The sequence below is a fragment of the Ursus americanus genome, chromosome 12 (assembly GCF_024610735.1).
Source record: "Ursus americanus isolate L20-20 chromosome 12, mUrsAme1.1.p, whole genome shotgun sequence".
NCBI lineage: Eukaryota > Metazoa > Chordata > Mammalia > Carnivora > Ursidae > Ursus > Ursus americanus.
This window is the reverse complement of record NC_142138.1, coordinates 11,537,512-11,817,702: the sequence shown is the minus strand read 5'-3', so window position 1 is coordinate 11,817,702 and position 280,191 is coordinate 11,537,512. Positions and strand designations below refer to the sequence as shown.

The following is a 280,191-nucleotide window of genomic DNA, read 5'->3' as shown; positions in this document are numbered from 1 at the left end:
AGAATCCGGGTTTCAGCAGACCCGCACCCCCTCGGCGGGAGCCAGCACCTCTGCCCTGGTCTGGCAGCGATGGGTATAGAGCTCCACAGGGGCTCCCAGGCGGAAGGCTGGCCAGCTAGCTGAGCCTCTGGTTCATGGCCCCCACAGTTCCCACGGTATAGACAGCTGGGTGGGAAGTCAGGGGATCTGGGTTCTCACTCAGCTGTGTGACTGAGCAAGTCAAGACATCTCTGATTTCTCATTTGTAAAATGCCTGATAATGCCTCTCTTGACAAGGCACCGAGGTCAGGGATGAAAGAGGACTTTATGAATCCAAAAAAGCCACAGGACCCCAGGAGGATTGGGCGCAAACCCCACGTCCCTAAGCAAGTCATTCCCCTCTCCAAGTCTCCGTTTCCCCAACTGCACAGTCAGGGGACTAGATCCATTGATCTTAAAGATCCAGTCAGTCTGCAGGATGCACCCAACTGTCTGTCAGTTTTAAATTCTAGAGCAAACCAATCCCACCACCTCATCCCCCAGCCCCTAGAACTGGCGCTTGGAAGGCGTCTTCTGGCCTGTCACCGGTCACTGGGTGTGGTCACTGCCGCCGCTGCCCAGGTATTAGGGGCTGGGTCCAGAACCAGACCCAAACCTCAAGGCCCCCGGCCTCCCCGGCTGCGAACCTCCGGCGGCAGCCCCTAGAGGGCAGTGTTGCCCCGAACTTGGGCAGCCGCCGCCGCTGCCCCCGCCCCAACGGGCGCCGGGAGAATACTTGAGTTCTGGGAATGTTTGACGCCCCCCGCACACACAACGCCCCCCGCTGCCGGCCCCAGCCCCGGGGGCTCCCGCGCCGCGCGCTGCCTGCCCGGTGCGGACTTGCCGCAGGCTCCCCCACCTCTCCCAGCAGAATGCACTTCGCAGGGATAGGGCTTTTGTTTTTTGTTTTTTGTTTTTTGTTTTGCAGGAGTGGGGGGCAGGTATGGGGCTCAGGCTGCTTCGAACCGACTAGGATGTCTGTGCCCAGAAATCCGAAAGAGATTTGAGGGGCCATGGGCTTGTTTTCCCAAGAACCTGTCAGCTGCTTCCCCCATCGTCCTCTTATCCCTTTGAGCCCCCCTACGTTTGCCGGGCATCTACCCGGTACCTCTTCCCCCATATCCATCCCCAGGGATCCCCCAACCCCTCCAGGAAGAGCCCTGGGGCTGGGGAGGTGCGGGGGCTACAGGATCCGACGTTTCCGACCCCACCACCAGCCTTGCTTTCCCCAGCGCAAGCCCAGGCCCAGGGACCAGAACACACTCCTGATTTGAGGGGCTAGGTTGGGGGAGTGACCCCTGCTGTGAACCCCCCCCCCGCCCCAGCGGGGAGCAGCAAAGTCAGGGTTTGGAGTACAGGCGGTAGAGGGGAAACGGAGGGAAAACCCCATTCAAGTTTGGTCCAACGGTTTAACGGGAGAGAGGGGAGTGGGAAGAATTTAAAAGCCCCGAACCCATGAAGCAGACTTTTTAAAAAATTATAATTGAAAACATCTCGAGGTAAGGGCCGCCAGAAGTGGGCCAGCTCCCCCCGCCCCATCCCCCTCCCCTGCTCCCCGGAGTCCGATGAAGTCATGATAAGTAGGCTGCAAAAAAAAAAAAAAAAAAAGTGGGGGGGTTGGGGGCACAGGGGTCCCAGGCTGGGGCCCCGCGTGGACACAGTTTGGATACTATGGTTACGCGATCCGACCCAAACAGCGAAGGCGGACAACAATAGCGGCCGCCAGAGGAGGAAATTCCTTCCGGGGTGGACGGCGCGGGGGGAGGGGCGCCTGGCTGGAACGCCGAGGCGGCGGCTCGGCCAATCAGCGCGCGGCCGCCGGCGGTTTCAAGGTGCCCCGCGCCGCGCGCCCCCACCCCCCCGCGCGCTCCGCTCGGGCGCTGGAATTGCTGAGACGTTTCCCTGCACGCGCCCGGGTAACCCTGCGGGGGCTGCTGCCCAGGCCGACCCCCTCCCCAGCCCTTCTCCCCGCCCCCTTCCGAAGCCCACCGCCCCAGGAAGGCTGAGCGTTCCGCTGCTTGAGTTGCTTGCACTTGAGGGAGGTGGGAGGGGGAAAAAATCCCTCCAAACCACCCCTTTCTATGGGGTTGATTCCTGCACAAGCCTGTTTTCTATTTTAAAGCATGTCTCTAGAAAAAATGAGAGAGAGGAGAGCGAAGGTCCACCCCAACTCAAGAAACCTGGGAGGCTCTGACCCCTGCCTGCCTGGCCGCAGGGGCTGTTATATAATAAGCTGGGTTATTGATATTGGCGGTCCTGGCTGGGCATCTGGCATGCAGAGGTCCAAGGGCAGAGCTGGCATTTAGAACCCCTAGTGTCGTTCCCCCACCCACCCCGTTAATGTTACCTGTCTTGTAATGGACCAGAGAAACCAGGGGCTCCCCTCAGCCGGTGTCCGGGTTATATATGTGGTGCTCGCTGGGTGACTGTCTGCTTCTCCCCCACCTACCAGAGATTTTGTGCCCAAGTCCCGTCCTTTAGAAGCCCCAGACTGGTTCCCAAGCCTCCTTCCCTGCCGCCAGGCCCTCCACCGTGCCTCTTGCTCTATTGCCAACTACCCCAAGCCAAAGCCGCGTGCTGGGCACTGCCAGCACCGAGTTGGTCTTGTTCCTTTTTTAAGCTCCCTGAACCAGGTTTCTGCTTTCCGATGCCTCCTGGGCACGGAGCACCACTTCCATGGGGAGTAGATGTCTTTTTATTCATTGCATATTAAGAGATTCACTTCTCTGGAAGGATCTAACATTCAAAAAGTATTTGCTTCTCTCTCCTACTCTTTTTCTCCCTCTTCATATATAATGGGGATAGCCCTAATTCTCCAGTTCCTCGTGTGTCTCTTTATAAATAAATAATGAGATTTTATTAATTATGCACGTACAGTATCTGCAAGCAGATTGCTACGTCTCTTGATGCTTGATTTAAAAAAAAAAAAAAGGAAAAACCCTCCACACTGAAGCTGGTTTTTTTTTCCCTCTGCAAGCAAACAAAAACTTCAAGGGGCCATATGTCCTCCAAGGAGGGAGAGGAAGACAGAAGTTGGGGAGTGCGTCGAGTAGGAAGGGAAGGATTAAAGGGAGTTCCTTTTCAGATTTTCAAGGCAGCTGAAGGCGAATTTTGAGTTGCCTGCCTCATGTTTGTGACTGAGCTGCCTGTCTGAAAACATACCAAGGTTCGCTGGGACGTTTGTGCGCCGGGCGGCATGGGCAGCTGTTAATAGTAAACAGGAAACCAGTGAGAAGAGGGCTGGCCGCAGCCCAGTCCCTCTCTCAATTCCGTGCCCCTCCTCGGAGGCCCGAACCCCCAGCTCTGAAAACACACTTTCGGGGCACTTGTGTATCACCTAGCTCCTGCGTGCCCCGCACAGTTCCTGGCACATAGGAAAGACTCCACAAATACCTGCATGTTGAAGGAATGGAGCCTGGAACACACACAGGGGTAGGGGAGTGGTCTTGGGGGACCATGCCTCAGAGTCCTGAGAGTTGGGGCTTTAGCCTTCAGACAAGGGGGGAGGGGCTTGCCTCTCAAGTTTTCTGGTTCAGGAAATGACAGAGCAGACCTGAGCGTTGAAAAACGAATGTGGATGGGGAGACCAAAGAGGGGTGCAGAGATATGGGTGACAGGAGGCAGAGTCCCTGTGGCTAGAGGGGAAAGGCTATGCGCGACACCCCGCCTTGGTACCTTGAGCACAGGAGGGAGTAGGGGAGTCAGGCATGAGCTGTGATTCCAAACCTTCTGGTCTGAGTTCTGAACAGCAAGTCTGGATAGAAATAGAGGTTTGAGGCGAGCGTGCCCAGATGAGATGTGGGGACTCTTCCAGAGCAGGCAGGCTCCTTAGACCGAAATTTGAAAAGCAGGAAAAGACAGACCCCAGAAGAGGCACATACGATTGCCCATAGGGCTGTTTGTGCAGGCTGTTGCTTGGGGCCCAGAGGCCCCAAGAGGATCAAGGACACGTCGGGGTCCCAGGGCCAGGCAGTGGCCAGCTGGCCCACTGTGTCCACGTGTCTCAAGTACCCTGCACCGCGCCCACCTGGCAGGAGAGCTTTCTTCGCCCAGCTTCGGGCAGACCAAGTGGCCTGACCAAAGGGTTAATTAAATTGGGTGTGTATTGCACAAGTTCAAAGATAAGTTGTTGTTGGTTTTTTTTTTTTCCAAGAGAGAAGTTCTGGATGCCATTTCTCCTGCCTGTGAGAGGTCTATATATCACCAAGGAGTTAAAACATAAAAATAAAATTGTGCCGGCTGAGGTTACCACAAAGCTATCAAGCTGGGTCTTGTTGCCGGAGCCTTGGCATCTGCTGTGTAATTTGGGGAGCACTTAGTCTTCCAACCGTGGGTGGGGGCAGCCGTCTGACTTCTCTCTTTGTATCCTCCTAATTAAAAAGGACCGGGATCCCTTTCCACATGTGTTAAAGAACAGTTTTTGTGCCCAGGAAAGGCAAGGAGATGCGGATACTACAGGCCCTCGGGACTTGGGGAGGTGGTGCCAAGATGCAGCCCGAGCCCCGGAACCTCCTCTTGGAGAAGATGTGACCTGCTATGTGACCTTGGGCAAGGCCCTCAGTTTTCCCACAAATCCAGTTGTGGGGAGGAGGGGAGGCTGGTTGAGGATCAAGGCTCCTTCTCACTCTCTGGTTCTAAGCTATCAGTCCAACTGGACCTCAGGGCTATTTCCCCTCGTGGTCTTTTGGATGGATCCTCTGCTGCCACGCAGCCGTCACGCCTATTGGATCCCACTCCCAGTTCTAATTGTGGGTCAAGTTCCAAAAACACGAATTACCTTTAGACCACAAAGGTCCCCAAATGACAGACATGCCCAAGCTGCAGGAGACAGGGTCTCACACACATGCAGCAAAATCCGAGGGTCGGACGCCGACTGAGGGTCACCAGGCCCTGCTCACCTGGACCGCACGTAAGCCCTCCGTAACATCCCAGGCTGGTGTCTGTCCAGCTCCTGCTTGAACGCCATGTGTGCCCAGCAGCCCACACTGCATATGAACTTGGCACACTACACCTTAACCACTGTCCTGTCCATCAAGACAATGTGCTAATTTCTCAAAGCCAGCAGGCCCCAGGATTGAACTCGATGTTGTCTTCAACAGACCTGCTCCTCCTCCCCTTCCTCCTACGTGTCCTGGCTTGGAAAACTGGCACCACAAGCTAAAAACCCGGGACTTATTCTTGATTGCCCACACCCCCTCCACCCATCAGTCTCCGAGCCCTGCCTTTCCGTCTCTGTCTCTCTGATCGGTCCCTGCTTCGTCATCCCCCCCTATGTGAGGGTGCCAGCTTCCTGGCTGGGTCTCCCTGCCTCCTGACTGGTCCCATCCAAATTATATCCTCCATGCTACCTAGCACAGGGCTCTTTCGAAAGCCTTCGCCTGAATGCAACATTCCTCTGCTTATAAAAAAATGAGGACCTGAGTTGCCCACATAACCAAAATCCAAATTGCTTAGCACATCATTCATGGCCTTGCTTGATCTGGAGGCAGATACAGATGCAGTCCCACTGCCCCCTCGCCCCAGCTGATTTGCCTTTCAGGCAGCCATACCAAATGGCATGCTGTTCCCTGAACAGACTTCGTTCTCTCACTCCCGTGTTCTCCTCCCTGCTGTGCCCTCCATCCAGGACACCCCTCTCAGCATTGAAGAGATGAGAAGTAAAGGTTCCCTGCCCTAGAGGAACCCCTATTCTAGAGCCATCCTATCCTCTATGGTGACCACTCACCACACGGACTGACTGAGTGCATGAGATGTGGCTGGTCCAAACTGAGAGGTGCCATTAAAGGCAAAACACACACCAGATTTTTTAAAAAGATTTTATTTATGTATGTATGTATGTATTAGAGAGAGAGAGAGAACAAGCAGGGGGAGCGGCAGGCGGAAGGAGAGAGAGCGGAAGGTAGACGCTTAACTGACTGAGCCACCCAGGCATCCCACACACCAAATTTCAAAAAAGAAGAATGTCCATTAGCTTGTTAACAATTTGTTTATATTGATTACATGTTTATAATATTTTGGATACATTGAGTTTAATACAGTATATTATTCAAAGTAATTCCATCCGTTTTGTTTTGATTAGTAAGCTCTACGCCCGCCCATCGTGGGCTTGAACTCACAACCCAGAGATCAAGAGTCACACGCCCTACGAACTGAGCCAGCCAAGTGCCCCTATTTTTAATTTTTTAAAACATTTGTGACCTGCATGATATGTCGACGGGACAGTGCCTCAAGGGGGACACACGTGAAAACAAGTGGTTGTAAGGATAACGTGATGGGAAACACAGGGCGCTGGAGGCACAGGGCAGGTGGTCGGGTCCGCGGGCCTCCCAGCCGAGCCGCCTGGGGCAGCACCTGTGTCCAGCTGGCCCGCGGCGACAAGTGCTGCTGGAAGTAAGCGCAGAAAGGAAGGGGAGGCAAACATTCACGTCTCAGCTCTCAGCCGCTTTCTCTGGGAAACCGTCCCTGACCACCCTGTCCCCTGCCCCAGCCTGGGTCAGATGCCCCTGGGGGCTCGCCCCCTCTGCTTCCCTGTCACCGATCAGTCTGCACTGTCATCGCTTTAACGGGCGTGACCATCTGCCCACCCCTCCCCCAAGCGCGCGCCTGAGGGCAGTGCCTGGCTTCCCTCCCAGGGTGTCCCAGGGCTGGGCGCAGGGGGGGCGCCCAGTGAATGTTTGTTGAAAGTTGAATGAATTCCTTCGTTCAACAAACAGTCACTGACCCTGAGTGACCCTTCCAACTACATCCTTCTCCAGTCCCACACATCCTCAAACGTGCCTGCCAGCAAAGGCTGTGTGCCCATGCCGCCTCGGACGACAGTCACGGTGGCCGCGCCTCGCTGAGCACCGACCACAGGCCACAGGGTACTTAGCTAAGGTAATCTTGTCACGTGCTCTCCATGATCCCGTGAGATGGGCTCCATATATGCCCGTTTGTGTACAGATGAGGAACTTGAAGCTTGGAGAGGTAAAGTACTTGCCCAAGGCCCAAGGTCACACGGTAGGTCAGGATGGAGCTGATTTTCACAAATCTGCTCTCCAACTCCCAGGCCTTTGGCCTAAGACAGGACCCGCCCGGAGTGTTCCTGGGACTGTCCGAGGAGTTGACCACCCTCCATTGTCTCCTCTTTCTTACCTCCTTGTCCCTCTCTTTCTATGTCTCCAGGCTGTGAGAGAGCTGAGTTTAACTCAGACCCCAGCGGCAGGGAGGGCCCTCTACCCCACACCCGGTGCAGGGGAAGGGCCTCCCCCCAAGTGCTGCCTAGGGCTGAGCACCCCGCCCCCAGCTGGGGAAGGGAGAGGCCGGGAAAGAGAAACCCACCGGGGCCTCTGGGGCACAGCCCTCGAGGAGCCCCGGTGTTTGGTTTCAATTAGGAGGACAAATTCCAGGAAGCCAGGCCAGTGCTGAGGGGGATGGGGGTATGCCGAGCAGGGCTCAGAATGAGGAGGCTCCTGGAATCTGGCCTCGGGAAGAGGCTCCCGGAGGGCTGAGGGGCCCACAGGGGAAGAAGCCTGGCCCACAGGGCCCACTGTGAGTCCCAGTTCCCAGTCACCGAGTTGAGTGTGCTCTCAGAGTGGCGGAGCACATGGGCCAGGCGCCCGGCACACCGGCACACCGTAGGCTCTCCATCTCTCAGTAAGTGGTGGCCAGCCTTGCTTCTGTTGATGCTCACATTGTTCCGTAAACTCCAGCTCTGGGGTGGGGAGCAGGGCCTGGTGGCTGACAATGCAGCCTACTGCATGTCCAGCCCAGGGCTGGACTCTGGGGCCCAGGACGACCACAGAGGAGAGCTCACACACAGTCCAGGAGGGGCAGGTACAAATACCGGCTAGGCTTCGGTGGGGCCAGTGTGAGAGCAGCAGCACGAGCGGGGCCCTAGGAGGCTCAGAAGAGGGGAAGATCGGGAGGGAAGGACGCTCCCCTGTCTTGTTCATGCTCGTGTCCCCAGCCCCCTGCCCCGTGCCTGGCACACAGGAAGCACTTGATAGTCATTCGTTGAAATAATGGGTAATGAACTCTACTGGGAAATTTCAGAGAAAGCGTCTTAGAAAAGGGGGTGCTTCTAAGCAGGGTTTTAGCAAATGAATCAAAGCTGAGAGACCAAGAAAGGAAGAAAGGGCATTCCAAGCAAAGGGAACAGCTGATGCGTCCATGAGGCAGCATGGAGCCACGGCAAAGTATTCACTGATTCACTCACCCGACAGATATCGATGGCGTGTGCCTGCGATGGTCCAGGCCCTGTGCTCAGCAGATGGCCCTGGCTGGATGGGAGGAGGAGGGGCTGTGGGGGAGAGCAGGGGTCAGACGGTGGGGGCGGGCGTGTGCTTGTGCAGCCTGCAAGGGAGTCAGGACTGTGGCCTGTAAGCTATGGGGAGGTCCTGAGGACTTTCTGTCTTCTGGGAAGTAACCGTGGCGATTGGCACTAGCATGGGGCGGTAGAGGAGATCTCCCACACGGACGAGGGACCTGAGGCTCAGAGCCGTGTTGGCCCATGCTCAGGGACATCTAGACAGACAGCAGCGGCGCTGAGCCTCATGGGTCACAGCCCAGCGCTCACTCTCCTGCGCCAGCACTGCCTTCCCCCCCCCCCAACCAGCCCCACCCTGGGTCAAAATCCTGGGTCCTTGGCCCCTGTTGGCTACTTCCTTACTGAATGACCTTGGATATGTCTCCTCCTTTCTCTGGACCAAAGGGCTGCCGCTGAGGCCAAGCCTCTCAAAGCTTGGGTCGGGTACACTGAGCCACACCTGGCCACACAGAGCATGGAACGTCAAGCTCATCTCAGGAAAGTTACTGCTTCTGCCGAAGTCAAGCAGGAGAAAGGGCCAGTGTGAAGCTGGGATGTCTTTAACACCTCTCTAACACTCGCTAATCTCCCTTGAGAGCAAAGACAGGGGCCTCCTAGCAAGCAAGAGTATCTAAGCTAGAATTGCTTTGTTTTCATTGAATTTACTTTTATAGTTACCTTCTGTTTTTGGAAAGCCAACGCATTGAGAGTACAGATACCGTTTCCTTTGTTAAAATTTTGTATAAGTGAGTTAATTCAAAGAAAACCGCTAAACAGTTGAGGTAGGGAGATACAGCAGAAAGCACGGAGGACATACCAATGACTGGACATTAGGGAAATCCTGGGTGGGGCGCCTCTGACTCTTGGGTCTAACATCAACCATTTTTCTAGGAAATGGACCTAGGGTCTCAGTGCTGTTGCTCATCTTTTCATTTAAAGGGGGCGAAGGTAAGAATTTCACAGGTCATTTCATGTTGGAATCAATGCTACCAAGCAAGGAATTTTCCCTCATTGAACTTCAATACCAGCTGTAGCCCCTTGGCCACGCCCCCCCCGAAGGTGGGGATAGGGAAGGAACCCCAAGCTGGGGTGGCCCATACTGAGCCATTGTCGACCTCCTTTTCCTGATTCTGGGGGAGCTCTTGGAGGGAACTCTGGGACTCCCACACCCTCAGAGTCAAGAGCAGCTATCAGGAGGGTCCTTAGCAAAATGTCTGACCTTGCGACCATTGAGGTATTGGGCCAGAAGCCAAAGGCCCGTGGGGACCTCCTTCACCCCTAGGAGGAACGTGGAACTCCTTGTGTGGCACTCAAGACTCTTCAGTGGCAGCCCAAATCTGTCTTTCCACATGCCCCATCTAGCCAACTGGTTCCTACTCTGGCTTCAAACCCCCTTGTCACCATTTCTGGGGAGCCCTTTCTCAACCTCTCCAGTCCCTGCCCCCAGTCTGAGCCAGGGCCTCCTGTGGGATCCCAGCTTCCTTAGGATCCCAGCCCCAACCACCCTAAGTCATCACTGCCTGTTTGTGTGCCTCTCTCGTCCCCAAGGCTGGGAAGACAGTGTCTCTTCTGTCTCTCTAGTCCAGCACCCAGCACGGGGTCTGCAGCAGGGAGATGCCTGGTAACCCTTTGCCGCACTGAAGAAGGTACATTTTGGTGTCCACGTGCTGACATTGGTTCCTTTCACAGAGCTGCTCTCACTCTGTTGAGTCTCCTGCAGGGAAAGGGGCCTGTGAAGAATAGTGAGAGGCTGGGGGAAGGCCAACATCTAACATCCCGCAGATGTGGATTCAAATCCTGTTTAGCTGTTCAACTGATTTAGCTGAGCTGGAGTACTCACACCTGTTAAAGGGGGATCCTAATCCCCACCGCAGAGGCAGATAGGGGGTGATGAAAAAGTGAGAAAATGTGAGAAAAGTACCATGCACAGCTCAGGTAAACACTTGCCTGTTAAATCACGTGTCAGAACCGTAGAAAGTACAGAAAGCCCGGATGCCCAGGGCTGAGCGGGAACTCATTCTGCCCAATGGACCGGCACAGGGAAAACCCTCTAGTTGAGGGGACTTTGAGCTGGGCTTTGGAGGATGAGTAGGAGCTTCCCACAGATGTCAGAGGACATGGAGATGAGAAGGCTGAGAGTCACTCAGGCAGGGGACTCCCAGCCTCAACGTGGAGCTATAGCAGGACACATTTTAAGATGTAAAAAAAGTACTTCTCTTCCCAAGCTTTGGTCAGAATTCTAATCCAGGATTTGACTAAAGGTGTAAAATGACCGAAGAAGGGTCAAAGGCCCCTTCGCTATAAGTCAACTGGTTAAAAGGTCAACTGGTTCATCCGTCTGTAGCTAAGCCACCCACGTACCTTTGTCCCTTAACCGGCTTCCTTTGTGCTCGAAGTGAGTTCGCCATGAGTGAGTAGGGGAAGGAGACTCCCCCCTGTTTCCTGGGTTCCTAGCCAATAGGCTGGGCCCATGGCCAAGCAGCCCCCTTTCCTCCCTCTCCAAGAGCCTGACTCTCTTCCTGGCTGGGCTCTTCATTTCTCTCTGTAGCCTTGACCCAGGACAGTGATACCTCATCCACATGGAGAAATAAGCCCCCTTTCCTGGGCTGGGGAGGGACAGGAGGCAGGGCCTGTTTTCTAGGTCAGAACTCTTTGCCCTTGGCCTTCCTCCCCTAGCCCATGTTTTTTAAAGCTAGACCTTGGGTTGGGGGGGGAGGCAGAGAGTGTGGATGCTTCTGTGTGTGTGACTGAGTGTGAATGCCTGTGTGGAGAAAGGGAGGGAGAGAGAACAGAGCCTGGGAGTGTGCGTGTGCGTGTGGAGAGAGACGGTGACAGAGAGAGAGAGAGAGAGAACAGAGCCTGGAGTGTGTGTGTGGGGCTGTGTGGCTGCGTGACTGCGTGCTAAGGAGACTGTGGGGTGTGTGTGTGTGTGTGTGTGTGTGGCACTCCAGCAGCAAGCTGTACCTTAAAGGCACAGACTGCCTCTGCCCTGCTCCCCTCCACTCCCACCCCTGGCCGGAACCACCTTCCACCACCATCAGCTGGGAACCAGAGCAGGGCCGGTCCCCAGTGACTCCTGCCTGAAGGGAGAGAAGCAAGCCCAGCCCTCGCCGACCACCCCCCTCCCTGGCTGAGCTTTGAGCACTCGGAAAGGGGTCCTACGGGAGGGAGGAGGAAGGGGCTTTATTCCTGAGGAAAGCGTGGCCTCCCGGAGAGAGGACTGGGGCCTGGGGAGGTGTGGAGGCCCAGCTCTGGGGCCACACTGCTGGCTGGGGTTCATCATTTTCCATGGGTGGGGTCGGTGGAGGGAGGCCACAACCTCCACACCTTTTTTGCAGGGCCAGGACAATTGCACGCAGTTGGGCAGCGGTCAGATGCAGACCATGAGGGTGTGCGCGGTGGTGGGACCACGGTGGGGGTCTCTGCTGCACCTAGGGGGCCCCCACCTCAGGTCTGCGTTCGCAGGCAGCCTTCGTGCCATCTTGGCAGCTGGCGCTGGCCGGGCAGAGAGTGGGGGACGTCGGTTTTCTCCCCACAGCAACCTGCCCCTCCCCCCACCCTGACACCGGTTTTGGCTCCAAGGCGGGAGGTGATGGGTGGGGCACTGGGAAGCTAAGACCTAGTTTCTCACCACGCTGCCTCCGCCTGCGACTCGCTGTGGGACCCTGAACAGGTTCCTCACCCTCTCTGGGCTTCCGTTGTCTGCTCTGTATAATGAGACAGTTGGGTTGACGGGCTCCACCGGCTCTTCTAGCTCTGACATTCCCCGCTTCTGGGTCCTGGGACGGGCGTCAACTGATGAGAACATGTCTCCATCTAAGAAGAGGATGAGAAATTACCCAACCCTGAATCCTCCCGAGTCTATCCCAGAGCCATAAAAAATGTGCACTGAAGCGGGCATGAAAACCTGGTCCGACTCCTCCTTCCACTGTCGGGGAAACTGAGGCTACGAGGGAGAGAGTGGACGCACAGGGTGTGGGAGCCGAGGCCAGGACTGGAGCCCTAGCTTGAAGCCCCGAGGCAGAGCGTGAGTCGCCCCAGGGAGCCGCGGGAGCCGGGTAGCAGGGAGGACGAGGAGAAGCCCGGGGCGCGCCCCTCCAGCCGCGGCCCCCGCGGGCCCCTTCCGGCCCCTCCCCCAGCCGGCACACCGTCCCGCCACCTGCTCCCCCGCCCACCGGGGCGGGGCTGCCGCCCCCCGTCCCCATGGCAACGCGCGGCCCCGGCCGGCAGCCCAGGCCTCCCTGCCGCGGTGCAGCCCATCTGGCCCCAAGCCCGCCCCAGCTGAGCCGCCCGACGTCCCGGTCGCCGGGGGCCCTCATAGCCCCGCAGAGGCCTGAGACTAGGGCAGGAGCGCCGGGCGTCGGGTGTCTACCCATACCAGCACCTGGGCTAGCCGCTGGGCTCATCCTGATGGGTCAGAAGCCGCCCTAGAAGCCATCCAGGACGCGCCGCACACCCCACCCCCGCCCCTGCCGCCCCGAAGGTCCACCCAATAAGGTCCACCCAATAGGGCAGGAGACAGCGTCTCAGGATTAGAGGCCGGCTTTCTGGAGCCAGCCACTGGTTGCAAATCCCCAGGTAGTGTGATCCTGGGCAATTGACTTAACCTTTTTACCCATCTGAAATTGGAGATGATCACAGAACCTGTCTCATAGGGTGCTTGTGAAGGTTAAATGGGTCAATAAAGAAAAATACATGACGTCAGCATTCAGTAAATATCAGCTATTATTATGAGTGCAGGTGGCAGGTGCTGCAAGAGAGCCATGGCAGCCTGGAGCGGGAGTCCTAACCCAGCCTGGGAGCAGCAGGGCTGGCTTCCTGCAGGAGGCCATGCTGCTGGAATCTGAGGAAGTAGCAGTTAGCCAGGAAACCCAAGGGAAGAGGGAACAGCAGCGGCAAAGACATAGAGGTGGAAAAATAGCATGGGAGGGGCGGTTAAGGGAGACTTACAAAGCCCTTCAGTGTCCTGGAGAGTATAGAAAAGCTTGGCTTTTAGTCAAAGGGCACTGAGACAGGAGCCTCTGTAGAACAGAGGCATGACCTGTCCCTTGTTTTCCTAGAGATCATTCTAGGGGCCATATATAGAGTGGCTTGGAGGAGCCAGTGGTCCTTTTGGGAGATGATGAGGCCTGAACGAGGGGAGATGCAAGGTCAATGGGAGATGGGGACAGATTTATGGTGATGAAGGAAGTAGACCTGGCAGGATGGTGACCTATGGGCTGGAAGTAGCTGGAAAAGGGGCTAAGGATGGACACGGACATTCAGGTGGCCGGCTTGAGCACTGAGAGTGGGGTAGGGCCAGAAGAGGGGCAGGTCTGGGGGTGGCAGGTGCTGCCCAGCTTGAGAACACTTGAGTTTGGAGCCAGGAGACCTGGAGACCCAGGCTGGAGAGATGGACACAGGGACATCGGTGCCTGGAGGGTAACAGATCCTGCCAGGGTCTGAGAGCTGCCCCCAAGTCAGCAGAGGGTGGGGGCCCTCACCAGACCAGAGAAGAGGATTTATGCTTCACAACTGGATTCTAAGCTTTGTTTTCCTGGAACCAAGTAGAATATGTCCAAATGACTTCTGACCCAAATTGCCTATGTGCCATTATCGCTGAGGTTTGGGGGTTTGGGAGGGTTGTTTGGGGATGAGGGAGAGGCAGGAGAGTACAAGGAGATACCACGTTGTGCTGACCCGTCCTAGCTCTGTCGATTGCCAGCTGGGAGGTCTTAGGCAAGTCTTCTCACCATGCCTCAGTTTCCTCCCAGCTACCTACCTTGCATGGTTATTGTAAGAATTCAATGGGGGAGACCCAGCTGGCTTAGTCGTTGGAACATACAACTCTTGATCTCGGGGTTGTGCGTTTGAGCCCCATGATGGGTGTAGAGATTACTTAAAAATAAAATCTTAAGGGGCACCTGGGTGGCTAAGTGGGTTAAGCGTCTGCCTTCAGCTCAGGTCACAGTCCCAGGGTCCTGGGATCGAGCCCCAAGTAGGGTTCCCTGCTCAGTGGGGAGTCTGCTTCTCCCTTTCCCTCTGCCTCTCCCCCTGTTCATGCTCTCTCTCTCTCTCTCTCTCACTCTTTCAAATAAATAAAATCTTTTTCAAAAAACAAATAAAATCTTTAAAAATAAATAAAATAAATAAAAAAGAAAAAGCATTAAATGGGGGAATGGAGTGCTGGGCACGAAGCTCCCTGCATGAGCTCTAGCCATCTTTATTAAAAATGCAAATTCTAGAATCTTCTCCAAAATCCAAGAATATGAATTTCCATGGATGGATCCGAGAATCTGCAGATAAAATTGGCCCATCATTGGATCAAAGCCTCCAACTACCATGCTGGGACTCCTCCAACACTGGTCCTTCCATGGGGTGGTCCACCCCTCATATTTGTACCCTGCTGCAAGAGTTTAAATAGCAGTCCCCTTGCCAGGTTCTTCCTTCTCCTCCCACCTTCTTTACCCCTACTGCGAAAGTCCTTGCATGCAGGCCCCATGTCCAAACTCCTTCCTTGTCCATCCCTCAGGCCTAAGGTTGCAGCACAACCCACTGGGAGAATAGACCCAGCTTTTGGATGTGGTCTCAGAGCTCTTTGGGCAGGGAATTGCAGCTACCAGGCACCTGGAGTAAGATCTAGAATGATAAACTTGGGCTCTAGGCGGCATGTCCCCTTGGCCCCGTGTATCCCACACCTGGAAGAAAGGGGCGGGACTGGAGGCAGGCATAGGGGAACTGAGAGAACAGAGCCAGAGCAGAGGTCCAGGGGCCCACATCTGTGGGCTCCCCTGCCTCTGTTTCTATCAGCCTTCACCACCAGGCCCTCCGGCCAGCCTACCGCTTCCCAGCGGCCAGATCATGGAGACCGAAGCCACTCGTCTATCTGCCTGCTCCCTGCCCGACTGAGGTCACCTCAGACTTGGCTTCCAGCCTCTGCTGGACCTGAGAAGTATGGGGTTCTGGGGCCTCCCACACAGCTACCTCATGGGCTGTCACAGTCCATACGTGCCTGTCCCTGGCTTGACAGGAGAGGTTACATTCTTCTTTTTTTTTTTTTTTTTAAGATTTTATTTTTTTATTTGATAGAGAAAGCACGAGCTGGGGGAGGGGCAGAGGGAGAAGCAGTCTCCCCGCTGAGCAGGGAGCCTGACATGGGACCTCCATCCCAGGACCCTGAGATCATGACCTGAGCCAAAGGCAGACGCTCAACCAACTGAGCCACCCAGGGGACCCTACATTGGTCTTTAAAAACGAGGACACTGAGGCTCAGAGAAGGCAAAGGAGGAATCCGTATTAAGAGCACCTGCTGAATGCCAAGTGCCGAGGCGGCGCTTGTAAAGACAAGCCCACGCGACGCTCCTGTCAGAATTCCCCCCCATTTACAGGTGAGGACACGGTGGCCCAAGGAGAGGTGAGTGTCCCCGGATCACCCAGCTGGTTGGAGGCGGAGTCAGAATTCACACATAGACTGGTCAGACCCCCCAGCCCAGACCCCAGGAACGTGTAGTAGGCCTTCAGGAAGGTCTGCCAAGAGGAGCTGGGGATGGCTGGAAACCTGGACCTGCTGCCTCCTGCGAGGGCCACGGAATGTGTGGAATGTCCACCCCCAGGGCAGGGCTGTGGGCAAGGTGACCTTTGCGAAGATAAAGTCAAATTCCAGGCCTTGGAGCCTAGCCACGGTAGACCTGGGGTGGTACGGCCAGGGACCGGAACCCAATGCCGCAGGGCACCCCAAGCCCCTCCCTGAGCCAGGAGTTACAACTGGGCCATGTGATGGGGGTGCACGAAGGGAGCCGCTGCTACGTGTCAGCCCCTGCTCTTCTCTCTCCCCGACTCTGCCTATGGCGCCTTAGCCACGATGCTTCTAACCCTGGCCCCACCGTCACCTGAACATTTCCATTAGGAGGGCCCTGGGGGGGCGCCTGGGTGGCTCTGGGGCGCCTGGGTGGCTCAGTCATTAAGCGTCTGCCTTCGGCTCAGGGCGTGATCCCAGGGTCCTGGGATCAAGCCCCACATCAGGCTCCTCCGCTGGGAGCCTGCTTCTTCCTCTCCCACTCCCCCTGCCTGTGTTTCCTCTCTCGCTGGCTGTCTCTCTCTGTGTCAAATAAATAAATAAATAAAATCTTAAAAAAAAAATAAAGGAGGGCCCTGGGGAATCTCGGCCATAACTATGCGTACCTAAGCTCGCCATGCTCCCTGTCTCCCACCAGCCTCTCTGGGGTGCCACCTCCACGCCCCGACTTGAGTGCTCAGAGGGCAGGGTGTTAGCCTTGCCTCTTCTTTCTCCCTCTTACTCCATCCAGACTCAATCTCTTTTGTCTCCGCCTTCTCTCTCTGCTGCCTCTGGCCTCCAGCCTCAGACGCTCGGACTCCATCTCCCCATGGCAGCCTGGGTAAGTTGCCAGATGTGGCAAATAAAAATACAAGACTCTCAGTTAAATATGAATTTAAGATAAACAATGAATAATTTTTTTAAAGCTTTTATTTATTTATTTGAGAGAGAGAGAGCACAAGCAGGGGGAGCAGCAGGCAGAGGGAGAGGGAGAAGCAGACTCCCCACTGAGCAGGGAGCCCAATGCGGGACTTGATCCCAGGACCCTGGGATCATGACCCGAGCTGAAGGCAAATGCTTACCCGACTGAGCCACCCAGCTGCCCCAACAATGAGTAATTTTTTAGTATAAGTATATCTTAAGTGTTGCACGGGACATACTTATGCTAAACAATTTTTTTGTTGTTTATCTGAAACTTAAATTTACTGGGCAGCTTGTATTTTACCTGGTAACTCGAAGCCAGAGTGTACTTCCTCTCTTAATTGTCTCCAGTGGTTCCATGAGGGGCGGAGAATGGAGAACTCTCCAGCACTTGGAGCACTCCTTCTCTGCCTATCACCAGCAACCATTCAATTCTCAGAAATCACTTCCTCCAGGAAGCCTTCTGGGTGAGGGGCTGCTCTGTGCCATGAGAGGCCACCATACTTCCCTTATGGGAACCCCAGGTGCACTGCTGGGCTCCATTAGTAAGAGCTCCACGAGATCAGGATCTTGTCTTTTTGGTTCGTGGTGTCCCCCTAGCCCCTAGCACCTTGCATGGCACCTGGAATGACCGAGCAAGCCCATTGCCTCTTCTGGGTCACAGTCTCCATCCATATGAGAAAGAGCCATATGAAATGGTCTCTGAGTCCCCTTCCGGCTCTGATGTCTGCCCATTTCAGCCTGACCCTGACCTCTGATCCTGGAGAGAGGCGAGAACTCTGAGCTCCACTTGGAAGACTGAGGACATTCCTGAGATCCGCCTCCATGCAGCCTCAGACAAGCTCCCTACCCTCTCTCAGCCTAGCCATTCTCTTCTGCCAGGTTCTGGGCAAGTGGGGATGACACGGCTTGCTGTAACGACCTGAGCAGGTTGGTAAGGTTGAAGTCAGAAAGGTAAGGCGCACAGCTCCTAGGAGGCCCTCAAAAACACAAGATTCCTGCCTGCTCTTCCCACTCAACTGGAAGGCTGCACGGCCAGGGGGTGCTCAGGCAGTGGGGGCTGTAAGAGCTCCAGGGGGAGGAGGGAGGGAGAAGCCGGGCTGGGAGCATTCAGGCAAGACTTTAAATCTGGTCTTCGATTTATTTATTTATTTCTTTTTAAAGGGCCTGAGCATCTTCGGTGAGGAATTCATCCAGCCTGACAGAGAGGGACAACCTGAAGTCAGCCCCCGCCCCCGTCCCTCGAGGGGGTTAAGTGTTCAGCCTGACTGCAAGGTGAGGAGCGTGTGGCTGTAAGTGGAGCAGACCCGGACACCTGGGTCCAAGGAGACCCCACTGTGGGGAACTTTGTCCAGCCTGAGAGCTCCCATAATCTCCTCTTGACCCCCTGGGTCACCCCCAAGTAAACACGCAGCTTCAAGGGGAACCGAGTGTTCATTGGCTTCAAGACAAGTGCTTCCACCACCCCCGTTCGGTTCTAGCCCCCTTTCAACCAGTGGGACCATAAGATGGGGAAATCCCAGCAGGCTCTCTTGGTGCCAGGACAGGGCCTTCCCAAGGCCCCGTAGTGGTGTCATCTAAACAATTTGGGGTCAAGAGCAGGGGATGGTTCCTTGTAGGACAGGTAGTCCAGGGGTCTAGTGCTATGAGCCCCCAGAAATGAATTCCTGCCTCTGAATACCAGGCTGTCTCACTCCACTTCTGTCTCCTCCTTAGGCTCTTCCTTCTCCCCTCTCCTGCCTCCTAACTTCTCTGGCTCCCTGTCTCTTCCCACCCCTGCTGAACTAGCTTCCCAGGCCCAATAATCAGGCCCCATCTGACCTCAAGGCTAAAGAGCCAAGGAGAGGGAGGCAGGGAGGGGGAAAGGAGGAGGGAATAGGATTCATCTGCACGGAGACCTGGTCCCTGCTCCTCACCTTTGCCTCCCTTGTCTCCTAGAGCTCCCCCCAGTCACCCCACAAGGCAGAACCTATTTATAGGGGAGCAAACTCAGTCTCCAAGAGCAGAGATGTTCCGACAGGCACCACAGGACTGATAAGGAGCCAGCTTCCATATACCTCCTCCTCAAGCTAGGGCTCCAAGGTGAAATCTGGGAGCTGAAACTGACCCTGGAGGAAGAAGAGCATCTCACCTGCCCTGAGGCCCTCGGTTCTAGAGCAGGTCATTCAGGGCTGAAGCCAGTGAGAGCAGGCAGGAGGGCTGGCCTGGCCAGTCCCTGTCCCAAACAGGTTGGGTAGCCTGAGGCAAGTCGCTTCACCTTTCTGAAGAGCCTTTGTCCAGTTAAAATCTGGCCAGAGTGACCTCTGCCCTCAAGGGAAAAGTGGGAAGTGCCCTGGCTTAGAGCTGGACTTGATTTCAGATTCTGGTTCTGCTTTTCCCTAGTTGAGTAGCTAGAGACCAGTCACTCCCCACCCCTGCGAAACGGGGGTGACCAGGCCATCCCCTTGGGGTTTCACTGAAGATAGGGCATCTTAGCGGGCTCCACCGTTGGGGCGCATGTGGTGGGGAGAAACGCACTGAGGAAGCCTGGGGACGGTGTAGGGACTTAGGGACCCAGGCCTGCAAGATTCCCACCACCTTGCTATGGGACCAGGCAGGTGGCTCCCCCCTCCCATCCCACCCCCCACGAGGCCAAAGCACTAGAGACTCATGTCTGACTTTTCACCCTCTTGGACCCCCAGAAAGCACACCCTCACCCCATCTTACCATCGCGGCCCATACATACCCATCCTGCTCCAGTCTTCCCCGTGCTGGCCCTGGGCTCTGTTCCCACCTCATCCCCAGAACAAAAGGGACATTTGACATTCTTTGTCCCATGCAGACTCATGTTCTGAGTGTGGGTCCCGCCAGGCCTTGCAGCTGGGACCGGCCACCTTCCCGCAAGGCCTGGGGCAGCTCTTTAAGAGCTTTGCACTGGAGTAGAGAGACACAGAGGGGGGAGGGCAGGAGGGGCCTCAAAGGAGAGTCCCAACCCCCACAGTCAGAACTGGCAGGAAGGAAACCTGCTTGGGGGGGGTGGGGAAGGGTGCCAGAGAGGCGCAGCAGAGAGGACTGCACTAGGAGGACTTGTCTGAGATTGGGGTAGGGGCAGAGTTGGGGCTCAAACCTACTCTTCTCCTGGCTCCCAGCTAGGGGTTCCTTTCACTAACTAGTTTTTTAGTAAATATTAAAGGAACTGGTCCCAACTCTGCCCTGATTTCTTGTATGACCTTGGGTGAGTTCCTTTCCCTCTCTGGGCCTTCGTCTCCCTGGTGCAAGATGAGAGATTTCCTGAGCCCTGGCCAGGCTCCGGGATACCACAGACAAGCCCTGCTCCCGGAATCTGGTTCTAGCATTCCATCAAGAAGGACCACAAAATGACTCCGGAGGTAAATTATGTTTCCATGCACGTAGGATCCCCCAGAATGAATCTAGCCTCCCTGCCCTCAAACAGATACAGCTCTGGACAACCTCCGAAGCTCTTTACTCCCCTTGGTCTATCGATAAGCTTGTGAGACAAACAAGACCAAATAGTGTCCTCCCTTTACAGAAAATAAGGCTGCAGGCACCCAGAGGACAGGCCCCGACCCGCCCTGGGAGTGATCCCTGAGCCAAGGGGGAAAGATGGACAGCGGATGTTCTGGGCTGGGGGCAGGGGGCCCACGTGAGCAAGGGCGGGAGCAGCCGCACAAGTGCTGGGTTCCTTAGGCTGGGGCAGGAGTGTGGGCTCTACCTGAGGGGAGCAGACACAGGAGGCTGGAGGGTGTTGGCTATCTGGCTAAGGAGTTTGTCCTGTGGGTGCTGAGGAAACGCGTTTCTGCCAGGCCTGTTTATCCGCTACTGTTGTCGGAAAGGGAATAATTGGTGGGCCCAGACGGAGACCCCGGGGAGCCAGGACAGCTGTCCACACAGGTAGCTTCTGACAAACGGGCCAGGGAGACTCCACAGGCCATGGGGGAGGGGGAGCGGAGCAATTCCTCTCGGGGAAAGAGGGGAAGTGAGTGGGGAGATGAAGCAGGGGAGAGGAAATGAAAGATTAAGTGCATAAAGGCCATAAAGCTCAGAAATGTCCAGGCCGGATGGATTCCCAGTTTATAGATACATTTGTGTTTGAGGATGGTCACCCCGGCCTGATAGCCCAGCAGGAGCAGCCACCCAAGGAGGGAGAGGAGATCCTGGAGGCTGGAAGGGACCCCTCATGCCCCTGACCTCCTCTCTGCCCCCCCCCCCCAACCATTCCCAACCTACCCCCAGCTCCTCCGGCTGGCTGACAGCCCAGCTGGAAGCAATTGTGGGAGCCCCCAGCCTGGAGAGCTGCATCCCACAAAGGGCCCTGGTAAATAGCAGCCCACACCCCAGACGGCCTGCACAGCCCCCCTCCTTTGCAGCCCCCTGCCCGGAAATTTAAAACAACTGCTCAACATAGTCTTAAATCCTCCAGGAAGGAGCTCCGGTAAGAAGGCCAGGCAGGAAGCCTGAGACCTGCCAAGGCCCTGCCTGGAACTCCCTCCCTCCCCAGCTCCCACACTGAACTCCCCAGAAATACCCCCCCCCATCAGCCATGGGCTTCCCAGCCCCTGGGGTTCCTGTGCTGGGGTTCACTGCAGTTCCACCTTGTCAGAATTGCCAAGGAGACTGTGAGCACCCCGGCTTCCATCCCACACGAGGCCTGCCACAGAGCACAAAGTGTATGTATGAAGGGTGAATAAACAAAGCCACCAGGTGACCCTGACCCATCACTCTGTTCTTTGGGCCTCAGTTGCCTCATCTGTCAAATGGGCATAATAACTTTTACCATCTACTTCCCAGAGTTGTGAGAGTAAAATAAGAACCTTCGTGCAAGTATTTTAGGAGCTGCAAAGCTGGCCTGCCTTCCAGACCTTGGTGTGCTGGTCTGTAAAAGGAGGCTCCCTCCCAGCTTTGCTATTCTGACACTTGGGATGCTCCTTAAATACCCGCTGGGCATTCAGGGGAGGAGAGAGGACGCAGTGTTGGGAAACAGAGTCCTGTCCAGGGCTCGGAAGGCCACTACTCTTGTTCCAGTGTGGCCCCTGCCTCGCTGTATGATCTTCTCTGGGCCTCAGTTTTCTTCTCTGTACAATGGGAGTGGGTGGACACAGGATGCCCGACCCCTACACTCAGGCTCTGTGATGACAGGACATTATCCAGAGGGCAGTGGGCAACCACTGATGGGCTTGGAGCAGGGAGTAACACGATCCCAGTCATGTTTCAGAGCCCTTGCTCTGGCAGTGGCGTGGTTTGTGGGCAGAAGGGCAGGGAGGCCAGAGTCTGGAGGACTGGAAGAGGGCTGTGGCCTTTGCTCAGGCAATAGAAGACGGCAGCCTGAGTGCCTTCTTCATGCTGTGCCAGGCATAGCATCCTCTGCCTCTTTCCTATGTCCCTGCTTTTTCAGAATCACCCATCTAAGACAGAGTTCAGGGGCTACGTCCTCCCGAAGGTCTTCCCGGCACGTCTCCGATGCAGTCACTTCCTCTGCCTTGCGGTTTCCCAGCTCTGTGCACCTCCATCACTGTGTGGATCACTGTGTTGTGTGTGTGTGTGTGTGTGTGCGTGCACGTGCACGTTCTCTCCCGGGCTGTGAGCTCCTGAGGTCAGGGTGGGTCCCCGCCATCCCCACATCATCTCTGGTACCCATCACCTGGCCTGGCCCAGGGGAGGTACTCGGTACACGCCTGCAGAGTGCTGGGGGTGCCGGAGCCTGCCCGATGGGAGACTAGGCTCCAGCCCCAGCTTAACTGCTCATAGCCCTGTGACCTTGGGCCCACTGCTTCTCCTTTCTGGACCAAGGACATTTTTTGACCAAATAGGAATCACCCTGATTATTCATTCTTTTTTTTTTTTTTAAGATTTTATTTATTTATTTGACAGAGAGAGAGACAGCCAGCAAGAGAGGGAACACAAGCAGGGAGAGTAGGAGAGGAAGAAGCAGGCTCCCAGAGGAGGAGCCTGATGCGGGGCTCGATCCCAGAACGCCAGGATCAGGCAGACGCTTAACGACTGAGCTACCCAGGCGCCCCTGATTATTCATTCTTGAGTCAGACTCTGAAGGGAGGGAGCGCCCTTAGCCTCCCCCCCCCCATTTCCTTTGCCGTGGATCACAGTGAGCTGTGACAAGCTGGATTCCCACCAGAACACAGGCTCACTGAGAACCTGATCCCTGGGTCCTGCACGGTGCTGTGCCCAGAGGGGAGCTAGACAGGCCTGTGTAGAGGCCCTTGTCCACTCCACAGCCCCAAGAGAGGGAGCCTAGTAAGATCTCCGTAAGCAGTGATGTTTATGAAACCCAGGGCTTAGCAAGAGGCCAGGAGCACTCAGTGTCCAGGCCACAGCCCAGCCTCTGTCCCCACACCCTCCCGCCCAGCCATCCTCCGGGAGCTAGCTAGTCTGGCCTCCCCTGAGAGGTGTGGGGAAGGGGCGCTGTCAGCCCCCAAAGCAGATGGGTCTCTAGCCAGCTCCATGCTGCCCCAGGCAAGCCCTGCATGAATCTCAGCCAGGATCCCCCTCCCACTCCCCCCGCCCCCACGGGCTGGGACAGACCTCAGCCAGCAGGCCTCCCAGCTTTGATCAATACAGGGCAGGCAGCCAAGGCGGCTGCAGGCTCCATCCTCCCAGGAGGCCCCAGCTCAGCCGGGGTCACATGGGGGAGGGGCCCCACAGCTTGGCTCAGGGGCTCTGGGGGTGGGGCGGGGCTGGGGAGAGCAGGAAAGGCAAGCATCACTCCTGCGGCGCTTCACCCCTTCACCTGCTCACTCCTTCACCCACACTGGAGGGGTCCACAAATATTTGCTGAGCGTCAGCTTTGCACCGGGCACTGGCATTGGCCCCGGGGCACGGGGAAGACAAGACGGCAGCTCTTGTGAAACTGATGCTCTCGTCTGGGAGAGAGACAGCAGGTGAATGAAACAAACGAAAATAAGGGGTAGTTTTAAAAGGTGATACATACAAAATAGGGTACATGGACAGAGAGATGGGGCGACATGGCACACTGTGAGGCAGGAGGAGGCCAAGGAGGATAACGTCTGAGCAGGGACTCAAATCAAGAAGAGACGCCCACCAGGCTGCCTCAGTCCGACTCCCAGGAGCAGACACTAAGATAGAGAGCTGCATGCAGGAAGGGGTGAGTGAGTGAGAGAAGCAGGGCAGAGTAAAAGAGGGAGTCTGGTACACTCAAGTCATAACAAAGGCCTCAGCTGAACCGCATGGATCAAGGAGAAGGAGAGCGTCTCTAAGTTGTCCCAGTTCCAGGCAACGGGCCCAGCCTTTGTACCCTCACACTGACCAGCCCCTGGGTAGCTAGCTGCTCGGAGGAAGGGGCAAGGCTTTGGGCAAGCTGGCTATCTTCAGAGGAGGCATTCCAACAGAGTCTCAACTGAGAGCAGCCAGGGGAATGAGCACCTCAGCCCCAAAGGGGAGCCTAGGTGGCACCCTTCAGCACTGAGGAGGTGTCCTATGATTTGGCGGAAGAACATTCCAGATAGAGCAACAGCAAGTGAAAATCCCTGAGGCAGAAATGAGCGTAGCCTGTCTAAGGCACGGAAAGAAGGCCAGCGTCGTGGAGTGTGCTGGATGGAGAGTCACAGGACAGTGGTCAGAGGGCAGGCCAAGGCCAACCCAGAAGGGCCTGTGAACCAAGGGACTTCATTCTCCGTGTAAAGGGCCACCCCAAAGGGCCTTAAGAGGAGCATGGTCTGATAATTACCTGTTAACACTACCCCGGCTTCTGGGTGGAGCAGGGAAGGGGACAGGGAGAGCAGTGGGAGGCCATGGGAGGGTCCAGGTGAGAGGGCTCCAGATAAATCTTGGCTGTCAAGGGGGATGTTGTAGAGATGCTTCCGGCATCCTGTGGGGGATATTAAACCAGATGAATTTGTCTTTTTTCAACCTTAAGATCTTGAAATCTTTTGGCTTAGAGAAGCCAAAAGCCAACCTCAGGGACTCCTAGTTCCTCTCCCCAGCCTGCGCACGAAGTCCCTTTCCAAAACTGGTGGCTAGTGACCACGCGGCCCCTGTGGTGCCCCATAGGGACTGAGGAGCTCACTCCTGCCATGGATTACTCTGCTGGAAAGTTCTGAGAGCACCCTCCTTGTAGCTATTCCCGGGGATCCCTGCTCTGCTCTGGGCCACACTAACCGCACCTCTTCTTTTTGCCCCAGTAGTCCCCAAAAGGTGAGGACGCGCTCCCGTCTCCACCCCACCCCATATCTTGTCTGGTGATGGTCTCAGATGCTGCCCCCTCCCTACCTCAAGCTGGGCTCCTTGCCAGCCCAGCAGCTCCTTGCTATGATGTGCAGCTGATTCTGCAAAGGTGTGGAGAGAAGTCATTTTGGAGAATTTGTAAGAGGAAAACATTCTCTTCTTTTCTTGTTTCTTATTTTTTTGAAAGGTGTATTTATTTGAGAGAGAGATAGAGAGAGAGAGAAAGTATGCAGAGGAGGGAGGGGCAGAGGGAGAGGGGGAGAATCTCAAGCAGACTCCCCACTGGCACAGAGTCCGACACGGCTCGATCTCACAACCCTGAGATCATGACCTGAGCCAAAATCAAGAGTTGGACACTTAACCAACTGAGCCACCCACACGCCCCATTTTCTCCTTTTTAAAAAACTTTTTTTGGAATACATTTTCTTCTGAGGTCTGATGCATGTAGAGGCATAACCAGGCCGGGAGTTAGGACGGCTGGGCTCCAGCCTGTCTATGGGACTTCGGACTAGTGTCATCCCCTTTCTGGGCTTATTTGCTCTTCTGTAAATGAGGCTGGCCAACTGGGTGGTTTTTTTTTTTTAATCAATTTTTAATTTTTTTATTTTTTAAAGATTTTATTTACTTATTTGTCAGAGAGAGAGAGAGAGTGGGAGAGTGAGCACAAGCAGGGGGAGTGGCAGGCAGAGCGAGAAGCAGACTCCCCGCTGAGCAGGGAACCCGATGCGGAACTCGATCCCAGGACCCTGGGATCATGATCTGAGCTGAAGGCAGACGCTTAACCCACTGAGCCACCCAGGCGCCCCGCGGGTGGTTTTTAAAAGGTGCACCAACATATTGTGAGTCCATGTCTAGCTCTGTCCTTGTTCTTTCTTCAAAACCTGAGCCAAAGGCTTTTCTATTCTCTTTGCCTATGACCCTTAGGGACAGAGAACTCCAGACTCTTGGAGCTAGAAATATCTCGAAAAGTCTAGCCAGCTCCCCATCCACCATGCCACCTGCTTTGCTGCACTTCATTTCGATATCACCATCGGTTGATTATCTTTACCTCCAGAGTTTGTACACCTCCAAACATGGGGAGCTCACTACCTCAAAGTTCTTCAGCTAAACACAAAGAGTCTATAAGCAACATAGAGACTCTTGTCTTGCTCGGTGTCACCGTTCACCCATTCATTTTCATTCACTCAACGGTATTTACTGAGCCTCCGTCAAATGAAGCAGGATACTCACAGCCAAGCGTTGGAGCAAAATCATGATTATCAAGGTACTTTATGTTCTTTGAGGACTTCTGCGAAGCTAGCATCGTACTAAGCGCCGCGTACACACCACCTCGTTCAGTCATCACAGTTGCCTCCCTGTTTACAAAGGAACAAATTGAGGGTTAGGGAGTAGGTAACACTGGGTCCCAGTAGGAAACAGATGGCAACTGAAGGGTTTCTTGCAGAGTTGAATAAAGGGACTATTTACAGAAGTGTGGAAAGGCTGAGGGAAACCTACAAGGGGTGGTGGGGTGCCCCAACGTTAGCAACAGTGGGGAGCCGTTACCACCTATAGGTCTGAAGGGAAAAGAAGTGAGGTGGTCACTAGCACCTGGCGAAGCTGGGGTTGTGAAAGTGGGGGCACCTGATGGGAGCCATGGCTGTGGAAAATGGGGTAGCCCTCTCGCTCCTGCTAGGACTTCCCATTGATTGAATCCGCAGGGAATCAGAAGGCCAGGTTTTTCAGTGATATTGTCCACAGAGGTCAGGCTTCAGGCACACCAAGGGAAAAGAATAGGTCTTAGTGGGAGTGTACTAACTGAATCACCAACCCAGAGAGTTAGGTGACTTGTCTAAGGTCTCAAAGTCAAGGAGTTGTGGAGCCGTGGAAATAAAGACATAGTGATTTGTGTGCTGTATTCAAGTTTTAAGAGCATGAAGGAGGGAGTTGTCGATGGGTTTAGAAGGGTCTGGAGCAGCGGTTTGTGGGACAAGAAAGGGGAAAGGACATTCCAGAAAAGCTGGAGGTGGTGTAGAAATACCACCTGTTGGGCAAGAGTGAGCCACTCTGCAGGGCTGGAAAGAGCTGGGAAGGTTCCAGAAACCTTGGGGGGGGGGGCTGGAGAGGGAGCTTAGAAGTGTTACTATTGGAACAAGACAAAGCCACTACTCATCCATTAATTTACTTAAAATATGTATTGATTGAGCGTCTGCTGTTTGCCAGGGACTGTGCTAGGAGTTGGGGTTACAGCCACAGAAAGTGCAGTCCCTGCAGTCCCGGTCCTGTGCAGTCAGGTCCTGACCTGGGGGATCTTATGGTCTAGAAGGGGGATGGTGGAAGCCACGCAACAAGCTGATGACCGTGGGCATCAGGGCTCTGAAAAAGAAATCTGGATTTTCTCCTGTGAGCGATGGGATACACTGATGGACATTGACAGTTGAAACTTTTTAAGGCTTTTAAAAATTGAGGTATAGCTTACGAACAGTAGATTGCTGAAATCTTAAATGTATTGCTTGATGAATTATAACCACCACTCAGATTAAGACTCAGAACATTTCTGGTGCCCAGAAGGCTCTTTCACGCACCCCCCACCCCCAGCCTTACCCCCAAGGAGTAGCTACTATTTTGATTTGACCACCATATATTGCTTGTTTTTGAGCTCCATATAAATAGAATCCTATAGCAAGTACCTGTTTGTGCCTGGCTTCTTTCACCCTACATTCTGCTTGAAAGGTTCATCTGTGTCGCAGCACGTGGAAATTGTCTGTTCTTACCCACGGCTGTATAATCTACTGTGTGTGTGTGTGTGTGTGTGTGTGTGGGTGGGTGGGTGGGTGTGAATGCATATATTTTTTATTTATCCATTCTACTGTTAATGGACATTTGGGTTGCTTCCAATTTTTGGCTACTATAACCAACGCTGCTATGGATATCTTGCACCTTGTTTTTGGTCAGCATATGCACCCTCATTTCTGTTGGGTATGTATCAAGTAGTGGGATTCCTGAGACATATATGTTTAACCTCAGTAAATACTGCCAGTTTTCCAAAGTATTGTTATCAATTTATTTTCCTACTAACGAAGTATGGGAGTTCTGGTTGCTCCACACCCTTGCAAACAACTGAAAATGTTGGTCCATTTCATATTAGCCACTCTGGTAAGTGTGTATGATAGCATCTCATTGGAGTTTAAATTTGCATTTCTCTGGGGCGCCTGGCTGGCTGGGTCAGTGTCTCAGGGTCGTGAGTTCAAGCCCCACATTGAGTGTAGAGATTACTAAAGAAAATAAATTTTTTTAAAAGATTTTATTTATTCATTTGAGGGAGAGACAGAGCACAAGCAGGGGGAGAGGCAGAGGGAGAGGGAGAAGCAGGCTCCCCTGCTGAACAAGGAGCCCCACACGGGGCTCGATCCCAAGGTCTTGGGATCATGACCTGAGCCAAAGGCAGACGCTCAACTGACTGAGCCACCCAGGCACCCCGAAAATAAAATTTTTAAAAGATTTAATTTATTTATTTGAGAGAGAGAGAGTGAGCAAGAGAGAGAGCAAGCATGAGCAGGAGGAGGGACAGAGGGAGAAAGAGAAGCAGACTCCCCACTGAGCAGGGAGCCAGGCACGGGGTTCGATCCCAGAACCCTGGGATCATGACCTGAGCCAAAGGCAGATGCTTAACCTACCGAGCCACCCAGGTGCCCCAAGATAATACACTTCTAAAAATCTTTAAAAAAATAAATGTGCATTTCATTGATAACTAATGGTGTGGAGCACCTTTCCTATGCTTATTGGTAATTTGTGAAGTGTCTGTTTAAGTCTTTTCTTCAGTTTTTGTTTTTTCTTTTTTAGGTAGGTTCCGCACCCAGCATGGAGCCCAACACAGGGCTTAAACTTGCAATCCTGAGATCAAGACCTGAGCTGAAATCAAAGAGTCGGATGCTTAACTGACTGAGCCACCCAGGCACACCTCTTCCTTAATTTTTAAAAAAATGGGTTACCTGGTTTGTTTGTTTGTTTGTTTTTAAGATTATTTATTTATTTATTTGTTTGTTTGTTTGTTTAAGAGAGAGAAGGCAAGGGGAGGAGCAGAGGGAGAATGTGAAGCAGACTCTGTGCTGAGCATGGAGCCTGATGTGGGGCTTGATCTCACAACCCTGACATCATGACCTGAGCAGAAACCAAGAGTCAGACACTTAACCGACGGAGCCACCCAGGCGCCCCTGGTTTGTTTTCTTGATGCATGGGGTCTTTAAATATTCTAGGTATAAGTCCCTTGTTAGATATATGTATTGCAAATATCTTCTCCCAGTCTGTGGCATACCTTTGCACTTTCATAGTGGTATCCTTTTTTAAGTTTTTATTTATTTATTTTTTAGTAATCCCTACCCCCAACATGGGATCTCATGGCCCTGAGATCAAGATTCTCGCACTCTACCAACTGAGCCAGCCAGGTGCCCCTCTTAGTGGTATCTCTTGATGAACAGAAGTTCTTAATTTTTTTTAGAAAGATTTTTATTTGTTTATTTATTTGACAGAGAGAGAGAGAACACAAGCAGGGGGAATGGCAGGCAGAGGGAGAAGCAGGCTCCCCGCTGAGCAGGGAGCCTGATGCAGGGCTCCATCCCAGGACCCTGGGATCATGACCTGAGCCAAAGGCAACCACTTAACAACTGAGCCCCCCAGGTGCCCCTCAAATTTCATTTTTTTAAATGTAGGCTCCATGCCCAGCATGGAGCCCAATGTGGGGCTTGAACTCATGACCCTGAGATCAAGACCTGAGCTGGTATCAAGAGTTGGACACTTAACTGATGGAGCCACCCAGGCGCCCCTCAAATTTCATTTTCTAATTGTTTGCTGCTAATATATAAAAATATAATTATTTTCGGGGTACCTGGGTGGCTCAGTTGGTTGAGTGTCTGACTTTGGCTCAGGTCATGATCTTGGAGTTCTGGGATCAAGCCCTGCATCGGGCTTCCTGCTCAGCAGGGAGTCAGCTTCTCCCTCTGCCCCTTCCCCCCCAGACTGCCCCCACCCTGGCTTGTACTCTCTCTCTCCGTCTCTCAAATAAATAAATAAAATCTTTTAAAAATACACAATTATTTCTGTATATTGTCTTATATCTAGGAACTTTGTTGCATTCATTCTAATACTTCATTTAGAAAATTTTTTGTTTTTTTAAGATTTTATTTTACTTTTTTTAAGATTTATTTATTTATTTTACACTGAGAGAGAGAGAGAGAGAGAGAGAGAGAGACAAGCCAGTGAGGAGAGGGACAGAGGGAGAGAATCTGAAGCAGACTCCCTGCCAAACGCAGAGCCCCCTGAGATCATGACCTGAGCTGAAATCACAAGTCAGAAGCTCAACCCAGTGAACTACCCAGGTGCCCCTAAAGATTATTTTTTTAAGACTTTATTTATTTATTTGTCAGAGACAGTGAGAGCACAAGCAGAGGGAACGCCAGGCAGAGGGAGAAGCAGTCTCCCTGCTGAGCAAGGAGCCTGACGCAGGGCTTAATCCCAGGATCCCGGAATCATGACGCAAGCTGAAGGCAGATGCTTAACCGACTGAGCCACCCAGGTGTCCCAAAGATTTTATTTTATTTTTTTATTTTTTAAGATTTTATTTATTTATTTGACAGAGAGAGAGGCAGTGAGAGAGAAAACACAAGCAGGGGAAGTGGGAGAGGGAGAAGCAGGTCCCCCGCTGAGCAGGGAGCCCGACGTGGGGCTCGATCCCAGAATGCTGGGATCATGACCTGAGCCGAAGGCAGATGCTTAACGACTGAGCCACCCAGGTGCCTCCCAAAGATTTTATTTTTAAGTGACCGCTACACCCAATGTGGGGCTCAAACTCACAGCCCTGAGATCGAGAATCATATGTTCCATCAACCAAGCCAGCCAGGTGCCCCATTTTATTGCTTTTTCTTGCCTTATAGTCTTTGCTAGGACTACTAGTATAATGGATGAACAAAAATGGTGTGATAGAACATTCTTGCTTTGTTCCTGACATCAGGAAGAAAATGTTTGATACTTCCCATTAAATAAATCTTAGCTATAGGATTTTGCGGAAATCCTTTCTCAGATTAAAGAAGTTCCCTTCTATCGCTAGATCGCTGAGTTTTATTGTAACTGGTATTGAATGTTATTAACTGTCCTTTTTCTCTATTTATTGAAATGATCATATTTATCTTGTTTTGTGAGTATAATAAATTATATCAATCTATATTAGGATATTAAACTAAACTTGAACTTCTAGAATAAGCTCCACTAATCATACCCCTAAACCCCCGTATAGCATGGATCAGAGGAAGCAAGCCTGGAGGCAGTGGCCTCCCTGAGAAGGCTGGTACAAAGGTTCCGGTGAGAAGAGGAGGGCCTGGACGAGGGTAGAGGTTGTGACAAGTAAACAAGATAGTCTGAGAGGATGGAGTGGGCAGGGTTTAGTAACAAATGAGATTTGAGGCCTATAGAGAATAGGGGCTTCTGGTCGGGCATCTAAGTGGGTAATAGTGATAGTGATGTCCTCTTCTAGGAAGGGGACTGTAAGTCTGGCCTGATAGTGGATGATAAATTCGCTTTGATGTATTACATACACCCAGTGGAGCTGTCCAGGAGAGAGGCGGCGATGCAGGACCAGAACCTTCGAGGAAGTGATAGAAGCCTTGAGGACAGAGGACCTGGCCTAGGGACAGAGTGCAGACTGAAGAGGGGCGAGCCCCAGGACGAGCCCTAGGGAAGCCTCCAGTTAAGAAGTAGAAGATGAAAGCCGAGAAGGTGTAGAAAAGAGCAGCCAGAAAGGATGAAGGAAATCCAGGACCCTGGGATATCAAGGAGGCCATGGAAGACCACATTTCGAGGAGAGAGTGGTCAACTGTGTCAGACAAGAGGTCAAATGATGAAAGGACCCAGCTGGAGTTAGCCCCAAGTACCCCTGGGGAACAGAGGCAGGAGCAGGGCTGGGAGGTCAGAGAAAAGAGCCTCAGAGATCGGGTCCTCACATTTCATGCATCAGAGACTGAGGCCTGGTGGGAGGAAGCATCTTGCTCAAGGTCACACAACACAGCTGTGGCAAAACAAGGACCAGAAACCTGTCACTCTAAGTCCCATACTAAGTCCCAGCCTTTTCAGTATCGCTCCCAATAATGATAGCTAACATTTACAAAGTGTTTACTAAATGCCAGGCACTCTTCTAAGTATTTCATAATATTAATGAATTGAATCCTTTTCAAGAAAAAGATTTTATTTTTGGGGTGCCTGGGTGGCTCAGTAGGTTAAGTGTCCGACTCTTGGTTTTGGCTCAGGTCATGATCTCATGGTCAGGGGATGGAGCCCCGCGCAGGCTCTCTCCCTGTCCCTCTGCCTCTCCCCTCCCCCCACCCCTGCTCGGGCTGCGCTCTTCCTCTCTAAAATAAATAAATAAATAAAATCTAAATTAAAAAAAAAGATTTTATTTTTAAGTAACCTCTACCCCCAACATGAGGGCTCAAACTCAACCCCGAGATCAAGAGTTGCCTGCCTCTCTGACTGAGCCAGCCAGGCACCCCTAACTAATTTAATGCTCAAAATATGAGATAGGTACACTTATTTCCCATTTTACAGATGAAGAAACCGAGGCACAGAGCATGGACAGAGTCCATATTCTTAACCATTTCTCTATAATCTCTCTCTCTCTTTCTTTTTAAAGATTTTTATTTATTTGACAGAGAAAGAGACAGCAAGCGAGGGAACACAAGCAGGGGGAGTGGGAGAGGGAGAAGCAGACTCTCCGCTGAGCAGGGAGCCTGATGCGTGACTCGATCCCAGGACCCTGGGATCATGACCTGAGCCCGAGGCAGACGCTTAACCGACTGAGCCACCCAGGCGCCCTATAATCCCTCTTTCACACTTTAAAAACTCTCCCTCATGGATCTGAAAATAAGGATCCTATCCTCCAACCTCATGATTTCTGTCTGTCTCCATGTTCCCGTGGCCTCCACAGAGCGGTGCCCAGGCATTGCCACCCCTCTTCAGTGTCCTTCTGTAGCTCCCGGTTGCCCACATCCTGAGCCCTACCCGGCTCCAGTCCTCCGGGATCTGGCCCAGCTGCAGCTCACCGGCCACCACAGCATCGCGCCCCCTCTGCGCCTCGTGCAGGGCTTTGGGTTGCCGGCCACAGAATGCGCTCAGGCACGCAAGCGCAGGGATGGGGTGCACTCGAGGCAGTTCAGAGAACCATCAGGAGCACGAGAGGAGCAGACTCAGGAACGCATCGCTCCGAGGGACGAGCTTCAGAACCGGTCACTGGAGATCATGCGGTCACCGCCACTACAGAGCCAAACCGCACGTGCGAGCCCCGCAACGCCAGTGGCGGCCGGTACTGCTTTGCCGCAAGCACCTAAGCCACGTCTGTGTCAGGGACTCAGCCCTGCAGCCAAGCAGCCTCCCCTGACCCCTGCTGCGGCAAGGTGCCATCTCCTCGGTCCTGGATCAGAGTCCTGGACGAGGGCATGGGCAGAGCCTGCGTCACGCGTCTGCCTTCCACGTGCGAGAGCAGCTCGGATTGGGTGTCCCGTCTTCTTGGGACAGTGGGACCAGTGGGACTCATTACGGAGAATCACCCCAACTACAAAGAAAAAAAGTTTATTCAGAAAAAGATAGACAGCCATGAATATGACAAAGGTCCTCAACACACATTCTGTCCAGGCATCCTTGGGGCACCTGGGTGGCTCAGTCGGTTGGGTGTCCGACTCTGGATTTTGGCTCCGGTCCTGATCTCCGGGTTGTGGGATGGAGCCCCACTGCTGACTCCACACTGGGGGGGGGGGGTCCACTTGGGATTCTCTCCCTCTGCCCCTCCCCCCCACCATTCATGTTTGCATGAGCTCTCTCTCTCTCATGCTCTCAAATGAATAGATAAATCTTTTCATTTATTTATTTTTAAGATTTTATTTATTTGTTTGAGAGAGAGAGCATGAGCAGGTGGGAGAGGCAGAGGGAGAGCAAGAAGCAGACTCCCGGCTGAGCAAGGAGCCCGATGCAGGACTCGATCCCAGGACTCTGGGATTATGACTTGAGCCAGAGGCAGATGCTTAACCAACTGAGCCACCCACTCACTCTAGATAAATCTTTTTTTAAAAAAGTAAAGGCATCCTCAGGGCTCCTGGGTGGCTCAGTCGTTAAGCGTCTGCCTTCGGCTCAGGGCGTGATCCCGGCGTTCTGGGATCGAATCCCACATCAGGCTCCTCCGCTGGGAGCCTGCTTATTCCTCTCCCACTCCTCTGCCTGTGTTCCCTCTCTCGCTGGCTGTCTCTCTCTGTCAAATAAATAAATAAAATCTTAAAAAAAAAAAAAAGTAAAGGCATCCTCAAGTGTTACCTCTTCCAGGAAGCTTTCCCTGGCTCCCAGCCCATCTCAGCCTGCCTGGGTTGAGTTAGGTGCCAGTCTAGCGCCCTACAGATCTCACGGCACTGATAACAACATGCGAACATGCTGCGATTGGCCTCCCCCACCCCCACTACACTACAAATTCCCCTGAGGGCAGGAGCCGTCTCATTGAGCTCTCATCACAGGCCTGATAGCAATTCAAGCTTAGTGAGTGTTTGTTGAATGAATAAATAGATAAATGAGTGGATTAATAAAGACGGTGAGTTCTCTTCTACCCGGACTGCGGCAGCGATGGCAGTTCTTCCCTGGGAAACTGAGGCACAGAGGCAGGGATGTAGTCGCAGAGGGGGTAGGTGGCAAACAGAAGTGAAAAAGGGAGAGAAGGGGCTGCGATTGTATCAGACCAAGATCGCAGATACGGCCGTTAGCGGTGCTCAGAGTCTGCAGCCTCCTGGGGAGCTCCACGGGCTGCAGGGAGAAATACCGGGGGAGGGCTGGAAGTAGGGATAGAATTTTGGGTCCCATTTGAAACCTGATAGGGTCCCTGTGAGTTCCTGAGCCAGCAAAATAGAGCAGAAGGAAAAGAAGACAGATGGACCTGCGCTTGAGTCCCTTTTTTTTGCTACTGTTTCTCTGAGTGGCTTTGACAAGTGTTTTTCCTTCCCTGTGCCTCAGTTCCCTCACCTGTAAAATGGGGATACTAATGTCTCATCCCTCCTGGGTGGGTGTGAAAAGTACATTTGTACGTTTGCGGAAATGCCTGGCTTAGGGTTGACCCTCAAAAAATGGGTGCCTTCTTGCTCTGAGCCAAGAGCTAATGTTTCCTGACTCTCCCTCTGTCCTCTTCCCCTTTTATGACACACAGCAAATTTGGGGTGCTTTCTAAAATGCTTACTTGATTCATCGAAACCCAAAAGTAACTTAAGAAACTAAGTCTCCAGCGTGAAGCTATGTGAGTGTCAGCAGCTGGGCAGAGGGCTGAGGAACACGCAAGCCTTCCTGGCATGTGCACCCCCTTGTTTACGCGGCTCTCTGAAAAGGAGAGCATAACTCAGTCAGTAAATGATTATTCTTCTAGAGGCACTAAGGCCAGGTGGTGGCCACCTATCTTACTTTGCCTGTTCAGCATTCATTCCCCTTCTTTGATGACAACGCTTGCTTTGCCTTTCAGGGACTCACTCTCTCGTACTCTTCAGCCTCAGGCTCCCTGGCTGAACTGAGCCTTTTAGGGCCCTGAGCACCGTGCTTGGGCCTTAGGCAGTCACATGATCCACAACAGGCCAATGAGAGGAAGACCTGGGACTCTTAGCCCCGAGTTACCAGGACAGAAATGCTGCTTTCTCCTGGGGATTACTGAGCAGTAGAACAGAAGCCTGGAACCATCCGTGGCTATCTTTGAGGTTTCTATGGACGGTCCTGTCTGGGAATGAAGCCAGCGCCAAAGAAGGCAGAGCCAGAAGTTAGAAACACATATGTAAGGGTAGTATTGAAGGCCCTGGACCCAGCCAGGTCCAACGCCAGCACTAGCCCTGGGCTTTTCAGCTACACGAGCCAAAAAAGTCCCGTTTTGAGTAAGCCACTTTGTTTTGTTTTGTTTTTTTAAGATTTATTTATTTGAGAGAGAGCGAGCAAGAGCACAAGTTGGGGAGAGAGGCAGAGGGAGAAGCATACTCCCCGCTGATCAGGGAGCCCAACGTGGGGCTCGATCCCAGGACCCTGGGATCCTGACCTGAGCCAGAGGCAGACGCTTAACCGACTGAGCCACCCAGGAGCCCCAAGTAACCCACTTTGAGTTAGGCTTCTGTCAGAGCCAAATTAAGTCACCAGGCGCTGGAATCTTTTTCTGTCTCCAAAATCACATTAGGAAAAAGGAACATAACAAACTGTTGATAATGGCAGTCACCCACAGATAGCCCCTGGGCGCTTGTGGGACAGGCGGCGGATTCACTTTCTTCTTATGTATACAGATACTTTACACATTTTTTCTTTTTTTTTTTTTTAAAGATTTTATTTATTTATTCGACAGAGATAGAGACAGCCAGCAAGAGAGGGAACACAAGCAGGGGGAGTGGGAGAGGAAGAAGCAGGCTCCTAGTGGAGGAGCCCGATGTGGGACTTGATCCTGGAACGCCGGGATCACGCCCTGAGCTGAAGGCAGACGCTTAACTGCTGTGCCACCCAGGCGCCCCTTTAAACATTTTTTCACCATTAAAATGGATTTTCAAATTTGTTATATTTTCATATAAAATTCAATCATTTTCATTCAAGCCATGTAACTTGTTATTTAAAGAACAATAGAAACAATTTGCTCACTTACCTAAACACATTTACTAATTTCCTAATTATAGTACCATTTTAGAAGACTTGAAAAGTACCAAAATATTGTAAAGAGGAACATCCAAGCACCTGCAACCCCATCATGGTTGGCATTTTTTTTTTCGGTCTTTAATTACTTTTCATGTTTTTGTTGTTGTCGTTGTTCAATGTTATTTAATTCCACAGCAACCCTATGAGGTAAGTACCCCCAGTGCCCCATTGCACAGAGGATAAAACTGACTTATAGAGAAGAAAAGCGTCTCATTCAAATTCAGAGCTCCTAACTGCTGCATATATCTCACACAGACACACGCATCATACGATATCCGTTGGGGGGGAAGGTCTCATACTATGTAAGTGCCTTATATTCTTACGTTTTTCACTTAAAATTATATCATAAACATTTCCCATAACATTGACTATTTCTTTAAAACATCATTGCTAATGGCCATAAAATATTCTGTAATTTGACCGGAGCGTTATTAATTTATCTGATCATAACCTATGGCTATTACAACTGTTTCAATGTTTCTTTCTTATTAATTTTGTTGTGATGAACTCCCCAGTACGTGAATGTTTGCATCTCTGATGATTCGTTCAGGTTAACCCCCAGAAGTGGACTTACTGGGTCAAAGCACGTGAATCCACGTGGCATAGGTTATCACCCTGCCCTCCAGAAGGGCTGGATCCAGATAGAGTTGCAGCAGCACCTGTGAGCACGCCCAGGCCACCACGTTTTCACCAGCACTGGTCACAGTCTTACTCACCTGCCCATCACCCCCCATTCCAGAACATAGCGAGTGTCCATATTTGTGCTTACCCTTCTGCATAGAATGCAAGAGTTCTCAGATAGGGGCAGGACAGCAGGCTTCAAAATTTCCTTTTCCTTTGTCTTTATTATTTGCAGCTGGGGCATGGGTCCTCAGTACAAGCCTCACTCAGAAGTTGGATATGGAAGATTGTCTTGGTAAAGAAAATTCAATCATGGTTGAATGCCTGGAAGAAGTAATTGGGAACATGGTGACTATGAAGTTGCTAGCAAACGGTGTGCTCAGAGACGTACATATCTAAACTAAATTCCAGAGGGAATCAAGATTTTAACATAAATGATGAAATCATAAAGTGCTGGAGGAGGGGCGCCTGGCTGGCTCAGTCAGTGTAGCATGGCATTCTTGAACTTACCGTGGTGAGTTCGAGCCCCATGTTGGAGGTAGGGATTACATAAAAAAATTTAAAAATTAAATCTTTTTTTAAAAAAAGTTCTGGAGGGGGGCGCCTGGGTGGTGCAGTCATTAGGCGTCTGCCATCGGCTCAGGGCGTGATCCCGGTGTTCTGGGATCAAGCCCCACATCAGGCTCCTCCGCTGGGAGCCTGCTTCTTCCTCTCCCCACTCCCCCTGCTTGTGTTCCCTCTCTCGCTGGCTGTCTCTCTCTCTCAAATAAATGAATAAAATCTTAAAAAAAAAAAGTTCTGGAGGAAAACATGGATGAATTATTTCATAACCTAGGAATGGGCACAGATCCTTAGGTGTGACATTAACCTAGAAGATATTAAAGAAATGAATGATAAATTTGAGAACATAAAAACCCATAGATTTCTATATGGCAAAAATCCTGTAAACAACCTCAAAAGATAATTAATGTATACTATATATACAGATATATTAATACACATGTATACACATAATATCTGCATATTTTGCATACATTAATTTATCTGTATATATATAAACTATTGTAACTTATAAACAAATGTCAAATTTCATTAAAATATAATTTTTCAGGGGCACCTGGGTGGCTCAGTTGAGCCTCTGCCTTCAGCTCAGGTCATGATCCCAGGGTCCTGGGATTGAGCCCTGAGTCAGGCTCCCTGCTCAGCAGGGAGTCTGCTTCTCTGTCTCCCTCTCCCTCTGCCCCCTGCTCTTGCTTTCTCTTTTGCTCTTTCTCTCTATCTCAAATAAATAAATAATATCTTTAAATAGATAAATACACACTTTTTAAGAAGATTTTGTTTATTTATTTGAGAGAGAGAGAGAAAGAGAGTGGGGGAGAGGAGCAGAGGGAGAGGAAGAGAGGGAATCTCCAAGCAGACTTCCCGCCAAGTGGAGTCCAATGAGGGGCTCGATCCCAGGACCCCGAGATCACAACCTGAGTAGAAATCAAGAGTCAGGGGCGCCTGGGTGGCTCAGTCGTTAAGCGTCTGCCTTCAGCTCAGGGTGTGATCCCAGGTCCCTGGGATCCTGCTTCTTCCTCTCCCTGGAAGCCTGCTTCTTCCTCTCCCACTCCCCCTGCTGTGTTCCCTCTCTCGCTGCCTGTCTCTCTCTCTCTGTCAAATAAATAAATAAAATCTTTAAAAATAAATAAATAAATCAAGAGTCAGCCACTCAACCACCTGAGCCACCCAGATGCCCCAAAATCGATACAATTTTTATAAGTTGATATGACTAACAGACATGAAGGCAGATACAGGATATGAATAAGGTGGTGGCTGAAAAAAATACAAATGGTTAATAAACACAGTAAAAAGATGAGCAACCTCGCTCATAATTAGATTTATTAACATAAATTAAAACAAAGAGATACCAGGTTGTCGAAACTGTCGATGAGATATCAGACCGTCAAGATGAAAAAGGCTGTTAGAATGTTGACAGGGAGGAACGCTAACGGCCACGTTCACCGGTGCTTTGTGACTGTGGAAACGGGCACCATGATTTCGGAGGGTAATTGGTTTACCCATGCAACGCAATACTACGAAGCTGTTAAAAAGAATGAGACGTCCCCTTACGTAACATGAAAAGAGGTCGAGGATATATTGTGAAGATAAAAAAGCAAGGTACGCGGCACAGTATACGTAACATAAACGCATTTGTTAGAAGCGAGAAGGACATACCCGTGGCCGTGTTTAGAGGCCTATAGAAAGCGTTTGGAGGGGTGCGCAGGGCACCCATTAAGGTGCCTGAGGCTTAGGGGGCAGGAAAGACATCACGGGCTTTCACTTTCCACTCTTTCTGTCTCCTTGAACTTTTTATATCACACACATGTATTATTTAAAATACATAAAATGTGCATACAACGGTCTTATTTCCCGAATGAAATTCTCAGAAGCTCCCCTTTTCCTGGAGGATCAAGTACGAACCCCCTCGCTACGTCCCACCATCACCTCCCACCCGGTCCCCTGAGGCACCATGTTGTTTCGCACTCGGGGACTGTACCGTGCTGATCCTTGGTCTGCCGTTCCCCATTCCCCGGCACGTGCCCGGACACTCCCGCTCACCCTGCAAGACCCACCCAGAACGTCCTCTTCTAGACAGTCTCTGGATTTCCCATGATAAAATACTCCATTGTGTAGCTCCTCTGTCTTAGCTCTGGTGATTTCCTACTCAACTTTACGTTGGTATCTGTCAGCTTCATTAGACGTGGAGCTCCTTTGGGGGTGCAGGTACCCAATATCTAAGCTTAATGCTCCTAGAACGGAAAACAAACAAACAAACATGAACACACCACTTGACGTGTCTCTATTCCACCAATTCGTCTTTATTTGCCAAGACATCTTCTCTCCCAGCCTTTTCTTCATGGGTTCCTAAAAGTGACGTCTGCTTGGTGACCCCTGGCGCTATCTCCGCTGAGGAAGCTGGTACACACACACACTCACACACACACACACAAACACACACACACACACACACACGCACACACATTCTTCAATTGCAGTTTAATTCCATCCTGTGCCCATAAACTCACGAAGCCCCTTAGACCTTGGTCTGAGCAGACCCACTCTTAGAGGCTGTACCGTGAAGACCCCTTTCAGGCTGGGAACACACCCACCTAGGGCTTTCGAGGAGATACAGGCTGCCTTTGCTGTTCTCAGACAGGAGCATGAGTGATAGAGGCAAGAGTGTCTGGATGCTCTCCCCGGAGGGGTTCAAGTGCTTTCTTAGATTCATCTGGAGGCCACGTTCTCGGGAGACAAGGCTCAGCCCTCTGACTTTACCAAGGGACCTTTGAAGAGATACTACAGGAAAATGTTGTGTTACTTTTCCCGCGACAGTTTTTTTTTGCTCTCCTCGGGCACTACATTAATTAGCATTTTCTGCACATAAGCAACAGAAACTGACTATGGCTAATGTGAGCCCCAAAGGAACTCACTGGAAGGTTATGGTGTGGCTTGTAAAACCGAAGGAAAAGCTGGACCACTGGGCCTCATAGTGAACATGGGAAGAAGACTGCTGGAAACCCGGATAGCAGGACCCAGCTCCTTTTTGAGGCCCATATCAGACGTCTCTTGTGCCCTGCTTCACATCCTCTCAGCGCCACCCCCCCACCCCAGGCTGCCACTGTGGTCTTTCCTGCACATCCTCTCAGCGCCCCCCACCCCCACCCCAGGCTGCCACTGTGGTCTTTCCTGCACATCCTCTCAGCGCCCCCCCCCCCCCCCAGGCTGCCACTGTGGTCTTTCCTGCACAGGTTTTGACCCAGTTTGCACTGACAGGGCCTCATCTCACAGTGAGACGTGCTGCAGCCTCTCACTTCCGCCCCACCTTCTCCTGATGCTGCCATGTGAGGGGACGGTGGGAGCCCGCTGGGCATGCCTACATGGGCAACCCAGGGCCGTGGGGGTGTCCGCCCTTACCCAGTGGGGTCAGGGGCCAATGGACACTGGCCTCTCCCTTCACATCCCCTTGCTCCCCCTCTTGCAGGCTGTTCTGAGACTCATACTTTACTCTCAGAAGTTTCCAGTGGGTTGGAGCATCCAACATAATAACCCTTGGATTATCTTTTCCCAGGTCCTCTCTCCTGCTCCTTGGAATTACTTCCCAAATACACTTTCTGCACAGAAGCCCTTGCTCAGGCACTAAATTCAAGGGAGACCAGACTAAGACAAAACCTCATCTTGGGGATGAATGATTATATTGTGAGACAAGTCAAGGCTCGGATTCTTAGGAGACCATTTAATTGTCCAGGTTTGGATCACGGTCCACCAAACCAATGGCAGACACCACCGCCCCCCAGTCCCAGAGGCTCCCTCCAGTGTTTGGGGGATGGTTCCCCAAAGCCAGTCATGGTGGCTATCAGAAGAAAGGCAACAGATACCTCCCAGCAGCCTTCCCTATACTGCTAGCATCTTGGGGTACCATGTTCAGGCCACATCTAAACCAAGCTTTGTTTCCCACACAACCCTTCTTGCATTGCCTTTCTCAGGGCATGGCACCTCTGTTCCCCCAGATGCCCACGCCTGAACCCTGGGAAGGAACCTCATCTCCCTCTTCTCCGCCACAGTCAGTTGCTCTCCCAGCCTGGCAACTCTGCTTCTTTCCCACCTCTTTGACTTCCTCCTGCTCTCCACCTCACTGCCCTTGCCCATCAGTATTCCAACTGATCTCCTTGCGCTCACGCTCGTGCCCGAACTCTTGCTCTCTCTCACTTTTGGTCTGTCTGTCCGTCTCTCTCTCTCTCCTGCAAATTGTTCTTAGCTACTGGAGTGATTTTCCTAACACGGATTTGAACAAATCACTTCACTGTTTAAGTCTCTCGGCCAGGGGTACCTGGCTGGTTCAGTTGCGGGAGCAAACAACTCTTGATCTTGGGGTTGTGAGTTTGAGCCCCAAGTGTGGTGTAGAGTTTACTTAAAATAAGAAATAAAAAAAGATGATAAAACTCTTGGCCAGCTCTCCATTGCCCTCAGGACGAAGTCTTGGAAACTTCACTGGCATAATCTTGCCATGACCTGGCCCTACTGGCCTCTCTGTTTTCAGTCCTTCTCTCCGTTCAGCTTCTCCTGAAGACAAACCGAACTACAAGCCTTCTTGCTCATCTACTCCTGGTGCCTGGAATGGTCTTCTGTGATAGCGTGCTTTCAGCTGCAAGTAACAGAACATCCTACTGCAAACTGGCTTACACAATCAGGAAAGGCATTTTCTCACTTAGCATCGAGGCAAGATGAACCCCAGGCACTGTCCAACCAACAGCTCAAAAATGTTGAGGTGGAAGCTCTTTTGTCTCTTTTCTCTGCTGCCATTGGGATCTGATTCAGTTGACTGTGACTGAATCCTTTCTGGGTTAAAAGAAGATGATAGTACATTCAGTCTTCACTCCTAGACATGACAATGTCCACAGGTAGAAAAAGAAACCATGCCTAGTGTCTCTTTATTTGATGCTTGAAAGCCAGCAGACTTCCCCTCAGCTCACATTGGCTAGGATTGGTCACATGGCCATTCTTAAACCAATCGCCAGCAATGGAAATGGGGTTATGATTGGTGGAAGGGATGGCGGGGGGAGTCAGCCTCCAAGACTGCCAACACCTTTCCTCTTCATTTGTCTGGCTAATTTTTTTCAAAACTCCACTCAAGTGTATGTCCTCTGGAAAGTTGCCAAAGAGAAACATCCCTCCTGTGTGTCTGTCCGCCACCACCAGCACCAGCACCCCTGCCCCCAGAAATGCAAAGTCTTTCACGGCAAGAAGTGGGTTCTCATTTACTCTGGATTCCTAGTGCCTAGCTCGGTGCCGGCTTAGGAGAAACTCGATTAGCTTGTTGAAAATTTCTGTAACTAAAAAACCTATTCTTTAAATCAAAATGTATCATCCCATATACACTGTCTGCAGCCAACTTTTTCCACCTCACAATATATTATAAAAATCTTTCCATCGTATTGTATCATTTTTAAAAATAGCTACATAATATTTCATAATATTGACACACTGTACCACAAATTATTTAACCAATCCCTATGGGTCATTGGTCATTTACATAGTTTGCAATTTTTCAGCATTATAAACAATGTTGTGGTAAGCTTCCTTTTACATAGACGTTAGACAAGCGTATTTGTTCCCAGCGATAAATCCCTACCAGAGGTGTGTGGTTTCGAAAAACAAATGGTTACAAATTCTTACAAATTCTACTCCTCTCATCAAGAGGTGTGGAGATATGGTCTACATCCCCTTCCCTGAAATCCGGGTGAACTCGTGCAGCTCTGACCACAAGAGTACAGAAGTGACAATTTGTGCCTTTTGAGGCAAGGTCATAAAGTTGCATGTACCTTTTCCTTGGATTGGGGGAATGCTCTTTCTCAGTACTCTCCCTTTTGAAACCCAGATGCCAATGAGTGAAATGCCCAAGTTACAATCCTACCGAACCCAAGTTTTGAGTCATCCTAGCCTAGGTACCAGATGTGTGAGAGAAGAAACCTCCAGAAGATGCCAAGCTCCAGCTGTTGGAGTCTTGCTAGCTGAGTCCCCAGACACTCCAGAACAGAGACCAGTCACCCCCACCGTGCCCCGTCTAAGGCCCCCGGAACCGCTGAGCGTGATAAAAAAGCTGTGGTTCACTCCACTAGGTTTGGGGTAGTTGGTTATGAAGCAACAGCACCTGGAAAACTGGGAATTTCTCTATACATAGTATACAAATTTAAAACCTTTTGACTCTCAGTTAAATACTTAATTAAAATTTTATAACTCAATGCAAGAACCCTTTTGCCTCCTTTGAGAATCTGCCTCCATGATACGGGGGGGAAGGTGTTTATCTGGGCTGGTACCTTGAACAAGACTGTCAACATGTCTACTTAAGATCCGGATCCCTAGTGGGGGGGTGCTGGGTGGTTCAGTTAAATGTCCGGCTCTTGATCTCCGCTCGGGTGTTGATCTCAGGGTCATGAGTCCAAGCCCTGCATTGGGCTCCATGCTAGGCGTGGAGACAATTTTTTAAAAAAGATTGGGTTCCCTGGAAAGAACCCCCGACTTTGAGCGTTGCGGCCCAAGGTTTATTGTGAAGTGTTCTTAGAAGATACGCCTGTAGGCAGGTAGGAAGGCAGGACTGGTGGGAGGCAGACGCTGACCAGCAAGGCGGCTTTAACTGAAGCCTGGGCCGATGGCCCTTCAGAGATGTCCCAGGTTGAGGCAAGGTAGCGGGCCCTGCAGCTCCACCTCAGTCACCTTTGGGAGGGGGCGTGACATTGGGTGGGGACCCGCGCAGCCGTATCTCCAGCAGCTTAGAAGGGGTGGGTTAGCCTCGAAGAGCACGTCTGCGGGGACGACCACCCCTTGCCCTGTTCTGATTCATCTGCTGCCATGAAGTTTGACCCACGTGGGATTCACTTCTCCAGGATTCTGGTTGGCTTTGTTTCCGGGGAAACTTGAAAGAGAGGGGTTAGGGGATGAACCACAGTCCCAGCTGCAGAAGTTCAAGGCCATAACTGACACTGGCCACCACCCTTCCACCCCCTCGTCTAGAGCGCCCTCGCCTTTCGCCAGCGTCTCTTCTCACCTACACGGCTTCCCTGGTGGAGAGCCAGACCCTCGACCAGGAAGGGTTTGAGCCCTGTGTTACCAGGGTTTGCTTGACTTGTCCATGTGCCATCAAAACCGGGCAAATAGCACAAAGGACACTCCAGTGGGTCACCTGAGCGTGACACGTCTTCTCCTCTGTGCCTATTGCTTCACCGCACGGCTCTAACTTCTCCTTTTGAGCACCGTCCGTAGCCTTTGCTAGGTTGGGCATTCTTTTCCTTGGTGATGGACTTGTGGCTCAAGGAGTTAAAAAATAATCAGGCAGCAGCCATGGTCTCAAGTTTGCTGGAGCTCTCCCTGTGTCCCCTGATGGAAACCTTCTCTCTTTGGGACCTCTAGACCCTCAGAGCCGGAGTAGAAATCTCCTCTTGAAGGGCGTGTGACTTTGGATGAAGTCGTTCCCTGCCGCCAGAGGCAGTTCCCAGGGAGGAATACTACCGCGAGCTGGCGGCAGCCCAAATTCCCAGGAGCTGTGAGACGAGCGTGTTGGTCCAGGAGAGGGAATCTCAGAGAAGCACCGGCACGACATCTGAGATTCTCTTTCCTTCCCAGAAAATGGGGACAACAATGGCTTGCTGACACAGGTACTCAACAAACATTAGTTTCTATCCTCTTTATGTCAAGAATTCCATACGTGATCATGTTTCCCTTTTTGCCTTGGCCAGTAAGGAGCTTATAGCTTCGTCTGGTGCCCAGTCACAGCAGATGCGCTGCTCATTTCCCTTCTCTTCTTACCTTGGCCTTGCTTTTTCTTTTTCTCTTTAAATAACGTGGAATAGAATCTCTTTGTTGCAAGCTCTTTGAACTGGATTCATGTTTGCAAAGTGGCAGAGGATAAATGTCTGGTAGAGAAGGTTGTCGCTCTGAAGACAGTTCATTTTCTACGGGTGACAGTGCCCCACCTACCCCACCACCCCGGCACCTTGCTAGAGCCAGCCAAGTGCTTCGCTACTGGGTCACGTGTTTTGGCATCTGCCAGCCAGCCAGCACCTGGGCATGGGAATCCCTTCACTTAGAGGGTGACTCACAGCTCTGACAAGTTGGAAAAATACAAAAATGGGGGGGGGTTAGTGTTATCAGGCATTCCTATCAGCTCAAGACTCTGCTGATCATCTCTATTCCTGCCCTCTTTCCAGAAGGACCCCTCCATTCACCCCCCAGGTGACTCAGTTAGCCGTCTCTTTCTACTGTTGGAATTGAGCCATTTGGGGGACAGAATGGAGCATATGTGGTCCAGACGCTGTGACCGAGCTAGCTCCTCCCAGTCCAGGCTGCCCATGGGGTTTGGATCCTACCTCAAGGCATTTGGGGGACTTAGCCGTGGAGTAAGCAGGCTCCAGGTATGCCCGCCTGGGGTTTCTGCCTTGAGATCCCCTCACTGTCTCCAGGATAATTCTTGTGAGCAAACGCCTCCCTCTCTTCCCTTCCTCCTTAGGAGGCCTCAGAGTGCCAATGGGGTGCCACGCCTACCATTCTTGTTTCCATGCCAGTATATAAGATGAACCACACTCGTGAATAACACTTCCCTGGAACTCACAGCAGCAGACACCCTTTTGCTAAAGGATTTCACATGTCCCATTGTTCATGGCTCCTTGTCCTCCCCACCCCCACCAGCTCCTCTGCCATTTTGGTTCCATGTCAAGTTTCAGAGCTTGAGCTGTCCTGGACGAGCCTCCCAGGGCAGGGATTTTGCTCCCACACATTGCTTCCTCATGCAATCACCGCATTGCCTAGTGAGAGGGAGCCCATGAGCGTGTTCAGGGAAGACTTATGAGCTAGGACTCAGCTTCCGGGTTTTGGGGAGCTCTGGAAGGGAGAGAGAGGTTAAAACAGTGACAATGCCAAGAAAGAGGCTGGAGTTCAGTCCTACCCCTGCCTCCTGCTAGCTGGCTGACCTGGTAATTGCCCCTCCCGTCCAAGCTCAGCTTCCTCCCCTGGAAGATGGGTGAAAGAACATGTACTTTTAGGATCACTGTGACAGCCAATGAGCTAACATTTGGAGAGCTAGTACCATCTAATGTTTGCTGATCACACACCCGATCACACACTTGGCCAAGCACTTTATAGCTATTATCTCATTTAACCCTCCAAAAACCCTATAGAGTTGGTGTGATGACCTTCCTTTTACAGAAGAGGAAACCAAGGCTTACAGAAGGTTAAGGACACAGCAGTCAGCGGCCTCTCTGACCCCAAAGTTAGAGCTAGTAATCCCTGCACAAGACTGGCCTGCAGCCCCAGCTCCGGACCTAGTGTAGTTCAGATATGTGCTGCATCTCGACTCCATCCTTCCTGGCGTATCCAACAGGCTGAGAAACTGAAACAAACATTCACCAAGCACGTACTGTGTGTGAAGTGTGAAGTGTTTTATACACCTTGCTCTGAATCTCCCTCCAAAAGGATGACAGCATGACCCCCATTTTCCAAATGAGGAAGCAGAGGCTCAGAGAGGTCGAATCGTTTGCCAAGGCCACACGGCAAATAGGGAGTAGAGGCGAGATTGAACCAGGTCTTCTGCTGGTCTCCATATCCACGTTCCCACTGCCACATCACACTGTCTGTCGGTTCAGGGGCTGTCTACAAGGTTGGTGTCTGGGGGTGTAAACTTCTTTCTTCAAACTTCCACATACTGCCTCCTCATGCTTCTAGGGGCCTAACGCTCCTCCTCCTGGAGGCAAAATCTTCATCTACCTCCCAGAGAAGAAATTTTTAGACAGGTTCCCGAAGAAGTCTGATGGTGACTAGGGTCACACCAGGGCAGTGAGGGGCTGGTCTCAGAACCTTTTCTACAGCAGATCATTGGAGGGGGTGGTCTTTTGACTCTGGGGGTCTTGCGGTTCAAGAGAGGCACTGGGCAGAAGGAAACAGGTGACTCAGGAGCAGGCGAAGCCACTGGAAGCAAATTGCCCGCCTCCCAGTTTTGCTGTGGGGCTGAATACCTGGTCCTGTTTGTAATGGTATTTTGGGGGAGGGGGGAGTGCACGTTGGCGGCTCTCTGAGGGTTGGAGCTGCAGTATCGAAGTTAGGTTTCCTAAACCCACATGAACCTGGGAGACGTTTACAGGAAGAATGCTGCAGATGGGTGTGTGTGTGTGCGTGCACGCACGTGCCCCCATGTGTAAAAGAGAGGCCGGCAGCTATTGACAGAACAGGGAGAGAAGGAGAGAGAATGAGAGAGACAGCGAAAGAGAAAGACAAAGGAAAAAAGGGGGAGAGAGAAGCAGAAGTCCAGAGACACACAACAGCAGCAGATGAGGAGGAGAGAGAGGACAGAGAGGGGAGGCAGGCATATGCAGGAAGGGAGAGAAACAGACAGATGTGTAAAGACATCATTCATTTGGCAAGTGCTTACCGAGCACCTACTACGTGCCCGCCACTGTCCGAGACACTGGGGGTTCGACAATGGACAAAAGAGACAAAAGCCCGTCCTCACGAGTCTCTCAGGTGGGAGAACAGAGAAATCCAGAGAGACAGGTAAAAACCCAGAGAAGCCCACAGAAAGGGGCCAAGAGGGAACAGTATGGAGCGATCCAGAGACAGAGATGAGTCAAGACCTAGAGACAGAGGAGGTAGAGACCCACAGGGATGCAGAGACTGAGCGACGGACTGCAAGACAGAGCAGAGAGAGGGCGGAGGCCAGGAGCACAAGCAGGCAGGCAGCGTTCCCGAGGCAGAGAGAGGCAGAGCCCAGCGGACACTGCGTGGTTCTAGAAGCCCCTTTCCTGTGAACCTGCCCTGTGCCAGATCAGTGCCCGTGGGTGACGCGTGTCCTCCCAGTCCCTCCTCCCAGCATCCTCTGAGGCAGGACCCCAGCCCTCAGTGACCAAGAAGCGGGTCTCGGGTTCCAATGACATCAGCCTTGGAAGAGGAGGCTGACCACCCCCGCCCCTGTGCCCATTGTCCTGGGCACTGAGCTGGCAGGAATCTGAGGTACCCAGCAGGTGCGTGTTGACTTTAGGTACTTTTTCGTCCTTAGATGGATGGATGGACACACTGAGGCCCTGGCCAATGGGTCAGGATGGCTGCGGGGTCTCCCAGGTCCGGGCAGCTCCGGATGAAGGATGGAGCACTGAACTGGGAGCCAGGGCCCAGTGTTCTAGCCCTGGCTCTGCCCTCACATCACAGGGAGGGTGGGATGCTCTGTAAGGCCCCTGCAGCCCCCACAACTGTGAAGTCTAAGAATCACGTGAGAGTAAGTTTTGGAAGAGACTCGTGTTTGAAAGCTGGGACTTTGATGGTTGCCGATGTCTGTTTCCGTGGAAACGGGGCTCAGAATCTGAGAATGAGCCTGTGAGCTGTGCTCTGGGTGCCCCAGATAGCTGGGGGAGAGGGCCGCTCCCGCACCTCCTCCCCCGGTTGGCCTCGGAGGGTGGCTAGAAAGGAGGTTCGGAACACAGGGCCTCCAGGGACATAGCCGACATTTATTGAGCGCACACTGGCGCCAGCCCGGGGCAGTGGCCAGCACTTGGAAGGGAGAGAGGCGATGACCCCCCACCCCGGAAGCCTTGCTATTTCCGCGACACTCAGGATAGACTCACTCTGCCCGAAGTGGACCCTTCGCTGCTCAACACACGTAGAAGCCAGGTACCGGGCCACACAGAGACGAACACGACAGTCCTGGCCCTCCCTCGGGGTCCACGGGTGCCCGAGGTGGGTGCCCATGAAGTCAATGCACAAGGGTGTGAGAAGCATCCTGGTCCCCTCTCCTGTCGCCCATGCCACAGCCTCCGGCCCCGTGCCTCATGCAGTTCCCTGCACCACTGCTGGTCTGCCTAGCAAACTCTTGCTCAACCTTCAAAGCCCCAGCTCCAAGCTTACTTCCTCTGCAAAGCCCCAGCCCCCTCCCCCAGACCATGAGCATCTTTTTTTTTAAAGACAGAGAGAGAGAGAGAGAGAGAGAGAGAGAGAGAGAGCATGAGCAAGGGAGGGGCAGAGGGAAAGGGAGAGAAAGAATTTTTTTTTCTTAAAGATTTTATTTATTCATTTGACAGAGAGAGACAGCCAGTGAGAGAGGGAGCACAAGCAGGGGGAGTCGGAGAGGAAGAAGCAGGCTCCCAGCAGAGCAGGGAGCCTGATATGGGGCTCGATCCCAGGACCCTGGGATCACGCCCTGAGCCAAAGGCAGACGCTTAACGACTCAGCCACCCAGGTGCCCCGGGAGAGAGAGAATCTTAAGCAGAAGATAGCATGGAGCCCAACTTGGGGCTTGATCTCATGACCCTGAAATCACAACTTGAGCCAAAATCAAGAGTCAGACGCTTAACTGACTGAGCCACCCGGGCACCCCCACCATGAGTGTCTTGAGGGCACAGGCTGTCTCCTCCCCTCTGTGCTCCCCGAGGGGAGTGAAGGTGGCCCTCTAACTGTGTTGGGCCCCTTCCCTTCCCACGTTCTCAGGGACGTCATGGTAACGTTGTCCTCTGGCTCTGTCCAGTACCTTTGGCCTCACCCTCTCTGTTCACTCCTTCTAGTCGGCATTGATACAGCATCTAGTCTCTCTTGTCTTCAACCAAGCACAGCAACGCTCCTTACCCCGGCATGCTGGCCTGTCTCTTATCCCTTTCACAGCCCAGCCTCTAGAGAGAATTGTCTGCACCTGCTGTCTCTGTCTGTCTCCCCTCCCACGCCGCCACCGCTGTGATGTGGCTTCTGCCCAGATTGTTCCCCAAAAACTGCCCTCAGCAGCCAGCCAGCCTCTGCAGAGCTCTCTGCTCCTTGACCACTCTCCGAGAGTCAACATTTGCCTTGAAGCACTGTCTTCCCTAGGCACCCCCTCCCCAGATCTCCTCCTCACTGACCCCCGGGACAAGGCCTCCTCCGTCACCTTCATCAGCTCCTCCTCCTCCATCAGGCCTGCTGGTGCTCCTCAGAGCTCCGTCTCCAGCTTCTTGATAGTACTCATCCATTCCCGTTACTGTCCTAGGAAGGCCACCTCCTCCCGGCCACCTTCTCTGACCCCTGGACCAGCATAACACCCATGCGCTATGCCCACAGGGGCCTGTATCCTCCACTGTGACACTTGTCACGTTCTATCATAAGTACTGGCAGAGTCGTCCGCTTCCCCCATCAGGCTGCACACTCCCAAGGAGCACGTCCAACCCCCGCGCTCAGGACCCTGCTGAGCAGCAAGCTGCAAGGGAGGCAGAGGCCAGATTATAAAGGAGCTTGAACTTTTTTGCTGAGGACCTTGGGCTTCCTCTTGGCTGAGAAGGAGGGCCACTGAAGAGTTTTGAGCAAAAGCATGTCACGTCTGTGCCTTGAGCACATCTCTCTTGCTGGCCAGGAGAGGGTGGAGTGTTGGGGGAGAGTCTGCAGGCGGAGGGCTCAGTTGGGGGTTGTGTAATAATCCAGGGCTGGATCACAGTGACGAGAGTGGGGGTAGTGAGTGGGCAGAACGTGGGATGCCTGTGGGTCACCTGGCTGGCTCAGTCGGCAGAGCACGTGACTCTTGATCTTAGGGTTGTAATTCGAGCTCTACGTTGGGTGTAGAGATTACTTAAAAATAAAATCTTAAAAAAAAGAAAAGAAAAGAAAAACGTGGAATGCTTACTAGATCTAGCTGACCAACCCAGGTGCTGGCAGAGGGGGCAGAGGGGAGGGAAGGAAAGCAGCAGAGACCCACTCTTAAGTCTCTGGCCCAGGTAATTGGCTACATGTGGGTGCCCTGCACAGAGACGGGACTGAGTAGGAACTGGATAGGAAGAAATAATGAGTCCAGTTCTGGACACAGGCACTTTGAATCACCTGAGGGACATCCAGGTGGGAATGCCTTTTAACTAAACAGATGGCGGGGGAGGGCTGGTACTAAGAAAAAAATCTGGGATTTTTTTCATCATGGAGGTTCAGGTGTGGTCAATGCCATGGGTATGGCTGAACTTGCCCAGAGCAAAAGTGAAGGTCAAGGACAGAGCCTGAGAGAAGCTCATTCACAGTAGCTGGTGTGGCAAATATCCACCTCGTTTTCTGTGGGAGGCATACACCGCCCTGCCCCGCTGCTGCTGGGTCGGCATGTGACTTGCATGGATTGGCTTGGCATCTTGTTCTCCTTTCACCCACTCTGCAGAAACATGCTGGGCAGCCTCTGCCCTCTAGCCTGGGCCCCAGCAAGGGGGGCCCATGATCAGACTGGAACAGAGCCGCCCAGACCGACTGCAGACCTGTGAGTGAGAAATAAATGGCTTTCATAATAAGCCACTGAGATTTTGGGGCTGTTTGTTATGTAACATTGTATCAGCAATAGCTCACCCAATATAATTTCAAGAGGAGGCTGGAGAATAAGAACCCTTCCTCGGATAACAGGAAGAACAGTCGGAGGGGAAGGAAGGAAATCGGGAGAGAGTGGGAAGAGGGTTTCAGAAGCATCCTGACCTCTGATGCTCTGAGGTGGGGGGGGGGGGGTTTGCACCATTTGCACCATGCCCGCTTGTCTTCTTCTTTCCCACAGGTATGTCTGGGTCACCTCAGCTGCCTCGCGGGCTTGAATCTGAATTCCAGGTGTTGATGACTCTGCAGGCTCCATCTTCAGGGCAGACGCCACTCCGGAGCTCCAGACTCTGGCCTACCTGTCCCTGAATCCCTCCATCTGGACATCCAATGGGCTTTTCCAACTCAGCACGTCCAAGACTGACCTTCTCATGCTTGCCCCCCACAGACCGGCTTCCCTTCCTGGGCCCCCTGACTGGCAGGCCCTCATCCACGCCAGAAACCTGGGAGTCAGCTTTCACACCTTCGTATGCAGTCAGCGACCGAGCCCAGGAAACACTCTTCCCTCAGCTTCCCTCCACCGCACCTGCTGCAGCACCACTCACCACACCTGCTGCTGAGCCCCCCACTGCCCTCGGGGCTCCCCCGCCCAATGCTCTTCCTAAAGCACAAGGAAGTCATCCCTGGTGAAAGCCCTGCCTTCAGGACAAAGGCTAAACTTCTTAGCATGACAACCAAGGCCCTGAATGGTCCAGCTCAGTTGAATAAATGCATGAATTTGCCTGACACGTATTCCACACCTGCCCAGCAGCTCCCCGCTCAAACCTCAGTTTAGACCTGGTCTGGTCCCGACAGCTTTCCCGATGGGTCGGCATGGGACTTGGGAGGGTTGCTTGCAGGGATCGCCTTGGCATCCGGTGCTCCTTTCACCCACTCTGAAGAAACAGGCCGGGCAGCCTCTGTCCCACGTCTCCCGCACTGGACAAGCTTAAATGCCCCTCCCTCGTAGGTGCCCCTTTCAAAGCCCCATGACGCCCCATATTGGACCTCTCCTTGCCCTCCCTCATTGCTCTTAGCTCAGTCCCTTTTCTTTCTGGTTTTTATTGTGGTCAAATATACATCACACGAAACGTTACCATTTTAACCAGGTCTAAGTTACAGTTGAGTGGCCCTCAGTATATTCCCACTGTTGTGCGACCGTCACCACCATCGAGCCCAGAACTTCATGTTCCCAAACTGAAACTCTGTACCCATTTAGCCAGCAACTCGCGTTTCCCCTGCCTTGCCCAGCCCGTGGCAGGCGCCGCTGCCGTCTCCGTCTCCGTGAACTTCAGGGCTCTAGGTGCGTCGTGCCGGCGGACTCACGCAGTATGTGTCCTTTCGTGTCTGCTCATCTCACTTGACAGCATGTCCTCCAGGTTCATCTACGTTGTCGCCTGTGTTAGAATTTCCTTCCTTCTTCAAGGCTGAGTAGCATTCCGTTTATGCATACATCACAGTTTGTCCGTTCCTCTGGGCCGGGTCTGCGTTATGGCTCCTGTGACTAGTGCCGCTACGATCACTGGTGTACAGATATCTGTTTGAGTCCCTGCTTTCAGTTATGTGGGGTGTGTTCCTAGAGGCGGAATCGCTGGATCGTAAGGCAACTCTCTGTTTTGTGTTTTGAAGAGCCTCCCTCCTGATTTCCGGTGTGGCTGCAGCAGCGTACTTCCCACCAACAGTGCACGAGGGGTCCCCTTTCTCCACATCCTCCAACACTCCATGTTTTCTTTCTTTCTTTCTTTCTTTCTTTCTTTCTTTCTTTCTTTCTTTCTTTCTTTCTTTCTTTCTTTCTTTTTTTCTTTCTCTTTTCTTTTTTTTGCTATAATACCTATTATAAGGAGTGTGAAAGTGGTCAGCCCACTTGTGACTCCAGCCATTGCTACAGTAACCGGCTTCCCGAAACGTTACCTGACAGCACCTCACCTCCTGTGTGGATAAGCTCTAGTTCTCTGCTCTGGGTTTCTCCGATGCCACAATGCCACAGCAAGGGACATCCGCAGAACAGGGGTGGGGTCTGCTCCCGTCCCAAGGACTAGCTATCAATAACTCCACCTGGCAAGGCTCCTCCCTGCTGCAGATTTTCCTTCCCTACCCAGAACATTCTTCCTTTGTGTAGTTAGCTCTCCTGTATGCCTTTACAACTCCAATGTCACCTACACAGGGAAGCCCTCCCTGATCACTACTCCTTCCCCCACAGGATCAGACTCTGTTATTCGCTCTTATAGCATCCTCTGCTTGGCACAGTTTGTCATGACATATTTATCTGTGTGCTTCTTGAATTAACCCTTACCTTGCTCGCTGGGCTGTGAGCTCTGAACAGAAGGAGACTGGGACTGTCTTGTTCACCCGGCATTCTCGGCACCTACCAGGAGGCACAGCCTATACCAGATGTTCAGAAAATCTTCGTTAAAAAAATTATTTTATTCAACATTTAACATATTTTTATTGAGTACCTGTTCTAGAGGTAGGGATTAAACTCCCACAGAGCTTAAATTCTAACAAGGGAAAAAGGTAAGAAAAACAAATAAACATATACTATGTTAGTTGGTGACGGTTGCTAGGGAGAAAACTAGACCGGGATGAGGGGGGCAGGTGCCATTCCATAGAGGTTCATTAGGGAGGGCTCTGGCCATGTGCACATCAGGGACCTGGAGGAAGTGAGCCATGTCTGGGGGGAGGTGTTCCAGGCAGAGGGAATGGTGTGGATAAAGATGCAGCGGGCGAGTGCACATAGAGACGTGCTGGCCCAAGGCCAGCGGAGGATGCAAGGGGGAGCTGCCAGGGGGACACTGCGGAAGGCTTCATGGTGGGTGGCATGGGCATGAACTCATGGCCAAGACATCCTAGAGAGGAGGTGGGGGAGGTGTGGCAGGAACCCAGGAAGGACCCCAGCATCGGCTTCCCCTCCCCGCCTACCCTTGGCAGGACCTCGCCTTGTATTTCTTGTACTTTTCAGCATCCCTGGCTCAGCGCCCAGCGCTTAGTAGGTGCTTTCTAGATAGAACGAAATCCATTCAAGAAAATGCCTAAAACCGTTTTGCTCTGACAAGTGTCTCAGCATAGGTGTGTATCCTGTCGAAGACATTTCAAAACACATTTGATTTTAAACTTAAATTCACTTCCTTCTTTCTTAGCACCTCTCCTTTTGCCGGCTCTGCTGTGCTAATAACATCAGGAGCAATCATCTTTTTCAATTTACAGACTGTTTCTCCAATTACTATCTCTTCGGAGCCTCCAAACAGCCTTCAAAGCACTGACTCTCCACTGTCCAGAGGCGATCGGAAACGCGGGCTTGGCCAGCACCGACTGGCAGCCCAGCGGGCGAGTCCCTGCAATTCCTGCATGCTGTCCTCCTGCCTGCCCTGGACATGGACAGTGAGGTCCTCCTTTCCCAGACAGTCTGTCCAACATCCACCAGAAAGGCCTAGATGCTGGATTTCATACCCCCTCATGGAGGTACCTGATCCCCTTGGGGAAATGTCAGCTAAGACCGGGGCCGACCGGCCTGGGCCGGAGCCCCTCACCCCCTGGCAGAAGAGTCCCAGGTTTTGACCAGAGGTTCCTCCACTCAATTCCAGGACCTGCTGTGCTGGGGCAGGAGGGGGATGGGCTGCAGGCTCAGTGACCATTCACACAGCCGCCCCCACCCCCTCCCCCCAGCCAGGGAAGCCCCATCCTTCCAGCAGCTGTGTGAGGGACTCCGAAAGAGAGCTTCTTGCCAGGGAGAGGTAGGGAGATCCCCTGGCATCCCTGGTCAGCACAACCTCCTGGGTTGAGCCCTCCGGCCTGAAGTCTTTTTCCTTTAACCGCCACCTTCTGGAGGCCTGGCCACTGCCAACCAGGATTTCTGGCCTCCAGTTTCTGGCAGCTGAGTGAAGGAGTGGCTACTCTAGCCCAAGCTTGGAGTCAACCTCTCCTTCTCCTCCTCTCCCACCTCATCTGCCTGTATCCTCCTCATTCTGGTCACTCAGTCATTTGACTCTTCCTTTACCACAGGTGCTGGGCACTGGAGGTCCACGGGTGAATGATGGCCATGCCCTGACCAGGAGGCACTCATGCTCCCATGAGGGAGATGTACATGTGTCCACATCTATGCAGTGTGGCCAAGGGCAATCTGTTGTGGTTTAGGGGGGTGGTCCCGGGGCTGCCAGGGGACACCTGGCCCAGTCTGGGAGCTCAGAGAAGGCTTCCTGGGAGGGCTTCCTGGTGGAGGTGCTACCTGTCCAGGCTGGATTTTACAATCAGTAGGAGTCTGTCACAGAAAGAGGCTTTGGACAGAGGATTTCCCAACAGCATAAGGTCTATGGAGTAAGGATTTTTGTTTGGTTTATTACCTAGTACCTGGAACAATGCTTGGTATAGTAGATTCTCAATGGACATGTGCTCAAAGAAAGAAGGAAAGGAAGAGAGGGAGGGTTAGAGAAAGGGAGGAGGAAAGAATGAATGAGTCTAAGGTGGATATAAGAGCAATGACCCGGTACATTCTGAGGACCCAAAGTGCAGTAGTTCCTGGTGGTTTAGGTGGGTGGGGCTGGGAGAGGGGCCTTATCTCATCCCATTGTTGGTGGTGTCTCTTCTCTCCCCTCTGGGCCCAGAGCTACTTTGAGGATGAAACCATTCTTCCCTCTCGTGGTTCCCTAGCCCCTGGTACGTACACCAGTGTTGATGTACACACAGGAATCGAACCTGTGCTGGCTGGTGAGACACACAGATGACTCAGAGTTAGTTCCTCTCCCTGCCAGGTCTGGCGGAGCAGACAGACAGTAAACAATGGGCTACAACAATAGGCAGAATGAATGGAGAACCACTGTGGAAGTTTAAGCCAAATGAGACCAAGCAGAGGGAAGGATGAGTTTTGCTCCAAGAGCGAAAAGCAAAGAAGTTTTGGAGGAGAAGATGGAATAGAAGGGGATGTTAGCCCTAAGGAATGGTCAAAAGGGAATGTTGGGGCGGGAGGCATTCCAGGTAGAGATACCAGGCCCAAAGATGTGATCTGGGGAAGGGGGAGCTGGGGAATTCAGTGGGAAAGGTAGGCTGAGGTTTAGAATGCTGTTCTTGGGTGTTTGGACTGGCTTCTGATCTGACTGCATCTTGGATCACTGTGTGCACACCTGGTTGGGGCTGCTGAGTGGTCCTGCTTCCCGGGAGCCTGTCAACTCCCTTCTCTCCAGCAGGCTGGGGGGCTCCCTGCTGTCTCTCTCTGGGTCCTCTCACTGTCTGTTTTCGCTTCACTAAGAATCTACTGACATGGGGCATCATTCTGTGTCAGGCCCTAGCAGAGGGCAGACCACAAGGACAGAGTGCCTGGTACAGGTTCCCTGAACACCACTCCTCTTCTTGTGCCACATATGCTCCCGAAGAAGGTGTTAGTCCTTTTCTTGGTGGGAGGGCTGGGGAGGTGGGGGGCGGGGTGGAGAAAGAAAACTATAGAAGGGAAATCAGCGTCATAGAACATCAGATTCTCAAGAGATATTAAAGACCTTCTAACCCTCCTTTCCCATTTGACAGATAAGGAAAATGATGGCCAAACAGATAGGTTTGCGCTGCAGCCCTGGTGCTGATAGGTCATGGCCAACTTGGTAGACACTGCCATAGTAGAGCCAGAGAAGGGCAGTGTTTTCCTTTAGCCAGGACCCGACCGATACTCATAATTTGTGGGCCTTGCAGACCCAAGATGAGTCAGGCTTCTTGTGAGTCAGTCTGTTGACAAGCCATCCTTGGCCATTCCTAGCCCATCAAAAATAGAAGTCCAGGGGAAGGGGATGAACAGGCCAATTTAATTAGTGTGGGCTCTAAGGTACCTTAAGTTAGCCCTATTAAATTAAACTGCCTAGGGGAAAAAATAACTGTAATTATTTCCTTCTCTCCCCTATCGTTGTATTTCAACTCGCTCCCAACCTCCATGCTTCTCTCATTCACAAAACAACCTTTAAACTAAGGGCAGGCATAGACAACCATGGACTAGGGTTCAGTATTTCCCTTTTTCTGTCCCCTTCCCCTGCGATCTCTAGGTCCCAGCAGAGAACAGAGTGCGTCCAGAAGCATCCGTAGGGCCTGGCTGTATTCTAATTTAGGGAGGCTGTTACACTGAGTAGAACATTCTTCCAAAAATGCACCGAGTCTCTTTCCTGAACCAATGCAGATCGGTTTGCTGCGGGGCATTTCTTTTAAAAGCCCCTTTTCTCTTTTCAACAGATCAAAATAAGCAAACTTTAATGGTAGGGAATTATTCTTTATTTTGTTTAAATTTAGTTCTGAGTTTTCCTACTTGAAACGTGTTTTCCCCAGGACACTGACCTATCCTTTAATTGTTTGGTGCGAGGCATGTTAGGGGGAGGGGCGTTACTTGTTTATTGGAACAGCGCAGTTAAAAAAAAAAAAAATCAACCTAGGCTAACAGTTTCAAGGCTCCCCTAAAGATGTATCCAAACCGGCAGCCAATCAGCGCTTACACAGCCTTTTCTGCTTGACTCTTTTAAAGAGACAGTGCCGACAGTGTTTTATCACATTTAAAGAGAACCGCACTCTAAAAGCAGTCTGAAAATGGGGGAGTCTTCCCCTATTTCGCTGGTTTCTGGTCTAATAAGGGAGTCAGAGTGTGTACTCGGGGTTCTCAGCGTGGGCAGAGAGGAGTCAGCATCAAATAGCTGGGTCACTCTGCCAGCCCCCCTCATTTCCCATTGTACACCTGGGTCACTGACAATGGAAGCCTCCCCTCCCCCCAACCCTCTCATCCCCCCCCACTCCCCAATTTAGGTCCATTTATTTGAAGTTTGCAGATTTCTATGGCGCGCATTCCACGTTGCGGGACACCCAGGTGACGCCCCCGTACCCCGGAACGGCACAGTCTCCTGTGGAGAAGCCAAGGGGCTAACTTGCCAGGGCTACCAGACCTTAGAAATTTGGGAGCACTCTCCCTTCTCTTAGCACAAGTCCCCCGTCCCCTCCCCCAGGCTCCCCAAAGCACGCCAAGGACCTTTTTCGCGCGGCTCCACTTTGGGGCTTTCCAAAGTATTTTAATGATGTAGTAAAGGAGCAGTCGCGCGCCTCGGCGCCGGCTCGAGCCGCCCAGCTCGCAGCGTGGAGCCCCGGGCCCGGCGCTTGGAAGGCGGACTGGGCAAGAGGGAGGGCCGGGGGCGGGGCGGCTGGGGAGCTGACTGGAGTCTGGGGAGGGGGTCGGGGTCGGAGACCAGGGGGGGAGGGCGGCCGAGGGGGAGGGGGAGATAAGGGCTGGGCCGGCTTGGGCCGGGCGGGGAAGGTGAGGGGCAGATAAGGGAGAGGGACGTGGCGGGAAGGAGCCGGCGGTTCTCCGCTTAGGGGTCCGCGCCCCCTCCCCTCCGACGCTGCCGCAGCGCCCCCCGCCCCCCCCGGTGTCCCCGGCGCGGAGAGCGCCGGGCAAACCCCCTCGTCGCCGGGGCCGGGAGACCAGAGCTTCCCCCAGCCCGACTCGAGTCCCCTCCCCACATCTACAGAAAAGAGAGGCGCGCGCCCCCGGGCACCCCCGGCTCGGCCGCGGGAGCAGGGGCAGCGGCTCGGTGGAGGCGGCCGCAGCGGGGACTGCCGCGGCCGGGCGCTGACAGGGCGTCCCTCCCGGGCCGCCGGGCCCGCCCCCGCGCGCCGATTGGCCGAAGCGGCCATCAATCGCGGGACGTTGACGCCCGCCTCGCTTCCTCGCCCGGGTAGCCACGTTCGGTTGAGCTCCAAGTAGACCAGCGGCAGCGGCGGCGGCAGCGGTGCCGGAGGCGCAGAGGGCGGCGCAGGCGGAGCCGGGCGGGCGGGCGCGCGAGCGAGCCAGCGGGCGGCCGGGCCGGCAGGCGAACGGCGGCGGCGGCGGCAGCGGCACCCCAGGCCGAGCCGGCGCGGGAGGAGTTCCAGGGCGATGGGGCCGCGGCCGGGGCTGACGCTTTGACAGCTGGAAAGAGCGCGGAGCCAGCGCCTGGGGGGGAGGGAGGGGAGCGCGGCGAGGAGAGCGCGAGCGGGCGAGCGAGCGAGGCCGGGGAGGGGGCCGGGAGCGAAGGGGCAGCTCGGGAGCAGCCGGAGCGGTAGCGGCGGCGGCGGCGGCGGCGAGGCTCGGCGCCCTCTTCTCTGCAAACCATGTTTGCCAAAGGCAAAGGCTCGGCGGTGCCCTCGGACGGGCAGGCTCGGGAAAAGTAAGCCCTATTTTCCAAGTGGCGGCCGCGCCGTCTCCGGGCTGCGGGAGGGCGGTGGGAGGCAGGTGGGCGGGCGGGGGTTGCTGCGCCCCGGGTCGGGCGCCGCCTGCCTGGCCCCTTCCCCGAGGCCGCGGCGGGCGGCGTGGGAGAGCCCATTGTTGGGAGGCGGCGGAGGCCGGGGCGTCGGGGGGCGCCGCCGGGGGAGGGGGCACCTGGTGGCCGCGGGGCGTGCCGGGCGCGGGGGCCCGCGGAGAGGGGTGGGCGAGGTCCCGAGCGCTAGCCTGGGCGCCCGCCGCGGCGGCCGCACTTTGCCCCGCGGGCGCGGGCAGGGGGCGCGTGGCTCCAGCAGCCCCGAAGGCTCCTTTTGTCCGCCGGCGGCGTGAGGAGTGCGTGCCGGGGGCTTTGTTCGGCCGGGAGCGCTCTCCCTTGCTTGCCCTCGGCCTCGCCGCCCGCCCCGCGCCCTCCCGGGCGCCGCGCTGGGCAGGGACGGCGGCGCCGGCTTGGCCCTGGGCTTGGGGGACAGTTGCTTGAGGGGGAGCTGGTGAGGGTGGCGCTTTGCTGCCCTCTCCAGAGCGCGCTGAGCACCCCGGAGTCCAGGACTGAGACCCCCCGGACCCTCAGAGCTGGAGAGAGGGTGGCAACGAGTGGGTCGGGAAAAGGAGGGAGGCTCTGTGGTCGGGAGGTTTGCGAGTTTGAGAGACCTAGGTTGGTTTGGCCCCGATGCCAGTTGGAAGTTCAAGTTTGGGGGCTGCTCTCCAGCTCTCACGGCTCGAGGCAACGCGTCCCCTGGTACCCACCCCCTGACTGCTTCCACCCGCGGCCCCGAGGCAGGGCCGAGCTAGCTGCTCACCTCTGGTTGGGGCCACAATGGGACAGCGCAGACAGGGCTGGAAGCCTGCTGGCAAGGTCCAGAAGCGAGCGCCCCGTGTGATCTGACGCCCTCTCTTTCTGTGCCCCTTGCCCACTTTCCAGGTTAGCTTTATACGTCTACGAGTATTTACTGCACGTAGGAGCACAGAAATCTGCACAGACCTTCTTGTCGGAGGTGAGTGGAACTCCCCCCCCATCATCCAATTTCTTGACACCCCCTCTTCCCTACTATTCTTAGAGCCTTTGTTTTCAGGAGCAGCCACTGTGGCCACCATTTTGAATTTTTATCACCTTTTGGCATTTATTGTTAGTTGGTCTTCACAGCCTTTTGGCTCCGGGAAGCCCCCAGCCCACCCTTCTCTGCTCCTCTAAGCGGTCTCTGCTCTCTGCTTTCCAGATTCGATGGGAAAAAAACATCACGTTGGGAGAACCGCCTGGGTTTTTGCACTCGTGGTGGTGGTAAGTTTGTGTGGTAGTTTTGTGTGTGTGTGTGTGTTTTGTTCTGAGACCTGGGTCTGGGTGAACAAAGACAGGAGGCCTGGAGCAGACCCCCATGCCTTAGCTCTCAGGCTTGGCACAGAACAGGGCACCCCTGGGCACTCAGACCAGGGCCGGTGAAGGAGGAAAAGGACAGGAGAGGCTGGTACCTGAAGTTTTTGCCTTCTTTTTCCCCTCTTATTGAGAACCTACTAAATCGTGCCCAGTGTTTGTATAGAAACTCCTTTACTTTTTTATCTCTCTTTGGGGCACCAGGCTGGGGCTTGAAAAAACCTTAAAGGATTTTTGTCAATTCTGCATGCTGCTTTAATTAGAGGGAGTGGGGGTGGGGTAGGGTGGAGAGGATACCAGGTCTGTTTTACAACTGGCCTGTCCCTTCCTTTTTTTTCTGTGAGTTCAAAACCTTGAGAGAGCAACTCTACTGGGGCCTTTTCCAGGCACCCTGAGAAAAAGCAAGAAGGGGCTGCCACTTCCTTTAAAGATACTGATTCAGACTGACTGGACCTTCCTCTCCTCTGTGGGCCCTCCCCCCCAACCCCCAGCATCCCTAAAACCACAAAGTTTCATTTTACCAAGAACCTTAACTGGTTGATGTTGACCTCACAGAAAGCTTGTAGTTGGTAGTTCGCGGCTCTCCCTTATTTGTGACCTTTTCCCTCCTTTATTTGGGTCCTGCTGGGGTGGGACCTCTCTAGGTCTAGTCTCCTGGTAGGTTTGCGTAAGAACGGAGGCTCAGGGTCAGCAGGAGTGAGTCGCTGTGAGTGGTGAGACCTGGATGTTTTGCGGGACCGATTGGTGGAGTCTTTGACGTCCTTTTGAAAAGGACAAGAAAGCAGAACGGCTTTTGATATTTTGGTGGAGTTCAGAAGGATCGAAGTGCCATGTCTTGGGGTCTTTGCGTGCGTTTACCTGTGCGGAGCAGGTTACTGTTCCGAGTCTCTTTGAAATGCGGGGGGATGAAGTGTCTGTTCTAACTTGCACAGAGAAAATGAGTTTGTAATTACTTCTGCCAGCCTTGGCACTGCAGTGTTGTGGCCTGAGGACTCGACCTGTAGGAGTGGGTGATAGGTTTTCTGGGCTTGTTTTTGGAGAGCAGTATGTGAGCGGGGTTGGTGCGTCTAACCATCACGGATTTTGCAGAAGCTCGGGTTTAGGAGTAGAAGTTAACTGAGAAGGGACTGGGGAGTTTGTAGTGTTAGAATCTTTAGTGTGTGGAGAGGTTAATCAAATGTGTGCAGCTTCAGGGGACAAAAAGGAATGTTTTCGAGCCTTCCTCTGCAGCTACTAGAAATCTCTGATTTTCTTGTTCTGTCCATAAGCCCCCCCCCCCCCCGGCCCATCTTCTCCAACCTTGTCTCGGCCCCAGGAATGTGGAGAGTCTGTTGTGCTGGACCTGAGCAGTGGTGGCTCTGAGTGTCTATCTGTGGTCTTGTTAGTTAGAAGTTGCTTCGTGCCATTCAACCCTGAGCAAATGACAGCTGAGGCTCTCCAGGTGGGAGGCAGCCGGGGCTCTGATTGGCTGAGTTGGTCAGGCCCTGGAATTGAGACACCTTGAGTGAGATGGCATGTCTGATGACCAGCAGAGCTAGCTGTTGGTGAGGGGGACGGGAGCATTAGACCAGGAGTCAGACTTCTGCTCTGGTGCCCATTTCCTTCAAGTGGGTTCCGAGCCCTGGGTCCTGGGCTCCTGACCTGGAGAGGGTTTCTAAGGCCCTATATTAATACCAAGGACTACCCCGTGTTTGTGTAAGGTTTTACTGGCTGACCGGTGACGTGTAGGTTTGTTCTCTTGTAATACAAAGTGTTAGGGTGACTACGACAAATCTTGGAGGTGGGTGAGGCAGAGATATCTCGCCATCCCCCTGCACGCTCCCCCTCCCCCTTTGCTGGATAGGTGGACAGGTGCCTCTCTGAGGAGGGCTACTTCAACAGGAAAGGACAGGATACTCGGGCTGTGACAACCTCTCCTTTGGCTAATTGATATGCATTCTTTGGGGGGGGGATGGTTCTTGCATAAGAATTCCTTGGGGGAGGGCCTGGCTGGGCCTGGGGGTGAGATGGGAGGGTGGGGGTGTGGGCTCTGGGACTGAGAACCTGTAGGTTTCCTTTATTGCTAGTCACCCAGACTGCTCTGCCTATGAATCATAGTCCTGACTTTGACAATTTAACCTTTTTATGAAATGTAGCCATTTTGGTTGGGGAGGTGGTGGTAAAAGGAGCACAGATGAAGCAGGCCTGGATTCTTATCCGATTCCTACGTGTTCTGTCTGGGCACCCATGAATGGGTTGTACTAACTCATCCAAACTTCAGTTGTCTCTTGAATAGAGTAGGGATAGTCACCTACCTTATAATACCGCAGTATTTACAAGCAGGGTCACGGGCGTGAGGCCTCCAGCACGCAGTAGGCGCCTGATCGATGAGAACTGACCCTAACCTAACCCTAACCGTACCCTACAAAGGTTTGGCTTGCCATTGTGTTTTCAAGCCCAAGTTTGGCCGACAAAGGCTGGAAATGTGGGATTGGAGCCTTTGGGAGACCACTTGCTGTTAGCCTGTACGTTGTACACTTGTCGTTGGTACGTGAGTAATAATTAGTAACCTGATCTTATTTTATTTTTTGACTTGCAGCGTATTTTGGGACCTTTACTGTGCAGCTCCTGAAAGGCGAGACACTTGTGAACATTCGAGTGAAGCAAAAGCCTTTCATGATTACGTGAGTAACAAATTTTTAATCCTGGCAATAATTACAGGGTTGGATAGCTCTAACTTCTTTAGTACCAGAGTCAAACACACAGCCAGTTGGCAGTGGTCTTTGTTTTCTCCTGGCCTTTCTTTTTGTTCTGCCCACCTCCCTGCTGCCCTTGCCCGTTCTAACTTGGGGAGCAGTGTTTCGTGATGTTGTTGTTATGCGGAGGAGTGAGATACCTATCTGGAGGATTAAATGGTGGTGTTCAGGGCTCAGCCGAGTGAGGTTGATGTTCAGAGTGGACAGTTAGCTGGGACGGGACCGAGCCTCCTTGGTGTTGGTTTAATTAAAAAATTGGCCACCACCACCGCCACAGAAAAAGCAAATACGAAACTTGTGTTTCGGAGCAGAAGGGGTGGTTGAATTGAGAGTTTGGTGAAGTGGACTCTTTCCTTACTTCCCAGGGAACAGTCTTTTCATTATGTTTTGTGTGTGTGTGTGTGTGTGTGTGTGTGTGTGTGTGCGCGCGCGTGTGTGCTTGGTTGGAGGGCTCATGTTGTGCCCCCTAAGACCGCGTATACTTTGACGTCCTTGGCTGGTCCATAATCTTGTGTTCAAAATGTTCTTGTGAGGATAGTTAATTTCATCACATCATAGCGCTCGCTACCCTATCATTCATCCTCTACCTGGATGAGTTTCCCAAGATTTATGAAATGCTTATAAGAGCGATGTCTGCCGCATATCCATCTCCCATGGCAGTCCCCCTCAAAAAAAAAATATTAGACTCCAAACATGGGTTGGAGTCAGAATTTATGATCAGATGAAACACGATCTGAGGGGGGGTGGGAGATGGAAGGGGAAGTGTCTGCAGTTCTTCCCAGCCTCCTTCCAGGCTTTGCTTCCTGTTGGCCTTGTAGATGGTATGTGCGTGTGTGTGTGTATGTGTGTGAGTGAGTGTGAACGCGTGCGTACAGGCACATAAGATGTGGTTTATTTGGTCTTGCCCTTTTTCGTGAGGTGGTAGGAATGGTCTCCAAGCTCTAGCGCATGGAAGTTGGTTTCTTGAATGTTGTCAGGGCTTACCCACTTAGCCAGGCCATTTGTGTCCCCTGCATCCAGAGGCGGGGACACACCTAGGACACCAGGAACTGGCCTAGGACACCAGAACCCATCTGGTTGAGTTTCACAAGTGGTCAAATCCCATTACCACGAATATCTTTATGGTGACAATTTCTCCTGTAATATGAGGAGTTAGAGACTCCGTGGGAGGCTCACTGGTTTTGAGACTATTCAAGGGGATGAAATTTTGTTACAACTGAAAAGTTAATGCCCTTGGAACAGACAGCTGAGGAAATGGACCAGTGCTTGTGCCCTCTCCAGGGCTGAGAAAGAGAAGCTGGCGAATGGTACTTATGGTCTGGTAAACTTTCAGTAGTAAAAGGTGAGGTGACTGGTTCTCTTGTGATGTGGTTCTTCTGGGAAAATCCGTGGTGATGATCATAGGGTTTCCTGAGCTGGAGGTTGGGGGAGGAGGCCAGAAGGTACATTAGGCATATAAAAATAGTTGGTGAATTTGACCTTTCTACCTAGTAAAAATCTTCCTTTTTTTTTTTGGAAAAAAAAAAAAAAGTACGGAGAGCCCATTCCTGTGTGGCCAGTCTTTGCTGTGCAAATGGTTTCGTTTTAGAGTTGGGAAGATAGGTGGACGTGCCTATTTCAAGTAAATCTCTTTATAGAGGATGTCTATGCTATTTTTTGCAAGCTATCAGAGAAGTTAAGAGTTTTTAGCTAAGTTTGGTGCCCTAGCGAAGGACGTAAGGTTGTGGCAATTTGTCGTTGGGTCTACCGTCTTGAAACAATGTGGGTGGCAGTGAAAGCTTGCACGGGTTTGCTTTCCATAATTTGTGAAGGAACGGCGGCAAAATTATGTGGCGAGGACTGAAATCGGCGTAGACACGTAGAAGACGGTAGCGAGCGTTGAAGTTACACTGATTGAGGCCGGGGGTTCATAGGTTTGGGGGGGTCAAAACCCTTTCTCCTCGATTGGAATCCACTTGGTGTCATTGGCTTGAGAGTGAAGCCGTGGGGGGGAGGGTTGGAGTGATGAGGGGCGACAGAGAGGGAACATCTGTATAGTGAAGGAGTTATGGGGTGGCATCAGGTTGCAGGGGTGACAGAGGAGCACCTGGTAAATGAAGAGAAATTTAAGAAAAGGAACCTTCTTTTCTCTTTGTCCTTCTCAGATCTTCATGTGTTCTCTCCATTCCCATGGCTGCCATCTAGTTAGCTCTCATTCCTTCTTGCTAGAATTATTGTGGTTGTCTCTTGCCAGGCTCCCTTCCTCTTGTCTGGAATGCATGCTTCTCTTATCCATTCAAATCCTCTCCACCTTTTAACTTCTTTGTGGACTTTTATGATCGTTTTTAGCACACTCTGATCACTCCATCTCATTGTCTATGCAAACTATCTATACACAGCCTTTGTTGGTGGCTTTCCATGTGCTGGGCCCCTGGGCTGAGTGCTTTGGTTCAGTCTCTCATTTCAAGCGGCCAGTGGCCAGGTGAGAGGAGGAGTTGTTAACTCCATTTTGCAGATGAGAGAGCTGAGGCACAGGAAGGTTAATTCCCAGCTGAGCGGTAGAGTGAGAATGCAGACACAGGCCGACACTGACTCCGGACTCGCAGCTCCTGACGCTGCTGAGGCCCAGCCCCGCAGGTCCATGGCAAGTGCCGTTTGTTTGGGTCTGTTCTGCCTAATTCCTCTTTTAGGCTTGTCTTTGAACCACAGCTTATTAATTTTTTCCATGCCAGAGACCATTCATTGACCTACAGAGCTACTCATCTCTGTAGCTCGCACAATACCTTGCACACAGTAGGCATGCGCGCTAATTGAATGAAGGGGCTAAGGAGCTATGGGTGAGAAAGAATAGGTAATTTGGAGTCACTGAGGAGCCTGGCCTAGAACCGCCATTGGAATATTGGAAGATGTTCTTTTGGTGATTTCACTTTTGCGGGGTGGTCTAGAGCCAGGCGATTCCAATGCTGGTAAACTAGTTACCTTACATCTTGTCAATAAGAGTGTCCAGTCATTGGCCTTGCCTTTGCCATTGAGGCGATTCAAAGATTCTCATGGTTTGGGGGGAAGTCTGCGCGGCCCAGGTACCCACCCAGGCCTTGGGGGTGGGGGGGAGTTGTGAGTATTAAGTGCTTTTGGGGCAGGGATGAGGGGGTGTGCCCGGCTGCTGTGGGGCTGGAAGGGTCTTTGGAAAGGACCTCCACTGGGAAGATCCTGGTCTCCGCTCTCTTAGGGGAAAAGATTTTGTGTTCCTGACAAGTTGTCTCCCCTTCCTGACAGTGGGGTCAGGGGTCAGGTGATCATAAAGGCTCCTCTCAGGTCAGGGCCAGGCTATAGGGCCTGGAATGAACCAGGTGACTCAGCGGGGAGGAGGTTTAAATTTTCTTTGAATTGGTGAGTTTTTATTTGAGTCACAGTCTGTCCCCCCAGACACCTGGCAGGTTATTTGTAAGCTCGGGCACCCTGATGTTGACTACGTGTAACATGGAGTGTTTGGGCATTCAGTGCAGGAGTGGACTTTTCTGAGAAATTGGTTTACCCTAAGTCCGAAGAGCCCCGACGCCCTGGAGGAGGCTCCCGGGGACCTTGCTGTGGTTTCGGGGGCTCTTCTACTCCCACCAGAGCAGCACTTCTCAGGGCATCGGGAAAAGCTTGGAGTGCCGTTGGGTTCTCTTAGACCCTGTTGTCTGAGGTCTGGCCTTTTGTGGGTTGGACGCTCCCAGTACAACCTGTGTCTCTCACTTTGGGCCACCTTCTCTGCTTGCCTCTCCCCCAGGGTCCATGTGGCTGGTAAAAAGAAGGATCTTTGGTGCCTTCTTGGCTACCAGCAGCCCTTTCCCTTTCTGTGGTAGCTAATCGTGTGTTTTCTTCTTGGTGGCAAGAAATGAGCGGAGTGGGCAAGACCCAGAGGCATGGCCTCTGAGCTGAAGGTGCTAGAGAGCCGAGGGGGCTCCGCACCGCTCACGTCGCTGCGGTTCTCATAAAGCCTTTCAGTGCAGGCTTGTGGTTGGGCCTCAAGGTGGCTTTATTGGTCAGGTGTTATTCTTAAGTTTCAGCCCCATTTCACAGATGAGGAAACCGGGGTCTGGAGTTTAGATAGTTTGTCCAAGGGCATGTAGCAGGGGGGAGGGGAGTGTTGGTGGCAGAGCTGGGACTATATGTGGGTCTTTCAGGTTCTTCTTCTCAACTTTTGAACAGAATTCCTGCTGAATGAAGGCGAGGTGTTTGCGTTTGACCCCTAGTGTGCCCGTATATAGTCCCTGAAGGAATGCGTTCAGCAGAGAGGTGAACTGCAGAGTCACTGGCAGAGCTTGGGACGGGAGCTCGGGAAGGGAGTTTGTTATGGTACAGTGGCTCTTTTGGCAGGGAAAATGTGATAAAAGCTCTGGCCTTTCCTTCCAGAAAATACATGTGTCCCCACAAAGGAGACTTTGTACCTGATTTTGGAAGGTGTACAGACTGCTTCCCCTAACCCCAGCCCCTCTGTGATGCCCCGTGAAGAACCTGGGGCATATACTAGACGTGGAATCCCATGACCTTGGCGAGTGTTGTGCCTCAGTTTCTCCCTTTCTGCTCTGCTGTCGTGAGCCCCTGACAAGGCGGGCCTGGCACCCTTTCCCCTGTGTCCCCGCCGCAGGACTCCGCTGACCCCCTCACCTCCAGCTGTGGGCCTGTGTCTCCAGGCTTCGAAGGGAGATTAGGAAAGTGCCCCAGAGGCCTAGGCGTGGACGCGAGCTGAGGTATTTGTGGCTCTGTGGCAGGGGTCCAGTGTCCTTGGTGGGTTTGAAATAGCAAAGTGATATTTGAGAGGGCTCTCCTTGGATGTGCTGAGCTGGGGTTCCTGCCAGGCCGGGAGTGTCCACGCCTGCCAGAACCATTTGGGGGCAGGGGCGGGAGAGGACGGGGTGGTGCAGGCAGAATGGGAGGGGAGGGGCCAGACCCTGCTCTGAGGAGCGGGGGAGTGCTCTCCCCAGAGATAAGCCGGCCTAGCCATCTGCCCAGAGGTCCTGGCAAGTTCATAGCAGTTGCCTTTGGCTCTGACCCTTGGCACTCTTGTGTGGCAGATTAAAAAAACAAAACATACACACAGTAATTTCTTTCCCTACCCGCCTTGGAGCTTAGACTTTGTGTTGCATCCTTTCTTCGGGCTCCTACCCCGTTTGTTGCAATTCCTCTAACCCCAAGGCTGCCAGACTCTTCCATCGGTAGCTAATTAAACACTAAATGAGTAACTGGAATTGCATTTTGCCAGAACCCAGGCTGCGCGGCCACCTTAATGGGTTTCAAGTGGCGGCAAGACCCCAAATTGCAAATCCTTGCCCTTTATTTCAAGGCAGGAGGTAGGGCTGGGGCCGGGGAGGTGGGGGTAGAGTCGTGGGGACCCAAACAAAGTTTTTGGCAGTGGTCACTTCATTTGAACTCCAAGACCAGCCGTGTGCACGTCTTTGCATAATGCCATCTTTGTTAGCTAAGCATTTGCAAACTTGGACCAAGAGTTAGCTGTGTGCCAGCCACGGCTCTGAAGGAGCCAGAGACACCCAGCTCTCCCTGCAGTGTCCCTTAGGCTGTCTTAATTTTCCAAGGGAAGAGGGTTCTGTAGTGGAGACCTCAGGCCAGACCTGCCTTGCCCCTTCCCCCGACTTTTCTGCCTGTGTGTGTGTTTCAGTCTTAAGAGGGAGAAGTGGAAGGGGAGGTGTGTGTGCTTGAGGGTCTGTCAGCCAAGATAACAGAAATGTTACGCTAGCTGTAGCCTTTATAATAGTGTCTAGGGTTTAGAGTATTTAGAAAAATTAATCTTTTTTAGCTTGGTAATAATTCTGACCACGGCACAAGTGCATGAGACGATGCACATAAACTTCTCTAATACATGTTGCTAGGAGCTTACAGCAAATAGACAATAATGATTGTTTTTGATTCGTCAGGGTAATGGGGTTTTCTGAAGCCTTGGTGAATGGGTTTTAGAAATGTTTCTCTCCCGTGTTTTTCTTTTCTCAGGTCTTGAATCCTCTGGATTTTGAAGGGTTTGGGCTCTGGCTGGTGGCTGGGACGCACACCTAAGTTCTAGCCCTCACCGTCGTTTCCTGGTGGGGTGGACTATCAGATCCTCCGTTCCCTCCTCTGCGGGTGGGGGAGATGATCCCTTTGGATGGTTGTTGTGAGAGCTGAGTAGTATCACCTACATAGAGTGGTTGTCTCTCTGTGCCTTGTGCTTGGTGAGTTTGTTTCCTTTCTCTTTGCAGCCCTAAAGTTTCCAAAACTTTTAATGTGATGGGGACAACAGCATCTTTTTTCTGGGAGAGTAGGCTGACCTCAGGGAACTGGACACTTGAATTTCCCAATGATGCCCTCCAGTGCCTGGGCTCCCCTGATGTGCCCTGGAGTCTCTCCCTCCATATCTCTTGTCTTGTCTCATCCCCACACTCCTGCAAGGGGCAGAGTGGGCAGTCCTGCCACAAGCTGGCACCGATAAATGCTCCCCTGAGACGTCTGCACCCCTTATCTGTGTGGGGCAGGGGAGTCCTGTCCCAGTCCCGCATAGTGAAATGGTAAGACCCAGAGGGGCTTGCATCTTGACATCAGCAGAAATCTGGATTCAGATTTTGGCTCCATACCCCTTGTTACTGGGGGAGCCTCCACTTCTCAAGATTCATTGTCTCCACTGAGAAGTAGGCCTAGGGATCGTCCTTGCTCATCCTGCCATAGGGGTTGAGAGAAAGGCAAGGCAGCCTGTCCGGGGTGGTTAGTTGTGTGGTGATGTGCTGTGTAGACGCTTATGGGGATGGACAGGATCGAAAGCTGCTAAGCTGGGTCGTCCTTTTCGGTATGTAGCCTGCCCTTGCGTGCCTCCCGTTTCACTTGACGTTTTGATTGGGCTAGGCGTCCCGAAAAGGAGCCTTAGGAAGCGAGCCTGGGAAGGGGTGTGTCACCGTTGCAGGTCTGTGGGAAGCTGGTGCTGGTGTGGCGGCTGCTTTCTCTCCGGGCTCGGTCCGTTGGCTCCCAGACCAGGAGCGGGAGACACCGCTGAGTTCTGCGGTGGTGATCCGGCGGCTCACTGAGTGCCTGCTCCGCTCACTGTCTCGTTGAAGAGACAGATGCAGCCCAGGATGTGATAAGTGCTTAGAAAGCCTCGTGCGGAATGATCTCGGTCTTCCAAGAGACCAGGATGCAGTCAGGACAGATGGTGGGAGAAGGTAAACAGTCCCACCCTCTGTGGCAGCCAAGAAATGTATTTAGCATATATGTACCTGGCAGGATTGGAGGGGATGGAACTGGAGGTCACCTAGTCATCTTACAGATACGTAAACTTAGCTGCAGAGAGGAAAGATGCCTCCCCTGAGGTCGCCGGTAGGACTCAAGCCTGCGAACCCAGTCGGGCTCTGGGACGCTTTCCTTTGCCTTGTGCTGCCTTGCTGCCCTTCACGCTGTGCAAACCCAGGCACGTTGATTAGCCTCTCTGTTTCTCCGTTTCCTCCGATGGAAAATGGGGTTGATAAAGTACACCCTCATGAGGTTGTCGCGAGGATGAAATGCGCGTCTGTGCCTGCAAGCACCCCACCTCTGTCCTAGGGCCCGGCGCAGCAGAAGCTCCATGTAAATGTCTGCTCTTCCTTTTGTGACCTCACCTGCGGCCCTGTATGGATCCTGGCTTTCTCTTGGCCAAGAGGGAGGCAGCAGCAGAATGGTCTTGGTGTGAGAGGTGTGTGCCTGTGGACGGGAACCGGCACTGGCTGCCTCACCTGTTGAATCGCGCTCTGGATCTCTGGATTTGACTCGGCCATCTTCAAGTACCCTTGAGCCCTTGGAAGGCGAGGGTCACACACACAGCTTCCAGAGCAGCCCTGGTGCTTGTGAGGATGAAATGAGACTCACTCAGAGGCACTCCTGGCTGGCACCTGGACTGGGTTGTTCATTCAAGTGTCCGTTTTCTCTTTTGCTGGTCACGTCTCTTGACCTAGGAATCTGGAACTTTCCACCGCCTCCTTTGACCCTTTCTGTGGCCCCTACTTGGTACCACACCAACTGAGATGGGGTTTTTGCTCCCCTGCCCCTTCTGTAGGGCAGATGCCGGCCTGGAATGTGGCTGTCTCCACCAGGCCTGCCAGGACCACCCCCGTGGGAACACCCCTCCTTTCTTCTTTTATCCCCAGGAACTCTGCTACTTGCTGACCAGAAAGAGGACGATTTGGGTCAAGGTTGTATCTCTTCCCTTCCCAACTTGTAGATTAAAATCTCTTGAAGGGCCGCTCTTATCTGCACCCCCCCTTTTTTTTTAAAGATTTTATTTATTTATTCGACAGAGATAGAGACAGCCAGTGAGAAAGGGAACACAAGCAGGGGGAGTGGGAGAGGAAGAAGCAGGCTCATAGCGGAAGAGCCTGATGTGGGGCTCGATCCCATAACGCTGGGATCACGCCCTGAGCCTAAGGCAGACGCTTAACCGCTGTGCCACCCAGGCGCCCCTTATCTGCACCCCCTTTGTGCCACCCCCACTCCTGGGGCCAACTGCAGAGTCTTGAATAAATCCCGATTGGTGAGATAGACTCTGTGCCCTGAGAAGCGAGAAAGGTCTGATCCCTGCCCAGGGATCAAGTGTGTTAAATACACGTTTTAATGGAGATGGACAAGTGGCACATGGTAACGCATTGTTTTGCAAACTGTGAGTTGTGACCCATGAGTGCCTTGGGAAATCAACTTAGTGGGTCACGACTGGCAATTACAAAAAATGAAACAACTGTTATCACACGGAGTAAGCATAAGTATTGTTTGGGGAAACTTCTGTTTTCAGTGATCGCTGCATAAATAAATGTGTGTCCTGGGTTTGTGAAGTAAAATCTGCCTTCTTGTGGGTCTCAGTCTAAACTTTGGAAGCCACTAGCCCCGAGAGGGCTGAGACTGAATGTTGACACCCACAGGTGGGGTGACTTGAGCCAAGTGACAAGTGATCGCTGACCTCTGTTTTGTGACCTGTAATAAGGAGGGAATGAATCCCACCCCCGAGGGGTCTTGAGAGAACGGTTTCCCCACCATGCCCCTCGCTTCCAGAGTGGTGCCTGGTAGTTTCCTCGGTGGCTGCCTAGCTGTTGGCTGCCGTATTCTCCGTGTGGAGGACATATAGAAGGTGCTCAGCAGATGCTTGGCGAATGCTGAGCAAGCAGCAGTAGCTCCCCCCTGAAGTCTGCAGCTCATCCCTGCTGGCCGGCGACAGGCCAGCTCCTCCCGCCTGTCCTCCGGTGTGTCTGCGGCCCGCTGGGCTCCCCTGCCCCCTGTGGAGGGTGTTGTCTGAACATCTGCAAGGCTCAGGCTCTGGCTACGGCAATAATCTCGAGAATAGGTCTCAGGGCATCCTGTCTGACCCAGCTGGGCCCAGCCTCCCAAATTCTCTGTCCCCTCCCGGTGACAGCTGTTTGCACAGCTCCCGAGGCAGGCTTTGTGTCTCCCGCTCTTTGTGTGTTTGGGTGAAGCCCCTGACATTTCACTTCTGTCTCAGAGTCCTCTGACCTTAAGAAGCTCGGCTGCTCCCCGGGGCCCCTGTCTGAGGTTTTCCTCTGATCCTTCTCTCCCGGTCACAAAAGGCCGTTGGCGAGAGCGGGCTGTGGGGTGACACACCTGCCAGGGGCCGGGCTGCTATCCGCAGCTTTGGGAGCTGCCGGGTAGACAGAGCCGGGCTTCGCAGACGGGAGCGGGAGCCGTATCGAGGCGGGCGGCGGGCGGGTCATCCCGGGTGTGTGCCGCAGGTGGGCTCCCCGCTCAGTGCCGGGAACCAAAGCGGCCTCACCGGCGGTACACAGGATTTCCACTTGGATGGCCAGAGGTCCAAGTTCTCATTCTTCCAGACGGCCTTGGGTGAGTCATTTGGCCTCTCTGAGCCTTCGCTGGTTTATCTGTGATGTGAAACGATGTGAAGTAAGGCCTGGGTTTTTTTTTTTTTTTCCCCCCTGCCTCTTAAGCATTTTAGAAGTTGGTGAGAGCCTGTGAAAATAGTTTGTAAATTGTGGTCCACTGTTGAGAAGGCTTTTTGGAATGTGAACCGACTATCAAGTTGTGGAATATGTGTTAAGAAGCACCCTCTCAACTTACAGATGGGGAAACTGAGGCCCGGAGTGGTACGGTAACACAGCAAGTCTGTGGCCAGGTGGACACCTGATTCCCGTGGCAGCCCCTGAGTCTGGAAAACCTTCGCTTAAGAGGCAGGCGCCTGCGCCCGTGCCACCCGCTAGGAATTTTGCAGCTTTCTTTGGGCGATGCCATGGGCTTCCTGTGGCTTTGGCCATCCGTGGCCTGGGCCAAGGGGGGCAGACGGCCCAGTGGGCAGGCCTGGTGTTGGGCGTGTGCACGCTGCTGTGCCTTTCTCGCTGTCTTTTAGAAGGCTTCCAGGAGCAAATGTTATCCTCTCTCTGGAGGCCCTGCCTGTTGGCAGCGCCGGCCACCCGCCGCCCGCCAGCTCCGGCTCCGCGGGCCCACTTGTGTTACACGAGGCCGCCCGGGCCCGCAGCGCAGTGGCAGCTCTCGCTGCGGATCCCCGGGCTGGTGTGCCGCTTCAGACGGGGGTTTTACAGCATGACAGGGAATTTCAGCCACCACGTTATCTCCGAATTGGCCAATTGATGGTTTCAGCAGAGCATTTCAGCATCGGGGAAGCCAATACAATTTGAGTTAGTTGTGATGGCTGCCACTTTAAATACCGCAGTGAATTTCTGTCAGCGAGCTAATGCGTGGAATAGGGAATTGCCGAAAACTTGATCACCAGAGCGCATCAGTCGATTCTGACCCCAAGCTATAGAAAATGAACTTAAATCTAGTCGACTGTCGCCACGTACTTTCTTTGGCATTATTTTGCTAGCAGCATCTTTGTCAAAGGGAACTCGAAGAGAAGAGGCGAGGTAAAAATCATGGTGTGGGACTCTGGCCGCCACTATTGGAGGGGGCGACGATCTTCCATGGAAGGTCAAGCCATTGGGAGTTGGGGTGGTAGTTTCTTGCTGAGGAATAAGTAACTAAACCACGGCGTTGTGGCTTCATAATATTGAATCCCTTGTTTGACGAAGGAAACTAGTGTTTATTGAGCACTTGCTGTGTGCCAAGACCTTGAAGAAAGTGTTCTTATTCAATTCTTGTCCTACCGGGGCAACGTAGGGGACAGGATCTTCTTGTTTCGTGAAGGAAGAACTGTCAAGAACAGTGAACAAGTTTGAGTGCTAACTGTATGCCAGGCACTGTTCTGAGTCCTTTAGGCTTGATCTCTTGTCATCTTCCAAACAGCCCGGTGGGTTAAGTTCTGTCCGAATTCTCATTTTGTAGAAGAGGAGACGGAGGCACTAGAAGGATTCAGTCACATTGGAGGTGGACTTAAAAAATAAAGTGCTTTTCGCTACCACGCCACGCCGCCTCCCCAGGAATTAGTACCAGATTTGATTTGACGTCTTTGCTGCCTCATTAACTGATGACCCACTGCCCAGGCCGGGGTGGTTTGGTCCTGGCACTGGGAGGAGTAGGGGGCGTGCGTCCCGAAGGAGGTGGACAAGCCGAAGCTCTCTCTGCCTGGGTCGGATGGGTCCTTGCCGGGCTGGTTTTCAGTGACCTCAACTGAGAAGAAGACCTCTTGCTTTGGGCCTGCATACCCTCACGTGGCATTTTCCCCATCTCTTCACTGACGAGGCCACCTTTTATTAATCCTCTGTCACCTGTGGACTCCATGCCTGAACATATTTCATTTGCAAATAGATTGCGTGCATCGGGTCACCATTTTAACTGAGAAATAGGAAAAACAAGAACTAGGGAGTTGCTGATTAGAGCTGCTTATCAGCTCAGGGGAGCCAGTGCGAGCACGCCAGGTTGGTAGAATTCTAGTCAACAGAACATACTGGGGATTTGGGTTCCATTTCAGTTGAGGTAGACTTGATTTTTGTTGAGCCTAAAAAAACCCCACCAGCCATGCTTTGGTCTCCAGGAGGGTTTTCAGGAGACCTGGTGAGCGTCCTTGGGCTGGGAACCTGTGGCTTTCGTCTGAGCTTCTTCTGACCGGCTAGCAGGGTGGGAGGCTCGTGGTAGACTTGTTTTGTAATCGCCAGGGTGGGCTTTATGGAGAGAAGTCCCTCGTGCTTTCTCCTTGGGGGGTCAGCAGGAGCGGAATGCAGAGTTCGTCCTGGGTTATCCCTCGAAGTGCAGGCTGCTCAAAGCTTTCTTGTAGGGAGAACCCCACCTTGGGGGAATGGGTGGCCCAAGGGGTGTAAGACTCTGTGTGGGAGGCTCCCATCTCCAGAAGACACTCCCGAGACCCCTGCCCCCTTCCCCGCAAACAAGTATTTCCTTCCCTACTGTTCTGAGCTGGCATCCAGTGGGAGAGATGGTTCACTGGGCAGAAATCCTCTTTCACAGCCAAACTTCCCCACTTACTGACTGAGTAACCTTTGACTGACCGTTGTCTTCTGTCTGGGCTTTCCTGATTCGTAGCATAAGGCCAGTGAGGGATACAAAAGTGATTTCTAGGACAGTGTGACTGGCACTTGCCACACACCCTGGGCCAGGCACTGCGCGTGGGCGTGACGTTTAATCCCGGTAACTCTCTACAAGGCAAAGGCTATTTTTATCCAGTTCTTTGGACAGGGAAACTGAGGCTTAACTGGTGATGAGATCATTTAATATGGGAGTCAGGGTTTGAACCCAGGGCCTCATTCCTAGCCTTCTGAGCCATGTGTTACTCTAACAAACTTTTGGGACCTTGGGGGCAAAGGCACTTTGAAAGAACTGGATCATTTCAGGAGAAACCTGTAAACGTGTGTCTTAAAAAAAAAAAAAAAAAAAAAAAGATGTCAGTGACAGTTTGCTTCCCAGTGAGATGAATGCAGATAAACCTATTTTGACTGTTAACTTATTTTGTTGCTTAAAAGCCAGTGACATGTAGCGTTGAATTTATTTTTCTTCACAACGTTTAAGTGTTTGCCACTTTTTGAGTGACGTGTGTGAATTTGGGAATTGCCTGTACTTTGGGAATGTAGGCCGCGGCTCGCCTTTCAGGCTTTTGCCTTAAGAGGGACTTGGGGGAAGGTGTGTGCGGGGCTGCCGCTGAGAAGTGGCTGGCGGGCTGTGTGTATACCTGTGTCTCAGGATGTTGCCGGGGCCAGAGCCCGCCCTGAAGTTGGGGTCACGGTGGAGAACTGATCGCAGGAGTCTTTGTGACTGGAAGCCTAAATATTTATTCTGTTCTGTCCCTAATGAAAACAAATTGTCAACAGTTGTTCAGTAACTGACTAAATTAAAATCTGTAATTAGTCAATTAGATTAAAGAGTTGGCACAACCTGATTGTATCATGCTGGTTAGGTTATTAAGAGAAAGGGTGTGATTTTTAATTACTGAATGCTAATTTTGACAGTTTCAAATAGAAACAGACGTTTTTTCCCCCCTTTCCCTAATTCTGAATGGTTTGGAGAGTAAAGACACTCAACGTGTAAATTATGTTTGTTTTTTTTTTTTTTTTAAGGAAAGTAATCCGAGAAGGCCCTGCCATAGAGCAGGGGGATTGTAGTTAAGAGGCCACATTGCATTTCACTGGACGAGTTAGCTGGAAATCCTTTCTTGAAGGGTGGGTGGCCTGGCGTTTGGCAGCTTTGGTTTTGCTTTAAATGAGACGTTGGATCTCAGCTCCAAGTAGTTGAGTCATTGAGTTAGAGTTCTTTTTAGGGTACCCCCCTCGTCTCTCACCTCATGGGGCTTTTCTGACCAACACCCCAGAAGCGATGGGCCGCAGGAGACAGAATCCAGTGAGGAAACGGCTGTGTATGGGGAGTGTGGTAGGACTCAGGGACCCCACACGCGTGAATTGCCACATCTGACCTTCTATGAAGTATTTTCTCGTGTACTGGGCAGCCCTGTGAGAGTGACAGACGGGGTGTAAGTTCTTACTGCTCTGCTCTGTGGCTGAGGAGAGTTGAGGGCCTAGGATGGAGGTACCCAGGTGTGGGGTTGCGGGAAGGGGTGGACGGGTGGTGGGAACAGGGTCGTGCACAGGCGGGCAGGAGTTCTGTAGGCAGCTAGGCCAGACAGAAGAGGGGCTTCTTGCTTGGCAGGAAGTTAGGGTCAGAAGGTACGGCCCGCTGATGGATTTAGGGGTATAGAAAGCCAGCAGAGAGTTTAGGATGAGTACAGTGGGCTGATTTGAAAATGGAGCAAGTCCTTTTATTTTGTTTTTCTGGAGGACGTTATCTCATTGCCTCCCCTGCGAACCCTGGAATACAGGTTGTAAGCAGCCTTGGAACTGGGGGATGAAATCTGAGCTGTTTCCAGACCCCATCATAGCCTGGATCGTTTCAACTGCCAGAAGGGCCTTCCCATCTCCCCGCCCTCCTCCACTCCTGGGAGCTCACATGTGCTCAGCCCTGGAGGCTGTAAGGCGCTCTGCACATAGGTCATGTTATCTGGAGAGCCTCCAGCCATAGAGGAGGGCCAGGGGCCACTGCAGGAAGGCCACCCGGCCCTTGCCGCTCCTTTCCTGGGTCCTGTGGTTAGTGACTGTGGGTTGGGACGCTAACCCCAGTTCCCCAGCCAAGGGGCTGCTGTTTGCTTACGGCCCATTGGGCATCCTCCCTGTGTCTCCAGGAACCACACCAAGTGCTGCTGTTGACGTTGAAGCGCAGGCTTTACTTTTTGCCCTCGGAGTGTCCATGACCCATTCTGGAAGCAACAGTCCAAATGGCCTTTAGTTTTCAAGATTTCATATTAAAGCAGCTGGTGATCTACAACCAGTCTTGAAAAAAATTTTTTTTATATTTATGTATGTATTTTTTAAAGATTTTATTAGAGAGTGCGTGCGCGTGCACAACTGGGGGAGGAGTGGCAGGCAGAGGGAGAAGCAGGCTCCCCACTGAGCACCCTGGGATCATGGCTCGAGCTGAAGGCAGATGCTTAACCAACTGAGCACTCCCACAATGAGTCTCTTTTTGAAGGAAGCAGTTTTGCTGTTTGCATTTTGAAAGATACATGAGGTGCTGGGGAACCAGAGTGCAAAGAACAAGGTGAAGCAGCCTGGGCTCTAATCCCCAGTAGGGCTTTTACTTATCATGTAACCTGTGCATTAGTGTCCTCATCTGTAAAATGGGTTGCACTCAACTTGCAGTACTGTTTTGAGGTGAGGATGCCGAGCACCTGAGAAGATGCCCAGCAGTATTTCTGGAATAAAAGATTGAGAGGCTGCAAGGTAGCCAGTGCTCTTGGCAAAGTATCCCTGTTTAGGGAGCTGTACCAGGTATGTTTAGACACACGAGTAAATGAGAGGAGCCGAATAAAAGTAGGAAGTATTTACACGTGGTGGTTTTGGTGTGTGTTCTGAATTTGGAATTCCTCTTTCAGACTCAGGTTCCACAGCCAAGGTTAAAGAGGTGGGGTGTGTGTGTGTGTGTGTGTGTGTGTGTGTGTGTGTGTGTGTGTGTAGCGGCAAAGAGAAGAAAGGAAGTGACATTGCTAGGAGAGAGTTTATTTTAAAAGCTTCCCCACTGATAGATTTGTAGTCCTGGGTAAATAGGGAAGCTTGTAAAACTTGATTCATTTTCTTCCTGAAGTCTGTTTTTGCTGGGGAGTGGGGGCGAGGACAAAGCTTCCAAGAGAACCAGGTGCTTTTCGGTTAGAAGTGTTTGTATGTCCCCAGCGTACCATGTACAGGGCCAGAGCAGGGTTCTCACCTCCACCCCTTGCCCCCAGACCATCTTTCCCTTCCCAGAACCGAGTGCCTGTTGCTGGGCTTTGGTCTAGTCTCATCGAGGGATGAGCGAGGCCTTCCTGTAATCAGGATGACTTCCTACTTCCTTCCTGGCCTGTGCTGCCCAGAGCAGATGGGGTTTGCTCTTTTCTTCTGGTTAGGAAACATGTTCTCCCTCTTCCCTGTGCAGGCTTGTTCTGGAGACAGGGACAGGCAGCCTGGGTGACCACTGGGCAGTTAGGAAGCTAGGGTGTGTCCCAAACTGAAGGCCCTTGTGAACTGTTCAGGAATTAGAAGCTACTGCGCCCGGGAAACCACTGCAGAGATGGAAAGGTGGTCAGCAGGGAGAGGTGAGAAGGTGGTTGACCTTGTATGTTTTGGAATGTTGACTATGTATTTTTATGTTTAAGCTGGAATGTGAACCCTGAGACTTAGATACCAAACATTGCCAGGCTGTAGTTAAGGGAAGGGCCAGGCTCCCTACCTCAGGGCCTTTGCACAGGCTATTCCTCCTTGCTTGAAGCACTTTCCTCTGTCCTTTCTCCCTGTGGGGATCTCTATTCATTCTTCATGCCTCAATTCAGATGTCAGAGAGTATTCTCATAATCATCTTTGAGCCATTGGGCAGGACCAATAGACTTGGGGCTTTTGACACCTGATGGATATTCCAGTTTGTATTTGTGGACTAAAAGTGATCAGGAAGTACCAGGAGGCTGCCCACTACCAGCCCCCCCCCCCCCAATCTGTGCATTTAAATGGCTCCCTGAAGCCTTAATGCCCTCAGCACGTGTCAAAGTTCGGCTGTCCTGGCCCTGCCGTTTGCCTTTCTTTTCTGAAATAGGTCTCTGACATATTGATGGCGCTTCTGACATGAAGTGTCCTCAGAGATGTGTGGAAAAATGCTCAGTGTTCAGTTTGCCCAACCTTTTGCCGACCGCTGAGGTCTCTGAGGCTGGAAGCCCTGTGACTCTTCTGCCCGGTTTTTGCATTTTGTATAGAGGACTGGCGAGAGGGTGGGTAGGGACCTGGCCTGGAGTCCTGAACACAGTCCCGCAGCTGGCGCCTTAGTGCGGTGTTAACCTGGGATTGCGGGAAGTAGCTGGGTTCTGATTCTAACTCTCCCGCTTATCTGGGCGGGAATATTTCATAATTTGACCCCCTTTCACTCAGCGTTGGTGGCGATGTTATCAGGCCACCCAAGTCTACAGTTGGCCTTTGCATTATCTGAGAAGATGGTTTGCTTAGCCAGGAGGATAAACAAGATTTGGGGATGGGGGGTGCTCAGGCCTTGGCCTGGGGACTTTGTGCCGTGGGGGCTCCTAATTGCGGGTGGCTCATCACCTGTTCTTCAGGGAGGGCCAGCCACACCCCAGTGGGGAGACTGCTTTAGTTCTAAGCCAGCCATTCAGGCTTTTCCCAGGCTGGAAATCACTTCCTTCAAACACTTTTTTTTTTAAAGATTTTATTTATTTATTTGTCCGGGGGTGGGGGGAACAGCAGGCAGAGGGAGAAGCAGGGAGCCCTACCCGGGGCTCCATCCCAGGACCCTGGGATCATGACCTGAGCCGAAGGCAGACGCTTAAACTGACTGAGCCCCCCAGGTATTCCCGGGAGAACATTTTATCCAAAATCCACTGAGGGGTCAGAGCCGTACTTGTTTTTCTCGGATATTCATCTAGTCCGTTTAGTCTCTCATTCATCAGAGAGTTGGTGCCTCTGAGGTGTGGCTGCAGACAGGGCAGCAGCAAATCATTTACCTTCCCAGAACTTCTGTGGACTATTCTTCCCCTTTCTCTGGGGTTTCTGTGTTTTAAGATGCTAATGGCACGTCTTTGAATAGCAGATACCTTCTGCAGGTCCAGAGGGGCTTATCCTCCAGGAGGGCACTGGGGGACTCTCCAGGTCTCCCCTGAGGCGGTCCCTCGTGCCCTGGCCGTCCTGTCCCTTGGCCGCTGCGTTCTATGGCTGTGGAGTTTGGACTGGCTGTTGGAGTTAACGGACCGTTCATGTCCTTCTCTGTAAAGTGGTGGTAAATGATACCTCCCCGGCCCCAGTGTCGGGGTGTGTGCGGTGCACACAGCTGGGCCGTTCGGGGGCCCTGTCAGGGTATGGCTACGAGTTTGGAGAAAGTGGTGATTGTACCTTGGAGACAGAAGAGGCGGAACGAAATTGTCCTTGCACGGCTGTTATTCTAATAAAACTTCTTTAAAAATTGGTTATTGGAAACACAAATCCACAGAAACATGAACTATAAAAGAATGAAAGACATGCTGGTGTTAAGGATGCTTTTAGGGACCTACATTCTCTCAGACCTGAGTTAATTTTTCCAGGCTTTACCAGAAGCACAGATCCTCCTCCTCGGGGTTGGGGGTTAGACATGGCCACCAGGCCCTGGGGCATCTCTGAGGCACAGGTGTCTGCTGCTGGGCCGCCCTCTTCCAGTGAGTCAGTGAGTTTGTTCTGGAATAGCTCGTCCTGGGGAGGGCCAGGGTCATGGGCCAGGGCCCCTCCAGGCCGCTGCTTCTCAGGAAGCCAGTGCCTGCTCCGTCCACAGCTGCCTTGACACTTGAGATACACATGGCTTCTTTCCCCTCCCTGTTTCCTTCATAAAAATGTTTGTGGAGGAGCACGTGTCACCTCAGCACTCTTCTCATGAGGGCAGAAGCTGTGCCTGAGAGCCGAGAGACTGGTTTTCACCCAGAGCTGACTGTGGCCCAATCTTTGGTCTGATTATTGGGTGGGCGGGTTGCTGGGGCCCCACCCAGGGTATAATTGGGTCTCAGGCTTTGGGCCTTGGGGTGAGGAGGATCCGGGGGAAGGGAAGCAGTAGGGGAGGTGTGATTTAGCCTGTCCAGGCCACGGAGAGGGTCACTCACCCCTGGAACAGCAGCTTCTGCTGCTCTGGGGGAGGGTCCACCCCTGACCTGATGTAGGAGCCATGGCTACCACCAGCGTGGCCGCCCCGCCCAGCCCACGCAGGACGGGGGAGCGTGCAGATGCTCTCCGACCTCTCTCCGGTTCCTTTGGCCCAGTTCCATTCTCCCTTCTCTGAGTACAGGCTCTTTACCACTCCTCAAGCCCTGGTTGTCCCCCCTGCAGGACTGGGAGTGCCCTTTCCCAGGCCCCGACAAATGAGTGAGCCCCCAGTGCCTGGTGCACAGTCGGTGCTCATTAAAAGTCTTGAGTTTTAAAACTGTAGGAGTGGAGGACGCGAGGCCTGGTGATTGATGCTCTCGCCCCCTATGCTGCGCCTGGAGCATGGGAGGTGCTCAGGGGTTTGGGGGAGTACAGGGGTATCCAGGGGAGGACTCTGGCCTGGCAGGGGCATGGGTGGCAGCAGGGAGGGAAAGAGCCAAACGTGCTATGCACAGGATAGCTGTGGTCTGGCCACGGGGGCACCAGGGGCTCCGGCCTTTCTCCTGTTGTCCCCGCTGATGGTGACAGCCAGCCTCTTGGCCTCACCCTTTGTTGTCTTGGGCCTGGGCGTGGATGCCACATTTGCTTTGTTAACGTAAAATGTGATGGCATCCAGTCTCTCCCCTACGAAAATCAACATCAGATCAAAATGAAACAAATCAGGAGCCGCAGTAAAGACAGCCCTGAGGTTTCCCTGACTGTGGGACTGAGGCCCCACACCGTGAGCCAGACGTTCCAGGTTTTTCTGGTCTGACCTCGCCCACATTTCAGATTTTGCCATTTTGATTGCAGACCTCATCCTGGTGCCGGACACTCTCTTCTTCAATATAGATTAATTATCACAAACTCCTGGTGGGGTAGGTGGTGGTCTTAAGGGGAAAAAAACCCCAAAGGGCCAAACAGGTAGGATTCGAGAGTGTCTGAGGGTACAGAGGGTGGCCGGTGTGTGGGTTGCTGGTGACAGCCCCCCATAGACTAGAAAACCCAGCGCCTCGCTCCTGCCTCCTCATTCCCCAAGTATCATGTCTGTCACTGGCTGACACTTTGAGGGTTTTTCTTTTCTCCAAATAAATAATTCTTTGTCTCTCTTCAGGGTGGCGGATGGGGCTGGAGAGAGGCAGCTGATCAAAGGCAGCCTCCCTGACTTTGAACAAGTGGGCTGAGGAAGGGGCCTGGACAGGCAGGGGCAGGGGCGGGGGTGGGGGAGTGGGCAAGGGGAGCCACCAATGTGCAGCTGAGGCGGGAGGGGTGTCCGTGTCACCTGCAGCCGCCTCCCAAAACGTGTAATTGTGCATTCCTGGCCCAGGGATGTGTGAGTGAAATACTAGGCTAAATGGAGAGTTCCTTCCTCAGAGGAGAAAGCGGGCTCCCTTTTCCTGTCCCTTTGTCTCTTGTCCCCTTTGTCCCAGCCCTCCAGCTCTGCGGCCTCCCCTCCCCCAGCGGTTCCTTCCTTTGTGCCCCCGCCACTCACTCACCAGTGAAACTTAACTGGAGCCTCCAGTGGCCGCCCAGCCCCTGCCTTGTCTGCTCCCCGTGAAACAAAAGTAGCTGGTGGGTCCTGGACTGGCTGTCTGCACGTGGACTAAAAGGAACCAGACAGTGGGGCCCTAGCCCCCCAAAGGTGGTGGTTAGTTTTGAAGTTTGGTGCTGGCTGTTGGTCGCCCCTCCAGAAAGAAGAGCCTGCTACCCTACTTAGAGGGATCTGGGGCTGTGGCTGTGGCAGGGGGACCCCCTTCCCTGGTGAAGGGCCCGGGGTCTCCATCAAAGCTACTCGTTCTCCTGCCCTGAGCCTTTTTGGGGCCCTTTTGGTCACAAGTTCTGTGTGTGACACCTAGAAATAACCACAGGCAAACTCTAAAAAAGCCAAACCCACGCTTCTGGGTACCAGAGCACCCACATTTGTTACAAGATAGGCTTCATTATCTTTAAACAAGTGCTATCCGTCACTTGGGGGTTAAGCAGAAATTGGGGAGGAGAATTGAACGTTGGGGAAAAATCTAGCTATTCCTATAATTGGTTGAGAATATGGAGAGGATGAGCCCGATGGAGTCTTTCATGGTGAAATGGGAACTCCGGTGCCTGGTTTCTAACCTGGTGGCCAGGGGTGTGAGGGTGTGTGCTTCCTGAGGCCATGTGGCTGGGCACCTCACATTGGACTTGAGACAGCTGAGGCCTGCCGGGGAGGTCAGGTGGAGGCGAGTGTGGGTTTGCCGAGGCAGAGCAGAACGGTGGCCGGTTGGTGTGGCCTCATTGTTGCCACAAGTATTTTTCCCTACTTAAAGTATTTTATTAATTTAATGATACACACTTAAAATCATGTTATAGGAGGTAATGTGTAAATTTAGAAGTGTTCTATTCTGCTCTCAACTTACATAAAAAAAACTGACTCTAGGTCTCCACGTGCATTTTTGGCATGAGTGTCTTAAATGCTGACCCCAAAGCCACTTTTTGTCTTCTAACCCACTTTTCTAGCGCGTTTCACCAATACTCCCATCTGAGTTGTTTGATATATGATATTTTTTAAAATTTACGTATGACTCTGTCTCTAGGAATTTTATCCAAAGCCACAGGGATCCTATTAGAACATTAAAACCGTTGGATTTGTAACATGGGTTTCATTGGTTACCTATTGCTGGGGATGCTCTAGCAGATTTGAGACCCCCGTTTTGATGCTGGAGAGTTGGGGGAGCACTGCCCTTTGTGAGTGCCCTGTGTGACCCTAATACTTCCCCGAGCCTTGTTTTCTTTCTCTGTAAAGAACAGATGACAATAGTGCCTAAGGTTCACTTGTCCGGATTCAGTATGTGCCCTGTAGACAGGGAAGGGAGCTGTCCGCAGAGGCACTGCCAGAGGTTGGCCTGGGTGGAGCACTCTGGCCCTTCTGGTTGGCAGAGTGACTTTGAGGGCTTATGAGGCGAAGCCTGGAGACAGTCCTTGTAGGGAAAGCCGGGACCATGATGGGTTTGGGGTTTTGGAGTGGGGGAACAATTTCAGAGGGAAAGGGGTGGCACTTTTCAGCTGCTGAGAGCCCAGTAGTGGGAGTGAGAGGAGGCCTGAGGCCTGTGGCGCAGGGACCATTTACTCTTTGCCCCCTTGAAGAGCAGCCCCTGTGGCCCACCCTCTGGCATTCTTAGAGTGGAATGTTTTAAATTCCCATGGTTTGGAGCATTCTTGCCCAGGAGGTAAGGAAAGCCTTGACCAGTCCCCAGATAGGACTCAGAAAAACATTTATGTTCTGTCAGCTGTCTTTATTTCAAAGCTCGTGAAAGCTTATTAACTCAAGACCTCCCAGGCGCCAGGTTCCGTGTGTGCCCAGAGATGTCCATCGTCATTGTCACGGTCCTCGTTCGCCATCCCGCGATTGTGGGTGACCAAGGACACGCACACTGCTGGTGTTTGGTGGGGACGGACAGTGGCCGCGGCGTGTTTCGCGTGTGTCTAGTGCATCCAGTGTTTCGGGGCAGATTTGCATCACTCTTTGTAAGTAAGGGCTGCTTTGAATATCCACGTCTGCACCTGTGCCCCCCTGCTCTGGGATTCCCGATTTAGATGGCTGATGGTAATTTGAAACTGAAACAATCAGAAAGTGGAGCAGTGGGGGCTAAGACCCCCCCCCCTCACCGGAAGTTGTCACCCAGCTCAGACTTTCCATGTGGATGGCAGGGGTCCACGCGGACCGCCAGGTGAGGGCCCTGCCTCAAAGCCAGTTTTTTTCCCTCAGATACTCTATTTCATTGAGAGAATTAGAAAAATGAAATGGAAGTGGGTGGTGCATTCACATTACTTTGTGAAGCTCTGAGCGATACATTGCTTCTTCCAGCTGTGAACTGTTTCCCTGGACTAGCTGTTTCTGGCCCCAAAATGAGAAATGAGTATGGTAGTGGTAAAAATCAGGGTAAATTAATTTCTAAAGATTGAAGACCTTGAGGGACGGGGTGGGAGGCAGGGGCAGGTTTCTTTTCCGAATGGGCAAGGCCTGAGGGCCTTGTGCCTCTGTGTGTGTGTGTGTGTGTGTGTGTGTGTGTGTGTGTGTGTGTCTGTGACAGAGAGAAAGAGACAGGGAGGGAGGGAGGAAGGAAGGGAGGGAAGGCCAGAGGGGCAAAAGACAAACCAGAGAAGGACCTAGAGACCCAGAGGGAGTGGGAGGGGGCCCTAGGAGTGGTGTGGCTCTGGCTGGGGGAGGGGTTACTATTTGCATAACTGATTGTTGCTCCTGAGGATTGTGGTGGGGGATGGGAGGCCAGCACAAAGGCTCTTTCCTCCCCTCCCCTCCCTGGCTCCTCCTTTCTCCTTCCCCCTTTTGTCCCCCCCCTTTCCTCCCCTTCCGGCACCAGGCCCTTGAGCCCGGTCAGCAGCACCTGTGTCCCCTTGGATGGCTCAGTGTTGGCCTGGCCCTGTTGCCCAGCGGGCAGGGGTTGGCTGCCCAGGCTCCAGTTTCAGGCAGGGCCACTGCAGCCGCCTGTCGAATCAAGATAAAGTCCAAAGGAGGCCTCTGGCTGTGCATCTCTCTTTAAAAGCTGGTACTTTATAAAAAACGGTTTCTGTATGAACTCTGAAGTGCTTGCCTTGACCGACTTTCCTGCCTGAGCACAAGACTTCTGGGGGGGAGACTGTGGCCCGTGTCCCCACTCATACTCTCATAAGGTGGTTCACCAGGGCCTATATTCCGGGTCCCACAACCTGATGCTTGGAGATTCACTGGAGTTGAGGGTGGCTGCTGGAAACAGAGGGCTGGTGGCTGGGGTGGCCCGTAGCAGCCTCAACCAAGTCTCAGAATGGGAGTCCCAGGTTGGTGGCCTTGCGCTGATGCGGGTGCAAGAATTCAGTTTCCCTCACCAGTGCACATCCTAAGCAGTAAAATCTGCTGCGGCCACCACACGGCTGTGCTACACCAGGACTTGAATGGACAGTCGAACAGAGATAACTAGTGCCTAGTGGTTCTGTCTTCCGCCTCTGGGCTTTTCTATTGACCGAATCAGGTGCCCTTGAGCAGGCCACCTCCCTGCTGGAGGTGCCTCCGTTTCCCAGTCGGTAAAACGGTGACGTTTTTTGGTCAGGCTGTCCTGAGACTCAAGTGAGATTCGCTGTGGTGATTTTTGCCATAATTCAGAACTGATTGAGCCCTGTAGGCTCTGACCGGAGGGGCCTGCCCAACATCTGGGGACAGAAGCAGGCCCTCGACTCCTCTTCAGACAAGTGGAGAACCACAGGGCAGCAGGCAGCTGAGCTGAGTCCTCCGTGTTAGCGGCCTTCAGCTCTCCTCCCCTCCCCTCCCCTCCCCTCCCCTCCCCTCCCCTCCCCTCCCTCCCCTCCCCTTCCCTTCCCTCCCCTCCCCTCCCCTCCCCTCCCCTCCCTCCTTCCATCTCCCCTCCTCTTTTGTCTTCCGTTTTGTTTGTTTTGCCCCAATACAAAGTTATCTGTTGTGTGGTAAGACTCCTATGGGTTCACCCAGGGGGTGGGGTGTCCAGGGGGGGTCCTTCTCCTCTTCCCCAGGCCAGAGTTCTATCTTTGTGCCTAAGCTTAGGCTATTATCCTTTCAACAAAGTGAGAATGAAAGCATTTCAAAGCAAATTTATGCCCTAGTGACCAGCCAGTTCCCCTGATACCCCAGGTCGGAGGAGGGTGTTGGTATTGTGGACACTAGCTCCAGCTCCCCCTTGGTTCTCCGGGGCCAGGGCTGGGTGCAGGTGTGGGTTCGCTTGGGGGAGGGAGGGAGGGAGGAAGGGGCTAGGGAAAGCTTGTGCCCCATGAACAGCTTCTTTGACCGCGTCTGCGTCTTCGTCCTCTGACCATACCGTCGCCCTCTATGAGGCGGGAGAGCGCCAGCTTCCATCACAGGATAGCTGAGGGTGGTGTGTGAACCAGTTTCTCTCTGGAAAATGTTAGGTATTTGGTATTGATAATCCTGGAAAGGCTTGGACAGGTCATGAACTTGAGCTGGGTGGGGCAGTGCCGTGGTTCTTGAAGAAAGGGATGACTGTCCTTTTGTGGCCAGCCGAAGGGATTAATATCAAAGGGCAGAGGGGCTGAGACTGCCTCCCCGGGGTGTGTGCTCAGAGGAGCCTGTGTGGCCTTGTGGGCAGCCCTAGGAGCCAGGACTCCAGCCTGCCAGCCACCTGGCCCCTCTGGCCACCCCAGACTCCCTGCGTCTCTGTCTTGCGAACTTCCTGGGTGCCAGCTGTACACATCGAGAATAGCTTGTCTTTCCTGTCTGAGCAGGTTTATGGTCTAGTAGGGATGATGGGATGGAAATAATGGTAGCTCTAGCTCCAGTGGTCCCAAATCACACACAGCCTGGAAAACAGGCTCAGCCCGTGGCACTCAGCTCAGAGGCCTCGGTGTGTAGCCCTTGGGGGGTCTTGGGGGGGTGAAGGGGGCTCTGCAGAGCTAGGGTGCTGGGAGGCACTTCTGTTTTTTTAAAAACAACACTTGCTGACCCATCTAAATCCAACCAGCATGCCCCCCCGCCCCCCAGGCCCAGTTGGCTGGATTCCCGTAACTCTTCTCAGCTCTACAAGTAGAATCAGGGAGGGCGGCGCCTGCTTTTTATAGAAGAGGAAACTGAGGCCCAGGCAGGGAAGAGGCCGCCTTGATTGATGGAAAGAGGCCCCAGAGGCTCTTGAAAATTTCCCTCCAGCCCTCTGCAGCGGGCTGCTAGGTCTCACCTTGCTCCCAAGGCCGTTGCCATTAGCAACCAACTTCCCCTGTTGGTTCTGGGGGCCCTGGAGGGGAAGAGGGAAGAAGGTGGAAGCCAGGCTGTCAGTCAGTCAGGTGGCATTTGAGTGTCTGTGTCAGTGGGTTAGTGCAGGTGACACTGGGAGGAGGGCCTGGGCACATCAGAGTCATCCAGTGCGGAGGCCTGTTGGTTTGCTATTAATTGTTACCAGTAACGGGGAAATTATGTGCAGGGACACCTTGCTTTGTGCAAAAAGATGCCGCATCGCTGTGGCACCATAAACACGAAAGGATAGAAAAGGAAGAAAAGCAAAGAAAGACAAAGTAGAGGACAACTAGGCAGCAAGGTCTGCTGGAGTCAGGTAGACTTTGCTCTTGTCCTGGCCCAGCTGTTCTCCAGCTATGTGGCCTTAGCTTACTTACCTGGCCTCTCTGAGCCTCAGTTTGCCCATCCATAAAAGAGGTCAAGGTACAGGTGTATGTTAGCAGTGCAGGCGTGCGATGCTCAGCACCTTCCCTGACACTCCTGGCTCCTCAGTGAGAGATGGCTTGTGTAAGAACCGGAAACCTGGGAAGGGCGGCTTGGCAGTCACTCGGTTACATTTATCGAGCGTCGTCTAGGTCCTGCCAAAAGCCTGGTATCCAGGGGGTACAAAACTGGGTGAGGATCAAGCTGATGGTCCAGAAGGGCCGGCAGACTGATTTGACCATTGAGTGGGTAGGTCTTGGTCGGTGCTGGGAGGGGGACTCAGAATCTGAGGGGAGCCCTGAAAGGGGTATGTCCGGCTGCTTCAGGGTTTGGGAGGGCTTTGTGGAGGGGGCATTACAACTGGGCTTCAAAGAAGACACAGAAAGAGAAAGTGGAGGGGAAGCACATCCCAGGCAGGTGCAGATCTTTGTCTCGGAGGACTGTGGGCAGTGAGCAGCTGACATGTGGGCTCTCAGTCTGGGCCAGGCTCTGGTCTTGTCTGTGAGAGGCGACTTAATTCCCATAACCAACCCTATGAGGCAGGTGTTATCCCATTTTGCAGCTGAAAACCTGGGCCACAGAGAAGTTTAAGGGACCTTTCCAGGCTCACACAGCAAGGAAGACCCAGCATTCAGACCCCCCCAGAGCCAGGCTCCGGGACACCCCCTCCATCCGCCATGGCCCTGAGTCACTGCCTGGCCTGACGGGACCCAGATCCGGTGGCTGAGAGATAGATGCTCATTAACTGGTGGTACGACCCACTGGTTGGGCGCTGGGGGGAGTCCTCCCCGCCTCCCTTCCTTTATCTGTAAAAATGAGAGTAACACATGTCCACGAAGCGAAGTGAGGTTCTTGAATGGAATTTGTTCTGTGGGGCTTGCTCAGAGGGTGCTTTGTGGGCAGGGAGCTGTCACCCCCAGCAACTAAAGGAGGGGTGGTTGCAAGGTAGAAAATGTTCAACTGTAAGGCAGGCTCCCCTCCCCCACTGTCCTTGTTTGAGAGGCCAGGAGCCTGTGGGACTTGGGCAGGATTAGATAAAATGTGGGCAAAGTGCCCAGCACAGCACTGGCACGCGCACAGCCCTGGTAAACAGTAGTCATTTTCATTATTGTGTCTTATCTCTCGATATTAGTAATTATTATTGATGGTCCTCTCATCAGTCCTGTGGGGTGATCTTAGCCTCACTTTATAGAAGAAGAAACAGCTTGGAGGGTGGGTAATGTGTCCAAAGTCACAGTAATTGGCAAGCCTTGTGGAGATTCTGAGTTGGGTGTGTCTCGCTCCTGTCCCTGCCCTCCTGTGTGTTACATCAGGGGAAGGCTCCCGCAGGCCCTCCCGTGTGTCGTAAGGCGAGGCTTAACGTTTTACCAAGGCTTTCTCAGCGACAGCCTTCCAAACATGCCGGTTGTGTAAGGTGAAGCGTGCTCGTGGACATGTGGGCTCTTAGTCTGTGCCAGGCTCTGGTCTTGCCTGCATGGAGTGACTTAACCGCCATAACCAACCCTGTGAGGCAGGCATTATGCCATTTTGCGTTTGAGAACCTGGGCCACGGAGAAGTTAAGAGACTTTTCCAGGCTCACACAGCAGGAAAGACCCAGCCTTCAAACCCCCCGAGCCAGGCTCCAGAGACCCCCTGCCACTTGGATGCTTGAGCTCGTGACTGTGACTCTTCTCCACCAGCAATACGGTTATCCCAGGTGCGGGTGCAGGACCCTGCCCCAAGTCAAATCGAGACCCTGAAGACCTCAGTCTTACAAGAACAGGCAGCTCCTACGCAGAAAGTCCAGTATGGTGACCCAGTACAGTTGTCAGAATAACACAGTGTTAGAAGCGTCCATAGCTTTGGGATTGCCTGGAGACCTTTCACCATGGCCCTTTGCAAGACCCCAAGACTCCCTTTAGGTGATCTTCTGGCAGTGGTATCACTGCTTCTCTCCCACCTCACCACTGCTGGGAAGAGGTGGGGGCCCTGTTGATGGGCAAACTGTGCCCTGTGGTTTTCAGCATTCGGGTCTCCAGGCCATGTGTGCCCACAGTACAGTGTCAGGCAACGATGGGAAGAATCCATGAAGACATGGGGATCCCAGCGTCCCTTGGCCCCGTGTGACGGGAGCAGAGAACCATTCCCAAGTTTAGAATTGAGCCTCGCCTCATCAGGGCTGCCACCCCACAGCCACCAGGCTTGTGCTAATTCTTTGTTGATTTAGAAGCCTCTTCAGGACCGTGTAGGGCCTCAGGGCCACTCTTGTGGAGAGGAACTGTAATCCCTCAAATATCATAATCCCCTGCACTGGATACTCTGCAGTGCGGTCTCCCGTACACGAGCTTGTTGGCACCTCCCGCAGTCCCCGGGGGAGTGACGGACGAGGCTTATTACCCTGTTTTGTTGATGAAAAGGCAGGTAGGTGGCTTTTGTGACTTTCCCAAGTCACACGTCCAGTGTATGATGAAGCTAAGAGTAAAATCCGATCCGAAGGTATACAGGACAGATGGCAAATGCTTGGCACGCACACTGACACTTCTCCCTTGCTCGTGTCAGACATTGCAAGTTGATCACGGTAACTCTTCCTTGCACCCCGGGTTCACAATTATTTTCAGTAGCACATTCAGCCAGCCATTGTCAGTTGAATAACATCGGCATGCGAGAGGAGTTCTTGTCATCGGTGTCACACACCAGCTGGAAGTTGGCCAGTGACGTCGTGTGCGTTTCCTGGTTGTTTGGATTTCTAGATAAGTGAAAGTCAGATGCGTACTGTAACTGGATTCCAGTTGGAAGCCCTGTGCCTTTCTGCCAGAGCCAACGACCAGCTTCCAGAAGGCCCGGGAGAGTCTCCGTAAGAGGCATGGTGGTTGACCGAAGAAGGGCTGCTTGAATTGGAGAGCCAGACGGGGATCCAGAAGGGGATGGAAGGTGGAACACGCCAATTGCCGAAACATGATTGAACCCTCCCGGTTGGAGGAAGCATAGAGGAGACAGCACAACGCCTTCCTCTTCCAGACCCCCTGAGTTCCACTCCACACAAAGACCCTCACAGGATGGGGGCATCTCGAGTGGTGGTGGGGTGATAGCATCGAGGGGGTGTGTCCCCAGGAGGCCATGGGGGGCCATCCCGGGGGATCCTGTCCGGCCAGAAGGCCAGGGGCTTGTTCTTGGACCGGTTGGTGAGTCTGAATACCCAGGCCTGTTCTGGGCATCTTCCTCTACCAGGTTTGACGTGGAGGTTGAGTTTGAAGTTCTCATTCAAGTTGAACTTTGGATTCTGCCTCTGACCTTGGATAGCCAGACCACGAGCACTTCTTCACCTCAGCCTTTCCTCCATGCTGAGCCACAGAAACCATCCTCCACGGTCACCTAACTAGTGGCTCTCTCGTTTTGATCGCATAACTCTTCAAACATCAGCCGATTTCTTGCTGTCAGCCTCCACATGGATATTCTTGACCTTGGTTTCCAAGGTGCCTTTTCATCCGTCCACTTAGTTGCGTAGACCCTCTCATCTCCCCCGGCAGCGTCACCCGGCTCCCCGCCTTCCTGCCCATAGGAAGGCTCCCTGGTTCATCCCCAACCCTAAACCCGCCGAGTCTCTTTTGGAGTAAGTTCAGCTCAAACCCTCACCTTTTCCAGGAAGACTGGCCCGGCCCCTCCATTTGAGAGGACTCTTCCCCACATGAAATACAAATTTAAAGAAAGTCTGCTGTCGCGGTTAGAAGGGACCTTACAGGCATAGGCTTCGGTGGTTTTTTAACTTACTTTTTTTTTCTTTATAGCAGGAGAGCCCTTTCTTTAAATGAAGTCTTATGTGAAGACCAAATAATAAAACCGAAAACGGAACTGTCCACTAGTGTAAGGGAAGCGGGGTGCCGAGAGTCCTGCCCACTGAACTTCCCACCTTTATGCTTCCCCTCCTGGCCCCCATGGCCCTCTGATTGAGTCCAGCTCCTAGGTGGAGGGGCGGTGCCCAGGAAAAAGGAATGCCTTAGCTGAAGTTGCCCTAGTGAGTGAGATGCACGGGGTCCCCATGCCTCCCAGCCACATCTGGGGTACTTTCTAGTCTGTCAGCATTCCCCAGCTCCTCAGTGAGATGTTCAGACAGGTTTCAGTGAAGGGTCTGCAGCCAGATGCTTGTGAGAAATGCAGGGGTAAGCAGTTTCTTTACCGTAGAGCTTCCTGAGTTTTTAGCATGTTGGGTTGCATTGCAGATCTCAGAAGTGGGGTAGGGGAGGGTAGTGGGGGTGCGGATAGACAGTATAAAATACAGTGATTCTCAAACTTGTTTGACCACAGGACCTTATCTGGTCGAGGAATCCTAAAATGGTCTCAGAAATACTAAAAGTGGGGGACACCTGTGTAGCTCAGTTGATTAAACATCGACTCTTTTTTTTTTTTTTTTTAATAATGATTTTTTATTATATTATGTTAGTCACCATACAGTACATCCCCGGTTTTCGATGTAAGGCTCGATGATTCATTAGTTGTGTAAAGCATCGACTCTTGATTTGGCTCAGGTCATGGTCTCAGGGTCGTGAAATCGAGCCCCACGTTGGGCTCTGCACTGGGCATGGAGCCTGCTTAAGATTCCCTGTCTCCCTCTCCCTCTGCTCCTCCTCCCACTCTAAAAATAAAAAAAAGAAAGAAATATTACAGGTGGGAAGTGACTGGGTTGTGAGTTGGTGATCAGTCCCCACCCCCCACAAGGACAACTGTGGGTCCAGTTGTCAGTCCAAGAACAAGTCCCTTTTCCTGGACTGTGGCATGGCATCCCCATCCTTCACAGCTGTCTATTCTTCCTGCAACGTCTGATGGGGTGTCAGGTGAAGGGCTCCCATAAGCCTCTGCCCTTCCATGTCATTAGATACTTTCTGTCTTTCTCAGTGATCACGCAAGCCTTCTGCTTCTTGCATGTGACATAATTTACCAGTCACTCACTATGGAACATCGATTGTTTCCAGTTTTCTCGTTCTATAAACAATACTGTGATGAACATCCTCATGGCTAAAGGTCTGTGCACCTAGATGGGGTGGTATTCTTAGATGTGGAGCGGTTCGGTCACATGGTTGCCACAGCACACTTTATAACCACGAGTGCATCAGAACTGCCACCACATTGCTTCAGGAACATCTGAGTTTCAGTTGCCAGCATTGTTCCCGGCAAAGGTACTAATCAGCAGTGTTGGAAGATGCCGGCTGCACAGGCAGCCTCGACCTCGGTAACCAGCTCCTGGGAATTCAGCGCAGGGCCTTGTGTTGCGGGCTGCGCTGCCCTGTCCGGCCAGTCTGGCCCTGGAGGGCTGGGAGCGGGCCCCTCGTTCTTTCTCCTCTCACCCTGCTTGCTGAAGCTCGGCTCCAGTGGCGGGGACTTCATACATATTAATTGATTTAGATTTAGATGTTTTTCCTCATGTAAGAGCTCAGTAGTGGAGACCCATTTATCTGAATGCTTTTTATGTCCCTGCAACCTTGTGTAAGAGGCACAGATTGGACTACAGAGACAATGGGGCATCAGGGGCCTCGTTTGCGAGAAGGTTTCTGTCTCCGCTTTTATAGCCTGGATCTTGCCTGGCTCCTAGAGGGTGGCCGGTGTTCTCAGAAGGGGAGTCTCAGGGCTGGGGGTTTATGGGCAGCAGGGTTGGTGGCATTCTGTTTTCATGCAAGGAGATTGTTTTGGAGAAGGACCGACTCGTGGATATGGACTAGAATGAACCCTTCAAAGCCACAGGGCAGGCGGCCACACTCAGGCCTCCCGGGTGCAGACAGCCGCATCAGAACTGCGTGCCGTGTCCCGTGAGCCTCATGAACACCCAGACGGGGAGGTCGCGTTCCCTTCCTGCTCAAGGGATTCAAGGCTCTAGAGTACTGGTACCTCGAACAGTGTCACTCAGCTATAAGGAGAGAGACAGTACTGGGACTGGCAGCCCGGTTTGTCTGACTCCAAAGCTGGACTGCACCAAGCATTTTGTCCAGGAATCTCTAACGTGTTATTAGAACGAAATCTGAGTGGTTGCAAGGTCTTGCAGGAGATGAGTGTAACACGATTCTTAATTTTTAATTATGCCATTAGTACCTAAGTACTTATGGTGTTAACTATTGCTAAAACACAGAGGTGTATGAAATAAAACGTAAAGAGCATCTCCCTGCCCTTTGCTGCCCTTTTTCTGTGCATTTACACGTGTTAATATCTGCTCCGGTTCAGCCCTGAACCAGCCATTTCAGTTCTTACCGGAGGCCCTGTTGTATGCCCACTCTGTTTCTTCAATTCCAGCAAACCCGAATTAAACAGCAGCATGCTAACTGACTGTAACTTCGGGTAAGTCACCCATCCAAGAGAGAGTAAGTGTCAGATCCCTCATCTGTATACTTGGGGTAACAGTCTGGAGCTTCATGGGGTTTTGAGAGAATTATGAGATAACAATGTAATGGCCCAGTGTGTATGGCACAAATGAAGGTACTGGAAAGTTACCTGAGATTGTGCCCCCCATGTTGCAGTATATGGGGAGTGGATGTAGTTAGTACTCTGCCTAACTCAGAGTCACGTGGACAACAGTGATATAAATAGCCATGAATACAAAGTAAACTCTAAGTCAGCTATAAACACCACCAGAGAGGTGTTAGCAGCAGATGGGGCTCCAGGCTCCAGTGGGGAGCAGTTAAAGCATGGAGGGAATTAGGGAAGGCTTTCTGGAGGAAGTGCCCTCTAAGAAGGAGGGGTTGGGGGCCTTAGTAGTACTAACTTCTTTAGCCTTGACTTTGTGTCACTTGGTATTCACATCATTCTGTGTAAACCGGCCCACTAGAAACTCTGAGGCCAGAAGTGTACTTTTCTAGGTGAGGGGTCTGAGGCAGAGAGAGGTGAGGCAGCCTGCCCTAGGTCACAAAGCGTGTAAGTGTCCAAGCTAGGATTGGAGCATAGGCATTCAGTGCTCTTAATGGCTATGTTGCACAGCCCGCTGGGTTTCAAGGAGAGTCTGGCTGGAAGAGTGTAGCAGCCAACGCGAGCAAGGCTGGCGGGGGACGGGGTGGGCAGGCAGCTGTTGGCAGAGCTGGGCATGGCAGGGTGTGCGGACGCGGGGAGTGGCAGTTCATGACATGGCTGGAGAGGGTGTTGGTAAGCCGATAAGAGAGCACCTAGAGCCACTACTATCTGTGGTAGTTGGGCCTCCTCTCGTCCCCGTTCTGTCACTTGAGTGGTGGAAGCCTCTGCCCTTCCTGACATCCACCCTGTGAGTGACAACTCAGTGGCTCGTAGGCAAGCTTCATGCTGTTCCTCAGTTCAGCCCTTCCCCTTAGCTTCTCAAAGAGTAGAGTCTTACTGATATTTCAGTCATTGCTTTTTTGAAATTCATTCCAGAAAATTGACTTCTAGATTTGTCTTAGACTAGCCATTACACACACACACACGCACACACACACACACACACAGTATGCCTACCTTCCTTGAAGGAACCATGTTGGTGACACGACCGAGCATGTCCTCCCCTCTTGTACCTGTGGCTGCCAAGGCCCTTTCAACATTGTGTGTGATGCCCTCGCACTCTGATTGCTTCACTGTGAGGCACAATGGAGCCTCTGTCAACATGCCAGCTAATTAATTTTCACTTGGTAATATTGCTTCATCTCCATGCACCGTTCATGTTGTCCGGTGTTTTCCCCTGTGCCGGTTTGAGGAAAGCTCTGGAAAGGGCAGATGTGGATTCTGACCCTCCCTCCTGTCCCTTCTGTGAAGGCTGGGTCTTCTCCATCTCCATCACCTTCTCAGCCCGATTTCCACAGCTGTTTTGGGGAGAGCGCTGGTCACTCCTTTTGGGAGAGGTCTTAATTATTAGAGTGTTAAAATGAGCACAGACCTCACTAATTTGGTCTCCTCAAGGGCAGAGTTGTGTGAGAACCAAGAGAAGCTGAAATTGCAGGCAACTGGTAAAAAAGACTTTTGGTTCACTACTGCCAAGTTCACTATTGCAGTGGCAAGGAGGAGGGGTCATCTGCCTGGGCAGGGAGAGGGCAGGATTTGTAATTAGCACATGTGCTTTGGATATGTGGAAGGGGTATTTCTAAAGGGCTTAAAATAGTCTGTCCTTTGAATATGAATTTGCTTAGACCATCCCAGGTCCTCTTCCCCTCCCCATTTTTTACATTGCTGATGTTAAACCTGGGCCAAGCATTAACATTTGTTTGTAGAATTTAATTTTCTGTTGATATTTTTTCCTGTCGCCAGTGTTTTGTTTTTTGAAGACTTATTTATTTTTAGAGAGAGAAAAAAAACATGATGGGGGAGGGGCAGAGGGTGAGAGAGAATCCTAAGCAGAGTCCCCGCTGAGCTCCAAGCCCGATGAGGAGCCCAACTGGGGACTGGCTCTCATGCCTGCCTCTCATAACTGCAAGTTCGTGACCTGAGCCGAAACCAAGAGTTGGATGCTCAACCGATTGAGCCATCCAGGTGCACCTGTTGCTGCTGTTTTATTGTGAGAAGCCTCACCCGTTGCTTTGTGTTAAAAAGAGTGCTGGGTTGAAAAGCAGGAGGCATCTCTCAGGCTTTCTAACAGTCTGGCCCCGGCAGGTCACCTCCTCCTCTCCATGCCTCGGTTTCTCCATCTCTAAAGTGGAGGTGCTGAACTAGCTGTCTTCATTCTGAAACCTGGCTATTATTACACCCTTTGTGGACTCTGGGGTAGGGTTCAGCAAGCTTTCTCTGTGAAGGGCCAGGTAGTAGGTATTTTAGGCGTTGTGGGTTGTATGCTCTCTGTTGCAACCACTCAGCTCTGCATTACAGCACAAAAGCGACCATATAGAATACAGAAATGAAGGGGTGTGTCTGTGTTCCAGTAAAACTCTTAACAAATACAGGCGGTGGGCCTCATTTGGGTTGTGGGCTGCATTTGGCTTGTGGACCTTAGTTTGCCAATCCCAGCTCTAGAGCGCTCTCTTTGGATTTTGTAATGTTTTCTCGTGCACAACACTAGTCTGCAGGGAGGAATTTCTTACTTGAGTTAGGGACCAACACCTGAGCCCTTCTGAGGCCTGACCTTGCCAGGAACCTGGTCCGTCCCCTGTGTTTCCTCTGGTAACAGGGGAGGTGGCCTGTCCAGACTTCTCTGGAGAGCAAAAGTGCCTAGCTCTATGCATATCGCCCTGTTCTGAAGAGTTGTAAGCTATGGTAAATCTGTGCTTAAGTCTGATGAAGGAAGCTGTCTGCCACAAAACAGCATACCTTTCCCACATCCTTTCCCTGTATATTTTCCCTGTGATACACCTTTACAGTGAGAGGGAGAAAAAATCAAACCCTGCTTGCTTTTGTCACTATATGGCTTTCTTCGTATTTTATTTTGACATTAAAAAAAAATGGTGGCGTGCAGGGTAGTTTCAGGGACACCAGTATTGTGCTCCCCACTCGTATATAACGTCTAGTTTCTTTACGGGGCTATTTCTTTGAGGGCCCAAAGAGACCGTGGTTAGTGAGGGGAAAGGAGTATAAATAAAGGTTAACTCCTCTTCTTCGTAACTGTCAGTGTGGTATCAGATGGCTGATTTGGTAGTAAGATTGTCTCTCATGTCTCTGACTTGTGCTAAATAATACTTTTGCTCCAGGTGAAGAAATGCTCATTATTTGCATTATTGCTGAAGGCTGTGTGTGTCCTCCCTTGGCCCTTCCCTTTTGAGCGGAGGAGAAGGGAACCCTTGTCCCCATTTCCCAGATTGGCAAAACAAGGCAGTATGCTGTTAAGAGCTTTGCAGTTCTGGATTGAAAATCTCACATGGCTGCGACAAGCAAATGTCTTTATCATTTTCCTGTGGAAACTGAGATGTGACTCAGCAAACAGTCGCTGGGCCTTCAGGGGCGCCGCGCTAGAGTGGGCTTCCTAAGGCCTGGTACCTCCCTTCCCAGGAATGCCCTGCAGAGAGTGGTGCATCCTGATGGCGGAGGATGGCAGGCTTCTGCCCCACCCCTCTCTCCCAGACGCCCCACGGCAGCATGTGGTCTGAGTGAAACAGCAGTGTGCTGTGCAAACGCACTTTGAGACGTACTTTGAGACGGGTCACTCTAGCCCACCACCCCCATCCCGTCAGATTAGTACTCCCGGGAAGCACGCGGCTCTTAAGAAATGCAAGTCTCTGCTGTTATCTGTGGGGAGAGAAAGAGGGAAAAAAATTCACCACTAAAAGCAGAACTAACCCCCAGGGCAGCCTAGCATGTGGCTGAGATACTCTGGCAAATGTTTGGACAGCTTAAGAAGATAAACTAGGACTTAAATAAATAAATAAAACCAACTACCTGGTCTATGAAAAAAGTTAGATTTGGGGGCCTGCTATTTCCTGAAGCTTTCAAGGCCGGGAGCACATGGGGTGGGAAATGGACCATTGGGTGTTCCTTCCTGGTGGAATAACTTCCTTGTCCGGATCCCAGGAGCCTGGGCCTGTGTGAGGCGCACCTGGGGGAGCCTGGGGTGGGGTGGGGGTTTCAGCCTGGTGGAGTCCTCACTCATCCAGTGGACTGCCGCTGACTGTGGCCCTGAGGAGGGCCTCAGCCCGGATTCCCCTCCTCCACCCATTAGCTAAGTCACTTTATCCACAGAGCAAGCCCTGGTGGCCCCCACTCTTTGCCAGATCCGTTTTTGGGGATGAGAGGACGGTCGGTGGTGAGTCTGCTCTGTGGACTAGCACGACTCAGTGGGCACGAGGAAGTTTTTTAAAGTAACCTCTACACCCAACGTGGGGCTTGAACTCACAACCTTGAGATCAACCTTGCACGCTCTGCTGACTGAGCCAGCCAGGCGCCCCGAGGAAGTTTGTTCTTAATTGAGCACCTAGCACCTACGTGTGTCGGGGATGGTCCAGGGGGGTCTGGTGTTGTCAGCGACCACCCCGCAGGCTCTCGGGGAGCTCCTGGTCCAGAGTGAGAAAGTGAATGACCCTGGAGAAAAGGGAGGGATTTTTCCCTTGCTAGGGTATTTGTATGGCTGTGTGGATTTGTGGTCTCCTCTGCTTGTCCTAACCATGGAGGTGAATACCCAGGTGAAGGTAAGATGCCATCAAGTAAGATGCCAGACTGGGGATGAAAAGATGTGAATTCTAAATTTTGCCTTAAGCCATGCAAGACACCTTTGCCAGGCCTTACACCCCTCTTTCCTGAGCTGTTTTAATTCTGCCCCCCAGTCTCTTTCTAGGAGAACTTCTGGTTGCACCCTCATTTAGTGAGGAAGGGAGAGGTGAACCTGGGGGTGGGTGGGTGGGGGTGCTGACAACGCCTACCAGTCAGGGAGAGTTAAAAATGAGGCCTTTTACCTTTGAATGATAACGCACATTGCCCAGCAGTATCATAGTGGTGTGGAGGGCTCGAATGTGTCCGGTGTGTCCAGTAAGGTCACTTGTCTTGATTTGGGCTGTCACTTCTGCTGCTCATAGATGCTGTGTTGGTATATACCGCTGATTACGGTTGCTTGTGTTGCTGGTGGCTGGGCTGTGGGGAGGAGAGCCCACCGGCTCCTTACCTCCTCTCCGAGGCCTGGGAGGGCTTGCTCTATTGGGGGCAGCATTTCTCTGCTTATTCCTTGCCAGCCATCAGTGTGGGTTGAATTGCAGCTTCAGGAGGGCTCTTGTTTTCTTATGAGGGGTGGTCAGTTTTCAAAATATTTCCCCTTCTCTTTAAACCTCTGTCTGTTCCGTCTTCTGAGAAGGGAGCAAAAAGCTCGAGATGAACTGCATAAGATAAACATTTTTATCTTTGTAGTTAGGACAGGCCAAGGTGCAGATCATGAATCTTTGAATAGTATTATTTTGTGAACTGGTCTGGATTATGCTCTGTTCCAAATTGGCACTGTCCCGTTGAGGGTAGAAGTGATTGTGAACTGTAGAGCTGGAAGGGACATGGGTCACCTCACTCTGTAGTGACCTTGCGCAAGGGGCTTTTACATGCATTAGTCTATCATCCAGGCTGCAACCTGAAGGGGTAGCTAGGCGTGGCCCCCCATTTTGCAGACAAGGAAGTGGAGACTCTAGGAGGTTTGGCGACATCCCGTAAGTCCTGCACCTGGAGCTGAGCTGGGATTTAAACGGTTGGGCTCTAGAGCCTGTGTGCTTTCTGTGGCACCACACTGCCTCCTAGCTTCCTCCCTTGTGGGAGCTCCTAGGGAGGACCCAGGCAGGCTTCTGATCAAAGCCATTTGTAGGCCGGCTCCCCTGGATCACAGACTTTGGAACACATTAGAACTGGTTGGGGACCCCTGAGCCCTTTGGCATTATCATTTTACAGTTCAGAAAAGATGGCCTGTAGAGAGAAGTGACTTGCCAAGACGGTACAGTGAGTGTGTTCGCTGATGCTTTTTAGATGTTTTTGAGTGCATACCACGTACCAGTGTTTTACCACACGATTGAGGATAAAGCAGCGAACAAAACAGGCAAAAATTCCTACCGTTGTGGAGCTCAAATTGAGGGTTCCGCATTCCCATGCTGTAACTTCTTACCCTAAGCTTCTAGGCAGCTCCTTTATCCCACCATAGATTCGGGGAGTGCAAAAATAATTTTCGTGTAATATTTTGAGCCCGAACACAAGGAGAGAGGTGAATCAGCGGGAGGAAAGAAGTTATGTAATTGACTCCAAAACTAAAGGAGAAGATACTTTGCTTATACGTTTTCAATACCCATTCTTTCTAAAAGTGTTTCTTGAGCACACGTATGTGCTGGGCACTGTTCTATGTCCTAAGCATTCAGCAGGTGAACGAAGCCCTGAAGGAAGGAGTAGCAATTACAGTACACTTGGTTCTCACTGAAACCCGTCGGTGACCAGAGGGCCCGCTCTGACTCCCTGGTGATCCCCAGTTTGTGATCTGAACATTTTCTCCGTGTGTGTGGTGAGTGTTGACTGCTCTCTGCGGCCCACCATCTACCCGCAGCACGCCAGGTTGGGTGATGCTGGTGCCCCCGATGCCAACGTGGCGGCTTCGCCCCCTAAAAGGATGAGCACCAGCCTGTCTCATTTCTGCTCTCTGATTGTGTGCTCTGCTGAGGCACCCTCACCATTTGAGTGTTAATATAATGGAACTTTCTTTCTTATCCTGTGTCTCAGTTACCACCAGCAGCTTTTGGCAGAAAAACAGTGACCTCCGCAGCCCAGAGGAATTTGACCAGGGATGTCTAGGGAAACTTTCTGTTGATAAAAAGCCCTCTGCAGGTTACTGAGGGGCAAGAAGAACATTTTCATGACCCTTAGGAGTCTTACGCCTTTTTTTTTTTTTTTTTTTTTTTTTAAAGGAGAGTCAGTTTTAAAATAGGAAAGGCCTGGGGTGCCTGGGTGGCACAGCGGTTAAGCGTCTGCCTTCGGCTCAGGGCGTGATCCCGGCGTTCTGGGATCGAGCCCCACATCAGGCTCCTCCGCTATGAGCCTGCTTCTTCCTCTCCCACTCCCCCTGCTTGTGTTCCCTCTCTCACTGGCTGTCTCTATCTCTGTCGAGTAAATAAATAAAATCTTTAAAAAAATAAAATAAAATAAACTAGGAAAGTTTAAAAAAAAAAATAAAATAAAATAAAATAAACTAGGAAAGGCCTGAATGCTCCCCTTTGCATTTCCCTCCCATCAGTGTTTTATCAGTTAATAACCTCTACAGTCCCTTTTGAACACGAGAGCCTCCCTGGTCCAAGTTTTCTCTCCAGTGTCTGCTTCACCTTCAGTGATGGGGAACACACTACCTGTGTGTTACCACCACCAAGTAGAAAGACTCCCCTCTTCCTTACGCTTTCTTTTGGGGGGGCGGTTAATTATAGCAACTCATTCATGTTCTCTGTTCTTCCCATAAAACTCTTCTGCCTCCCCCAGTGGGTTTCCATTTAAAATAGCTCCTGTTCTGTTTTGGAAGGCTTTTCTCCTGGCTTCTGGTTTGCCAATGTTCTTCTGAAAATGTGGCTTCCAGAACTGACCTCCAGCCCCACTCTTTGGCCTGGCGCCCTCGAAGTGTCTGGAGCTGGCAAGAGGGAGAAGTGTGGCAGGGGCGAAGATGCTCTTGAGTCAGGAGCTGGCCGTGATCCGCTTTGCTCTGTGGTAGGTATTAAGTACGTTCCCAGGCCTGTTTCCTGCTTCCAAATGCCAACATCTCTGCCTCTTATGTGAGGTTTAGCTTAATCCCCAACCTTACCTAAATGTTACTTCTATTATTATTCAGAGCCGTGGGTAGAATTTCCCTGTGTTGTTGAGAGCGTGGGTGGGGACGCAGTAGCGGGATGCCCACTCTGCCTGGAATCGTCTTCGCTGGGTCCTTTGTTCCAAAGCCTTGTCCAGCCAGGATGGTGCTGTTCTAATGTTGCTTATTAGGATGTCTTCAGAGATTAGATGGGACAACCTCCTCGGTTTACAGCAGGGGATACTGCGGCCCAGAGGGTAGAAGTCAACTTGTCCCCGTTCTCCTGTCACATGGCAGGTGAAGTTCGCCTTCGTGGCTGGAAGCCAGGCTGCTGGTCTTTTTTCCTGGTGCTCTCTCTACCCTGGGGTGAGGCTAGAGTGACAGCACTACGAAGGGCCTTTAGTTTAACAGTTGTGGAACGGTCAAGGAGGCTTCTGGCTGGTTAGCCCTGGCCGACAGGTACTGGGGTTTGCGCAGAAACCCTGAGGCCCTGCCCTTGCTTTCCTGAACTGGGCACGCTGGCCAAGCCTCAGGGGCACACCTGATGAGAGTCCAAGAGTCCAGTGTATCCGTCAGATCCCGAGGGCCTGCCGCGCACAAGGCAGGGGTGGAGAGCTGGCAGAGTACCGGGGGTAGCTGCCAGATGAGAGGTGCTCCTTGAGGGCAGATGGGTGTGTTAGTCTTCGTGTTTGTATGCATGGTGCCTGGCACATAGTAAGTGCTTAGTAAAGATTTGTTGAATGAACCGAAGGATTTGGTTACACGAGACCAAACAGTGGATAAGCTTGGTGGCAGCCAGCCCATCTGGGGGGCTAAAATGGAAAAAGCCCATTCCTTTTTATGTCCCAAATGTTCTTGGAGCTCCTGCCCCATCCTGGACACCTCAGAGGGATATAGTGGTGTGGTCACAGCCCAGTTGCTGAGTGGGTTAGGGAAGGAAACCCTAATGTAAGGGCACCCTCATGTGCGGATGGTATGGGAAGTATTCTGTAAGCACTGAATGCCTAACTGCCTTGGCTTTGGAGCGTTCTCCCTTGAAGGGTCCCTCCCCAGCTGCTCCTGGAAGTGTCCTCCCAGGTATCACGGTAGCCAGTGCATGCAGCCCAACAATAAAACTCTAGCTGAAGCTCTGCCCTTCCTCTTCCCAGGGACGGGGCCTGCCCTTAGCCTCCCCCCACCCCATGGCCTCTCCTCGGCTTCTGTTTAACCTGACTGATTGACCACTCCGAGTGCAGAAGGCCTGGGTGACGGGTGGACATGCTAATAAAAATCATCGCTCTTCTCTGGGTGCTGTGCCGTTTGTGGTGTGTCTTGTTAATTAATTGGCAAAGAAAATATTAGGTCTTTAATTCACTGGACTGGATTTCCTCCCAGGTGTCCCCCTGCATGGGTAAGAGGTGAGGTGGCCAGGCTGGCTGGACAGTGGTTGAGTGGGGAAGGTGATGGGGGTGGGTGGGGTTGAATTTTCTCCTTTTTCTCTGCTAATAGTGTCAGGACACTGGCAAGGCATCCCCTTCCTGCTCTCTAAGAAACCCTACTGCAGCACTGCCCACCCCTATGTGGCATATCCTGCCCCCATCTGACTTTCTTTTATTATTATTATTTTTTTAAATATTCTATGTATTTATTTGAGAGAGAGGACCAGGCCATGTGAGCATGCAGGTGAGGGGTAGAGGGAGAGAGAATCCCAAGCAGACTCTGCACTGAGCATGGACCCGAGCACCAACCCGAGGCTTGATCTCAGGTTGCTGAGATCATGACCTGAGCTGAAATCAGAGAGTCAGATGCTCAACAGACTGAGCCATCCAGGTGGCCCCTCCCCCCCGACTTTTTAAGTGAATCCACAGCCTTCCGTCAGGAGTGGGGCTGTGGTGTGTGCGCAACACAGTGGCCTCATTGGTCTCGTGTCTGCTGTGGGGGTGGGGTGGGGGGCGCTGTGCTAGGCACTCTGGGGAGACATGGGCAGCACCCCCACCCCCTGCTGCTGCCTGGCCTGTCCTTTGGGTCCCAGGGTGCCTGCTTCCTTTCCTCACCTCCCTCCTGCCCCTTTCAGTTTTGTCTTTGCTCTCATGGGGAATTAGCCCCCTTTTCCTTGCTTCCTTCCTTCCAGAGACGTCTTCTGGGGAAGCCACACAGGCTCCCCGCTGCTAGGTCCAGTGGTCAGGAGCCTCTCCTCCACTGACGGGCCCTATTCCCTTTCTTCCCTAAGTTCTCTCCCACCAACGGTGTCACGGTGTGAGGTGAGGGGGCTTCCCCCCCCACCCCAGCACTGAAGCCTGACTGGCGTTTTCCTGCCCCTGTGTGGTTTTATTAAGTTTCTCCTGTCAAATCTGAGAGGCTGAGGAAAGTCATTTTAAAGATTTATTCCTGGAGAACCCCATGAACTCTGGTCGTTGAGCACAAAGAGGGTTTAGTGGTTGGGGGTGGGTGGAAGACTTCCCCCTGAAAGGAGAGATGGAGAGGCCTGGGCAGTTGAGGGAGTGGACACCCCTGCCTGAGCCTCTCCGATCGTAGATGCCGTAGATGCCGTAGACCAGGGGAGGGACCAGGGGAGGGACAAACCGCCCCCCCCCCAGCTCTGGTGTTCAGCCTGGCCCCCCTGTGCTTTGGAGCCTGAATGCAGTTTCCAGGAAGAGTGTGTGTGTGTGTGTGTGTGTGTGTGTGTGTGTGTGTGTAGGGGTTGGGGGATGGGGGGCTGCAGGGAGGGGGGAGCTTGTTTGGCAGCAGGCGCCTCTCAGACAACTGGAAAGTGCCAGTGCTTTGCCTGGCCATCTGTCCCCCTCCGCCTGGCTCCTGTCCGCCTTCTGCTTACCACAGAAGGGCCCGGCAATAGTCTGCAGCGCGAGGGCACGGAGCCTGGCCGGGAGGGGCAGGCACCCCCATCTTGCCTTTGTTTATTGCTGGCTTGTCCCTGGCTCCCGCACTTTGCAGGACTTGCCAGGTGCACAAAAAGTTTGCCGCGCGGCGCCTATCGCAGTGGTCTTATGGTGCGGTGGCGGTGGGAAGGGAAGGTGGATGTTGCTGCGTTTCTTTTCTACTGTTTTGTCTGTTTGCTTAAGTGGGACCTTCGTCCTTCCCCCTGCCCACTGTTTTCCTCCATCCTTGGTTTAATTTGTGAAAGCACAAGCCAGAGCCGGCCAACTCTCCAGGGTTTGGGCTCGCCCGCACACCACCCTCCTCGAGCTAGTTAAAGGGTTAAATATTATGGGGAAGTTCAGCCGGCACTTGCAAGATATGGTTGCCGTAGCAACAGGCCTTCTAATCTGGTAGGTGACCTGAGAGACTGGAGAAGATGTAGGGGTTGGTTTGGCATTTCATTATTTCATGAGGCTGCCTTTCCAGCTGGTTTCTCTGCTGAGCTTAAAGCTTGCTGTTCCTGCCACTAGAATTACTGGCACATTCCAAAACAACAGTGTTGATGGCACTAGCAGTGCGTTAATGGGGGTCTGGCCAGGCAGGGTGGGCGGAGGAGAGGGAGCTGGGTTCCAGGAGCCCGAATGTGGGGCTTGTCCCCTCGCACAAAGAGGGGGTAGGGATAGAAGGCTGTGCACTCGGGTTCGCTTTCCTGCATACAGTAGCTGCCTTCTTAAAACATACCGTGTAAACGCAATCTTGTTTTCTAGTGCCCTGAGAGGGACTGGCTTTTCAGAAGGATTTTCAGGGAACTTCTTTAGTTGGACAAGAATCCTTAAATTTTGGGGGGCCTCTTTAAGGTGAGGGGAGACCCCACCCCCACTGCAATATCGGCACTGGGTTCTCTCCTCTTGTATTTACCTCCAGGTGGATGTGGTCCAGAAATTCAGTTCAGTTCAGCACAGCAATTGCATGTTTCCTGTGCTCCCAGCCCTGTGCCGGGAGCAGTGAGAAGTGGGACCGACTGCTGAGTTTCATTCATTCACTCAGCTGCCATTTGTTGGGTGTTGCACGTGTTGGCCCGCCAAGAAGGGGCAGGTCATACCACTCTTCTGGCCAGAGAGGCTCCCAGTCTGTGAGGGGCCTTCCTTTTAGGGTGACCTTGTACTGAGGACACCTTTCTCAGAGGGGTCTGCTCTGTTACTCGTCTTTTCCCCTTGACTGTGATTGCCCAGAAATCCACGGGCCTGATAATTGGCAGGCATAGAGGCTGTGCTTTTCTAAGCACTGTGTCCTATGTGGAGTTCTGTGTTAGCCTGGGCCCTGGTTCAAAGGGATTTCCAATTGGTTGCCTTCCTGGGTTTCTTGCTTTTCTGAATTTCTTCCCTCTAAAGAGGTTGGGATTTGTGACGGAATTTTATATGGCTCACTCCTTCTCCCCATTGAGAGAGTGAGCTCTGTGCAGAGAGGTCTCTGTGTTAAAGGCCCAGCCGGCAGCTGCGGAGGCTCACTGTTCCCATTTCATAGATGCAGAAGCTGAGGACCAGAGGTCATGGCATATCCACTCCTGGGGCTTCTGGATCCCAGACAAGGACTTGCCCCCGCTGGACCAGGTCCCGGTTGGGCTGTCCATCTATTGTGTGTATGGCAGATGTGTGAGCAGTTTGGGCTGGAATGTCGGTCTTGATGGGTGAGAATGATGCCAGAGGTAAAGGGACACGCACCTTCATAAGATCAGGAGAGTCCATAGACAGTAGGGCACGCTGGCTGGGGGTTCAGCTTCCTGGTTCAGAGGGTCGGCTTGGGGCAGTGGAATGCAAGGCTCTCCCATTGCTGGCCAGTGTGACCCTGTGTTGGGATGTGGGAGTATTCTTGGGAGGGCACGTGATGTGCCACCTGCAGCCAAAGGCCTGCAACCAGCTCAGCTTCTGGTCTCTGTGTGCTTTGGGTGGTCAGTCCCATCTACACCACAATCTCCCGCCTGTAAAACACTGGCATTGACCTCATCATCCTCCATCTCTCGACCATCACTCGGTCCAGGTCTGGGGATGGAGGCAGCATCTTGGGGAAGTCTCTCTGTGCTTCTGGGCCTCACACTGGCTTTTCAGTCACTGTAGGAGGTGGCTTTAGGGTTTTGCCTAGTTTATCTGGCTTGGGTATAATTTTGTTCATATCAGTACATTTTAGTGCATTTCAAATCCTTGCCTTTGGGCTGCACTGTGGGGGAGACGGGTCAGGCCACATCAAGGGGGCAGCCTTGGGACCCTGCCCACTTTTGTCTGACTTTCATGGAATCTGGAGAGGTTAGTCCGAACTGGGTTCTGATTCTACTTGTGGTTCACTTAAGATCCTCTAAGCTCGAATTTTCCTACAGGGAGAGATCTTCTTGGCTCTGGGCTGGGGGGCTGTAGCAGGTACACAGGGCCTCTACCAGTGAAGCTTCTCAGAACAGCTAAAGGAAAAGATCTTCAGGGTTGAAGCTGCTGGGGTTGGGCCGTGTGTACGCAAGTGGGTAAGTCACTGGGTAGAGTGGGGACCTCTGGGACCTCTGGGACCTCGAGGATAGAAAAGTAGAGGTGATTTTGCTCTTTCCCACTTTGGCTTAGATTTTGGTCCAGAGTTCTTTCTGTCACAATGGGCCTGATTTCCATGGAAAGAATAGATGTGCCGTGTTCGAATTAGCCGAAGCCTCGTTGGATGCAAAATAAATAAAACAAACCGTATTCATTCCAGAGCTGGCTGAAGTCCTCAGAGACCTGCCCTCCCCACGGCCGGGGTGCGTGGAGAGCCTTAGAGGTTTCCTTACAGATGAGGAAACTAAGGGCCACGTAGGGAATGGAGTGACCGACACATGACTGGCAGGGCCAGCTCTTCCCTCTGACCGATAGTTCTTGGGTTTGCCATTCAGGGGATGCCCCTCAGAGTCTGCTTACGTCCTGCGGGACTGGGTAGGTTTTGTGCTTGTTAACGGTCTTAGTTGAGCCTCACAGATCTTGTGGAGGTTCTGTCATTAACCATCCTCTGTTTTAGAGTAGGAAAAAAATGGCAAACAATTTACCCCCATATTGACATTTTAAAGCAGTTGATTGAGATGGGGGGGGGATTTCCTCAAATTTTGCATTGTCTGTGTGTTTCTATTAACAGTAGTGATTGTAGTGAGTACAGTGCCAATCATGGTAGATCCTCGGATGGCCAGAAAGATGAGTGAAATGCAGCTGCTTCCTGCTGCAGAGCCCAGTGAGGGGAGACTCAGGATAGCCACCCACGTTTTAGGTTTGCCTTGTTGTGTTAATGTTGCCATAGTAAGACATGAAATGGATGATTTTCTTCTCTGGAGAGTAGGAGGTGAGGGGAAGGGAGGTGGGGGTTTGGAGAGGAGATGAAGCCTCATAGGAAGTGGGGGGTGGGGTGGGCGGGCCCAGTGGGGACAGTTTCTGACAAAGGTTCCCTCAGGATATTTTGTGGAAAAGTTTGACTCCTTTTCACAACGTCCCTTGAGGAACCCTCCACACCTATCAGCCAGGAAATTGGGACCCATTTGGCATTTCTGGAGAATGTCCCTTCCTGGGGTAACAAGTTACTTCTTGCTAGGTCAAGTAGGACTTGAATCAATTTCCTTCAAGCTTCCTAAGGTGTCCGGTGCCAGTTCTGAAGTTTTGGGTTTTGAGGAGGAAACTAGTGTCTCTAGGCCTTTCGTGCCGTTACATACCTTGATCCCTGTCTAGCCCAAGGCTGTGCAGATGGAGGGCGCTTGATATGTTTTGTCTTTCATAATAAGGAAGCCTGTTAGTTTGCTGAGAGTTCCCACTGTTTCTTGGGAGTTCGTTATGGAGAATAAACTTAAAGATGTTTTGATGGGCGGTTAGGTAGGTGGAAGGGTGGGTTGGGTGGTTGGCTGGCTGCCTGAGTGGGTCGAGAATGCTGATCCAGGCTCGGGTGAGTCAGAAGTCTTTGCAAAATGCCATGTTACATTTGAGGACTTCTCAACAGCCAGGTGTACAGGCAGCAAGCAGGTCCTGAATCTCCTGAGGGCCCAGAGAAGTTTCTGACCATTCCCTTCTAGCATCTGCTGGAGGTTCCTTCCTATTAGGTTGATCTGTTGAGGAACCTTGTCTTGTGAGTATCCCACATGCCAAAGGGACAAGGAACAATGAAGGAAGGTTGTTTTTAAAGCTTAATTTATATTTAAATGATCACAGCTTTACCCTTGAGATCTGTGAATTTTTAGCATTTGTGGCTTCGACAATTCACAAGTGACGGGAGTAATTTACAACCTCCCTGAGCGCAACTTTGATTCTTGGCCTGAGAAGCAGCTTGGCCCCCTAGTCACTGAGCTGGTGGGTAAGCCTGGCGCACTGTCCAGTGCCCACGGCTCGTGGGCGCTGCTCATTCATATATAATCTCATTTCATCCTTACAGTAACTGGGAGTTGGGTGTAATTGCTGTGGCTTTACACCTGAGAAAACTGAGGGAATTGTGTCCTCTACATGCTCATTTGGAAAAGTAGAAGGAAGAAAAAGTCACCCCATCATTCCACCACCTGGACGAACACTGTGCTAACTTCTTTTGGGGGGGATGGGGGAGTGGAGAGGTGTATTTCCTCTCAGGCTCTTTTCCTTCTTGTTCACTTAGCGTTGCAGAATCATGTTCTAGGCAAAAAGCTCTCGTTACCAAACTATCAGCGAAGAAGCTCTGTAGGCTCTGATTCCAGACTCTGGGTATTTTTCTCAGGTCGGTGTGGTTTCTGGAGGACCTCGGCATCGGGCTTCTCTCCACAGTCCCTGGGCCCAGCTGACCGGAGGGCTCGGGAGCGGCCATGCAGCCAGCATCCCTGGCTCAGGCATTCAGACCGGAGCAGGGCCCTTTGTGTCCAAAGTAGTAGTTGATTGGAGTGCTAATGAATCAATTAGAAAATTACTTGCTGCTGAGGTCCTCAGCCAAAGGAGGGTGTGCACGGTTTTAGAAAGCCATCCGAAGGCCATATGCGTATGAATCTCCCTTGGCTGTGGCCCTTGTAAATTGCGCTGCAGCCTTTCTTGGACCGGTTCATCGCTTGAGAAAAACAGGACCTCTTCTGCTTTGCAAGGGCTGCCTTGTGCGTGGGCCCGTTTTCTAGCATGTACTTTGGTCCATTCTTCCGTGGTAAGAAAGGGTACCTAGTAACAGCATTTGTGTCTCACTTCGAAAGAGGACCGTTTAGGAGCCATTCCCTTCAGTCCTCTCCAACAGCCCTGTTGAGGGGTACTGTTACTATCGTGTGCCAATTTTTACGGCTGGCGGGACTGGAGCTCGGGCAGGGGAAGCAGCCTGCCCTCCCGTCACACACCGGAGGCGGTGATTTGGCCTTCAGATCCGCAGGTCTTCCAAATGCCCCTCTGCTGTCCTGCCTTTCCACACAGATGTCCCCCGAGTCCTAGATCTTAGTGGGTCCCAGTAGCTGCAGGTGGGGGCCCCGTAGGTGAGACACAGCCCTTAGGGGCGGCATGGTAAAGGCATTTCCAGTTCAGGATGCTGGGTGGTTAGGGTTTGGTGAGGTTTAATTTGGGGCAGGAGAGTTGGAGTGATAGCCAACAGCCACGGCTGTAGGGACCCTTGGTGGGTGTTGGATCTGGGGGCTCCAGATGGCCAGCAGTTTGTGTTATGCATTTCAGGACACTTGCCAGGGTGCTGGAACCGGAAGTGGGACTGGGTAGAGGGGAGAGAGGTTTAAAAAAAAAAAAAAAGTAGCATTTTTGTGAATCCTGACCAAAGTGGGAGCCATCTCTTGAAAAAGAGATCTGCAGAACAATGATTTTGATGTTTTTCTGGCCCTTCCATACCTGTTTCCTCGTTGGCTACCTGTCTCCTGTGATGGCACCCCCCCCCCCCCCCGCCCTCAGTTTATGAAGACGAGTAAGGTGTCACTAACCTTTTTCTGTTTGCTCCAAGAGGAGCCAGTGTGTTTTTCCAAGGCGGAAGCCAGAGGCAGCTCCGTGCTGGTTTCCTCCTTTAATTTGGCTTCATTTAGGGGGACCCTGTGGCCCTTTCCTTCCCTGGTTGTGGGGGGCAGTATTCCTTGTTTATAACCTCAGACTTCTTTGTTCAGCACGTCATGACAGTTTTGATACCTCTGCATGCAGCGGTGGGTGCCTTAGGTACCTGGCACCCGGCAGTTACTTTGTTCCTTTAACATTCGAGTGCTTGTCGTGTGTCTGGCCAGTTGTGGGTGCTGGGTGTCCAGCAGGGAACAGCACGGATGCTAACCCTGCCTGTCCTTGCGGAGCTGACGTTCTAGGGGATGCTACTGTTGGAGACCTTGGGTCTCAAGGCAGTTCGTGTTATGCACTTCAGGACACTTGCCAAGGTGTTTGAACCCAAAGTGGAAATGGGTAGAGGGGAGAGAGGTTAAAAGACACCAAGCCGCCATGCTGGCTCTTTTTTAATATGCCCAACATTGTGCTGGGTATTTTATATTTGTCATCACGTTCCATTGTCAGGAGAGCTTCATTAAGGCAGGTATTGTCACCCCAGTTTTGCAAGTGAGGCCACTGAGAGCACATAGCAGGTGCTCAATAAATCTTGTTGGCCAGATGCATGGCACACAGCTTGAAGGCAGTGGAGCTGGGTTCCTAGCCCAGCCCAGGTTCTCGACAAGACAGCAGGCTGCCTGTCCAGTGCTTGCACCTGTCCCTTGAGGCCAGCTTTGTTTTGTGGATTGCTTTAAGTGTGAGTGCCAGAGCCTAGGAAGATGATGGTGCAAGTCCTGTTGTGGTCTGTAACCAACTAGATGTGTATTACATTCATCGCTGCCACTGTCCCTGCCAGAGGATTCCTTTGTTTCTGGTGGTTTCATAGAAGTGAAAATGACATTTAGCAGCTACTCAGCTTTCCCAGCGACTGTTGTCAGTCCCCTGGCCTCGCTGCTTGAGGCACGTTTGTGCCACCATCTGAGTTGTGAGTGTCGTAGGGGAGTGAGACTGGGACCCACCTGGCCTGCCTCAGGACCTCTGGTGACTCTGCTCCTTACGTCGGCAAAGGTGAGGCAACACGTGGAACCTTTAACCTCATTTGTCTGCCTGGCCAGCATCTTGGTCACCCTAACGTTGACTTGGCCACACCAAGTTTTAGATATTGAAAATCCCAAACAAATAAAAGCCTAGCCCCGAGATGGAAGCGGGTTGGCTTTCTCTTTGTGGAAGCTCAAAATGCAACAGCTCTGTGGGTAGTCAGCTCTCGGGCGTGAGCCTGCTTGGCGGGCTGTCGAAGTCAGTTTCCAGGCAGGCGTCAAGCTGGTGGAGGGGGGAGTTGCGAGCATGTGGCTGGCCATGGCAGGCAGGGGAGATGAGGTCCGCTTTCTTTCCCTCTTGTCTGTGCCCTTGACCTTCAGGATCCTTCTTGAACTTTCTCCTTTTCTCTCTCTCTTTCTGCCAAGTCTCTTAATTTCCACCCACCTTCCACCTGCTTCCCCACATCTCTGCATTTCCCAATATCTTGCGCATTGCCTCATTCTCCTTGGCTGCGCTCAGTTGGCAGACAAAGCATGGAGTCCACCACCCAGTAAGATGACCTTGTGTCACTGTGACAGGACTCTGACCTGTTCCAGCAGATGGTGGTGGAAGGTTAGGGGTGGTTGCATGGATGTGTGAAGGTGTCTCACATAACAACACTGCATTGGGAACAGTGCAGAGAGGGAGGAAGGGGGTAGGTGAGAGTGTAGTTGGAGGTCGGAGGATTGGAAAGAATTCAGGATGGATTCATTTCCTGGCCTGCACACTAATAGACTACCACAAATGGGCTGGCTTTACACAACAGAAATTCATTATTTCACAGTTCTGGAGGTTTGAAGTTCAAAGTCGAGATGTCGGCAGGGCCGTGTTCTCCCAAAGGCCCCAGAGGAGGATCTGTTCTGTCTGTGCTTTTCTCCCAGCTTCTGGCATTGCCGGTAGTCTTTGGCGTTCCTTGGCTTGCCTCTGCCATCACATGGCGTCCTCCCTGTGTGTCCGTGGCCCGCATTTCTCTTATTTTATAAGGACTTATTTTATAAGTCACAGGTTAGGTCCCACCCTATTCCAGTATGACCTCATCTTAACTTGACTGCATCCTCAAAGGTCTGTTTCCAAATAAGGTCACATTTACAGGTACCAGGGTTAGGACTTGAATGGATCTTTCAGAGGGACACACCTCAACCCACAGCACAGGAAGATCGTGCCGGCCCCACATCCAGAGAGCATGTGCAAACTCTGGTTTGAAGGGGCCTTAAAGACCCTAATTAGTTCTGTAATTTCAATCAGTCCAGTATATTCACGTTAGGAACCCTGCGCGTGCCAAATTCTGGGCTTGGCCTTGCGCAGAGGGGAGCGACTGTGTGGCCTTTACAGTGAGAAGCTTCTGTGGAGGCCAGGCTTTTATATGCATGTACTTCAGGGATGACCTGGAGAAATGCAGATAGGCTTTTTCCTTCCTGCCCTATCAATTTTGGGGCTACCTGGATCCAGCCCGGATTTCCTCTCCCTGCCCTCTGGAAGAAGGTGATGGAGAAGGGGGTTGGGAACCCCTGGATCTGGAGGTTCTTTCAGTGCTCAGTTTCCTCCTTCCGAGTGAGGGCAGGACTTAGAAGGTTTCTGAAGTATGCTTCTTGGGGTCTGTTCCAGGCAGCCGTGGGAGCTGGGAACTGTTTTCTTGGAAGGGCAAACACTGTGTCATGTCAGCAGGGATGGTTCTTAATAGGGGCTCCTGTGTTTTGTTGTGGAGAAATGTAAAGCCAGGTGTGGGTTAGTGGCTTATGCATCGGGCCAGCCCCTTTTCTTCCCTCCCGGGAGTTGCCGTAGGAGCAGCTAGAGAATTGAGATTAGTCTACTCGCCACGCAGGAGAATTCTTCCCACGACTTTACAGTCTCCCAGTGTCTGAGAAGGATTTCCACACAGATGACAAGAGTGGAGCAGAAAGCATTTGTAGCTATTGTGTTGGTGAAAACCAATGTAATGTAAATAGGAAGTCAGGATTATATGTATCCTCAAAATGCTGTCACTAAAAACCACACACGCCAAATGAAATTTACAACCACGCGCCTGTAGCCTTTAGAGCGCTGTCTGCAGGCGGCGAGGGCTTTGGCGGTGGTGGAATGTGGCGGGACTTGGTGCTCTTCGCCGTCCCTCCTCTCTTCTCGTCCCCCAACCCCCTCCCCCGCTAGAAAAAGGGAAGAAAATTAATTAGGCATTTCCCCCAGTTTGTTCACCTCTTACAAGGCCTTTGCCACTCTGAGGATACAGAACATGTCGAGTCCAGAAGACACAGCGCCTTTCTACCAGGAGGACAATTGTATGTCCCTAAATGACCAAACCCCAGGGGATCCAAGGAAGTGTCTAGGACGGACTTTTAGTCTCCCCACTCTACCTCCAGAGTGATGGCTGTCCTGGGAGTGGCTTGGATCCCCCATTCCCAGAGGGGGCCCTCAAGAGTCCCCTTCTGCCAATACTCCTGATGCCGAGACTGATGATGGGCTTCACACAGGTAGCTCTGTGAGTAATTAGTCTCATGTCTTACTTGCAAGCAATATTGTGGATGTATGTTCATTGTGAAGGAAATTAGATAAAATTCTGGCACTTCCACTATCCAGAGATTAATATTGGTAGTACCCTGATTTGTATCTTGCTGGTAGGACTTACTGTCTGAACATGTCCCTGCCTGTAGGAGGTCAGGTGCGGTGGGGTGGTATCAGTCCACTTGGCTGCTTGAGCCCAGCCATCCAACCATAGTTGCCTCGTGGCCAGCACCCTCTCCTCCACGTGCCTCCTCAGCCGCCATTGTCCCCTGGCTCCTTGCCACGGTCTCCCTCCTTCCCCTCTGGTCTTCTCTTCTTGGGAGGTACAGACTGCCTGCCTCAGTTTGCTAAGTTGCATGTGTTCTTCTAAGATTCTAGAACCCGTGCTGCACGTGGTTTCCCTCCCAGGAGGCTTGCCCACACATGTCCTCACCGCCCGTGGCCTGCCTTCCCGCAGCCAAGAGCTCTTTGTAACCCATGTTACCAAGAACCAATTTCTTTCCCTTGGGGAGAGGGGAACGGGGTGTAATCCTTGCTCCCAAGTCTTAGAGTCCAGGGCTGCTCTGCCAGGGGGAACACCGTGTGTGTCCAGTATGGGGTATGGCTCTAACCTTCACGGGCCCATAGATCGCCACAAGACTGATGAGCTGGCTGTCCTCTCCAAACAGGGCATGTTCACATGTACAAACCACTAAGTCCAGGGATTTGAGGACTCTTTGAAGCCCTTCCCAGTGGCCCTTCAGCGAGAGGCAGGCCCCTCTGCCTCTGGGTGTGCCCTTGGCTGGCATGGCCTTGTGGTGCCCATTTTGTCTTCCATAAGATGGGTGCAGTGATAGCCACAGAACAGTTATGCTGTTGCGATAGTGACTGTGGTTGTTAGTAGCAGCTCACGTTAGGCTGTGCACCCACCCTTCCCTGCGACCCAGAGAGGGGAAGGTACTCCTGGCCCCATTTCACAGATGAGAAAACCGCAACTCGGGAAATAACGAGCCCAGGGCCAGAGCGTTAGAGTCAGAGTCGGGACTGCAGCAAGGCAGTGTGGCTTGAGAGCGGGTGCCACACACCCGGTTTGCCCCAAGGAATTTGTAGTAGTGCTCAGTAAATGGTAATGACAAAAGCCATGGGGGGTTAGACACCACCACCTGTTGGTTGTGGGGCTTCCCCTCCCCTGCAGGTCCCCACCTGTCCTGAGTATCTCCCTGATGCAGGATCCGGGCTCCAGAGCTTGCGGGTGGGTGGAGGCGAGCAGAGATCCGCCAATCCTGGGAAATGTGTAAAATCCTGTTCCTGAAAACCGGCCGGGTTCTCAAAGTGTCCCGGCTGGCGTGTTTTGCTAGTCACGAAACATGATCCATACGCTGTATTTTAGGACTTCCCATCTGTCGGCATAGGGAGGGTTTTCACTTGAGGGAGCTCAAAGCATGGCAGTGCACCAGGGGGGGCGGGGGTGGGAGGGGAGGTGGGCAAGGAGGATCTGTGACAGCAGGGTGGCTCTGCATCTCCACCCAGGGCACATTCTGCCTGGTTGGGGGGCCTGGCACCCGAGGGACAGGATCGGGGTCCTTGGGAGGTTCCGGTCAGCAGCAGCCCAGAGGCCCTTTTCCCATTACTTAGTTTTTAGACTGATTCCCACATTTTAGTTAAGCAAACTGAGGTACAGGAAGGTTAAGTGTCTTGTCTGGGATTTCAAGGCTGCGCTGACATTAGAACGTGAGTCTTTCGACTGTCCAGTGTCCTCTCGTTTCCCTGGGTCTGTCCTTCTGCTTCGCGGGTTCAACTCTCTAGGTGGTACAGGGCAGGGTGTGGGAGACCTTGCCTGGCAGCTGCAGGGAGTGAGGACAGGGAGGGGTAGGCCTGGCGCCCCACCCTGCTGGCTGCTGGCGGTGGAGGCAGAACGCTGAGAGGGCTATCGATCCACCCATCTCCTCTGAGGGGGGGCCACAGCACATTCGAGGCTTTCTTTTTAAAAATGCATTAACTTGACCGTAAGCAGGCCCCAGTTTAAAAATAAATAAATAAAAATAAGACAAGGCAAACGAGTGGGAGTGGGAGGCAGGGATGGATCAAAACCTTAGAAAAATTAAAATTGTGTTTGAGGAGGGTCCTTCTTGATGGGCGGGCCAGCTCCAGGTCAGGAGGCCATGCTTAGATTCTGGACCCCGAGACTGTCCTGCGCTGCTATGCCTGGGTTATCTCTATCTCCCCGGCTCAGTCTGTGCAGGAAACTTTACCCAAAGCCAGAGGTTCCAGAAAACTCCCTCTGGGGGTTGGGTGGGGGATGGAGGAGGCCTCCCATAGAGTATGGCGGCAATCCATGGGTGAAAACCTGCCTGGCCAGCCCCAACTTGGGCAGTTTGGTCTCCTTTTTTGCCCTTAAGCCACCCTGGCCTTCTCTTGGTTTCTCACAAGCGCTGTTCCCTGCCTAGAAGGTGTGTCCCTCCCTTCCCTCGCCCCCTGGTCTCTAGTTTAGCACCTGCCCATCCTTCAGATCTCAGCCCCAAGGGTACTTCCTAATCCTCCATGGGTCAGGCCTCCTGTTATAGACCCCCAAGGCTCTCAGTACTTCTTTTTTGTAGTTCTGACCACAATACAATAAAAGAATTAACTTACCTTTTACAGCATTTAGCAGTTAAGCTTGGGGAAGGCAGGGACCCGTCTGTCCTGGTCTGTCCTGTTTGCCCAGCACGGCACAGTAAAGGGGGTAGCAAACCCTGGTGGAGGGGATAGATGGCAGGTCGGGGTCTTTTCTGTTTGGCCCATGGATGCAGTTTGCGTGAGAATGGAGGGAACAAACATTGGAGGGCAGAATTCACTGTGATTTCCTGATGTTTCTAGAGGCATGGGCCCACTTCGAGGTCAGGATATGGTGTCAGAATGGAGCCCTAACACCTGAAACAGGGACACTTCTGCCCATAGCCCCATAGGCCAGGGTATGCAGCCTCCCGGAGCTCATGCATCTCGAAGCTTGTCCCGGCCAACCTGTTCCCTTAGTGGGTGAAAAGACACGGAGCCCAGAAAACAGGAAGGACCAAGATCACACAGCCTCTGAAGACCTCGATTTGGGCCCCAGTTTAGTCGTTAAAGGACCGTGAATCAGGCACCCAGTGCCAGGCGTCATTTCCTCCGCTCCGTGTTTGTAGCAGCTCCGTTGGGGAGGCACCATTTGTGGAGGAGGAACGGAGGCCCAGTGAACTTGGTTGCTTACGTCCCAATGCAGCAGAGGCGGCATCGGAACTCGGGTCCTTCTGACGGCACAGCCCCGTGCCTCCCAGCAGTGACAGCCCCGGTTCTTGGATTGGCTCTGATGGGGACCCTGCCTCCTGCTAGCCAGTGGAGGTGTAGCGACTTACAGCAGGAGGCTCCACGGCTGCCGGCCATCTGTGCTGGGGGGACTGGTGGTTCGCAGAGACCCCCTTTCCTTGCCCACCTGGTTTCACCTTTTTCTGTGTCCTTCCTCTCCACCTCAGAGAGAGCTGCAGAAATTCCTCTCTCCCCGGGGCCTCCTGGAAAGGGACGGAGGGTGATGAGGCAGAATTTGCACCATTCCGGGAGTAACTTTCCATTATTTGTGGCTAAAAATAAAACGTGCACTTGCTCCTTACTGCCTCTGGGCTTTCTTTTGGGGTTTCGGTGGGAGCCACTTGCCCCTTGGTTCCCCCTTCCTTGCTGCCTGCCCCTCGGCAGGCATGGGGACTCCCACAACCTGGGCATATGGGTGGCCTTGATGCTGCTCACCCCCCCCCCCCCCCCCAGGACAGGGCCCACAGGGCCCCCATGAGGAAGTGCCTCTACTTCTCTGTAGCAGCAAACAGCCGTGTCGGTGGGCTGGCGCTCTGGCATGCATGGGGACGCCAACTCCCTTTGCAAATATTACTGCAGCTGAAAAGAGACAGGCCCCTTTAGAGGGCTTTCTTTGTGCAGCCTGCTTCTTTCTGATATCTGGAATGCACAGAGGCAAGAGAGATAAATTAATTTGTTCAATTAATTTTGTAAATATTGACTGTGCAGAAGTTTCCTGCCAGTCACATGTCAGGGACCCGAGGACTAACCAAAAACCAGCAGGACACAGGCTCTTCCTTGGAGCTGCTTATCCTCTAGGTGGGGGAAGAAAGATCTAAGTGTTCAGGTAGGATGAGAGCAGGCGAGCCATGGGGTCCTGGCTCCCCACAGCACCCTTCCTTCCAGAATTTGGTGGTAATGTCTGCCTGAGTGGAGAGCTAAATGCTGAATTGTACATTTTGCCTTTCCCTCTTTTTAAGGCACTTTAATTCCTTTTTCTCCCAGCCAAAAAATAAAAGAAAAAAAGGAAAGAAAAAAAAATTTTTTTTGAGTGCTTATCATGTGCCAGGGCTGGGCACCCTGCTAGTACTTGACTTCCATTTATTTCCCCGGACTCACCGTCATTCTGGGAAGTAATTTTTACTCTCATCCTTATTTTCCAGTTGATGAAATGGAGGCCCAGAAAGGTTAATTAACTTTCCCAAGATTCCACAGCTAAAATGTTGCAAAGCTTGGATTCAGATGTAAGCAGATTAATTCCACAGCTCACTCTCCTAACTGCCAGCTGTGTAGACACCTGAGCATGTGTGCCTGTTAAGCACCTACTATCCATCCAGCATGAGTTATCCTAAAGGTGCTTTCTCTTTAAAATAAAAAAATCTTCATTATGCTTTCCATTTGATCTTTAATATTCCTAGTCACCCCGTGGGAGAGGAATTGTACCCCCAATTCCTAAATTCCCTTTAAAAAAAACAAAACAAAACAAAACCCAAGGTCTCTGTAGAGGGCACCATGCTTTAGAGGCTGCTATTAAACCCTCTTGTCTTAATCCAGAGACTACGGGGGAGAGAAGGCCTCTGAAAGCATTCTGCAAACTGTAAAGTGCCCCATGAAATGAAGGCCATGGGGAAAACGGTGTGTACGCAGAAGACTCACTGGTAACATGGACCTCATGCATCATACTTGGGGATTTCTTGCACTGTTGTCATGGTCTGGTTTCAGGTACCTGTGAAAAATTATGGTAATTAAAATGTAATTTGGAATCCCCTGTTGGCTCACAGCAGCTGGTCCAGATGTAGGAGGCTGGGGCTGTCCGTGCTGGAACAAGCCAAGGCTTGTTAGGGGTGTCACTTTGTTCTGCCCTTTGTGTTGCCGAGGAGAAGGGTGGGGGCAAGAGATAGAGCAGCTATTTTTATATTGTTCACGTCATGTTCAGCATTACTGGATGTTTGTGGTTGGGTCCCTGTTTAGCCTCAGCCGGGAAGAGAGAACTCCCTTTGCTGCCTTGGTCTGTATGGAAACTCAAGCTCATGCCCCTTGGGTTTATATATTTTTCTAAAGGCGGAGAAACCCAAAGTGACCACGCAGTCACCCTGGATAGGTCGGTGTTGTCTTGTTAGGGCTGAGATTTCCAGGGCTCTGCCGACTCCTTCCTGGGGTGGAGGGCACCCTCAAAGGCAAGAGGCCATGTCCTCATCTACTCCTTTATTATATTCAACAGATGGGTGTTCAGTTTGAGATACATTCCAGATCTCTTTTTCCAGGTACTTGCAAAGTGAAGTTGAGCCTTGAACAAACGCAGGGGTTAAGGGACAGCCCCCACTCAGTAGAAATCCACGTGTCACTTTTGACTCCCCCAGGAAGCCTTACCATAGCTTAAACAGTGGATGGATGCGTGTGTTGTATGTTATGTGTATTATACAGTGTATTCTTATAATAAAGTGAACTCGGGAAGAGAAAATACTACTAAGAAAATCATAACGAAGAGAAAATATGTTTACAGTCCTGCACTGTAAGAAATCTGTGTATAAGTGGGCCTGTGCGGTTCAGACCCGTGTTGTTCAAGGTCAACTGTATTATCCCTCGAGGATTTCATCGTCTAGTTGGGGGAATGGAAAGTAAACACTGAATTTAGCTGGGCTTTGTTGTAGGTAGTGGTGACCCTGTACTGTCTTAGTAGGGGCCACAGGGGCTGTGGGAATGTGGAAGAGGGGCACCAGGATCACACGGGGCGTCAGAGGCGGCTTCCTGGAGGAGGCGTTGAGTTGTAGGAGTTGACCTAATGAATTGGGGGACAAGAGGTTTCAAGTATGCATTTTGGTTCTATTTGCTGTTGAGTTTTATTTGTATACATACATGATGTTGTGGGTGGTTATAGTCATTGTATCTTATTTTATTACTCAGTTAAAGTCCTGGGATTTTATTTTTACACCCAAAGAGCATGCTGTCTTTGAAAAGTTTGAGGGTGAAAAAAAATGCTGTGTGTCAGCCAAGCTCTTGTTGCTTCAGAGGTTGGACATTGGAGGTTAGCCTGGGCCACACAAAGCCTGCCCTTGAAGTCTCTGTCTCTCCAGGCCTCTTGGCACTTCTGGCACCTCTTGCTGCTAAAAGGGCAGACCAGAGTGGGTTATTGCATAGGAGGGGTTAAGGCAGCCAGCTCCCCAGACCCTGGGCCCTGGTCTGGCCTATGCACTGAGCCCAAGCATGTGTGATAGGGACAAGCATGTAGTCCTACCTGTATATCCTTGCTGATTGAGGCCTGTAGCTGGGGGACGGCGGGGCTGCTGGTGGATCCCACTGTGAAGACCAGCTGTGGGATTGTTGCCAAGTGGAAGTGTACAGAGCAGAGAGCACTTCGCCCGAGGCAGCCCAGCATGGTATGGCTATTTCAGAGCAGGGCCTCACATCTAGAGTTTGCAAGAATACTGGTTCATTGTCCTTTCCACTTCCACCGTGCGCATTCATTTATCTGACGTAGGTTCTGCCAGCAGAGCGTCCAACATAGCATCTCTCTTCCACCATGTGTGGGAGGGGTGTTGAGAAGCCAGTGAATTCAATACAGTCCTACCCCTGGGGTAGCTGGCACTTTTGCGTGGTCCCCATGCCAGTGGCTGTGGGGCCTGACCCGACATGTGCCTTCTAGGACCCTCTGCAGATCGCTGGAATGTCTTGGCGTGTCCCCACCATCCCTGTGAGCCACATGCTGACACTGCAGCATGCCAGCCTGTCCTTGGTGTGAGATTATTTGCAGTTAGTATTCCAAATGTCAAGTTCCCCTTGACTTGAGCTGAGCAGACGAAACAAAATGGCAGACAGATTAGAAGGGGCTTGAGAAGCCTTTTAGGATTTGAAAACCTTCCTTTGTTGACTTTGAGAAGCTGCTGAACCAGGCCAGTCTGCAGAGGTGGGACGTCTGCCAGGTGCCCATTGGCTCTCAGGGCTTGGGAGGTTCTGGCCAGTGCTGGCTTTTTTCCTCCAGGTGGATGGCAGCTGGGGTGCCCACTGAATCCAGTTCCTTCTTGTCAGTGCCCCCAGAGCAGGAGGGGACGAGGGTTGGGAGGTGAGGAGCCGGGGCCTCTGAGGGCTTTAGGAGGGGTTTGGGTGGGTCCCCCAAGATAGGCGGCCATGTCAGGCAGTATCTGTTTAATCTGGACTTGCTTGCCTTGCCTACTGCAAAGACTCAGTAGGTGAAAGGGAACTAGGCGCCTTACAGTATTATAGTCCCTCTGGATGGCTAGTGAAAGATTTAAATACTGCTCACCAAAGGTGCGGCAATTCCTGGCTAGAACCGGGAGGGTCATCGCTGGGGGAACCTTAGGGATGGTCCCCTTCATTCCCTTCTTTCTACAGATGTGGTAGCCGAAGCTCAGAAAGGTTAAGTCATCTGTGCAAAGCCACGCAGGAAGCCGTGAAGCTGGAATTTGAGTCTCTCCAGCTCTAGTGCTCGTACTTGCATCATGATGTCACATTGGCTCTTGCTCCCAGTCCTCCCTTCTGCGAGACTCATGTGTCCTGCCCTTCCCCCAACTGCTTCCTTTTCCTGCCTGCATTCCCCAGGAATCCCTCTGCTTCATCCAGCCTGGGAGAAATCTTAGGAACTGAAACTCCGAGTGAGAACCCAGCCCCCCAGCTGCTTCTCCACCACCTTCCAGGGCACGGAGTGCTTGTCGTCCACGTTGGTGCCTGTATTCTTGTCCCCTGAGGACAGGCCAAGATGAGTCTCACTCCTCGTTGGGCCACTCAGGGTCCCAGAAAGGGTTCGCGGAATTGATAGGTCTGGCCCCGGGGCGGGGGGCGGGGGGGAGATATGAAATGGCGTGAAGCTCTGCGGACCGTGGTGGGCCAGTTTGAAGTCTGGCCGGACGTGATCTTGAGCCCCATCATTGAGTCTGCCTCTGTGTCCTTCAGTCACTGCAGGGCAGGTGGCAGAAAGGTCCTCTTGCAGTCGCTGGACCCAGAGTCCGGGAGGCCGTTTTTGCTCCTTTTCCTTGCACACTTAGGCACAAGTGTCTTTTGTTCCCAGGAAGCACAGCTTTCTCAGTCCCCATCCTGGAACTGTCGGCGGAATGTAATAAATCTGATTTGTGTTTACGTTGAAGAAATGAAACACATTTCTGGGGAGGAATGCAGTGGAGGCCTCGAGAAGGGGCTGTGTTAATGACAACAGTTTGCACATGTGGCCTTCGTTTTGAAAGCATGGTGCTTTCCCTCCTTCCTGATGGGACTTGGGTAGGAAGAGCGGTCTCTCGTGTTCTGGCGTCGGGCAGGCAGGGGGCAGAGCTGGCCCCTTCCTAGTTCTGAGAGGCCGGCTTCTCTGGACCCTGTCACCTCTGGGGGGCTGCGGTCCCTCTGGGGACGGCACCTCCGTGCTGGTTGAGTCAGAGCTGATGAGCAAATCCTCCCCGTTCCCATTCCAGGTGGAAAACAACAGGATGGAATTTAATAGGCATAAATGTAAAGTCCCGTATGCGGCTTCAAAAAATAGCAACTTCACAGGCACAGGATGGGGAAGTTTCGTTTGAACGGCGAGTGAGAAAGTGACCCTCGGCTTTACCTGATGCTCGGCTCCGTGCGCCCGCGGTTGGCCGTGGCTGAGAGAAAGTAACGCGGGCTCGCCGAGCAAGGATCGTGTCCAAAAGGAGAAGGCTGATGTTGTTGTTGTTAATAATTCATAATAATAGTGAGGTGCCTTCCCTGCATTACCGTTCCACCCTTGAGGTCCTCCTTTGAGGTAGGTCAGAGGATCCTCTTTCCTCGGAAGAGGAAACCCAGACTTGAGACACGGAGTTTCTTGCCCCGTGTCACACTGCCAGGAAGTGGCAGAGCTGCTGGAACCCAGAGCCGGTGCTGTCTGGGGCGAACTAGAGGGTCAGCAGAGGATGAAGGTGCTGGATGAAGAGATGCCGAAGGCTATGGCTGGCCTTGAGCTTGAAGGTAGTTTTACCGACGGCTGTCTCCTCTGTGTGGCCCCCACTGCGTCCGGGCACAGCTCTAAACCATTTCTACATATCAGTCCCGTCATTACTCTGTTTTACGGTTCAGGAAACCGAGGCACAGAGGGTTGAGTTACAAGCCCAAGATGATGGGGCTTGGAAGTGGCAGAGGTGGGATTCAAACCTGGATAGTCTGGCTTAGAATTGTTAATATCTAGGCCTCGCAGCCTTGGAGAGGCCAAGAGTGGTCAGGGTGGGGAAGGAGTCGGCTGTGCCCTTTGTTCTTTGTGGCAGCCTGTCCGCAGGACACTGTTGTGTTTGGACCCAGGGCAGAACTGCAGCCTGTGGGTGGATGTGTAAAAAGGAGAAACTTCTACTCTCCTAAATCTGGACACCAGGTGGTCACAGACTAGGCCCCTGGAGGGTGGTAGTGAGCTCCCTACTGCCAGGTGACCGCCCACCCGTCGGGGATGCCCAAAGAGGCGGGAGGACCGAGGAGACCACCTGTGTGGGGTAGGAGAGGCCCCCGGGGCCCTCCGTATCGCTGGCTGGCTCCCAGTCCTTTGTTGAGGACAAACCCGGCTTTCCTGGCACCTCCCCCACCCGCAGGCAGTGGCAGGTCCCCGTGGACCACTAGAGGGGAAGTGACCGGGTGTCTGCCGGGTCCGGCCTGCCCTATTAGGAAGCCCCGGCTGTCAAGCCTGGCAGAAGTGCTGACGGAGGCACGGGGAACAATGCTGCGTGGGAGGGGGCGTGTGCAAGTGTTTGCGCGCCTCCTGACCTGAGTGCCAGCAGGGACACACTTTATTTGTCCCCTCCGGTCCCCTGTGGGCGCTCAGCCTGACTCCGATGCATCTGACTCCCACTTGGGCCCCTTGTCCTGAGGCGGTGTTGGCTGTAGCGCGGGGGAGCCAGTCGGCCGCCTCTGGTCTCCCCTGGTGCCAGGGCATCTGGGATGCTCCTTAGGCTTACCTGGCCTCCTTGGAGTTCTTACCAAGGAGCCCTGGTTTCAGCCCTGTCACCTCCTTGTCTCAGGCCAGGCAGTGGAGGCGCAGAGAGGTGAAGTGGCTTCTCGGAGGCCACATAACCAGCAAATGCGGCCGAAGCTGGAGTCAGGGCCGGGCGACTGGACGTGGGGGCGAGAGGGCTTGCAGGATCCTCCTGTCCAGATGGGGAAACAGGGCCCACAGCTGTGCCTTGATCTGGCCGAGGCATGGAGAAGCCAGGACGGGAACCCGGGGCTCCTGGCTCCCAGTTCCCGGGCGCCTCCCTCCTGCAGCCCCCTCTTCCATGTTTGGTTTCCTTGCGGCCCATGTCTGCTGTGGCTTCTCCTGCAGCGCTGACTGATGCAGCGACTGTGGCTGCCACCCAGGCTTCCTGGCCCATGCTGCCGCCGCCACCGCCTTCCTTGGCCGCCACCGGCTGATTATCCCCGTTGTCACTTCCTTTGCCTCCCAGGACTGGTAGCAGCAGCTGGTTTACAGGAACTTAGCCGAGTGGAAGGAGCGCGGGCTTAGCTAGGCAGCTTTGGGATCCAGTCACAGTTCTTCCACTTCTGAGCTGTGTGACCTTGGGCAAGTTGCTTAACCTTTCTGAGCCCTGGTTTCTCATCTGGGAGATAAGATGATTTGGACTAGATAACCTCCAGTGACCTTCCAGCCCTGCAGGTCTGTGACTAATGATTTTCCAGAGAGTGAGTGGGACCCACGTGGACCTGTGCTTGGAGGCTCTCGGGGCGGGCAGGTGGCGTGGGCTGGTGGGAAAGGCCTGTGTGGGGCGGTGCAGGGTATGCATGCATTCGGAGTTCTGCCTTCACCAGAGGACTGTTGCCTGGCTTTGGGTGCTGGTGGGCACTTGGGGCGAGGGACCCCACCATTCTTGGCCCCTTCTCTGCCAGTTCTTTCTGTGCACCCATGCTGTGGACCCCAACACTGCTCGTCCTTGGTGGCAGCTGCTCAGGGTAGAGAGGTTGCTGGTGGAGGGCTGGCCAGCTGATTGGCGTGGCCTTGAGGCGGGCACGACGGTCAGGCACGGGCAGGAGCCAAGCCTTGCCACCTCTGCCCTGCATTGGACACCACTGGATTTTGTCGTGGGAGGAATGCCAGCCCTGTTATGAGGCTTGAGGGACCCCCCCCCCCCACCTCCATGTGAGGCCGCACGTGTGGGGTGGAGGGAGGGGAGTTAGAGTTAAACCAGGAGTCTTTGGCCTTTTGTGACTGCTCAGTCCTGTAGTCCTGTCGGCTGTTTACATGGTTTTCGTTCTTTGGTTTTTGCCTTGGCTGTGAAGTTGCACTATTTTCTGAACGAATCCTGTTTCATGTAACCTGAACCCAAGTAGCTGGACATGGAGGGCAAGCTTCTTTCTCCTCTTCGGCTGTCCTAGACGGTAGCATCTGGAAATGATTCAGCGTCTGGTCTCAGTATTGTGTCCATGCACGGACACACTTCCACGGTATAAGGTGCCCTCACCCAGATCCTATGCCTTTGTCTCTCCAGCCAGGCACGTACCTGCACTTCTTTCTAAGTAGTTGATTTTACACATGGAGGTTATCTTATGGGGACGTGTGCTTATGTGCGTACACGTGTGTAAAGCTTTATTTTTACTTAGAATGAGGAAATATCCAAGGGCTTGATGTATAGAAAAGCATTTGCATTGATGGATGTTGATGTATTTTTCTTTGCAAAGTTTAATAAACCATTTAGCAGTGCCTTCAGTGACTGTAATTAGCTGATTCCTCATTATTCCCAAGCTCTGCCGTAACAGGCACCCCAGGACCCCATCCCCACTACCAGTGTGGCGACCCCCTACCCAGAGTTGAGTGCTCCGGAGTGGTGGCACAGTTCAGGGTGGCCCGTGGGGGCCATCTGTTCAGGGTGTCTCTTTGCTGCCCGGTGCCTGTCCTGGGGGGATTCCTGAGCCGATGGCGTCCTTCAGATTTAGGCTCGGGGGAGGAGTGTTTGGACGGCACAGGTTGGAGCTGTCGGTTGTATGGAGATTTGGTCTCTGTCAGCAGATAGAACTTGTGTCCTCACGGTGGGCATGACAGGCAGGGAGCCCTGAGTACCTCTGTTCACTCTGGTGGAGAATGGCCAGGGGGAGGTGAGGTGGCCAGTGGTGGTGGAGAGGGAATCCCTCTGAACAAGGAAGGGGTCACCCTTGCTCTCCTCACCCACTCAAGGGACTGCTGGCAGGCTGATTTCTAGTAACATCTTAGACTCGATACCAGGAAGAGTTTGGTAGCTGCCAGAGTGAATGGAACAGGAACAGATGGGTGGTCTTGGAGGAGGCAGGTGGAGGTGAGTGGGTCATGCCAGCTGACCCTGGGGGCTGCATTACTAACTCCCTTGGAACTGCAGGTGAAGCGGGGCTGTAAGGGAAGGTGGTTGACACCTTCCTCATGGTCACCACCGATCCTCATTCACCTGGCACCATTGTCCCTTGGGGCAGCCCTCCCTCCGTGGTGGTGACAGTTACGGATTGTTGCTTTTTTCTGTTGACAGGGGAGTTTGGCCCAGGTCTCCTTTGGGCTCAGGCATGATGGAGAACCCATGGGTGACAGCCCTTGAGAGCAGTTTCCTGTAGGTTTTCAGTTCTGTCCTCTTTGCTTGGGGGGCTGCCTGCTGCGAAGGATTAATGCAGGTCTCTTTCCTCCCTTCGTTCAAGGCTCTGCTGTGTGTATGTTAGGGACCATACAGTATCTGAACTGGGGTACTTCTGTAAGCAGGCCATGCTGTGCAGCAGTATGCTAGGCAGTGGGTGTCAACCAGATCATTCGGGGTGTCCGGTTCCTTAGTGTATGTTGAAGGCTCTCTCTGCAGCTGATACAACATTTGACCAAAATCCACCCAGCAAGCCATTCAGGGTTCCTCTCCCTTGCCTGCCCCAGCCCTGATGTGCGCTGTGGGGTGAGACGGACAGCCACCCAGGCCAGCCCCTCCCCCAGTTCTCAGAGGTGCAGCTGGGGCAGCTGTTTAAGAAGCCGGGCGGGGGGGGGGGGCTCCCTGCTTGGGATTGTGCCTTGGAACAGTTGACGGGGAGCCGGATCCTTGAGTTAGGTCGGGAAAATGTCTGTTTCTGGTGAGCCCTCGCAGAGCTTGTGGCTTCCTTGAGGTGAGTTCAGCTCCCCTGCAGCATGGGGCCCGGGCTGAGCCTGGGGGCCCGGGTAGGAGGCAGAGGCTCTGACAGGACACTGTGTGGTTGTAAGCTCCAGCCCAGCCGGCTGTCCTGCTGCCTCCAAAACATAACTCAGTATCGATTGTGCAGGAGGCCCAGACTCTGTCACATGCAGAAATCCTTGCTCCACAGCAGGCGTGCTCCTTGAAGGGGGAAAGGAAGCGGTTTTGTCCCTGGTACAACATGCCTTCAAAAATGCACCTTGATTTAAGATTCCGCTTTTTGCAGCATATTTAAAAATGTCAGAAAGATAAATATGCAGCCTTCTTAATGTGTCTGCTTTGAGCAGCCTTTAAAAAAAAAGTCTATCATTCATTCTCAGGGTCACGGGCATATTCAAACTCATAGCCACCCTCCTTGCCTTCGGTGGGGCTCTCTTCCAGGAGCAGAGTTTTGGTGGGGACTAAGGATTAGATTCTCAAAGTCCCTTTCTTCCAAAAGTCCAGGAGCTACATTTATTTCCCCAGTTTTGAGTCTGGTACTTTCCAGAATATTTTTTTGGAACTTTACTGTTGGACCTGTGAAACAGGCATTGGCTTCTAGCTGCTTCCATATGGGGACCCTTCTCACTTCCCATGGAAACCCACCATTCAGAGGATGTAGGGAGGGAAAATGTACTCTTCAGCCCTGGGTCTCCAAGACAGGAAAATACTGGCTCCCCATTCCAGTATAATTTGGAGGAAGTTAGGTCTGGTATCACAGGAGCCCCCATTGTTGTGCGGGTGTAAGGCACCACATTTTCAAGGTTGGGGTAATGGCACCTTCTACTCTCAGTGACAGTTCTGGAAGGGGGTTGGGCCACGGGAGGGAGAGATGCCGACAGGGGGTTAATTTAGTCTATGGGTTTTGTATCCTGTTGTCATTGTGTGTGGCTTTCTGTAAAGACACCCTGGCGACCAGGCTGTTGGTTTTTCTCCCAGAAGGAGTTGGAGGAACCCCAGGGTCTTTCAAGATGTGAGTGAGGATGTCAAGATGTTGTTAGGCCGCTGGGTAAGGAACTTAGAAACCCCAGTGGGCAAATCCGCCTTCTGCCTGAGGGAGAGCTGCTAGGGGAGCTTCTGGTTCGACAGGGAGTCATGCATAGTTAGGTCTGGAATGAACCTGGCGGATTCTCTTTAGGCTAGCCTCCGCCATTATAGAGATGAGGGAACGGAGGCCCAAAGAGGTGCTGTGATTTGGCCAAGGCCACACACAAGATCAGCAGCTGAGCCGGAAGCTTGTCGTTACCTTGCCCTACAGTCTCAGGTGGGCCTGGCTTTTGACTCAGAGGCCCTGACTGTAGTCTGTGAACAGAGCTCTTATATACACCTGGCTCTTAGAGGGCCCCTGCCCTCTTTTGGCTCAGTGGTTAGATCTCTTGACGACTGGCCCTTTGGCATCATGGACCTTGCCTCCTGTGCTCATCGCTCCCCTGCTGGGCCCTGGTGTGTTTGTCATGGAGCACAGGAGCGAGGAGGGGAGGGCAGGGCAGTCTGCCAGGACAGACGTCCCATGGTCGATGGCCAAGCTGCAGAAGGGGAGACCCCCCCCAGCCCCCCGGGAAGAGCTTCCGTTCTCCTGCCCAGTCCCTGAGTCGCTTTCCTCTTCCCCTAAAAACCATTTGGAGGATCATAACATTTATCATGAGCTTTATTATGGGAGACTCTTCTTCATGTTTAAAAATAAACGCTGGCTTACGGAACTATATTTGGTACATGGAAGCCGTTTGCATGTAAATGTGCTTAAAGGACACTGCTTTATTTAAGATGCAGAGTGAGCCCTGGCTAGGGGGGCGCACTGGGGTGGGCTGCGGGAGGGACCCCGGGGTCTGCCTTGCTCAGGACAATTGGCTTGGAGCCTACAGTCCCATTGAATCTGTCCTTCTTTCCCGGGGGACAATTGCAAAACAGGATAACTGGTGCTTAAAAATTCATAGAAAATGTTTCTTATCACCACGTCATAATTGTTATGACTCAGAAAAGTAGAATTGCCATTCTACTCTGCCTGTCTGGCCTCACTTTTGTTGCCTACCGAGTCCCCAGCAGCAGCTGCAGAATCATAAAAAAGAGAGAGAGAGAGAAAGAAAGAAAAATCCAGGGTGATGCTTTATTTATGTTAACGGCTACATTTGACTTGAAAATTCCGTCCCCTGAGCCTTGGGGTCAGCACATTACAGAGTGATTGATGGCTGTCAGGAGCGGGCAGGGCGGCAGATTGCAAAGGGGGAAGTGGACAGATGATGCCATGGCTTTCGGGGGCTTAGCAGAACCCAGACCTTGAAAGGAACGCAATGGAAAACAAAAGCAGATGGAGAACTCTGCTTTGGGCCCTGCCCTTTCCTCTTCTCTTTCTTTCGTTTTCCCTCCCTTTCGATTGAACACTAGCAACGGGGCGGGGGCACCCCATTGCACCAGCACACTCCAGAATGTATCACTGTTGGGGTGATACTGGGGTAAGACCCTAGAGAGGCTGGGCCCGAGATGGTGTGCCCCCACCTGCCAGTGTCTGAGTTGTGTTTAGAAACCGGGGGCTCTTCCCCTGGGGTGCCTCTTGGTGAGAGCCCCATAGACCTCTGGGTGTCCCCCACCTTCTTCTTGGCTTCATTTCCCAGGTCCAAAAACCAAACGGGAAGGACCACCTCTTCTGGCAAATCGTTCCCACCTTACGATCCAGGCTACTTCGGATTATGTTTCCAGAGGGCTTTCTGGCTAATCCTTGTGTATTTTCGCCGGTGGAAACAAATGGTATTGGACCCACAGGCCTGTTTACAGATGGGGAGACACGGGAATGATGGAGGAGCTTTGAATTTTAAACATTAGCTAATGAGATTGCAGACGGGGGCACTGGGTGGAACGGCCTGGGTATTCCCATGGAACACTTCGCAGTCAGTGAGGGAGAGAGGCAGGCCGGGCTCGCTTGCTCGTTGGCTCCACAGACATTTACAGAGCCCCTACCAGGGGCCAGTAGCCACGGAAAGTAAGAGCTCTGAGTGCTGTCCTGGGGTGTCCCAGCCTGGGTAAATAGAGGGTATGCACAGAACTCTGCAGGGAAGAGAGTGGAGGAGGGTGAGGCTGATAGTTCCCAGAGTAGGAGCGGAGCGGAAAAAGGGAAGGTGCTTGGGGAGGGTTCTGGGCAGCTGCTGGTGGCATGGGCGTGTGTAGAGGAGTCTGAGGTGAGGCTGGAGCAGTGTGTGTGCTTTAGAGTGGGAACGCCTGTCCCCAGGCGCGGGCAAGATGGCCAGTGGCTTCGATTCGTCATTTCCCCTGCCTCTGCCTCCCCCTCCTTGCTGCTCTTGTGCAGTTGTGTCGGAGACAGAGCTGGCTGTTCATTCATCCGCTAATTGTTTTGATAAGAGACTCTAATTATCCACTGTGATCATCAGATTACCGTGAGCTCCAGGAGGGAGATTGGAGAGTTTGAGCCCACTGCTGCAGCCACCAGCAGCACCCTCTCCCCGAAAGGGACCCAGCGTCAGCACCTAGCCCTCTGTGCCCTGTTCCCGGTTGGCGCCTGCCGAGCCATGGCGCGCGGAGGTGTCCCAGATGGCTGGGGTGGGCTCTGGAAAGCCACTGGAAACCACAGCCCTGATGTCAAGCAGGACTTTCCCTTGGATTATCTTTGCCACTGTGTTAAATCCACAGATAAGGGTTTCGGTTCTAGGGATTTCAGAATAAGGTGAGGAGTGTGGAGAAAATCAGAGGAGAAGCAGTAATGCCTCTAATGAATTGACATCAGCAGTCGAGACATTCAAACGCCTTTTTGGGCCGTTTGATTAAGTTCTACTTACATGTGATTTTGGTATAAAGAGCAATAGGCAAAAAACAACCAGGAAGGCAGATTATAAATTAATCCAATAACTGGATCCTCCAGCAGAGGTAATGGGGACTGATGGTGTTGTAATTGATCTGGTGCGGACTTTTACATCAGCGGGAGCTACAGAGGGAGGGAGCATCTCATCTTGGGACGATGATCGCGATCGCATCTGTTGCCTGTGGAAAGATCTGGGGTGGCGTGTGTGATCTCTCCCCGCAGGGCTTGTTGGAGAGGAGGGCTGTTCTCTGAGTGACTGTGTCTGCCTTCGTTTAGGCGATGTCGCTTCTAGATGAGCCGGTGAGCCTGGTGACACCTGAGCTGGCGAGGCACCAGGCCGTCCTGCCTTCTCCCTGTACATTCAGAGGCGAGGCTTTTTGAGAAAAAGGGCAGGCCTGGGCAGTGGGGTCTGGCTGGGGTCTGGAGGGGGTGGCCAGGGGCGTGACTGCCCAGGGAAAGTCAGAGCCTGGTCCGAGACACCAGGCTGCCGTCCGAGTCTCTGTCTTCTCAGTGGTAAGATGGTACCACAGTGGGTGATGTCTGAGTTCCCTCTTGGCTCTCCTCTCTGGAGTTCCTTTGTTCTTGAACCCTCCCCCACGCCCAAGCAGGAAGCCAGAGAACTTAAGTTCAGCTTTCCTTGGGTCTCCAGCATTGGCTGCTCCCGACATACTTTTCCCACCTCCTAGAAGAGGGGGGCTGGCTCTCTGCCTTGGCTTTCCCATTGTCTTCACATTTGGGGCTCCGCTAGCTGGGAAGTTTGGCAACACATCAGGCCATATATCTTGTAAACCGCCCTCCAGAAACGACCTCGTTGAGCAGATTTACCGATGTAGTGGGCCTGCCTGTTCTCAGGGGCTGCCGTACTAAATCACGGCAGGTCCACTGGACTTGCACGCCTCGACACGGAACTTTTCAGAAAATTTCAGGCAGGATATATCACTGCCCCATTAACTCCCTGCCATTAATCTCCTTCTCCTAAAAACCTGGAGTTTTCCCCAAAGCACTGGAACTTGGTGAAAAACGGACCCATTTGGTAAATTCTGTAAATCAGGCTAGGCTTTCTCCTTTCCTCACTCCCCAGCGGGGCCTGCCTCCATTGCCTTGGGGGTGGAATGCCAGGTGGGCAGGCGAAGCTGCAACCTTGCAGGCTTCCCAGGGGGCACCCTGGGGATGGACACTGTCCTTGAGGGTTGCTGCTTTTTCCTGCTGTTTGACCCATGGGATCAATGAGTGAACAGTGTTCTCTGGGGTGGGGACCAGGGCTGTCATCAGGGCAGCCAGAGACCACAGTGGCCCCTGTGGTGGCACAGAGGCTAGCGAGGCAGTGGAGCCACGCCAGAGGACTGTCTGAAAGGGGCAGGCCCATCCCTGATTCTTCCCTGATCGCTGGAGAGGGATTTTGCTCTCATGGAGTTTTGTCCACTGCCCAAAGACTGTTGAGAGTCTGTCCCTGCGTCTGGTGCCCATGAGCTGGGGCTTTGGAGTCCACAGACCTGGGTTTGAATGCAGCTTTCTTGGTCACTGACCACAGGAATTCAGGGGTATTTGGAAAAGAAAAGGTGTGACTTGGAAGAGTGGGGCCTAGGATGAGCAAAAGGAAGAACAAGAAGGAACAGCTGTGATCTCCAAGAAACAAGTTCTGTCATCCCCCCCCCCCCAGCTCCTCCATTCTGTGTCTGTAAACTGGGGAGAGCACATTTAGCAAGCATGCTCAAGGATTAAACGAGAAGGTTCTTGTAAAAAGCTTAGGATAATACCTCATGCCACTCGACTTCAATAACTGATACTCAGTAAATCTTATGGGAGGGGCACAGAGGCATATCTGCTGTACCCCACTTGTTTATCCTGCTGAGGTGGGCCCGTGTTAGCCTGAAGGGAGGGGACTTTCATTTTTGCTGGTTCCCCCCCCCCCCCAGTCTTTGCAGCCTTACTTAATGGGTAGAAGCAGAGGTGGACGGTTTCCATAGGCCTTGCAGACTCAGTACGTTTCACCTCTAGAACTGGATGAATTCACTGCAAGTCTCCCCTGTCATTGGAATCCAAGATGGAACCTTTCCCCCCACACCCCACTGCCTCTGCAGGCCTTCTCTCTGCCCTCTGCTCGCCTGAAGGCAGGTAGTGTGGAAGGTGAGGCCAGGAGCAGTCCTCCCCTGCCTGTTGGGACAGGGTCTGGTAAGCAGGCTGGGGCAAGAGGCTGGAGCACCACCTTTCCAGGGAAGATGGGGGACCTCATTCCAGCAGGATGCCTTGGCATCCTGCCCTGCTAGAGGAACTGGTTTCCAGGGCCTGACTTCCAGCCCCACCTGCTAGAGGGGTCCTGGGGGCTGGGGACGGGGAGCTTGTCTGTTTCCAGGAGTAGTTTACGTTTCTCCTCTTTTGGCAAAAGTACATGTTATCTGTGCATCTCTTGGCCTTTTACAAAGCTAATTAAGCCCTAGAGGCAGAGTTTTTTCTTTTTTCTCGTCTCTTTTTTCAAAGCTTTTTCTTTCCCAACTAAAGAGTAGTTTTAGGTGCTCTGGGAGCTTAATTGACTTGCTCCAGGGCTGACCAGTGGTTCCCAGTGCTGAGATGGGGTTGGGGAGGCTGAAGGATACTGGACCTCTCTCCACTGCCCTCCCCTCGAACGTTCTAATAACTCAGATAGCCTGCCGTTTCTTTGTCCAGGAAGCCCGGCGTCTTCTCCTGAGTTCCTTGAAAATCATAGGCTAGGGTCCAGTGAATAGACCTGTGGAGTGTAAGTCATTATTTATCAGTATTGTCCCAGAAGGCAGGGAACCTGTTTTTATTCCCAGTGCCCCCCACCCCCGTAAGGTGTTGGGTGCAATTTTGGAGGAAACCAGTGATTGTATGGGGTGTCTGTCCCATAACACATGCTGTGTTGGACTTTCAAAGCCACCTGGTAATGCTAGTTGACTTAACATTTGAGGTATAAGTGGGCTGTTGATTTTGTCTGAACCTGGCTTCATTGATTGGAGGGGCAGGGGAGACAGCCGACTTACTTCTTGGAGACCACAGCTGTCCCTTCCTGTTCTTCCCTTTGCCCATCCTAGGAGAAAGGGCCTTGCCTTCTGCATCTCTTGAGTGCACACCCTGTGTCCCTGCTTGACTTGGCCTGGCCGTCATCTTTCGGTATTCAGTAGGTGCCATCTTGAATTATGTGCCAGATGCATTATTAGGTGGTAGTGATAAGAAAGAACTGTTTATTGTGGGTCCTTGAGGGACTTGCCTCCTGACCCAGATCAGAGAAGGCTGGCCATTGTCATTGCTGTTGGCTACTGTCCACGGCTGCTTATATACATACACCTCAACCCACCGGAGCATTCCAGTCCCCCAGCCCCAAAACTCCACTGGCAGCCCTGCAGGTCCTAAGAGCTCAAGTCCGTGTGATTCTTTAGTCCACATCAACGCTGTCCACCACCTCCTTACCACCGGAAACTGTGCATTACTCTCTCCCCTGTTCGGTCTGCCTGTCTCAGCAGCCAGCCAGCCAGCCACAGGATGGAGAGCAGATACTTGTGACCAGACCAGAACCTTCCTGAACAGAGATCACATAAACTGTGCCTTGGGAAGGCTGGAACCAGGGCCATAACTGTGCCCCAACTATAGCCCCAGAGGTGGGATTGAACTCCTAATTGTTTAGTCCCAGAGTTTTGGAAGGGGCGGGGTAGATAGAGCAATTTACATCCACTTTCCCACCCAGCTTTCTGGTTTTATCTCCAAGCAGTCAAGTATTGCATAAAACGTCAGGCTCCCCTCTCTTCCTTGCTTACGCAACCCCTCACTTTATGGGCCAAAGGCCTCAGACTGCACCCCCACACACACCCCCATCGTCCACTATGGGAAGCCTTCTGTCCATTTTTGTCTGGGTGGTCTTCAGCTCCCTGGCCTTCATTCTGCTCTTCCTGATCAAAATAGCACATAGTAGGCACTCCAGTATGTTTGAATGAGCAAAAGATACTCGTCTGCCACCCTCAGAGGGCTTCCCGGTGGCACGTCCGCGTGCCAGAGCCGTACACATCTTCCTTTGATTTGCTCGGCAGCGCCCTCGGTTTAGCATGCATTCCCCATCTTGCACGGGAGGCAGAAGCTGGGGCTCGGGCGGGTGAAGCTGCTGCCTGTTTGTGCAGATCCATCCAGAACAGCCTGTGCAGTGTTTGTGGAATATTTAGGTAACGCAGTGCGTGCTCAGGACAGTAGCAGGGTAGGATGGAAGGAGCGCCGGGTCGGAAGCCAGGGATGGGCACCCTGCAGCAGCCGGCCCTCAAGTTAAGTGTTGACCCTACTCAAGTCCCCCGCTTCCTCACCTGGAAGCTGGCGTCAGAGCTCTGTGCTGCACCCATGTCCGGACACCCTGGCTTTCTCTTCTGTTTCAGGTTGCAGCCTGTGCTCTCCAGCTGGGCTCAAGGCCTTGCAGGCGCGGCGCCTTTGCCTGGGGCCTCCCTGGTCTCTCAGGCATGAACAGAGGGGCTTCTTGGAGTTCCCTGGATATGCCACATTCCCTTGCGTCACTGTGCCTTGGTGCGTGCCGTCCCCTCCGCCCAGGATGCCTGATGCTCCTTTTGCTTGCTTGGAGGGCAAGTTTGCCTTTGTGACTGGGCTCCAGGTTCTTTGCCCAGCACTCCTTTTCTGCCTTCTCAGGGCGCTCCATTGTTCATCCCATGAATGCATTTGTTGAATGCCTCCGTTTGCCGGGTACGGTGCTAGTTGATAGGCTAACTGAGGTCGTGGATGGAAGTTATTTGTGCTTACCTCCTGCACCCCGTTTCCTTGAAGTCAGGGCCTGTCTGTGTGGCTCTGCTGTGGTTCCTAGCACCTGGATGATACTTGGGATCCTGACTGTCCAGTAACTGGGCTGTTAACTTAAAACCTGTTTGGTGTAACCTTTGTCTTTGGCGTCTTTGAACCTGGGCCTCTCTCCTCCTTGCTGCTTTTTTCTTTTTCTTTTTTTGGGAATGGGGACCAGAGCCCAGAGCCAGCATTTCTCCTCTTAGAGATTGGCTTTTCTTCCACATAAGGGTTCGTTTTTAATTTTTTTTTAAAAGATTTTATTTATTTATTTGAGGGAGAAAGCACAAGAGAATGAGCACAAGTGGGAGGGGGTAGGGGAGGGGCAGAGAGAGAGAGAGAGAAGTAGACTCCCCACTGAGCAGGGACCCCCCCCCAATGCAGGGCTCAGTCCCAGGACCCTGGGATCATGACCTGAGCCGAAGGCAGATGCTTAACCGACTGAGCCACCCAGGCTCCCCATCTTCCACATAACTTTTATTTGATACTTTTCCTCCCTTGGAAGTCACTGGTGATTGTGGTGAATCTCTCCCCTACTCGACTGGAAGGCCCTGGAGGCCAGGGCACATCTGATTCGCCTTGAAGTCCTCCCGCCTCCTCTCTGCCTGGTGTGGAGCAGGTTACCCCAGCGTCCGTGACAGCAGGAGCGACAGGAGGCGGCCTCCGGTTGTTGGATTTCAGGGGGCTCTGTGAGCTGAGAGAGCCCCCCTTCTCCTGTCAAAACCTGAAAAATTACGGAGTCTGTCCAGATAGCGAGTTTGAAACCAGGCTCCCGAGCACTAATCTTTGTGGTTGGCTCTTTCCTTAGGCCTTTCCCGCACCACCTGCCTCCTTGAAAGAGAAGGGGCCAAACAAAGGACAGTAAAAATACTGGAAACACCAGGTCTTCACTGCTCTTCTCCCCCCCCCCCCCCCCCCCCGCCTTTCTTCAGGACTTTTTACAGCCTAATAAATTGACGTAGAACCTGCTTTGGGCCATTTTTCCTGGGGGTGGTCACTGTGCCTTTGGAAGGCTGGGACCTACCTGGGAGGCTGATCATTAACAAATGCAGAGGGGGGTGCGTGGTAAAGCAGGTAACAGAGTGGGTTTGCAGTGGGACAGGAGGGCGTATATTAAGGATCTTCCTAGTTGTTGGGGTAAAGGTGGGCTCAGGGGCGGTAAGGTTCAGAAGAAGCTGCTGAGCCATGAGGCAGCAGCCTCCTCCCAGGAGAACCCCTGTCCCGTGCTGCTGCTGCTGCTTGTGTGTTTGGAAATTTCCCCCATTAGGAGTAAATCCTCAGGAGTTCCTTTACCCTGGTTTCTGCCTGCCTTCCCCCGCAACAGAAGCACATGTCTTGAGTACCCACACACTGCTAGGTGTAGACCTGGCTGGGAGCTACACAGATGCTTTGCAGATTGGTTCCTGGAGGAGCTTTGGACAATCGAACAGTGGTGGGGGTGGGCTCAGGTCTGGCCCATCACTTAGAAACTGTGTGAGAAGGAAGTTAGCTCTTCTCAGCGTCAGTTTTCTCATCTGGAGATTGGGGATGAGGATAGAGTTCCTCTTCTCCAGGTCGTTGTAAGGATCAGAAAGAGTGTGTGAAGGGGGCGTCTGGGTGGCTCAGTCCGTTAAGCGGCTGCCTTTGACTCAGGTCAAGATCTCAGGGTCCTGGGACCGTGACAGGCTCCCTGCTCAGCAGGGAGTTTGCTTCTCCCTCTGCCTCTATGTGCTCTCCCTCAAATAAAGAAATAAAATCTTAAAAAAAAAAAAAAAAGAGTGTGTGTAGGAGCATTTGGCACCTCTCAGTGCTCAGTAGTGGTTGGTTCCCTGCCCTTCTCTGTTGAGCGTGGCCTGCAACAGCCAGTATGGTATACATAGTCTAGAATACAAAGGATTCAGCCACCTAAGTGCAGCATTTCCAAGACTCGATTGGTTTATTTATAAAATGGGAACACCCCCTGGCCGGGTTGCTGAGGGGAGAAAATGAGATCATGGGAAGAAGGTGCCTGGTCTATCCCGGGGCACGATAACCTCCTTCCTCCCCTCACTCTCTCAGTAAGTTCTAAGGGTGTGTTAAGTGGTGAGGTCAGGCTGGTGCGAGCCGTGTGCCACTCTGGAAGATCTTTGCAGTGGCAGAGCAGAGCAAGGGGAAGGCTTCTGACTGGAGCTGGGGATCTGGAGAGGCCTGTGGGAGGCGAGGCCACCTCCCTCCTCTGAAGGAGACCCTAGCGGTGGGGGTGAGGGCTGGGGGGCTTGGGGATGGGGCCCTTTCCCAGCAGCCTGTGCTTTCAGCTTCTCTACCGGGAGGTGAGACTGCAGAGAGCTGCTTGGAAAGCTTGGTCCTCCCCTCCCCCAAACGCCGGGGGTGTGAAGCTGAACTGGTGTAACTACAGCTTGGTGTTTTGGTGTCTGTGAGAAAAAGCAGAATTGGCTCAAGCTGCTTTCTCAGTTAAGGGGATTTAAGGAGGAAAAAAAAATTTAATCCAACCCTGGTGATCAATCTGACACCTTCCCTCTGAGCCCCAGATGGCTGATTGGGGCAGAAAGTTGGCCACCGCGGCTGTTGGGGAATGGAACGGTATCTCTGTCTCTGTCTATTGAGAACTGTGGCTCTCGGGATGCGCGTGCCCGCTCTATGTAAAGCCTGCCTGCCTGGTTTGGGTTTTGGGAGGGTATTTAAATATTCCCAGAAGGTTCCCGTTGGTTAAATGTCATTCCTGGAGGTGCCATGTTAACAGAGCACGACTAGCCAGGCTCGGCTACATGGTTCAGAGTCTTCCCCCACTTCTTGTCCCCTTGCTGAAGTCCCAGGCTTGGTCATGAGGTAGCTGGGTTGGAGGAGGACGGAGACTCAGGCATGGCCCCTCACCCACCTTAAGTAGGGCGCCCTGTCTTTAGAATCCACTTGGGGGACAGTTTGGAAAGTGAAAGGAAAATGTTCACTCCACCATTATCTTACCACAACTTCTAGACTTGGACAAGATGCTGTCCGGGTCTGCATATGTGTTTGTGGTCTGCCTTTTCTTTTGATAAGCATGCTTGTAATTATTTCTAATTATACTTTAATGGCTGCGTAGGTTTTATTTAACTCTTCGTCTCTTACTGGATCTTTCTTCCTGTCCTCCCCCTTCCCACCCCACCATTGTACATAACACTGCAGTGAACATCTTAGCATTTCATTTTTGGATGATTCCCTTGGAATAAATTCCCAGAAGTGAAATTACTAGGTCAGAAGGTATGGGCCTCTCCTTTCAAGATCCTTGAGTCATTTTGCCAAATTATTTTCAAAAGGATTGTCTTGATTTACACTGATGCTAGAATAGATAAATGGGTATTCTAACTGCGTTTTTGCTTGCACTGGGGATTATGAAACACGTTTTTATTTTTTTTTTTAAGATTTTATTTATTTATTCGACAGAGATAGAGACAGCCGGCGAGAGAGGGAACACAAGTAGGGGGAGTGGGAGAGGAAGAAGCAGGCTCACAGCGGAGGAGCCTGATGTGGGGCTGGAGCCTGATGTAGGACTCGATCCCATAACGCCGGGATCACACCCTGAGCCAAAGGCAGACGCTTAACCGCTGTGCCACCCAGGCGCCCCGAAACACGTTTTTAAAGGAAGCTTTTTTTTTTTTTTTTTGCTCTAGATGAAAAATGTTAAAACCCTGACTTTTCTACTTTCTGTACCAACCATTACGTCCGACTGCTGTGTGCTTCTTGAAGCGCCAAGTGGAGTGTGGCTAGTCCTTTCTGCCCCCTGACTGCCAGGGACTCACAGCAGCCCGAGAGGGAGGAGAGGGCGGCTGGTGGGAACAGAGGTAGACCAGGTGTGATCTCGTGCTGGTGTGTGTAGCATGAGCTCTGTGTGCTGTCAAGGTTAAGGAGAGGAAGTTGCATGGCTTAGAGAGCCTTAGCCTTGAGGAATGGGCGTGGCCAGTGCTTGCTCTGCTCCAGCAGGCTCTGGTGGTGCCCTGGCTCATCATTTTGTTCAACGATGTTTGTGGGGCCTCCTGGGCACCACACTCAGTGGGGATAGGGAGATGGATAGGAGCCAGCAGTCTTTCCAGGCAGACAGAATCACACGCAGGGAATTTCTCTATGATGTGACAGATGGCTGGAGAGGGTGCCATGGACGATCAGGGCCGGAGTGACAAGCTCTGCCGTTCTTTTGTTCTTGGGATTTTCAACTCCCTTCTCCCTTCCCTGTTCATCGAGGGCTCCCCTTACCAGCAAGCAAGGCTGGGCAGATGAACAAGTATTCCCTCCTTGTCCAGTATCCGTACCCAGGTGACCTTTGACTCCATGGAATGGCCATGCTGGGAAGGGACATTGGAAGCCAGCAGCCCAGTACCTGTCGGGGTACAGTCAGTGACCGAGTACTTCCTGCCTAACTAGGCTGCTCACCCCCCACACTTTTCCTCCAGGGCCCTTTCAGGTGCTTTTTAGGAAGGATCTAAGGAAATATTTGAGGCCATAGCGTTATTTGTCCTGGGAAGCAGTGTTAGAGGTGTCAGCCCCAGCTCTCTTCCATCCATTTAACAATCTATGTAACAAATCACTTTTGCATTTTGAGGCTTCCTTCTGTGTGTGCCAGGCAGGGAGTCCCTGTTGCCCCACTGACATTGGTGAGACTGCACAAGCCAGGTCTGGGCACAACTTAAAGGCTATAGCTCTTGGTCACATTGTGTCATATAGAAGGGTTCTTATGCCCATCTTCTTGTGGGTGTAAGAGCTCTATGAAGTAGGGGAGTCCTTTATTCGTTCTGCTTCTCTACGGAGTTTGTGCTACATGTTAGGTCTTCAAACCTGCTTTTTGGGATGTGTCCCACATGCTTGGTTGGTGTGGTTTGTCATTGTGTGGTCATCCTCCCCCACGTCCATCCACCAGAGAACCAAGTAATCCTGTCTCCCCTTGGGGATTGGGTCTAGGGTTACGTGTTGGGGGTGGGGGCCATTTGGGCGCCTGTGAAGAGCCCCAGGATAGGAAGGGAAGTCTGGTCTGGGCCTAACTCTGCTACTTATGGCTGGCTAGGCCCTGTCAGGCCTCCGTTTTCATCGCAGCTACCTTGATACCTTCTAGGTCTGCAAAGCGAAAATCCCAGAGTTCCTGTATGCTAGCTGTCCTGAGGTTCCGGGAAAGCTTGTTTGGGGAAAGCTTGGCCATCTTGACCCTAAGTAGCATCAGCTTAAGACCTCTGCACAGAGGTGATGGGCAGCCTTCAGCCATCCCCTGGGCAGGGGGACTCTAGTCTCCAGCACTTTGTAAGACCCTGGGTGTGGACCCCAGGCAACATGGCTGTTGATTTCAGAAAACTCAGGCACACTCAGCTGGCGTTGGTGTGGTCATCTCCCTTTCCCCTCAAGTTCCTGGTTGGGGAGCAGGGAAGCCTGGAAGCAGAAGAGAACACAGAACCCCCAGATTGTGCCAGGAAGGGGGTGGATCATAGGACCAACTTGCAGCTGCCTCCCATTGTCTGCCCCGGCAGTAGCCCTAGCCCCCTCCCCCAGGTCCTCCTTTTGAGAATAAACATATCAACAGGATTGATTACCCGATTGGTCCCTGGGCAGCTGGCTCTGGCCTGCATCTGGAGGTGATTTCTCCGCTGTCACACACCCATTGTCTTGGATTATTCACTCCCACAAATCAGAGGTTGGCTTCACCGCCCTAACCCTACCACGACCCCCAGATGCTTGTTTGTCGGTCCAATGAACACTTCCTGCTCAGTGAAGGGGAAAAAAAAAAGAGCCTGAAGCACACGTGGGTAGCCTTTGAGCCCCACCCCCCCTGCCCTGATGCAGACAGGATGTTCCCATCCCAGCTCCTCCCCGGCCTCCCACCGGAGCCTGCCTTTCCGAAGTGGATTCAAAGTGGAGGAGACATTTCCAGGAAGCTGGCTCGGTCCCCTGATCTGGAACGAGGGCTTGGTGGGGAGGAGACACCCAGGGGCTTCAGCTGGGCGCTGTCCTGTGGCCTCTGCCCCTCAGGTGGGAACAGCAGGCCTTGAGTCCTGGCATCTCTGGGCATGGGGTTGGTCTTTGAACACTGGGCTCAGGAGCTGTGACAAGATGGGACAGCCTTCAGGGCAGAGAACAGGTCATGACTTTGCTTTGAGTCCGGAGCCGAGGCTGTGGTTGAGTGCACGGGGGCATGTTCTCTGGTCCTCTCTGAAATATCCCGTCTATTCTTCCAGGCTCATCGTGAGCTACACCCTCCTTGTGAAAGGAAGCCCTCTTTGACCACTTGCCCCAAACAATCCCTTTCCTTTGAAATACTACAAAGCTCAGAGCTGGTGCTGTGGGCTGGAGCCCTTTTCCTGTGGGCTGCTGCTTTGTTGCACAAGAATGAGAAAAGGCAGCTGGGCCGGTGAATGCTGGGGAGAGGCAGTTGGGTGTAGGCTGAGACAGATGTGTACGAGAGCTTCCACTAGCTGTATGGTGCGCCGGGCATGGTTGCCCAGCCGCTGCAGATGCCACTGGGACCCCAGCACCATGGACCTGGGGACACAACACAGAGCTCACTTTGGGTGGAGTAATTCAAGGACTGTTTCTGTGTGATAATGATTTGGCTTGTTCTCCAGCTGAAGACCTTAGAAATAGACCTCTACTGTGCACCGGGCAGGAGGAGGAGGGTGGAGGGCGAAGCAAGGGTGGGTGGGTGGAAGGGCTGCTTGTTCAATGTAGCTGGGCTGCTTTCCTGAACCTCCTGGCTTGCAGCTCCCTATGTGACGGCGGCGTTGGGGGTGGTCACAGGGCCAGGGTGCGTCACCCTTGGGGGCTGCATGTCCTGCCTGTTTGCTCCTGAGGAGGCCGACTTCATTTGGAGACCTTGCTGCTAGGGCCCTTTGTAGCGCTCCAGGCCCAGACCTGCACTGCCCTTGGCGCGCCCGGCGGCGGTCTACTGAGTTAGGTGGGTTGCTTGTCTTCTCTTTGCCCCAGAAGTCCCGCTGGGCCACCCAAGTCTAGCAGGGGTCAGAACCAGCTTTGACCTCCAGGTTCTCCACACTGCCTCTCCACCTTCTGGCTTTTGTTCCAAAGCAGAGAGGCTTTGGGGCTCAGCCCTTCCCCAGGGTATTTTCAGTCTGGGAGGACCAGACTCCTCTCTCCAAGCCCGTGGTGGGTTTCTACCTGGAGCCCCGGCGGCCCAGGGCCAGACCGGAACTCTGCTGCCCCCTTCTGGGATGGCCCGTTCCCTCCCCGTGCCTGTCCCCGTCCCCACCTTGCTTTCCTCTCTAAGACGAGGAAGTCTGTCACTGGTTGCCATCGGTGAAGCGTGTGTGTCTCGGAAGACATCAAACCACAGATTTCTTATTGCTCAAAACTCCGGAGAGATGAGGGTGGGGACCTGTGCTCCTTCCAGGTGCCGTTTAGCTCCCGGGTCAGAGAGCACAGGATGGGACCCCACGGTGACCCTTCAAGTCATGGGCACACGGGTTCGCCGTCACACGCGGTTCGTTTTATCCTGTGGAGTTGTTCCCCCCTGCCTGTCACACGTGTTGTAGGCATTTCGGTTCTTTGACAGACTAGCTCGTGAAAATACTCTAAGGGGGATCTCTTCTCTTCCCAGGAGCAGAAGAGGCAGAGCGGGAAGGCCACACCTTCCCGCTCCCATCCCGGGATCGTGCCCACCGCAGCCCCGCTTTTCCACTTAGCTCTTGCTCTCCCCATGGTCTGGACTAGTACGTTGCAGATTGCATCAGGGAACCACTTACCCCAATTAAAACAGCCAGGGTGGGGGCAGGAGGAAATGGGCCCGGGGTGTGTTGGAAATGTTTTAGCTAATGCGGGGAGTGCTTTTTAAAAGGCAGGTAGAAAACTTTTTTCTCTTAGTAAATCAATTAAAGATCTTTCTTAAAATTAACCCCTGGAAGGTGTGTGTCAGTGGGCTCTGTTTCCCGATGTATACCCAACTCTGTGCAAACCTCCCCCTTCCCTCAAAAACATACTCTCAATGCCTTTAGAAATTTCTATGAAAGGTGACCAAGTGTTTTTCAAAAGAGCTCCCCCTCTGCGATAAATGCCAGGTAGTGACTGAGCCCACAGCCCCTGGGGAGAGAGAAGAAAGCCTGCCCGAGCACTGAAGAACCATTTCAGAGAGGGGAGGGAGGCTGGCTGTGCCTCCCTGAGGTCTGCATGGCCTGCTGGCAGCAGCAGGCACGAAGACGGGCATCTCGTCAGAGCCGGGCAGATGGCGTTCACCTGCTCGGGACACGCTCCCTGGTGCTGGGGCCCTTGGAGTTGCTGGGATAATAACAGACAGCTGCCAGCTCTGGGACCGAGATCTGCGGGCATTCAGACACTTGGGAAGTGTGCAAGGGAGAAGGAGCCGGCTCCAGGCCTCCCCTCCCCGCCACGGCTTGTCTTTTGTTTTGAGATTTGTGCGCCCCCTCCCCTCCCACCTCCCCAACATCCGAGCAACAAGAGTGTGTTAATAGAGGACAGTTCTGTTTTGGAAACGACAAGAAAGCGCCTTGTCGAGTGTGACCTGGCCTCCTCTTTGTCCAGCCTTCTCCCGCTTTGTGTGCGCCCGCAATGGGTTTTGTTCTAAGGGGCAAAGGAGTTGGACATGGATTTGCTGTGTTCCTGGGGTTTTCTTTCTTTTTTCCTTTTTTGGCAGCGGCTGAGGCTTTTGGTTATTTCTGAGTACAGGGCAGTTGGGGAGTTAGGGATTTTCAGGACCACTCCAGAGTCTTTGAGTTTTACCGGGTGGTGTCAGGAGTGGTAGAGAAGCCAACTTGCTGACCGCCTGCTGTTTTCCCAGCCCACTGAATACGTGGGGAAGGGACCAGTAATTTCTCACAGTGCCGTCAGCCTCAAATCCTAATAGGGACATTTCCCCACATATCCGTTGGATGCCAGGCTGGCTGTTTTGAGAACCAGCTTCATTTCCCTTCCCTTGTCATGCTGAGGAGGCATGCTGATGCCTCCCTTCATGATCCGGTTCCTGTATCGTGACTACAGCTCAAGTCTCTGTTGACTTGATCTGGCTTGTTGTAGAAACTTCGGCTCTCATTAGGCGACTTGCAAAGTCGTGTACTGTTTGGAGGCGGCTCAGTTTGAGGGGGTCTGATGGAAATTTTATAACCGCCCTTAAGGCAGAGCTCATGCCTCACTCCTTCAGACCAAGACCAGAAGACAGGTTTGCCAAGCAAACGAGTGGTATCCTAAGATGCAGGAAGATGACAGAACCTGCTTGATAATCTGCACGGCTCGAAATCTGCGTGCTCTGCTTGCTTACACGCTCTGGGTGCGCTGTTGACAAATGGGCTCTGTTCAGTCACTAAAGCTATGTTCTGTGTGTGCCTCATACAGTCAGAAGTGCATTATAACTTTGTCACAGTGGTAAGTCGGACCAGCTTTTCATCTCCTATCCCTAATTATTCCAAATCAGTGAGATTTTCCCTGTAAAGCCAGTGGCAGAGATGACGTTTTTCTTAGGTATTCTTAATTTTCAGAACTGACCTAGGAGTGAATCCCTGCCCCTCCGGATTGGTGCGTTATTCTAATCTTCTTTGTTATTTTCATATTGTTCTGGTAAGGGGCTTGGGAGTTGTTTGTTTGGGGGGGAAGTGTGCTTTAAAACATTAATTTGTTCGACAACACTAGGGATTCAGAGATAAATGAAGATGGGATCTTTGCCTTCAAGGAACCCACCGTCAAGCAAAGCCAGGCAGAGCATTGAACACAGCACAGCGTGAAGTTCCATGCGGGGCCCAGGCCAGGATAAGCCAGGCACAGAAGAGAGAGAACAAGGCCGTTCTCTGGGGTCAGGGGAGACGTGGAGTGGGTGTAGAGATTGGTAGAGAAGGTGGTGCTAGGGCTGATTTGTAGCGGAACTGAGTGAATGGTGGGGAAGCCATCTCCTTCAAAGCATGCAGTGTGCGCCAGGATTCTAGGGCCAGAAGAGCAGGAGAAGGAGAGTATGATGGGAGTATAGGGTACCCCAGGTAGCAGGGCCTGGGTGGCCCATTGAAATCTGGGTTTCATTCATCCTGGGGGTTATGGGGACAGGGAACAGCTGGAATCCTATCTGAGTCTTCATCATTTCACTCTGGGAATCTGGAGGTTGAGTGTCAAGGTGAGTAATGGTGGTGGGCGCCAGGGGGAAAGACTACAGTTGTCATGGACAGAGCCCGGTGTCAGGCCGGTGCCAGTGCTGCCAGCTACAACTGTGTGACCCTTGGCAATGCAGTCCTCAGCTGCCTGCTCTGTGAAATGGGTCGTATAGAGTCTTTACATCTTGGACTGTGAAGGTAGACAGAGAGAAGCGAGCATAGTAAGTGCTTTGTACCAAATAAATACATACTGTTACTCTCAGCTTTATAATGGTACTACCTGTAACAGCTCCTAAGGAACGGCAGATGCCGGGGTGCTCGTCCCACTCACCCCTACCCAGGGATTACCCAGGTAAGGGCTGAACATGGCATTCGGTGAGGCCGTGCTGCTGCCATGGCTTTTTACCTCTGTTATGCAGTCTGGTTTCAGATAACCTGATGTTTGCTGATAATGAACCTGGTGTCCTGGCCTGAAACTCTATGCCTGTTTGGACTTGTAGCTTTTCCCCTGTCCTCCGGCGGATGCCCTCTGTGACACAGGGCTGACACCAGCCCGAGGCTTATCGCACCAAGGTGCACATTATCACATCCCTCCCACTCTTTCCCTTAGCACGTGTGTAATCTCCACTCTGTCCTTGGGAAGGCCCGTGGGTTCTGTGCAGGCCAGACGTGTCCTGTCCAGGAGGGTGGGGTGGGTGGGGGACTTACAGTCTAGGAGGAGGAATAAGAAAGGAACCCAGGAGCTCTGCCAGCCCAGATAGAAGGGTGTCAGGAGTTGGGGACAGAGTGGGAGTCGGGGAGGGAGGGGTGGCACGGTCAGACAGGGGGAGTCTGGGAAGGGCTACTGAGGGACCATGGGTGGTGTTTCCCTGGGACCTCGATGGTTAGGGTGTTTGTACAAACAATGAAGAGTGGGAGCGGAGCGGGGAAAAGGTGGAAGAATGGCTAGCAGGTCAGGGTGCCTGGGCTTGGGACAGAACTGGGAGAGGGCAGAAGAGTCTGCCAGAGAGGGAACCACATGGCAGCGACTCTCCGCGAGCCCTGACCTCAACTGAGAGCTTCCTTCTGCCTCTGGCGCGTCATCTATAAGAAGATCAGACTTGGGGCGCCTGGGTCGCTCAGTCGGTTAAGCGTCTGCCTTTGGCTCAGGTCATGATCCCAGGGTCCTGGGATGGAGCCCTGTGTCAGGCTCCTGGCTCGGCTTGGAGTCTGCTTGTCTCTCTCCCTCTGCCCTGCTCGTGCTCTTTCTCTCAGTCTCTCTCTCTCTCAAATAAATAACTAAAATCTTTAAAAAAAAAAAAGATCAGACTTGAGTATCTTGCTGCTTTGCCGTGGCTCCAAGCTGCCCAGCCTGGCAAAGGAAGACCATGGCCTCTACCTTCAAGCTTCCTTCTCTTTTTAAAAGCGTTCCATGGCCCTGTGATTGCTCGCTGAGGTACCTTTCTGCTCTTCTAACTAGATCTAATTTGCTGTCCCTCAGCTGTGACATCTGATAACAGAAAATTTACTATTTATCGAATGCCTATCATGTGCTGCCCACTGTGCTAGGAGGGTGCTGTGCCCTCCCTGACCGTGGAAGGTAGGCATTCGGGGGACCCGGAACACAGGGAAGGGAAGGGCCTGAGTCTGTGCTGGAGAATTCACATCTCTTGAATCTCTTGATTTCTCTTGAGGACCCTGGGGAGTAAGATCGTGGTTCCCCTCTTTCTTAGCGAACAAACAGCCCGAAGGCTCTCCGCGTGCAGTTGTCAGAGCTGGGATTTGTTACCCCGAGCCATGCTCCCCATGCCACACCTCCCTCCAGACGCCTCCACGCTGGTCTCTGCCTGGCTTTTCTCCTGTCATGGTAAATCTCCGCTGGGTGTGCCAGAGGGGACCATCGGTCCTGTGCATCCTCGGCCCTTTGTGGTAGCAGCGGCGGTGGTGGCGGTGGGGGGTGTTCTGGGTTTCTCTGGGGACGCCCTCTCAACAGCCGACAGCTGAGAGGTCTTTAGACCAGGCCTGAGGGTTGTTTCCATAAGCGAGGACTGGTCCTTTTTCCAACCGCATTCCCAGACTCAGTCTCCAGCCTTGCACCAATGGTGTTTATTCCTTATCAGCAGAAGATCCTGGGGTCTGGCTCCAGCAGTCCCTCAGGCCTCTGCTCTCATCTCTGCCTGCCCCCTGGGCATGCAGCCTTTGCACACCCCAGACCTTCTGCCTAGAACCACCTGTTCTTCTAGAGCTCTACCTGCCTTGTCCTTTCCCTACCCCCACTTCCTAGATCCTGGTTCAGCCTTACCCAACCAGCCCCTCTTGGCCCCTACGTGAGACTAGCCCTGTGACCACAGAATGTCTGTGCTGAGTTGGAAAGAGTGTTCGCTGGCCCTGGGTCTCTCCAGGCTTTTCAGCTCAAGAAATTGAGGCATTGCTGCTGTGTTCTGCAAGGCAGCTGGGTGGGCGACTAGTTCTAGGCCACTAGTCACACTTAGTCATTGTTCCCAGCTCTCTTCTCTGTGTGGTCAGTAGGTTTGCCTCCTCTTCTTACCAGAACTGCCAGGTCAGAGTCCTGCTCTGCTCTCCACAACTTCTGTCATTTGGCGCCAGTGTACCTGACCAAGCCCTCCCCTAGTTCTAGCCAGATGTCACCCCACGCATCCAGCCTGCAGAGCAGGGCTCAGGGCTGCCTCCCCGCTACTCCTTGGCTCCCTCCGTGCTTCCTCTTGTCTGAAATGTCGCCTTCACCACCCTCCTGTCCTCTGTATCCTGCTCATCATTCATTCACAGACGTCACGGAGGCAGTGCCGATCCCTGGAGATAGACTGTGCAACCACACCCATCCCCTTACCTTTTCTTGTCATCCCCTGAAAAAGTGAAAAGAAACGGAAGGAATTCATTTCAGCGTAGTACACTCTATTTACTCATAAATGAGTATGTCCAAAACACTGTCATTTTAAGATGTAAGTAGTATAAAAATAATTGAGGCGTTATTTTACAGACTTCCTTTTCCTTCCAAGTCCTTGAGCTCTGGTGTGTGTTTTCACATCTCCGTCTGAACTGCCCACATCTCCAAGAACTCGGTAGCCCCGTGGGGCCTGGCCTTCCATGCTGGGCCGTGTGGGGGCGTGGAGATTTAGGCATGAGGTCTGTAGAGTGGTGGACTGGTTTTATATTGTCTCTCGATGCTGCCATTTATTAGCACTGTGGCCTGGGGAGGGCGACTTCCCCGCTCTGAGCTTACAATCCGCAGAGGCACACGCCCTCACCTCGCAGGGTTGCCGTCAGGCCTGAACGAGGCAGGCATGCAGAGGTGCAGCCCAGTGCCGAGCACGGGTGCTAGTGATTGTGCGTGTTGAAATGACGAATTGACTGATCACCGGGGGCTGGCTTGGGGCCAGGGTCTGCCACCTGTCCCCTGGGCTGACCGTGCAGGTGGTCGATGTCAGACTGCCCAAAGAAGGGTCGTGAGTGACAGAGAGATCTGCCAGCTCAGGGCAGGAGCTTGCAGGAGCACTGAAGAGGGAGTGGTAACCTGGAGAGGCTTCCTGGTGGAGGCTCCACCCAGACTCACCTCGGGTTTCTGGGTCTCCAGAGCCCTCTGTGATGACAGCTCCAGCGCCCCCGCGGCTCCTGGTTGCTCGGTCTTTGTCCCGTGTAATTAGTGCGGCGTGCTTCACTCTCGTCTCTAATTGTGTCGTACAGCGTGTACTTTATTATATCAGGGTATAATACCGTCAGCCTGGCGGTTATCTTGTTCACTAATTGTTTCACGTGTCTGTCTCGTCTGCCCCGCCAGTTCACCTGTGTCTTTGGTGCCTTTTGTCTCCTCCGCCCTGGCAGGCTGGGCCTCGGGACCCAGATTCGAGTCCTGTGTCTGCCACACGGACTTGTCTAAGGCTGCAGACAAGGCACTGTCCCTCCTGTTACCCATGAGCAGGGTGACATCGCGATAGCTAAGCTTCCATTCGGCCCTCCCGTTCCCTGATTCGGTGGATATCCCTCCATTGGTGGATCTTCCGTGTTCTCAAGGCAGTGAATGGTCATTCCTTTGCTCAACAAGTATTTACTGAGCAGCGTCAAAGTGCCAGGCATTGGGGAGGTAATGAACAGGACGGATTTCTGCCCTCAGGGGGCTTAAGGTTTAGAGAAAGGAACAAATGCAAAGGAGTAAAAATGGCAGTATACTTAATTGGAATTGTGACGACATTCATTCAGCAAATCTTTGAATGTGTTCTGCACGGCGTTGCCCTGTGCTAAGCACTGGGGGTTTCCCAGTGAACAACACAGGTGGCCCTGCCCTCCTGCTTATGGGGTGAGGGCAAGACAGGCACGGACGCACGTGAAGGAAGACATCATGCCGCGCAGGTGGAGCTGCTCAGAGGCAGAGTACGGGGCACTGGGCTGGGAAGAATGGGAGTGGGAGCCCTTCTGGGGGTGTTTTGCCCCTCCTGCCCAGAAGCCAGAGGGGAGGGCACAGAGCTGGCCCCTCCCCTCCTTGCCCTGGAAGTGTGTCCCAAGGCTGGGGTGTTTGCACTCCTGCCCTTGTGCATCTGACTTGGGGGAGGCTCCGGGAGGGCTCTAAACACAAACCAGATGAGGGCGGTGCCTGCGGGTGCCTGGGAGCAGGGGCGGCCCCAAGAGCATGTGGCTGGGTCACCCTTTATAATTATCACACTGTGGCGAAGGCCCCCGGAACCCAGGGTGGTGGCGGGCGGGGGAGTGCCGGCTTCCCATCTGCTCAGCCTCTCTGGGCTCTGAATGGATTAGTTCTGTTTGGGTTGCAGCTTACTGTTGTGTGTGTTTTTCATCCCCTCCCGCTTGTTCTCTCCCTGGCCTGAACGCCTGCTCAGGAGCAGCGAGCGTCCTGGGGTGGGAGGGAGAATTGCAAAGTGGCCATTATCCAGACAAGAAAGGGAATCATTGGAGTTTGCATTCTTCTGGGCCTCTATGGAAACTAGGATGTGGCTGGGGCGTGCGGTGTCGTGTCGAAACCTCGGGAAAGTGAGAAGATGGGTGCAGCTGTAGAAACCAGGCTACGGTATGGTCTGTGTGAGTGACCCCACCTGGTATGGTCTGCCGCTGAGGTTAGTCGGTGGTGTGAAACCAAAGTTGGTGTGCTGCTGGTGGTGTTTCTTGCAGATGGGATGTCTGGATGGGCACTAATTCATTCCTACCAAGCGATCTTGGTGATGCGTCTGTTGCAGGAAACTTTTGGGCCCACATGGGCCTGCCACTGACCTCGCCATGTGACCCCTCTACAAGCCTCAGTTTCCCCAGTCTGTCAAGTGGGGGTGTTGATTCCTGTCTTGCAGGGTTGTTGAAAGGGGGAAGTAGGGAAGGTGTGGAAGAGACTTAGAGCCACCCATTGGACACAGGAAGTGTTCAGTAGAGCCTAAGAGTGCCCATCTCTTAACGTCACATCAGGGACACAGGACATTTGGGGTGTTGGGAGTGCCCCTGGACACCGTGGGATTTCTTGGTGGGCTTCTGCAGGTAAAGCAGACTTGTGGGAAGCCAACGTTGCTTCCGCCTCCTCTTTGAAACGGAAGGGTGTGGCCCATCACTCCTGTAGGCGTTCCTCAGTGTCTACTAGGAGCCCTGTGGCACCGACGCTTTGGAGAGAACAGTTGGGGAAGGCCGGGGAAGCAGCCACAGCCTCTGCCTCTGCCTCTGCCTCTCGGAGCCCAGGTTCTAGCTTAGAATCAGAATTTCACACGTGTGCAACAATTAGAGAAAAATAGCAGATGGTGTCTGATCAGACGTCACCGCTTTGTGAGGCTGTCCAGACTGCCCCACCCTCTGGCAGAAATAATCCTTCCTTTCTTTGGGGTCCCGCAGCCCAGTGCAGGCCTGTGTGATACGATGCAGGGTGCCGGTTTTTACTTGGCCATTTGTGCCATTAATTGTGCAACAGCAGAAGTTTATTGAGTGCCTGCACGGGCCAGGTCCTGTCAGTGGTCCTTCCTCCTGTCCTGGTCAGAGCACCTGCTCCGGATGCTCTAGCCGAGAGTCTCCACTTGGGGCTCCCAGGCTGGCGTGTGCATTTCCTTCTGTGGGGCTCCTGAGCCCCCAGACCACCTCCTTCTGGGCTGCCCCTAGACCTCTCTCGTGCCCCTCTTTCTTGGATGTTCGGTCCTGGTAGCACTCTCCTGAGTTTGGTCTTGCTGTGGGGGCTTTTGGCCAGTCTGGAGGAGTCAATGAAGACTCTGGCCAGCCACCAGTCTGGCGCTGCTAACGAGCTGTGTGATCGTAACACTCTCTCATTCTCCCTGGGCCTTCATTTTCTTGACTTAAAACAAAACAACCAGGATTGGACTGAACAACGTCTCTGGTATTGGTTCTGAGACTTGAAGGTGTTTTTGGAAGTTGCGTGGGCCTAAAAATACCTTTGGTGTGCTGGACCTTTAGCCAGGCCTCAGAGATACCTAAGAGGCTTTTTTGTGGGATCTCACAGGCTAGTGGGAAAGAAGACATAGCAGATGCTGATGGTGCTCCAAGGGACCCAGTTGCTGAGTCCCAACAGAAGGCTCTGCCCAGAGGGCTTCCTGTATTTGGTGACTTTTTCTGTGGGTCCCACAAAGGAAAAAGGAGTAGAAGTTGGTGATCGGGAGGGGAGCATGCGAAGAGAGCATTGCAGGGTAAGGGAAGCGTCTGCAAACACTTGGAAGCTTGAAAAGACTTGCTGCGTTCAGGAAGGAGGGTTTGTGTGGGCAGAGCTGGAACTGAGAAGGGCCCAGCCAAGCTGGTGTGCAACTGGAAGCAGACAGTCTACTGAGCTGATGAACCTCCATCGTTGGTGGCCTGGTTAGGTCAGTCCTAGGGGCGAGGGGAGGACTGGAGCAGCTACACCAGTGAGGGAGACCGAGTCCAGATGGAGAGTGGAGTGGATGGGCACTGGGGCATTGTATGGTGGCCCACTGAGAGCTGGCGTGATTGGAGGGTTGCCCACATGCCCTTGACCCACAGACATTTTCCTAATAATTTGCTGCTCTTGTGCCTTAGAGGGTGGGCTTAGCGGTGATTGTAAGCAGCTTAGATTTGCTGAGGGTATTTAAAAAAAAAAAAAAAAAAGCTACCTCTATCCAAATTATCCAAAGAATGAAAGTGCGGTGGAATAAGAAGCACCCTGGCCAGGTTCTAGGCATGTCTGTCTCCTACTGGGGGCCTTTGTTTCCCCTTTGGTGAAATGGCAGGGGGCGGGGGAGACATGGGCCCAGTGCCTGAGGTGTGCTAGCCCACCCCCATGACTGCCTCCTTTATTTCCAGGGGGTTGAGGATCACACGGGGCAGGGTGGCTTCATTCTTGGCAATTGGAGTGGAAAATGCCAGTGTCTTAAAGCGAGTCCCAAAGGGGGTGGGGATGGGTGTGTATGTGTACTTGGCTGGGCGTGCCCCCAAACATCTCCCTTGGACAGAGTATCTGTGCCTGGCTTAGAGCCTGCACAGAGTCCCTTCCCTTCTAAAATATTATCTTGCCTATTAAATATTAATAATAACCAACCTCTCTCAGCAGGACTGAACCCCCAACATACTCTGGGTGGTGTTGCCTATGTGCGTCTCCACGCCTGTCCTTGACCCAGTGTGGCACCTTGAACAGAGAGAGAGAGAGAGAGAGAGAGAGAGAGACAGAGTGTGTGTGTGTGTGTGTGTGTGTGTGTGTGTGTGTGTGTTGTTTTTGCTACTGTGGAGCCGTGGCAGAATTTCTCAGCACTGCCAAGTTATTTTCTTGGGATGTATTTAGGTGGAGGAGATGAGCGAGGGGTGCATGACGTATATTTGCACAGGGATATTTGCACACGTTGACCGTGGTGTTTTCAGAGCTGATGTCTAGAGTGGCTACTTCCTCAGCCCTCCTCACACACTTGTGAGGGAAGGACTTTGGGGGACCTCCTCTCGGAGGGGTGGAAGGAAGGGTGGGTGGCAGGATAGGTCTTCTCTTCCAAAGATGCTGAGCAGCTCTCTGGACCCCAGACCATACCCCTCTTCCCACTGTGTTTGGGAGGGGGGAACAGCTGTGAGCTCTGCACTCTGCCCAGCGGGACAGCTGTGTCATGGTGCGGGGGTGGGCATGATCACACCCTGGTCAGACAGGAAATAAAATTACTTGGAGGTTTGCATGTATTGAAAGTCCTGGGGACAGCACTGGCTTCCCAGGGTGGGTAGGCAGGTCTGGCCCTGTACCCTAGCTCGAAACACTTCCTGCCTGCCTGCCCCTTTCGCAGGGTGCCCCCTCTTGTTTTGGTCTGAGTTTGTGACGTCCGCACGACAGCATGGTGTGGAAGGGCAGAGAGGGGTCCAACTCGGGCCGGGGGCCGTGGTCCAGACCAGTCCTCTCGGGTCGCCCCAGACCTAATCAGCTTACCTTGGGCAGGGCAGTGCTCTTCTGTTATTAAATGCAGAGCTGTGGTCTGCATGATGCAGGCAGCTTTAATGAGATTAGAAAGCTTAACCGAGAGGCCAATTACATCTGGGCCCGTACCTGTTTGGGCGGCTGTCTAAGCCCCGACCTGCATCCGGAGGCTTCCTGCAGGCCTCCTGGGAGCCTGGAGGGTGAGGGGCAGCAGAGGCCTGCCCATCTGGCTAGTCATCACTGGACCCAGGGTCTGTTTCCCCTGGTGAGGGCAGAGACAGAACCTAGGAGGAATTTGCTAGAACATCTGATGCAGGAGTTCCCAAAAAGCTGGATCCCTGCAGCCTGGGGAGGGTGGGCAGCTTGGTGGTTGCAGAGCTCCCAGGTGCTTTTGATGTACAGCCAGGTTTAGGGACCAGGAGTCGAATCCACCCCTTTAGTTTTATAGGTGAGGGGAAGGGACAGTGGCAGAGGGGTTAGCCAGCCAGGGGTTTGTCACCGCAGCTTCCTCCTTTCTTCCCACCCCTTTGATGGGCTGGGAGCTGGGGGTGCTGTTGCCCTTACGGTCACATCAGGTTTTGTGTTTGTTTCTTTATTTGTGCTTCACATTCCTGCATGAGGTAGGCCAGGCAGGCAGTGGCCACTTCCCATTTTACAGATGGTCAAGTGAAGGTTGAAGAGACCCGCCCCAAACTGGTGTCAGAACCAGGGGGCTTGGTTGCAGGGTTAAGGTCTTTTTCTTCCACGACTGAGGTCTTCTATCTGGTTCCCACCAGGGTGGTGGGGTGGGTGACATGGGTTTGTCATTACTGGACCCAGCCAGGAAGAACTGTGACCTTGTGAAGACACTTGCCCCCTGTGATCCTCACCAGCAAGACAGCTCAGATGTGAAGCAGAGGAGTGGAGTACCCACCTCCAAGTTGTTGGGAGGGTTGGCCATCCCTGGTGCCTACCTTGAGTGGTGGCTTGTTTCCATTGCTGGAACACACGGCCAGCAAACTTCGGGGCGTGGGATGGGAACGCTCGGGGGCTCCACAGCTGAGCACTGCCTGGCTGCGCCCCTCAGGGCGAGGCCTTCCTGGGTAAAGCAAAGGCAGAGGGAGGGTTTAGAAGGAGTGTCCATTCACAGTTATTTATGGAGTACGCGATGGATGTAAGCCAGGCAGAGTTCTAGGGGAGGCCGCAGAAACTTTCACAGACTCTGTGAAGGCAGGGCTTCTTTGCCCAGTTTTCTAGACGAGAGTGCCAAGGTACAGACATCTTGGGATACCGAAGTCCCAGATCGGATTCCTGCCCTGGACCCAGGTCTGTGAGCCGGAGGCCGCATCTAAAACAGAGGGGCTGTGGGACCCCCTCCTGTTCTGAGGCTGTAGATTGGAAGTTTCCGAAGGCCTGCGGATTACCCAAATCTAATTAAAAACTTCTGTCTTCAGTGGAGAAGACCCAGGCCATGGTCTCAAATGGAATTAGGCAAAACAGAAGACAGACAGACTGCTTTAGACACATTTGTGGCAGAGGGGGGCACTTACTTAGTCATCCATCAAGGACAGTCCTCCCGTGTCTCTGCGACTCACGAGATTCAAGTGAGGACAGAACCAAGACTCAAATTCAAGCCTTTTTCAAGGTTTCCATATTTCTCTCCTGCAATGATTGCTTGAAGAGAAAAACATAGAAACACTGGAAGATAAGGCCCCTCTTCGTCCCTTTTGACATTTGGGTTTATGAAAGTCTGTTCTGTTCGTTAAAGTTACATCTTTATAAAGGAGAAAAATAAGGAAGAAATTTCCCAGAAGAGCCAGGCCTAGCTTTGTCCAAAAAGCTCTTTCATAGTCCCCAGTCATTCTATTCGATGGTTATTGATGATTAGGCATAGTAAATATTTGGGTTCTGTTCTTTGGAACCAACAGTCCTGCAGGGAGGTAGCTTTTGTCCTTACAGTAAGGCCACGTAGAAAATTCTGAAGGAGTCACAGGTAGAGTTTCACGTGGGCTTGGAAGATGAAAAAAATCATCCTGCCCGGTACCCAGGGTGGCCCGAGGGACAGGTGGAGGGTTGACATGGCGACAGGGAGGTGTGGGCACTCTGGGTGGGGGGGGGATGGTCTCTGTACCAGCTGGAGGCCAGAGAGTGTTCCCCATGGCTGAAGCTTAGGGCACGAGAGAAGAGGAAGGTTGGGGGGGGGAAGGGGGTGTTGATATGAGATCACAGCGCTTTATTATCTCTTTGTTTGCTTTAAGTCTCATGCCAACCCCAGTAGAGGTATTATCTTGTATTGGGGGAACATCTCGAGTCAGGGTGAATTGCCTGCCCATCTAAATTAGCCAGGGAGCTGGGGAGCTGAAACCCTCATTGCACTGCTCTCTGCCTTGACCACGGCAGCCCTCGGTTAGGAGTTCATTGGTACTGAATGTTCCACTGAATGCCTCCTGAGGCAGTTGCAGGTGGAAACTGGTATCTTCTGATACTGAGTTCTAGCTCATGAACCTACTCGGGGACTTTAGTGTTTGATCTGGGGCTGGGAGGCGGTGACATTTGAGCTGGGCATTGATGGGTGACTAGGAGTTCTATAGGTAGATAAATGGAAGGTGATAGGGAGCTTGTCTGGGAGAGACCTCGAAAGTAGCACAGTGTCCCTTGGGGAGCGGAGGAACTGAGACCTGGTTGATGAGAGGCTGGAGCCATTCCCAGGGCATAGTAAGCACAGGGAGGGGGCAGAACAGGGGGCAACCAGAGGACCCTGTGAGCTCAGAGAGCCTGGTCTCTGCCCTCCCTCTTCTCTCTGCCCTTCTCAAGTTCTCATGTCAAGTGAGGAATTGAATCAGGGAGGAGGAAGAGGACACATTTTTCCTGAGTGAGCTCAGGGCTTGCCCTGTGGCTCATCTCTGATCGCAGGAACCACATCTCTTAGAAACCTGTGGTTTGGAGGGTCCAGCTGTGAAGGGCAGTCCTCAGATTGGCAGAGGATTCCTGTCTGTGGGGTGCATTTTGTGGGGGCAGGGAGTGGTTGTATGGATGTAGCCAAATGGTAAGTTAGCAGGTGACTAGCCTTAGAGTTTGACTTTGTAGACATGGTGGATACTCTCGAGAGGCAGGATTTCTGCAAGGACTTTATTCATCCAAAAAATATTTACTGAGCCAGCACCTTGTCTCTGCTGTGTGCACCATCCTTGCCCCTGTCCCCGGGAAGACAGCTGACCAATTTAATAAGGAATTAACAGTCAGATGTGACAAGTGCTGCGATGAGGAATGGAGAGGCATCGCCCAGGGAGAGAGCACGGAGCAGCGGTCCAGAGAGCGACACCGACCTGTGCAGGGGGCGGCTGGGCGTGCGCATCCGGGAAATACGGATGAAGGAAAGGCCTTTGGGAGTTGGAGTCCTAAATATGTGTACGTGACAGTAGGTGATTCTTTCTCCACAGGACTTTAGGCATCTCACTTCTTGGACCCTGATGCATCTCTTTATAAAGACTTTCCTTTGTGCTTTCGATGCAGTATGGAGTAGGGGGTAGACCACCTCTATGGGAAATCCTGGGTCTGTTTCAGAAGCCAAGTTTGGATCAGAATTCTCAGTAGATAAACTCCTCTGTCCCCTAGAAGCCTTTGACCTGTTAGGTCATCTCTGGTCCTTCCAGGCTGGGCTCTTGGCCACACCCCATTAGCAGGTTTCTCACTAGGATCCCAAAAGATATGGGGCAATGCTAGCAAGAGAGCCATGCCTTGTACACCTGTTAGACACCCAACACATTTCTGTAGACTTCTTTGTGGGGGAGCTCTGAAGAGGCCCCCCTGCCTTGCCCTCGAACGCCCCACGGGTTGTCAGCAGGCCCTAGAATGGGCTCTGCGGGTTGGGGCTGTATCGAGGACTGAAGCTGACCAGCTCTTGTCAGACCCCTGACCTGGCTTGGCAGCCCCTCTGCATCACTTTTGAAGTAAACTAAGTAATCCCCCTCTGAGGTCCTCTGAAAGCCTGCTGGGGTGGACTCTGTTCTCCAGTGCCACTGAGCAGGGCGGGCGTGTGATGTGTCTTTGAGGGGCTGATGCCTGCACTCACAGAATTTGAGTCAACCAGACTGGCTGTGTTTGTTCCTTAGGGACACAAGGTACCAGAGTGTTTACCTTTCCTGCTTTAGAGACAGACATGTACACACACACACACACACACACACACCCGCCCCCACACACAGAATCTGTGACCCTGTAATCCTCTTGTTGGGAGTGTTAACATTTCTGTAAAATGAGCATTCTAGTTCCCCTCATCTCAACACCACTCCCCTGTGTTTGCTCACAACCCTGGGAATTGGGAGCAGGGCGGGATGAGAGTTACTTCTCTCTGGACTGTTCCCAGTGCAGCAACCCTTCATCGTGTGCTCCTGGGTACCCGGCCGTGTTCTGGGGAGGCTTCTCGGTCCTATGGCAGTAGGCTGGGGCTTGAAGGGCAGGTAGGGCAGCAGGGGACACATGGGAGGGCTTGCTCCCAGCATGAGGCGCACTCACAGCAGAAAGTGGGCACTGGGCGGTGTGATCTGTGTTGGCAGCATGGCCAGGCCATCAGCGTCCCCCCATGGGCCAGTGCCGCTGGGGTGGTGGGAGGAACTGAGTCCTGCAGTCCCAGCGCCCCCCTCCCCCCACGGAGACTTAGGGCTCCCCCATCTTGACTCTGTCCCTTTATAAGTGAGGCACCGGGGGCTTTGAGAAGAAGGGGGGCTGCTCTGCTCTTGTTCACCCAGCTAGTTTGGTGTGGGGTTATTGTTGAGGCCGAGCCGTAGTGCCCTTTGGTGTCAGCTAAAGGGTGTGATAGAGGGGAGGGAATGTGGACTTTGAAGTCAGGTGGACCTGGGTTCGATGCCCAGGACTGCGGCTCCCTGGCCTGCTGTGTAATGCTTGTTTTCTTCGCCAGCATGGGGACGGTAATGCCACCTACCTGCTAGGACTGTTTCGAGGGTCAGAGAGCAGTCCTGAAGGGCCAGGCCTCAGGAGACACCTGTTACCGTCAGCTGCTGCTGTGCCGGCACTCCTGTGGGCAGTGCAGGGACAGAGAGAGTGTGGTTGGAGCCTGTCACCTCTAGAGGAATGGAGCCCTGGCTGGGGGCCTCTCCCTGGCCTCCCCAGTGCCCTGGAAGGCTGACACACAGGCCCAGCCGTTGGAACCCAGCACCTACTGGGTGGGGGCCAGTGGAGGCTTCTCTCCCCCTCTAACTCGGTTGCTGGTGATCGTGCCTGGCAGGTGCCGGGGACCCAGCTGCCAGGGGCCTCTGGACAAGGTTCTCTCCCTTCTACATCTTTGGCAGCACCGGCTCCTGAGCAGGAGGCAGTCTGGCACCCGGATTTCAGGCAGGAGAGCCAGCTCTGCTGTCCCCCATCTGACAGCTGGGCATGGAGGGCTGCCCGAGTGGACAGTGGCACCCGCTCTAAGTGCCCAGCTTCTCATGGTGGTGTTTGGTCCAATTTCCTTTGCGTTGTGACCTACATCATTCTCTATTTGCTAAACCCTCTGAGCAGGCAGCAGTAATAAATCAATTAATGACTCCGACGAATCGTTTAATGGCTGACAAAACACTAAGGCCAACAGCTTGCATCTCCAGCAGTACCAGAGGATGCTGGTTGACTGGGGTGGGGGACAAAACCGAGACTGTTAGCTAAATTAGCACAATTAGTGCGCACTTTAAAGGCGTAGGTGGCATCTGCTCAGCCTGGAGCCTGCGTGCTGGCCGTGCAGACCGCGCTGCTGGGCTCCTCACCTGCGCCCCGCCCGGCCCCTGCCTTGACGCACCCTCTCCGGCCCAGTGTCCGCTTCTCTGGCCTTGACATCGGGGACCCCGGCGAACTTTACAGACTGCACTTCCGTCCCATCACAGCAGAGGATGAACTGAAGGCAAGTGACTGGGTCCCCGCTAAATTTGGTGCCGGCCGAACAAAGTGTGGGCTCCCATTTTTAAAAGAAGTTCTGAGGGTCATGCCTTTAATGATTTCTTTCAAACTTAAAAGTTTCTAGAAGCAGGCGATTTTTTTTTTTTTGTTCTCTGCGCACCTCAGTCCTGGCAGGATTAAGTTGTCATTGGAACTGAGCGCGTGTGTGGGTCCCCGCCAGGGAATTTTCCGCTTTGCAGAGGCAACTGCCAGTGTTCTTGTTAAGGAACTGTCACTGGCCTACTATGACATGTTTGCGGTTGTAAGTAGCTCCTTTAAGACTCTGTGTGTGTGTGCACGCGTGTATGTGTGCGTGTGCGTGCGTGCGTTGCTAATGGTGTAAACCCAGGCCATGGAGCTCACCTCTCTTTAAGAAGAGAATCGGCATTATACAAATAGCGTGCTGTTGATCCATTCTGTACTGTTCATTTGTGGGGGCACCTCTAGCCCTTAATCTCCCCTGTCTTGCGTGTACATGCCTAGAACCCGCGCCCTGTGCTGTGTGGCCCAGCCGGAGAGGTGTTTGCACACGGAGGAGGGTGCCCTGGCTGGCATCCACGGTATAACCAGGTATTAATTATGTGGGGCTCCACCTCTTACACAAACGGTACCCTTTGATCCATTCCCAGCAGAAGCTGGGTGCTCCCAGGGATGGATGGGCAAGGCTCGATGGGATAGTGGCCGTGGCCTTCTCAGCACTGGGAAGGAAGCCAGTTCTTCTTTCGGAAATGTCCTGACTGGAGTGCGTTTGTTTGTTTGTTTGTTTGTTTGTTTGTTTGTTTGTTTGTTTGTTTTTAATGAAATCCTATTTCTCTAGCATGGGGTAGAGAGAGGCCACTGCTCAGAAGAGTGGCTTCTGTTGAGCAGAAGATGTCCTCCTACAGCTGTGACCCCCTTTCCTTCCCTGGCTTGCTCTGTGTTCGTGGACTCATAGAAACTTAGCGAGTCTCTTGTCTGCCTTGGTGCTGTGTCCCTGGCGCAGGGGCTTCTGTTCATTGATCACCTGTCTCGACCTGAACCCATCGCCTGAGAGTCCTGTTTACGTTTCCCATGCCCTGTAGAAGATAGAGGGCTCCCCCTTTACAGGTGACCGTGAGGGGCTCCTGGAGAATGGAAAGGCTGGGCCTTGAGCCCTGACCTCTCTGTTCCTGGATGACCATCTTTAAGCATCAGCTTCGGAACTAAGACCAGAGAAGCCGGGACATGGCCGAGAACTGGGCTCTGGTTTTAGCACATCTGGGCTTGACTTCCAGTTAGGCCTGTCGAAGCTGAGCTGCATGACCCTGGACAAATCCCTCGATGTCCTCAGCTGGACTCCCGACCGGGTTGTTGGGAAGGCGGGGGAAGAAACTAGGCCACACTCCCCTTCTGCAGAAGAACCCCCTTGTGGAGGAGGGAAGTGAGTCAGCCCCAGCCCCAGATCCCCTGCCCCCGAAACTGGGCTGGGACGGAGCTCTGACGAAGTGGAGGCTCCCCACCTCGGCAGGATCTGTGCTCTGAAGGAGAGGCTGTCAGAGGCCTGGCTCCCGGGGAGGGCTGAGATGACAGCAGTAATCTCTCACCTCCGTATCACTGCCCGCATCTTCGAGTCCTGCCGTCCTTTAAGGCCCTGGCTTGAGTGCCACCTCTTCCATAAAGCCTCCCTGATCCCACTAATCCCCGCCTCACCGCACCCGCCCGGAGCACCTTCCCACACTCCTCAGTGCGCTGTCATCTGCTGCCCTGGCAGACTCGGCGCATCCCCGCCGCCCCGGGAGCAAGTGTTTGCGAAGTGCGTCCGATGTGTGTAAAGCACTTGTAACCTTTTTAAGCTCCCACCTACCTTGTTTCTCCTTCTCTTCCCAGGGTAATTTGCCAGTTAGATCCAGCAGACTCTTCAGCGGGTTCATGCATTCCTACACGCACACATGCATACGCGTGCGCGCGCGCACACACACACACACACACCCCTCCCCACACCCCTTGCTGAAGGCCAACTCCATCAAGTATTTGCTGGAAGGAGCAGGGCTAAGTCCATGCACTTCGGGAGAAGAGCAAAACCTGTAGATGGTCCCAGCTGCAGAGAACGCACTGTGCTCCCCTCGTGTTTGTGATGCTCTGTTGTTTCTTAAGTGTCAGAAAGCTTACAAAACTCTCCTCGGGAACTGCAAGGTTGATGGGGAGACTGTGTTTGGGTTTGTGGGCCTAAGGCTGGGGGGAGAGGGTGGAAGGACAGGGAGAGTAAAGTTAGAGCCACTCATGATCATGCGCTTCTCTGTGCCTCAGTTTCCTTACTGGTAAACAGAAATGATCTCTTGGCGGGGATGTTGAGGAGTCAGTCCCACCCTCCCCCCTCCTGATCTCCGGGGTCAGGATGAAAGGTAGTTGCTTCTTTCCGCACCCCTTCTCCACGTCCCGACCTTGAGCCCCTCAGCCAGGAGACTTTGGAAGAAGCTCTGGTGTCAGGACAGCTCTCCCGTGGGCCTGATGGCCTGGCTGTGGCAGCTCAGGGCTTTTTCTGCCTACACGTGGCCTCAGCTTAGAGCTCAGTGCGATGCCCACTGTTTCATTGAAACTGCAGGACGTCATCCACCTCCTTTGGAGCTGAGCAGAGGCCAGGGGCAGGAAGGCTTACGCAGGTCACACAGTAGGTGGTTTGCAGCCAGAGCGGGAGCCCTCATTCCAGGTCTCGTCTATCCTCATAATCCCCACGAAACACCGGGAGGTGGTAGGTAATGTGGCAGAGGGGAAACTGAGGCTGAGGCAGTCAGCATGGCTCTGAGTTGGAGAGCAGAGATCAAGGCCACATATTCAGAGCTGTAGTGCGCTCTTGCTGTGTGCCAGCTGTGAGCCACCCCAAGTTAGCCCAGGCCACCACTTCCTGAGGCTGCTCGCTCTGATGCTCGGAACTGGAAAAGCTTTTGGTAGCTCAGAGCACCTACTGCTGGACCCAGAGCCATCCCTTGGCACCAGGAGAGGACATCCACTCCTCCTTCCACGTGACAGCCCCTGGCTATTTGGAGGCAGGGATCCTGTGTCATTCACTCCCGTGTGTCATCTGAACCTATTTTTAATGCCAGCTGGTTCTGTCTCTTCATGTACCAACAGCTCTGTGTTTTCTCCAAGCTGCAGAACTAGAGCCCCTGTTCTCCAGAACCGATTCTCTTCTGTGGTCTGTGCCCAAAACCAAGAGGCCTCTTCCTGTACCTCTCCCTTTTTTGACCCCACTTCTCTCCGTCTTGGCCTTTCTCTCTGGGTGATGGCATTCTCGCCACTCCTTCGTCAACATCTTCAGCTCATCTATCCTGCTAAGATTAACATTTCCTCTAGGAAACTCGGCCCCGAGGGACCTAGGTCACTCCAGTATTTTGCACAGATTGCTGAAGGCTCTGTCTTTTTTTTTTTTTTTCTCAAAGATTTTATTTATTTATGTGACAGAGAGACAGCCAGTGAGAGAGGGAACACAGCAGGGGGAGTGGGAGAGGAAGAAGCAGGCTCCCAGTGGAGGAGCCCGATGTGGGACTCGATCCTGGAACGCCAGGATCACGCCCTGAGCCGAAGGCAGACGCTTTAACGACTGCGCTACCCAGGCGCCCCTGAAGGCTCTGTCTTGATGATACCCGTGCAAGCATCTGTCCTTCCCCTGGACACAAGCATCCCACAAAGACCTTCGTTTCTCACTTGCCCTTCTCACGTACGCGGCAGGAGGGTGCCTTCACTCCTCTAAGTGACCTCTCTTTCCCAGCTGTGCGCACCCAGCCATATGCCACACACCCTGTGGCGTCCTGGGTGCTTGGCCACATGGCCTGTGTTGAGTTTCAGTCAAGAAAGGCTGTACTTGGTGGTTTTGCATGTGGGCTCTATGTTGCTACACGCCGAGGCCTGAGTATTGGGGTGGGGCGAGGAGGGAGGGGATTGCAGAACAAAGTTCCGTTTTGCAGCCTTGTAAATCAGGAGGGGCTGGCCAAGCTGGCAGGAGTCCTGCGGTTCACTCTGAGCATTTGGTTTTATTCAGTTTTCTAGGGGCTTCGTGTGCAGAGGATCATTTCTATTTCTGTTTTTATTTATTTTAAAGATATTTATGTGAGAGAGAGAGAGAGAGAGAACACATGAGTGAGAGAGGTAGAGGGAGAGGGAGAGAGAATTCCAAGCAGACTCTGTACTGAGTGTGGAGCCCAATGCGGAACTCGATCTCAGAACCCTGATCACGACCTGAGCCGAAACCAAGAGTCAGTTGCTTAACCGACTGTGCCACCCAGGCGCCCTGAGGATCATTTTAAAATAGTGAAAATGGGGGGGAGGGTCCCATGCTGGATTGTGAGTGAGGAGAACTGGGGTTCTTGGGGTGGGGGCTGGAAGATAATACCTTGCAGGGAGAATCCCCCAGACCCACACTTCTGGAAGGAAGCATGAGCACGTATTACCTATCACAAGATACTGTGTGATACGAGACGGGAGGCTTCTGGGAGCTTGTCTCCTGGTTCCTCTGGACCGACCCTGCTGGTCCTGGAGCCACAGGGGACTTGTTGGTACCGAGCGAGGAAAGGGCCCGGCACCACGTCTGGGACTTGCCAGGGCGTTTGTACTCTCGTGGTGTTGGGTGGGTTAGTGGAGGATGCATCAGGATGCTCGGCCCTGCAGGGGTGGTCACCACTGAAAAGCAGATTTGCTAGTGCCGGACGCCTGCCGTTGGAGGGCACGTGTGAGACCAGCTGGCCTGGGTCTGGAGCACGCGGGCAGGCTGCGGTGCGGCGGTGAGCCCCGGGCCCGGCTGGCTGGCTGTGTAACTGCCGTGGGATTGTAAAGAAGCCCTACTCTTAAGGGAGAGGCTTGTGGGCTCGGTCCTCCTTGGAAGACTCCCAGGCCACGAACAAAAATATGATCCTTTACAGGGGAGCTGGAGGAGCTTCAGGCAGCTGTCCGAAGGCACCTTGAGCTTCACACGTGAACTCTGACCCCCGAGTCTTAGAGGAGGCAGCTGGCTGGAGTGGGCCACGCCCCCCGGTGCAAGGCCTGTTTTCTATGTAGAAAAGAACTTGAAGTTAGTTTTTTAAAAAATGCGTGAGTTACCAAACTGCATGCCTGATTTGATTCTGCTTTTTTTAGTCCGTGTATGTATGCATATATAGATAAACGTGGGTGAGGAGGGCCTGGGTGGGGCGAGTTCAGATGTCATCGGCTCTTACCTGCAGGCTCTGATAACAAGAAGGTTTCTAATCTTTATCTCTTAAGTGTTCTGTAATGAACAGAGAAGAGTTAAAATTCAGAGTCTTCCGGAGAGAGGGCTCTCCTGTTCACGCACGGGCTGCACTTTCCAGTCCCTGCCCCCTGGGTGTGCAGACTGGGCTGGGAAGAGCGGCTCAGAAGAAGGGCCCAAGAGGTGGTCCTGTCTAACCCGGCCATTGGACGCATGGGGAAACTGAGGCTCCCAGCAGGGACCCGAGCTCACAGGGAGGTCTCTGGCTTCAGAATCCAGTGCTCTTTACTGCCCTGCTCCAGTGGGAGGGTTCCCTCCCCTGCACCCACCACAGCCCCGAAAGCTGTAGGCCTCAGTGAACGTCAGGGGCTTTCGGTTTGGGTTGTGTTTTTAGAGAAAACTCACATGAGACGCTTTGCTGAGTGCTTTAATGGAGCTCTAACTCAAAGCTGGAAACCGCAGGGAGAGGCCGATTCCTAGCAATCCGGAAAGGCCTGGCTCCGGATGGCCAGGTTTGAGCAGGTCTTTGAATAATAAAAGTCGTAATCATTTATTGAACACCTGCTGTATGCCTCACATCTCAGAGATGGGTAAAACAGCCCCTGCTGGCAGGTGTGGGGTCCGGAGGAGGGGGTCTGTGGATTCCGTTTTGTGAACCACAGTTAGTACTTAACCCTTTTGTTGCCCTGTAACACCGGCTGCTGCTTTTCATTTGCTGCTTCATACTTTTCTGCCCTTTTGAAAGTTTTCCGTTATGAGCACATATTTCCTTCATAATCAAAGAATAGCAGTAACTGTCATAATTCAGGTTAATTATTTTGCTTATTTTTGCTGCTGGACAAGGCTTTGAATGATAAAAGTCTCCTCAGCTTTCTGCTACCTTAATCACTGCTAAGATGGCTTTCCTTTCATTGGAGGCTAGCAAAAATCTGTCCTCCACCCAGATGTCAGAGAATTGCACCATCCATGTTCTGGAACCACGGTTACCCCAGTCCTGACATTCAAAGGACCATGGACTCACTTCTGATTTTGTAGGGAAAGGAGATCTCGGAGGGAGGGAGCCTTGTAAGTCATGCTCCCGGGTCCAAATTTTCATTAAAAAGTTGTTTGTGTGTTTGTTTTTAATTCTAAGATATCCATATGTTGTATCCTTAAAATATAAAGAGCTCTTATATATCACTAAGGAAAAAGTCAAATATACCAATAGCAAGGGACATGAACGTCCTCCCATAAAAGAAGATCTACGAGTGGTCAGCATAGACCCATTTCAAAATGTAGTGATCCAAAAAATAGGTCCGAATACCAGAGAGGTACCGTATTGTAACTACCGAGGTAGCAAACACCGATGTGATGCCTGTTAATTAAATGGGTTAAATAATGTTACCTCTACATAATATTAGACTCATTAAAAACTCATGTTTTCTTTGGCCGCGTAATGAGAAGGGGAAGTGCTCTTGACATTCTTTAACAAAGCACGGTGGCTAATTTTCTCTTTCCTTTGCTGTGTTCTATAATAAGCAAGTGTTGTATACTAAACGATAAATGCTAATTCAAAGAATCAAATTGGTGAGGCTTTCCAGATCTTTCTGTAAAAACAGCATGGTTCTGGGTTGAAGGCCGGGGTGGAGTAGATCCGGGCAGACGGGGACAAACGGGAGAGGGCTGTCTTGAGCCCACTCTCCTCACCAGACGCTTGTGTCTCCATCTCTCAGGCGAGGGTGCTTGTGTCCACCTCACAGGCCTCCTGGGAGTTCAGGGAGAGAGAGGGCAGGGGTTGGCCGGGAGTACCCAGCCTGTTTCTAGCATGGGGCCCAAGGCATACCACCTAGGGCCTCCCCAGTCAGGAGTTCCATTTTTCCTGTCATCGTCCCGCGAACATGTCGGTGCCACATTTGTTGAATAAAACATTTAGTCAGTTTAAACAAGACTGGATTTTGGTTTTCCCCATGTCGCCTACTCCCACCTACCTGATAATAAATTGTCGTCCTCCTGCCCCCCCCGCTCGACTGCGGGACTTGCACGAAGGTGTGAGTAATTGGAGAAAGACCATGTCCTGGGAGGGCACCTCTGTTTGAGGAAAGATGGCATTTCTCCTCCAGATTTGTGTGTGTGTGTGTGTGTGTGTGTGTGTACATACGTGAACTTTTTTCTTTCAACAGGAGGTTGACTTTTATAGATGATCTGATGTTTGGAGGGATAGGTAGGTGAAAATGAGCCAGAAAGCTTCCACTGAAGAATTGGGGGGGAAAGTAAGACACACGGTGAAACTCCCATCATGACGATGAACAATAGAGACACGTAGGACGGAATTTAAAAGCACAGAAATAGACCCAAGCCTTTGTAAGGATTTTGCCTCCAGATTTCAAATGAGTGGGGCAAAATCATACTGAGGCCACTGCCTGAGGAGCAAAATCTATATTCTGTACCAAACTAAGTTCCCGAAGGGTTAAAGAGTTAAATATAAAACCCGTCTCTGACAGAACTTGAAGAAAACGTGGGTACCTGTTTACCTCACTCCAATTTTTCTTTCAAACTTTCCTGCCCCTGCTTCCGAGGGGTGATTGTTGGCTGTAAATCCTGAAAAGTTGCATTTGCACAGAACCACCAACCACAGACGAACCGTGCAGCTGATGGATAGCCGGGCGTGCTCCCCCAGGCGGCCCTTACCCAGATAATGCTGGGTCCCGGGTTTGGGGGGGAGGCTATAGGCAGAGGCCCGCTGGCCCCTCCTCCTTCTGAGTGGGACTCTCAGCCGGGAAGGTGGGAAGAGCTCATTCGTGATGTTTGGGATGCTTGTAACACATGGCAGGATGGTTGCGAATCTCTTTATTTACAGAGAGGGTTGCCTTTCGGTAGGCAGCATTTTGAGATGCTGGGCACACGTGGCCAGCCCATCCCCTCCCCAGTCTCTTTTGCTGGGTCTGTTAAGACACCCAGTGCATGCCCATACTGAGCCCCCCTTGCTTCCAGATTACCAAGCTTTCCCGGTTCACAAACTCAGCCCACCCTGTCCTGTAGCCCCCCACAACCCCGATGAACAGGCAGGACAACAGCGATACCCACTTTGCACAGGAAGCTGGCCGAGAAGGCCAAGCGGCTTGCCCACGGCCCTCTGTTGCTAGTACAGGGAACGGCACTGGAGCCCAGATGCATGGGTCCCCCAGGGGTGTCAGTTCATCTTGCTACAGGTAGTGTGTCCATGGGATCCACACATTACCTCATTTCCTTCTATCAAAGTTGGAAGTTAGGAGTTCTGGTTCCTATTTCCTGGCTGAGGAAAGGGAAGAAGAATTCTGCGGCATTTGTAAGAAAAAAAGAGGCAGTCTGTTTCCTGACCCCGGGGGTCCCAGAGAACCCCTCAGACCCCTGGGAGGCCATTGGTGATTGAGTCTCAAACTCTCAATGGGGTGTGTGTGATTGGTGACACTGAGATGGGAGTGGGGGGGTCCTGTGGGAGGAGTGCTTGGGGGGCGGAGGGGTGTGTGTGCAGGGCACCAGCCGCCGTGGCCAGGGTGTGGGGGGAGAGGGGGCGGCGGGAGGTGTGTGACTCGCCCCATCAGCCTCACCCTGCCTGTGTGCGTGCGGGCCCAGGCTCAGACATGCTGACCACATGGCAGGTGGGACACAGATTGTCTGGAAGGAGGCCAGGCTGGGGCGAACGACGTCTGTTCACCCCTGGGAGGCATTTGCTGAGGCAGATGTACCAGGTGAACGCCAGAATAGCAGCATTTAAGAAGAAAAGTGCCTCTAGTCCCCCCATTGCGCGGGCCACCTCATCTCCTATGGCACCCAGGACCCTGACGGGGCCCGAAAGGCCCCCGCCCTCGTCGACCCCTCCAGGGACGTTTCCCAGCAGGGTGTCTGTTCGTTCATTAAGCTGTGGATAGTGATGGATGTGCTCTCAATACAGCACGCATCCTGTTGGAGAGGGCACAAGCATTTATAAAGCGCCTCGGCCGCCGTGCGGGGCTTCGTCAAGCAGCTGAGTGGGTTAGGCAGGGCGTCTGCACGTCAGCAGCAGCGTCCGTACGTCTGCAGCAGCGGCTGCGTGCTGGGCTCTGCGGTGCGCGTGCGCAGCGGTGGATGTTGTCCTCCCATTGTAAAGATGAGAAAACAGAGGTCGGAGAGTCCACCACTTGCCCAGTGAGAGACACCCCTGGGAAGGTGGTGTTTGAGGCGGGTGTGTGGAGGACGCGGGCCGACGGGGAGAACTGGGGGCCGGGGTTCGGAGCTCTGGGTCTCTCAGTGGGTGCAGCCTCTCACTCTCCACCTCCTTGTCTCCACAGAGTGCAGCCGCCGCCCCGAGCCCTGTGCTTGGCAACATTCCCCCCAACGATGGGATGCCGGGAGGCCCCATCCCGCCGGGTTTCTTTCAGGTACGTGCTGGGCCCCCTCGGTCTCGTGCTCCTTTCGCTCCAGGCCAGGCCCAGGCAGGCGGGAGGGAGGGAGAGACAAGTAAGGAGTAGCTCAGTTTGCCATGGTCTAAATACGGTTGCTTTATGCTGGTTCCAGCGCTTCCTATCCCTTTCTCCACCGCTTCCAAAACCTGAGGACGGGAGAAAAGAGATGGAGAGCAGCCCCCACTCTCCCCTCCGCACGTGCTGTCACTTCTGCCCGAGCTGGTTTCCTTCACACCAGCTTCGAAGGCACGACACAGCCCGCCCCTGGTCAGGGAGGCGGTGGGGCTGCTTCCAAGGCCGTGGGGAGCTGTCTTTTATAACAAAAGGCTTTTTTTTTTTTTTAAACAAGTAAACTGTTCTTTGTTTCTGTTTTGTTGCTGCTGTCATCGTCATTGTTTACTTTGCCTGTCCAAACTACAAACCTTAGGCGTAATCTAAAAAAAAAACAAAAAACCCACCATCCTGGCAGGTCTCGGAATCCTTTCCCTCTGGTTTACCACTTGATTTTTTCCGAGTGTGATCACAGTCGGCATCCCGCGAGCATCTGTGCCCGCACTCCGCCCGCCAAAGGCAGGGGCAGGTCCCACGTGGGGTGAGAGCCTGGTCTTCTCCAAAACACACCTTGTTGGCCTCTGGGAGCTTTGTCTTGTCAGGGTTGGGTGTGGCTGCTGGCCCCTCTGTGCCTCCTTCTCCCCCTATCTCGGCGGTTCCCTGGCAGCTGGGGGTGGGGGGGGAGGCTCATTGATTTTAACCAGGCTGAGACTGGGGAATGCCATCTCCGAGAGGTATCAGCGTGCAGGGCTAGAAGGAGCTTCTTGGAGTGTAACATTTCATTCGTTCAAACCTGTCTGTGGTGGGGTTTGAGAACCTACCTATGTTCCCCACCGCTTTGAAAGGCTAGCACTTCCAGATAAGAATGTGGAAAGAGCGTTGTATAGAAAAGAAGGCCAAGATCTCTCTGTGAAGCCCAAAAATTCAAAACTGGGAGCACTGATACACAGTCCAAGGAGACTTTTGCTTGGTGTAAGCTAGACTTTCACACCTGTGCATCCAGGAGTGAGACGCAGGCTGTGGGAGACAGGGGTTCCCTGTTACTAAGACATCTAAGCAAGGGGGACAGACCCCTCTTGGAGATGTTAAGGGTATGGGAGATGACCTAGATGACACTTCTGCTTTGTAAGATTTTACCTTTCGGTTGATCTTGACTCCCAGGAGAGAAGGGTTTGGACATGCTGCTCACCATCCGAGGAGGAATCAGTGAAATTTGGGTGTTGCCCAAAACCAGAAAGAGCGGGTTGCCTTACCACTATGATGGCAGTGAGGGCAGTGAGGGGAGTGAGAGGGGCACAGGGATGGCGGTTGAGGGCTTTGGATGGCCACCTGTGTATCTGCATACCTTCCTAGCATGCCGCCCAAACTGGAGCCTTGCCCTGGGATGGAAAAGAGTACAGCCTCAGAAATGGAGTGTGTAGGCTCTAGGTTAGACCAGACCAGGCATTACTTGGGGCTTGGCTTGGGGTAAGGCATCGGGAAGAGGGGCCAGACTTGGAAGAGAATGAGACATTCAAATCCTTGGAAACCCATGGACCCCAGACAGGTTTCTGCCCTTTCCCCGGAAGGGAAGCCCAGGGGCCGCTGACTGAGATAGTCATCCATGCCAAGGGGCAGCCATCTTCCTGGCCACTGCAGTTGGGTGTTCTGTACCTAGCTGGTGGTCTTCCCACAGGTGTTCTGTCTGCTTGGACCTTCTTTCCCAGGCTTACACATCCTCCCACACGAGGCCATGGACTCTGAATACAGTGCAGTTGTGGCTTTTCTGCCTGGTGGACAGAGCCCTGGGTGCTGGGCTCCACCTGTGTGCATGCCTGTGGAGGCTGCTTGCTGGCATCTGGGTGCCCAGAGCAAGCTGCTGTGGTGGGAAGAGGTGGACAATAGCCAGCTGTATTTTTTAAATAGGCTGTTGGCTTCTATTTTGGCCTGAGTCTGGGGCAGGGGAAGGTCTGCCTGATATGTGGGCAGCTCTTAACTTCCTGCTTTGGTATAATTGTCCATGGTTAAGGCCTAATTCCAGACATACTTCTTGGGCCCTCCCCTGTGACGTTCAGGGGTGTGTGGTCAGAAAGCCCAGACTGATTCCTGCCCTTATTTGGCTACTTCCAGCCACCATCAAACAGAGGTAACTTCTGGATCCTCTTGACTAGAGGTATTTTCTGAACCCTAGTCAGGATGAACGTCCAAGAATTGGGGGGGTTGTGGTGGTGGAGATGGAGCAGGGACCTGTGTTCCCCAGACTCTCTGCTTCCTGGGTGACTTCAGCCTACTTTGTTCCCCTCCCCGCCCCTTCCCCCCACCTCCGGCACGCCCTCCTCAGGTGAGGACATGGTTTTCTAATCAGTCAGATGAAGATGAAGGTGGATAGGGTGCTTCCTGGCTGTGATGCTGACCTACTCAGGCTGGGTCACTGCTGAGGGGAAAGGGTATCTCTCTGGAAGGGAGGTAGTGACTGCCCATTTCCGGAGCAGGCCGGCGCATGACGGGAATATTAGTTATTGATTGCCGGCCCTGCCCCTCGCTCCTCTTGCAGGCGGCCACTCTGATATTAGAAGGAAAGTAGAGATGCTATCGGGTTTTATCTGCTGCCAACAATTACACTTCCTCCCCTGCTTGGCCACAGTCTGGGCGGGCAGCTGTGCGGCAGGGGGGTCTTTGCGCCGAAATAGCCAGCCTGGGTTGGCTGACCCAGCTTTGACCAGATCCTGTCCCACGGTGGCCAGCCCAGGTTTCACATCAGGACTCCATGCCCAGTTGCTGCTAAATTTCGAAGCCAGTGAGGCATCCAGGGTAGGTGGGAGGGTGTAGCTGTCTACCCCCCATCCCAGCCCCTCAGAAAGGAACACCAGGGGACTTCCTTCCTTCGACTGCCAGGCTGCAAGGCTACTCCTGGGGTCAGAGGATTTGGCCATCCTCACGTTATGTCCTATCTGTTGGCTTTTTCTTGTTTGGTGTTGAGGTGTCTAAGGTGGACAGAGCCCTGGTCCTGTGGCATAAGATGTGTCTAGTAGCAAGTTGAGGGCTGGCAGAGAGGTGGTTTAGGACCCAGCCTGACCATACCTCACAATATTGGGGAGTATTCTTAGGGTTATGGTAGAACTTAGCAAGGACATTCTACTTCTGTGCATTCGTTGTAAAAAGATGGCCTTCATCTTGGCCTTCCCAGCATCTGGCATGCACTAGGGACCTGGGAGATGTTTGAACTGAGTTTATTCGTGTTGCTCATGTGGCCAGGAGTGGAGCCCAGCCACCCCCAAAGCTCTAGATCCTCATTCTGCCCAGGCTTGGAGAGTCCAGAGGTGGTATTCTGGAGTGGGGAAGGATACAGGAGACGGTAGCCTGAGGACACTTGTTCTAGTCCCCTGCTTGTCCATGACCTACTGAGTGACCTTGGGCAAGTTGCTCCCCATCTCTGGGCCCCCGATTCCTCACTAGGAGATGAAGCAGGGTGGACCAGATGGTCTGTGAGGGCCTTTCCAACTTGGATTTTCTGCTGTGGATCCAGACGGATTTTACATAATCAAGCAGTGGCATTTTTTTTTTTTTTTCCATGCAGCTGAAGTCAGTCAGGCTGCACATCTGGCACGCTTGGCTTAGTTTTGGCCAGGCCTGCTGGTCTGGGTGGGCCCCCAGCTTCTTGGCCCCAAGGTAGTTCTAAGGAAAGCACCCTCCAATGAGGATTTCTATCTAAGTCAAGAGCTGGGGCATGGCAGGAGGGCAGGGGTCACGAAGAAGGGAGCACTGAGTACGGGCTGTTTTGTTCTTGTTTTGTTTTAAATTCCAGTGATTGTTTTCAGCTATGGAGTGTTTTTAGACATGCGGCTTACTTTCATTTTGATCCCAGCGTTTCTGCCGAGGAGACATGGCTGATTGGGAGAGTGGGACTGGGAAAGGTGAATGACCTGCACAGAGTTACCGGCTGCGGGCCGTGATCGGAGTCTCAGCCCAGGCTTACTGGTTCCACATGCCGGTGTTCTTCCGCAGCAGTCAGATACAAGTCTGATGGTCTAGAGAGAGGCTGGAGAACAAGAGAAAAGGAGGGGAATGATGGAGGGAGAAAGAGAACCTCTAGCCATCTTCTCTCAAAAGCAGGCAGTGTTTCTGTTCAGTTGCCAGCCCTGATTGGTGGGTGGAGGCTGCTGGAACACTGTTGAGACTGATTCTGAAGCTGTGTGCGGGCTCGGCAGATACTGATGGGCAACGTCTGCCGTGAACACGGGGATGTAAGTGGTAGTGTGTGACCTGTGTATTTGCCATCCCCGATCGAGTCCAGACTTGATATAGATGCAGAATGGAGGCCCAGAAGCAGATGGGACTGTAGTTAGTGGTAGTGATGAGCCACCTCTGTGAGGGCAGGGGCCTTGAGTCTAGGCCAGAACTCATCAATCAGAGTCTGCCCCTGGGAGCACCCGGCTTACCACAGAGACTTGACGGGTAACCCATGCCCTGTAGCAGGAAATGGAGAGGCTTCCTGGGGGCAGCAGAGTCTGGGATGCTATCCCAGTGAGGTGATAGGTGGGTTCTCAGTAGGAGACAGGCTGGAGAGTGTGCTGGCAGTGTCTGCTGGACCTGTTGGAGGACTGTGGGCTCCATCCGGGGGTAGTGGGAGCCACTGGAGTGCCCTGGTCCGGATAATGCCTTGGCCAGGTGTGTGTTCCAGAACGGCTCGCTCTGCACCCACTCCGTCAGCTCTGTGGAGGTGGGAACCTGGGGACTAACCACACTCAGGACAGAGACTGGCACTGCCGAGACCCAGCAGACGTCCAAGGGCTGAAGACTGAGCCTTCTCTGCAAAAGACAGTCTTGGGGGAACCCAGCTCCCTTTGCCAGAAGCTCATCGCATTCTGCTCTGGACATCCCCAGATACTTTCCATTGTAGTGGGGCACAATAGGAGTTCGTATGTCCCCCCCATTCCCGGGGGTTCTCGTTCCTGCCAGCCGAGTCCACCCGCCTCTGAGGTCTGCCTCCAGAGAACCCTCCCCATAGTTGTGGGGGAGTGGGGAGAAGAAGCATATGATGTGTATAGTCCAGAAACCCAAGAAATGATTCAAAAATAAAAGGGAGAGATAGATACACATGACCTTGGGCCTTTCCTATTGAGATTACAGGAAGCACTCTCCTCATTTCCCGCAGATGTAGCTGGGGTTTCTCTGGGAAAGGAGCAGCCTCAGGAGGGCTCTGATGACTGACCTGGAGTATCTGAAGTTCGGCCATATAGAAGATACTTAGACCAGGGGCGCCCGGCTGCCTCAGTCGGAACAGTGTGTGACTCTTGATCTCGGGGTTGTGAGTTTGAGCCCCACTTTGGATGTAAAGATTACTTAAAGAAAGAAAGAAATCTTAAAAAAAAAAAAAGAAAAAAAAAAAGATGTTCAGACCTGCCTCTGCCAGGCTTCAGCCCTTAGATCTCAGATCCTTCAGAGAAAAGAAGAGGGAGGCCAATAGAGTCTTTGTATAGAAGACGATTCTACCACTTGCCAACTTAACAAAGTAGTGAGCTCCTTGGCATCAGTGGTAACCAAGTAGAGACTCAATGCCCAGTAGAGAGCCCTGGGGACTGAGCGCTGTGGGGTGGGATGGTGTGTTTCCAGGGAGGATCAACGCCCAGTAAATGAGGGCTTGTCAGTGGCAGAAGCTCAGGCAGTTCCCGAGAGCTGGGCCGACTGCTGTCCATTTCCTGCCTTCCTCTCCAGCGGGAAGCAAGCAGCAGCACAGTGAGCTGACATTCCTCTTGCCAGAAAGCTGCAGCGGCAGGAAAGACCTCTCTGCTGACTAGGGCCAGGGCGGAACTTAGGAGAGGCTTGGGAAGAAGCAAACCACCTTGTTTGTGTGGTTTTCAAAGCCTGCTGCAAAGGGAGGACTTGATGGGGGTGGGGTGGGGCATCCCCATTTGATGGATGGTCAGTCTGAGGCCAGGACCCAAACCCTGTGAGGCCTGGCAGACTTGCTGGTCATCCCTTAGCCCTTTGGCCAGATGTGGTCTGTAAGGCCACAGTGGCCTCCCAAATACACAGCCTTGGTGAGCACCGCAGACGAAAGAGACAGCCCTGGACCTGCCCTCGAGGGCCTCACAGTCTGGTGGAGGAGGCAAGGAGAGATTACACTGAGGGTCCAGTGCCACAGGGGCAGGCGAAGGAGCATCTGGCCTACCCTGGGGTCCAACAGGAAACTTCCCTGAGGGGCTAGCCTAGAGGAGTGAGGCCTGAGCTGGAGACAGTTGCCAGTGAGTGGGGAGAGGGGGCAGTAGGCCAGGACGTGGGTGTGAAGGGGCAAGCTTGGGATGGCAGGAGGCCTGGATAGATCCTTCAACCTAAAGACAGGGGAGTCATGGAAGGTTCCTAAGAAGGGGAGTGACCCGGTTCCAGGAGGACCCCCAGCTTGTGTCATGCTACCATTGCGGAAGTGTGGATTCCAGGCTGTGGTCCCCTCGGCTGAGGGGTGGCCGGGCCCTGGGCTGCAGTGGTGACTAAGTGCAGTGGCCTGTGTGTCCCTGCCCTGAACTCACAGCCCCTTGCTGGATGTGGGGCGGGGAGGAAGCAGAGCTGGGAGGATGCCCAGGGTTTTGGCTTGCATTGGATTGAGGTGGTGAGAGGCTGTCTGGTGCCTCCTACCCTGTCAGACCCTTTGCTTTCGAAGGGAGGGGGCCCCACATGTTGTCCTGTGGTTGCCCCTTGAGGCTCCCAGCCAGTGCTCTTAGGTCCTAAAGTAAAACTGTCTGACCTCCTCTTGTAGTTGTTGGTGGAACACTCTCTAGGTTAGAAAAGGTATCCCCTTGTGTGATCGCATTTGACCCTGTGAGGTCGGCCTGAGAGCTAGCAGCATTCCCACTCTGGATGAAGAAACGGAGGCTCACATTGGCTAGAGAGTTGCCCAGGGAAGATGGGTCTGGACCAGGTGGTAGGCTCTAGAGCTTCTTGATGAACACCCTGTCTGTGGGGCAGCAAATCCCCTCCCTTTCTGGGCCCCATGCTCTGTGCCCCCCCCCCCCCCCCGCCCTGGCTGTATCCCTGTGGGCAGGAGGGGTTCTGATAGATGCGCTGGTCTGTGGGAGAGGAGGACAGAGATGCTGTGTCGGGATGGGGGGAGTGTGCCAGCTCCTTCAGGGGACAGAAGCACCCCCTCCTCCCTGCCCCTCACCCTGGTGTCTGCCTCCAGACTGACAGAAGGCAGGGTCACCCCCGCTGAGGAGGATTAGGCAGGAGGCGGGGCACCCCAACTGCTGGGCCCTGGGCTGCTCTCACCCCAGCCCCACCTGTTCCAAGCCAACGTGGCATCCACAGCCCCACAGCAGCCCCTCCCCTGGCTAGTGTGAACAAGCCAGTAGCAGGCTGTAAGCCTGAAGACCCCTGCCCTGGATGTTGGACGTCCTGGTTTGAGTTCAGCCCTGTTGCCAAACTGCTGTGTGTCCTTGGAGAGCCATCCTCCCCTCTCTGGGCCTTAGGTGCTTTGGAGGGCTGTAGAAACCCCTGGCTGCTGGGAAACTCTGTCGCCTGGGCTGTCCCCTCTCCCCAGTGTGGACCCACACACAGCTCCCCCTCCCTCCCCCGCCCCCGACAATTGCCCAGCCTGTGTGGAAAGGCCAGGGCAGGAGAGAAGGGGGAAAAAAAGCCTTTTCTTCTTGCCAACACCACCTCCACAAAGGTCAGGCTGTGCTCCCGCCCCGCCCGGCAGCCAGCCTGGTGCCTAACGTCTGCCCAACGGGCAGATGACCGTGCCGGGGCTCCTAGCAACCGCGGACAAAAGGTTACTCCTGACGTGCCAGGCTTGCCGGCCCCCCTCGCCCTCCCTTCTGAAAGGGAAAACAAAGTTGCGGCCTTGACTGGCGCGTGTGCCTGTGTGCACGCGTGCGGGCATGTTTGTGTCTGCACACTCGAGCCGCCTCTCCGCCCCTCCGAAAAACGTGAACTCTGCATGTCGCGCCGTAACTCTCGCTGATGAAATGGAAAGTTGAACATAAATCAATGTCTGCCGCCCTGTTAGCTATGCATCAGCAGTCAGTGCCTGGGAGATTTGCTCGGTAACAAAGCAACCGGCCGCTCCGCGGGCCTCGACCGCCCCCTAACGCGGAGCGGGCCCCACACCAGGGAGCCCAGCTGCTGGGCGCCTCTGCCTCCCCGCTGAGGACCCCCAGCCCCGGGTCTCTGCTCTCTTTGCCGGGCAGACGAAGGGGAGCGTTGTTCGGGAGGACCCTGGGACCTGGGAGGCTCAGACTAGTTCTTAGCACTGCTCCTTAAGCCCCTGGAGACCCCAGTGCATCCCCTCTCTCCTCCTGAACTGTAAGCGGACTCGTCCCCTCTCTCCTCCTGAGCTGTAAGCGGACTCGGATCTCTGACATGCATGGATCCCATCCTCAATGATTGGTGTCAGCAGCCCCTTCACCTCTCGTGTGTTAAAAGCTTGGGCTGATTTATCCTTTTCCCCTTTAGTCCTGGGTTTTTACTTTGGGTTTCTCTTAGAATGAGATTTTCCCCTGTGTCTGGGAGCTGCTTTGCCGTCTTGTGTCTTGTCCCCCGTCCCAGCACCACGGCTGCGTCGTCCCCGCCCTCCCCCTGCTGCCCCCGCCAGGATCCTCCTGCTTTTCGTGAGGGTGGAGGAGCCCCTGTGTTTTTGTTTTGTTTCTTCATAGTTGGCTGAGAGATAGACCCTCCTGTGTTCCTGCTTCCACCTTCTGTGCAAATCATGCTGAGGTTTTTTTTCCTTTAAAAAAAAAAAGGTCAAATTCCTCAACCCTTGTAGCAGAAGAGGTTGGAGGAAGAGAATTCCAGTGGAATCCTATAATAACATGCCTTGGCGTTCTGTGGCTCAGGATAGACCCCCCTGAATAAGATCACACCATGCTGAAAGGAAACTGCCCTTTGGGGAGTCTGGGCTGGGCCAGGGGGCTGGACCGGGGTCAGAGGGCTTTCTCACATCTCGCCGAGTGCTAATTGTGAGGTGCTGTTCTCAGAGCTGGGGTAGAGCAGCAGAGCCACAGTGTGGGTTTTGGGCTCATGTCCTATTTCTGCCTAAATGAACTCCTCAGCAGACCTTCCTCGGACCAGCTCCCTCCCCCAGATGAAGGCCTCAGGATGTAAATGAAGCCCCTGGGCCAGACCCACTTATCGTCCAGCAAGCCACTGTCTCTTGCTAATACCAAAATGGGGTGGGGGGTTACACTTGGTAGAGTATGGCCAGGGGGGCACAGCTTTTCAGAAGTGTCTGCTCCAGGCTGGGTGCTGGGCTACCCCAGGGGCTCCCTGGCCGAGGGACAGCACAGCAGCTCTGTATGCAGTGCAGGGATGGGGATTAGCAGGGTGTGAGCCCTGGGAGAGGCCTCCTATGGACACCTCCCAAGAGGGCAACGTAAGGTGTGGTAGCTGTGACGGCGGGCTTTGGAACAAGACCTCCCCCCCCAACCCGCTGCCACTTCCTGACCCTGTGTTCTGGGGAGGTTACCCAACCTCTGTGGGCACTGGTGTCCTCAGTTGTGCTGAGCAGCATTCATTCAACAAATCACAGTGCCTCCTTTACAGAGCTCTGGTAAGGATTGACTCTGCATAGAAACATACAGTCGTGTTGAGTGATGGTTTATGACTGCCACGGAAACATGACCCATTGGCTTCAGGATCCGTGTTGACGAGCAGTCAGAAGCCGAGCATCTGGGCCCCTGGAGACGCATCCTCCATCCCCTCTCCCCCTCCCTGAAGGCCTTCCATCCTTCCCGGAGACCCTGAGGCCACGCAGCCTGGGCTGGCACGTGGGTTACCTTGAGAAAGTCAGTTAACCTATCTGAACTTCATTGCTTCACCTGACATTTGGGGGTGAAGATAGCCCCAAACTCTCGGGCACTTGTGAGGACACCGTGAAATGAGGCCCACAAAGCCCTCCCTGGTGCCTGGGGTGGCTGAACACTCGGGTTTTTGTGTTGTGGACACATGTCGGTGTGTCCTGGGGCTGTTTCTTCTAGAGTTGGGGGTCAGGGGGAGCTAGGTCTTGCAGCTCATCCAAGGGCACGGGCCACTGTGAGTGTTCATTTCCAAGAAGGGCATCTTCTTAGGGGCTCAGTACAGCCTTGGTGGCAGCGATTTGTGGGAAAGGTTCTAGGTATTTTAGAGACAGACTGGCTTTTTGGTACTTACCCCTTCAGTTAGAGATGTGTTTGGCACCTGCTAAGCACCAGGCCCTGCTTGGTCCCTTTAGTGTGTTATCTCAATCCTGCCTTACCTGGCTTCACTCCTTGTTCCCTGGTCCACCCAGTGGGAGTTTACAGGGGAGGTAGAGGCAGGGAAGCAGGTTGTATGTCCAGGAGCTTCTGATTCTGTTCCTGCCAGGCTCATTGATATGAACTCCTTATTGTGAGTTAGTGTCAGCTCTCCCGCCCAGGGGGCTGAGTCTTTGCCTGGAATCCCAAGTTCTGTTACTAGCGGACCTCAGTTGGGTATCACTTGAGGGTCAGCTCCCCAACTGTAAAACAGGACCAGCTTCTACCTGCTTCACCAGCTCTGAGTTTGCCAGTGTGGTTGGAATGAAAGGCAGTTCAGAAATCCGCACAAGCCCTCCTTCCCAGCGGCTGGCGTTCAGTCATCTGTTCCTTCAGTACATGTTCGAGTGACAGGTTTCTGCCGGGCCCTGCTGTCGTCCCAGGGTCGGGACGCCAGACAGAACCTGTCTGCAGGTGCTCACAGTCCACGGGGTTGACCCCAGCCTGGGCTAACAGCAGGCCAGCTAATTTCCCTCCATCGACTGTTCTTCCTATCCATGATGTCCTTGCGTTAAAGAAATAAAGTCCAGGTTCTCGGTGAGACACTCACTGTTCTTTGTGATCTAACCGCTGCTACCTTCTCGCTGTTACTGGACCAGCTCTTGATCCCCAGGACAGGGGCCAGAGCTGTCGCTCTTAGACCCAGCCTCTGTACCTCCAGCACGTCTGTGTGGCCTCTTCTGTGGACTACAGAATTCTCCCCTCCCCTTCTGGAAGCCTCTTCAGTCTCGGGTCAGTTTTATTCAAGAAGACTTGGACAAAGTCTTGCCCTATCCTTGCCCCAAAAAACATACGCCCACACAGGGGATCTGATGAAGCGCCTCTTGCTCAGAGTAATTATAGTATCTGGTCCCAAGAAACTTATTCTGCAGTTGTGGGAAGGCTCTAAGAGTTTGGAGACGTGCAGCCCATTCTGGGGCAGCAGCTTTTCCTTTCTGGGCCTTCATCTGCCCGTCTGTGACATGCAACAGCATTAGGAGTTGGGCATGGGAGGTGCGGTGGTAAGCAGGAGAGACCCAGCTCCTGTCGCCTGGGGCATCAAAGGCTTTTGGGGCAGAAGCAAAAAGCGACCACTTCAAGGGCCAGACGACTCCCACAGTTTGCTCATGTGCACTCAGCGTCAGCCCAAGAATGTTGGCAGGCCAGGAGGCAGCACCTTGGAATTGGGGTCATAGGAAAGCTTAGTCAAAGAAAGAGGGGGCCCTCGAAGGATTCCCTGAGGTCGGGAAGGTCTGAGCCGCAGCTTTTTGTTCTCAGCGGCCTCTCTTTGGTGAGGGTCAGGTCCCAGCACTGGACTAAGTACTTGACTCTCAATACCTCAGTCCTCCAGCTCTCTGGGAGGAGGTGGGCATCCCGTTTTACAGGCAGGTGAGTAAGTATGGCGGGAGTGCGCGAACTGCAAATGGTGCTCCTGGCCATGAATCTGGGGCTCTTCCAGCAGCCCCCCCCCAAACACGCACACACACACACACACACACACACACTCAGCTGCCCCTTGTGCTTCTGTTGAGGTGCTCCAGGTTGCATAACCCATTGCCCAGGTGACTTCAGGCAGGCTTCCTAAACCCATTTCTTCCCAGGATCCTGGTTCTTTCCCTTGCCCCATCCTGTTGCTTCTCCTTAGCTGAGGAGGGAAGATGAGATCTTGGGCCATTCCCCAAACTGCTCCCTTTGGGGAGGAGGAGGCATGAGACCACCCAGTCATCCAGGAGCTGCAAACCAAAGGGAAAACCGTGGCCGACTTTCCTGTTCCCAGCTCAGCCCTCTAATGCTCAGTGGCCAGTAGGGGATGAATTTGGCATTCTGGATGTGTGGCTTCCAGAGCCCTGTGTCTTCCCTTCCTAGTTGGATATGATGAGATCTTTACCTTGTGGATTGTCTTTCGTGGTGCAAAGGGGTAGCGGTGTGAAGGCTATATGTACACATCTGTCTGGAGAGCTTAAAGTAGAACAGGCATTCTCTGGGAGGATGAGGCCGTGGCTTTTTAATATGCACCTCGCCTTCCCCGTGCCGTTGTGATTAACTGCGGAGCCTGAGTGCTGGTGAGGGGCGGTGTGGAGGCTGGCGGGCAGGAGCAGGATGCAGCTTTGCAATATTAGCCATTTTCGGAGCAAAAGGCCATCTTTTAGTCAGGAGGGGCATGGGATTTGGTTGTCTTGGCAAGGTTATGTGTTCCTGGGGATTGGCATGGCTCTGAATCCTGGGTCAGTCTTTGCCTCTCCTGCTTACCCGCAGAGTTGGTCTCTACTGCAGTGAGTATATGTCGGGGAGAGAGAGGTTTGCTCTCTGGATTCTGGCTAGAAGCCCACATGGCTAGGACTGGGTATTGGAAACCTTCCCCTGGGCCCCGGCTCCTTCACTAGCATTAAAGAAGGAGAGCTGTTCGGGGCCAGAGTATGGCTTAGTGGGGGAGCAGACACATAGTCCGTGTGTAGTTAGCACCTTAGACAGCTATGAGCTCAGTTTTCCAGTGGCCACAGGTCTTCATTTCTAACTTGAGAGACACCACAGAAGCATCTTGGGAGAGGAAAGGAACGGATGTGTAATTCGAATCCAAGACCTAGATCTGATTGCCGCGTAAAAGCACGAGCTCCTAAAAGTTAATGACCCCGCTTCTCAGCCTGGAGGTCCCAGCCCCAGAGTCTCCACCTTGTGCGTACGGCCCTCCAGCACCGTGGCCACACTGCCTTGAAGGCATAGGTGCCAGTCCCTCAGCCCAGAAGCCACATCTGATTCTTCTCTGCCAGAGGACACCTGTTCCTCCCTGCAGGTCGTCCTGCCCAAATGTGATCATTATGTCATTGCTGCCCTCTTGCTCCCTAGGGCACCTGGTTCCGTGCCTCTGTTGGGGTGCTGCTGTGGGAGTAGTTAAACCTGGGTCTCTCCAACCAGCCTGGGACTCTTTTACCACTTGTTTGTGTCTCCGGCCCTGAGCATGGCCTCCGCCCAGGGTGCTGGGACCCAGTGGCTGGATGCAGTGCCAGGTGGACTGGGTCCTGCACATGCTTTTTCCCATGTCCCTGAAAAGGGTGCCTGGTTATATGGACACAAGCACATATGAAGGATCTCTAGCAGGGGGGCCCCAAAGGCTTAGCAGCGGGAGGCACAGTCACCCCATCTCAACCATAGCCATTCAAAGTAGAGCCCTCTCCAGAGGTGAGCCTAGAGAAATTCACTGCAAAGGAGAGGGTCACACAGTGTGAACCTGCTGAAAGAACCAAGGGCTGGAATCGAGCCCCCAGAATGTTCTTTGCTGGCATTCAAGGGATGAGCTCTTTCCCCAGCACTCTGGTGAGAAGGAGACTGGAGAGATGATATTCGCAAGGAGATACTCTGGGGCCAGCCAGCTGGATGTGAATGCTGGCTGTTGTAATGATAAAAGGTCATTTTGTGCAAGACCAGTGGTCAAGAAAACCAGGCCTTCAAGACTGGCCACATGGCATCGTGGTGGGAGAACCAGAGGTCGGGTTGGCTGACCCCTGGGCCAGCGCTCATTCTGTTCATCCTCAGTGGGAGAAATCATGGCTTCGATACTTCAATGTCATTGGACTTCAGTTTTCTTATTGTCACTGGGGTTAATTTTTGCTTCATTTGTCTAGTCAGAGAGATTTGAGGTTAAAAATCAGAAAGTAGAAATAGTACTGTTTTATCTTACCGTGAGGATTTTAAAAGACCCCAGTTTTTTTCCGCTCTTAAACCTTGGAAACCGTTACCTATCCCAAGGGTCAGCAAACATTTTCTGTGAAGGACCAGATAGTAAATATTTTAGGCTCTCTCTGTCACAGTGCTGCCATTGAAGCATGACAACCACTCTGAACAGGGGACAAATGTGCATGGCTGTGTTCTGATAAAACTTTATTTACAAAAACAGGCAGTAGGCCCTGTTTGGTTGTGAGCCATAGTTTGCCGACCCCTCCTGTAGCTCAGCACAGTGGTCGCGTTCTTGGGTCCTCAGCGCAGCTGACCACAGCCTCCATTCTGGGTGTGCGGCATGGTGCAGGCCGGCGAGCTCGGCCCTGGGACCAGTGAGGTGGGGCGCAGTCTTCCTGTGTCTGCGGACGGCTGGGGGAGGAGGCAGGGGCGGTGTGTGCCGGAACTCTGCATTAGGTCTTGGGCGCTGCCACTACTTTCATTCGCCGCATTTCCTCCCTTTGTTTTGAAAACCATTGCCTGCTGATTCTGCGTCTCTGTCTCTGTGGGGCAAGCGTGCCTCATGCCTCCTGAGAACATTCGCTGAGCACCTCCTGTGTCTTGGCACCAGATTCACAAGTATGTGGACCTCTTGCCCTTGCCGTCTGCCCAGCCCTGTCCTGGCTCCTCAGAGAGGTGCGGGGAGAAGGAGAGGTCAGCTGAGGCCTTTGCTCAGACAGAAATCAATGGGTCTTCTGCTGATCTTTGCACAGAGTGGACCTTGGTGGCTGTGTAGCTTGCTGATGGTATGCAGAGGTGACCCCAAGGGGGAGACGTCGTGTACTGTCCTGCTCCCGCTTAACTGGCGACTTCCCCACCATCCCAGGAAGAGGGGCCGCCACCACTTCACCTCTCTCTGGCAAATCCCATCCTCGTCTGGTACCCATGAGGGTCATGATTGCTGTGGGCTCATCTCCTAGGCAGCCGGCAGCCCCTGACGTGGAGCTCTCTGGGGGGGGGGGGTCATGCCATTGGGTGTGGACCTGCTGTGTGTGTCCCAGTCTCACATTGGGCGGGTATACAGATGTCTCAGGCTCCCTTTGCCCTCGAGTTGGTAATCTCAGCTCCAGCTCTGGCCTGTATCTCCCACATACAGACACACACACAGAAGCCTCTTCCCTGGAGGGGACAGACAGAGGCAGGAGAGGAAAGCAACTATGCCAGCCGTTGCCAACTTTGTTCCCATGGGTTAAAAGAAAGAAAGGACTTTGCCTCTGATGAGGTGCATGTTAAAGGGGAGGGGCGGCTAAAGCTCTCCCTCCCTTACCCAGCCAGGGGTCAAGTTCACGCTCCAGGAGCGCGACGGACTGCGTTGACGGATGTCGGGGGGGGGGGTCAGTGGCACTCGACACACCTTGGCCCCCTCTCCCCAGAATGGGCTTACAGCATTTTCCGTCAGCATCTGTGTCCAAGGAGCAAATTGGATTGTCTGCCGCATGCTTTTTACCATGTGTATAATTAATGTAATTTTATATTCACTCAATTAAAGTGACACGCCCAACAGGCAGATGACACAGGCCCCTAGTAATGCATGTCGTCTGTCTCCACGGCCAGTCGATAACCCCCGCCCAGCCTTGCCAGACCAGGGGTCAGGGGCCCCGTGAGTGAGGAGGGACGGGGATGTGTGGAGTGTTGGGTCTCTGAGCCACCTGAAACTTCCAGGTGCCTTCCTCAGAGGCCTTCTGTGAAGACAGAAGGGGTAAGCACGTAGCATATTCCGCAGCTTGCAGAGTGCTCTCCTGGCTTCCCTGTGAGGAAGCTGAACTCCGTGTCACCTGACCTCCTCCCCCTTGTAGATGAGCGGCCCACGGCTCAGGGAGACAAGGCAGGACTGCAGCCCCAGTGCCCTGGGCTCCAGAGCCTGACGCTTGCCCCTGGCCACAGCACGTCCTCGTGTGCGTTCGCTACTGGGCTTGCCTCTGCACCCAGAAAGCCTGGAGTTAAGTCTCAGCTTTGTTTCCTTGAGAGTCCATGATTTCTAGTCAGGGAAAGGCAGCTTTGGGAAACATAAGGTGGCGCTGGGTGAAGGAGTGGTGAGTTTTGGAAATATTAAGCTTAACACGTAGTTTTATTAATAACTTTTCTCCTTTTAAAAAAAAATCACTCCCTTTTTTTTTCCTTTTAATTTGACTCTAATTTTAAAGAGCTATCCTCTTTTCCGTAGAGTCTTTAGTTCAGAGGACCAACTTGGTCATCCTGTTGGTACTGTTCTTCCTGGTTCCTTAAACTCAGGTGTTACATATGTCCGTCCAGGGGCCGGCTGACTGCCGCTGTGGGGTCCGTGTGTTGGTCAAGCCTCGCTGCCCTGTTCGGGCTCTGCCCAGGATGTGCACATGGGGTGGAAAGCAGTGCCCGTGCCCTCGAGCAGTCTACACGGTGTCTACTGATGAGATGCAATGTCTGAAGAGGATGCCCCGTGTTTTGGGGTGCACCATGACTGGGCAGAGCAGGCTTCATGAATGAGGGTGTGTGGGCTTTCAACAGGCTGAGGAGGGGTCCTGGCAGAGCAGACCTGGTTTCTGCTTTCCCCGTAAATGGGCAGCGAGTGGCCACCGGAGAATGGGGCGCATGACCATGGAAGACTGGGGACCTTCCGCATGCCTAGTGCTGTCACCTGCACCACCCCACTGCAATGTCCCTTTCTCCTTATGAGGAAACTGGACTCACAGTGTGCCCTGGAGGAGCTGGGAGCGGATGCCAGGTCTGTGTAACCTGCAGCTTTCCCCATCGTGCTGTAAGCCCAGCTCCCTCTCGAGGGTGGCTTTGGGTGAAGTGCAGGGACTTGTCCCAGCTGTGACCCGGAGGCCTAGGTGGCTCCTGCTGACACTCTGAAATGTCTTTCTGCAGAGACTGTGGATCTCTTGTGCCGTGGGGTGTTCTGCTCCCCACCATGTCCATGACAGCGAAGGCTCTCTCACTAACTCTCAGTGTCCGGCGTTTGCAGAGCCTCCCCGGGTGCTGCTTAAGTGGCTCTCTAGACGTAACACTACCCAACACTGGGATTGCAGGAAAAAATAAAAAGGAAGTGCGGGAGTCGTGTATCTCTGATCAGAGATCTTGGGACCGCCTGAGACAGAGTGGCAAGTCCATTAATAGGGTCTGGGGCAGAATGAAGGCCCAGGCAGAAAGTGGGCACATTTGTTGCTTCCTTTTCCCAGATTCGGTTTCGGGGTTTCCTGATTGGGGTCTCTCCCCAGGTGCAGGCCTCCTTGCCATCACCCCATGGGGGGGGGCAGTGCACTGCAGTGGAAGGACTTCTGACCAGTCAAGGGATCTCAGTTCTCATCCCAGCTCCCTGTTGGCCTACCTTCTATGGCCACTCTGGGCCTCAGTTTATCTGTCACCTTCTCTTGGACCCCATGGCATTTTAAACCGACATGAGTTCATTTGTCCCCGTGTCATCATCCTTCTCCCCAGCCAGCCTGACGAGTCTGATGCATCTGTGTGACCCACCCCCAGGATGTGGGGCTGGCCAGACCCCCAAGGTCAGCATCCAGAATATGTATGTGGGTGAGGGACTGGTTGCACCCCCACATCCTTCAGCCTCTTGCATTCGTTCTTCTCTGCTCCTCGTGCTCCACGTGTGGGCTTGGTAGGGTAGTAAGCCAGCTCAGACCCCCTGGAGCTCTAGAATCGGACTCTGAGGCTGGTTCCACCGCTTAGTAGCTTTGCAAATGGCTTCACCCTCTTGAGCTTGCATTCGTTCTTCTCTGCTCCTCGTGCTCCACTTGTGGGCTTGGTAGGGTAGTAAGCCAGCTCAGACCCCCTGGAGCTCTAGAATCGGACTCTGAGGCTGGTTCCACCGCTTAGTAGCTTTGCAAATGGCTTCACCCTCTTGAGCTGTGAAGTGGAGCGACTGATAGCCTTTCCAGCCAGGAGTTCAGGGTTACGTGAGCTAACGCCGGTGACGCGCGGCTCCCTCGTTATCCCCATTTCTCTGAGGAGGGAAGTGCAGTCGGAGGCAGAGTCGGGATTTGAACCCGGTTCTTCCCAAACCTTGTTTCTTCACCTACAGTGGACGGAAACATGATTATCATGAAGAGATCTCTGGGCTGGGGTTGGTAGATATGGCTCAGCCACCAAGGAGTTCTCTGTGGTCTTGGACAGGTCACGCCTCTGTCCTGGGCCTCTCTTTTCTCCCCCATAAATGAAGGACACTGGAAGAAGTGATGATCTGTCAGGGCCACCCAAGAAACGGGTGTCTGCGGGCAGGTGTAGCTCTCCCCAAGCACCAGTGGGACCCGCAACTCTAGTCCAGCCCAGTACTCTGTGCACTTCAGATGTCTGCCGATAACCACCTGCTCTGTGGCGTGCTGGGAGGGGGGATTCGGCAGCTCCCGAGACAGGAAGCTGCCGAGGTCTAAGTAGAGCTGGACTCATAGGCTCTTTTTGGCCAAACAGGCTTCCAGACACACCTACTTTCGGTTCATGTAAAGCTTTCAGCAAGTAGAAGGCAGGCAGGCCCCATGGGGAGCTGTCCTGTGTGGGAAAACTCGTCAGTACCATCAGTGTTATGACTCCCTCCTCCTCCCACCTTCTATCTGGATCCTCTTCCCCCTGCCTGCCAGATCTGTTCATAGTTTGGGAAAGAGAAAAGCCAAGCATCCCAACGAAGGTCAAAATCCTCAGACAAGATCCTTTTTGGTCTGCCTCCTGTGTGGCCTTTTGACCAAGTGGGTAACAAGTTGAAAAGACCATAAAGTCTGTTTTCTCTACACCTACGTGTTGGTCTCTTGTTGAGAAGGCAGGGTACGAGAGAAACTCCTCTAATTGGCTCACTAAACCATAGGGCAGCAAATTCTATCCCTCCTTGTAGAGATGGGAGCAGGTCTATCATCTTAACAGAAGCAAACATTTCCAACGCGGTGCCCTGTTTTCTGTTCCTGAGAATGAGCCAAGCATGCAAGGCCCCTCCCTGTGCTGTTGCACACCGTCTTGGGGACTGAGTCCAGACACAGATCGAGTGGCAGACCGCTCCGGGCTGGGTGGAGGTAGCAGAGACATGGAGGATAGAGCTTCGGCTGGACGTGGGTGACCACCAGGAATTGATAGGCTTCTGACTTAATGGAAGAAAATCTTTCTGGCTCACAGAGCTCCCAGTAGTGCTGGGGGCCATGCTGGGAAGTACCCGAGCAGAGCCTGGTCAACACCTACCCTGGGGTGGGAGAGGAGCTCCGTGCCCTGGGGACACACGTGCAGAGCGTCATCCGTGCAGGTCCTGAGATCATGGTGGGGATTTGTCTCTGGGTAACTGGCTAGCCTAGGCCAGGGTTCTCTTGTCTTCGGTGTTCCAAAGCCCGGTTCCAAGTCATGGAGGGAGACTTCTGAGAAGGCTGCTCCCTCCCCAGACCTAACAGCCCACTCCCCACCTCTACCCAGCCAGAGAAGTTGCTGGGCTGGCCGGGGGCCTCACTGACCAGCTGCGGGCTCCTGGCCCTTAATACTTACTGGCCGTTTGTGTTTAGGCGGCTGTTTCGAGGCGAACTTGTGCCACATCTGCTCATTCAGGGACCAGTTACCAGAGTCCAGCAAGGAGGTAGAGAGGTGAGGCCCACATAACAGCCTGCCCTGAACGTTGTGGGGCCCAAGCAGCCATAATCCAGGGCCAGGAGACAGCTTGGAATGGCCCTCCAGACCCGGTTTTGATCATTGGCCCTTAGTAGGGACTGCCACTGATTGAGGCCCCCTGTGGGTGGCAGACACTCTGGGGTGCTTTCCATACATTTTCTACAGTGAGCTGTCGAGTCAGCCACTACTTGCTTCTGCTGGCTCATGGGGCCACAGGTGTGGGGGACCTGCCTAGAGACAGCACCGCTCTCCCTGAGGAAGCACCGGATCTTACCAGTGAGGGCCACGAGGGTTGGAGGGAGGAGGTGCTCCCTTCTTGCCAAGAGCTGGGAACCAACAGAAGGCCTTTTGCCCCCTCTTGGCAACTGGACCTCACCCTCGAACCCTCTTCTTCCGTTCTTTTTATTTTTCTTTTTTTGGGGGTTGGCTTTGAATTATCTTATTTTGTTTACATTGCACCCAAGTTTCATGGTACAAAAGACTTGCAGGTGCAAATATGTCCCGCCTTCATTAGCTTCCCCTCCCTTTTTAATTTATGTGATTTCAATTTTCCTTCCCTGTACTGTTAATTAGGGGACCCTCTAATCAGCGCCATTATCACAGTGGTATTCATGTTTAGGAAAGCCGCTAAACAAATGCTTGCAAAATTGCTAAATGGCTAATTAATGTCTGTTAATTAAGAAAATTGCTCATGGTAACAAACCATGCCGTTGCTGGCAGCCGCTAGAAAGACACACACTTGTTGAAATTAGTAGCGTGGCAGGTAGGGGAACATCTGCTCCGCAGAGCTCTCCGGAAGTGAGCAGCCCCTTGCTTGGCCAAGAAACTCCAGGCCTGTCTTCAGTGGTGCCCACAGCTTCCTGGATGGCCCCCTGCCGTCTTTTTCTGCACACCTCTTCTCCGTGTCTCCCGGCCTACCACCCGGTACCAGCCCCTCCGCCCCACCCCAGCTCCGGACCGTGTCTTCTGAGCGGGTGGGAGGCCGGGCAGCCTGGCTCTGAGAGAGAAGGCTGGCGGAGAAAATCCTACCTAAGTCTCAAAGACTCTCTCTTCCTCTTCCCTTTAATGTAACTTCCCCCATCCCCCGTGTAGGTTTTGGGTTTTTCTCAAAAGCGGCTTCCGAGAGTAATGGCATGATTGAGGGTGGAGAAGAGTGAATTAGGGCGTGCTCCTCGTCACTCGCCCAGTGTCCAGCTCCGAACAGCCCGAGTAGGCAGGAAGGAGCTTTCAAGAAGGGCCTTTTGTACTTTTTGATTGACCTGTGGTAGGAAATACATTTGACACTGTGAACCAATAGACACACACACACCTGTGTATAAATGTGGGAAGAAGTTAGTGAAAAAGATTTGCCTTCATACACACACAGCTGTTTGATAGTTTCTATTCTGTTTTTTTATTCTGTTCCAGGTTTTTAGGAAACAATGGTTGCAACCCACTAAATTGATTTCAGCATTCACTAATGGGTTGCAACCCACAGTTTGACCAACCCTGTGGTTTAAGTGAATTCACCTGCCCATCTCTTCTTGGGGGAGTCAAGGTCAGCGTAGTCCAGGGCTTCTGGGGTCGGCTCAGAACCACGGGTGGCTGACTCACTGCTGGCTGGAGTGGAAAGCCCAGCCCCTCCACCCACCCACCACCCGCCCACCCAGCAGTCAGGGGCCTCCAGCCCCGTCCCCCTGCTCCTCTGCACATGCCCGCTTGAGCTCTGGGCTGCAGGAGTCCCGGTGAGCCTCGGGTCCATCAGGTGTCTCATCCAGGCTCTGCCATCTACCAGTTGTGTGGCTGTGGCCAAGTCCTCACGTCCCTTGAGATCCAGTTTCCTCATTGGTAAAAAGAAGAATGAGAAACCCCACTTAATGGGGCCATTTTCAAGTGATGGTGAATTAACAGAGTTCACTGAATGGGTGCTCGGTAACCGTCCATCCTTTTGTTTCCTTGTTTGTTCAATCTCTGGCCCAGCCTGACTCCTCCTGTCTATTCTCGTACACCCATCAGGCCCCCTCCCCTCAGTCGACTGGCCCAGGAGCCCGCATCCTGTCTCTGTCCCCCTCCAGACTGGAAGCTCCCCCAAACCAGGGCCTTGCAGGGCTCTCCCCATGCCCAGAAGCGGCGCTTGCACGCTTTGCAGAGTGGGTGCACCTGCTGTGCGTCGCTGCGCTCTCCGAGCCCGTCACAACCAGCGTATTTAACATGGCAAACTCCGCTCCAGCTGTACGTGGTGCCTGGGCCCCTGCTCCCGCGTACTTTGACAAAGGAGCTGGGTTTTGTTTTCCGTCCCTGTAAACCACCCCGTGAGTGTGTTCATCGGCTTCTCTCCCTCCCGCTCTCCGCGCCCACCATCGAGCCTGCGACCCAAGCAGCCGCGCGCACCTCCCCGCCAACCAGAGCCCGCCGCCCGCACGCCCGCCGCCTGCCCTTCGTTTTGGTTGAATTTTTGTTCTTTTAAGCTTCTGCGCTTCTCCATGTGCTGTGATCTATAACCTGCCTCTACTGTCTGGCCTCACAGGGTCCTCCGGGGTCACAGCCCTCGCCGCACGCACAGCCTCCACCTCACAATCCCAGCAGCATGATGGGACCCCACAGTCAGGTAAAAGCACTGTGGCTCGCCCGCCCGCCGGGGGGCGCGGGGCCCGAGGAGGACAGAGCCAGCAGAGGAAAAACAAAAATCAAAATGTGCTCTAGCCATTGCTTTCGAGTCTTTCTGGACAAATGAAATTTAAAAAAAATAAAAATAAAAAAAATCCCCCCCCCCCCAAGATAGTCTTCATTCCTTGGACGTCACACCCAGCTTGGATATGAAACCAAAAGAAAAGCAAATATATTTCTGTGACCTTGTCAGCGGCCTTTGCGTTTTTGTTTTCTCCTCTCTCACTTTTGGTTTGGTTTTTGAGTTTGGTTAACCATTTGTTCGTAACCGAAGCTGCATTCCTGGCCTTTTTCTGTGTGCACTCTTGCTGCTGAGAAAGCTTTCCTGCCCATCGCCCTGCACAAGTTAGGGAGCCCGCTGGCCCCTTACCGTTCTCATTGTGTCCCCCCCAAATCCTCGCTCCCCTCCCCCGCCCCTTTCGTCAGTGGTTTCTGTGTGCGTGCGCGTGCGTGTGCGTGCCCAGCTTTGTCCGCACATGCTGACCGTTGTGTGTGTGAGCCCCTTTCTGATTCTTCATTTGCCCTTCCCGAGAGCAGAGCTGTCTTCCTCGGCCCCGCACCGCTGTAACTGCTCTCCCGCGTCCCGTGCCCTGTCCCAGCCGCGCGCTCCTGCCGCCCAGAGTAGACGTACGTGGGCACATGCGGAGTCAGGAGTCGCCCATGCGAGGCACATCTGTCATTGCCTCTGCCCAGAGGAAGTTGTGCCCAGAGGGAAGAGGCCACCGGGAGAAAGAGAGTTGAAAAGATCACTAGTCGTAACAAACACTGGACTTGGTGGCGTGGAGCGCACTCGCGTTTGTCCCTGCGCGGTGGTGCAGGCTGTCGTTGAACTAACTCCCTGTACTTGCAGCCTTTTATGTCACCGCGCTACGCAGGCGGCCCCAGGCCCCCGATCAGAATGGGAAACCAGGTACTGTACCTTTTCATGTTCTCTCACCCCTCACCCAGCCACCCTTGACCCCCGCTGGCCTTTGACTCAAATCAGCATTTGGGGAAAGGATTTGGAGGCGGAGGGACAGGTTTGAATGTGGGAGGTAGCTTACGGGTGGGCCCCAGGGAGGGCCCTTTGTCCACCCCGTGTCCACGGTACAGCCCCGCTCCCAGCGTTGTGTCTGCCTCCCCTGGGGGCCTTTGGGCAGTAAAACCTGAGTTCTGGAGCTCAGAGGGCAGCAGCAGAACCGTCAGGATGGGAATGCAGGGTTTCGGCTATTCTAGAGAAGGTGGTAATGCCCCTGCCCCTCCCTTCCAGCCCCTTCTCGGAAAAGGGTCTTCCTCCTTAATGAAGTTAATTGACAACGTGCATTTTTTCCTGGAAGCTTTTGAGAATTGCCAAGGCTGGTAAATACAATCCTGCTGTTAAGGGGAGAAATGGCCCGTAGGAATGCTTAGATCAGGAGCCTGGCTGCAGCGGGGCAGGACATTTGTGAGTTTTTAAGCAATGTCTGCCTGTTTCCCAGACCTAACTCAAAACAAGAAAGGATTTGTTCGTGTAATTAGAAAAGTGGTCTGCTTACGGGGAGGGCTGCTCAGCCTGGGGTTGTGTGCCTTATGCTGGCCCATTAGGGTTGGCAATTCTTAGGTGGTCTGGAGAAATTGGCCCCCATGCCACCCTCCCTAGTTCAGCCCATCCAGGGGCGGGAAGGAAGCTGGAGAAGTAAAGATAAAATATGTGTTGAGGATTGACAGATTTAAAAGAAACTTGGAAAGAAACGTTAGGGAGATTTCTTTTCATGCCAGAATATTTTTATATATAATTCTTAGAGTAACCTTGCTTGCAAAAGCCCTTCAAGAGATGTGACCACATCACCAGCCCCTACTGCCTTTGGAACTTAGGAGTTCAGTTACCAGCTCGAGTGGCCTTATTGTTTCTGTTCTCGGGTTTCTGCAAGAAAGGCCTCTAAGTGCAGAGCTGTAGGGCTAAGGAGAGACGCTCATAGTCATGGGCCTCCAAATTTTAGTGTTAAATTGCCTTTCAGGTTTCCAGTTATTTTTTTTCCCTCCAGAAGTCTTCTGTTTCCTCTTTCTCTGACATGGAGGAGAGATTTAGACAAGAATTAGACACCCAACTTTTTGAACAAGGAGGGACCCTTGGGTATGTCACAGAGGAGGAAACAGAGGTCAGAGTGAAGAAGTGACGTCCCGGAGTCCTGCAGTAAGCCAGATCAAGTTGGTCTATAGCTCCCAGCCCAGTGCTGTTTCCTCTGCCCCCCACCCAGTGCGGTTAGCTTTCAGAGTTGTAAGCGTGCTGCCCCAGTCACCAAGGGGGCCTGGCCTCCTCTGCCGTCACGTGCGTGGGCCCCAGCAGCGCCTTTTCCCCCGGCACACCCAGGGTCTCTCTTTGTCCCGAACTGGCCTCCGCCCCATGGAGAGAACAGATGCTCCCTTATCGTCATTGTGTCCTTTCCTCCAGCAATTAAGGGACATGAGAGGAAACATGTATGTTCCTATTTATCAATTAAGCATGAGCAAGTGCTCAAGAGAGCAAATGGAGAATGAATCCGTCATCTGCACCTCGCGTTACAAACCACTTGTAACCTTCCCGCCAACTCCCGCCCCCCGCCCCCCCCGCCCCCCCCTGCACCGACCCCATTGGAAATCTCTACCGATTTCCTGTGGACACAAGAAATGTTTGCCTTCCAGGGAGGGATGTGCCCCTCTCAGGGGTGTTGCACCTGGGGGGTTCGTGGAGAGTGCCTCTGTTGGGGCTACGGGTTGAGTGGAAGCCTCTGCTGCCCCAGTGAGCTCAGCCCTCCCCTGTGGCAGGTGGGGGAGGCAGAGGCCGCAGGGCTTGCTCAGGTTCATGGGACCTCCTCTGTTAAGGCAGTGAGAAGGGCACTTAGGGAGGGACAAGAAGCTAAGGACTGTTGACCTGTCCCGTGAACCTTACAAGGCCATCCTCCCACCTGCCTCCCTGGTGACAGGTTTGGGGCTCTATATAGAGAAAGCATTGCTGTTTTTCAAGTGAAAGTAGGTGGGTGGTAGTGAACAGTGGGGTTCAGCGGGGCTGAGTGGAGGAAGACTGGGATCCGGGTTTGTCAGGCAGCTGTCCTGTACACGTCCCAGAGGAGCCCCCGTCAGCCCAGTGGCCGAGTGACCATGCAGACACTACTGGGGTTTGGCTGTTCCCTGGGCAGACGCTTCCTGCGCCTGCCCCACGGTGCTGTCAGAGAGGCGCTGGCCTACTTCCGGGAGCCCGTGGGACAGCCCCAAAACATCGCTTTCCCTAGCAGACTCCGAGATGCACACAGCATGTGCTTACAGTGCTATAGGTGAGCCGTTCTTCTGCTGCTTTCTTACATTTGAAGGCTTCACCCTTCTCTGAGACCCGTTATCTTGGTCATGGCACATCTGCCTTCTCTTGTACAGGGGGCCGAGATCACCCTGTCCCCAGCTCAGGGTCACCCCAGTGAGGGGTGGACGGAAGTGATGCCCAGACTCCCTCTGAGCCTCCAGGCAGCCCTGCTCTGCTCCTGGGTCCTGACACAGCCGGCTAAGGGGAGCCCAAGGAGGAGCTTCCTTCGAGAACTGTTGGTGTCCTCACTGGGCTACCTGGAGAGGAAGTGATTGCCCAACCCCCACAGCTGCTCCATCAGGGTTATAGCTGGGGATGTTTTATGACCTGGACGGTCCCCTGTCCACCTGGACATCCTGGGATCCCCAAATCAGAGAGCCTCAGAGACAGGCCTGCCTTTGTCCTCTCAGGGTCCTGTAATCGGGGTCTAGAAATATCCCAGCCTCCCAAGTGGGCAGACACAAACCTGTCAAGTGACTCAGAGCTGGGGAACTTGGGGAGAGCACGCAGGACTGGGAGAAAGTGAAAGGTCAGAAGAGCTAAGACCAGAGGCTAGAGAGAGACTGTGAGCACCCCCGGGCACTGGAAACAGCAGGTGCTCCCAGGTTTGTGTGGCCCCCCACAAGCACCCCCACGCACTGGACACACACACAGCCCGTTCTGAAGCTTGGGACAGCAGAGAGAACTAGTCTCTCTGCATACCACCACCTTGTTCCACGCACCGTTTGGAGTTCACCACTGGGCCATCCCCTCAGCCACGGTCAGGGCTGGGGGTAGAGGGGGCAGCGGTCCCTGTCCCAGAGCCTGGCCACTGAGAGGCACTGGCATCTGCAGATGGGAAAAGGTGGTCTGCTTTTCCTCTCAAAGGCAATGGCCTGTGTTTAGTCCTGAGGCACAAGGTTCTGGAAGCACACTTTTCCTTCTAGTTCTGCTGCTTTTTTTTTTTTTTTTTCTTTTCTTTTCTTCCCAATTGCCACTAAAATCACTTCAGGCCCAAGTAAATCACTTGTAATAGGTTTTCCCAGCGAGTGTGCCAAGTATTCACTCAGGAAACCCGTGGCACCCTGTCCTCACCTTCTTAATAACCACACCAGCATCTGCCACCTGCACCCGGCTTTGGGGAGCAGTTCTCACTCAGCCTCCTCCTCCCTCTCTGGGAGGCCTCTGCTTCACCTCTGCGGCCCAAAGGGGGCATTTTCATGCGGAGGACGAAGACAGGGAGTTGGGAGCCCTGAGTGCTCATCCTGGCTCTACCAGTAGGTGACTGGGGGGCCGTTGGGCCTCTGGACCTCAGTTTCCCCGTCCAAACCTTGAAGGCCGCCTCCTCCCCTGCTCCTGTGTAAAAAGACCCCCATGTGTGTAGTGAGTGATAGGATTTTTAGCTGGTGGGTCTCCTGGTCCCCACACTTTAGGGGAGGGGTTAGGCTGAGTTACATCTCCATGGGGTGAAGGAAGGACAGGGTTTGGCTTAAACCTGGTGGCCGGGGTTTGGGAGGTGAGCGCGGGGCAGGGGGCAGGCTGCCGCTGAGGGGTGTATGGCGGGCGGCGCTGCCAGGGTGAGGCGGAGCTCTGCCCGGAGCACAGATTCACGGAGACAGCAGGGTGTGTGATGGTTCCTGTCCCACCCATGTTGTATGTTCTGCTGACGCCAGCTCCCACTGCCTGCCGCTCCTGGGTCTTGCCCCCAGCCCCAGTCGGCAGGTCAGGGAGGCCGTGAGTGGCCCCAGAAGGGTAGCAGAGGGCCGGGGCAGGCAGGCGCATCTCCCTCCGTCCCCCAGCCACTCAGTGCGGCTCTCACGTCTCTTTCAGCCTCCAGGAGGAGTTCCTGGGACCCAGCCACTGCTGCCCAATTCCATGGATCCCACCCGACAACAAGGTAAGAGGGCTGGGCGGGGCCGCCTGTGGTGTGGGGAGTCTGTCCTGTCTGCCCCCACCACCTAGCTCACCTACTCTCTTGTGCAGGTCACCCCAACATGGGAGGATCAATGCAGAGAATGAACCCTCCCCGAGGCATGGGGCCCATGGGGCCCGGCCCACAGGTAACCACTTGTCTGTCTGTCCATCTCCCTGGCCATCTGTGTGCACCCGCCTACTCTCCTCCTTCCACAGTCTGTCAGTCGTTCCACCGTCACTCAGCTCACAGGGGTGAGGGGAGAGGACATGGCTGAGTCCCCAGCTGCCCCCTCTGCCCATGGCCAGGCTGGTCCCCCACACAGCCAGGAGCAGCCGCCCTCGGTAGACAGGTTGGGCCAGGTTAAGGGGCCTTCTGGGAAGCTGGGGAAACGGGACAGCCAGGAGCCTTCTGGTTGGCAGACCCTCCTGTGGGAGGGATTTGAGGACTTTGGAAGGTCGAGGGTCTCGTGCCCGAGCAGTAGTGTCCGGGAATCCCAAAATCTCCTACCCTGGGTAGGTGAACTTGAACTGGCTCAGGGTCCTAGTTTGTCGTGACCCAATGGCGGGACAAATGAGAGGCAGTCCTAGCTCTGCCTTCAGCTGACTTACCATTTGTCTCTCCTTGACCTCGGTGGGCCCTAGTAGGCCTTGGTTCCCCTGTTTGATGTGAGGGGAGGAGGAGCGTATCTCTATCCATGGTTCTCAGCAATGCCACCCCAACTGAGAGGAGGCCAGGCTGGCCAGGGCCCCTAAGACCCCCTTCAACCCAGAGCCCCTGCCGGTTTCATTCCCAGCCTCCAAGCTCAGATTTCTTCTGACCAAGAGAGGTTCCATTGTCAAAAAGGACTCCTCAGAAGTCTCTGGGAGATATGATGTCAGGTGCCCTGTCTCCCTCTTTACAGTTACAGCACAGTGGTCACTCCTTGTGACCCAGCTCCATGGCCGACAGGTCCAGGCTCCCACAGGACCATCAGGCAGGGGTCTGACAGGCCGTTCCTGTTCTCGAACCTTCTCACGGTTGCTTCCCAGTCTCCTGGGTATTTGAATGTGGCTGTTTCCTATAGTAGCTGTGGCAGAGAGTTTGCTGACCTGACTATCTAAAAGAAGCTGGAAGTCTAAATAAGGAGCAGGAAGTTTCATTCAGTGAAATCGGGAGGGTTTTGCTTTAGGGTGTTCCTTCCCTTTTCTGCCCTGCCTAGAAGCCTGCTTGTCGTCCAGGTCCACCCCCCCCATTCAGTGTGCAGATGTTTGCATTCTCGGGGCCCCTCCCCAGGTTTCCGGTTCCCTGGGGGAGGAGGAGCGCTCCGGCTCACAGGCTCACAGACACGTGCCGGCTCTGGCAGGGAGAGGTGTCTGCCCACACCCAGAGTCCTCCGCTCCGTCTGGAGTTGTATTTACAGCACCCCCAGCCCACTGCCTTCTTCTCGGGGCTGGCTGCAACGTCGGTGCTGCCGAGAGCTTTTAGAGAGGTCCTCGTCTTCTCTTGGCCCCATAATCCTAAAATGAAGCAAGCCCACACCAGTTGCAGCTCTGGTTTTCTTGTCTGTTTGTTTGTTTTCTTTCCTCAAATCCCCCAAAGCTTGTGTTTTCACCAGTCTCTTTTAAGCCACCAGAGTGGCCCCTTCCTGCCATGTGGCTGTCTTGAGCTGATCTGTGCCGGGTGGCTCCGCTGAGGACCTCGTGGGAGGGGCCGCGGGGTCTAAAGCAGAGTGTTGCCTCTCCTGAGTCAGGAACCTGTAGGTCCCTCAGCTGCACTTCAGAGATGCTCTTGGGGTGGATAAGCAGTGACCTTGGACTTCCACAACGTCCTGGGGGATCTGGGGACACAAGAGGATGGAGTGGGAAGGCCCCCTGCCTGGCCCTCTGGGTTCCTGGATGCTTAGCAGCTACATCTGTAAAATGGGCAAGAGGCCAGCATCTGCCGTACAGGAGTGCTCAAAGGGCAAGGCTCAAGTGCTCGGTGTGACGCCTGGCATGGGGTACTCTCAGTAAGCAATGTATGTTTTCCAACTTGGGAGCTGAAAATCAGTGTTTCGGACTCTCATTGCCTGGGCTTCATGTGCTTTGAGTGGTGTGTGTTTTTGTTTTTTTAATTTTTTTCTGGCCAAGGCCATTAGCAGTTTGTTAAGCCTGTAGTAATCCTGAGGTTCTGGAAGCCGGAATAGGTGTCAGCCGACTGACCGAGAGCAGAGCATTCTGTAAGTTGAGGACTTCCTCCCAGCTTAGCAGGCATCTGCTCATGTCAGAGCCCCTGACCAGCAGTCTGGCACACTCTTGTGGCATGCTTTAAAGAGGGGAGGGTGCTAAAGGCGGAGGTCTTACCAAACAAGGCCTCTTGGGTCCAGTGTGGCTCTCCTGGCTTCACCCAGCGGTGTGTAAGGACACAGTTCTCCTGTAGACCCTGAGAGGGGTGACCCAGAGGGGAGGGAGAAACTAGCTCAAGGATGAGCCTGGTTGATGCATCCCACCTCTACCAACCTCAGGCTCTGGAAACATCTCCTTTGTTCTTTGTTTGACTTCATTGTATTAATAGGGAAACCCTAAGTGCTTTGCCCATGCCTCCTGTACCTGTCTGGGTAGAGGGCAGGGCCAGACCTCCCTTAGAGCAACCCAGAATGTCTGCCCCAGTCCCTCACGGGGGGGGGGGGGGCGCAGAAGGGCCTGGTCTGGTGTGGAACAGGTTTTGGAGTCAGCCAGGGAGCAGGTACTGCAGAGCCTAGAAGTTTTAGACCCCAAGGCTGAGGGCAGGACCACCCCACCTCCTGCCCGGTTGGGCCTCTAGTCCCTCATCTGCAAAATGGGCAGCCAGGTGATCACCTCACAGGGTCCATTGTAGGTCTGGTAGAAGCAGCATGGGATGCCTGCAGGGTGTTTCATGGACCGCACTTCCTCCCTAGAACATGGGCTGGGGGGCAGAGGGAGGAGTCCTGTCTCTGCCACAGCCAGGGCCCTTACAAAAGGAGGCCAGCCCCTTCAAGCAGCCTTTATAGGTGCCACTGTATGCAGAGTGCCATACTGAGACCGGACACAAAGGTGGGAAGCCATCAGCCTGTTATTCCAAGTGGGGAGTAAGATTGCTAATAGCCAGTGACCATTCCAGAACTTTCTGAACAGAGTGGGTACAGTGTAGTCTTGGGGCTACTTTATAGATTTCAAAGCCGGACGGAGTGACATTTACACTATCTGAGCCTGTGTTGCATTTTAGCCTAAATGTCAAAAAGGACTCAGCAGACCAGGCATCGCCCTGCCCTTTTCCCTGAGTGTCTCAGACAGATTTTACTCTGGTTTGGTGAAATGGCCAGAGCCACAAAGGAGGTGTAATATATCCTCTTAATTATAGTCTTTCTTTGAAGAATTATGTGGGTATCCAATGGGAATGTTTTGGCTACATTTTCCAGAAGTGACTCCCGTTGGAATGAGGCTAGAACTGCAAGGGCTTCTGGCCAGGCCCCCATGGACAGAACTCAAGGCCCCCTCAGAGGTGCTATGCTCATGGCCCCCCTGAGTGCCAATGACTAGGGTTTCTGGTGTTCAGGCTGGGATGGAGTCCATGCAGGCCAGCATCAGATCGCCATCCTAGCTTGTCTGTGTTTGAGAAAGTCCACGTGAAGGATAACCTTTGATCTCTAGGGACAGTCCTGTGCCACCCAGAAGAAAACTGCACCTCCCTGTTGGTCCAGGACAGCCCAGCTCTTTCTTGGCTCCTACCTGTGGCTTCTGAGCAACGGCCCCAGCAAGAGATGGAAGGATTATAAACCTGGCCAGAGCAGCTGGGGGCTGGGTGGGGAGAAAGCGGGCCGCTCAAAGCACTTTCCTGGGGGGGGGGGAATGGGATGGTCCATAGAGGCCCCCAGGCCCCACATGATGAGAGGGGGCTGGAGGACAGGACCCTGCTGCCCAGGAAACTGCCAGGACAATGTGTCCTAAAGACTGGAACATTCTTCCCCTACCTTAAGGTGAAGATAGTGCTAGGTGGACGGTGGGCAGCACCAAGGAAGAGCCCCTCGGACTGGGAGCTGCAGGGAGTGAGAGCAGCCTTCCAGCTGCCCAGCGCTTTCCTGTCCAGGAGACTCAGCCTGATGCCTCATCCATGGTCCCCAACAGGGGGGTCCTTAATTGTTCCTGGCAGCAGACCGGACCCTTCTGCCCAGGGTCTCGGGTGCCCAAGTAGGGACGAGGGTGAGAGCGTGGGAAGACAGGGACCACCGCCATGGATGTGGCCAGCCCCACACTGCATGGAGGGTCCCTCCCATGCATCTAGCTGCCCCTGTCCCTGCAGAGCTGTGCAGATGGCAGAGGAAGGGGAAGCATCTGGCTGGTGGTCACCTTGCAGTCGGGTGCTGTGGGCAGGCAGACGTGGAGGGAAGAGAACCATTTCTTTTTTTTTTTTTTAAGATTTTATTTATTTATTTATTTGACACAGAGACAGCCAGTGAGAGAGAGACAGCCAGTGAGAGAGAGACAAGCAGGGGGAGTGGGAGAGGAAGAAGCAGGCTCCCAGCAGAGGAGCCTGACATGGGGCTGGATCCCAGAACGCCAGGATCACGTCCTGAGCCAAAGGCAGACGCTTAACGACTGAGCCAACCAGGCGCCCTGGAAGGGAACCATTTCTGTCTCTGAAACCGTGCTTCCAAGCCCCCTATGGAAAGGCTGCTGTTTCTGCTTTGAGAACTTTTCCCGGAAGCTGACATTCATCCCTACTTTCACCCCTGACTTACCCCGTGCTCTTGGGCAAATCTGTGCCCCCCCCCCCCGCCCCCTGGCCCTCTAGGCTGTCATCTTTGAATCAGGGAGGTATAAGTGGCCCTCTGGGGTCTGTGCTCCAGCAGGGAGGGCGTGGTGGGCAGCCTCCCTCTCAGGAAGCACTGTGCTGGCTGTTTGGGAGGCTCTGGAAGGTGAGATAGAGGTAGGAACAGCAGCTGGCACCCCAGAGCCTCCTGGGGGCTGGGGGCACACTGCACGGGCGGGCATGTTCCAGGAACGAGCACCTGGCTCAGCCTCTCCTATCGCCCCATGTCCCCAGCTCCACCTGCCCCCAGGCCGTCCTTCTGCTTGCCCTGCCCTGGGCTGGAGAGGCAGCAGGGTGTGGCCGTTGCCCCTGGAAGGGGTCTCTGTACAGGGCAGGGAGAGGGGACTGCCTGGGGAGGTGGCAGGCTTTCTGTCCGGCGGCGGCGGAAGTGAGGCTGAGATTTGTGGAGGGATTTAGCAGCTGCACGTGGGGCTTAGGAAGGACCCTTTAAGACCCGAGGTTCTGTGATGCTTAAGGCGGCATTAAGGGCTTTGGTGTTCGTTCTGCTGCTAACATCCCAAATCAGAACACACCTCTGAGAGCTGACAGAGCACTTCAAAGCCGTCGTTGCATTTGATCCCCGCGGGCCTATAAGGCTGGGGGCTCCCTGTCCTCACCCTATCGGCCAGGCAGCTTGGCGGCGGGCCGAGGCTGCGGAGCCAGAGCCGGGCCGTGGGCCTTGGGCCATGGCTCCACGGTGCACAGCTGTGTGAGGGGCCTTCACTCCGCTTCTGTGCCGCGGCGTCTCTTCCAGTGGGGACCATGGTGGGGCATTTGTCACACATGTATGCCCAAGCCGGGGCTAGCTGTCCTGTGACCTCAAGTCTGTGGCTCTGCCTGCCAGCCGGTGCCACTGTGGCTAGAGAGGGCGCAGCTTCTGCCCGTCCCGGGGCTGACGCGTGATCCCTCTGTGGCCACCCCACTCTGCCTGCGGGACTCCAGGCCTGCTCTCTGCCAGTCGGCCTGGTGCTTTGCTGATACTGTCTACACACTGTGGATTCTTGTAGACGCCAAGCAGCTGTCAGGGTGACCAGGCAGAGGAGGTGGGCCCACAGCTTTAAGGTTCAGGAGCCGGTCCTTGGCTGAGGAAGCCACCACCAGTGTGATGTTGGCTCTGAGCTTGTCAGCTCGGGGCTCTTCAGCCTCCTGCCCTTTTCCTGTCCCCACCAGCCTTTTACCAGGTGTGTGGTGGGCAGAGTGTAGACCCAGAGGCTTGCAGTTTCAGGTTTAAACCCCAGCTGAGTCATTGGCTTATTGACTTTGGGCAGATCTTTCTCCCCTCAGATCCTCAGTCTCCTTTTCTCTAAAATGGGAGTAATACTAGCTTCATGGCGTGTTCAAAGGACAAGCCAGAGACTATAAAGTGCGTTATGTGCTCAGCTGTTCTTTGCCATCAGATACCCACCAACTGGGGCGCCTGGGTGGCTCCATCGTTAAGCGTCTGCCTTTGGCTCAGGGTGTGATCCCAGGGTCCTGGGATCGAGCCCCACATCGGGCTCCGCTGGGAGCCTGCTTCTTCCTCTCCCACTCCCCCTGCTTGTGTTCCCTCTCTTGCTAGCTGTCTCTCTCTCTGTCAAATAAATAAATAAAATCTTAAAAAAAAAAAAATACCAACCTTACTTCTTTCAGATTCTACAGTGGCAGAGTTTAAGCTACAACCAGGCTAATTTTACTCTGTTCATTTACTCATTCACTCCTTCATTGATTCAGCGCCCAGTGTGTGTGGGGTCACACATGCATGGAGACCGTTTAGGTGCAGTCCCCACCTTCAGCAAGTACTCAGAGCCCAGTGGGAGACACGTGTGGTCATGGTCATAGCCCGGTGTGGTACGGGCTGTGGCAGGGGTCGGGATTACAAGGCATTATGGGAGTGAGCAGTTAACCCCAAGGGGTGTTCAGAGAAGGCTTCACAGAGGAGGTGCTCTTCGAGCTGGGTTTGGAAGATGTGTAGGAGCCCAAGTGGAGAAGGGAAGCAAGGTATTTCTTCTGCAAAGAAAATAGCATTGGAAGTGGGGAGTCAGGGGTAGCAGTGACAAGAGGTTCCCAATCTTGGCACTCTTGTGACCCACTGCACTCTGCCTTGGGGGTTGTACTGAGCTGAGGAGGGACTCTTCCCTCGATCAGAATTGCTGACCCCCCCCCCCCGCCCCCAAGAGTTTTCTTTCTGCTTCTCCAGTACCATGTATGTTGAGGGCCCCATAGGCTGACCCCTGAATCAGGCAACCTGATCCAGGGGTTGGGGGACAACCCAGGCATGGGGCGGGGGGGGGGGGGAAGTGTCTGTACGTGCTGGGCCATGGGGACAGTCACCGGCCAGGCCTTTAAGGATTCTTTCCCCTTCCATGTTCAGACCCAGCCCCCGCCCCCAGCCCCAGAATTTCTGAGGTGGGCAGTGTTCACCAGTCAGTTCTGTTACAAGTCCATTCCCTTTACCCCCACAAGACCCAAGATGTGAGGGCTTGCCGGACATCCCCATGCTTTTGAGAGAACCATCCCGAAGCCTCCCTCTGTGCTGGCTTGTCATTGTGGTCCCGTCACGTGGTTCCCACCCCCTCACCTTTTTTAACAAATATGTTATTTTTTTCCTCATCAGATCCTTTCCACAGACTAATCCTCTTGCTTATATTTTGTTTGTCTTTCCTCCCTCCTCCTCTCTCCGGTTCCCCTTCTCCTTCTCATAGACTGACCCTTGGTTATCGTTGCAGAATTATGGCAGCGGCATGAGACCACCACCCAACTCCCTCGGCCCCGCCATGCCCGGGATTAACATGTAAGGCACAACCAACCTTGCTGGCGGCTCGCCCCACCCTCTGGCGGCCCCTGAGACACTCGTGGACAGAGGCGTTCTGGGCACCTCTCTGGCCCTCAGTCCTCTCAGCAGTGGATCAGGCGTGTCAGCCACACTGTGATAAGAGCTCCTAGGCTCTGCACAGTGCTTCTCCACACTCGGTGTGGCTCTGAGCCATCTCTTCCAAACAACTCCGGGAGGTGGTTATTATCACCCCCCACTTACAGACGGGGGAACTGAGGCCCAGAGAGGTGAAGTAACTTGCCCATGCTCACACACCTCTAAGTGACGGTGGAGATTTGAACCCCTGTACAATTCACCACAGAGTGTTCTGGTGCTTTAGTGGTCCTTGACCCCCCTGGTGGGGATAGATCCCTGTGAGAATCCGTGGGTTCCCTTCCTGGGAAAATGCACACACACAGGAAATTTTATATACATTACACATTTTCCATACAATTTATAGGGGCTTGTAGATTTCCACCCACGGAGCTGCCCATTGCTCCCTGAGAACCAGATGGTGTGTAAGGCCCTAGGCCTGTGTGAGGGACTTCCTGTTAGCGATGTCAGCCCTCTCGCTCTGGCCCTGCTGACACCACCCCCTTGGGGTGGATAAGACCTTTTTTATTGTCATCTCTCTCTCTCCCTCTCTCAGGGGCCCGGGAGCTGGCAGACCCTGGCCAAATCCTAACAGTGCTAACTCAGTGAGTACCCAGGCTGGATGGGGTGGTGTTTGCCAGGGAGGGACTTCTAGGGTACAGGGTAGACCTGTCCCTAGGTTGGAGGTGTCATCAGAGGCAGGGATACAACAAGACTCCCCCCCCCCCCCAACACCTGCAGGGAGGAGCGCCGCTGTAAGTGGAGGCTTGGGAGAACCGTGGTGGGGCCTTCAGGGGTTCAGCCCCAGCCCAGCCTAGCCCACTGCTCTGCAGAAACCCTGACGTGTGAGCTGAGGGCTCACTCAGAGAGCACTGTCCACACAGAAACCCCTGCCGATCCTCTCTTCCCTGACAGGGCTGGCTTCCCGCACTCAGAGGACGGAGCTGGGAAAGGGCTCCGCACGGAAGGCCGGCCAGAGGGCGGGGGAGAAGCTCTCACTCTCCTGTCCTCTTGAGCTGGAGGCTCTCGCATGTCCTCGCCCCCTCCAAGCTTCCTGCCAGGGCTCTCAGGATCAGTTCAGTGTGGGAACTGGGCTTTGTCCCCTGGCCCTCCCAGGGAAACTAACCAGGGGGGCCCACCGCCTTTCCCAGCAAGAGGGGGTGTGTCCCCAAGTGGACTGGGGAGCCCAAGGGCACTCTGAGTATCAGAGGAAGTGACTCTGACACGTGGCTCCCCCACCTCTTGTTTTTAGATTCCATACTCCTCCTCATCACCTGGTACCTACGTGGTAAGTGTGTGTGGGCGTGGGGCACTGCGTGTCCAGCCACATGTGACTGAACGTGCAAGAGAACTTCCAGGGTCCTTGTCTCTTTCCCCTTCAAAACACGTTCTGAGCCCACGTTCCAAACTGTGCCAGAACCTGCTGTCACTATTCCGCTCTCTGTACCTTCTGGTGGCCCGGAAGTCCCCCAGCAAGACCTAGGATTGGGTCCCCATCTTGGGGGCTGACCCGTGGCCCAGGTTCCACGTATGGGTGTGTGTGTGAGCACACACGTGCACACCACAGCTGCCTCTGGGTTGGAAGGAAAGCTGGGGGCGGGTGTTAGGGGGCGTCCAAGTCCACCTCCCCCAAGGCTTAAATACTCGGGCTCTGCTTGAGCTTTAGCAAGAGCTGAATACTGGCTGGGCCGTGCAGGAGCCCTCGCCTTTGATGTCGCTGGAGCTCGGTGGCTTCTCCCCACCTGTATCGTTGTGATGGGTTTTTGATGTCCGTTTTTATCTCATTTCCAGGGACCTCCTGGCGGTGGTGGCCCCCCAGGAACACCCATCATGCCTAGTCCTGCAGGTAAGAAGGCTTGGGGAGAGGGTACCATTGAGGGGAGTAAGGGGTCCTGGAGGGGCCCAAGTATAGGGCCAGAGCTTACCACCTACTCTCCTAAGCAGTATTTCCCCCACCAGGTATCTTGGCGTCAGGAGGCAGGAGGTCCCTGGTGCCACTAACCTACCCTGTGGCCTCGACCAGGTCACTCCTCATCTCTGGTTAAAGGATGGCGCGGAGTGGGGAGATCCAGGAATGTGGGCTCTCACTGTCCTCGGCTCGTACCGGGTGGCAAGCACCCATCCTGGCTGTGCAGTTCTCTGCGTGACTAGAAAGGGACTTTGGGATTCTGGCATCCTAGGACCAGGACCGTATAACATGAAGCCATCTCCTATAGAGAGGACCAGAAGCCAAGAGCTCTGGCTTCTCCCTCTTTCTTGAAACAGAAGAGGGCATGCGTGCACACATGGGGGCACGTGCATGCATCCATGCGCACACGGCATCGCGTTTGTGTTTCTCTCCCCGCTGAGAGTACCGCACGCTCCCATCGAGAAGGAATTCCACCACAGTCTTCACCTGCCCAAGAGTAAGCAGTGAGAGGTAGCTGGATTTCTGCCTGAGAAGTAGGGTGCCTGTTCCTGATCTAAGCATGTTAGCTGATTTTCTAAGGAGACTTTTCTAGTTAATTGGGGGAGACGGAGGGGTCCCCCTGTCGCCAGCCTCCCCTCCCCCAAGTAGCAGGGGAGCCGCTCAGCTGTCGTGCTGGAGCTGGCGGCTGTGATGCTCCGGCTCCCGCTCCCTCTTTCTGCTGCTGCATTTTGATGAGCTGCGTGACCTACATTCAGACTGGGTCACATTAAACCACTCCGTATGTTAATGCGTCTTCAGCCCCATCCCTGCCTCTCCCTCCTGCCCCATCGGCTTGGCAAGGTGGCCCCTGGGTAATTTGTGGCATTTCTCTTTCCCCGGTTTGATTAAAGCCGCTGGGCAGGATCGGGCGAGAGTGCAGGTGGCCGTCCCTGTACGTTCCCCGGCAGTGTCTGGGGACCAGGTTGGGTTTGGGGTGGGGGGACGAGAATTCGAACCTGCCACCCCCCTTTGCCACGTTCACACTGCTGTCCAGACATCCTGGAATTCTTCGTTTCAGGGTTGAGTGGTTTTCACAGTTGAATTTTCTGTGATTAAAAACTTTGTGAATCTTCATTAAATACAAATTAGCCAGAAAATGGTGGTACTTAGAGGAGATTTTAGGTGATAAAATACAAAAGAATGAGTTCAAGTGCCACGAGTTTGTTTTAATTAAGAAATGAATTAATCACCCCGACTTGTGGGTTTCCACTGTTCTACAGATTCAACAAATTCCAGTGACAACATCTACACAATGATTAATCCGGTGCCGCCTGGAGGCAGCCGGTCCAACGTAAGTCCGCTTTCTAATAATTTACATATCAGATACCATAACAAATCATAATTAACTTCATCAGCTGAGGGGAAAGCACGTTTAATTGATTTCAGCCATTTGTTACCAAAGATGAATAAAATAAACCGTCAGAAAAGCGATTAACTCTTGGGGAACTCGATTCCCATTTCATAGCTGGGAGAGAGGGGGTAGTGTGATGCCCTCCCCTCCGGTCAGAGCGGGGCGCCCGGCCTCACTGAGGATCCCCGCCGCTCAGAGTGGGGTGTCAGTGAGGGAGAAGCACTAGGCTGCAGGGGGACCGGGGCCCCACCCTGCCCTGCTGACGTGCTGTGCTGCCCCAGGAGGCCCGTCACCCTCTTGGGTCTGGAGCTGTGGGTTCCTGGGGCCCATCTGGGGTCTCGCCTGCCTTGTGTCTCCAGCCCCTTTGGGAGCCACGTGACTCCTGCACCTCGCGGCTTCTTGGCCTCTCCTTGCATCACTGCCTGGCGTAGAAGCCACTCCCTCCGTTCTGGGCTTCTCCAAGTGCCAGGCCTCGGTGATGTCGCAGCTCACATTCCACTTTGATTCCTGCTCACCCGCTCCCTTCATGCCCCCTGTCCTGTGCCGGATCGCCCTCTGACTCTGCAGCTGTGGCCTGTCTCCGTCTCCCGGCTGGGAGCTCCCTGAGGAGAGGGCTGGTCTGACTCACCCCCGCAGACAGCCCTTCTGCACCAGGCGGGGGAGGTGACTCACATTGGCCTTGCCTCGGGGAGCATGTCTGGAAAGGAGGCTGCTGGGGGACCAAACGAACAGTCAGGACTGCAGAGCCAGAGGGTAGGCTTGGGGCCCCCAAGTTATTCTGGCCTTTTGGGGTGCTTCATTTGGTTTTGTGGGTTTAGGTCCTACTGTGACACCTTAGTTACCACTGGGCTAAACACTGATTGGGGGCTGCCCCGCGCTGGACGCTCCCTTGTTCAGTCGTCTGGCAGCCTCTGAAGTGAGCGTCTCTGGATGCCTGCTGGATGCAGAAAGGGACCTAAGCCAAGGATCACGTGACTGAGGAGCGCAGGAACCACACTCCTTAACCCTTGCTCTGGCAGCCAGTACCCTCATCACCCCTGCTTCTCATTAGGGTGACCAACCATCAGGTTCTAGCTAAAAGCTCTATGTCCCAGGGGACGACTTCCCAGGACACCTGAGTGTCCAGGGCTTTGGCAGTCGATGCAGAAGGCCAGGTGGAAGAGTGTGAGACTCTGACGGCCCCACAACCAGGGCCTGAGCTCACTGGGCTTCGCGACAGCTGGAAGTGGCACAGAGGACCGTTCTGCCGCGGCACGCCAGTGCTCGTGGCCTGTGGCTCCCAGTGGACTGTCCACACCGTGGCGCTCCAGGAGCTGTGGCTCCAGCGTACAGGGGCCCGGACGGGGTCCACCTGGGCTCTGCCCGCAGTCTCCCTGCTGTGTCGGGATCACGCAGGCCTCATTTTTCACGTCATGAGTTCAGGCGCCGTGGTTTCCGAGTCGAGAGGCTGAAAAGGTGCAGGATGGCAGCGCCTGCGCGCCCCCGAGCTCGCCCCAGCAGTGGGGCCACGTGGGAGGACACACAGCGCGTGAGGGAGGGGAGTGACGGACTCGGGGGTCCCACGTGGTGGGCAGAAGGTGGCAGGGGGCCCTGGTGCGCAGGTCCCGCCAGACAGCACAGCTCCTCACGCAGCCCGAGAGATGCCCCGGAGTGGGGAGAGTGGCCAGCGGGTTGGTTTGCGCGCGGCCCCAGGACGTCACCGCCACTGCGCCGTTCCCTCTGTGGCTCCGGGAACCGAGGAGCCTCCATTTCCGTGTTCCGGGGCTGCGCCCAAGTCCTGTGTGTCAGCAGGAGACACAGCTTGCATGTCGAGCGGGTTCTGCCAGCCTTTGCCAGCAGTCGGAATTGTCAAGTGGCGCCTCACGTCATGGTGACAAAAACACGTCCCCAGCTCTCCAGTACTTCGACTCAAAAGCTGGATGGAGCTTCACATTGGGCTGTTGGATTCTGCACCGATTTTAATGAAACCGCAGAAAACAAATCAAAGACGACTCTTCTGTTGTCCAAGTGCAAGCTCGACCTGGCCCATCTGTCAGCGTATTCGGCAGAGGCACGCAGTTAATGCGGCACCTTTCATTTGGTGCATGAACTTACCTGCTGACCGTCCCGCGCACCTTGTCCCCGGCACTGCTGCCGAAGGGTATGGCTTGCTTACCTATGGTACCAGGCTTTCCTAACGAAAGCTTTTGGTCACCTGTCAACCTCTTCAAAACGTGCAGACACACTTGACGGGACTTTGGACTTTGTCGAAGTGGAGACAGGCCCAACTTGTGCCCGCACGCTGGCTAGTGTTACTGCCGGCCATAGAAGGGATGTTACAAGGTCAGCCTGCCGTGACGTCCTTCTCTCACGGGAGCTATGCCGAGACGAGAATGTAGAGAGGAATTACAGGAAGGACGTTCCATACATGGAAGCATGTGCGCTGTGGCTTTAGAACCGTTTGGTGATCTTTCAGGAAGCCGCCAGGAGCCTCGAGGAGGATGAGCAGACCGCGCCTGAGTCATTGGGGGTGGTTGAGGGGGTTGCATCAAAACTAGTCGGCCGAAGTGTAGGGACTTGCGTTTTGGAAATGAGCTTGCCTGACGAATCAAAATCTGTCACCAGTAAAGGGCAGCCACATTACGTAGAGCCCTCTCAGCTTCTTGATTAAAACTAACTTGCAGGCGCCTGGGAGGCTCAGTCGGTTAAGTGTCTGCCTTTGGCTCAGGTCATGATCCCAGGGCCCTGGGATGGAGCCCCGCATCGGGCTCCCTGCTCAGCGGGGAGTCTGCTTCTCCCTCTCCCTCAGCCCCTCCCCCCTGCTCTTGCATGTGCTCTCTCTCTCTAATAAATAAATAAAATCTTTTTTTAAAAAAAAACCTGTAACTTACTTGGATCTCACAAATTCATATCACCTCTGTGCTTTAAACCATTTTCCCAGAGAGAGGTTTATTTATTTATTTATTTTTAAAGATTTTATTTATTTATGTGACAGAGAGACAGCCAGCGAGAGAGGGAACACAGCAGGGGGAGTGGGAGAGGAAGAAGCAGGCTCACAGCAGAGGAGCCCGATGTGGGACTCGATCCCGGCACGCCGGGATCACGCCCTGAGCCGAAGGCAGACGCTTTAACGACTGCGCTACCCAGGCGCCCCAGCGCTACCCAGGCGCCCCCAGAGAGAGGTTTAAGCGAGAACGACATCCGCGGTGCTTTGGAACGCTTAATGGTGATGGACGTCTGAGACAAGGCAGCCCGGCTGCTGGATTTAGGGATGCAGAGGACCCGACCGGCAAGTGCTGGTTCCCCTAAACCAGCCTGTAGATACAGAGTGTGACAGACCTCTTAGGAGCACTGGGAGGGAGTTCCTGCAGGTCCAAAAACCTGTGTGAGTCAGTAACATCCCGTGTATTCCACGCACACACGTTTTGGGGAGAGGGTATTTCTGTGTTGGACTGACAACAGGGTGTGATAAGAGCAGAGTGGCAGGTCACAGCGAATTTTGCATTTGCCTCTGTATTCAGTTTACCACTACCTAAAGAAATTAAAAAGCATGGCCTAGAGGCTGCAGGCAATCCAGGGAAGTACTGGGGGGAAAGCAGGCACCTTCTGCCTTGTTGCACCCACGAAAGCAAGATGGGTTACCCCAGCAGCTCCACTGCAGTCCCTGGAGGAAACTCAGCCCAGGTTCGCACTCTGGCCATGTCTTCTCGGCCTGGCCGGGACCCATCCAGAAATGTGGCCAACTGTGTTTCCATCCGGATGCTCAGGATATCCTAGGCTTCATCGGGTTGGACAAATGATCTTGAATGGATTATCCAAGATACCTAACCCGACAGAGGAACCATGCTAACTACCTCTTTGTACAAAACTTATTTCTAATCTTTATTAAGGGGGGGAGGGGCAGAGCAAAAATGCCCTATTATAATATAGGACAAAAAGAAACGACGATTTTTTAAATATTTATTGGGGCGCATGGGTGGCTCAGTCGGTTAAGCGTCTGCCTTCAGCTCAGGTCATGGTCTCAGGGTCCTGGGATTGAGTCCCGCATCGGGCTCCCTGCTCAATGGGGAGTCTGCTTCTTTCTCTCCCTCTGACCCTCCCCTCACTTGTGTTCTTGCTTGTGCGCTCTCTCAAATGAACAAAAAGTCTTTTAAAATTTATTTATTTGAGAGAGAGAGCACATGAGCTTGTGTGGGAGTGGGGGGAGAGGGGAGGAGGAAGGGTAAGGGGGAGAGAGAGAGAGAAAATTTCCAGCGGACTCCCCACTCCACTGAGCACGGAGCCTGACTCGGTTGAATCCCACGACCCTGAGATCCTGACCTGAGCTGAAATCAAGAGTGAGACACTTAACCAACTGAGCCACTCCGGTGCTCCCAAGAAATGGGATTTTAAAAAAACAAGTAGTATCAGTTTAATCAGTCCATTGCATTTAGCTTTAAAAAAAAAAAAAAACCTTACATTTGTATATTTTAAGAGTACATAGTAATAATAGCCTACAAAATTTAAATATGCAATAAAGAGCTCAAATAAATTACTGTATTAAAGGACAAATATAAAAATGTTACGTTTTTCTCACACCATTTATTTAACTAGTCCTCTATTCACTGCTCCCATTAACTAGCCTTAATATGGCTTTATTGAGATAATAGCATTTATGTAACAAAGTCACTGACACAGAATAAACAGCGGCACAGGGACAGCTGGCTGTCCCCAGGCAAGTGCGTGAGGTCGGACCGCGGTTCACACCGAGACCCAGAATCCGCGCAGAGTCCACTCTCGATCTGCCCGGCGGCGCCGAAGCGGGAGAACACTTGGAGGAAAGCGGAGGCGTCCATCTCTGTGGCCTGGGTGAGAGCAAAGCCTTTTTTCCTGTGACACTGGAAGCACAAGTGACAGAAGCAGAAAGCAGATGGATGGCACTCCATCAAGATTAAGACTTGTGCGCTTCAAAGGGGTGCCATCCCGAAGGTAAAAACGCAGCCCACGGCGTGGAGAGAACATGTGCAAATCACATCCCTGATTCAGGATTCGAATCCAAAATATGCAAAGAACTAACACGGTCATGAAAAAAACCCAGTTTAAAAAGTGGGCCGAGGATCTGAACAGACGTTACTCCGAAGGCGTACCCGCAGCCGGTGTCCGAAGCACGCAAAGACGGCCGGCCTCGTGGCGGCCGGGGACGCGCACGTGGGAACGGCGAGCTCAGCCCCGCCGCCCACGACGCCGGCTGCCGCCAGGGGACCATGCGCCCAAGTGGGGGCGACGCCGGCAACTCCTCGGAGCCCTCCTCCAGCGCCGGGGGGAACGGAGGGTGACGCAGCTGCTGTGGAGAGCAGGCTGGCCGCTCCTCGAAAGGCTGCACCGAGTCTCCCCGTGGCACGACGCTTCCAGCCCGGCTCTGTGCCCGCGAGACGACGCGTGCGCACGCGGTAGTGAGACACAAGTGCTCAGAGCAGCGGGGCTCATAATGGCGAGAAAGCGGGAACGGCCTCCGTGTCCCCTGACCGGAGGGGTCGGTGAAATGCAGTCTGTCCGTCCAGAAGGAGGAATGAAGCCTGACTCACGCCCCACCATGAGTGAACCTTGAAGACAGGTTGAGTGAAGGAAGCCAGCCCCAAAAGCTCTTACACGACTCCGTTCATACACAGTGTCGGGAACAGGCAAACCCAGAGAGACAGGAACAAGTTCACGGTGGTCTGGGGCTGGGGGTTTGAGGGGGAGCGGAGAGGGACTGCTAATGGGTACAGGGCTTCTTTACGGGGTGATGAAAAGGCTCTAAAATGGATTGTGGTGGTGGTTGAACAACTCTGAAAACACGAGAAACCACTGAATTGTACGCTTGAAATGGGCCGATTGTGTGGTATGTGAATTGTATCTCAGTAAAGCTGTTAAAAATAACACACAGGAGGGGCGCCTCGGTGGCTCAGTTGGTGAAGCATCTGACTCCTGATCTCGGCTCAGGTCTTGATCTCAGCGTCATGAGTTCAAGCCGCTGGTTGGGCTCTACGCTGGGCGTGGAGCCTACTTAAAATGATATAATAATACACAAAAAACCACAATGATATATAACTTCAATTTTTTAAAAATATGTTAGAGTCATATGTTCCTAACATTATCATGCTTGGGGGTCGTTTGGTCTGATACGGGGCTGTGTCCTAAGTTGACTCCCTAAAACGTCCAGCCCCCTCCTCCTCATCTCATTTGGAGTAGTAAGTGCGGAATTTGCTGCTAGATGTCGGAAATGGGCCCGGTGCCTGTGAGTGGCCTTGGGGAGCCTCGGGAGCGGCGGCAGGCGCCGAGGCTGCGGCTGTGGTGGATCGGGTGTGGTGGACCGTGGTGGGCGGATGGGCGAGAGGGAACGCCTGTGCCCCAGCCCTGCCCCTGCAGCCTGGGCGCACTCGGCTCGGCTCCGGCTCCCTGCTGCCATCTGCTCTTCTGTGCTCTCGCAGGACCCCTCCCTAGAATGGGCTCCACAACCTGTCTCTGCCTGCCTAAATCCTGTCCCTCAATTATTTTGGCCCTCTGCCGCCTCCTCCGTGCAGGGTGTTCGGATTTCTCTGCCCTCTCCCCAGTGCCTCTTCCTGAAGCCTTGGCCCTTCCTTGTCTGCAGCTCCCTTTGGAACTCAGCGTGTCTGTCCCCTGGGGTAGTTGGGTGTCCGTAGCTGTGGGCTCCTCTTCAAGGCTGAGGCCCAGCCATGACTCGGCTCTGTCTCCCTAGCCCCCAGCATGGGCCAGACACCAAACAGCCCACCCCTGTCCACCCTGATGCCCGGTCTGCTTCCCAGGGCCTTGATTCCCCAGCCGGGGCTCAGCCCTCCCTTTGTGACCCTCTGGCCTTTGGTCGCTGCTTTTCTGAGATGGTTTGATAGTTCCCCGCAGGCCCGAGCCTGGGGCTAGGGTAGATTCCTCCTCTGGCCTCTGACCAGCCTGCGCCACCGCTTCGGCACGGGGGACGTCTTCAGCGGCCTCCCTCTCCACTGTACCCTGCCCAGCTTCTCCCCTCCCCCCAGGAGCTCAGTAGACCCCATCTCCTCACCCCCCCATGGAACTCCGTCATTTCTGAGGAGGCACTCAGAGGCTGGGGATCAGCTGCCCCTGCCCTGTCCCAGCTCCCCCCATCCCCAGGGTCATGGGGGGCGGCCTCTGGCAAAGCATTTCCCTCTGTCTTTGTGCTTCAGTTTCCTTATCTATACAGTGGGGGGAGAAGCATTAACACTTTCAGCCCCTGGCTGGGCGCAGTCGGTCATCCATTGTGCATGTGTGCGTGTGTGTCTGTGAGTATGAGTGTGAGGCTCTGACTGGTGAGCCGCGCACTTGGCTAGGGATAGAGAGAGCCCAAGTCCGTGCCACCTGGTTAGAGAGCTGTCCCAGTATGCCACTGTGTGGCCTCGGCCCCAGCATCTTTCCCTCTCTGGGTTTGTTTCCTCATCTGGTGTGTAGGGCTGAGCACCTCTGCCCTCCACAGCTCCGAGGGCCGAGGAGAGGGGCCTGCTCCAACCAATACCTCCATGTGCCTGGCAGAGGGGCCTGACAGAGGGGCCCCGCCAGAATGGATGCTCCCTGAGGGCACAGCTTTTTTGCAGCTGGGTGCGGGGGCATGAGAGCACTGCAGAGGGCCTGGGGCCCACTCAGCCACCATGCCCTGTGCTTCTCCCTCAGTTCCCGATGGGTCCAGGCTCGGACGGCCCGATGGGAGGCATGGGCGGCATGGAGCCCCACCACATGAATGGATCGTTAGGTAAGCGGGCGCCGGCCCCGTGGTCACGCTGCACCCTGCCCAGTCCTGCCCAAGCAGTCGTCTTCGGCTCAGCCAGGCCTGGTCTCCCCCACCGGCCTTGGCTGGGCTCGTAGGAAGATCCCCAGAGGTCCAGCCAGAGCAGAAGATTCTCTGCACAGAAGTAATGTGGGATTTGGGTGGGTTTGGAGGCCTCTCTACGGAAGAGCAAACAAGAAACTGAATCCGAGCCTTCCTTCCTTCCAGGGTCAGGTGACATAGATGGACTTCCAAAAGTGAGTGTATTCTGTTTCCTCCCTGACAGCATCCACCCTGCCCCAGCCCGGAAGCCCCAGAAAGCCTGTCTCCCCATCGGGTGGGCAGATTGCTGGGGCGCCGGGGCTCACCTTCTCTCTCCTCTCTCCAGAATTCTCCTAACAACATAAGTGGCATTAGCAATCCTCCAGGCACCCCTCGAGACGATGGTGAGCTAGGCGGGAACTTCCTCCACTCCTTCCAGAATGACAATGTAAGTGCTGCCTCCACCCCCCACTCCCATTTTGCCCCTGGATTCATCCTCTTACCCCTGCGGCCAGGGACTGTTTAACTAAAGTTGTGGAGCTGGCTGGCCAAGACCAGCCTGGCTGGCTGTGTCCCAGCAGCCATGCTACTGGCTTTCTCCTTGGTCATTTTTCTCCACAAAGTGCAGAGCTCCCCCCCCCCCCCCGGAATGGCCCCAACCACTGACACCCTGGTCCCTGGCAGGTCCTTCTGGAGGCGTCTACGGGCAGGCACAATGCCTCCAACACTGAGAAAGCTGATGTGGCTGGAAGAGGGGACTCAGGAGGCCTGGGCTCTGGCGCTCTGGGGCTCTGGGCAGCATGGTCTCTGGGGGTCCACTTCTGTCTGTCCTGGGGAAGAAGGTTCATGAAACTGGAGATTTCCTGAGGTCTCCATGCAGAGGGGCTGGCTTCTACTTACAATTTATTTGAAGAAACAACGTCTTGCTCCAGCAGCTTTTGAGAACCCCGGACTGGCTCCCCCGCAGGGCACCCTGGCAGAGCCCTGGCTCACTCTGCAGGAAAGCAGCCCAGCCGGCCCGGGGCGGGGGGTGGGGGGGCGGTATCTGCTGCTTTCTCAGCTGGGAAGAAGGGGGGATTTGAGAAGAGAAAGAGGGGGCGGGGGGGTCTAATGGCAGCCCCCGGAGCTTCCACCCTGGCGGGGCACAGGCTAGTGCTGAGTGGGCAGAGCCATCCAAGGCTTTCCCACCCAGCCACAGCCCCAGACTGGCCCTCTCCAGCCCCCAAGGCTCCCACACCCTGGCCCTCACAACCCGTCTCTACTTCTCCTCTTCCAGTATTCTCCAAGCATGACGATGAGCGTGTGATCCCCTCCTCTTCTCCAAGACGCTGAGAGAGCCGGCATTGCAGGCGGGAAGATGCCAGAAATTATGCAAGAAGAAGTGAGGTGTCATTACCCAGGAGCTGGGGGAGGGGCTTCTCCCTGCTCCCCCTCAGCCCCCACCCTCCTCCTCCAGTCCCCCAACCTATCCCAATTTTAGTTTCATGCAATAAAAAGGCCGAACTTTTTATTCCATAAAACATGAAGGACAAAACTCAAAAATGTATTTCAAGTCAAAGACCAGAAAAATCCCACCCCTTGCCCATTCCCAAAAGGACCTTTTATGTACGTGACACTTTTTTGTTGTTTTTCTTTTTTGTTTGTTTGGGGTTTTACCGTTATTGGGATTTTTTAATTTGTTTTTGGGGGGTTTTTTTGGGGGGAAAATTTTTAAAAATGGAAGCTTCTAGCAAGCCCCCCCCACCCCACCCCACCCAACTTCTTTGCTTTCTTCTTTAAAAAAAAAAAAAATGAAAAAAGGACAAAAAAAAAAAAAAAACCAAGCCCTGCTGTCTGTCTGTACCCAAGCCCTTCCACCAGGAAAGCTAGTCTAGGTGTGAGGTCTCACGCTGTCTTTGTAGCCATCTAAAAATAATGATAATAATAATAAACTGGGCAGTTTACAATCGGTGGTTTCTTTCAAAAGGCCTTTTTTGGAAAGAAAAGAAAGTCACCTTTCTCCACTTGGGGTTTTTGGTTTGTGCGGATAGGCAAGGGAGGGTCAGGAACCTGTTTTGGTTTTGCTTGGTTTCTCCCGGCCGAGGTGGCGCCAGCAGCTGCACACCTGGGACCCCAGAACCGCCCCCCCCCCCCCACTATGTGGCCTGAGGGGCAGACTGCTTTCAGGACTCCGCCACGGCGGAGACGCGCTGTGACCCGGTGGCATGCACTGTGTTCCCAGGACTGCTTCCTCCTCTCTTCTGGACCTTCCCCTGCCCGACCTCCCTGCCGCTCCAGCCCCCTCCTCAGCCCCCACCCCAGTCTTCCCAGCGAGAATCCTGCCAGCTGGGTGGTGGCCTGGACGGAGCGCAGTGGGGGAGGCCGCCCCCAACAGGATGGCTATGACCTGGGACATGGCAACTGTGACCCCCACGTTCTCGTCCCGTGGCCCTGGCTCGCATCGTCCTCATCGTGTGTGTGGGCACCGTAGGGCTGGAGTTTGGGTTTTCTTTTGTTTTTTTTTCTCTTGATTCTTGCTTTTTCAAAGATGGGAAATTGACCAGAATTGCTCTGTATTCGCTTGGAACTGGATGGAAAGACTTTGGAATAGCTGTGGGGGGCAGGGGACACCAACCAAACAGACGTGCTGTTTCCGGTCCTGTTTTTATTTTCAAAAACCGACAAATTGCGACAGTGGAGCCTGTCCCCTCCCAGGAGGGGTGTGACTCACGGCCTCCCTCACCTCACTGCTCCCATCGAAACCTCCGTGTCTTGCCCTGAAGACACCTGAATTCTTTGTACATTTACAGCCCCTCCTCCCCGCACCCCTGTAGCTGCTGTCTGTTCTCCCTCCCTCCCTGATCCATGTATATCATACTATGTGAGATACCATCTGCCTGAAAAAAGACCTTGTGCGGATTATTGGGAACATTGTAGCTGTTTCTGTGTTTTTTCTTACCTTGTAGTCTGGTTCTGAATTAAGAGAGGAAAAAAAAAGTAATTATGATACATTGTAGTTTGTGTACGATATATGTTGATAACGTTTTATTAAAGGGACATCTTTTTTCCGCAGCCCTTCCTGACATGTTTGCGGGGCGGGGGGGTAGGGGACCTGGGTCGGAGTTTATTTTGCGGACTACAGAACGCAAGGTGACCCATTGGGCAGGTTTTTTTCCTGGTGCCTAGCAAGATCATGTTTTGTGTTCAAGGTGTCCACCCTCTTTTCCAGGGCATGTTCATCTGCACTTGCTGTACACGGTCCTAGTGGCCTTTGGGAAGGGGAGGGTGGGGAGGGAAGACAGCCGTCTCCCCTCAAATATGAGGGGGCATTCTAAAATCCACCTTCAGCTTTTTGTCTCACACACACACACTGGTTTGCCAGAAGGTATTTTTCAGGGAGTAGAAAAGGCTCCTGGTGCCATCTTCCACGGAGTCCGCACAGGCCAGTGCGGCCCTGAGGCCTTCCCTGGGCCTAGGCTGGGGGCTCCTGGGGACACCAATTTTCCTGTTTTCAGTTTGGTCTTGTTTTCACCGCCAAGGCAAGGGGGAGCCCTTGGAGGATTTCAGAGTAGCCTCTGGCGTTCTGGAAGGTGGCTGGGTGGGCTGGGCAGACGTGCGGAGACCCAGTCCCAGCCACCGTCCACGCAAGTGGAGCTGGGGCGAGGGAAGCAGTGGGGTGTGCGGGTTTGAACGTTGAAAAAGTCGCACTTTCTGCTTCCCTAGAGCTCCTGGGACCGTGCCCCGGGCCCGCAGGAGGGGAAGGAAACAGTGTGGGAGCCAAATGTGGGCTCAGTACACCTTTACAAGGTCTGACCCTTCCAGATGCAAATTGCCAGTTTCAGATCCTGTCTCTGCCTCTACTTACCTGTGTGGCCATGGGCATTAGTTCCCACCCGTGTCCTGTTTCCTCGTCTATAAACGGGGACGATGGCTTACCTCCCTCAGGGTGTTTGTGGGGTTCAGAAGGGCACCTTGTACCCATAGGAGCAGCGTGGTAGCTGTTAGTGCTCGGGCACTCCTGCTTGGGAGGGGGAGTCTGAAAGGTAGTGACAGGAGTAGCTGGGAGGACCCAGAAACTCGCATCTTGCCCTTCCCTCCTCTTGAACAGGGTTTCTGGGCTCTTCCTCCAGACACCTCTGCACGACTGGGCAGCCGGCACTCAGTCTGGGACTGACCCGCACTCACAGCTCTGAAGGGTTTTGTTCCACGAGCACGGAACCTCTGCCGGCACGGAGCCTCTGCTGCGGGCCCCACGCTGCTGCCTCTGCTCTCCAGGCGGGCGGGAGCCCTACGTGTGGCGGTGCTGGGCTGAAGGGGATCCTGCCTCGCGCCTCACCGTCTCCCCCACCTCTGTTTGCAGGGCAAGAACACCGAGCGCCCCCGCACCCCAGCAACCCCCTCAGGCAGGGCGTTCCTCAAAGCTGGGGACACCCGAGTATTCCTTGTCCCCAGAACCACCCAGCAGGTGCTCAGTTATTCACCGAGGACCTGGACGTTTGTTGGGTAGTCACCCCCGCGTACTGTCCCCTGGGGGCAGGTGCTCAGGCAGGGGGAAGGTGGCCTTCACAGCCTCCTGCTTTGGCAAACAGAGCTCCTGGAGGAGAGAGCAGGGCTCGTTCTGTCGCTCTGCTCCCAGCACGAGGCCGGGCACACGGCAGGTTTTGCTGCGTGTGTCTAGAGGACGTCTGTAGTCCCCAGTCCTGACCTAGCCTCAGGTTCCATCCTGGTCTGGCTGGGGTTGAGGAGACCCATGAGCTGTGTGTTGGAGGGGGTGGGGACAGAGAGCTAGAAGGGGCTGTGCTGCTGTCGAGGGGCTGGACTCGGCACCCCGGGCAGCAAGCCCACCCCGGCGGCAGGCAGCAGGCAGAGCTAGGCACGCAAGTAGGATTTGGGGGAACTGGACACCTCTCTATGGAAAAGGCGGCAGTCATCACATGAGATTTCCAGCTCTTCACACTACACCACCTGGTCTCTGCCTCAGTTCCCCCATCTGTAGGCGGAAGGTAGAAACCGGCACTCCTGGCGGCCTCAGCTTGCAGATCAGTGGCGCTGGCCCGGAGTGCAGCGGGCACCCAGGGCTCAGCTCTGAGATCCACGGGGGCCACATCGAGGCCAGCCACAAGGGCTGTCCTCCCTCAGCGTGCCACCCAGGCCCAACCTGCAACACTGGCCACTCCCAGGGCTGTCCCTGAACTGCAAGGGCACCTGCTGGTGGTGGGCTGGGGTTGTCTGGCGTGGTCGCGGGACTCACAGCCTCCCTCCCACAGGCTCCAGTGGCTGGCTTTGCCCTCCCCCGCCCCCTCCCGCTTCCACTGGTCTCCAAGGGTTTCTGACAGCCCAGCCTGGTTTCAAGCCTCCACCGTCCCAAGCCTAAAAGGTAAGTTGCAAAGTGGCTGGAGGATGAGCCTGGGAACCGGACACACAGGGCCAGAGCGCCACTCGGCCATTCACAAGCTCTAGTGGCTCTAAGGCTGCTCCCAGATCTCTCCTCGGAGGCCCTCCAGCAGGGGTGGCCTAACTGCTTCCCTGGCTAACTGCGTTCAGCCAAGTCCCTCTGGGAGTTGCCCTCCACCCACCTAACCTCCGGTCTCTCCTGCTCTGAGCAACCGTGTGCAGGCCAGCGGGGTCTGCGGAAAGGCTCAGCTCCGCACCCCTGGGCACAGCAGCGCAGCCGCGGAGCACCCGCAGAGCTGGCGCCGGCCGAGGTGCAAACCCACTGAGCTCGGGCGCTCTGGCCGGTACTGCCCCCGCGCTGCCCACAGGGGCTGGTCCTCGAGGTCCTCCCCAAACTCGCCTGCACGTCTCCGAGTGTTTTCCGAGGAAGCTGACCTATACCACCGCTGTGTGACCTGGGGCACCTTATACTACCTGACGTGCCTTATCTTGAGGGCCCAGGCCAGTGCTCGGCACACGGGCGTTCAACCGCTTTCCTGAATGTGGAAATGACACATGAGGCTTAAAGAGGGTGCTGTGTCTAAGGTGCTGGGCCCAGAGCAGGACTTGGATGTGATGTGAACAGAGAGAGGCCAGCCGAACCAGGGACGCACGTGGTCTATTCACCCGGATGCTAGGGAGAAAGCTACGATGAACGTTCTATACTCAGAGTTCATGCAGTCGTTATGAGATGTGCCTGCGATTCAGAGTTCCATGAGACCCCAGCGAGCATCACAGAGCACCCATCCTGCAGCCGACGCTCCACACGCATCACCTACAGTCTGTCTTCCAAACGGTTACGTCACCCTCAAGTTTCAGGTGAAGAAGGTGAAACTTAAAGAACCGAAGATTCTTATCTAAAGGCAGGGTGGGCAGTGGCAGAGCTGGGCTCAAGGCGGGGCAGGTCAGGCTCCAGGGCCTGCACCCGCACGGAGGCCGGCTCCCCACACCCCTCCTGACGGCCCCGCACCAGACCCAGGCCCCAGTCAGCACAAGGCTCTTTATTGGCAGCGAGACCGCGGGCCAGACGCGCACGGACGCTCCGGGCAGGCCCAGTGCAGCCCTGGATACAGGCTCTTCTGCGGGAGCGGGCCAGGGGACTTCAGACCTCAGAATGGTCCTGGGCTCACGCGGCGCCGTGCAAATACAGAGCTAAAAACTTCCTGAATGTCTCTGGCTGGAAACCAGTCGGCCCAACAGGTTCCTGGAAAGAACACAGCCCATTAAGATCCTGCTACTAGGTTTAATGGCAGCAAAGAAAAGGCTGGTTTTATGTAACTCCTAAATGCCAGGATCCTCACTGTCTTCTCCTCTCATGGACCAAAGAGGGGCACCAGAGAAGAGGTGCCCGAGGGGCTAGGCCGGAGGACACGAAGCACCCCAGCACTTTCACCAGACCATGTGCTCGCACCACCCTCATCCCCTCTCCCTCCCCCCTCAACCACAGCCATGAACCAATGGTCTGTTGCCCTCCCCTTTCATTCCCAGGGACAATAATCCCTCACTCCACACACGCTGAGCAGGCCCCGCTGAGCAGGCCCCTTCGCTCTGCACTGGGCCTGTGCCCCGTGCTAGAAACCTGACAGTGGCTTGACTCTGGCTCTGCCCTCGAGGAGCTTACAGCCAGATGTTCCAACCGTGATGATGAAAGCTGACGGGCCTCACAGCAGACGTAGGGAAAAGAGGCTCAGAAAGCAGGGGAGAAGATGGCTCACACACGTTCTCCCATACGTATGAATGGGTCTTAGAGGGCAAGCAGAATGGACCAGAAAGAGAAAGAAAAGGCAGCGGCGTCTGAGAGACGAGTCTATGCGCCCGGGCAGAGGCAGAAGTAGAAGGGCGAGGCTGGAGCCCCGCGCCGGGGCTGGGGCTGGGGGCAGGAGCCCAACTGGAGAGGCACAGAGGAGCCAGCTGACCAGCCGGGATGTGTCTGCCACTAAGTCAGTGTTCTAGAAGGGAGAACCCAGAGACGTGTAGGGGAGAAGGAGGGCAGGATAAGAGCAGAGAGCGCAGAGGTAGCCGGTGCGGCTGCAGGTGACACACAACGGTGTCTGGGGCCAAAGAGAAGGGCCCAGACCAGGAGACGTTTCCAGGGCAGAAACCGCACCAACAGAGGCTGGACAGAGAACTAGGCAGCTGCCACACCGACTCTGTTCAAAGGCCCAGCGCCAGCTCCCTGCAGCACATCTGCTCAGGCCCGTGCGGGACCCAGGACACAGCTAGCCGCAGACCCAGCAGCCCCCTCGCCGCCTCGTCCTCCGGAGTGTATCACTGCCTGACCGCACGTTATGAATTCACACATGGTCAACTGCCCGCTGCACAGACAGCAGGCGGAGACTCTGCCAGGGGAGCACCGTGGCGCGACAGTGGCAAGGCCCGGGAAGAGTCCCACGTCCGCGTGAAGAAATGAATGAAGGTCTCATCCACGGGCCCTACCTCCAAGGAGCTTGGAGCTCGGTTTGGTGGAGGAGAAAAACCTGGAAACGGCAGGACTGTGCTGCGATGGGGGAACACAGGGGCTATGGGGACCCGTCCGAGGCACTGCAGTGAGGCCAGCAGCGGGACGGTGGGTTCTTATGCTAAACCCGGAAGGACAAGGAGAGGATAGCCAGACAAGTAGAAATGGAGGGCGGGGGGAGAAGGAAAAAGCCTCGTATACAACAGCAGCAGCACCTACGAAGGCCCAGGGAAGCGGGGGGCCAGGCAGGGCGCAGGGTGGAAGGCGCCGTTCTAGGCCACAGGCAGGGTGGACGGAGCCCTCCAGCTAGAGACCCTGGGCAGGAAGTCCCTAAAGCCGGGGTTCCACTTGTGAGCACCCCTTCAACTCCACCCCGGGCTCACTCTGGGCACCTGGAGTCCTGGCTGTGGTCCCATCACCAGGCTGCAGACGGCTGGACTTACCACAACCACCTTCTTTTTGATCACTGGGCGACACCAAAAATGCTGATAGAGGAGCTGGTCGGAGTCCACCCAGACCAGATTCTTGACGCCCTCGTCGGAGGCCAGCTCCGTGGTGTTCAGCTGCAGCACCAGGAACTGGAAGACGCGTCCGTCGGTGCCCACGCTCTGCACGACTACCGGCTGCTCCAAAACCTTAGTGTCGTTCTGAGAGGAAAAGGGACAAGTAAACCGAACCAGAAACGGTGGGGTGCAGGGCGGCGCAGGACACGCAGCTTCTCGCCCCGGCCCCTACTATGGATGCCCGCTCCCATTCAAGGCTCTCACGGCGCGGCGACGGAAGCAGGAGCTCAGGGCACCGACCGGGCGAGGCCGGCCTCCCTCCCCCGCCTGGCTCCGCCGGACCCGCGCCTCCTGGTTAACGAGCACAGGACAGCAGTAACCCCGCCGCGGGCGAAGCCGGCCGGCGCAGAGTACCGGACGCCGACGGCAGAGCACGCCGGGGAACCCCGCAAACCCGCGGCAACAGTGACCTCACCTCCAGCAAAGGTTAAGCTGGAGGGTCAGTGACTATATAAGCTCACTCTGTTCTCACCCTACCTGACAGACGAGGAAACCGAGACTGAGCAAGGCTACGCGTGTGTGACGTCACGCAGCTGTGTGGCCCCGGGACGCCCCCGGCCGGCGCCCCGGTCTGCTCAGCTTCCAGCCTGCCTCGCTCCGAAGGGGCTGGCGCCCCGCAACGCCCGGCCCTGCCGCTGTCTCCGGACCTGGGCTTCGCGCTCCCGGGGCGGCTCCGAGAAGGCGGCAGGTCGCCAGGGCGGCCACACCACCGTGTCAGCAGCGGCCTTCACCCCGCGGCGCACGTGCCGACGCTCTCAAGTCGCGCCGCCGGCGCTACAGTCACCGGTCATCTCACGAATCCAGCATCTATTCCCACTTCACGGATGGGGAAACTGAGGCGCGGAGAGGTAGTATAATTTGTCCAAGGCTGCCCATGAGACGTGAGCCAGCATCAGACCCCACGCCAGGAAATCACTGAAACCCCTAGCATCCCGCAGTATCCGACAGGAGTACCCCCTTTCGCTCCCAGGAGCTTCCCAGGGTGGATGAAAAATGACATGTTCGCCGCCCCCCCGCCAGGCTTCGCAACAGTCCAGCTGGGTGATGGCACCCAGTAGGCAGATCCAGTAGGCAGGCCCCGTGAAGCAGACCATCCTTGATCCAAAAATGCTGCCTACGTTCACCCCTCCAGAGCTGAACGTGACATTAGGAAGAGTTAATGTCAGACCTCGGTGTGGGCCACGCCGGGACGGCTGGCCTTGGAAATACCTGTTCTTAGCTGCATGAGAAATAAATAAAAAGAAAAGTACCTCTAAGTGTTAGCTGAGAATTCTGTGTTGACTCTTATCTCCCTCTACAGATCAATAAAACTGCAGGTAGTACGTAAATTTCTCAGCGATTTCACCTTCTACATGGAAGCTCTTCCCGTAATTGCTCAACTTCACATCCCCAGGAATAATCTGTACCTGGAGGGGCGGGGGAGGTCTCCCCTCCTACTCAACTGGGTGGCAATTAGCGGCAGCGTCGCTACCCACGCTCTGCTGGCAACGGCTGGCACCGAAGCTACGAGGAGGCTGCAGACGGTCCCTGGCATGTGACCACGTCTGCTGCTTTCTCCTGCCCCAGAGTTGAGAGGCAGCACGTCTTTTGAAGCTAGAGGGATCAGGGCTCCGTGCTCGCTCCCCCACGTAAAAGCTGTGGGATCTTGGGCAAGGCACCTAATGTTCCAAGGCCTTCATGAGTATGTAGTCAAAGAATGGGAACAAAGCTCACCTCCAAGGACCTGAAGACACAAGAAGGTCACATGAAGATGTAAGAGCTGCCAATCTCTTGGCCGTGTGACACCGGGAAAGGTACAGAGCCTCCCTGAGCCTCAGTGTCTTCAGCTGTAAAACGAGGCTAGGAGCATCTGCCCCAGAGGGTTGCTACAAGGACTGAGCAACGCAGTGGTTCTCAAATCTTAGTGTTGTGGTTTTTTTTTTTTTTTTTAAAGATTTCATTCATTTATTCGACGGAGATAGAGACAGCCAGCGAGAGAGGGAACACAAGCAGGGGGAGTGGGAGAAGCAGGCTCATAGCAGAGGAGCCCGATGTGGGGCTCGATCCCACAACACCAGGATCACGCCCTGAGCCGAAGGCAGACGCTCAACCGCTGTGCCACCCAGGCGCCCCATAGTGTTGTGGTTTTGAACCCCGAGCTGATAGCAGCATCGCCTGCAGGGGTTCTGACAACACTGGTTCCCTGGGCGCCACCCCCAGTTTCTGATGCGGTAGAATCTGTACTCCCCCAAGCTCCAGGCAGACGCTCATGCCGCTAACCCAGGACCATACTTCGAGAAGCGCTGATATGAGGAGCCCTAACTGTCTGGCATGTAGCCAACGCTCAAGACAGGCAAGGTCCACTCCACCCCCATCTCGTTCACCCAGCCACACCTCTCCAGCCCCACCTAGCTCCTAGACCACGCAGGATGGGCAACAGCGGCAACAACATCGCGAGGGCCTCAGACCTGGGAGCCGGCAGCTCTCAGCACTCCGCCAACACACACACACACACACACACACACACACACACACACACACACACACACACACCGGGAGCCGGTGTCCCAGGCCTGCTCGGGGAATCCCATACTGCCATTCCCTACTCCCTCCCTGGAGGCCTTTGCTCCCAGGCCAGGCTTTCCCCCATTTTGCGGATAGCTCTGTGGGACCACCACCCAGCCTGCATCCTACCCCATCCAGGTCCTTGAGACCTCTCTCAGAATCAAGGCGCCGTCACCAAGTGGTATCTTAGTCCCCGAAGCCATCCTGACTGGGCGGACAGGTCCGCATCCTCGCTCCTGCTTCACCCCCTCCTGCCCACGCAGCCTCGTGCTCCGGTTCTGCTCTCACAGAACCGAGGGGGTGTCCCAGAGCACGGACAACTAAAGCCTTGGGAGCCGGGCACACCTAGTTCTGACTCTCTCTCCCCCAGTCGCTGCCATGTCATGCTGGACAAGCTGCTTAGCCTTCCTGCGGTTCAGGGACATAGCTGGAAAATGGGGATGATAAAGAAACCCTGTGGGCTATTCTGATGACTAAATGAGGTGTCTTACGTAAAAGACAGGCGGGCGCACAGGAGGCCCCCAGCAGACGTTAGTTTACCTCCGTAGGGTGAGTGGAAGTACCTGTCCCCAGAACTCCTCAGTCGAGCAAGGACTCCCCGTTACCTCCCTTCTTTCTTTGAGCAGCGTAAGGCAGGAGGCCAACACCACGCAAAGCAGCCCGGTGGTCTCCACATACATACCCCGTAGAGGCGCCGGGCCTGAGCCAGGGCATTGCCAAAGGCAAACAGGATCATCTTGGCCCGCAGCTGGTCTGGTTGAAAGCGGTGTGGTCGTAAATTGGCTGTCTCCAGGAGATACAGGGTGTGGGGATAGGGGTAAGGATAACCCTCCTGGAATCCTGCAAGATACATAATCATGTGGAGGAACGGAAAGGATTATCAGCCTGTCCCAAAGCCTCTGGAAAGTCACCTCACCTTGGCTCAGTGCCAGGCACCACAGAGACTCCGTAAAGGCAGATGTTGTCACTATGGCTCGGGGGACGGCAAACCAGCCTGCCAGCCGCATCGCCCCTCCCCCCGCCTGTTTTATAAAGGTTTGACTGGAGCACAGCCATGCCCGTCACTTACACAATGTCTACGGAGTAGCTGTCCCAGAGCCCACATGTGGCCTGCAAACCTGAAATATTTACTATTTGGCTCTTACTGAAAATGTTGTCAACCTGTGCCGGGTGATTCTGGCGTGCTAGCTCTAACTCCACCCCTTTCTCGCTCATTCAAGCACAGAGGCAACAGTGATGTTAGAAGGAAACCTGAAAACTACAGTAATTATTTTTTTCAAAGCCAATCATTTGCAAAATCCCATACTTTATTATTAGCAATAAATGACCTGCCTCATCCCTCACAAGTGATCGGCACTGAGGGTCAGAGCTGAGCCCCAGCTCATCCCAGCCACAACCCTGCCGTGCCATCGTTCTCAACCCCTGCACGGCTAGGAGGAAACCCTTGGTAGGCTGGCAGCTTCCAGAATGAGTCACCTGGAGTAGTGAAAGTGGGTGACAAGGAGGAAAGAGCTGGGGAAACATGGGCTCTGAAAATCCCAGAGGCAAGCACTACTTGAAAGACACCCTCCCGTGGGCCTCTGGCTTCACTTCTGCTGCTCAGCACTCCCCGTGCGTCCAGCCTGACACGGGCGCCAAGGACAGACGGGCCAGGAGCAGAGGCCAAGCGCAGCCCGTCACTGCCTTTGAGGGGTTCGGTCTGGAGGGGAACACACGGAGGGACATGTGAAGATCCGGGTTGGGTGAGTTGGGGGCTGGGGAAGGACAGAGGAAAGGCCCCTGATGACAAGGGAAGACCCCAGAGCATTTCTGGGAAGAAGTGATTCCGAAGATGAACTGGGACAGATGAAGTACTAAGGGGAAGACACAACGAGGTGGATGGCCATGAAACCCAGGCAGAGGGACAAGGACGTGCCAGAGCCTGTGCTGAGAGAGGGCACGAGGGTTATGTGCAGCTGGACTACCGGGGGCGGGGGGGTCTACAGGCAGACCAAGGTGAGGCTGGAGAGGGGTCCGAGAGCAGACCTGCAGGCCCTCAGGAGTTCCACCTGTACCCGACAGGCACTGGGGAGTGCGCACGGAGGCGTGGAGGGGAGGGACGGAATCGTGTTTCAGAAGGGTGCCTCTGGAACCGGGAACCAGATGGACCGAGAGAAAACAGCCCAATAAGGTTGGCCAGCTAGCTGGGAGGTTGGCAACCGGCTGGGCCTGCTGGAGGCTGCTGCCGTGGAGATGAGGCGGTTAGAAGGACAACTCCTAGGGGCGGACTGGAGGGCGGGAGCCGTGGGCCTGCCTGGCCCAATGCTCTAATTTCTTTCTTTACTTTTTTTTTTTTTTTTAAGACTTTATTCATTTATTTGATAGAGATAGACACAGCGAGAGAGGGAACACAAGCAGGGGGAGTGGGAGAGGAAGAGGAAGCCCGATGTGGGGCTTCATCCCAGGACCCTGGGATCACGCCCTGGGCCGAAGGCAGACGCTTAACGACCTAGCCACCCAGGCGCCCGTGATGCTCTACTTTCTGTCGTGGCAGCCGGGGAGATGGTGGTGCCTTATTCGATGGAGTTTAGATAATAGCCCCATTCAAGGCCTGTGGGGCTTCCTCAGTCCTAGCAGGAGGTTGGCCAGTGTTTACAGGGTGCACAGAAAGAGGGGTGTCTTTCAAGGGACCTGTGAATAAAGGAAACACTTGGCACCCGGCCCAGAGCCCCTCAGGCACCCGTGACAACTGTGATGTAGCAGAGTTACCTCTCGGGGGTCAAAAGCAAAGTGGGGCTAGGCTGCTACATGGCTCTAAGGAGAAAACGCGTGTGACGTGCAGAGCACACGCTCAGTAAGTATTCGATATACTCCTTCCCTTCAGAAAAAGCGCGTCCCTCATCTTCACGCAGCCTGGCTGTGCCACTTACCTGTGTTGTCTTCCACATCATAAACGTTGCATTCCTGAAGATCAATAGTGGGAGATATGGGATAGAAGGTCTCAAGAACATGACTCTTAGTAGCTTCGACCTCCTCTCTGGAGGCGATGGCGGGCAACGGATCCTTGGTGTTCAGTCGGGCTCCACTGGAACCATGGACCTGAAGGAGAAAAGACCCTAAAAGGGGAGAAAGATGATTAGTCTACCCTGGTCTAAAGCCTTACCTCAGCTCAGCCAAGCCGAGCCTTCATCCTGCCATGCTCAAGTCTTACTGCTTTCCTAGCTGACCAGCCTGCTCACAGAAAACAAAACTTTGGTCGAGATGTTGAGAAAGGGACCAACCAATGCGCTCTTCTTCCTGTGTTCCCTTGCCAATGAGTCCTGAGGCTGCCTGGCAGTCTCTGTGGGTTCAGAGCTGCCCCCCACAGAGCTTCCCAAGCACCTGCTCTATGCTGGGGACCCAGAAATGAGTAAGAGTTACCCTTTGTTCTCAAGAAGCTTCCTAGGTAGTAAGTGCATAGAAAGTATAAACCATACTCAGAGACAGCAGAAGTGGGGAAAACTGACCTCCTCTGGGAGGCCTGGAAAGCTTCCTGAAAGTGGTGTGCCTTCAAACTAGTTTCTGAAGGATGGATAAGAGCAGAGTTTCTTAACTTTGGCACTATTCTCATTTTGGACTGGATAATTCTTTGGTGAGGGAAACTGTCCTGTGTACTGCAGAGGTTGGCCGCATCCCTGCCCCTACCCACCAGATGCCAGAACTCCCCTCGTTCAAGTCATGACAATCAAAAATGTCTCCAGACCTTGCCAAATCTCCCTTAGGGGGCAAAACTGCCCTTGGTTGGTTAACAGTTTGCCCAGGCAAGAAAAGGGAAGCAAAAACATTTTAGTTCAGGAGGGGGAACGTGTGCAAAGGCACGGAGGTGTGCTCCCCCGCCGCAGGGTCTAGGGAGACAAACCCAGGGGACTAGAGCAGAATGTGGTGGGGAAGGAAGGGGGGATGGAGGGAGGGAGGCAGGAGACTAGAGGCTAAGGAGAAAGGCTCTTAAACTCAGGAAAGGGGCCAGGTTGTCCTCAACAACCGACACTGAGGGAAAATCAGGCCAGTCAGAAAGCCTCACCTAAGACAGACCAGCGTACTTGCTACACAGACCTAAGTTATGCGGAAACACACTCACGCCCGACACATCAGCAAAGCTGCCACTGTGAGCGTGCGCACATGCCCCTCACAGAGGTCCCCCCAGGAGGCTGCATGCCACCAGGCACAATGTGCCTGAAAGGCTCCCTGTGAATGGCCTCCTGAAGATTCTCCATGGAGGCAAATCTTCCTCTGAAGGTGCTTTGGGTGTTTAGAAATCGTCAAGTCACAACGCGATGGTAACGGATCAAGGGTGACGGTCTTCTACATGTAAAAGCTGGTTTGGTCAGCAGCACGGTCACACAATTAGCATGTGGTCTCCCTCACTGGGTGTGCAAAGCAGCGATACTCCATCTGCGGATGGATAAACTCTGAGCCGCTTGTTAAAATACGTTATACCCACACCTCGAGAATAGTTTTCTAAAGTATTTCCTGTTTCCTCACATATAATCTGCAAGGAAGATAAATGTGCCTGGACCTCTCCTAACCTTGGGTTTTACATTTTCCCCACAGACCACTCTAGTGTGGTTTCCAATTCAATTCCCTCCACATCCCTCCTCCAGTGACAGCTCCAAATGGGGCAGTTTAATTAGAGGGAATAGTTGATGATGGGCCAACAAGTACTACTCTATTAATGAGGTTCACTAATTTCCTTAGTGGTGCCATTACCTCTGCAGAGCTGACTCCTTGCCAGGAAGTCCATACTCAAAAGGGGCAAGCTGGAGAAACCTGACCAAGCAGATGCCCTGAAAATCCCAAATCATTCCACAGCCGGTTTCCCTGCTCCAGGATTCCGGCAGTCAGAACACTGGTGTGCGTGGAACATCCTGCTGGAAACCCCTCAGGGTGGTAATCACCCACCCGTCCCTCAGTCAGCACTCCTCACGTGCCATGAACTGTTAGGCGCCAAGCACAAAAATGAGTGAGACACGGTCCCGGCTGTCAGGAGTTTAGTTTAGCGGGGCAGACAGAGAAGATATTAGAAAATTCCGATACAGTACAACATGTGCTCTAATAAAAATAGGCACGGTGGGCATTAGGAGCCCAGAAGTGCACTAGCTAATGTCTGCGTTCACACAGGAAGGGGGCTGGAGCCGAGCCTTGCAGACAAGCAGAATTTAGCCGAATGAAGAAAGTAGAAAAAAGCATTCCAGACAGAGCGCACAGCACAGTGCAAAAGGTATAAAAGCTTGATGCCAAAAAGCTGCAAGTGGCTAAAGTGTAAATTTGGCCTGGGGGGTACGGTGGGGGTGGGGGTAGTAAGAAGGAGAGAAGACCAGAAAGACCAGCTGGTGGCCAAATCAATGGGTTGGATCCGATGATAAATGGTTTAAGTTCCTGGGAGGCAGTGAAGGATCTGAAACAGGGGAGGGAAGTGCACTTTAGAAAAATCACTCTAGCAGCTACGTGGAAAATGGATTTGGAAAAGGAGAAAAGCATGAATGGGGTAAGAAGGCTCTTATAATCGAGTATGAGCTTTGTGAAGGCAGAGACTGCCTGCACTCTATTACTTCTTACCTTCAACATTTAGGCACTCGTGGGCACTCAATACAGCTGAATTAAGTTATGGGAAGAAGTGATTAAAAACAAAAAGGACCGAGGAGCACCTGGGGCTCAGTTGGTTAAGTGTCCTAGTCTTGATTTCAGCTCAGGTCATGTCAGGGTTGTGAGATTAAGCCCCATGTCGAGCTCCGCGCTAGGTATGGAGCCCGCTTAAGATTCTCTCTTTCCCTCTCCCTTTGCCCCTCCCGCCTCACCCTTAAAAAAAAAAAAAAAAAAAAAGACTGGTCTGTGGCTAATGATAGGAGGATGTGTCTGAGCCTACAAAAGTGGTCTGTGAAGGATGGAAATGAGCACAGGTATGGACATGGTGGTGGTGAGCTGGTAGTGGGGCTAAGAGTAAAAAGATAAAAAACAGACCAGGATAACCTACCTCGATTCCAGGCGGTGGATAACATGTAGTTTTTGGCATAGATCCGCCTGGCCAGAGAGGGATGCTTGAGAATCTGGGATCTACACAGCTGTATCAGACTGTCCACAATGACTGGGCTTGGAGGAAAGAAGAGATTTGGACATGTAAAGCAAAAGGCTGACTCTAAGATCCATGGACTAGAAATGTTACTGACTTGGGGGAAACGTACCAGTAGGCCTCTCTCTTGGGGGTGTCTTCAGTGGAGTGCCAGAGACGGGCATGAGAGATCACGTTCAGAAGACGTTCGTCTTGGTTCTCCAAGCAGTTCTTTGGATCAGCAACAAGGCTCAGCACTTTCTCAGGAAGGCCTTCTATTAACTTGGCCTTGGTAAGCCAGAGGGCCTGCTTCACACCTTTGGGGTAATCAATCACAAAAACCAAAAACAAACCAAAAAAAAAGACAATTCAGTAAGAGTTGCTTAAGCCTGCCAACAGCATCTTGGGGAAAGGCCTGCTTTGAGAGAGACAGGATTTGTGCTGTGACATCTGAGGAGTCAGAACCAAAATAAGAGTGGACGCTAGGACAGCCAGATTTCAACTCGACTGCAGGAATGGCTGTCGACCTGAGGATGGCCAGCAGCTGGCCGAGGTAGTGAGCGCCTGCACCGGAGGGATTCAAACAGCAGCAAAGACGGCTGGGATCGTAAGGCTGAATCTTGGGGCAAAGGGTCCATCTGTTGCCTGCAAGATTCAGACAGACTCCAGACTAGAGGACTAGATCAATGGATGCCAGCATTTCAAATCCTAGATCCGTTTATTAACCCACATCCCAGTCCCTGACTGTAAAAAGCCCATGTTTACCAAACAGACCCATTAGGTGTGGGCCAAGGATTGAGCCCATACTGCTGTATCAAGAGAAAACAGCTTTTGAGTAACTTACTGAAATAACTTATGAATCATGAATAACGTGAGGGGCTTCGAGGGGCCCCGAGTTTGGGAGCACTTAAACAGATAAACTTTCATATCTCACCCAACCCTGAGCTTCTATACTGAGCTATCTTTAAGCAGATTTTTGTATGTAGAAGTCCTGTGAAATGTACTGCTGTATTCGTCAAAGGATCACATGTTCTATTTATCACACAGGATCCTCCGTGGCCTTGGTACCACAAGGCTGGGCTTTTCCTGGGGTAGTACGCTTTTGTCTTATGGACACGGTGAGCTACGTAACTGAAAATGCTCTTCCCTATACCAGGGGTCAACAAACCTTAAAGGGCCAGGTAATAAATATTTTCAGCTTCTGAGCCATACATTCTGTCACTACTACTCATCTCTGCCACGGCAGCAATGAAAGCAGCCAGGGACTACAAGTAAACAAGTGGGTGTGGCTGTGTTCTAAAACTATTTACAGAAACAGGCAACTGGCCTGGTCAGCTGACCCCGGCTCTCTACTTGGCTGAGAGCCAAGTCTGGGGGTCCCATTTAGCAAGCGGAACCTCACAAAATGGATTTTTTGTATTCACCTCACTGCTTTATTTCGCCTTTGTGTAGATTCCCTCACCTCTATGTTTTTAATTTAATTTGGCTGTGCTGTAAAATTTCTGTGAGATGCCTGAAATATTTTTGGGGAAAAGATGGAATATAAATAAACAAAATTAGATTGGATTCAGATTGCTTCATTTTTAAACATTAAGGAATGAAGCTACTGTCAGTGGGATGGGTGTGACGCCAAGCAGAAGTCCCTTGCTTCACCTTCCCCAAATCTGGCTTCCCTGAGGGAAAAACCAGCCTCACCCCAGGAACCTAAATTCTGCACCAAACCCACATACCAGTCCCCTGCCCTCAGGACAAAGGTAATACTACGTTCTTGTCCATGACTGTAGTCACAAATTAACAGCGGGCTGGTGACTGCTTTGGTTAGCAGGCTACTCTCAGCAGGGCAAACACCACTGTTTGAGACCTATCTTCATTGGTAAAGCTACGCCTGGGATTAAACAGAGCCTAGGATACTTTGGGGGAGACACTCTCAATTTCCTTGGTGCTAATAAATGAAATGCTATGAGGGCAATCAGACGTTTCACTTTGAGGCTTGTAGGACATGAGAAATACAAACATTTTGGGGCGCCTGGGTGGCACAGCGGTTAGGCGTCTGCCTTCGGCTCAGGGCGTGATCCCGGCGTTATGGGATCGAGCCCCACATCAGGCTCCTCTGCTATGAGCCTGCTTCTTCCTCTCCCACTCCCCCTGCTTGTGTTCCCTCTCTCGCTGGCTGTCTCTATCCTGTCGAATAAATAAATAAAATCTTTAAAAAAAAAAAAAAAAAGAAATACAAACATTTAGAAATGTAACTTCCGGATTTTATGGTGCAGCAGGAAAAACCCTGGACTGGAGTCAGATAACCTGAATTTTAGTTCTGACATCGTCATTATTCCTTAAATTTGACAGTGAATTAAAAAAATGAGATTTTGTGGCTCACTAGTATATGAATAATATGTAATCATTAGAGCTGCCATTTACTGAGCACCACCAACTACCCTGTGCCAGGAACTTTATCTACAAATCGGATGGGATTTTATGCAATTGAGGATGAAATTCAGAGACTAAAGAATTTGTTTCAAGTCACATACCCTGTAAGTGATGGTGGAGTCTGTCCACCCTAAAGCCTGGAAATTATACCAGGGTCATTCAAGGCTGGGGCGCCTGGCTAGCTCAGCTGGTAGAGCACGGGACTCTTAATCTCAGGGTCGTGAGTTCAAGCACCATGCTGGGTGTGGAGCCTAATTAAATTTAAAAAAAAAGGGGGGGGGATGCCAAGTCTTGTGAGGTCCATTACGATACCCTGGTAGGGCAATGGGAATGTTTAGATGCTGGAAATTCAGCTTTCAGGAATGGGTTTGAGCAGCTTAAGAGGCTGGCCAGTTAAGTGTTTTTCAAATCTAGGATTTATTCTTTGGTTTAGTCCCCAAATCCTGCCAGGTCTCTTTCTTTCCTGATCAGTCCTTGGCAAATACTGCTTCCACTGACTGACCTTGACCATTTTGTGTTTTCAGAACCTGCCCTATCCCCAAAGTGACTTGGGGACTAAGGAAGAACAGTTAAGAACAGGGAAAGGGACTCTCAATAAACAAGCCCCCCCCATGGACTCTAAAATAATTTCTGCTCTAGACACACAGACTGGTTTCATTTGGCTCAGTCATCTTAATCTGTTCCTAGTGAAAGGGGAGCAGAAATAGGCTAGATAGATGGCTTTTAGGTCCAGAACCCTTCCTTGAAAACATCTCAGCTCTGACCTCTGACAGAGGACATTGACCTAGGAAACCAGAAAGGTAGCCCTGGCTTCACTATTAACCCAGAGCACGTGTGTGGGCAAATCAGGTCCCTCTCTGTCACATTCGCCAATCCTGTGAAATGAGGCCATAGGCCAGGAGATTAAGCATGATTTCTGCTGTCTCTTTCCACTATAAACTTCCTCCATCTAATTATTCAATGTACAGTTACATCTCCAGGGTGTTAAGAGCTGGGAGGGTCAATGTGGACCATCTAGTCAAAACCAATGGAGGCTCCAGAAATTTCATCCACTTGCCCCAAATCACAGAGTTGGATGGAGGCAGGGCTAGGCCAGAAACCAGGTCTTCCCACGTCGCCACTCAACCTAAAACTGCCTCACACAAGCACAGCACTTCTCATCCCACTTAATTCTGAAACCCTCGGAAGACGTAATCACTACCCACTTCGCAGACGAAGAAACCAAGACCCACAAAGTTTCAAGGCCATGGAGGACTGGGGTCAGTGCTGGGCGGAGGAACGAGGTCCCCTCCTGCCCGTCCTAGGGCCTCACCCTCGAGGAGGCGGCAACGCTGGTGGAAGACGTAGCAGGCCTGATCCTTGTACAGCGGCTGCTCATGAACCGGGATCGGGCGGCGGAACTTTGGGTGCGTCCAACCGGGATCCCAGGGCGGGAACACCGGCCGCGCCAGCCCTGGCATGAAGTGCATCTTCCCCGCGTACGTGATGGGCTCCAGTCCAGGGATCTCGTACACCCTGTCCAGGGGACGAGGCTCGGGCTTCCGCGTGGAGCGCACGCCCCACTCGTACGCCCCGCGTCTCGGAGCCCCACAGGCCCCAAGACCGAGCCGCCCTGGGCGAACCAGTGCCCGCCTCGCGGGCCCCGACGCCAACGCCATACCAACTGGGTCCCCCTCAAGAGATCCACCTGGACGCCGCCATGTTCCCGCGCGCAAGGCCTGCTGGAAGTGAAAGGGGCTGGGCGCCAAGGCTCGTTTTATGAGTGGCAGCCACTTCAACCAATCATATTTAAGATGTGCTTGCCTTGTCCCACCCCGCAGGCTATTTTCATTTTCTCATAGGTGAGACCCAGCAAGGCACTTCCCGCCTCCCTGGGCGGGGGGGCGGCACCTGGAGGAACCTCTCTCGAGGGGAGGCGCAGGTGTGTAGGTGAGTGGTCCCGGTAAAGGCTGGGATAGGGCTGGGAGTAGAATACCCGTACTTCAAACCCGAATTTAGGGCAACCTTGACCGCTTACGGGAAGTTGAAGCTTGGGCAGGGCACTTGCCTGCAAGCCCCAATGTCCCTCACTGTAAAAAAATGGTTTAGACATGCCTAAGTTAGCGTGCCTTCACGGCGCCGGGCCCATAGCGGGTGCACTGAAGTTTCTCGCCTCACCACCCACTTCTCACTCTGCTGCGGAGCCTTGACCGCTGCCCCTCCCCGAGCCCGAGAGTGGCCCTGTCCACCACACCAGCGCCGCATCCAACGTGCGCCCCTTCCCCAGCGTCAGGAGGGAGCTAGTTTCTTCCCTTTTTCTCGGGGTTTTCCTGTGTGCCTCCTAGAAGCAAGGCCTGAGCCCTGGAGGTGTTCTTTGCTCCTTGCTCCAACATCGATTTATGGAGTGCTTGCAGCTGTGGTGAGCAGTGGGTTTGCGTTGGTGATTAAAATACCTACGGAATGTAGAATGTACGGGCAGAAAGCAAGCAAAGCCAATAAATAAGCAATTGAAACACGCTATTCCTTTTCCCAGTTATTTTTTGTTTTAGCATTTAACACTAAATGTCGCGTTTTCCATTTTGATCTTGTCTAATGACTGTCTCTTCCACCAGAATGTAAACTCCATGAGTGCAGGCGGTTTTGCTTCCTCACTGCTCTATCCCCTGCACCTAGAACAGTGCCTAGCACTAGTAAATATATGCTAAATGAATCAATACATAATAGAAATAGAGTACTTGATAGAGAAAGAGAAGGGGGAGGTTCAGGGTGGGCCTCTGAGAGGAAGTGACCTTTAAAGAAGGCCTGAAAGGTGGGGAGAGCCATCCCACCAGAGACAACAGGATGTGTCAAGACCTGGCTTAAAGGTAGTGCTTCTTAGACTGAAGAGGTGGAAGCTAGGTGGAGGCAGGAATCAGGTCTTTAAAGTTCATGACAGACTTGGACGACTTCAATACGAAAGAAAGTAGGGTAATTAAGACACAGAGAAGGTAAGTTTAAGGCAAATACTGATAGGAATAACCCTCACGCTGTCTCATAGTTTACATTTAATAGAGCTTTCCCTTCTCCCACTTCTCTTGCAAAAATTTCAGGAAAAAAGGCATAAAGAGGGCTCCAGACTTCATTCACTCACCATACATACCTGGTCCATAGCACAAAATAAAAATGGGTTGAATTGATATAACACCGTGCTAGGCTGCAATCTCTATAAAGGTAGAGAGCCTGCGTCCTATTTATGTCTTATGTCCCAGCATCTAGCGCTGCGCCTTGCTCTCAGACCTTATCTATAAACTGAATGAGCACTCACCATTTACTGGAGCCTTCCATATGCCAGGCTTGTGCTTGGTGGTAGAATACAGAAAGAATAAGACATCATCCTTGCCCTCAAGGGGGCTGTAGCCTGCTAAACCTTCCTGAAGTCATAGAGCTCATGAACAGTAAAACCCAAGTTTTCTGAAACCAAACCCTTTCTTGTGTAAGAGTAAGATGTATTGCACACAGAGGGACTGCCCTTCTAAAACCAAGTGGTAAGAGGATTTGGACAAGTTCTGATCAGAAGAAGCCTGGGGTACCAGGCAAGAAGTTTGAATTCGAGCCAGTAGGCAATTGGGGAGCTGTTAAAGGTTGCTAAGCGGGAGGCTGGTGTGATCAGAACTGGTGGCAGGTGTGCTGGATGGTGTAGGGAGAGACTGGAAGCACATCCTCTGGGACCATGGGAAGCTCATGGACATGGGAAACAGGAAAAGTAGAAAAGGTCTTAAAGGTTAGGAATCGTGGGAAGTGATCGGTAACAGAGAAACAGGACCTCCCTGTCTATTAGGAGTTATGTGATCTTGGGTAATTAACCCACCACCCCAGACCCCAATTTTCCCATTTAAAAAATGACATCTCTCGTACCAGACTCATTATAAAGATTAAATGAAATACAGCAATTTTGTGGGTGACTTACCTGAGTGAAACTAGACATAAGGGGCTCCTGGGTGGTTCAGTTGGTTAAGCGTCTGCCTTCGGCTCAGGTCATGATCTCAGAGTACTGGGATCGAGTCCCTCATCAGGCTCTCTGCTCAGTGGGGAGTCTGCTTCTCCCCCCCCCCCACTCATGCTTTATCTCTCTCTTTCTCTCGCAAAAATAAATAAAAAATCTTTAAAAAATACTATTTTAAAAATAAATTAGACACAAAAGAATACAGTGGTATGATTCTGTTGACATAAAGGTAAACCCGGGCAAAGCTGAACTATGGTGGTTAAGTTTGTACACAAATGAGCTTTTCTATGTAAAGTGCTTAATCCAGCACTCAAAGCACAGGAAGCAGTCAGGAAACTTTGGGCACCAGCTCTGATTGTTGGGCCCTGTCTGCCTGGCTCTCCTGCCAGGCTCTCTCAGGATTGATTCATCCCCGTCCCAGTGCTCACACAGAGTGTGGCACTTGCAGGCCTCAGGGAGAATGGGAGCAATCGAGGTAACCAGAGTGTAACCCACATGTTTTCCTTCTCTCAGGCCAAAAAGGGAGGGCCCGCCCGTGGCCTCACAGAGTCAGACCTGCTCTGGGAAGAGCACCAAGTTGTCCCTCCCGGGCTGCCCAAACCCCACTGATGATGGATGAGACGGAGGCGGATGCCGATGAGGAAGCCTGGCTGCAGCTTCGGCCGGTGGAGCCCTTGCCCTCCCAATGCTGTGGCAGTGGCTGCTCACCTTGTGTGTTTGACCTCTATCACCGAGAGCTGGCAAGGTGGGAGGCAGCCCAAGCCAGCAAGGACAGGAGCCTGCTGAGTGGGGAGGAGTCACAGGTAAGGGAGGGTTGCTCCTCAGACAAGAGGGGGCAGGGTGGCAGGGTGGCAGGGTCAGCCTGGCCCCGGCCCTGCACAGTGCACCTGTGTGGGGAAGCTTCCCCTGACTCTGCACAGCAGAGAGAAAAGGGTGTGTTTAATGGAAGCAGACAGATCCAGGTTCAAAGCCTAACCGGGAGCTGGGCATGAGGTCATCCCAGGAGTGAATGAGGTTTGGGCATTTTACAGGAGAGAGATCTGTAAGTCATGACATTCAGAGAAGACTTCCTGGAGGAGATACAGGTGGGAGGAATGTTAAAGGCAATGGGCTGAGACTTAGAAAACATGAATTTGAATTCCTGCTCAGGGTGTGACCTTGGACAAGTAAACTACTGCTACTCAGGCCTCATTTTCCCCACATGGAAAATAAGGATATTGGATTAGATCATCTTAAGGTCCCATCAACTTCTAAATTTTGTAAATCTGGATTTTTGGCAGGTTTGAAGAATGAGTAGGTATTTCCTACACTGGAGATGAGTGTTCTGGATAAAGGGCACAGCTTGAGCAAACAAAGACCCCCAGATAGGAAGCAGCAGGGTATTCTTGGGAGAACAGAGAAAAGTTCAGCATCTGATGCATGGGAGAGAAAATGAGGCTTGAGGTTCGTCCGTAGGGCCCTGGAGTGTCCAGCCACGGAGGCTGCCCTTTATCCTGGGGCTGAAGGAGCCACGGAAGGCTTCTGAGCAGGGGGAGCTCAGTGTGAAAAGCTCAGGCCTTCTTAGATCAGAGCACGAAAGGCAGGTGAGGCGGGACTACTCTCTATTATTTGGAAAACTCTCCCACAGAGATAGGTAGCCTGTCCTGGGGGAAAGCGAGAAGGGTGCTTGCGTGTGTGTTGTGCCCCAGGTCCTAGCTGTTGGATTTTTTCCTGTTGCAGAGCTGCCCGTCCCAGCTGAGCCCAGAGACCTTCCTGGCCTTCCGCATCAGTGCCATGGACAGACTCACCGAGGACACTTACCGTGTCCGGTTTGCACTACCCAGGAACTGCCAGCTCGGCCTACGGCCTGGCCAGCACCTCATCCTACGGTACACTCAGGTAGTGGGAGGCCAAAGCTTCGCGGCCCCTCTTTGCCATTTGCTTGCTGTGGGGCCAAGGGCAGCTTGCTGAGCCTCCCTTAAGCCTCCCTCCATTTATCACCTTTAAGATAAACGTAGTGCTACCTGACTCAGAGGGTTCTGGGATTGGGTTTTCCTAACAACTAAGAGCAGCAACAACAAATATTTTCATGGCATTTACTCTCCAATACACAGTTCTGCGTGCTCACACCTAGGAACTCATGGAATCCTCACAAAACTGTGTATGGTAAGTACTGTTATCATTCGCAAGAGGAAACTGAAGTCAGAGAGGTTCAGTAACTTGCCCAAGGTCACACAGTTAGGAAGTGGTGGAGCGAGGATTTGAAGGCAAGCAGTCTGGCTCTAGAGCCTCTGGTATTCATCTAATATTAGTGCCAGTTGAGAGGAAGGACGCTTGTCCTCGAGAATAAGGGACTTGCCTGGGACCACACAGCTAATAAGTCCTGCAGCCAGATTCAAACTCCCAGCCTGGCTCCCCAGCTACACTGCACCACTCCTCTGAAGTTCCTTCCTCCTCCCAGCCTCCTTCTGCCCTTTCCCCCAGCCTTGATCCCCTCCCCCACAACCCCCAACCTGCCCAGGGACAAGGCCCTTTGGGACCTGCAGGTGGAGGCATCTGCCAGATGGTTGATTCTGGATCTGAGGCTTAGCAGAGAGATGAGCTCTAGATGTGAGCGTGGGAGTCATCAGCCAGCACCTGGACGGCATTTGGGGTGTACGTGGTGTGGCAAGAGGGAAGGACAGAGGACCGAATCTTGGCAACTCCAGCATTTTTGGTATCGGCAAGAAGGGGAGGAGCCAACAAAGCAGACAGAGGACGAGGAGAAGGTCTTACTACTGGTCGCACTTTAGCCACTTGCCTCATGCCAACCCGTGGTGTTTGTGCCCAGTGTGTCCGGCCTGTGGCCCGGCTGACTGTCGCTAAAGCTCACTATCCCAGTGGCTCTAGGGCAAGTCACAGCCCCATAAGTCAGGGGTGCCCAGCACTCCGTGCCCTTAGCTTGGCCTCTCTCCTCCACCCTCTCTGCTGCTCCAGTGACATTCCTAACACAGGAAGCTAACCATGTTGCCCCCTTCTGGTGTTCCGAGGAGGCTCCCGAGGCTCGTTTCCTTTCCCACCAAGTTCTCCCTGCCCCTCCCTCACACTTGCGCCTTGCTCCAGACTCGTGACCCACTCACCAGTTCCTGGCTTGCTCCGCATTTTGCCCAGGCTGTGCCCTCTGCCTGGAATTCCTTCCTGTCCTGTCCCCACTGTCACCTGTTAGTGGCCTGCCTCTTTCATACCCAGGAGGGTAGCAAATCTCCAGGAGGCCTCCTGTAGCTCCCCGGGTGAGAGTGGTCCCTCCGTGTGGAGCGTGTGCGTGTTTACGTCTGGGACAGCAGATGTTACAGTGCTCTTTGTATCCATGCCATGCCACGGATGGTGTTTAGTACTTCCTTGTTTGTTCCCTAAGCATTTCTTGAGTATTTTGGTCTAGCTTCTGGGTTTGATGCACTAAGATGGGGCCTTTTAATTTTTTATTATTTTTTTAAAGATTTATTTATTTGTTAGAGAGTGTGCATGCCTGAGTGAGGAAGGAAGGGGCAGAGGGTGAGAATCTCAAGCAGACTCCTCAGTGAGCACAGAGTCCGAAACGGGGGCTTGATCCCAGCACCCTGAGATCATGACCTAAGCCAAAGCCAAGAGTTGAACGCTTAACTGACTGAGCCACCCAGGTGCCCCAGCATGGGGCCTTTTTACTCATTACATATGTCTGAGAAGAAAGTTTTGCACACAGTAGGACTCAAAAAGGAGTGCTTCGGTGCTTCTGGAAAGCACTGAGGTGTCGTGTGCGGAATCCAGCTCTGGAGTCAGACAGAGCTAAGAATGAATTCTAGCTGTGTGACTTCAGGCAAGTAACATCCTAAGCCTTGGTTTCTTCATGTGGGTTATTGGGTTTTGTTTTTGCTTTTTTAAGATTTTATTTATTTGAGAGAAAGAGAGCATGTGCACTCACGAGCTGGGGGAGGGGCAGAGGGAGAGGGAGAAGCAGACTCGCCAGTGAGCCAGGAGCCTGATGACGTGGGGCTCCATCCCAGGACCCTGGGATCACGACCCGAGCCGAAGGCAGACGCTCAACCGACCTAGCCACCCAGGAGCCCCCCGGGTTATTATTTGTTAGATGAGGTAATGTGCACAATATTCTTGGTGCCTGGTAGGTATTTAATCAACGTGGCTGCTGCTATTATTACTTGTGATCATCATCCTGGCCCCCTTGTTGATAACATCGTAGAGAAGATTCATGCGTGAGGTCAGGCTTTGGACTAGGGCACCTTTGAGGATCCTTCTAATTCTGATGCTCCTGGTACATGGTAGTAAGTGTTTAATAAACGTTAACAGTCTTTATCTTTCTCAGTCTGTGGTCAAGAGGAGGTCAGGAAACATCACAGTGACGTCCTAAAAACAGCTCACCTCATCAGTGGACTCTTGGAACACGACTTTCCCATTTGTGATCCCAGTAGAGCCACACGACAGGGACACACATGGTTGTCCCCACTTTACAGAGGGGCAGCTAAGGGATCAGTGACCTGCCTGGGTCTCACGGCCAGCACGTGGCAGAGGGGGAACCAGCACCCCTTTTTTCTGCTCCACCTTCAGTGAGGACCGCTGGGGACCACTGGGCCCCGCTTTCACCCGCCCGGCACAGAGGAGGTACCTGTAAGGGTTTGTTGAAAGCCTGGCTGACCGCCCGACCGTATACTTCTCTTTCCCAGAGGGAAGGTGGATGGCTTAGAAATTCAGAGAGCCTATACACCCATCAGCCCTGCCAACGCAGAAGGATACTTCGAAGTTTTAATCAAGGTGAGCTGACCCACGTGGGTGCCCTTTAGATGGTATGGACTGGACTCCATTTGCCAGCCGGGTCGGGATGGGGTGGTGCCCAGCCATGTGGGAAAAGCCAGTGTTCACATGGGAGGAGGCTGGCAGGGAGAGTAAAGGAAGGCTTCTCCCATCTCCTTTCCCCGGGAGAGGGGGCCGCCACCTCAGACCCCAACAGAGACTGATTTCAGGAAAAGGAGGCTCAGACTGAGAAAGGTAGCGCTGTTCCCTCTCGCTTTCTCAGCGATTCATGGAGAGCGAGCACTGGGCCCAGGGGAAGGGGCAGCCAAGTCACCTGGTCCCTACTGTGCACTGGTTGCTGGGCTCCAGAGATGAGTCAGACATACAGTGCCCGCCCTTGGACAGAGGGCCAGACCAGGGCAGGACGATGTGACAGACGCCATGACAGGAGGTCGCAACCCAATTCAGGGCAGCGAGGGTGCAGGGAAGGCAGCGGGGCTTCCTAGCAGAAGCTGAGTTTGAGCTGCGTGTTGAAGTGAAGGAGTGGAGAACCGGGAGGGCAGGGTGGGAAGGACGCACTCGGTGCCCAGAACAGCACGCACAACGGCAAAGGAGGCACGGCTGGGGGTGCTGTCAGTCACTTGTCCCTGAGTAGAAGGGAACAAGCAGGCAGAAGGTGGGGCATGGAGCACCTCATGAACAGAACTAACCTGAGACCGTTCTCAGGGAGCAGACAGGGCCCGGGGCATTGGAGTTGGGCCTTGAAGCAGGAATACAAATTGGCAGTGGCAGGGAGTGGCCTTCCAGGCCTTGGCCTGGACAGATGACCAAAGGCAAGGAGGGGTGAGACAGGGTCTGTGGGAACTGTACCCAGTCTGAACTGATGGGCAGGAAGAGGGGTGCTCGTGTGGACAGCCGAGGTGGGTGGGGCACTTGGCAGAGATGAGATGAACAAGATGGCCTGGGTACAAATCCCCCCCACAACCCGCCCCTCCAGGACCCACGGATTCAGCACTGGATGTATAAGAGGTCTTAAAGATCCGATTATGTGGAAAAAATAATTAGGTTGAACTATGTGAAACTTCTGATACTCTAAGATTTTTGACTTACAGAAACAGTGGTTTCATACAGGTCAAGCTAACATATAGTTGACATCGTCATTTCCCAAACAGAATCCTAGGGAACACTGATATTTAAGAATAGCTTTCACGTCCTTTATCACCCTTGTAGGATGGGAATTATTACTCGCCTTCCATTGATAAGCAAACTGAGACCCCAGGAGGACCCAAGGCTCCACAGGGAGTAAGAAGTGTGGCCAGTGAGTGAGCCTGGCCTCCTGACTCCAGGACCCCAGCACTGTCTTGGCTCCTGCCTTCCCTGACGGCATCAAAGCCTGAGTGTTTATTCCCTCACACAGAAGCTTGGATGGGATCCCTCCTCCACGCAACTGTTTGTCTGGGAGATTCCACAAATCCTCTCCAAATGGCCTGCTTCCCCAAGCTGCTTGTCGGGGTGTGTTTCTGTTGAAAGGATAAGCCTGGAGACAGTTCTTCAGGGCAGCTGGATCTCTCCCAGCTGCAAGGCTGATTTTCTCCTTCGTTTACCGGAAAGCCTCTCTTTAGAGAGATGCTTAATTATCCCTAAGCCGCTGGCTGGGAAGAGCTGGAAATGTCTTTGCAAATTGGGAAGGCAGGCGGGTTTTTTAGGTTTACCTCCCGTGTGGATGGGAGGGAGGAATTCCCATTTCTCAGGCACCTTCTGGGCACCAAGCACTCTTTCCGGCTCTTCATATTCATCGTCTCCTTTCAACCTCATAACCATCCTGCAGAGTAGATCTTATTATCCCACTTTACAGATAGAGAAACTGAAGCTCAGAGTGATGATGTCACTGTCCCAAGGCCCCTTGGGTAATGTGACCCCACATGGAAGAGCAGAAGTTCAGTGTCAGGTCTGTTTAACAAGTATGTATTGAGCAGGCTCCGTGTGGGTGCTGGCGACACAGAAGAATCCTTCCTTTCTCCTTGAGTGCCGTCTGTGCCATAGGGCTGCTAAAGCCACAGCTGGGGCTGTGCCTCCCCCAAGACTGGGGCCAGAAAACAGGTGTGCTCGGAGACAAGCCTCCAGCAAGTTAGGAGGAGAACTGTAGCCTCCCTCCCAGACTTCTTGCAGGAGGCTGAGGACTTCCCTTGCTTTGTGCATATGGTACCCAGTGAAGTTAGAGATGCTACCAGAGGTTGCTGAGGGTACTTAAAAGCATGTCTGGTGACCAAAGCCCAGTCTCCTTTAAACTTGGTTATATTCTGACTCTAAACACCCTTCCAGGGGTGCCTGGGTGGCGCAGTCGTTAAGCGACTGCTTTCGGCTCAGGGCGTGATCCCGGCATTATGGGATCGAGGCCCACATCAGGCTCCTCCGCTAGGAGCCTGCTTCTTCCTCTCCCACTCCCCCTGCTTGTGTTCCCTCTCTCGCTGGCTGTCTCTATCTCTGTCAAATAAATAAATAAAATCTTTAAAAAAAAAAAACCACCCTTCCAGTCCTATCAGATCTCTCCCTCCCCCTCACATTCCTGTGTCTTCGGCTGTCCTATCCTTGACCATACCACACCTGATGCCCAGAACCCTCTCTGCCTTCTGCTCCCATCCCTAGTGAATGCAATCTTTTTTTTTTTTTTAAGATTTTATTTATTTATCTGTCAGAGAGAGAAAGAGCACAAGCAGGGGGAGTGGCAGGCAGAGGGAGAAGGAGGCTCCCCGCTGAGCAAGGAGCCCAGTGAGGGACTTGATCCCAGGACCCTGGGATCATAACCTGAGCCGAAGGCAGCCACTTAACCGACTGAGCCACCCAGGTGTCCCTAGTGAATGCAATCTTGCTAGCCCGCAAGGTCCAGCTCAAATGCCACCTCCTCCAGAAAGCCATCCTTGATCCTACTCCATTGGAAGCGACTGTACCTCGTAAGGGCTCTCTCAGCATGCTGTCCTTTTCATGGGGTATTAGGTATCTCTACCTTGAATGTGCAAGACTTTGGTCCCTCCTAGTTTGTGAACTCCTTGAGGAGAGGTCCTGAATCTGGATTGATGGATTCATTCATTCATTCATTCATTCATTCATTGAGATATTTATGAAGTCTTTCCCAAGGTCCAGGCACTGGCTACCTTCATGGAGCTTAAGGTCTAGCTGTCTTCCCTGCAGCCCCCGCATGGCGTGTCGCCCAGAGTGGGCAGGCCCGCAGGAAATGTGGACCGCTCACCCCCATGAAGGAATCCCCTCCACAACCTTTACTTCTTTCAGCCAGCCAGGAGACAGTAACAGGTAATGCAGAGGTTGCAAATGAGTGGCCTGCGAACGGATTGCAGCACAGAAATATATTTGGTTTGGGCCTACACAGCGTTTTAGAAATTTAGAATTAATTTCTGACATTTCAAAAATGGGAGATTTTACGTAAAAATTTGGATCTCCTGCTCCTCTTAGAAAATCAGAAGATAGGGCTTTATCAGCCCCACACATTACATCCTGGAATCTGCAAAGCGACTTCCTCCTTTAGAAGGAGCATTCTTGTACTCACCAATTTACCACGGTCCCCACCACCCCCTGTTGTCTCCCTGATACTGAGAAGGATTTAATTAATTGCAATTAATCATCTCATACCCAGTTCTTTACTCAGTGATGTTACGTTCAGGGCCCTGTAGTCGTGTGGGTCTGAGACCTCTGCAGGTAGGCTGTCGGTCCTGTGGTTCTTATCCCAGCCTCACCATTTCCCTTCTGGGTAAGCTTCCAGGCCTCATCTAAAAATTGGGAATGACAGTACCAACTCTGGGGTGACTAGGAGGGTCCTCTGACACAGCACCTGTCAGGCACTTGGCCTGCTGGAGAGGCTGCACGTTCGTGGCTGACGTGGCTTGTATTGGCAGCATGTACGTGTCCCAGTAAGGTCTCCCTGTGTTTGCTCCCAGTGCTACCCGACTGGGCTGATGTCCCAGTACGTCAAGTCCTGGAGCACAGGAGACACAGCTTTCTGGCGAGGACCTTTCGGCGACTTCTTCTATAAAGCAAACCAGGTCAGTGCCAGCACATTAGGTCCTCACGAGACGCCTCCTGCCTGAGCCTCCAGGACCATGGTTTCCATGTGGCAGGCTGTGGAATCGCACTGTGTCATTCTTCCTGAGCCCAAGCCCAATCCCAAGAGCATCCCTGGGGTTGGACCTGGGAGGAGACAGAAGGGGCACCAAGAGACAGATGCTCTCCAGCTCTCCAGGGCGGCCATTGCTTAGGAAATCACACTCACGTACTTGGAACTCGGGATGCCCTTGCCATCAGGCCCTCCGATGGCTTTCCACTTTCACATTCCAGCTACAAAACCACGGAGGCCCCTCCCTTAAATACGCCCCTCGCTCTCTGCTTGGGAGCCCAGTGCTTCCCAGCCGGAAGGCTCTTCCCCTCATCCTCCTGGCATGTTTATCTCCTTCCCTGTTGTGCCCGGGAAGAATTAGTAATTTCTCATCAGCTGGTGCATATCTGGAAGGCAGCTTGGCAGTATGTACCAAGCGTCTTAAGAATCTTCAAATCCTTTGACCCAGTAATCCCACTCCTGGAAGTCTGTCTTATGGAAAGAACCCAAGTGCTGCCTCTTGTGCACATGTTCACGGAGGCTTTATTTATAAAAGCAGGAAGTTGGAGGAAACGGACTATCCAGCCGCAGGGGAACAGTTAAGTGCACTGGGTTACAGGTACGGGATAGAATATTATCCTGGATTTTAAAATTGTGTTTATAAATGATGTTATATGCTTATGGTGTAAGATCAGGTGACAAACACATGTACAAAACAACAGGTTGGGAAACAAAGTTTAAATGCACAGAAAAAAACGTGAAAAGAAAATGCAATGCAATGTCAGCGGCTCTGGCTGGTAGAATTATGGGTGATTTTTGTTTTCTTCATTATACCTTCCAAATTATCCACAATGAGCACCTATTACTTTTATAATTAGGAAACAAAACCAAACAAAAGCAAATGAAAAAGAATGAATCATTCCTTTCTCTCCGTTATTTTCGTTTAATATAAAAATAGTTTTTATTGCTTTTTTTCTTATCACAAACACAGAATGTACATTACCAAAAAAAAAAAAAAAATCAGACTCAGAGAGGCAAAAAGAAGAGAGGAAAGAACAGCTGCAGGCCATCTACCCAGACACACCAGTCTCACTGCCTTGGCAGATAACTTCCCAGCTCCCCTTCCGCACGTGGGTGGAACACCCGCGCACGCACCCACGTACGTGTGTGTAACGGTACTACGAGACGATGTGTGTGGCGCTGCGGACGTGCCAGGCTCTGATGTTCGCACTTGCTGTGCTAAAATTTTGTTTTATCCTCACCACAGCTCTCAGGCAGTGCTACCCCCGTTTCACAGACGTGTGCAGTGCAGATGTTGTAATACTGTCCTGCAGTGTGCTCCTGGCGTCAGCCTTGCTCAGCCTTGCATTTTAGCTGAGGGTGTCGCCCTGTCCCCCAGGCCCCTGAAAGCAGGGACCGGGATTGTCCCTGTTCCCTCCTGACCTAGAGGGCACACCCTTTCCCGCTGGAGCCTCCCGTGTGTCCACAAAACACCCCTGCAGAGCCTCGTACTTCCTGTCCGGGGAGGTTGTAGGGCCAGGCAGTGAGGGAGAAGAGCTGGCATCTCACACAGAAACATTCAGCCGCTGAGACGGGCTAAGGCGCGGTTCTGCACCCATAGGGACGCGGGACTGCTCTGGCCCTGTCCTTGCCCTGTCCTTGCCCTTTGCAGTCGTCTTCATTGTAGATGGATGTTGTGGCCGCCCTGAGGCTGGCACGTGAGCATCTGTATGTGCTTTCCTTCCAGACGTTCTCAGGTCTCCATGCGGGGCCACACACGGGGCGGACGAGGCCCTGTCCTCCAGAAGCTCACAGTGTGATGGGGCACAGATGCCCGCACACGTGACGGCAGTGCGGCGTGACCGGTGTCGTGAGGAGGGTGCACAGACAACTGTGGGGATGCAAAGGAAGGACCCCTCACATGTTACTGGCTCGGGGAAGACTTTCCAGAAGAGACCCTGAGCGGTGGTGGGAGAAAGAGGAGGAGCACGCGTACTGGGGACCAGGAGGCTGGGGACCCACGCGCAGGACAGGGCTGTGCGGCCAGCAGCAGGGCTCAGTGAGGGAAGGGCTCGAACTGTGTGGAGCACCAGGATCTGCACCAGGCGCTTGATGGCGTCTCGTTAAACCCCCACGACAATTCTGAGACACGTGCTGCTGTGGGGAGGAGCTGTTATTTTTTTTTTTACCCATGAGGAAACCAAGGCTCAGAGAAGTGAAAGCACTTGGCCACATCATATGGCTGAGGATTTAGACCCAGATCTGCATGACTGATACTCGAAGTATTTCATGTAGGGGTGTGACATGCATTCGCTGTCGATAAAGCTAATGGAAACTTGGACTACTTCTCAGAGGCCTAATCTCCAGAATGAAGGAGGTGACTCGTTGCTGCGTAGGTCAGGCACTAACCTCTAAAGCACTGATCTTAAAGACCACGCCTCCCAAAGAGACTGAGAGCCAGGAGAAGGATTTGTGGATTGAGTGATGGGTTGATGGAATTGGGGCTTCTCGGGGAAGAAATTCCCTTTTATTCTGTGGCTCTTCTGTGCCAACACTGTGCAGGCACTTTTGTGTAGTGAGTGTCTCAGTCTAGAGAAGAGCAGTCTCCGGGATCCAAGCCAGGGCCCTCAGATCTCTGCAGGCAGCCCAGAGGGCAGGGCCGGGGTAGGGCCAGTGGGCTAGGCTTTGGAGGGAGCAGGCTTCGGCTCAGTGTGAGGTGGAAAGACCTCTCTGGAAAGGGGAGTCAGCCTGTAACAGAGCAAACTGCTTTGGGAGGGAGTGGGCTCCCTGTCAAGAGAAGTGTGTAAGCAAAGTCCTGTGGAGTTGGGTAGGAAAGCAGCTAAGCCACTCGTAGGATGGGTTACACCATTTTACATTCCATTTCGGACTCCATGACTTCCGTGACACAGACCTCACAAGCTGTAGACTTTCACAGCAAGGATGGCTTCCTGGAAGATGTAGAGAGGGGACCTCAGACCGGTGGGACCCCCTGGGAAGGGCTGTGCTGTACTGGGCAGTTCAAGCAAGCCCAAGAAAAGGCCATGTGGCGGGTGGGTGGGCTGAGACCTGCCATGTCCCCATTCTGTTCCCCAGTACTCTGAGCTCCTCATGCTGGCTTCAGGCACTGGCCTGGCCCCCATGGTGCCCGTCCTGCAGAGCATAACAGACAACGCAGAGGACGAGACCTTCGTCACCCTGGTCGGCTGCTTTAAGACTTTTGAGGGCATCTACCTAAAGACCTTCCTGCAGGAGCAGGCCCGTTTCTGGAATGTCCGAACCTTCTTTGTCCTCAGCCAGGTGAGCCCAGCATGGTGACTTCCTTCCCTGATTGAGACTGTGCTGGCCCCTTGCACCCATCCTGACGGTCTGCTGTGGCCTCCCTGCCCCGGGCTGCAGTAGGAATCTACTGTCGCCATGTGCCCGGCAAGGGGGGCAGGTCTGGTTCTGTTTGGTGTGTGTGGGTGCGGGAACTGATGCTCAGAGAGGTGGAGGTGCTGGCCTGTCCGTGCTGCTGGCTGGGGTGAAGCCAGGACTGGAGCCCCGGGCTGAGCTCCAGCCCTCCCCCATCGTACTTTGCTGCCTGCCAGCTGCCCTCTGGCCTCACCTGCTGTATGGGCTGGGGGCCTGTGTGTGGAGTCAGTGGGCCAGGCCGCAGATGTCCACAAGGCCCGGGACAAGCTCCTTCAGGGCGGGGATCACGTGTCTGGATCACCAGGCTCTCTTTGATGCTTGGCAGGGTGCCAGGCACAGAGCAGGCACACACGCCATCAACTATTGGTGAGCAAGTGGATCTGGGGTCACCGCATTTATTAGGGCTCCCACCACAGCACTTTGCCCCCACACGGGAGAAAAGTTGCTTCCAGATTCTCCAGGCTGCCGATACCAGAACTGGAAGCAACTCTGCCCCCTGCCCCCTGCCCCTCAGCTTCTCTGCCCCCTGCACGTACTCTGGCCACTCTGCCCGGGCCCTCCCCTCTGGCCCGTGGTCGGGGGCCATCTTATTCCTTATCCCAAGCCAGGCCCTGCGCTGCCTTCCCCATGGGCTGTAGCTTTGTTTCTCTTCCGTGTGCCCCCAGTTGGGGGTCCCTGCTGGGGCCTCCCCTCCGTTCTGTGTTGCTCAGGGCCGGCCTCACTGCCCAGTACTTGGGAGTACCCGTCTCATCAGTGTCCCACTTGTGGCAGCTTTAGAGTGTCCCTAAAGACTGGCATGGTTTTCCCCATCGTGACTGGGTGGGGGGGTGTCAGGAAACCGGGTTTCCCTCCCCAGTTCCAGAGGTTGTGGGATCCTCAGTGGCCCAGTTCTGTGGGCCTGTCCGTGGGACGGAAGGGTCAGTGGCGCAAACATCAGGAGGGCCATGCTTGGTGAGCATTCGCAGCGGCGGGAGGTGCTGAAGGCCGGAAATGAAGCAGAGGCCAGTGAGCAGCCTGACTCGTGTGCCCGGGCTGGCCCAGGCAGCTCTGCTCGAGGGCCAGCTCAAGGAAGGTGGGGGAGTGGCAGAATCACCCGGCTGTTGGCCAGCCTTCCTGTCCCCCGACCGCATGCCTGGTGCCCGGGATAGGGAAGTGAAGATGACCTGCCCCCTGCCCTCCAGGCACTCACCTTTCTAAGGGGAGACAGCCACAGGGATGGCTTCACTGACCACCTTCTCTGTGCCTGGCGCTGTTCTAGGCGCTGTGTGTGTGTTAAATCATTTAATCCCACCACAATCCTAGGAGGCTTATACTGCCATCATGCCCGTTTTATAGATACGGCACAGAGAGAGTAAGAACCTTGACCAAGGTAACACAGCAAGTTGGTGGAGAGTTAGGTGTGAACCAAGGTGGTCCTGCTCCAGACGCCCTGCTTTTACTGCTTGTTGGTATAAGACAGCAGAGGGAGGGGGCCACATGGAGGGTGCTGAAGATGCTGGCAGCAAGCAGGGAGGGCTTCACAGAGGAGCTGGCATTGAGCCTGGGCTTGAGGGCAGAGTTAAAGTTGACCAGCAATAAAGGGCCTTCAGCCCTGGGCCAGGGCTCTGATGAAGCCGGTCGCCTGGGGCTGGGTGGCTGAGTGGGCTGGCTGTCAAAGGCAGGGGCAGGTGAGGGGTGATGCAGTGGGAGGTGCCTCCTTGACCTAAGGTTCTCGCCCAGGCTGCAGCCACAGCGGCCCCACGGGTCTCCCTCTCCAGACACTTCCTGCCAATCGGCCCTTCTTGCAGCCAGAAGGGCACCACTGACTCCACCACCACCGTGCTTCCAGCCCTTCCCTGGCTCCCCACTGCTCTCAGGATGATGGCCCAGCCCGCACGGCTGTACTAACCTCCTTGGACTTGTCTCCTGGCACACCCTCCCTGCGTGTCCAGGCGTCGCTGGTCTGCTCCTGGCTGCAAGTGCACCGTGCTTTTCTGGCTGCTGGGCCTGCCTGTGCTGGTGCTGTTCTCCCTTCCAGGAGCACTTTGCCCCACTTCCTCAACTAACGCCTACTCACCCCTCACATCTCTCTGCTGAGGTGTGACTCTATCCTGGAAACTTCTCTAGAACCTCCAGACTGGCATGGGTGTTTCTGCTGTCATAGCCGGGCTCTCCTTAACAGCATCCACCCTGCAGCACCGTCACTGATTATGGGTCCCCCACCCCACCTGGGCAGCAACCAGACCCACCGAATCTCTGGGTGTGCAGTTGGGGGGGGGTGGTATGCCAAACCTAACTAGCCTGGGGGAATTGGGCAGCGGGAGGGAGAGGTGAAGCCAGTGGGCCCTGCTGGTCCCGGCCCTCAAGGGCCCTTTGGGTGGGTCAGAGCATGGAGGGGGCATGGGAGGATCCAGATCATCAGCGAGGATCCCCTCGGAGCACCGCAGTGGGGTCAGATGAGCTCTGCAGCGCGGGCCTCTGAGGCACTGTGAGTGTGCCGGAGAAGAGGCCTGCACTCGTCACAGTGGCACACAGAGGTCAGGGTCACTCAGCTGGGACATGGCGGCAGAGCTCAGATCCAGCCCCCTCTCTCTTTCCCATCTCTCTGCTTAGCCCCAGAAGCTAGAAGCTCACCTGAATAGGGTCTGCAGAGGGGATGGTGCTGTTCTGTTTTTGTTTGTTTCGATGCTGGTTACATGGTGTCTTCTCTCCGTTAGAATTTTTAAACTATGTATACTTTCTGATTTATGTGCTTTTCTATACATGCATTGTACTTCAGTAAAACGTCCACTTACAAAAGCGAAGTTCCTCCAAGTAAGTTGGAGGTGGAGCTTTTCTTTTGTGATCCCAAAGATGAAAGCCACCAGCGAAGGCTGGAGGAGCAAAAAGAGAGAAGCCTGGGTCACTCGGGCACTGTGCTCCCTGGAATCCTACCTCCAGCCTTTTTACATGAGCAGTAGCCCCCCTCTCGGTTAAGGCCCTGCTGCCTCAGATCCCCAACACACACAGCCGGAGCGAGAGCAGGAGGCTTGTGTGTTTCGAGCAGCTGCCACATCCCAGTGCCCAGCACGGTGCCAGGCACAGAGTGCCCGCTCAGTAAATATTCGTCCCACCAGCAAGGTGGAAAGCCTGATGAAACAAAGGAGCGCATGTTATGCTCCCAGGGTGATGGTGGTGGACAGCCTTACAAAGGTACTGGGAGACCCCCAGTCTTGGGGAGAAGACGTCCCCTGGAGTGACAGGTGCAGCAGCCCCTGGGAGGCAGTAAGAATTGGGACCTGCCTCACTGCGTGCCCTGGGATGTCCCTCCTCCTCCCTGTGCCTCCCCTGTTGTGGGAAGATAAGTGTCCCTCTCTCCCCCTGGGCTTGTTATGAGGGTAGTCAGAGTCCCCGTGCCAGGAAGTCCCTGGCCTGTGGTAGGGCTAGCTGAAGGTTGCCTTCCCGCCCCTCTGCCTCAGTTTCCTCGTTCAACCGTGAACTGCGTGAACTCTGAAGACTTCCCAGTAGTCACCTGCACTATTTCTCATTGTCTCAGGAGAACTCCCTGGAGAAGCTTCCCTGGAGTTACCGGGAGAAGACCCGTTTTGGCCGCCTGGCCCAGGGCCTGATTGAAGAGCTGGTTGGCTCCTGTCGCAGAAAGCCCTTTGCATTGGTCTGTGGCTCAGCTGAGTTTACCAAGGACATGGCCAGGTGCCTGCTGCGCGCAGGCCTGGCTGAAGACTCCTACTTCCTCTTCTAGCCCTGGCCTCCCTTCCAAAGCCCTGGCCTGGATCCTGCCCCTGGAACACTGGAAGAAGCACAGACTGGAGTCAGAAGACATGGAGTGCAGGCCTGGCCCACCGCTCACTGGCCAGGTGACCTTAGGTGAATGTCTTTACCTGTGTGCACCTCCAGCTCTCATCTACCCCACCAGGTTGCCAACTCCCTCAGGCAGACGTATTGCTGTGTGGAGGGAAGATGGGGCTGCAGGAGCCCCAGGGAGGGGGGCGTGGGAATCCGTTAGGACTCCAGGGAGAAAGCCAGGTCTGTGCCAGGCCCCGGATGAGTAAGAGCTGGCAGGAGAAGGTGCAGGAGGAGCTTCCCAGATGCCTCAGATGAGAGGGTTTGGGCACTCCCGTCCCACCCTGCCCTAGAAATGCCTGTTCTAAAGCCCGCTTCCCCTGAAAACTGTGTCCCTGCTGTGGCCTCAGTGCTGGCTCAGATGCGTTGCTTGCTGAGTGTTTAGAGAATTACCATAGGGGTAGCTAAGAGCTCTTTGGAGGAGGAACTTGCCTCCAGCCTGACACAGCGGTCTCAGGCTCCATGACCTGACCGCATTCTCCGAGCAAGGTGGGCCCTGGATTACCTTTATTTTGTACTGGGCCCAGGCCTTTCCTGCTGCAAACAGCTTGGCTCTCCATCTCCCTTCCGTGGCTCAAGAGCCCAGCCCAGAGTCCTTTCCTGACCCAAAGAGGTACAGAAACAAACACCCCTCCCTCCTGCAGGCGGCCAGCTCAGCCCGCCCTCAGCTCCGCAGCCCTGGTGATGGTTGCTATGGAGATCTAAAGATAGAGCAGGAGCCAGGAGACCTGGGTCCCTCTCTCTGCTCTGCCCACTGAGCCGCTGCTGATTCCGCTCCACCCCCACTGCCCTCCCCACCGTGCCCCTCCATCCTGCGTGGGGCAAGCCCTCCCCCTTGACCTGGCGCTCCCAGGCAGCGCACTGCCAGTAACGAATCGTGCTTTCCACCGCCCGGCCTCCACCGTGCTGCCCCGGCTCGGGCTGGCTGCGGGTGCTCCCGGAATCAGAATACTAAGCCATGAAATCTCAGAATCAGAGCGAGAACTTTATAGTCGTGGAATCACAGCCCTCCTCACCCCAGAGATTAAAGTTCAGGACTCCAGAAAGCATCCCGTCTAATAGACTCATTGTGTGAATGGGGAAAGCAAGGAGGCCCCATGAGGCGAAGAGATGTGCTCGAGGTAAACAGTTCGCGGCCGAGTTGGCGTGAGAAGCCAGGTCCCCTGATGTTACCTGTACGGAGAGTTGGGTAACCAGTGATTTCCAGACTGAACTCCGTAGGACAGTAGGGTTCCGGGCATGGCAGCAGTGAGGGGACAGCCACACGGGGTCTCCAGGCCCCCTGCAACCAGAGCAGTTCTGGATATCCCATTAATATATCAGAGTTAGCAGTCATCTCCATTTGTGAGAAAGGGTATTCCTGCACGGCCCAAAAAGTTGCAGCACATCTCCGTGCTGGGCTGTGTCCAGGAAACAACCCTGGCGGGCATCTGGGGGACAGTGCCTGAGGTTTCACACTGTGATTCCCAGGCAGAATTCGACGGTCACTTAGAGATGGGGAAGACTGCCTGGGAACGTCCCCAAGAATCCTGCGCACGTGAGCAGATTGGAAAAGTACAGCGGTCCAGGGATTTTTTTCATTTTGTTTAACTCAGAGTTTTCCAAGTGCATTTACCTGTAGAACAGTTCTGTCCACTAGAATCTTTTGAGACCAGCATTCCGTGGACTGTGCTCTGGGACACGCTGGTCTGTGGCATGGCCCCCTTGCAGCAGGGTTAGTGAGCAGCAAGGCCCACACTAAAGCCTCAGAGGTCCCGAGCAGGAGCCGTGATCTCTTCCTGCCTCTCCTGTGACTTGGGCAAGACACTTCTCCCTCCAGGCTCCTGAAATGTGGGCGTCCTCCTCCTGCCTTTCCCCTCCCCCAGTACGTTCTGTTGATGGATGCTCCTCACAGATGCTCCTGGAGGGCCTGTCCTCAGCCAGACTCTGTTCTCGGCACCAGGGTCACCCCGTCACACAGCTTATAGCCCGACAAGGAGTGCGGAAATTAAACCCCTAATTCTAAAAGGGATGAGTGTTCTAGAAAGGGAAGTATGGATACCTAGCAAGGGCTTTTCGCCTATTCTAGGGGGGCAGAGACATGCCACTGCCCCAAGGGTAGAGGCTTCAAAGGCAATACGTCACTCAGAGTTCGGGGTGGTAGGGAGTCCCCACATAAGAAATGGGGGTGTGGGATGGTTCTTTTGTGTCTTTGTCCCATTTTATATATTGGATGTTAAGATGTTAGACGCAGCCACTCCGCAATAGCCATCAGCCCCTCTTGTCCTAGAATGTGCCACCCTCCCCTTCCCCTCACCCCACATGGCATCCATACAGTCTGGATACAGTAGGGTCTCTTATCGTGGGATGATAGTGAAGACCCAGCCACGTCCTTGGTACCAATATGCCAAAAGGGCTCATATCATCCAGAGACTGGAAAGCTCCTGCCTTGCAAGATGGTAAGTGAGCCGAAGAAGGGCACGGGTTGGGGTGTATGACATGGGCTCTGTTGGCTGGCCGGTTCTGCCCATCCCTCCTGATGAAGTCACACCCACCGCATGGCATCGGGGGGCATGCCGTTGGGGTGATGGTAGCCAAAGGATGCCTGAGTTTGGGCCCCTCGGTGTTTTGCCTGCAGCACTTCCACGTTCCCCTCACTGGTCTGCCAGCCTCTCCCCTCATGCCTGCCATACTGCAGCCAGACCTGGTTTTGCAACTCTGATAAGAACACAACATGAGAGCTACCCTCCTAACAGATTGTGTGCGCAGGACATTATTGTCTACTGAAGGTACAGTGTTCAACAGCAGATCTCATGCAGAGCTGAGCCTGTCACTCCCTTGCTGAAAGTCCTTCAGTGGCTCCCTGTTGCCCTAGGATACAGTGTCGTCGCAGCTCTGCCTCCTCTCCAGACTTACTTTGGTCCTTGGCCTCTCGCCCCCAGGTCTCAGGTTCTGCCCCAGCACTCTTGCTTTTGCGTCAGTACGGCCCTTCCCATTTGCTGCTCTCTGGGTCTGGGCCATCCTTCCGCCCTCTCCTCTCCCACTCGCCTTGGCCTCCTGGTCCTCTGAGGACTTACTCAGCTCACTCTCCCTTCCTCTCCAAAGCCGCGCCCGCCTCCACGGCTGCAGGCCGGGTTAGCGAGCGGGTTCTCGTGCGTCCTGCTGCAGTGGCGGCTTTCCGACGGCCTCGTTCGCAGGGGAGCACATCATGGGCCTGTCCTGGGGCCTGTGCACTGTGACCCAGCGTGGGAGTGTGCTCGGCACATCCCGAATGTCAAATACCCGCATAATAAAAAGGGGCTATACATGGAGTCCTTTACAGGTTGCAAAATGTATCTCCTCTGTGTTGAAGCACCGGATCGTCCCCCAAACTTCATTACCCCAATCTACTGATGAGGAAAACCAAGCTTCCAAGACATTAAGCAATTCTACAAGGTCACGTACCGATGCACGAATTCCCACATGCTGCCATAGTTATAAAGGTTATATGTGACATGTGAGTGCACCAGGAAACGTGTATAAAGATTTTCTTTGCTGCACTATTTGAAATAGCAAATAAAAACTGCCCGTATGTCCATTAATAAGAGAATAGAGAAATAAACTGTTCTATATTCATCCAGTAAAATAATGCATAGCAGTTAAAATGAATGAACTAGACCCACATGTATCAACATAGACTCAATTAAAAAAACATAATAATTGAGTGAAAATCAAATTGTAGAAGGCATGGTACAGTGAGATACCAATATTTTGAAAGTTCAAAAACACAAAATAATGCCAAATGCTCAGGAAGGGGATACACCGACTGCAAAGGCGGTGATGACCTCGAGGGGATGGCGTGGGGTGAGGGCTCTTTTTTATCTGCATCACTTCAATATAAAAATATTTGAAATGAATATGGCCAGATACGAACATCAGGTGCCTCTGGATGATGGGGTCACTGATGTCTGCTTTTTCTGTGTTTGAAATCATTCCATAAAGAAAGATTAAAAAAAGACGACTAAATGCTGCCAGTCACTGTGCTTCAGGAAGGAGAGGCTTAAACACAGTCATCCCCACCTCCCTCGGGACAGGCTGTGCCCGTTTATGCCTCCAGGCCCGTCCGGCTTCTATTTGAAACTGTTGTGAGCACCTACTGTGCGCCCTGGTTTGGGTACCACTGTAAGTAGGAGAAGCAGCCTTGGCACTCAGCTTACATGCTGTTCCCTCTGCTTTCCCTCATAAATGCAAAGCAGAGTGACTTTCTAGACACCACAGTTTGGGACTCTTCGTTTGTTTCGTTTTCCTTTTTAAGTGAGGCAGGCTTAGATTCAAATCTCTTGCCAATGGTGTAAGTATCCAGAGCAAATAACTTGGCCTCTCTGAGCCTCAGTTTACTCATCTACAAAACGGGGGCAGTTGCGCTGTCTCCCAGGGCTGTGTGAGGAGGAAGGGAACGTGCGGTGCTCAAGCAGGGTCCCTTGCACAGAGCGGGTGTGAGAACGCAGCCCCTCCTCCCTCTTGTCTCCCTGGTGGCCCCAGCAGTGCCTGGCTCAGGGCTGGCCTCTGAGAACAGCACTCGTTCTCAAACTTTCCACTCTGCAGAACTCCCCTTCTTACTATTTTCCCCATGCTTTGGAAGATTTTGATCCCAAATTGCGTGTATTAAGTCATTATTAATTTATCTCCCATTTTTTATTGATCAAAGACATAGCTAGCTGCCCCTCAGAGCTTCTGCTCTGTACAGCCAGCTGGGGGCTGCACGTGGTTGACATCATTCCAGCCAGAGGCAAAGGAACGCGACAGCCGGTGTGGCCTGAGGAGGGGCCATGCAGATGCGTCACTTTAATTTTCTCGTTCGCATTGACCGTGAGTTGTGGGAACAGCGGGCCTTGCCCAGGTGGGTGCTGTTTGCACAGGTCCTCGACTTAGCACAGGGCCCCCATGGGTCCGGGAACGCTCGTGCCACAGAGCTCACTCTAAATAGATGGCGTGGAACAGTGCCACGTAGGGGAGTGTGCGGTTCACACAGTGGGAGGTGGCAAATCTGTCTGCACGTGGATCCCACAGGCTCTGGCTGGACACCACTGTGTCATCCTGTCCCTTGCTCCCAATGCTGTTGGAGCACACTAGCTTATAACGGGGGTGGGGGTGTGTGTGTGACAGCCTTAACCAGGTCCTGGAACCCAGCACTCAGCTCGGAGGCCAGGTGGACACACCGGCCGGGTGGGAGGCCATACCGCCACCTTCAGGGGCAAGTGAGCCTGCAACAGCTCCTCCACGTGGACTGGGCGGGGGGGGGGGGGGGGCGGTTCACCTCCTGCCTGGCTGACCTCAAGGGCTCCTGGAAGGAGGGGAGGAGGGACGTGATGGGTGCTTGCAACAAGGAACATCGAATTTGGGCTTGAAGCCAATTATGTTGAACATAGAACCCCAAGTTGCAGCGTACAATTTGGAACAGTGGAATGGAAAATAGAGCGTAGAACCAGGAACACAGAATAACTTTGTAACTGTAGGGTGCAGAGGTTTGCCTGGCTTCTAAGTGGCTCAGCCTGCAGTAAGTGCCCAAGGGGGGTGAGGCTTGCTCCAGGGCACCAACTCCCCGCACTTGCAGCCTCCCGGGGGTGGGCTCAGTGCCTGGCAGCCAGGGGAGCCCTCAGACAGACAGATGCAGGAGCCAGGTGCTCGTAGGGACTTTCTGCAGCTTCCTCCTCATGCATGTCTGGGAAAGGTGGCACCGGAACAGGGTCCACTAAGGTATCTCAGTGCTCACGATCTTTAGAGAGCAGTAGCTTCCCTGTTTTACAGCAAAGAAACGGACAGATGCTCAAGAGGTGACGCACCTGGTAGAGAAAGTGGTGTTCTTGCGCGAGGGGAGGGCTCCATCGCTGGCCCGCTCCCGCCCCACCACCCCAGACAGCACGATGTTTGGCCAGCGAATGTTGACATGGTGTCTGTTGAATGGATGAGCTGGTCGGAGTCACATGACCGTGGGTTGGGGTTGAGTTGGTGTAAGGAAAGTGTGCAGCGCTGTGCCTGGTCTGCAGTGGGGTCTCCGTGAGCAGTGATCTCCTTCCTCTGCCCCCTCTAAGGGCTCTGTGCCAAGAAGCGAAACTTCCCGCCCAGGTTCATGACCACCTTCGGGGAACTGCCCCCTATGCTCCAGAGAGAGGGCGCCAGGGAGTCTCCAGCAAGTCTCTGCCGGCTCCATCCAAGCAACACTGAAGCCAATCCAAGTTTCCCCCATGATAACTCAACGAAACCCAGCAATGGCCTGTCTTCCCTCCATGTTATTCCAGAGAAGAACGTACCCTCGGTCTCTCAACCTTTCTGCCCTCCCTCCCGCCCATATTTTCAGCCTCTCCTTGAAGAGCTGCCTATAACTTGCAGGGCCTCCTTTCTCACCTCCCTTCTTTCCTCCACCCCCTGCACTCTGGTGCCCACCCCACATGTGTCCCTGGTGTCATTTTCCAGCAGCCTGTGATGCTGTTGTCAATTCCCGCCTTTCTGAGCCTGTTTCCTCAATGGCGTGATAAATCCTACCTCTCCAGATTATTCTGAGAACTAAGTAACTCCTTCCTTGGTGTATTCAGCAAGCATTTCTGAATGCCTGCTTGTGTGCAGGCTTTCTGCTGGGTTCTTGAAGACACTGACTTTGGAGGCGTCTGCGATCCCCCAGGGTCACAGAAGCTATTAGAATAAATGTGAAAGAGCCTGGCATTCTGTCTACACACCGTGGACACCGTCTGTGCAGGTGGCCTCTGTCTTATCTGACCCTCAGTTTCCACAGCCAGAAAATGGGTGAGAAAGGGGGTTGGACTTGCTCTCCGAAGTCTCTTCCAAGCCAAGATGGCCCGAGGCCCGAGCCTACCCTCCTTCTTAGGCTGCCCCACCCCTCCGCCTCTCTGCGCCCTTCCCTCTCACCTTGACTGCGGGGTAAGCCTTCGAGCCGCAGGATGAGGCCCTGGAGGCTGAGTGTGGCAGCTTCTGTGTTTGGAATTTCTGAAGCTCAGCTGGCCCCTCTTCTTGATGGCGGACCTGATGAGGGAGCACTGCTTCCCTGACCAGGATGGCCAATGGCCTGAGGGGAAAGCCAGGGGGACAGGTGGGAGGCAGGAGGGACCAGGGCTCTCAATGAAAAAGGCTGCAGGGATCTTGGCCCCCAGCTCTGCCACTCCAGGCATCTCCAACCCTCCGTCCCAGGTCTGCATACCAGCTCAGACCTCATCTTCCTCCTAAAAACGGGTCTCCGTGTGGGTAGAATCACTGTCATGGGAAGAACACGGGCTTTTGAGCTGGTCATACTCAGGTTCAAATCCCAGCTCCACCCTTGAGTGGTTGTGTGATCTTGGGCAAATCACTTCGTGACTCTGAACTTCACTTTCCTCATCTGTAAGCTAGGGATACTTCTATTCCTTCTCTCAGCAGATATTTATTGACCACTTACTCCGTGCCATGGGCTGAAGTACAGCCACGATAAAATACAGGTGTCTCCTCTCCCAATGATCAGGGGCTGGGGGAGACAGACAGCTGCCACGGGTCTCCCCCAGGGTAGTCCTGCCTCCCAGGAGGGGTCTGGAAACCTTGGGGGATACTAACGCCGCCCCACAGAGCTGTGAGGGTGAAGTGAGATAAAGTGCACAAATGTTGAGCATTGGCCTGGCACACAGTAGGTGCGCCATAATGCTTGTCGAAAAAATGAACTAATAAAAGCAACTCTCTCTGAGCTCGGATTACCAGACCATAAACTGGGGTTTGATGATCCTCACCTTGCGAAATCGTTGTAAAGATTTTTAACTTTGTTTAAGTTAATGAATTTAAATTAGTAAATAGAATGTACTACTCTCCAGGGCACAGAGGGGGCGGTTAAGGAACCTGCCCAAGGTCACATAGCTTGGATATGGCTGGATATGAACGTGCCTGGCAAACAGTAGGAGCTCAACAATTACTGTGAGGCAGGGAGGTTTTAGGCTTGGTATCCCGTGCAAGGCAGGAGGCTCTGGAAGGCTCCCATGAGCACGAGCTCTGGGTGGGGATGGGTGGAGGTGTAAGAGGTGGAATGTGCTGGGCAGGTGAGAAGGACAGGAGGGCCCAGAGGGGTAAGAGGAAGCAGTAGAAGACTCCAGACACCTCCCTGGAGGTTGTAATCCTGGGACAGCCATTCCAGCCTCCTCTCCTGAGGCAGGGAAGGTCACCAGCGCAGTTTCCCTTGAACCCTGTTAAAGGTCTTGGCCCGCCAAAGAAGCAGGACTCATTGGCCATCAAAGAGAGGGGAAGGGAGAAGCTGGGCCAGCAGGAAGCTTCCTTCCTGAGCCTCCCCCACGCCTCTGCTCCTGGCCCTGCAAATCCTCTTCAGGAGCCCCTTCGGTCAGATTCCCCTAGATCCCAGCCAGTACTCAGCACCAGTACTCAGTACAGTCCTGGGTTGGAATCCAAGTCCTGCCACTTACAGGCCTGTGGTCCTGGGTCATCACTGTGCCCCAGGCTGTGCACTGGGCGATGGTGGGCCCTACGTGGAGGGGATGTGTGGATTACAGGAGACGACCCAACCTACACAAAGTGCTCTGCCCACTTCCCAGCTCACTATCACGATCACCCCAGTTATTAGTGTAGCCCCCCCCCCCCAACGGTGCACGGGTCTTCACAGTTTGCAAAGCCCTTTGGCCTCTCGGACCTTGCATTTAGTCCACACAGCAGCCCAGGGAGATGGAGAGTGGGATTAGTGAGCCCCCTTCACACACGAGGAGACCGGGGCTCCAGGGGCAAGTGAGTGACTTGCCCGAAGTTGCATTGTCCATCAGATGTGAAGCACAGGTCCAAGCCCAGGACAATTAGAACTCAGTCCCACCACCCTTTCCACTAAACCCTGACTAACGGCCGTGCCCTAGCATTGCTGAGGGTGAGCAGGGCCCCTGAGGGGCCCGTTCTCTGCGTAGCCCCCGGTTCTCGCCCTGTCCCAGGACGGAGGGTGTCCACCCTGACCAGGCCCCGCTCCTGGGCTGTGCTGTGGGGCAGCAGCCCCTCCCTGCATGGTTGGGAGGTTCAGAGAGATACAGTGTGGAAGGACCCAGGGCCTGGCAGGCCCCACAAATGGGGGTGATCCTGGCCCTCTCCTCACTTTCTTCTCATTGGCCCAGGAGCTGGAGGCTGTGAAGGTCATGCCCTTGTCTGGGGCCTCCCGGGACACTTGGTCCTTGGCCATCTGTTCTTCTGGGACATCATTCCCGGTATGTGGCCTTCGCAGTGTAGCCTTGGGAAAGGACAGGGCAGAGCGACTGAGAGAAAAACAGAGACACAGAGAGAGGAGAGATGGGGGAGGGAGGCGGTGTCCTCTTCACAGTGTCCCAGCCCTGAGGTCGGTTTGTGGCTCTCAAGGCTGTGAGGGGCAGCCCCCTTCTGCTGTCTCCCCCGGGGACTCCACCCCAGCCCACCACTGGCCTTGTCTCGGTCACGACCTAACTCCCCAGCTTTCAGCTTTCCCCCTTGCTCTTCGCCTTTTCCCTTCAATGGTTCTCCCGGTTGTTGGCTGTCCGTATTCCGTCTCCACTCCTTTCCCCTTCTGCTCCTCCTTCACATCCTCGCCCACTCACCCCGTGCCACCCCGTGGCTTTCTAGCAGGCTCCAGCAGCGAAAGTATGGGATGTGACATGCTCACCTCCCACCCTGCAGGGCCAGTCCCTGCCAACGTCGGGAGGAGGTGTGGGTGCTCCCCGGGTGTCCCTCCCTCCTGGCCAGGCCAGGCTGCTGATGGCAGGGAGGGGCAGCCGGGCAGGGGAGGCCCCACCTAGAGGAGACTTGCAGGAGAGGTGAAAGGAGCAGTGCAAGCTGACCTGAGGGCCGTGGAGCCCCGGGAGTCCTCACAGACGGCAGGTGGGGGAGGAGAGAGCACGCACCTGAGTTGGGTGCTGGCCCTCTTCTCCACGCTCCACGTGCCTTCATCCGTCTGGTCCTCACAGCGCCTGACGGATGGCCGCCATTCTCATCTCACAGCTGAGCAAACAGAGGCCCAGAGAGGCAAAGTGACTTGTTCGAGGTCACACAGCTCCTAGCTGCCAGGGTTGCAAACACGGTGAAAATGCGCTGCCCAGCAGGGCTCAGAGGCCCGGACCCGCAGGGGAGGGTGCAGCCAGCTGGGCTGGTCCAGCAGATGTTGTGAAAGAGCAAGACAGCCCTGACCCTGGACTCTGAGCCCAAGGGAGAAGATGCGGCAAAGGGCGTGCCAGGTGTAGGGAGAAGGGCGGGGCAGGACAGCAGGGGTTGCAGGGAGCGTGGGAGGAGACGGCTGTCTCAGGGTGGAATGAACACTTCAGAGGTGGCTGATTCCAGGGAGAGCAGGTCAAGGGTGAAGCCATGCGAAGGGCGACAGTCTTCTGTCCTGGATGACTCCGCGGAGGCCACCACGGCCCGCTCACATCCCTGCTCTTCACCATTCCTGGGCAGGCAGACGGCTTCGGCCTGCAACCCCTGCACTTCCGGGCCATTCCTCACCCCTCACTGGAACAACGTGGGGCCGTAGTCTCCACCGTCCCCGGAGGTCACATGGGGGTGGAGCCTCGGTTGTCCACAATGGCAGCTGCTCACCCGCATCTCCTTGACTGGCTTCTTCTCATCCCTGGCTCACTTGCCCACTGTCCCGCCTGTGCTTCCTGGGATCGCCTCCCAAAGAAGCTACTGGCCCTTGAGTCCTTGTCACGGGGTCTTCCTGTGGAGCGACTAGACCCACAACGTGGGCTCAGGCGCTTCCGGCGTTCGCTCCTCCTCCGCGAGGCGGGGCGGCTGACGCGCACTGTGCCGTCGGAAGAGCCCCGCGCCCCGCGCCCTGGCTCGCACGCACAGCGGGTGCGATGAAAGCGCCGTCCCCTCCGGCGGCCCAGGACAGCGAACCTTTCTGCTGCTGCCAGTCGGGCCCCATGGGTAAGCCAACCCCGCAGGCCCGAGCCTCCCCGGCGCTCTTTGCTGAACACCTTGCAGGTGGCCCCATGCGGGCAGCCGAGGGCTCCCTGGGGCCCTCCTGACACGAGGACGGGCCAGAAGCAACATGCGGTCTAGCACATGGCCCTCTGAGCGCCTCTGAGCTCCGTAAAAGTCTCGTGTCTTCTCCCTAGCGTGGAGCCAGGCGGGCTAAGCCTTCCCGCGCCCCGTCTCATCTCATCCCCGCAGGAGACGCCGGGCTACTAGCTCTCCCCTCCTCGTGCTCGGGAGCCCGGGCCGCAGAGACGTTGGCCACCTTCCCAGGCGGCCCCAGCCCGGCAGGAGTGGCAGAGCTGGGATTCAGACCTTGTTGGCCCGACCGGAGCCGGGCTCTGCCGCGGGAGGCAGGAGCGCCGCGTTTCCCCGGTGCTGGCGCCGCGCAGAGGAGCGTAGGAACGAGCGCTGGGCTGAACCGAACCAAACACGGCTTCCAGAGGAAACCGATCCTGCTTCCCTGTTGGTCACAGACCCCAGGGCGTTCCTGCAGCCTCACTCCAACACCAGCCTGGCACAGATAGGTGCTCAGGCAGGGTTTGTGGATCGGCTGAGGAGGGAACATCGAATATTCCGGGCCAGAATTTACACTGTGGCCCAGATCCGTGGTCGCTTTAGGAGATGCACAGTGCAGTTTTCCCATCCTGTTATTCCGGCTGCTTCCTTCCATGAAAATAGACTTTTCCCTCATTGGCTGCCCACTACAGCCTCCTTCGCTCTCCCTCTGAGCTAATCTAAGCATGTCTGAAGGATGCTTGTCCCACTTGTCCCGCTAATTAGAAGGTCCCTTCAGCTCCCCTGTGGGGAGGGGGTGATGGGACAGCCGTCGGGCTGCGGTACAGGTCACCGCCTGCCATTTCCTATGGCGGCACTGAATGGCCCCACTGGACAGGTGAGTAAGACCGAGACCCAGAGGAGCTAGATGACTTGTTCAAGGCCACCCGTCGGGCTAGAGGCTGACCTAGGGTGGTTGCCAGATCTGCCTAGCCCCAAAACGCATGCCCTTGCTCCACCACCAAATTCCCTTCCCGCCCTGAGATGCTTCCCTTCCCGATACAGTGCAGCCAGTGCCGGTCTCAGAATGTGTCAAGCCGGTGACACTAGATCCGTCACCTTCGGGTGGAATGAAGGAACCACCCGGGGATCAGCTTACTAATTCGAGGGGCCGATGAATTATTCAGGCCACTATTAACTTGGAGGCCCTCTCAAACCCACGTCTCTTTCCCCTGCTCCAGACCCTCAGCTCCTGGCCTGCCCTGAGCTCTGCAGACCCGTGGGGGACCCGGTGAGGAGATGCTGGCAGAGCTGGGGTCCTGTCTGCTGCTGGCGGTGGCGCTGCTGGGCCCAGGCCCCAAGGCCCACGCCACGAAAGGTAGGGGCTCCCGAGGACAGGCAGGCTCTGGGAGGGCGTGGAGGGGTGGCCAGGTGACTGCCGGGGTCTCAGGAGGTTTCCATGTGGGAGGCCAGAAAGCAGGAGGCCTTTTTGGCGGGGAGTTGGCGGAGTTGAGGATGTATTTGCTTGAGATGGTGAAAGATAGTATTTGCGGAGTGCCTGCTACGCGCTGGATGCTTTACAAACACGATTGCATTTCATCTTCACAACAAACTTCAAGGTGGGTATGAGTCCTCCATTTTACAAATGAAGAAACTGAGGCAGAGAGAGATTAAGTAACCTGTCCAAGGAGGCATAGTTACCAAGGGCTAAGGGAATGGCTCGGAGAACCATAGAAGGTTTACTGCTGGAGGAAGGCTTTAGTCTCCTCCTGAGAGCCTACTGTACTTCCCCGCTGCCCGCCAGGTGAAATCAGAGTGTTTCCTGATGGCATTCGGGGTCTCCCTGGTTTGGCCCTAATCTCTATGTAATACCCAGCCTCAGTCCCCTGTGTCCCTTGGGCACCCCTCGCTCTGACAGAGGATCATACCCCCTTCTGGAAATGCTTCACCCTCCGTCTGGAAGGTCCCTGTTCTCTTTTGCCTTCTGAGAACATGTGGCTCATCTGTCAAACTCATGTCAAACACCACCTCCTCCAGGAAGCCTTCCACGTCCTTCCGTCAGCCTCAGATGCTCCCTCCTTGGAGCTCCCAGAACCCTGTGCCAGCACCCTGGCCCCAGGTCGCCTTGCGCTGCTCCAGCCCTGTTGTGTTGTGTGCCTGTCTGTGAAGCAATATGACTTCACTGGTCTTCAGGGGGCATGCATGTTGTGAGGGCTCAGCAAGCAGCCCTCAGGGCCTGGTTTTCCTGCAGGCTCAAATAGGGCTCAAAGAAGGAAAGGGGAATGTGTCTGTCACCTAGTCCGTGGCAGAGGTGGGCTGGGTACTCAGGCGTCTCACTCCTTCCTGTAAGGGGAGAAGCTAGCTGTTCCCATTTTCCAGCCTCCGGGGCTATAGCGGCCCCAGGGTGATCCTGGGGTTCAGGGCGTCTGGCTGAGTCCCGGAGGACAAGGCCTCCCCTTGTGCTGGCACCTGGGGCCTCCTTGGCCACTGGGGCCTCCTTGGCCACCAGAATTCTGTTCCAACACTCCCAGGGCTTTTCCTGTCCCATGGGCAGGGCTGGGGGAAGGACGAGGACAGGCATCGGACAGAATGTCCCTCTGTCCTCTTGTCATAATGGCATGAATCAGACAGGGTTCCTGCCCGGCCTGCCGCAGGGCCCAGGCAGGGAGCCGACAACCTGCACTGGGTGTGCATCTGCGGCCCTTAAAGAAGCAGCTCTGTGTCATCGATGCTCACAGCAACCCCATTTCACAGATGTGTGACTGAGGCTCAGGGAGGCTAGGTGACTGTGAGTTCGTGCCATTTCCTCCCTCCAAATTGTCCCCAACTAACAACCTTCTTGTCTCTCCTCGTCAAATTCAAGCATCACCTTCCCTGTGAATCCTGTCCCCCCACTAACAGTGCTGGCCCGGCAAGATTAGCCCCCTCCCTCGGGCCCCAAGAGCACTGCTGACTGCCCCCCCATTCCACAGTGCGCTCCCGCGGGAGGGGCCCGTGCTGTGTCAGCCAGGCCCGCGACATGCTTTTTGCCTTTTCAGTGAACAGAGCTAAGAAACTACTTTTTTTTTTTTTAGAAATAAAAATAAACCTTAAATTCATACTGTCTTTAATTCAAATTGAGGATCACAAGCATTCTATTTAATTTTTTAATTTTATGGTTGTGTTGCTCTCCTCTTACACGGAACATCTTAGCTTCTATTGACATGAACAGACATGCTTTATTCCAATTTATAAAATACTGTAAAATAGCAGTACTGACTGTTATTACAAACAGTAAGTCTCCTGAGTCAAGTTTCAGATTTCTTTGTGCTTCATTTTGTCCCGGGGATATATCCCACCAGGAATGTACAGTCAAAAAAGTGTATTTCCAAATCCTCTGAAATCCTTTCCCCCCATATGAATGTGCCTCCAACTTGATATATATAGTTAAGTTTATTTGTTTCAGTTTGGGGCTTTTCAAAAATATTTCTTGTGTGTTTTCCTTTTAAAAATTTTATTTATTTATTTGAAAGAGAGAGCACGCACAAGCGGGGCGGGGGATGGGGAGAGAGTGGGAGGGGCAGCAGGAGAGGGAGAAGCAGATTCCCAGCAGAGCAGGGAGCCTGATGCGGGGTTTGATCCCAGGACCCTGGGATCATGACCTGAGCTGAAGGCAGACGCTTAACCGACGGAGCCACCCAGGCACCCCCAGTTTTGGATTTTTAGGGGTTATTTAAAAATTATAGTAGGGGCGCCTGGGTGGCTTAGTTGTTGGGCGTCTGCCTTCGGCTCAGGGCGTGATCCTGGCATTATGGGATCGAGCCCCACATCGGGCTCCTCCGCTGGGAGCCTGCTTCTTCCTCTCCCACTCCCCCTGCTTGTGTTCCCTCTCTCACTGGCTGTCTCTCTCTCTGTCAAATAAATAAATAAAATCTTAAAAAAATTATATTAAAAGTTATTCATGATTATAAAGTCAAAATTATAAAGCAAGTCTTACTGAAAGAGGTCTAGCTTCATGCCTGTTTTCCTCCCCTCTGTTTACTCCTAGCCCTGACAGAGAATCATTTTTATTAGTTTCCTTCCATTGTTTTCTTTTTAAATATAAACAAATATGTGCATGTAAGAATGTACTTGTGACGGTACAGTAGGCTGTGTGCCTCTTCACTGAGCGTGGGGCTATTATTATTTGTAATTTTTAAATTCCCTTACGGCACACACCTGGGATCTGGCATATTACTGTTTTATCTAAAATTACAGGTCCGCCCCGACGCTTCTGTCTCTTCTCCCGGCTTTATTTTTCTCCATAGCACTAATCACTCTTCAGGATGGCGTATATTTTACTCACTGTTTATCATCTGTGTTCCCATCAGAGCCACACAGGAGAGTCCACGAAGGCAAGAAGTTTTGTCTGTTCTGTCCCTGCTGAAACCCCAGCACCCAGAACATTGCCTAGCACTCAGACGGTATTTGCTGAATGAATAAAAGAGTGCTTGCCAAGCATTTGAGGATGAAGCAGATGAATGAGCAAACATACACATCAATGAATTGACTTAGGGTCACAGCCTCATGTTCCCTCACCCCGGGTCCACCCCCAGGCCCCCAGCGCTGACCAAGCCCTTCTTCCCTCTTGCCCAGGTGTCAAATGTGGGGGTGTGCTCTCAGCACCTTCCGGAAACTTCTCCAGCCCTAACTTCCCGAGGCTCTACCCCTACAACACAGAGTGCAGCTGGCTGATCGTGGTGGCCGAGGGCTCCTCGGTGCTGCTCACCTTCCATGCCTTCGACCTGGAGTACCACGACTCCTGTGGCTTCGACTACGTGGAGGTCTACAATGGGGCCTCGGGGGACAAGGGCAGCCTGCTGGGGAGGTTCTGTGGCCAGGTGCCCCCGCCGCCCTTCACCTCCTCCTGGCACGTCATGTCCGTCGTCTTCCACTCAGACAAGCACGTGGCCAGCCGCGGCTTCTCTGCCGGCTACCAGAAAGGCAAGGGGGGCCAGGCAGTGGGGGGGGGCACTGTGGGGGTCGGGGGGAGGAGAGCCGTGGGCTGAGGCGTGGCGAGGCTTGCTGGCTGCTCTGGAGCCTGGGTGACCCTGCTGCCGCAGCTCAGGGGCAAAGACAGCTGCCAGCGGTGGTCATGGTGGTTGTGGGTTCCCACCTTCATGACGGCAGTCCTGGGAGCCCTGGGAGGGTCTCACTGTACCCAGGAGCAAAGCCTCTTGTGCTTGCTATCAGCCTTCTTATCCCATGCCATGGCATCAGGATGAAGGAGAGGACACCATGCTGTCCCTGCTGCCCGTCCCTCTGTGGCACCCCATCACTGCACAGGTGCAGGGCCCCCCCTCCCACCCCACCCCAAGTCCTCTGGAGTAAAAGATGCACGAGGGCCATCTGTGTGGAGCCAGTGACACTCTTCCTCCCCAAGCCTTACCTAATGCCTCTTCCATTGTGGATCCCTCACCCTCCCTCCCTCAGCCTGGAAACCTGCTCCTTAGTCTAGTGAGGGGGCCAGAGGCTTTGCTCTCCTCACCTTGCCTCCTGTTTCCAGGCCTCTCTGCATACACTCAAACCTGCTTCCTTCTCCCAAGGCCCAAACCCAAGGCCTTACTCGTGTCAGCTCAAGCCACAGGCAACCACAGAGGCTCCTGGGGCACAGGGTCCCCAAATAACCACTGGGGGGCTCAGGTGGGACACCCCTTCCTGAGCTGGCTTTAGAGGCACAGAACTGCGAAACTCTAAAACCCAGGAATCACAGACTGATCTCATCATAGTTTTGGAATTTAAGACTCTTAGGTTTTTAAACTGTTAGGATATCAAAGTCAAAATACCATGAACAATGTCTTCCAGCATTTTACAAACAGGAGCACCATTATAGCAAATGGAAGCTTATGTTAATCCCTTATATATAAAAGAAACAGAGGCGATATTTTCTTGGTATGCAATTACTGTATTTTGTAAGTTCATATTTTTAACATTTACTTATCATAAGCCAGTCACTGAAAACACAAGTCAATGTGGATGGCCTCCAATGAGTGAAATTTTTGCGTATGACCTGTGACTGTGGACGCTGTTCTTGAGCGCATTAAAGAGTGCTGGAATACAGCACCGCAGTGAAATTCGTCCCCCCTTGCAGCCAGAGAGATGCCCCAGCGGGCTGCTGCGAGGCTCCCGGGCACAGTTCAGAAGACTCTGCTAAGGGTGTTCTCACAGACCGTCAAAACCTGCCCTCTCGTTTCACAAACAATAAAGTTAAGAGCGGAGAGGGAGTGTGTCTTCCCAAGGGTACGCTGCTGAGAGCAGGAACACGGGGACGCGAAGGCTTAGCCGCCCAGCCCAGAGCAGCGCTCGATTCACAAGCCAAGCCCTGGGGGGAGATTCTGGAGTCTTGGGAAACAGCAGCGTGCCCCTCCCTGCCAGTGCCTCCAGCGGGTCAGGGCGTTCATCATCACCCACCTCCGGGCTGGATTGGCGGTGCCCGGTTCCAAAGGGCTTTCATCAGCCTCCGAGACTCTGCACAAGCCTGTGCCTGGTGGATCAGGCTGGGCAGGTCTTCTGACCTCTCGTGTTCCCACGAGGCTCAGGGAGGCTGGGTCACTTGCCCAGGGTCACACCCCTCATAGGAGACAGAGCTGAGGAGGGACACCTGTCTTCAGACTTCAAGCCCATCTCCACTCCGCCAGATACTCTCTTCAAGCCTCAGTTTCCTCTGTTACGGAGATTTGAGAATATTCCTGAACTCAGGCACCTCAGACTCTGTGCCCCGCGGGCCTGGTAGGAGGGGACAGTGAGAATTACAAGGCCAAGTGCCGAGGCTCTGCAACCAGGCAATTCCTGCTTTCCCCATTATCAGCTGGGTGGCCTGCCATCGAGGCCCCACCCAGGTTCCTGGGGCCTCGTCACTTCAGTGGCTCCTGCCAACCTCCCCATCTCTATGTGAAGGCTTCTTCTGAAGTCTTGGCAGGTCACCTCTATCCCCACAGCCCTCGGCCTGGACTCTCGGGAGCTGGTGTACGAATGCCCCAGCTCCCTTTCTCTCGGGTGACATAACTCTGATGCCATTCCCCAGGGCTCCCCAGCAGGGCTTGGCAGCTGGCTTGACAATGCCTTTTACTGGCCCTTATATCTCCCAAATAAACTCCTTGTGCTCACACCCTTGTCTCAGGGTCTGTCTGGGCGAAACCAGACTCCCCCAGGTAAGTTACTGACCTCCGTGCCTCCATTTTCACAGCCATAGAATGGGGAGAACCACTGTGCATTCCCCTAGGGTGCTAGTAATGGTATCAAAAGACAGCGTCGGTGCCAAGTGCCAGGTCTGTGCCTGACACTTAGCAAAGCGCTCAGTGGATGGTGACGAGGTTCCCATGACATACCCATGGGGGTGGCACATTGGGGGATGCCCAGTTTCCAAGGAAGGGGGTGGGGAGCCACGGGGAGGAAGAAAGGTCAGCTCAGGAGGGCTTCTTTGCAGATGTGTGTGGTGGCGTCCTGACGGGCCTTTCGGGGGTCCTCACCAGCCCCGAGTACCCGGACAACTACCCCAACAACGTGGAGTGCCGCTGGGTGATCCGGGCCTCTGGCCCTGCCACCGTCAAGCTGGTGTTCGTGGACTTCCAGGTGGAGGGCAATGAGGAGTGCACCTACGACTACGTGGCCGTGCTTGGGGGGCCTGGCCCTACCCGTGAGCATCACTACTGTGGCAGCACCCGGCCCCCCACTCTTACGTCGCTGGGCCACGAGCTGCAGGTGGTCTTCAAGTCCGACTTTAACATTGGAGGCCGGGGCTTCAAGGCCTACTACTTCTCAGGTAGAAGGGGTTGGGGCTGTACCTTGAGTCCCCTGTGCGTGTTGTGCATGTCCCTGCCTGGCCAGTGCCAAGGCATGAGCACGTCACCTCCTCTGTGAAGTCTTCCTGATTGACTCAGAATTAGTCCTTTTTTTCAACTCCTTCTGGAGGTTTTGTGTTTTTTTTTGTTTGTTTGTTTCTTTTTCGTTTTTGTTTTTGCAGCAATGATCTAACACTTAATATTTATGTTTGTGGTTGGCACGCTGATCTCCCCTGACTGTGAGTTCCTATGGGTTTGTCTTTGTACCTGCCACATAGAAGGGACTCGATCAATGTGTGTATAATTGAATGAATGAACCGTTGACAGTGAAATGAGCTAGACAGTGGAAGAGATGGAGAAGGAAATAGACAATGACAACCCACTGTGATCTGTGTTAAGAGTAAGAATCATGGATGACTTCCTGGAGGAGGAGAGAATGGAGTAGTGCTTTGAAGGAGTTAGCCAGAGGCAGGAGGAAGGGAAGGGTATTCCAGGCAGAGAGATCAGTATGCATGAAGGCAGGGAGGACAGAGACGGTTTAGTGTGCTCGTGTGCTCGGAGGTGTCTGGGGAGGCTGGAAGGTAGGGCTGGATGAGGGGCAGTGAGAAAATGAGCAAGGTCATGTCATGAGCCACCTTGTCTGTCAAGTCCAAGTTTGGACTCCAGGGACAAGTATTAGGTGTGGTTATTGAATTCCTAACAGGACCAGCACTCGTGAAGTGAACTGCCAGTTGAAATGAGAGTCCTAGCCTTAAGCTAGTTTCCTTTTAAAGCAGGCTTTGGGATCATCTGTCTGGTTTGCTGACCACCGTGCCCATCACCGGCCAGGGTGGTTTTAGGACCTTTATGGTACCCACTGCCCAAGCTGTAGTGCAGAGGGCAACAGTCCCCACCCTTCTCCATATTTTTCCTTTGTCCCACTCTCCCTAACCCAGGAGAATGCCAGGAGGTGTACACGGCTGTGCGGGGCAACTTCTCCAGTCCCCGGTACCCCAGCTCCTACCCTAACAACGTCCACTGCCACTGGACCATCCGCCTGCCTCTGGGCTACCAGGTCAAGGTGTTTTTCCTGGACCTGGACCTGGAGGGTCCCAACAGCCTGACCAGGACCTGTGACTTCGACCATCTGGCGGCCTTTGATGGGGCCAGCGAGGAGGCCCCCCTGTTGGGGAATTGGTGTGGCCACCACTTGCCAGCGCCGGTCACCTCAAGCCGCAACCAGCTTCTGCTCCTGCTGCACACGGACCGCAGCACCACGCGAAGGGGCTTCTCTGTGGCCTACATTGGAGGTCAGCTGGGGGTGAGGGTGTGGGTGTGCTGCTGGGGGAGGGCAAGGCTGGGATCCTTTGCAGCTTCCTCCCTCCATCCCACCCCTGGTCTCCTCCGGCCTCTTCTCGGTGGTTACAGCACTGCCGACCGCTGCCCTGGGACCCCTGAGACGGCACCGAAGCGGCCCTTGCTTATTTCCGCTACGGCAGAGCCTGCCTTTCCAGCTTCCAACTCCACGTTCCCTAATCCCCCTCTGGCTCTCCTTCCCCCTTGGGCCCCTGGCCTCTCTCACGCTGTGGTTGATCCTGTGTACCCAGGGGTAGTACGCAGAATATGGCCATGTTACGTATGATAAACAGTTGTATAACCATGGAGCTGTCGACAAGCTTTGCTTGTATCAGTCATAAATCCCGGCTGACAGTGGCTTGAACAAATGGCTTTTGTTTTCCTCATGTAACAAGAAGTCTGGAGCTAGGGAGCTGCTTCTTTGGCTTAGGGACTTCACACTGTCTCAGCTGCTAGTATCTCTGGGATTCTCTTGGCCTCATGCCTGCAAGTTGGCTGCTACAACTCCAGACATCATGTCCACGTTCAAGGCTGGAAGAGGGTAGGGGAGATGCCAGCTACAAGTGTCCCATCGTCAGGAAAGCGAAAGATGTTCAGCAGCCCTTAAAGGACCTCTTGGTCTCGAGAGTTTGCACTTGGTCAGGTGGCCACGCCCCGCTGCAGAGGCGGCTGGGGACGTGGGCACCAGGCTTTTTCAGCTCCCACAGTGCCTGTTAGATTTGCCGACCAGCAGCCTCCACCGTCTCTCCCCTCTTCCCGTCACCCTTCCCTGGCCCATGGGCCCAGAAAAGTCCGTGCTCTGGCCCCATTTTGCCCTCTGCCCTCTCAGGTGAAAGTTTGTTGTGCAGGTGTGGAAAGGGAGGTACAGAGAGAGGAAACGCTTCACCGTGGTCACGCGGGCAGCTGGGGCACGGCCAAGACTAGAACCCCTGCCTGCCTTCTTTGTGGCCTGGCAGGGCCCAGGGGGAGGGAGCCAGGGCTGAGCTCAGACCAGGGCCCCATCCACATGCTGCCATTTCCCGACCACCCAGTGGCCTCATCTGTTCGAGGGGTTGACGAATGCCCTCTGCAGGCGGTCGTTCAGACGAATGAGGGAGCAGGGGACATCCTTGCGCACGGTGGATTTCTCTCCCTCACGTGCCTCAGGCCTGGTCTGCATTCAAACATCTTCCCTCTGTCTTTACCCCATATGCAAGTGATGAGGGGGCAGGACACGGCTGTGCCACAGCAAGCCAGTGGCAGGCAGGCGGCCTGGGCAGACCCACCCTCCAGGGCCTCAGTTGGCTCCTTGCATAACCTGGGGGAGGAAGAGCTGTCCCTTTTGAGAGCGACCCCCCCTAGGGTTCCACTCCAGAGAGCCATGGGCTCTGTCGCAGCTAGCGCGCAGGTGGTTTTTTCTCTGCGGGTCTCAGTTATTCTACATGTAAAATGAGGACACGGCTGAAGGATCTTTAAGGTCCCCTTTGGTTCTGATAGTCTATTTCCAGGCCTGGGTCCTCTCCCAGCAATGTGGGATCTTGGACAAGCCCCTTCTCCTTTTGGTGCCTACAGAGCCTGATGGCGGAGCAGCTCCAAACCTGTCTCTGTTCCGGGGGCAGGAGCCCCCACTCCCACCCGCCCCCTCCACCTCCCCAGATCCCTGTGGGAGCCCAGGGCCAGACGGGCCCTCGGTGCTGGGTGAGGCTCCAGATGTGGCCCAGGCTGCAGGCGGCCTCCCGGCTAGAGGACAACCTCAGCATCAATCAGGGGTGACACACAGTTTAGCACCACCGAGATCATCGTGGGAGACGGCAGGCCCATAAATCCCCGACTGTCCAGACACCAGAGGCTGAGATATGTCTGAGGCATTTCCCGGAGAGGGGCTGAGAGTTCCAGGCCTCTGCCTGCCAGCTCTTCTCTTTCCCGCCCACCAGCCACCCCTTCCTCCCCCTCCACTGCCCCCACCCCAGCCAGCACTGCCCCTGCACACACGCATGCTCCGATACACCCAGACAGTCGCACCGTCTTGGCCTGGAGGGCTGCAGCGGCCACCCAATAGGGTAGGGGGGATCGCCTATAGACTCAATAATGGTTA

At 53.7% G+C, this 280,191-nt stretch overlaps 4 protein-coding genes and 1 long non-coding RNA gene across 10 annotated transcripts in view; 3 read left to right on the top strand and 2 right to left on the bottom strand.

The window, feature by feature from the left end:
- Positions 1 to 5,866: 5,866 nt before the first annotated feature.
- On the bottom strand, positions 5,867 to 12,374 carry LOC148109144 (uncharacterized). Its single transcript, XR_015726193.1, has 3 exons — positions 12,213 to 12,374; positions 11,988 to 12,121; positions 5,867 to 8,299 (listed from the first exon to the last, which is right to left on the bottom strand). It is a non-coding gene; the product is annotated as an uncharacterized LOC148109144 (long non-coding RNA).
- A 47,473-nt stretch (positions 12,375 to 59,847) lies between these two features.
- Positions 59,848 to 221,613, top strand: SSBP3 (single stranded DNA binding protein 3). Of its 3 annotated transcripts, XM_087865901.1 has the most exons (18): positions 59,848 to 60,280; positions 61,253 to 61,325; positions 61,548 to 61,609; positions 64,278 to 64,362; positions 172,322 to 172,411; positions 194,492 to 194,572; positions 195,482 to 195,541; positions 199,733 to 199,799; positions 199,886 to 199,962; positions 207,311 to 207,375; positions 208,046 to 208,094; positions 208,742 to 208,777; positions 209,281 to 209,335; positions 210,658 to 210,728; positions 218,427 to 218,505; positions 218,749 to 218,777; positions 218,909 to 219,010; positions 219,839 to 221,613. In XM_087865901.1, the coding sequence occupies exons 1-18, from the start codon at positions 60,225 to 60,227 to the stop codon at positions 219,866 to 219,868; spliced, it is 1,167 nt and encodes a 388-aa protein (XP_087722027.1). In that variant the 5' UTR covers positions 59,848 to 60,224; the 3' UTR covers positions 219,869 to 221,613. The 3 variants fall into 3 exon arrangements, with proteins under 3 accessions (XP_087722027.1, XP_087722030.1, XP_087722029.1); XM_087865903.1 differs by lacking the exon at positions 194,492 to 194,572 and having other exon boundaries at positions 59,854 to 60,280; XM_087865904.1 differs by lacking the exons at positions 194,492 to 194,572; positions 195,482 to 195,541 and having other exon boundaries at positions 59,851 to 60,280.
- A 3,347-nt stretch (positions 221,614 to 224,960) lies between these two features.
- Positions 224,961 to 239,747, bottom strand: MRPL37 (mitochondrial ribosomal protein L37). The gene is made up of 7 exons (XM_045799480.2): positions 239,343 to 239,747; positions 235,737 to 235,920; positions 235,529 to 235,644; positions 232,449 to 232,634; positions 230,222 to 230,379; positions 226,876 to 227,079; positions 224,961 to 225,178 (listed from the first exon to the last, which is right to left on the bottom strand). The coding sequence occupies exons 1-7, from the start codon at positions 239,686 to 239,688 to the stop codon at positions 225,101 to 225,103; spliced, it is 1,272 nt and encodes a 423-aa protein (XP_045655436.2). The 5' UTR covers positions 239,689 to 239,747; the 3' UTR covers positions 224,961 to 225,100.
- Positions 239,748 to 239,854: 107 nt separating this feature from the next.
- Positions 239,855 to 259,112, top strand: CYB5RL (cytochrome b5 reductase like). 4 transcript variants are annotated; one of them, XM_045799481.2, is made up of 7 exons: positions 239,855 to 239,951; positions 242,505 to 242,794; positions 243,711 to 243,859; positions 246,665 to 246,752; positions 250,682 to 250,786; positions 253,930 to 254,133; positions 257,762 to 259,112. In XM_045799481.2, exons 2-7 carry the CDS (start codon positions 242,600 to 242,602, stop codon positions 257,963 to 257,965), a joined length of 945 nt encoding a protein of 314 aa, XP_045655437.2. In that variant the 5' UTR covers positions 239,855 to 239,951; positions 242,505 to 242,599; the 3' UTR covers positions 257,966 to 259,112. The 4 variants fall into 4 exon arrangements, with proteins under 4 accessions (XP_045655437.2, XP_045655438.2, XP_045655439.2 ...); XM_045799482.2 differs by having other exon boundaries at positions 239,878 to 239,959; XM_045799483.2 differs by lacking the exon at positions 250,682 to 250,786 and having other exon boundaries at positions 239,878 to 239,959.
- An 11,170-nt stretch (positions 259,113 to 270,282) lies between these two features.
- The window catches only part of CDCP2 (CUB domain containing protein 2), a 13,916-nt gene continuing 4,007 nt past the window's right edge, over positions 270,283 to 280,191 (top strand). Inside the window, exons 1-4 of the mRNA XM_045799453.2 lie at positions 270,283 to 270,361; positions 273,598 to 273,945; positions 276,428 to 276,763; positions 277,718 to 278,071. Coding sequence (XP_045655409.1) covers positions 270,283 to 270,361; positions 273,598 to 273,945; positions 276,428 to 276,763; positions 277,718 to 278,071 — 1,117 coding nt within the window. The remainder of the gene's footprint in view (positions 270,362 to 273,597; positions 273,946 to 276,427; positions 276,764 to 277,717; positions 278,072 to 280,191) is intronic.

Coding starts and splice junctions, on each gene's coding strand:
- SSBP3 (XM_087865901.1), top strand. CDS start 60,225: ATGTTTGCCAAAGGCAAAGGCTCGGCGGTGCCCTCGGACGGGCAGGCT. Junction 195,542..199,732: donor CGATCAGAATGGGAAACCAG/GTACTGTACCTT, acceptor CGTCTCTTTCAG/CCTCCAGGAGGAGTTCCTGG. Junction 207,376..208,045: donor GCCATGCCCGGGATTAACAT/GTAAGGCACAAC, acceptor TCCCTCTCTCAG/GGGCCCGGGAGCTGGCAGAC.
- CYB5RL (XM_045799481.2), top strand. CDS start 242,600: ATGATGGATGAGACGGAGGCGGATGCCGATGAGGAAGCCTGGCTGCAG. Junction 246,753..250,681: donor ACTTCGAAGTTTTAATCAAG/GTGAGCTGACCC, acceptor GTTTGCTCCCAG/TGCTACCCGACTGGGCTGAT. Junction 250,787..253,929: donor TCTTCTATAAAGCAAACCAG/GTCAGTGCCAGC, acceptor TCTGTTCCCCAG/TACTCTGAGCTCCTCATGCT.
- MRPL37 (XM_045799480.2), bottom strand. CDS start 239,688: ATGGCGTTGGCGTCGGGGCCCGCGAGGCGGGCACTGGTTCGCCCAGGG. Junction 235,645..235,736: donor CCCAAGAGAGAGGCCTACTG/GTACGTTTCCCC, acceptor CTTTCCTCCAAG/CCCAGTCATTGTGGACAGTC. Junction 225,179..226,875: donor TCAAAAAGAAGGTGGTTGTG/GTAAGTCCAGCC, acceptor TGTTCTTTCCAG/GAACCTGTTGGGCCGACTGG.